This window comes from Ambystoma mexicanum, chromosome 2q, assembly GCF_040938575.1.
Source record: "Ambystoma mexicanum isolate Mex_15411 chromosome 2q, UKY_AmexF1_1, whole genome shotgun sequence".
Classification (NCBI taxonomy): Eukaryota; Metazoa; Chordata; class Amphibia; order Caudata; family Ambystomatidae; genus Ambystoma; species Ambystoma mexicanum.
In genome coordinates, this window is record NC_090924.1 from 655,258,125 (window position 1) to 655,546,482 (window position 288,358).

At 46.8% G+C, this 288,358-nt stretch overlaps 1 protein-coding gene across 4 annotated transcripts; it reads left to right on the forward strand.

Moving 5' to 3' along the window:
* The first annotated feature begins 23,690 nt into the window (after positions 1-23,690).
* EMP2 (epithelial membrane protein 2) lies at positions 23,691-206,029 on the forward strand. 4 transcript variants are annotated; one of them, XM_069647840.1, is made up of 6 exons: positions 24,010-24,145; positions 79,644-79,920; positions 145,836-145,951; positions 151,744-151,846; positions 165,618-165,764; positions 205,302-205,516. In XM_069647840.1, exons 3-6 carry the CDS (start codon positions 145,874-145,876, stop codon positions 205,484-205,486), a joined length of 513 nt encoding a protein of 170 aa, XP_069503941.1. In that variant the 5' UTR covers positions 24,010-24,145; positions 79,644-79,920; positions 145,836-145,873; the 3' UTR covers positions 205,487-205,516. The 4 variants fall into 4 exon arrangements, with proteins under 4 accessions (XP_069503939.1, XP_069503941.1, XP_069503940.1 ...); XM_069647839.1 differs by lacking the exon at positions 79,644-79,920 and adding an exon at positions 131,995-132,107 and having other exon boundaries at positions 24,012-24,145; positions 205,302-206,029; XM_069647838.1 differs by lacking the exon at positions 79,644-79,920 and having other exon boundaries at positions 23,691-24,145; positions 205,302-206,029.
* Positions 206,030-288,358: the final 82,329 nt, after the last annotated feature.

Below are 288,358 nucleotides of genomic sequence, written 5' to 3' on the forward strand. Positions count from 1 at the left end.
ATCTCAAAACAGCCAAAGCCCAGTCTTCACGCCAGTTACGGTGGGCCCTCTTCTTCGCCGAATATGACTACGTGATCACCTTTCGACCAGGGGTCAAGAATGAGAAAGCTGACGCCTTATCTCGAATGAGCATCGATGAAACGGTGTATACAACTCCAGACCCAGTACCCATCATACCTGAAGACAAACTCTTGGGTATCACATCAGCGTTATCACAAGCCAAATTACGAAACAAAATTTGACAGTCAACGAACCCGGATGCTTTCCTCGCATGGCAAACTCAAGGAGAACAATATTGCATCAAGGATTAGTTACCTTATTGTAGGGACCGGCTATATGTACCCGAGAAGGAGTTACAACAGCATATCATTTCAGGTTATCATGACTCTCTGATCGAAGGACACCCTGGAATCGCTAAAACTTTAGCCAAGGTAAAAAATACCTTTTGGTGGCCAACCTGGCGTAAGGACATTGTCCAGTATGTTCAGTCCTGTGGCGTCTGTGCACAAAATAAATCACAGAAACAGAAACCATCGGGTCTCCTACAAACTCTGGACATCCCTCCCGCTCCATGGCACACTCTTTCCATCGACTTTATCACTGATCTACCACTGAGTCAAGGCTTTAACACCATTCTTGTAATCGTGGATTTGTTCTCAAAGATGGCACATTTTATTCATCTCAAGGGCCTCCCGGACGCATCCACCCTAGCAGAAGTATTTTGGGAAAACATTGTCAAGCTGCATGGCTTTCCATCAGTTCTGGTCTCCGATAGAGGCAGTCAATTTGTATCCAATTTTTGGAGAAAATGTTGCGCAATGGCACAGATTGACGTCCGGCTATCCACCAGTCACCACCCTCAGACAGACGGCCAAACCGAGAGGACCAACCAGACCCTCGAGCAGTATTTACAGTGCATGCTGCACCATGAATTGAGAGATTGGAAGGACTTACTGTGGATTGCCGAGTACGCATATAACAACTCCGTACATTCTAGCACGGGCCAAACACCTTTTTACACCTTGTATGGCAGACATCCACGTACATCAGAACTTGACCTTCCTGCCAGCTTGGAAATGCCTGCAGTAAAGACTCTTCATACAACCATCACTCAGGTGTTCAGAAAGGCGAAGGAACATCTTATTCATGCTAAAGAAAAACAAAAGCACTTCGCCGTCCAGCATCGGAAAAAGGCCCCAGACTATCAAGTAGGAGACCAGGTTTGGTTAGCCGACAAATACATACCCATCAAAGGGACCCAGACCTTCCATCCTCGATATTTGGGACCCTATACCATTAAGGCAATTATCAACCCAGCAGCCGTCAAATTGGACTTACCACCTAATCTACAAATCCATCCGGTATTCCATGCGTCCCTCTTAAAACCAATGCAACCCGGTACACGAATCAAGACACCACCTCAACCTATACTAATAGATGGAGAACCAGAATTCGAAGTCAAGGGCATCCTGGACTCTAAGTACTCTAGAGCCAAGTTGTACTATCTCGTCGACTGGAAGGGGTTTGGGCCTCATATAGATCCTGGGAACCCAGTGAGAACATCCATGCACCACGTCTGATCAAGAAGTTTCATCAGAACTTCTCAAATAAACCTGGACCAGGCAGGAGACACACCTTGGGAGGGGCTTTGGGGGGGGGGAGTGCGGTCACGACCCTCAGCCCTGATCCCCACTGGCAAGCCCATTGGCCAGGTGGAATTAGGGCTCGGATCACTAATAAGGCCTGGCATTCACTTCTCAGGCCCTCTTGGGGCCAGTCCTGGCGTCTTTGAAGCCAGGCTCATCAGTAAGGAAAGACATCTGGTTGAGGAACTACTTTATTTAGGCTTTCAGCCAACATGGAGGCATCCACATAGCTTGATTCCTAGAACCAGGCTATGTGGTCTAGTGTTTTGGGTGTGGTGGCCTAGGGACTACTTTACCTGGACTGCTTTACAGTGGCTATTTAAACCACACCCGAACAAGACAACACGCTTCGCGTTACTTTGCTTCTAGCAACGTGACGCTCACCGTGTCCAGCTTTCTCACGAGCCTGGTGAATTCCAGACCTGCAGAAAAACCAAGAACATCGTTAGCAGCAGAATATTACCTGCATTCATCATCCTTCACTGCTCGCAGCTCTTGGGCAGCTCTGTTGCTGGAGTTCACTGCCCGGATCGAAGGACATCAGAAAAGGAGAAAGATATCATTAAAGGAGGTAGTGGAGACACTACAACCACAAAGCGCTTAAAGACTTACCTGGTTGGTTGCTTTTCGGCCGGCATAGCTCCGGAACTCCATCTGCGCTGGGAACTCACCGCGACCTACGAAAAGAGAAAAGCACAGGTCAGTGAGGACAAGACATCGCTGCGCTACGCAAAGCGCCTCCTTACCACATCATAGCGATATAGCACGCCATCATCTCCCGGTGAGAACCAGCATATCCAGTTCTCCAAGCGGTCACTCTGCGCTCCTAGGAAGATAAAAAAAGAGACATTTAGAACAGAGAAAAGGCATGCAAGAATTACGACGCCATCAATCGCAATAAGACCTACCTGAAAGACACTACAAGGGCAGCAGTCAGTGAAGTAACTGGACCGCCCATGCCCACAGAAGACAATGCACCCCTGCCCAGAGAGCAGGGCGGAGAGCCCACCGATTCCGACAACCAGGTGAGAAGAGAACCTGGAGGGGCTGGAAACACAAGGGAGGTGGGGGAAAACTTACCTTGGTCTCCCAGTCCTAATATAGTCTTCATTTCCAGGCAGAATCCCATTGACACCAAGATCACACCAGGGAATCCTTGGGAAGGGCACCAACGACCAACTGGCTGGGTGGCGTCCCTGTGGATACCAGGTGAGCGTAACAAATGGCTGGTGTAACATCCTTATTAAATATAATCCTGACCTGTGGGGCCACTTGCTGCATTCCTTTTTTAACAAAATCACTCCTTATAATTGTATCCCTATTTCATGGCACAGCTCCCTTTTAATTATTTTTTTTGAAAAAGGAGATAGGGCCGTCCTAAACAATTATTGCTTATTGGCCATCCTGAGTGCAGATACTAAGATCTTTTTGTATAATATTCTAGAGGAATTGAATAAATTGACAGCTGCTATGGGGATTCTGTCGCCATTCCGGACCAGATTTCGAAAGGGTTCTTCTACCACTTATAATGTGATGGAGCTGCAATTGGTGAGAAAACTGATGAGAAGGACCATTAATATGATCTATGTTGTGTTTGTCGATTTTTGCTCAGCCTTCAATGCAGTAGATTGAGATAGACTTTGAGCAAGCTACATAGCTGGGGTAACCCTGAAGCCTACTATATATACTGATTAGATTGCATGTGGGTACATTTGTTAGAATTCGTTTGGGTCAGAAAGGCACATTATCTCAACTGATGCAGCCTCATGCAAGGGTGTGTCTTGGCTCCCGCATTATTCAATGTATATTTAGCAGACCTTCCAGATGTCCTAGATAGTGCCCCCCTTTAGCCACCAAAGATAAATGAGATTTGTATAGCTTGGCTGGTATACACTGATGATATTGCCATTATTGATCAAACCCTAATGGGCTTAAATGTTCACTACACACCTTACATGAGTATGCCAAGTCCAATTCGCTGAGTATTACTAGTATAATGAAAATTGGTCAACAAAAGAAAGACAATATACATTGGGATATTGATGGGAATAAAATAATGGAGCTATACCAATTTATAGATCTAGGAATGCTACTTGGCAGCTTTAATATGGAAGCCAGTACAAGTGATTGTATGTAGAATAACGTGATGGCCCTGTGGGCAATACTTTCATACCCACCTGTTCTCATGAACAGCAAAATGAGAACACCAGCACAAATGATGTTATAAGGCTCACAGCCACAGTTTATTTTCTAGCACGCTTAAGTGGGGCCCCTGATGGTACACAACTGCTCCATCCGAGCCTCTTCTGAAGTTATGATGAGACCAAACACCTTTATGCATTATTCATGACAGGTCATTAAATAAATCACCACGCTTAATGTGAATGCAGGCTAGGGACTCGGCTTACTTCATGCAGCTGTCGCCTGGCTATTTCAACTCTCTGGAGCCTGCTCCAAGAATAAACGTGTATGTGCAAAGCACAAAAGGGCTTTCTTTTTTTGTGAGGCAAGCACTCTTTTAAACGTGTGCACAGACCAACTGATCAGAGAATCTATGTTCATTCATTTTACAAAGCACCTACAATATTTGTTTATCATTTTTCACAATTGGTCCTTTTGAACATAGTTCTATAATCATAATGCATATCAGTAAGTAAATTAATCTGTTACATCTATGTCCAGCATATCTCCAATTACATTCTCTTGCATAATAAAAGAATGTGTGGTGGACAAAGACTTTTCCTGCTGTCTGAGACAAAAAGCAAACATGTGGCAAGGCAGGCACACAATTAATGCATAGATATGAAAAGAAAAATGCCCAATAAAACAAAAATAACAGAAAATAGTTTCCACTCAAATGTTGTCATTAGGTACCATAATGACCCACCAATATCTAATGTACCCAAAAGGAAGTGTGTTTGTTCCGCAATACTGTTCTACATATTCCAGTGATAACCACCAGCTAACACACAAACATTGAATTCTAACAGTACTGCAAATACAACCCACTTTGAACAATGCCTTTTTTTTCTTTCTCTGACAGAAGCATAAAGATGCATAGACCCTCTCTGGGGTGAAATAGCCATACACTCGTTATTTGGTATAGCTTGTGTATGGAGCAAAATAAAATAGCAAAATGAAGTTCCATCAAGACAGGTTTCATGGAGCAGCAGCTGTCATATATCATATACACATGAGGGAAAACTCTATCACTGTTGGGAACCGGAGAATACTACTGCTGCTGTCTTTAGGGTTAGAGTTGTGTATTGCAGTGACTTTGTTTGATTTCTTTAGTGGGACCTAGGATGCGTATATTAGTTATCAATTTGAGCATCAAAAGACTGCGTGTTTGGTATTTGTTTACATGTATTATAATGTCGTCCTTCAGGACTGTTTCAAGCTTTTTCATATTTAATAGCTGTATATTTTTCTAATCTAATATTGATTCTAATACATTTGTTTATGATTCACTCAATATATAACGTATTAATATGTATTAATTACATTTTCAAATTGATATCAGAGCTGCTTACTGGTCTGGGTAAAGCAACAGCTTACATAGAATCCAAATACTGACTTTTTTTTATCCAGCCTGGTGAGAACAAATCTTGTGTATATGTTCTAGTATTCTCCAGTTCCCAAAAGTGATGGAATTTTCACTCATGTGTATATGATATATGACAGCTGCTGCTGTCTTTAGGGTTCAAGTTGTTTATTGAGTGACTTTGTTTGATTTCTTTAGTGGGACCTGGGATGTGTATATTAGTTAACAATTTGTTTGAGTATCAAATGGCTGTGTGTTTGGTATTTGTTTACATGCAGGGTTAATAGCTGTATATTCTTCTAATGTAATCATGATTCTAATAAATGTGTTTTTGATGTAATCAATATATGACTTATTAAGATGTATTAATTACATTTTCAAATTAATAGCAGAGCTATTTACTGGTCTGGGTAAAGCAACAGCTTACACGGAATCTAAATACCTAAGGGTTTTTTTAAGCAAGCCTGGTGGGGAAAAAACACTGTGTATATGTTTGCGATATCCTACAAGCCTCAACAATGGTTTTCAATGTTGTAATAGCATATGCTGATGTGGTAGTACCATTTGGTAATTTAAAACACAAACCATCTGCATACAATGTACCATGAGGTTTATCGACTGGAGTATCCACCAAATCTACCGTCCCTTCATTTCATTATCTGTTATTAATACACAATCATGCATTACTTTTGATTCATCTGATGGGAGGGGTAGCAAGGTGGCAGTGTTTTAAGTGTCACACCGTTGTATAGTAATGTTTGGAGCCAATAGCATCACATCATATCTAGTTAACATGGCATTTGTCAGGTGCTGTGTTTTAGATGTGTTCAATAAAATATCAATCACATGTGGCACAGACAATGTAACTTGGTGTCCCAATATTATGTCATCGGCTTGCTTCATAGAAATGGCTGCAGATTTTAGAACATCAAAACTCTCTTGCTGAGCAGCAGTCCATGGCAAGAGGACTGGAGTGCTGCTCTGTGTTAGTTCTAACAGTGGTTTTGCTAAAAGCAAAGAATTGGGAATCCACTGGCTGTAAATTTAAATCATCCTTATAAGCCCTGCGACATCTTTTTGTGTGATAGGGACATGTATTTTCATTATAGCCTCTATGTGCTGCCCTTTTGACAACATATGTCCCAAATAGGTGACCTAAGTTTTGCAAAACTGTTGTTCTTGGGTGTCAACAGCGATCAACAAATCATCAACGTATTGGAGCAGTATGGTATTTGCAGTCGATGTAAACATGTCTATCTGTGTTTTCAATGCTTGGCTGTAAATACTTGGGCTTTCAGTGTAACCTTGGTGGGCCCTACGGAAGGTGTAGGACCACCCTTCCACGTTAAAGGCAAATAGATACTGACTTTTTTCATTAATAAGGATGCTAAAGAAAGCATTTTTGAAGTCCATAACAGTGAAATATTGGGCTGAAGATGGTTTCATGGTGAACAGGGAAGTCATGTCCGGCACCACTGGATACTGTGGTTCTACAATTTTATTTATTGCTCGGAGATCGATAATCAGTCTCCATTGTGCTGGAACACAAGTCTTCCCATCAATTTATTTTTGTACAGGAAGAATTGGTTTTTTGCAGGGGCTCCCCACAATTTCTTTCAGAATGCCTCCATTGGAAAATCCTTTATTACGGGCTTAATTCATTCTAACCCTTCCTTGGGTATTTTATACTGAGGAATTTGCTTTAATACCGCACCAAGGTTTAACACTTATTTTCACTGGGTCAACTACCACAAATCCTACATCATTCGATCCCATGGCCCATATCACAGGGAAAACTTCCTTAAATTCAAGTGGCAATTCATTAGTTTTAGCGACAAAACATTTTGAAAAGGACTCAGCATTACATGTTAGGTACACTCCATCAGCTGAACAATATATGTTGGCATGCAAATGTTTCAGCAAATCCATTCCCAACAGATTTAAAGCACATTTATTAATGGCAGCAAGCTGAGCCATGCAAGATACAGGAGCTATACTAAACTGTACAGGGTCAGATATTGGACTTTGGACCGGATTATTAGAGAATCCAACTGAAGTGTTTTCTTTCATGAGAGGGGAATATGGGGCATTAGTTTGTGGGAAATTGATGCATTGAAGGCATCTATATCAAGGAGGGATGTCACATGTTTGTCTTGCACTGTAACTTTCACAAATGGTGCCTTTGAATCTACAGGAATACTTATGACCCCTTTTCATCTCCAAGGCAGCGCTATGCTTATATAGTTCATTGTACTATAATCATCCTCATGATAATTCCTAGCTGAATACCCCTGGCCTAGCCTAGGGTCAAATAATTATGCTATTGCTCATTATTCTCTTCTGATGACCCACTATTTGTTACTATACTGTTCCCGGTCTCTGTCCTTATAAAAGTTCCTCTTTTCATTCCTCGCCCATAAGAGCATCTGCGCCCGCTGCGGTGCAATGGACATTCCCTTACCCAGTATCTATCATTCCTGGCAGGGCACTACCACCTCTTCCTAATCTATACATTACTCTTCCCCTTTGTGTACACATATTGCCTCTGTCTCTTTCTGGAGCAGCCTGTTGCATTAGTGCTCTGGTTTTTAATTCCTTCAATTTCTTTTAATTTTACCCTTTATCTTTAGCGTGGCAGTTTGCATAGCACCTAGCCATAGTCAAAATCTGGTCAGCAGTTTGAGTCCACCATGTAAACTCATAGGTTTGTATGTCATTCTTTGGGTGAGGCAACGATCCCTTTACAAAGTGTGAACAAAAGGCTTTCTGTCCCTCTGGCATAGCCATGTCCATTCCACTGAACGAGGTAAAAACATCTCTCTTCCGTGCAAAATATCTTTCAACTGACTCCCCTTCTTCCTGCCTGCAAGCAGTCAATGTATCCCCATTCATTTGCTTTCGGGGAACCACTTGCTTGATACGTGTTATAAACGGTGCAGGAAGAGCTATTATTTCCTCTGGCAATTTCCCTTTTTTTCGTTCCCTCTGTCAACTCATCCCACTTTATGACAGGATGTAAACTGTCTTGCATTCTGCATTGGCACAATGTATCTGCTGGCAGAATCTAGTAATGTGAGCGGACCTGTTTTAAGAACCCAGTATGTCTGGGTGTACCACTGTTCTGGATTTTGTCTAATAGCTGGATAATCTTTAGTAAAAGAAAGTAACTCCATCCTATTCCAGGGGACATGGAGTTGGTGTGTTGGATTATCAGTATGAAACCCAGGCGATTCTCTCATGGGAAACGCTTGAGTTACTATAGACTTTGGTGGGGCATTTATGATACAAAATAAAAATGTTGACACTTTTGCAGGACAGAGGTTTTAATTAAGGTTATAATACTTCATTGCTTGGTCTATTTCCTCATAATCATTTGGGAGATGGGACACTTCGTCCTCCTCATTCATTTTTTTATGTAACAGCCACATTTGTTTACATAACTCTTGTATTATTGCAAATATGAGTGGGTCTTGCTGCTGGGGCTCATACATTTTAGCCATTTCTATCCCTTCCTGCCCTTTCTGGATGCATGCTGCCACAATTCTGTTCACAGTGCCTGCATTTGCAGCTGTGATTCTACAGGAACAAGGCGATGGAGAGGTTGCTTCACCAACACATTTCTGATTCTTATAAAGGGGACAGAGGATGTCTTTGAATAAGTAAACATTCTAATAACAGGTTTGTCTCATCCTCTAAGGTCGCTTTTTTGATTTGGGTGTCAGCGCTGAAGGGCAAGCTTTGGCTACATGCACACACTTAATTCTCATTATATCTTCATGGTCTCCCTCTTCCCAATCCTTTCCCATCTCTTTATGATCATGTGCACGTCCCTTCTCCTTTTTGGACTGTGGTTTATGTTTTTTTTAATCTGTGCTTCGTGCATAGATTTTTGTCTAGCATAATCTCCCCATTGTTTATGTTTCCCATTGCAGGGGTCTAATGGCCTTGTCAACGTTAGCGGCTAACATTTCCCTTAAATGTCCTATTTTTTCTAGGTCAAAAGACCTCTGCATGGGGAACTTGTTAAATGAGGGTTGCTGGCAGTGTACAACAACACTAACCCCAAGCCTTTCTTGATCATCAACTCCCATCCTGGCATACCTTCCAGGAGGGTAGACACATGTTTTTCTAATTGTGAACGACTCTTACAACATCCCTTAGTGCATGAATTTCCCATTTATCTACTATGTCTTGTTATCACAAGGTTGCATTGATAATGTCCCACTCAATGCAGTGGCCCACAATCAATACAAACTACATGCTCATTTCATGATTCTTCCATCCCATGGTTTCAATCTTTTGCGCTCTGAAACACTTGTGAACGAGTGTGATACAAATAAAATATCATATCATAACCTGTGTACACGAGGTGCATTTCCCTATGGTTCATTAACAGTATGCTCCCATAGAAAATACAACATTACATAGTCATAACATCAGACCGCACAACATCATTTTGCATTAACTCATCACACTCTGTGCATGAAACAGTCTCACCCTTTTTTTCTGCAGTCTTCTGTGCTGGCGCTTCAACAAGAGTTCAAGTCTCCCTTCCACACACAAATGAGGGACCCTCAGCTGCAGAGATCAACATGTCGAAGAGACCGGCTCGTGATTGAAGGTTGTGGCTGCAGGAAAACTCTTAACGCAGTCTGCCCCACAACCTCCTCCCATCCGTTGCCTGCTCTCCAACCGTGGCAGCTTAGTCCAACTGGATCTTAACTGCAATGAGGTTCCATCTGGGGTAGCAAATTTGTGGACAATACTTTCACAATAACCACCTGTGCCCATAAACTGCAAAATAAGAACACCATCACAGATGATTTCATAAGGCTCACAGCCACAGTTTATTTTCTTGCACACTTAAGCCAGGCCAGGATGGTACGCAACTGCTCCATTCAAGCCTCTTCTGAAGTTATGATGAGACCAAACAGCTTTATACATTCTTCATGACAGGACATTAAATCACCAGGCTAAATGTGAACACAGGCCAGGGTCTCTACTTACTTCATGCAGCCATCACCTGGATATTACAACTCTCTGGAGCCTGATCCAAGAATAAACCTGTACGTGCAAACCACAAAAAGGCTTTCTTTTTCTTGCAAGGCAAGCACTCGTTTAAACGTGTGCACAGACCAACTGATTAGAGCATCTATGCTCATTTATTTTAAAAAGTGCCTACAATATTTGTTTATAAGTTTTCACAGTTTGGTATGTTGGTATTAGGCAGTTTATGAGACAGAATTTGGGCTATTGCATGGATGGGCTGCTTAAAATATATACACAGTACCTAAAGGGAAAACTCAAAATCATTCGGGGACAAATGAGTACTATAAATCAAAACAACAAACTTAGTCCCCAAATGGACCATTCAGAAACCTGATTTATTTATTTTTATTTTTTTATTTGTATTAGTTTTATACAAATCTTTTTAACAAATCATTTGCGTTCCAAATTTGAACGTCGTCACAGGGTAAACAAAACAGTTGGGAATACATAAAAACTTCCATCCATCAATCGCTAACTGTTATTTAGACAGGACAGATTGAATCACACTCAGACATATCAGCCATCAGTTGGTCTGATATCATAAATCTACATTCAAAGAGTTTATGGGCAGTCTGTGCAACCATAAAGTTGTTAATAGCCTGTCTAGGTAATCAACAGTGGCACCGATCAACATGTTGTCATGTCTGTCTAATAGAGTAGACCACCAATCGTCCATTTTACCATTGAGAGGGGCAAACTTTCCCAGTGCCACAGTTCATTCTGATTTTAACGCTATGCATTCAGCCACTAGATGGTTAAGCGATTCCACCTGCATGCTACAGAACCGACAACAGTTGTTCATCATGCCCTTGTCTTGTTATAACCAAAGCATCTCTTTGGTCGGTAGCAAATTTTATCGCAACCACATAAACTGGTCACAGTGGTATCTCCACAGAAACTGGCGGATATATCTCGGAACTTGATTTACCGGACGAACATCACTGATTGATTTGATGGATGATTTCAGTTTCAGACGATTGTTAAGTGTTGTGATCCAATCGGTCTGACTCACCTTCTTTTTCACTGCACATGGATTTGTATGCAGCAATTCCAGAAAAGCACCCACATGTCTTAAGTTATTTAATATCTTTACTGCCCAATCTTTCAGTAGCCCATTATAAGGTGCTATGGGGGTTTCCTTCAAGATGGAGTATGGGGCTGCTTGATCTGGTAGCGACATCTTTCGATATAGGGCAAATGATTTCCATAATACTGAGGCACCGAGTGATTCTAGCCCAAGCTCGTATCTTATCGCTGAAATTGAGACATTTGAAGGAAGGTGTAATACCTTTCTCCAAAACTTCGCTTCCAGCAAGTTCCATATGTTGCCGTCAATATTTAGCCCTGCTTCACTGCCAAAAGTCACTGCTGCTACAACCTTCTAACGGTAAAATTGAAACACTGGCATGAATGTGAATTTGCCATATTCGCAGTGTAGCTTGGCCCCTTGTGAGGCGAGAGTACTTATTTTTGCTTTCAGATCGTTAATCCAATCCCATTCTCATATGGATTTGTTGAATAAAATCCCTAAGTATTGAATGGATTCAGTTCTTTGGATTTGCTTTGCTGCTACAACCCATTTGAGGTGTTTCCCTCGCTTCCCTTGTTTGGTCCCAAAGGCAATGATCTCCATGCAGTTTTTCTTAAGGTATATGTCCAGCTTTGTTAGCAGGCGCTGGAGACCGATTTGCATGGAGTCAATCAGTACTATATCATCCACGTAGGTCACCCAACCTACCGGATGTCTGTTGATTTTCAGGGTAAAGCTGTTACATTCACCAAGTGCTTCAGGCAAATCTGTGATATAGAGCTTGAAGATTAGCGCAGCCAATGGACACCCCTGCTTAACTCCTCGTTCCGTCGTGATCTTCTCTGATAGGTCACCATTGGCGTTCAAGCGGACTTGCATCGAGGTGTTAGAGTTAAGTTGAATTATCATCTGCAACAGATCGGCAGGAGATTTCCATTTTATTAGTTTGTCCCATAGGAATGCCCGATGCACCCTATCCAGTGCTTAAATTTTGCCGGTGTTTGGCGGTGGCCAACACCGGAACGCTTTTTTGGGCACTGGCACTCTTGGAGGCAGGTTTGTGGCCCACGCCTGGGCCCCTCTCGCACTGGCTCAGGGCTGCCTGCAGGCCCTGTCTACTCTGATCTGCTCTGCATCATCATCAGGGCCTGCATGCAGCGAGTTGACGTGAGACATCATGGCGCCAGCCGCCAGGTGTACTTTGCTACTGATTAAGGAAGTGTTACTTTTTTACAAAACACTGGGAGCGGGCCGGGGTGGCAGCCCCGCCCACTCCCAGTGTTTTGTAAAAAAGTAACATTCTGAAACTGCAAGTGGTGCTCACCTGCCCAGAGGGAAGTCTTGCACCCGGGAATCTCCGCCCTCCTTTGATCGAGGCTAGTGAGACCCGGTGGAGCCCCGGGCCCAGTGATGGCCCTGGGAGAGCAGATGGCGAACACCCGACTCCTGAGAGACAAAAGCAGCACTATTTCTAGAGGAGCCGTATTAAGAAGAGATGGTTTGGAAGCCGTGTTCAAAGTTCATGCGCTGAGAAAGTCCTCAGATGGAGGAGCAGCAGGGAGGGATTTGCTGGCTCGTGAAGAATGCGTGCCGGGCAAAGTGTAGATAATGTGATTGGTGGCACTGGATTGAGAATACTGTATTAGACATAACACAAGGCAGGATGGCGGTGCAGTGACTGAGCTGCATGTGGCTCAATCGCTGTAGGAAGGAGGGCATGGGCTGGCAGAGTTCTCTTGCACTCGGCATTGCTGTGATGGTGGCAGAGCGGTGTGTGGGTGAGGACTACTGTATACGGCAATAAACTCTTGCTGGCAAGCAGATAACTAACTTCCTGCGACTGTTCTCCTTGCTAGGAATCCGAACACCGAGCTGGCTTCTCGCTGAACAGTAGAAGACTCTCCGAAGATAAGGTGGGGGCAGGCCGATTAAGTGAACTGTCAACAGACTCTTGTGTTATCATTTTTTATTAACTTGAATTCTGGCATGGTGGATTTCAGCAGCTATTTTTATGCAGCTTATTTTCCTGAAGATATGCTGCATAAAACCTACTTTGCAATGGGGCACAAACCCCCACAGTACTAAATGGTGCAGACCGTGATGCGCCCGCTGCCTACTTTATACGTCGTATTAGATGTGTTAGGACTGGGGATGGTATTTAACGGTGACACGCAGAGAGACACATCCGATGACGATATGTAAAATATTAATGCCCAGTTTATTTAGTGCTTATTTTCACTAAGTTGATAAACCAAATGTGGTAGTGATCAATAAAGTGATTTGCCCAAGATCACACGAATTGGTCAAGTGAAACTAGACCACCACAGTGTTTGTGGTTCCACAGTCAGGACCTGCTAGTCCAGGGTACCTTCCTGGCACCATTGATTGTGTGCTCCTTCCATTACCTCAAACTCGAGTGACACCAGCAACCTGTTGCCACTTATTCTAAGCCAGTGTGCAAGACGATGGCCCGGCTATATTTTTCTGTGGTAGCCTGCTGCACCATCCTGTGTCCGGGCCAGCCGTACCTTCACAGGGCATCGCCACCATGGTTATAGGATACTTCAGTCAACAAGGAAGGGTAACACCTTCCCAAACCTGGGATGTGGGGGGGAAAAAGTCTAACACACAGTGGAAAATATACCCATTAGCTGCGGTGAGTTGAATGTTCAGTGCAATGCACAGAGACCTGACCACTACCCCATACACCTTTAAGGTGGGAGATATTCAAAGGCAATCAGCGGCATGTTGGGGCTGAAGAGTGTCTATGGAACAGTCATCCCTCCCGCATTCAAACCTATGACTCCATAGGCCACACACACTGCCCTCCTGCAGGCTTACTCATTATGTGTCCTCTCTCCCCACTGCCCAAAATGTGTTTGACTACAGATCCCATGAGACATTATACTGACTACACCTGCTAGGGCTTATGCGAGTAGTCCAAAAGATCTGGAGCAGCACATAATGAGCAACAATGGCATAGCAGATGGTAGCCAGTTTTATTAGTGCTATTCTGTTAATCCATTAACTTGGTTAATTTCTTATTGCTTAAATAAATCCATTTATTCATTACATGTCTATGCTAACAAGAGTTGTAGTCAAGTAAGTGTTATTGCTCTGATTTAGTGTTTCGGAGTCTTCTACTTCAGGTGTAATCAAAAATATGACACAGCGGAACAGCTCCCTCCCCCAGTGGTGTATGTGTAGCAGTGCATATGTTAAACTACACGATTTGCTCTCATTTCTCCGACTTTCCTTGCCATAGGCTTAGGTGCCTGGCTCCATTAGTTGGCCTCCACTCTTTGAGTGCCCCTATCTTGGTGAACTGCAGAAAATCGCCCATCCGGATTTCCACCTGAACTACACACAGATATCTGTAGCAGGAACATAACCCACTGAACTATCTTGAGCTTTTTGCGTGTAGGAATGCCGCACAAGCAGCGGAGGAATTGGGCCCAGAACAAGACAGAGCTGCAATCTGTCTGAGCGCCCTTTCATGTAGACACTAGGCCCAAACATCATTCAACTCTTGGCTCTGCCACTTAGTCATGCCTACACCACTGACAATCAGGCCCAGTGGCGACGTCTAGGCGCTAGCAGTGAGACATCAGTCTCATCCTTTAGCGAGGCAGATGTCTGGTGTTTTTTGGCAGTACAAGTCTGTGGTCCTGTTTACTGAGAATGCCTTCTGTGGTCTGGAAGGACCAAGTGGGCAGGGGGAGCCTAATTTGTACCCAACAGCACAACATGTTCTAATTAAGCCAATAGATCCAGCATGGCGTTTACTGGAGAGCTTCCAGACACCTTTCTGTGGCGTTTACTGGAGAGCGTCACTCCAGAGACCTCTCCATGGCGTTTACATGAGAGCTTACAGACACCCCTCCTTGGCCTTTACTAGAAAGCATCACTCCAGACACCTCGTTACAGTAGAGACGGTGAGAGGTGGAGCTAGATTGAGCATGCAATGGGTGTCCGTTTTAACAGGACTTCAGTGAAGGACACACATGAGGGCTAAAGGCAGACCTGTCGAAGACATTTTGTATTACCCCATTAGCAGGTTTACAGCTCCAAGTAAGTCTTTAACTCTTGAAGGCTGCTCTGAGAAAACACTGCAAAGTTTGATGGCAAGCTCAAAGAATTCCCATGAAGAGGTTTTTGGACAGGGAGGGGCAGTAACTGGGTGGCACCCTCTCTCTTTCAGCATTTGAACAGTTACTATGACCCATCCTATGACCATGCAGTGGTCAAAACCTTACCCTAACATCCCCAACTTATCCATAACCTTTCCCTAAACCTCATTCTGGTTTCCCTACGTCCCCCTTACTATCCAACCATTGTCAACCTAACCCTCCTTCCCTGCTGGGTTGCAGAGCCCTGTATAAGTATCGACTTGCCGCAGGTCCCAAAACGGCAGTGGGGGTGCTTGGTTCATGCCACTCCTGTGCCTCGGAGCTGTGGAGTTGCTGCAGCATCAAACATGTGACATGGAGCAGCAGCAGTGTGATGGGCTGGTGGTGGGCCGATCTAGCATTGAGCCGCGCCGGCGGCGCCATCGGGTCGGCATTAGTGAGACCAGATTTTTTGGGCACTGGCACTTATTTTTTTACAAATTAAGCACTGACCCTATCAAAGGCCTGGTAGATATATATATACAAAAGCCAAGAATAGGGGCTTCTTGTTTTTTAGAGCATTGAGTTTCAAGTGGTTAAGTAGGGTAAGATTGAGTTCAACACCAACACCGCTTGTGAAACCTGTTTGTCGGTTGTCAATAATGTGTGCTTCACTGACTCATTTCGATAATTGCTTCTGTAGGAAGGAAGCAAATATTTTCCTGATGACATCCATCAGGGCAATCAGACGGTAGTTGAATGGATCTGCTCGATCTCCTTTCTTATAAATTGGCACAACTACCACCAATTGCCATGAGGAAGGGATTTTTCTAGTTTCAGCTATGTTTGCAAACAAGGTTTCAATAAACGAAGCCCACACGGTTTTATGCTTCTTTAGGATCAAGTTGTAAGGCCGTCAGGGCCCGGGCCTCCAGAATTTCTGAGCTTGGTAATTGACACCTTAATCTCTGATCTATTATATTGAGTGTCCCAAGGCATGTAAGGGTCAAAGTATTGCAATGGGTCATATTTGGAAGTTGCTTTAAAAACACTTGAGAAATGATTTACCCAGACATTTCTGCTCACCCCACTGTCATATTGGCAGTCTGTGATCTGGAGCCAGTGTTTATGATAGTCCAGATGTCACGACTTTTACGGGGTGCAAATCAGTCTGAGCATAGTTTCAGCTTACTCCTGTTCACGGAAGCTTTTAAACGCAAGTAGCCAGTTTCGGTACCGTTGTTGTAACTTCCTTTTTTCTTCCAAGAAGTCGGCGGGTAAACAAGATTGTTTAAGCAATTTAAAATTATACTGAAGCTTTTTCTTTTTGTTGTTTATTATTTTACTAAACTGATGTTTGTGTATTTGTTGACCAGCGCTGAACCAACTTGTCGAATGTTTATATTGGGCCAGTAAAGGAGTATACTCGACAATCCCGTCACTGTTTACGATGTTGATGCCCAAAGTTGTTGTAAATTTTGCAATCTCTGAAGGTCTGATTTTAATTCTATTTAATCCTTGATTTATCTCAAGTGAAGCATCATAGGTCTTGGTTCTTTGAGGAATATTCATTGTCCATCATAGATTAACAGCATTGTGGTCACTATGTTGCATTTTGAGAATTTCTAAGCTGTTAACTTTTGCAACTAGATTGCGAGAGACCCATATATAGTCCAGTGTTTTATGAGAACCGTTTCTGTGCCAGGTTGGGCGAGCTGGTATGTCGCCATGTGTTTGGCCATTCAGCATATAACAGTTCCTACCTGCCAGTTAATTTGACCACTTCTTTCCACGACTTGGTTTGAGTTTATGATAAGGATCTTCAATCATTCCACTTGAGTCAACCCATGAATAGTTAAGGGTCTCTGCATATTATAATTGAGAAGTTCAGGTCATTTGCCATGACTTCATCAATCAGGGAAGTGACTGAAGAAATAAAAACCTTTGAGGAAATGTTGACCGGGTTCCAATATACATTCACTAAAAGTAAGAATTCCTCTTGACTTGGTGTGTTGTTTGTTATTTGGACGATTCAGCCTTGTACAAAGACATTCGGATGGGTAAGACTTTATTACTGACCAGCTTAGGACGTCTTTTATCAATGTTATAATCCCAGAAAATGGGCACCCAGACAAGTTTTTCAAAGCGGGTGTGAATGTCAACGAGAAACCTTCACATACCAGCACTGTCCTCATCCAAGTTTCTTGAAGACAAATGATGGTATGATTTTCTTTCTTCAGTTTATTCCCTTGAAATAGGTGCATGAATCCCCTCATATTCCATGAGATCAAAGAGCCTTCCTGCCATCGACCCTTATGGGAGAGCTAATAGTACTTTAACTGTTTTTTTATTTTTTTCCATAGAATGTCGGGATTATTTTCCAGGGGGGTCTCCTTGACTCCTTTTCTTCATTGACCTTCCCAAAATGTTCTTGTAGGGCTCGTCTTTGTGATGCATTCACTCTATGAGGGCTAAACCGCTGTGATTTTTCCTTCGGAAAAGTCTTTTGGGTCTTAGAATCAGATCCTTTGAAATCAGACAATTCGTAGCCAAATGTTAGTAGCTCGCTATTGGCACTTCTAAGGGTGTTTGCTACTCAATGCGAGTGAACATGTAGCACAACCCAGTCTGAGTGTTTCTCAGATAAGTATTCAACTATCTTAATCTCGTCTGATTCGATTGTTGTGAGGATTGGCAAACAGTTTAGCAATTTCATGACATTTCGCGGGTTCAGATTAACTTTGCGATTGTCTTGGAGTATGTACTCTAGTTGAAGTTTTTTGATGCTTCTAGAGTACTCAGCTCTGCAGCGATTCACTGACTTGTTTGATTGTCCAGATTCTTTTGCTTGTAAGGTGGTACATTTCAGGTTCAGATGTACCTCGTTGGATTTGACCTGCTTAAAAGTTGGCTTAATGTTGTCAATAGGTGCAACCAGAGGTCTTTCCCTTACAGGACTTCCAATGTTCAGATTTTGCTTTGCTGCTTTAATCAATCTATTAGCATTTCCATCACCTTCTTGGTCTTGAGAGGTATCGTGGTTTGACTCCAGAGCCGGGCTGCGGTCACCGCTGACGTTGTCACTCCCAGCAGAATAGATTGATTCATCTTCGTCGTAAATTGAGTATGTTGAAACATTCGCTATATCTGCAGAAGTAAGGGAAATATTTACATCATGTTCGTTTTCTTCAAGTCTTGGATGTTTGGGGGGAAGGCCAGTCATTTCTACGAAGTTCATTCTAGTTTGGTTGGGTATAATTGTTTTGGTAGGTTCAATCTTCTTTCCTGGGTATTTGAAAATGGCAATTGGTGGAGAAGTTGTTAAATTCCGAATGAATTTCATTGCAATATTAGACTTGTATTTTCGGCCCTTACCCACTCTTTGAGATACATTTTTAGTGAGGTCAATAGGTTTGGCTCTCTTATTTATCGGGACCAATGGTACAGGTTTAGAAGCCAAGAAGATTCCAAATGATATGATATGATATGATGGGTTATTTATAACGCGTTTATACCCAGAGGTTTCAAAGCGCGGACCCGGGGATCGAACCTATGGTGCTCTGTATTGCCTTGCTTCCAAGGCGAGCACGTTGCCCCTGAGCTATCCTCCCGAGACAGCAGCTTTAGATGTATTTGGTGCAATTGGTGGAGGCTTCACTGTCGCAAGGGCATCCTTTGGAACTTAATTTGTAAAGATGAAACTAGGCAGGATTGTTAAGGCTAATGTCGTCACCACTGGTTGTTTCCGTAGATCTTCAATTTTGCTCAAGGAATTTATGGTAGGCAAAGCCATATCTGGAGCGTCAGATAGTGCTATGCTTTGAACAGTTTCAGATGGGGCTGAAAGAACTCATGGATTTCGCCTCTTATTTGCCAACATCTTACTCTGAAGCTTAGGACCATCGGTTCGGGACTTCATTATTGGCAGTTGGCTAGTGGAATTTGTCTTTGTTACGTCTCCCTTTGAATTTTGGAGGGTGAGGCCCTTGCATTTCCCAGACGTGTCATTGAAGTGGGATTTTGGACTTGATGACACATCCAGTTCATGCATTCTAGCACTGCCTCCATCAGTTCCTTATTTTGAGCTAGCTCATTTCTTGAGATGTCGCAGAGCCGATGTTGCCATTTGGCAGAGGTGTCTGCTTCATAATCGAAAACGTTTGTGGATGTGTTATGACAATGTTTCCAATGCGCTGACTTTGGTGTTTACTACAGCTAGTAACGCGGTTTGATCCTTAATCGTGTCGTGTAGCGATTCATATAAATTTCATAAAAGGAATTAAAGCTGTCGATGAAGCAGCCAGCACATTGTTGTAGATTTGAAGGCCAGCTGCTACTGATAAGTGCTATTTGTTTGCTTGCACATTTTCAGTGTCAGTTTGGCATGGCGTGTTAGGGGCCGATGTAGAAGTATCCAATTTCGAGTCAGACTCTCCATTTGAACGAGCAGGGTCTTTCAGTAGCTCGATCTCTCTAGATCGTGGAGTTGAGCTTGATTTAGAGTTCGACAAGGTGGATGGTTTGTAGAACCTTGGAGTACTGGTTAGCTCGGTTGATTTTTGGGGCAGGATTGTGCTGGCTACCTAGAGACTCCTTCTGCAACATCGACTGGTAGTCCCTATGTCTCTTTAAAAACACCTGACATTTCTTGCAACCCCCATGAAATGACTGTACCTGGGCTAAAAGTCTTGGTCAAGGCATTGCCTCTAGGTCAAAAACAACTTACATTGCTATAATTGCTTCCGACTTGAGCTCAACCGGACCGCAGTTGTGCTTCTCGTCATGCAGCAAAGATCTTGAGTGCCTAAGCCCCTGTAACACTCCAACTCATGTTAACATCCAAATAAACTTAAATCAGATGCCATGTGCTAGCTTTGGAATAAGAAATACAGGAGTTGGAACCCCGAGATTCCACTTTTGCAGATGCTGCTGCTCGCTAGGCTAGCGTCCCGCTTGAAAGCTGATTTTTTAAAACATAAAATCGACGATAACTGGAGGCGGCTACCTTAATCTCAATCAACCAGATGAGCTCGAAACCACCATTTCAGAACAACGTTCTTTGTGACCATGCCGTCTTCTTCACAAGCTGAACTGAAGCAGGTAGCTAGCACAATCCTGCCCCAAAAATCAACCGAGCTAACCAGTACTCCCAGTTTCTGCAAACCATCCACCTCGTCGAACTCCAAGCTCAACTCCACGATCTAGAGAGATCGAGCTACTGAAAGACTACCAGTCGATGTTGCAGAAGGAGTCTCTTGGTCGTCGATTAATGCAGAACAAACATCGGCGCGGGTTTTGCTTTCATTTGTTAAAATCGTGTTAGCTTCAATGAAGAGGTTTGTACTTGTGTTCATAGAAGAGTTCATTGAAGGTGCAACTAATTGGTCTTGCACTTCTTTGTCATCTAGAAAACACGGCGAGTGTGGTGGCACATTCACACATTTGCTGGATTCTATTAATTCAGAATCAGTTAACTCAGTTTGTGTTACACCATTCTTCTCGTTGCATGCAGTTGGAAATTCAGGTGCAGACAGAAGGTTAAGTGAGTGAGTAACATGAATATCGTGGTTTGAACAGATTAGGGCAACTTGAAGTTGAGTCCCAGGGTCACACATGCTAGAGTCCATACCGGCATCATTGGGTGCCTCGCTGTGAGCGTCCAACAAGGCCACGTTAATGGCTAACGGCGCCATTCAAATTACTTGTGAAGGGATCGTTTGACGCCGAGTGAAGCGGCCATGATATAGCAGAGTTGTTAAGTTTAGCAACGCTTTCAAGCTCACCTTGGTTTCATGTCAGGTCAATCACTGGCGTCTTCCGCTGCTGTTGGAGAAGTTTCTGGCGTGTCAAAGGACCCACATCCGGCATTTCGGCGCTCCTTTGCTGGTGTCCGTTGCCATCTGTTAGAGTGGTTAAAAGAGTTCTCATGGTTGAATGGAGCCCACGTCTGAGCAAAAATGCCCCCTGCTCCTCTGCGACTCAAAGACTCCAAGACTCTGCGGACTCCTGAATGTTTTAAGGAGATAGTTGAGGTCGAAGACAGACTGTTCAAGCGCACCACAGCACAGCAGACTCCAAGTCTCTGCGTGGACTGCGCGTCTGCTCCACAGACTCCCGGATGTTTTAAGGGGATAGTTGAGGTCGAAGACAGACTGTCCCAGGGCACCACAGCACAGCAGACTCCAAGACTCTGCATGGACTCCATGGGGGTATCCAGAGTCACCTATCGTCTACTCCGAAGTGTGTGGAGAATAGTGGCACCATCTTGCGCATGCGTATGGGCACTTGATTTTGGTAGAAGTTATTTAACCACACAATGAATGAGAGCACAGGCTGTAGTGGACTAGGTCAAGACAAATTGATATGACATAGAAAGGATATTAATATACAAAATATACCATTTTATTATATTTTGTACCAATGAGTCTTCCATAGAATAGGGGTATTCAGTTCTCAACACAAAACTTACATAGAACTGATTCAAAATAAATTATGAAAAAATATACAAGAAGCTTATTCTATTTTGAACAGTATAATACAAAATGAAATAGACATATGGACAAAACGGAGCACAGTTTCGCACAAAAATTACATATATCACAGAGTTACACTTTCAGAATTGCTATCTGGCTACCCCCCTGTTTTGGAAAAAGCAAAACAAGAACAAAGAAATAATCAAGAATGAATCCCCCATATCGGTATGAATCTGGCTAATAAAGGAGTTGTTGGGAGGTCCAGATGTAGCTGGCCAATGATGAATTAGATTGTTCACTCCCTATAGACACATCCCAGGTTTTAAGATATTTTAACAACAAGAGGGGGGCTACTGCCATGAATGGGGTGGAAACTCGTTTTTGGAGAAGATCCCCATATTTGGCTTGATAAACTGGAAGGGAAATTCTGGAGGCCTCTCTTGGGTCTACCCCCAGTACACCTCTCTTCAATGTATTAAATAAGAATTTGGGCTTATCTCTTTGGGAGCTTAAATGGAGATGCGTAGATGTTTGGTATATTTGCGTATTTATACTTTGCTCAACAACTACCCAATAGGTACTATAGCAAACATGATACAAAATAACAAGCATATACCTCTAAGAGAATTATCTGAGATTTGCAATAAGCAATTTAATAAGATTGGTTGGACGCCGGACTGGTCTAAGGGATTTGAGTGTCTAAAAAAGGATTTTGTGGATCAAGTCAAGGAGTGGGATTGGAGTGTGGATGTGACACAACTAACGGGGAAGAACTTATTTGCTTAATTTCCCACCTATATGTTCCCTTTTTTTATCCATGCAGAATCATTTAATGTTCCCTCCATCTCCTAGGTTGTGCAGATTGTTGATGATGCGTTGCTGTAATCTGCTACCTTCACTACTTACACTTGGTGCTGGGAAAGGAACACTTAGGAAGTCGGGTTTTGTAGATTACCCCAGGTGCTGGAAAGCACAAGACATCTATTAACTCAGTGCAGAAACCTGCAGGAGGGACGATGCATGCATTTCGAGAACGAGATGTATAATCTTGAATAAGCTACTCTAGGCCTATTGGGGTCTACTGTTTTTCTGGTAGGTCCATTTTCTTAACCATTGCACTGATGCAATTAGGGGTTCGAAGTGCTAATACGGTTAATAAGTTAATCACTAATATGTCTAACATTAGATGGACTGTAAAAAAAAAATGTGTTATAGGTGGGCTCTTTTATTATAATTCTGTTGAGATTAAATGTTTGAATCTTCACTTTTTTATCACGTGTGAAAGCATTTTTAATGGGGATAGTTGTGAGTAAAGTTATAATTAACTATCTTCACGCGTAATAAATTAAAAAAATAAAAGGCTATGGATAGACTGCCCGTATTAATAGATCTGTATTCAAGTTTTGGCTAAAGCAGAGTGCGTGTGCCCTGATGGGCTCCTACTGGTGGTCAAAGAACCAACGTCAGACACCTTGAACCTGGATACATGTACCTCCTTACTCGAGCCTGCTGAAGTTTGCCCCGGGGATGCGCCACAATGGCCTGTCAAGTCCGCCCGTTTGGCTATTGGCCTCTTTAGCTTATAGGCGAGAAGGACGGAGCCTGAAGCACCCCTAGTACAGTCAGGTCAACACGTCGTCCCCGCCTCTGGAGCAGCACTGGGGAAAGAACGTCGCAGGTGTAGGCGCGGTCTTTATTGTGCTTTCAAGCACTCTTTACCGTATGCAGAAAAGGGGTGTTTTCTAGGAAGCCCTACAGCCGTTGGCTGTCAAACGATGTCTGAACCGAAAAAAAGAGAGAAGCGGGAGAAAATAAACTCCGGCGCCGCGTGTTTGTGTAACTCTAAAGAGCAGCGCGCTCTTTCAGGCAAGCGACCTCCTGAATGGAGCGTGTTTGTTTTCTCTTCAGATGGGTGGAGCTCGCCCTCCCTCTCTTTCAGTCTCTAAAATTGCTCAGGGTGATGTGACACGTCCAACTTACTCGCAGCCAGGGATGAAGAGTTCTTGAGTGCATTTTTTAAATTTAAACCGAGGAAGAGGGGAGGGGAAGGGCGAAACTCGTGTGTTTTTTGCGTTCCAGGGAGAGCGCTTTTATTTTCTTTCCACACCCTTCGCCTGTGACCTCACCCTGCAGCAGGAGAGGGTGGGGGAGGGACCGGGAGTGGTGCGAGGAGGACTCGGCTTCAAAACAACACTCAGCCCTAGCAGCGCACCGAGGACGCCCGCTCCCCATCTCAGAAGCCAGGGACCCCCACAGCGCAGGCCGGCCGGACCGGAGGGACAGCACTTCGCTCGGTAGGTCTGGTGTCAGCAGCCCGCAGGGATGCGCCGTACACAGAGGGAGGGTGGCCCACGGCGGAGCCAAAGGATGTCAACTGTTGCCTGCTTGGATACACCTAATTGCCTCGCCGAATGCTGACCCCCCTCCGCCCCCACTATGAGGGGGAAAATTGGGCCGCACTCTGCTGTAGCTTAACTGTCAAAGGATATTCGCCAATCTGGCATGTTGTGCAATGTTTACATGCTCGGTCTAGACAGTGTGTGCGGGCTTGGCAGGTAAACGGCATTGGCGAGGATAGGATTATCCACACACGACTGCGACCCTGGACTCTTGGGGGCGGGGCGGAAAACCCCTTAAGCAAAAGTACTTATATATGTCAACTTCTACTGTTTTACGTTCGCCCTATGGTAATGCCCGCGCCCCCTGTAACTAGGCCAGTACAGGTAACCGTGGTTCTGACGCACAATCTCGCTCGTTCTCCCGCACTCCCTGTTTATCTGAACTTTCGGTTCCCTGGTCAAGAGCCAGCCCTCGGGGGTTTGTTATTTTTTTGTAGATAACCCCGGATGCCTGCTTTTGATTTTTGGGACCGAGGGGCGGTGCTCTGTGGATGTTTGAAACGCTCCTGTGCGCCACAGAAGAGGATCTCTCGGTAAGCGTGCAGTATTTCGCGACCCCTCTTGCCCACTCTCTCGTTTATTTTCTGTGGGAGATTTTCGTAATTTCATATTTCCATGATTTAAAAAAAAAATCCACTTTCTCAAATGCGCGGGAGACTGACTAGTCTCCCAAATCCTTGTCGCGCCGGGAGGAATGGGCACAAGGCACCGCTGCGGGGGAAAAAGCTAGACATTTTTAAATGTTCTTTCGCGGAGTCCTGCGCTCATCGAGGGGAAACTGTAACTCCTTAGCGTTGTGCAGGCTGCCTACCTTTTGATATGCACTTCTTAATGTTTGCCTTAGTGTTACTGTCCTTGTGTAATCTCATCCCAGGGGACGACATACAAAACTGAGGTTTCACCTGGCCGCGGAGGAACGCGTTTTCCGATAGTGGTTTAGGAATGAAAATTGTTGCTTTCTAGAATAAGAAGACATCCCCCAAAATACCCCCCTGCACTTTCAAATACTAACCATCTGTCTACGACTTTTAAAAAAAAAACTGTGTATATGGAGTTTGGAAAGCAAAGCATATCCAGATGTTACAGGCCCCTCACCCCTGGAATCATTGGTTTAAAACACCCAGATCCTGTTGTTTCAGCAAACGTTGCAGCTGTAGCTCCGGTAGGAAGCCAGGAAAAGCGATCCGAGCTGCTTTGTTGGACATGTGGAATATTTTCGGGGCGTGTCTTGTGTGGGTCGAGTTTTTTTGTTTGATGGGGGCTGGGTTTTCGTTAACTCAAGGGAGCCCGATGGAGAGATCCAGCTGTGTTTTTCCTTGTGTAGTGCCCCGCCTAGTGGCGACTAATGTGGTGTTTTTGCCTTTTACGTCTCCTAATTTGGGTCACACATGCGTCACCCAGACGGGCCTTATTTAAGATTAATGTACACTAAGTGTGTCTTTTCAGGCGTTATTGGCGGAATTTCACATCAAGCCAACTATACTCGAGGCTTTCCGAGTAATTACCTAAAATATGGCGGAATTCGTGAGAAGTAGTTTAAAAAAAAAAAAAAGGATGTTCATGTCTTCACGTAAAAGTTGCGCGTGTGTGCAGAGTTTACAGAGTGTAAACTGCTGAACATCTGTCCGAGATGTGGTATAGACGAAGAGCGTATGCAAAGTTATTCCAACACAGTGCCTAAGACTTGTAAATTCCAGGTCCCCACAACCACGCAGCGAGGAATGTAAAAAGCCCATTTAATGTATTGCTTATTGCGTGCAGTCTGAAGGTCCGTTTACCCCGGAGCAACTCGCGGTATCTCAAGCCATCGCACGGGACCATAGACCTGATATGATATATTTTTATGCTATGGTTGGTTTGGAGAGGGCTGCGCGTTCCCCCCGAACTAGTATCGCGGGAAGGCAAGCGAAATATTTAATTTCGGGGGTTCAATTTGATTGAGCTTTCTAACCCCCCCCCTCCACTTCCCCCCTGACAAGAGAGCAAGAACTATACGATTAGAAAAGGAACGCATAACTCCACTTTCCAATTGGGGAGGTGGAATGTTGTGTGGTGTATGTTTTTTTTTTTTTTTTTTTAATGTATTATATATTTCAATTTTACATTGAAAGCGAATGGCAGATGTGAAGGGGAAATGTAGGTGGTGATTTAGCCTTCCTTCCAAGTCGGGACGTTTTTTTTGGGAGGTTTCCCCAAAAATCAACCGCAAGTTTAATATGAGTGAATTTCGGGGCAGTGTAATCTTGGATTGGCCCATCAGCGCCCGGGGGCATTGTTTTCCAAGAATCGGATTTAACAAGTGTTTCTTGTCAGCGGCCACTCGTGGACAGCTCCTGTCTGCCTTCTGGCGATCCACAGTTTAGGTAGGAGGCTGTCCCCCACCGCCTTATCAAGAGACACATTGTTCCATCGCTCTACCGCCGATTTAGTGAAACCCCTTTTAAAACAAATGCGTTTGATTAGATCGTGACAGTGTCTAGACTGTATTGGGCGCAATTGCCCAAATGAGGAGCAATTGCCAAAGATGGCTCCTAGCCAAGCGTAAATCGCCGACCTCTTGGGACTTGTATAGCTAGAACGGCAATGTCTCGGGAGGATAGCTGAGGGGCAACGTGCTCGCCTTGGAAGCAAGGCGACACGGAGCAACACAGGTTTGATGATCGGGTCCGCGCGTTGTAAATAACCAAACCTATCATAATGCAGAAGGGCTAGTGTTCCAGCACGAATGTGGGGGAGGTATCCTGTCATGACCTCACTACACAATTCACCCTATACTAACACAACCTGCCTCCTTTCTCTCCCCTCCCACCCCCCCAGCAAGGATATTAATCTCTGGATAGCTGAGTGGGTTCAGCGCTCGCTTCAGACCGGGGCCTCCCTGCCTGCACGTAGTAAATTCAAATCCAGCTGCAGGGCTTTGCTACAGGGCTATCTCTCACCCCTGCATCCCTTGCTTCCGTTGATATGTTGAGCACTGTTAAATTGGATAATGACACTCCCCAATTAAGGATTTAGAAACAGGAAAACATCTGTCATGACGTGCTTGCTATACAAGGACACAAATGTTAATGTTAAAGGCTTTTATAGCACCCGCTGTTGCAACCTGCATGGTCTCTTGGTGCTCAGGTGGACCTGTAATGCAAGGAAGGAGCAGGGATGTAATTTGGGTGTCATCGTTGCGACCCCTGACTTCTCCCTGTGGTCTCCTTTGCAACCTCCTTTTTAAAATTTTTTTTTTTAATGTATTTAAATTTTTTTTAAATCGAGGGGGGGGGTTCCACAAGTAACACCTTGAGCAGTGACCCTAAATAGGGGTGAGCCACTGATTTTGTCTTTTCTTAAATGCCCCAACTCATCCTTCGGAGGTCGATAAATGAGTACCAACACAGGTTGGGTGATATTGTATGTATATTTGTTCTATATAAAGCGCTTAAGCGTAAGTGCTATATAATAACACATCATTATCATTTGGCCTTGAAAGTCTGCTTGCATTTACAGTAATTTGGTAATATGGGCCTATACACCTTGATATTAACGATATATAGGGTGATGCATTCTTGTATGAAATGTATATCAATGATATCGTAACCATATTTTTTGTAGTGTAGTTTGGGACAATGCTATCTGATTCCACTTCCTTTTTTGTCAAAGGGTGAAAGGTCATGTTCCATTGATTCCCGTGATGTCACTTTGGGGTGGGGATCAAAAGACATCACTTCCTGTGATGTCATCAGAGGCCAAAGGTTGTGTGATGCCACTTCCGCTACCCGAGGCATTTGGGTCAAATGACATCCCTGGGAGGTATGGAGGGAGGGCGAGTGGTTAATAGGATTGAGCAGGAAGAGAGCTATGACTTGCTGTTTGCAGCTTCAGTTCGGAAACGCTGTTCATTTAGTATACATGCAATTTTTGGAAGTTGGCCACCATGTGCTGTTGTGCAAGATTGTGTGGTTTTGTTGTTGTAGTGCTGTGAAGTATGTACAGATTGTGGTGCTGTAGAGGTAAGGTTGTGTTGAGTTCAGAGTATGAGAGGTATATGCACAAGAGTGATTTTTTTCTTAGTGCTTGGTACAAGCTTAATATTTACAATTCTTTTGGGATGTGACACAAGCTAATATTCACAATTCTACCCCATCTATAACTGCCCAAAATGTAAACTGTGGCTAACTAACCAATTGTCTTGATGTAACATATGGTAACCTTACATATTGAGGCTAGAATCAGAAAGGCTACTTTTATACAAGTGTGTAAATGCTGACTATGACTGATAAAGAACAAGTAGGCCGAGTGCCTGGGGAGTAGGATATTGGGTAATGAGACGGTTGGGGTAGTTAATGGGAGTACAGCAATGGCTAGTATGGCTAACACATTCAGGCTAAATGCAAGATAAGATTACTATACAAACTGTGGGCTGGATGCATCAGACAACCAGATGATAGAAAATAGGATAGGATTCATTAGGGTAAGTCAGTTTAGTGGGGAGCAGTAATGGCTACATCCCTTCCCAAACTGCCCTTACCTTGTCATTAGCTGCTGGTTGCAGGCCAACACGGTCTGGAGATGCTCTTTGCCTTGGGGCTGCAACGTGCAGTGGGCTTCCCTGGTGAGAGGTGTGTGTGTGTGAGTGAGAGGGATAAGGGCATGGTCAGCCAATCAGGGGAGGGGGCGGCCAAGGAGGCAGGAACACAGTGGTACTAAGTGCCGGAGGCTGCAAAATGCCAAATTTAAGCCCAAAAACAGAAGGAAAAAAACTACCCAACTGAGGTTGTGGCAAGTTGGAGTCTAGGAGATGCAGGCCTCACCTTCAGCCAGGGACCAATTGCAAATGAATGAGAGCAAGAGAGAGAGGAGGAGATCCGGGTGGCCAAAGTGCATTGGGTGGGGGTTAGGGGGACAAACAACCAAATGATTAGTTAATATTTCCATACCATAGTCAGGCCTCAAAATGTGCTATCAAACCTGGTTATTGCTGAGTGAAAATGAACTCTTGGCCAGTTAAACGGTTTACTGTTTGCATGTAGACGATTGTTGGGCAGAGTGGTGTTTGATTTGATGTCTGTTTTTACCCCAGCCATAATACTGACATGACATTAATTGGCCAAACCCACCATCGTGCTCTTGCTTCCAGATACGCTCGGACTGGATTACAGAGGAAGAGTGGGGAAAATGTGTGGAGTGTAGGAGCAAGTTGGATCTCAAGTTGCGGCTTATTCACCAAAAAATATTAGGGCGTTTGTATTGGTGCGTATGTGTAAATTGGGTCTACTTGACAATGATTTGTGTTGGGGGTGTGATAGGGAGAAAGGGACACTTGTTCACATGTTGTGGTATTGTTCTCGTGTGTTGGACTTCTGGACAGAAATGTTGGACAGACTGGATATGATATTGTCCATAAGCCTTCCTAGGATGCCTCTACAGGTATTACTTTTGTCCAGAAGGGGACGATGTGAGATTGCTCGAAGATATGGGCAGTGGATCGATAAGGTACTGATAGTTGCGGCAAAGCAGGCGTTGATGGTATGGAAGACAAGGAAGAAGCCTCAGGTGACGAATTGGATAAATGATGTATTGATGTTATCGGGGGTTGAGAAGGTGATATTCCAAAGGCAGGACAGAGGAGATAAATATCTAGCTCTCTGGACGCCATTCAATTAATTATATGGTGAATGAGTACTTGAGAATTGTCTGAATATGGTATGTTTTGTTGGATTGAGGTGTTGTTTTAGGATCTTTGCGTTAGTTTGGTTCTGTTTGTTTGTTTATCTGGTCTGTGAGTGTCTTGTATTTGTTTGGGGGTGTTGTTTTGTGTACGGAAGATTTATGATTGGGTTAGTATGCATAGGGAAGAGGATTTTATATTGCCTGAATGTGGTGTTGGTGTACTAAATTGGTATTGACATGTTTATCTGTGTAACATTGTGCAGTGGAAAGTATATATTGTTAAACTGATCACAATTGTATTGCCATTACTTTTTTGTACTTGAAATTATTAAATAGAAGTGGGGGGAAAAAACAATTTAAATGAACTCAGTCTTGGAATAGGTGGCAAGTGCTTGATGGAAGGTTTGGACACTTATTCCCTTTGGAATAGTGGTAGAACAGTTTAAACCTAGTCGGTGAGCACTGGAATGTTGTGTAATTAATAGGGTAAGAACGCAATCCATTAGCTAGGGAAGATTGTTGGCTCTTCAAAATCTTGTACATAGACTAGGTTGGGGAGAGGAATACAGGTTTTTTGGTTTTGTTTCTGGTTGTTCGGGTGCTGGGTAAACCTCTCCTCAAGTCTAGATGATATGCCTCGCGAAGAGAAAAGATTCCAGCACCCTTTTCTGTATTGTGCTAGAGGTTTGGTGGGCCCAATGCATGAGGGATGTCTGTGTGCATCGTTCAAGCAAACTGGTCTTTTAGCCCTTTCCTTTATGCACTTTCTGATGTGCTGAGGTTTTGTGCCTGTTTGTTTGTTTGTTTTTTGAATTTGTAATGCGCACCAGACCCAGAGGTAACGGGGCACAGCAAAGGTTATGGAAGGCTTACAAGGTTACATAGTGGCAAACAGTATAAGTTGACACATGAAATGCAAAGTAGGTAGAGCTTAGTAATACATCTCAAAAAGGTTATTTACATCATAGTGTACAATAGAATACAATAGTTTACATATATGCAAGTAGTAGATTTCAAAGAAAGTTATTTACATCATAATATACAGTAGTTTACAATCATGGGAGGTAAAGTTTGCTGTTGTGCAGTAATTTGGGTTGGACTAGTCTACGGTCAGATTGAGGTGGGTGATGAGGTTCTTTCTGAAATGTGGGTAGGGTTGATCAACTCTCAGCTCGTATGGCAGTGAGTTCCAAAGTTTAGCGGCCTTCACAGGGAAGCTATTGCCGCCAATCTTGGAGGATTTGAATCTTGGTACCACCAGGCAGTTTGTATTGACAGCTCTGGTGGGCCTACTGGACGTTTTTCTAGACAATTTGTTGATTAGATAGCTGGGGGCAGCATTGTGTAATGCTTTGTGTGTCAGAGAGGCAAATTTTAGTTGTATTTTGTTATGGGTAGATAGCCATTTATATTGGCGTCTGATTGCGGTCATGTGCGCTCTTTTGTTAGTACCTAGTGCGGCTCTGAGTGTTGTTTTGTAATATTTGTAGTTTTTGGATAATGGCTTTGTTAGCGCTACTGTTAAGCGCATTGCAGTAGACTAATCTGGAGCGAATTAATGCTCTTGCCAGTATAATGCAGCCATCGTTGGAGAGGAAGGGCTTGCCAGCTCTGATAAGCTTGCACGTGTAGGCTGTAGTGGAGGCCAGGGATTTCAGTTGTTTATTAAAAGACATGGTAGCGTCCAGGTAGAAACCTAGGGTTTTTACCTCCTTTGAGACTATGATATTGTTGCCATTAATGATGAAAGAAGCGTATTCGTGACCTAGTTTGGAGATGTTAGAAGGGGTGCCAAGAATTATCAGCTCTGTCTTGTCATCATGCAGGCATAGGCTGTGTGTGGCCATCCATGCCTGAATGATGAGGTAGATCCTATTCACCAACGCAAAGTCCTTGCCATGATCCCCGGAAAGTGGGAGGAGAATCTGTGTATCAACTGCATAGTTAGTGTAGGTGGTACCCAGAAGGTCCAAATCATCGAACAATGGTTTGGTGAATATGTTGTACAGAGTTGGGGACACGCATGAGCCCTGAGGGACCCCGCTCAAATACTCTGATGGTTCTGTTGCTCAAGAATGATTCTATCCACTTGACAGCATCTGTGGAGAAGTGGGATGCTGAGTCAAGGTGTCTGTAGAGGACCTTATGATCCACCAGATCGAATGCAGCTAAGAGATCAAGTAACAGCAGTAGTGCTGTCTTCCCTTTGTCTCTCAGCTCATCTATTTGTGTTTTCAAATCTATCAATGCAGTTTCCGTCCCATATAGCGGACGGAATCCTGATTTTCTGACCCCTAGGAATTTATGTAGCTCAAGGTATTTTTGCATCGGCGAGTAAGCAACTTTGTCCAAGATTTGTAAGTAAAAATGGTACCGTTGTGATTGGGCGGTAGTTTGTGGCGATAAGTGGGTTCAGAGTTTGGTTCTTCAGAAGTGGGAGAACCCAGGACTGTTTGAGGTTGACTGGGATGGTGCCAGAGGCAAATGAGGCATTGATCAGCCTGGAAATTAATGGAGAGGAGTTTCTCGTGGCATCTTTTTTGATGTGTGCTGGGCAGACATCTCCTTTACAGTTGGAAGGTTTAAGTGATAGGATCGTTTTCTCAACTTCTATGATGGAGGTCTTGGTGAAACGGAATCTATTATTTTGATCAATGTTTTTTTTTTTTATTCGGTGGGAGAGAATTAGTTGGCTGTGGTAGGTTCAGAGCGTCTTTTCTTATTTTTTATTTTGATTTGTAAAGTGTTTGTTTATTTTGTTGGTTAAGGCTTGTTGGATCTCTGAACACCAGGTCTTGTTTTTGATACAGATATCGGGTTTGGAGATTGTAAATAATTCTTTCATACTAGAGTTGGAGTTGGCAATATGTTCATTGTACGAGTTGCGTTTTGCCAGGCAGATTTCCTTTTTTGTAGTGTAATGCCGTGGAGGTTAGCTTCTTTTTATTCTCACTGGAGGGGCAAAGCCGCCAGGCAGTTTCACATTTTCTTTTTAGTAGTTGCAAGTCCTTTAGTTGTGGAGTGAACCACTTGTTAAGGTGTGGTTTGGATTTGCTTGGTCTCAGTTTGAGAGGGGCAACTTTGTCCAGAGTGGAGAGCATAATCTTATTATATTCCTGCACCAAGGTGCTTGAGTCGAGGTATCTGGCAAAGAATCTAGGGTAGGTAGAATATTAGGAATCACACTGTCGACTGTGATGTTCTTTTTCATTCTGGTTAGACACAGTGGCGCTACTTGAGGAGCTAGGATTGCTGGTCTGGTAGTGGATAGGATCATGGACACAAGGGAGTGGTCAGTCCATGATGGGGGGAAAATGGAGGTAATGGTAGCTGTGCAATTGTGTTAAGCTACCCAGTGTAGAGTTCTTCCCTTGATATGGGTGGGTTCGTTTACTTTTTACGTTATTCCTAATGCATTAAGGGAGTTGGCAATTTGTAGGGCCTCTTTATCCGAGGGGTCGTTAAAGTCGCCAAGGAGCAATACTTGGGAATTAGGTTTGAGATTACTGGCAAGTATATTATGCAGGTCCTCCTCAAATGTTCCAATTGGCCCGGGAGGTCTGCATATTACATGCATGGTAAGTGATTGGGAGTTGTTTAGCGGGAGTTTGATAGAGATGAATTCGCAGGATTGCAGGGTTTGTCTTATGTTGGTTGCCTGAGAATGTTGCTTTCTCAGCCTGGTGGGTGCAGCAGTAGTTGTTATCTTGGTAGTGATGCAATGGGTGTTGATGGTGATGCTGTTCTGAAGCAGCAACCCGTGCAGACCTGTTTGAAAGGCAGCAATCTGGTCATTGATTCTGGAAGAAACATTCTGAGACATGCTACACTATGGCGTTGGTGGGATCAGAGGTTTATAGGAGTACTGGTGCCACCATCCAGGTTGGATCTGACCAGGGCTTGGGTGGTAGTTCAGAGTTTTGCACCCGGTAGGTGCATACGCTTTTCCTTTTCAAATAAGACGGACATCCTAGCGTGCACTCTGGGTTTCTTTCAATAGGAGACTGAAGGAGAGCACACCGTCTTTGTTAAATTTTAGTGACTTTGAGTTTGGGTGTAAATCGGTAGTCTTCTGATTAGTGGTCTATCAGAAGGCTCTTGCAGAAGAGGACTATGTCTGCTGATCATCTAGGCTGGGATGAGGGCAAGCCGGTTTTGAATCCATTGAATGTCCTTGGCTGAGGTTGCTTGAGTAGAGTGGCCTATTGTCCTGTGTATTCATGGATCCTGATTCCAAAGTTAACTAGCAGACCCCTCGACCCCCGGCCCCACCATGACTCAGTGTGCAAGTTAAAGATCACAGGGGAGATGATCATTTCTGGAGGTAGCCCACAGGTCACTTGCTCGTATCTGTCAAGGATCATCTGGATGATGTGGTTGGTGAGGTAAAGGGAAAACCATTGGAAAACAGTGGCATTGAATAACTTGTGTGTTGAAAAGACATTCACCGCAGATGGTGGTTACAATGGATGCCGGTTACAATGGCTGCCACCAGGTATCTTCTTGACCTTGTGGCAGCCATTGTAACTGCCTCCCTGATCTAGGGGTCACCATTTGATGCGTAGGTCAAACTGAATGACGGCTGTTTTTGTTGATACATGCTTGCAGCTGTCATTGATTTGCTCTTGTAAAGAAGTGGTGACTTCTTTCTCTGGTTTCTTGCAGAAGTATGGTAGGAGGGTGATGTATCTATTTGTTGGCAAGGTCATCGAAGGCCAGTCTGGATTTCTTCAGTAACCTCAAGGTCTGTCTGGTTTTGAGTTTCAGGGAATTTGTCTTGAAAGGGGAGCCCATGACTATACGGATAAAGGCTATTTCATAGATGGTGGCTTTGAGAGCGGCAAAGATGTTGAAGTCACTTCTCTGTGTCACTTAAAAAATGATCATAAGACCAGACGATTTCCACTTTGGAAAAGAAAGCGCCGACTTGTCCTGTTTTAAGACCTGCTTGTCCAGCCAAGAGGGGAAGAAAACTGTTGCTGGTATCAATATTGGAGAAGAACAATGTGCCCAGAATTCAACTATCTATTTCTATGGATGTTTAAGAAGGGCAGGGTTTAAATGGAAGCACGAGGAGTCTAGGCCTGTTTCAAGTGTAGGAGCCAAAACCAAAATTCAGCTTTCAGTGGCAGAATCTAACTTCATTTCCCACATACCCTTTTTAGTAGCTGTCTGAGGATAAGTTTACCTAAGTGAGATCCTACATACTGAAAGAGATTGTTTCTATTTTCATCTTGTTAATTCACATTATTATTTTTTTCTATTAGCTTAGGTGGGACCTGGCACTTAACTTCAGTCCTGTCTATCCACAGCACTTGCATCTGCACACCCTTCGCTCTGGAGGCTCGCACTTACACCCAGACCATGTAGCACTCGACACTCCTAGCACTTTGTCTATGGCTCACCTACAAGCACGGGCTCCCCAGCACTTACCCCCTCTTGCCTCTCCTTTCTGCACTTTCACGTTCTGAATACTCACAAGGCATAGTAGGTTTGTCTCTCTCCCCCTTCTGCTGTTAATTGTTGTGTTGTAATGTGTTTCCCACCCTTGGTCCCTCTATGCCCTGTGGACGCATTGAAACAGTATTTTCCTATTGTATTAGCGCATAAGAAGCAACAAATAAATAAATAAAATTCATTGCAAAACGGAATGCTAGAGAGTCAATATGGTGGGAGTGCTTGTAGGGCTATGGAGCAGATTTGATTCGTTTCTTTATGAAGAACATGGTATGGTGGGGTGGAGTTGCATAGAATGTGGCAGAAGCTGCCAGTGTGGCAGCTGCTCTTGATCAAGGATATTGCCATAATCCTTGATCCAGACTAATCTAGAATGCTCTGCTGGTAAATGTAATCCTATAAAAGTTGGCATTGGAGATTGCAGCATGTTTCCGTCTCTTCTGCTTTGGATCTAAACCTGGATAACTCGGGTGGTCCCAGTACATTTTTGTAAACTAGTGATCATCTTTTCTGAATGGTTGGAATGTTCTCGCTGTGTGGCACTTAGCATGGCTCTTTTATAGGTTGGTCCACTTGTATTGGAATGAGCTCAAGGTGTGGGTTTTCTTTTGATCTTTTGGTAGGCCGAGGGGCACAGGCAGGAGTGTATGGTTACATTCTGAGGACAAATATGACTTGTTTTTGTGATGAGATGTAGTTGAGTCTGAGGATTTCGTACAGTCTTCTGTTCGGTTTGTGGTCTCTTTAAGTTTAACGTTTATATTCCCTTGCGTTTGCTGGTGAGCACACCACCGTCCCTTGAGGCCTCACCACAGTACACTTTCAACCATGAAACTCTAGTCCATGGAATGTTCAGGTCCATCAGTAGCCAAGACTATGTCCAATAACTGCACAAAGGTTTTGAGCATAGACCATGGGAGCTCTAGTAAACGCTGCATTTAAAGGGACTTAGTGGCACAGCGGGGTTCTAGAGCCCAGTTTGATGTCTTTCTTTTAGAAGCCATACAATGCACCCTTGACATGGACTGTTAAACAGAGCGAACCAGGATTTCAGGGCCTTTAGTAATAAAGGGACATTGCAGAGGGAGCCGGTGTTGTCTTCCTTGGGGAGCAAGGTATAGCCGCGGTCTTGAGAACATGCTGTGTGATGTCTATACCTGGAGCAGCCTCTTGCAATGGGTGACATCTGAAGACTAAAGGTAGGCTGGGCAGTTGTGAGTTGGTGAGCAGGTGGGATCTCCATTGTGCCTAATTTGCAGCTTTGGCCCCATGTAGCTTGTCAGTGGCGGCTGTTAGCATGGACATCAAGTGGGCTTGACAGACCTCGTTTGTGTGATGTTTTGCTTTGCAGCTTGGTTTAGTGGAGTTTTCAGCAACCTTGCTGGAGGAGCTTTGCAGGTGTGGAATTTGCAGATATGTAAAACATGAACCCTACTTTATTAACCAGTCAAGTCATATTACACAATTTATCTGTATCATGATCTGTAAGTATTGTAAAGTCGTTTTTGTTTTTTTTGGTCTTAAAAAAAAAAAAAGAAATCACTTTAAGATAACACTTAGAAGTATACATTAGGTCCCCATTCACCAATTTAATGTCCAACTTGAGCATGAGAAAAGTTTGTGCAAGTTGGAAGGAGGCACAGTTTGTACCTTGCAAATTTGACATTCAAGAATTGTCTATCATGTACACAAGTTATGCTGACCATTCACTGCACGCCATGTGTAAATGTACCGAGTGATATTTGCAAAGACATCACTGTATACTTTCACCTGATGGCTAGATCGCTCACTGTGCACGCCCTGCATCATTCTGACGCGCGTTGTTGATTATGATTATCTCACAAAACCTCCTTTAGGTCCTCCAACAGCCTCCACATTATAAATGTGGCTTTGCATAGCTTTGCTTTAATCGAAATATCGTTTTGTACCTCTTTGACTCTTGGGTGCCACTTTCTTGACTACTCAAGCTTTCAAAAATCCAGTTTCCCACATAGCCCAAACTGCAGATTTTGGGGTGTTGTGTATTCATGCAAAACTCACCTTCTGGCCTTTCCTGTTTGCTTCTTGTGAAGGAATGAACGAGACTTGTGGCCTGAGTTCTAAAGCGTTTTTCAATGGGATTGTAACATGTAAAACACTTTTGTAAATCGGGTCCTTAGGGGACTCTGTATTTTAAACGTGTGGTATTTACATTATCTCTTATTACTATTTTTTTTTTACAATACCACCTAACTGCCTCTCTTTGCCCTCTTCCTGCTCCCACCTGTGAGGCTAAAAACCTTGGTCATCTTCGACTCCACACTCTTTCTCTCCTTGCGTCGCTGACATCTCTAAGAAGTCTCACTACCAGCTGCACCTCCTCAGATGTATTCCTTTCCTCTCCTTCCCCCCAGAAGCGCACTGTCTCCAGAGCCCTGGTTCTCTCTAGGCTGGACTACTGCAACATCCTCTTTCTAAATCTGCGTGCCTCTACGCTCCACCCTCTGCAACTCATCCAAAACAGGACTGCAAAACTTGTCCTTGGCTTCACGCCCAGGTATCGGATCTCTCCAGGACTGAAATCTCTGCACTGGCTCCCAGTGGCAGGGAGGATTAAGTTCAAAACCCTCTGCATTGTCCACAAGGCCTTCTGGGGCCTCGGACCTCAATACCTTCAACTCTCTCTTTCTAAATATCTTCCTTCTCAAGCTCCTCCAACTCCCTTAGGGTTAGTCGATTCTCCAACAGCAAGTTGGTGGTAGATCTTTATTATGCTGGGACCTCCCTCTGGAACAGCGTCCCTGCCTCTCTGAAACTTGAGGAGAACCACATCCAGTTCCGGAAGCACTTCAAGACCTTCCTGTTTGCTCCTGCTTTCTGTCCTCCTCTCCCCTGCTGATCTCCTGGCTGAATCTGAACTGCACTGGTTACCTGGCTACCCTCTGATATCGGGCCAAGGTCCCCTGCCTGCCAGTTGCACACCTGCACTGCCCCCCTGGCTGAATCTGAAACTGCTCTGGTTACCCTCTGATCTCGGGCCCAGGGCACCTCCCCACCAGTTGCACACCTGCACTGCCCCCCTGATAACCTAACCTTTGCACTCTGGACTGTTTCTGTATCCCTACAGTCTCTACTAGCACTTGACACCCGCTGGCCGCACTTTTATCATTTATTGTCTTATTTATTTTACTGTTATCCTATGTGCTGTACTGGGCCCTCCCCTTTTCCCTGTCCCCCTCCCCCTACACTTGCGCAATCTCATGTCACCTGGCCTAGTAGGATCTCTGTTTCCCCTTCCTTGCCTTGAAACACTTGTGTATAGGCACGTTATAAATTCCTTATCATATCAATTAGGAACTTGGATTGCATAGTGTACTGTCATAGAAAGTACTGCTTGTGTCAAACAGCACATATTAGCCCCTACTATACTTTCTGTAACCCATGTTGTAGATATCATTCGTAATGCAAACTCATAATTGGGGTTCTAATTTAAAAGCAAATGGAATTAAAAATTAGATGGAACAGCCATACTCCTAACGAGGCCTCTAGTCTCAAAACGTTACCCTTGTGGCACTTGGTTAGTCCCGCCTTACATTGAAGGAGACTCCTAGTCCCATGTTATTGGCCTCTGATTTGCAACTCTTGCTTTCTTCTGTGCAGAGTTGTGGGCGAAATGGTTTACTGAGATGTGTGTTTGGCAGTGTGCAGTTGTTTGCTGCAGATTAAGCCGACAGTAGGCTTGGTAGATTGTGGTCAAGCGTTGCATGCAGGCAATTCTCAACATTTTTCATTTGTTCTGAAGGATCATTGACTCTTTGAATGGCCGACGTGGCCGTCCATGGGCCAGACTGTAGAAGCGCGATAGATTACAGTATTTTCTAATTGGTGGTTATGGACGGGCGCTCGTCAATCCCAGTTAATGATGGGAATTGCAATTGACCAGAGCGTGAATAATGGAAGAGACCAGCTATCCTCATCCATGGGGCCAAATGGCCAGCTGTAAAATGGGCAGTTGGGTTCTGAAATAAAGAAACTGGCAACCCAGGTGCTTCCTGGGAAGTCCTGCCTTTGTGTACCCTTGTAAGCAAGTAACCAATGTATTATACACCTTTTTATAGAGACAGGTCTACGCCTGACCCCATGTGGGATGGGAGCACTGAATGTAAAGAAAGGCATTACCTTGCCCGACGTTAAGAAATAGTTTGCTTGCCGACAGCTAATGACTGGGTCTACTGGAGTCTGCATGCATCTTTCATAGGTGGGCAGTGTATTTGGTCCATCAAATAGCAAAATCCAGTCATGTTTTTCAAAGAGAGAGATAAATCTGTGCATCAAATGCATTATGTGTACATTTGTTTCTCGTGTATATTTATGGTGGGCATCACAACATTCTGACTGGATTTTACTGTTCAGCGGGTCAACAAGCAATGTGAGACAGCTTATCTATCCAGCTGTGATGGGATTTTTTAACATCGCCTCAAAAGGCCAATGACTTGATGTCCTCATGGTCATCTGGTCCATGTGATGTTGGGTCGCGTGCCACTACTTCCACGTTGTCACGTAATGTTCCTAAGCCAGAGCAGTTTGTGGTCAAGAGCTGTTAAGGCATGAAAGTAAGATTGTCCCCTCGTGGGTGAAGTGAGGGTGACTGGCCCTGTGGTGGCAGAGTACTTCCGGACCCCCTTTGACTTATCTCTACAAGTCCTGGCCGATCTTGATGGTTTGGACTCCAAGGCGCCTGTGAACGGATGGCTTTAGGAACGGCATGAATGATTTGTAAGTGTGTATTGGCCCGGCGACACCGGTCATTCGTCCCAAGCTGTGACAATAATAGCTCCTTTTTGCAGCAGTTTTAGTTCCAATTATTTTCCTAGATTTGGTTTATTTATTATTTCTTTTGTGGTCTTTTCTCGTTGGTGGGTTGGGTAAAATCTGATGCGGGACTGCAAGAGCTTTGTTCTGTTTGCTGCTTGCGCAGAGGTGGCAGCTGCATAGATTAGGCTTATTTCTTAATCCCACTGGGTACTGAGGGCATGTTAACGGACTCCCTGCCAGGAGTTATGGTACTACCTTTAACATGCAGGGATTGAGTTCCCCTTGTAAGCGCACATCTGTGAACCTTTGATTTTCATCGACTGTGCTATAGACACTTTATACCTGGTCTCTGACGGCACTAAGAACGGTGGGACAGGGACCTTGCTCTCTCGAGATATTCCCTTTGTTGAGCGGGGAGTGTACATTACCCCAGGGTCGCTTTATACGGTTTATAGTGATAATTAAAAGTCGAATTTTGTTTTTCAATACGGTTTTTTTTTCGAAATGGGGGGGGGGGGTTCCCCCCACCCCCCTTTTTAAAATTTTTTTGTTTTACCCATTTGTTTTTTTTTTTTTTTTACTCCCGGACCCCAAAATAAATATATAATTTAAAAAAAAACGGAATTCGACATTATTTTTTCGAAATTATGACTGACCACCGCCTTATACAGATCAAGGACTTGTTAACAGTACATCTGTTTACTGTCATATCTCCTTACGCCCTCAATGAGCAGCAGGATGGATCCCTGGCAGACTTTGTTGGAAATTATCCCTTTCACGGAGGTACAGTAGATCTGGGGGTGGGAGGGTGGGTTACTTCTGGGGGGTGGGAGTTTGGAGTATTTTATTATTGTACCTGACCCTGGGATTTATAAATCTCACCCACCATCTTCTACAGATTTCAAACCGGCCCTATCTAAGAAAGGTTTGAGGGGAAATAAATCGGGTTGATTTGTGGAGGCTTTACATGAGGGAGTATGTGCTTATGCGCATTTCTCAAATGATCATAGGACTTTCTCTGGGATTGATCTGTTGCTTGTATCTCCCTTTCTGGTTCTGGTTCCTTTTTGTTTCCGAGGTGCTCATTGCCACTTGTGTACTCTCGGATCATGGGGCGGTTAAGTGTATGCCTTCAGTTGTTGAGTTTATTCCCCATGGAAACTGTATGATCCGGCCCTCTCAGAAATGGTCTTGAGGGACACCATAGGTAGGACCATAGCTGATTACTTTTGGGAAAATGGCACAGGTGAGGTTCCATTGCCCATGGTATGAGACGCTATGAAGGCAGTGATCAGAGGGGAATTGATTGCTCACACAGCCACATACGCCAGTAGGAACAGAACCTAAAGGGAGGCACATGAGGGGAAGGTGCGTGCTGCCTAATTGCTCCAGAAGCACTCCGTCTCTGTTATGGCCAGAAAGTGCCTGCGGGTAGCATGAAATAAACTAGAGGCGCGTTTAACAGGCAGTACAACGCAAGCAATTATTCATACTAAGCAATCCTATTATGCCAAAGGCAATAAAGCGACTACATTTCTAGTTCGTAAACTGAAGGTCATACACACAAGAAATTCTGTAGCGGGCTGGTAGATTCAGACAGAATAAACCAATATGTGGAATCGGGGAAGGTGGAGGTTGTTGCATGATATTTCTCTAAAATATTGGCAGCAGGCCTCCCCCGCTGCCCTACCCGTCCTTTAAACATGTGCCTGACTCCACATCTCCCCAGGCTCTCACCTACTGATCGGGAGAACTTAGATGCCCCTATAGCCAGGGATGAGGTTGCAGTGGTGATGGCTTACCTTAAACATAGGATGCCTGATCCTGATAGTTTCTTAGCATCTTCTTAATAAGATTTTTCAAGCACAACTGCTCAGACCTCTAATAAACATATTTAACTTGTTCCTAATCCTTAAGTCTGGGAAACCCCCCAAAAAACCGTCACTCGTATAGACTAATTTCTTTGTTGAACCTTAATGCCTAGTTGTACTGTAAGGTGTAGGCCTTGAGATTGGCGACGGTTCTACCCCAACCCATCAGTCCGGATCAGGCTGTGTTTGTTCCAGAATGGAGTACACGCAATAACATCCGGTGAGTCTTGGACGTCATTGATATAGCCAGGAGGGGTAGCCTTGGCCTTGGAGTTCTAGCACTCAATGCAACTAAAACATTCGATAGAGGGTACTGGCCCTACGTATTTGGCCCGTCGTTCCAGCATATGATACTGGCTAACTACCACTCCCCTTTAACTTGAATAAGGGTGATCTGGACCTCTCTGCCCCCATTCCTATCGCTCTAGGCACTAAGCAGGGTTATCCACTGTGTCCCTTGATTTTTGCTCTTGCAGTAGAACCGTTTGCACAAAGGATCAGGGATAACCCAGCGATCACAGGGGCATAGGTGGCTGGGGTGCAACCTAAAATGTCTCGTTATGCCGATTTTGTCCTACTCACATTAACCAATATACTGACCTCCCTTGATGCTGTCATGTCTGAACTGGGGAGAACTGAGGTGGACTCTAGGTTTTCCAATAATTACTGAAAATCCTCAGCCGTGAGTGTGCAATTTCGCAAGGAAGATCTTGCTGCCACAAGATCCACGTGCCCAGATTCGCCTCAGAGTACCTGAGGGTGGGGATTCACGCTCCCCCCCCCCCCTCATAGGACATCTATTGGGTGAACTTCCCGGGTTGTTTAAGGTACTGACCAAAGATCTTACACGTTGCAGTAAGCAGGAAATATCACTGATGGGATGAATTTCTGTAGTTAAAATGAATCTTTTACCCAGATTGTTGTATCTTTGTGAAGCCCTTCTGGTCAAGATATCCAACTTCATCTAAGAATGCCTCAGCGTAGGGTCCTACACTTTATTTGGGCAGGCAAAAAGCATAAAATTCCAATAGCTGTTATTGTAAGCGATGCCCGCAAGGAGGTGGATGCTCTGGACCTTCTCTGGTATTATTTGGGTGCTCAGATTTGTTTGGGAGTTTGTTAGCCCTCACAGATGGGTAGCTCTTGAAGAGGCCAACTCTTTCTCTGAGCTGTCTTTCTTACCCATCAACCATACTAGGCTCACCTGATCTGATACACTCTTGAGCTCGACAAAGGTTTTGCTGTTCTACTGGCGCAAGGCTCTCCGGAAACGGGGGGTGAATCTGGGCCGGTGTTCTCCAGTCTTTGGGAACCCAGAGATCTCGCCAGGATTCTCAGGGAATAACTTTTCACATTGGCGTAATGGGGGCCTGCATAGCCTGCATCGGCTATAGCAGGAGGGTTCTCTTCTCTAGTTTCTTGAATGCAAGGCTCTATGCTTGCTGGCCGAGAGTGAACCATTTTGATGCGCTCAGATCCAGCACTGGATTTGCCAGCCCTCTGTGATAAGCTGAGCAACTCGTGTAATGAGGGGGTTGGAACGTACCCTACTGGAGGGCATGGATGGGGGCAGAATATCATGTTTTTATGAATTGTTAGGAGCTGACTTACTAATGGCCATACCCTCCTCCATTGCCAAACTGGGAAGCTGATGTGGGACACCCTGTAGAGGATGACCAATGGGAAGACATCTGAGCTAGAAACCATGCTTCCTCTAGATGTGTAACCAATAGAGAATGCATGTATAGATTATGCTACAGATGGTACCAGTCGCTGGTAACCCTACATGAGATGAATCCGGATCTGAGCTCTGCTTGCTGGAGGGGATATGGCTTCAAGGGAAGCTACGTTCATATGTTGTGGTCCTGCCCGGTGATCCACACTTTCAGGGTTGCTGTGCTGCCTTGTATTAAGGGGATCACCAGCGGTGTGCTTACCCTGGATCTGCTAGTTTTCCTACTGGGTCACTCAGAGGAAGATGTGTACTCCAAATCGGGTTGCAGAGTATAATTGGGAACTCTGCGGTGGCCAGCGATGATCCCGATTACTACCCCACACTGAGGTACACAGAATACATCCGTGTCAGACCTGCCCGGATGCATGTGCAGTTAGCAACACCTTGTATGAGGTGACCAACGTTAATGCCTGAGTCGGCACTAGAATAGCCAGAAGGCATCAGGGTCAGCCCTGCCCCACCCCACCCCACCCCGTATCCAGTTTGCAGCTCCTTTAAAATCACGGTCCCCGAAGAATCTTCATGGGGCTGGTAGTCCCTACTCGCGTTCACTGAGGACAGGACGCCTGGCCTCCCTGCACTCTCCTATTAGGAACGCCTTGGCACACAAGCCCACAGTGATTAGGAAACCTCACCGGCGAGAGACTGGCAGCACCAATGAGAGACTGGCTGGGACGGAATACGACGGCCTGAAAAGTGGGCTGCCCCTGTGGGTGGGAGAAGCACCAATACCAGCGCAGCTTCCTGGAAGCCGGGGAATTGGTTAGAAGGCAGAAGAGGCTCGACTGAAAAGGGGAACGCTGATCAATTTGTTTGTTCTTGTCATTGCTGTATGAACAGGCCGGAGAGTCGAACGAGTGGGAGGAGAATGAGGAATCATTCCATTGGGCTTATTGAGGAGCCAGCAACCGGGAGAACGAGAGCACACGTTTACGCCCGTTCCTCATCAATTCTGATTACTTGATCTCATGCTTCCCGCGAGGAAGTTTCATAACTTAAAGTTCCTTTATTCAGGTTAACAGCAAGACGTGTCCTACTTGATATCTTTACAGTAACACAACTGTTATTAGCAGCTAGAATAACAGCACAGTGTTGGAAGGCTCCTTCGGGGCAGTGTTGGCACAGTGGTGGATTAAGGTGTGGGACATCTTGGTTGCTGAAAAAGTTACCGCATTGAACAATGCTCTGCCTAGATACCTGGATGTTTGCTTCCCATTTGTTGACTATTACCAGAACATTCCCTCTTTAACTTTTTTACACCATCTCTACTTTCAAACTGTTCCCTGTTGTGATGCCATTTTGCTGTTTTTACAGGGTTATGCATTAGCAGTTTCGGACCTGGGTGGCAGGATTGCTTGTGGGTCTCGAATGTTGTGAATCATGTCTGTCACATTTCAATGTCTATGTCTGGCATCCTTGTTTTGAAAAAAACAATGCTTTGGTTTAACTCCAAGATGGCACCATCATGACCTCTGCAGACTTCCTTTTTAGCCACAAGGCTGCCTTGCTGCCTATTGAACCAGTGATTGGCCTGCCCCCCTGGTAGAAGCACTATTTGATTGTTAGAAGTGCCTCCTATTTAAATTACATTTACTTCTCAATAAAATCACTCACTACCTCCATTAAATGTGAGCACTTCCTTTTATTAATATGTTTGGATTCAATCCATCACATGCAGGAATTCCTGGATGTAATTTACCTACACGGTTTGATTCACTGTCTTGCTGGAGGCTATCTGAAGTTCATTGTAAAGAATGCCAAGGGAGGTTCTGTGAACTCTAGAGTTCATGACTTTGTTCACGGGTGTGGATGTTTTTGTAAAAAAAATATATATTTTTTTCCAACGTAATTGTGCACAATTCCTGACTATGCAACTACACAAAGTTTCAATTTTTTTCAGACTATGCCGACCACTATTTTCTGCTTGCACCATTCATTTATAGGATCACATTTTGCTCCAGTTCTCACTGTAGATAAAAATCATTGCACACAAATACACGTGCGCGAAGTTCACAAAAATTCAATTGTTTAGGGAAACACCCCCATTTGCAAGTTTTTCACTGGTTGAAATTCATATAACCGGGAACTCTGCATAAGCATATTTCCTGGGGTTGATTGTTGCAGAAACCCATACACCATTTTTGCATCAGATTTGCACAATTCCATCTCCTTTAAAAAAAAAAAAAAAAAAGAAATTATTATAATTCATCCAAAAAAAACTATTTCTAATAAATGCAGTCTGTAATTTGCTGTTTTTCAGTATGGAAACATATGATGATCACACACCAAAGCAAAGGATGCATTTGGATTCTTGCAGTCACAAGGATCTAGTGAAACATCTTTCTCAGACAAGTCGCGAGAGAACAGGAAGTGGCAGTCCAACTGCCTGCAGGGGATGGGTTGCTCTTCTTTATCGCGTGTGGTGGGTCAGAAGAAGGACATGGACACTTTCCAGACATGATTCAGACACCTTATATTAAAATGAAGGATAAGGCCTCATTTTCCCTGTCTCTATGGGTGGTCCTTGCTTAACTATGGTGCACGTCTCTGTCGTGAATGTCAAAAGAAATGGTCCACTGTCCCAGAACTAGCCTAATCTGGCCCTACCACTATGAAAACTAACCTATATTCGGAGAATGACTCCCTTCTCCTTGAATGCACTATAAGGTGATTTATCAGTTTGAAATATTCAAAGGAGTCTCCTGTGATTTCTTGGATCAGTCTCTGTAACTCTTTAATTGCGCTCTGGATTTATCCCTTCTCCTTGGGATCCCCTTTTCAGGTTATTTTACAAGCTGTAAGCTCCTGTTATTTTCAGCGTTTCCTGGGAAGATACTATTCAAATAGCTTTTTCTTCTGGGCAAAGTGTAGCTCGACTTACTTTGTTCTGCTTGATTCTTTATTTGGTTCAATTGCCTAATTCCTCTCGTCTGGTTCAGAATATTCAGCCTTTTGAAATTCTCTTCCTCTTGTGCAAAATATCAAATGACTCTTTCCCCCTTCTCCCAGGGTATTGTTCTCTCGTTCTATTCTCTTAATGTTATTTCTTTTCCTTATATCCCATTCATTTAAGTTCATCTTCAAGGATATGTTTGTCTCATGACTTCTGCTAAGATGAATTGTTCACCCCATATAATGATTCCTGTTCGTCCTCCCGTGATCACTCTTCTCCCCGGTACCTTTATATAACGAGGGTGAACTTCCTCAGGAGCCTTGTTCTTCCGCAACCTTCTCTCGAGTGACTGAGCGTGTCTGCCTTTCCTTTGTCAGTGTGTTTTTCTGTCTGGTATCTCTTCTCTTTACAGTATCCTGGTCTTCCGATAAGGAGCCAAACACCCTGTGGTTCTCTGTGAGCGATGGCATCAGCAATTGTTCTTGGACCAACGGTTTAACACAGGCCTTCCGCGGTCTTGCTACCACCTTCCTTAGGACTCCTGCCCTGTTGATCTCTCGTGCTGTGACTCTGGCGTATCAGCTTGCAGTCTTTGGCAAGTTCGAAAAATACTCAGGCTTCCTTGCTTGAGCCACTTCCGCCTCCATTATGAGTTAAAAGGACATGTTCTTTTTCCTATAAGATACTGGCATCTCTGAGGAGTTACCTCATCCCAGTGTTGAATTTTAGAAACCTCAGACATTGGAGAGGCTGCCGTGCATGCCATAGTGTTTACGGCTCCTGGGAAATCCTCATGGGAACGGGAGCCTTTGCCCCCTAAAAGGGAGTCTCTTCTGGTGAGGTCCCACTTGCCTCAACGTCTTTGGGGAGAAGGGCCAAATTCCCACAATTCTGTCGCACATGCTATTTTTGACTTGGAGGTAGTTTTGTTTGTGAGTAATTGTTAGGCGGAAACCTGTGCAGTTCCCTCTGGGACCATTGCAAAGGATTTAGGACTACAGGTGTTTGGCAGTAAACCCACTTGGTAGCAGTCTGTACCACACAGATTCACTTGGTAGCTGTGGCTGAGCAGTCAGACTTCCCTCAAGAAGAGTTAAGCAGTATGTGGAGTATACAAGATAGGGCAATTCTTCACAGTAAGACAAGCAACCACGCAACAAGGCTTCAGTGTAAAGATATAAAGGTATTTATTTATAACGGCACATCTATAGAAAATACTTTGGCACTATCATGGCAAACACTTCAATTACAATTACTCTACGAAGAGAACAGATCAATCCACCTAACAATAGTTCGACAAGTCTAGGTTCTACCAGCATCACTTATTTGCAGACAGAGGTGTATGCCTCAACCTAGATGGCACTCTAATATTAGTTAGGACGGGAGAGAAAAATAAGTAGGTTACGAAATCAACACAGTTCAATACTTCACGGGAAAAAATGCAAGGCAAGAAAGCAAGAACCACAATAGATCATAAAGTTCAGAGGCCAGGCCCACTCGGAGAGAGGCAAGGCGATATGTCCCAAAAAGTCTCTAGTAGAAATGCGTTCGAGTCTTTGTAGCAAATTGTTATCAGCAGATTGAACCAGTTCAGAACAATACGTGCGAAAGCGTGGAGGCGACCCAACGGAAAGGAGAGGATTAAGACACCTCACTCTATCCGGCAACAAGGGAAGCCAGGCGGACACAGTACCTTGATTGAGGAGAGACGGCTCCGGCGGTGGCAGTTGTTCCTGGTGGTGGATGCACGTCCGGTCTTTGCCAAGAGAAGAGGGGATCTCGTCGTCGAAGGAAAGTTGAAGATCGTTGCACCACCAGGGAAGAGACCAGCCGCGGAGTGCTCCGTCACAAGGCACCACCTTTTGGTCACGGTACAAGGGTAGTGGCTATCCGGTTGCCGAGGTGCTCTGCACGGGCAATTCGACCACTGCGTCCTGAGGCGAAGAAAAAGCAAAGGGGACTGGTTGTTCCCACCAGTCAGGGGAAGAGACTCTCCGGCAGAGAGATCTCCTCTGTCGTCGGGAAGTGGTGAGTCGGTTCTGCAGGGCTCCACCGGAGGTGTCGTCGTTGCAGGTCGGCTCAGCTTTACCCTCGTCGGATTCTTGGGTCCTGTGGCGACTTCTGAAGATCCAGTCCCAAAAGCCCTGCTTTTATGCAGAAAACCCCCATTCATTCAGCCTAGCTGTCAATCAACACACGCTAAGTGGTGAGCGGGGAGGCTCACCACTTGGGCCAATCACACCAGAGTGCGACCGGAGTTGGCAAGGCAACTCGGTCCAGGCTGCCTAAATCCCCTCCCACACCCCTGTGGTAACCCAGACAGAATGGCACCACTTTGGAGGGTCTCTGTACAGAGCCCGCCAAAAGTGGAACAAAGGGCTCGACCTTTGGTTTAGGAGTCACAGAGACGAACACAGACGCCATTTTAAAAACCGAGTTCTGGCAGAAAATACCATCCGATAGACTTATTTAAGATAAGTAGACCTGTGGTATGTTAGAGATTAACGAGAAACGGTATCAATCTCTAACAATGGGAAGAATCCCATAGGGTTATATTCGGGGTCAAATATAACAAGTAGTTTCCACTGCCACCAGCCAAAACTCGACGAGGGGGAACGGGACAGTGCCCCCTCGAATAACAGACCTAGGAGTAATCGAATTACCCCTACTAGTACGTCCACAATAGGATGGTTGGTACTAGTTCTGTTAGTAAATTTAGGTCTAGTAAAGCCAATGGTGACTTTACATGCCCGGGGAGAGAGTAGTCAGTCCCCGGGTATGGAGCCTATGATGGAGGTCCGCTAGGACGCCCCAGTGTTACGGCACGTAGGGTGCGGTGTAACACACATAGAAAAACATATGAGACCCTATGGAGTAAAAGACCCCATAGCCCATCGAACACATTGACATTCAAAGGAATTACACACATTCATGTCCAAGAGTGGGAGAAAGAGTCTCACTCTTGGCAGGATGGAAAAAAACAAACTCCAGAAATCCAGCAAAGCTGCTGGGGGACTCACTAGGTTAGGAAATTCAGCCTAAACAGAGAATTCTCCCTAACTGTAATAATTTGTGCAGATATTGTTTTGCAGGAGTATTTCTCCCCACCCACGTTCTTCGTTCAATGGGCATAAAATAGCAAAACCTCATTTTCTGTGAGGTAAAAAAAGCACCATTTATTGGGCAAATAATCACATATGCATACTTTAAAGCCAACACATCTTTGTATGCATGTAACAGTACATGCACATATATTTATGAAGTTTTGTGCACGTTTTGTGAAGTTTGTTCTGCAACTTCTCACAGCCGTACCTTTTAGCCAATTAAAGTGAAGATGCCTGGGCATGCTCAACTGTATGCCACAATAAACACACTCAGTAGCCAAGTTTACAGGCAGTTTGCAGGCAGACATAAAACGACTTCAATCACATCCCTCTGAGCTCCGCCCTGTATCTGAGGTCAGTACGAGAAGCAACCCACTTGCATCCTTGCAATGTGAGTGAGTGTCAGGTTGGAGCCAAGCACAGGCTGCTGGGGTCATGATTATTCGTGATGCCATTATACATCAAATAAACGTCAAATTCAATGAGCAACTATTTATCAGTTGTTCCCGAGTGAACCTCGGGGCACTGGAAGTGGCTGCCATGAATTCCCCGTCTTCTTGCAATAATAAATCGCTATGGGTTTAAATGCAAAACTCGCCAGTGATCAATGCATTAAACTACATTTTTATTTCAGCCTGGCGTGTTCTGGGATGCGAAATCTGTATTGTGATGACTAAAACCTGCTTCAAAACGCGAAATCTTAATGTGTTTGCACGTGTCTGCTCAAATGATAAATTTAACATGAGGCTCTGAAATGCCATCTGTGCGATGGAAAGTTTACAAATGCTCTCTAAACTCGATTTTTAAGGCCCACCATTTGCTTGACTTATTTTCTTCAGGTGGCCATTTTTCATAGCGTGCAGGCAGCCGGGTGTTGTGTGCATCATGCGCAATTACCTGGGTGATGTTGTGGTGAACCGGAGAATGGCAAGGACTTGAGCCAGTTCTAGCTCACAATGGAGATCACTGTCTGGATCAAACAACCGCGTGTCAAAGAATGACTGCCCTGCAAATGAGGCGGCACCACTTGTTTTTTTTCATATATCTTGCACCACTTGACTGGCTGATCAAGGTGTGTATAGTCCGATATCTCGAAGGAAAAGTAGGTCCATTAAAAAAGGCTGATGAAATCGGTTTTACCTGAAATATACACGCCCACGCGCACGTGTGGCTCACTTTTGCCAGATGTGCTGATTTTGGTGACCTCTTTTATGTCAATTGTTTCAAGGGGTTGGTAGTAGGGTGGAAAGGCTGGTGTTGTACCACCCACTCCATATCCCACTTCTGTGCTGGACTGTGCGAGGTTGTCATCGTGGAAGGGGAGACGGACAACATATTCAAAGTTGAACAATCTTTTATTAAAAAAAATGTCAAGATGGAGTTTTGCCTAACTAGCCCTATTCTAAGGTGGTATTTCCCTACCTAAAATAAACTAAGGAACGTTGGTGTCTTTAAGGTCAACGTAAAAGTTTGTCTGTGTTTAAATCCTATACTTGCCCTCACATCTAATACAATAATACAAAAAATGTGTAAGGACATGAACCATAACTTGAATGGTGTTACGAACATAAAGGCCTGAGCTACTTCCATCTGTAGCTTATTCATCAGTGTTCTCTCCCAAATGTTAATACGTTCACCACAAAGTTCCGTTTCACCTTGCTTTGAATATGACATGAAATGCAGTTATATAAAGGTCAGGATACCCTTCCCCAAGTTCAACACAGTTCCAAGATAAAACAGTTTCAGGAACCCAAAGCTTAGGGTCTCTTCCTCAATCTTAATGTTAAGCTTGGGGAAGCTGTTGGTTGTCTTCATGACCATCAGTCTGGCTTCTGAGCAGCCAGAGGCACGGAAACTGCTCTCCTTAACACCCGTGAAGATCTGCTCTCTGACCTTGACTTTAGCTCTCCCTCTGTTCTCATTCTCCTCGACCGATCCTCTGCTTTTGACACGGTAAACCACAACATTCTGACCACTCGTCTCCACGATACCCTGGCCATCACAGATCAGGCTCTGGCTTGGCTGTACTCTTTCCTCTTTGACTGACCTTCCCAGGTTCAACTTGGGTCTTTCCTCTCCACCACCTCACTCTCCACATGTGGTGTTACCCAGGGCTCTATTCTCTTCCCCCGGCCTTTCAATGTCTACCTGGCCCCGTTGGGCCCTCTTGATCTCAACCTTTTCCTGTAACTGCTATGCAGATGACAAGAGTCTCCCCTCGGCCTCCTCATCCTCCTTGCTCATCCCTGACTGTCTATCTGCTATTCAGGCATGGTGCGCCTCTAATAATCTCTGCCTTAATGGGTTCCATGTAATAATGTCGCCACAAAAATCTCGCCATGCAGAAATATCGCCGAAAAATGCCCGTTTTTTTGTGGCAACATTATTGCATGGAACATGCGTGGGACACCCCCGCAACTCCCAAACTTTTTTTTTTTTTTGCCCCAGTCCCCATATATATGGTCACCCATATAATATCGCCGCAACCTTTTCCCAGCGACATTATTTACGGCGACCATATATATGGGGATAATATTACCTGATACCCCTTAATGCCAGTAAGACTGAGATCCTTCTCATTGGGACTCCCGCTTCCCCCTACCCCTCTCTCTGTGGCCGGCCTCCCTGGGTCCCCTGCCCTTTCCCTCTTGTGAGGCAAAAAAATTGGGGCCATCCTCGACTATACTTATCATGGACCTTGCAAGATAGGCCAATTTCCAGCTGTACCTACTTAGCAATATTCTCCCTTTTTTCACCTACCCCCAGAAGCTCTCTGTCTCCAGAGTCCTGGTTCTCTCTAGGCTGGACTACTGCAACAGCTTTTTTCCTAACTCCTCCCTTCTCCCTCTACAACTCATCCAGAACAGGACTGCTAGATTTATCCTTGGCCTCAAGCCCAGGGACCATATCTCTCTGGTCCTGAAATCCCTCTACTGGCTCCCGGTGGCTGCAAGGATCAAGTTCAAGACCCTCTACATCACCCACAAGGCTTTATGGGGCCAGGGCCTTCTCTATCTCCAACTCTCTTCCTAAGTACCCTACTACAGCCCTCTGATCTCTGTGGGTGAGTCACTTCTCCAAGTAGAGATTGGGGATAGATCTCTCACCTTTGCAAGTGCCTCTGTCTGCTACAGCCTCCCTGCCTCTCTCTGCCTTGAGCTGGATCTCCTTCAGTTCCAGAAGCTCCTCAGGACCTTCCTTTTCTTTCCCTCTTTCCCTCTTTCTCTCTATCCCTCTTTCCTTCTCCTTCCTCCTGCACTGTTCTGCTGACTGGCTGCTTGGTGTTTCCCTCCGATTCTTACAGGACACCAGCCCCAGTCCCCCTGCACTGCTGCCTGGCCTACCGTGCACTACACGGGTGTGATTTCCCCTTGGAGTCCCAGCCTTCCTTGCAATTAACTTGGGGCCTTGCTGCTCTGGGTGTCATTCTCCCTGTACCCTCTCCCCTGCGCACTTGCATAACCTAAATTATACTGAGCCTAGTAAGATTGTTTGTTTGTCTTGTCCTCGCTCGTTACCCCTCCCCTGCCTGGTTGCGCCTCAAATCACTTGTGTATTGGCGCATTATACATAAAATATCAATCAATATTAAAAGAAAGTATCTTGAAGCTTTAGTCTTTAACCTGAACTTCTTGCATAACTCGGGGTTCCCTTTCCCAAGTCTGAGGTTCATCAATAGTTGTTTTCCTGCTTTCACTTCAGCAAGCTTCCTTGATGACATACAGAAGAACTTCTGTATCAGTTTAAGACCACACAGCCCACCCATTACAGGTCACGCAACCAGGAACTAGTTCAAGATTGGATTCAACAGTTTCGTAAAGTGCATTTGCACAACTTTACCACCTTTTTGTTTCTTTACTTCACTTTTTTATAGATGCTGCTTTCATACAGTTAAATATCTCTTTACTTCTGTATTCCAATAAAGGCCAGCTTACTTTTTTCACTCAAAGCACTATTCAATAATGGTGGCTTTTATTCAGTCTGGTATTAAGTTCCTTCCACTTATTTCATTCAGTTAGATAGTCATTAAAAGCAATGTAGTTGGTTTCATTCCATACATAATTTTCACTTTCACTCGTTTCATTCAGTTTGGTATTCAATAAAAGTAACGTAGTTTGCTTCATTCAATTGACTGTTACTGCTTGTTCAGTCTCCTTTGAGCACTTACCCGGTATCGGGGGCTCCTTTTCTCTTCTTTTGTCTTCTGACAAAATACGCAGGCGCGTACTTCGCACTTTGTCTGTTTTGCGGAGCTTCACTTTCGCTTTCCTGCAGCATCTGCTGCTCGCCTGCTGTTTCGCCAGACTGCGAGCTACCCATGGCATACTGGCATCTCATCTTCTCTTTCCGCACAGCTTCCACTCTGGTCCTTCTACTCATTGATGAGCCACCTTTTATGCACCTTTGATTGTCTAACAGGTTGCAGGTGCGAGTTAAAGGTTTGACTTGCCTGATTTGCCTGACTATAATTAAGCAAATCAACGGGACATGCCAGACGTTCAGGTGTCTTCTTTGTCCCAGTACTTGAATATGCAATGGAGGTAATCTTCACAGCTCCTAGTTGTTTCTTCCTCGTTTCAGTATTGTTATATACGTTAAGAGGGGAATGAAATTGAACTTCATAATGACTTAAGATCAAGTTGACTATCCTGCGGATAGAGGGGATACTGAGATGTATTCCCATGTATGTTATCCCTATCCTTTCTCTTTCTTTAACATATCTAGTGTGATACAGATTCCTACCTTTCTCAAACTATGGAACCTGATGCACAGTATCTCAGAGCCATTTCTGATATTGGGGTATCTTCCTGAAAGGAAGATGGGATACTGTGTCTCAGCTATGGGCATCCTACTTCCAATCCCTGAGGACCCTCTATCCAGGTGATCCTCCCTCGCATGGCCACCCTACCCCCTCCAGGCCAAGATCCAAAAGCAATGGCCTTTCCCTCACCACCTGCATAGAAGATCCCAGGGGAGTAGATGTGACAATGCCCCTAGGTTTGTCACAACTGAGCGAGGGAGGCACTTGCCTCTCAAACGCCATATGATTTTTTTTATTTTATTTTATTATTTTTTTTTTCCCTTGTCCACACTTACCCCGCAAGAATATGCTCACTCATCTCCTCTTGATGATTTTCCCCGTCCCAGCCTCACCCTGTGTTCTCCATCAGTGTGATGAAATTATTACTCCTGCCTGTAGTCCCGCAGGGCAGTAATCGTTTCTAAACTCCTGATCAGCCACACACTACTACTAGAACAGCAGTCCTCTCACTCATGAAGGTGAATCCTGCACACCAGGAAGGTACACCTCCTTCACCAAGGTAGCATGGGCCTGGGGCAATCTATACTCTTTGAGAGGATGTAAGCCAGCATGGAAGCATTCCAAACCGCAATAGCGGTTTGTAACAAAAAAAGGTCCAATGAAAGTTCTACAAAAGTAAGATTTTATTTTATAGTAAAAGGACAAGCTATTGAAAACACTCATCCTACCCCTGTAATGAGATGCACAGAGAATGCAGACCTTGGGAGAAAAAGAGGTATTGAAAAACCGTGGATCTGCAGGAAAGTCTTGTGGAAATCCAAGTTCAAGAATATCTCTTTAAGGCATACATTGAGGTCTTCAATTTCACTAGGGTCCAGCGATCAAAGCTGGGGTGGAGAACCACAGGTATATATATATATACCTTCATGAATTATTTCAGACTCTGAAGCACAATAAGCTAAGCTTCGGTGTGCTTTCTGGTGTGTCAAGTCTGCTTTGAGTTGGTGAGCTGGTTGAGCGGTATTCATCACAAGCGATGCAGTTTTAAAAGCGACTTGAAAGTTTAACACAATCTGGTTGTGCGGAAAGCGTAGATTCAGCTTTAGCTGGCTCAACTTGGTCAGCAAAGAGGTTTGAAGAAGTGTGGAACCGTCAGTGGGGTTCTAGTTGGTGTAGTTTAAGTTGCTCAAAGTTGACAGTGTCAAAAGGAGCAGCTTGTTAAATGCCACTTGCCATGGCTCAAAGTAGCTCAAAATCGTAGAGGTACCCTAAGCAATAAGGGAGAGGATATACACCCTCTTCTGAGGTCCCGGAGATGATACTTGGACTGTTCCCCCAGATGATGCTCCAATGGAGTTTTAAAACTATTCAATTAAGGGGGAGTAGGAACCTCTCCCCTTTATAGCCACTTATGTCATAGCAGATTTGTCCATTCGAAGCCTTCTGTAAGGGGCCAAACCTCACTGTTGCAACAACTGTTATTCCTTATGAAATCCATGCCTTATCTGCAGGAAGTTGGGAACGGGTAATCGGAAGGAAGTGGCAAATCCAAGATGCCTGGCCTAATTCCGCTGTCTACCGGTCCTTTCTCCACTACACTGCCTCTCCAACCTCGCTCTGCCCGAGATCTGTAACTATTTCCCTGGTGAGACTTCCCCATTGTATTGCAGGGTCCACTTTGAAGCTTCCAGCTCCGACCCCACCCCTGGAAGAAGCATGGCCTGCTCACCTGGAAGAGGTGTGCAAGCTTTCAGCAAAGAACACCCTTGGCAATTCCCCACCATATGTTGTGTGTGGGTCCAGTCCAGGCACAATGCACACATGGCTCTCAGCTAAAAGCTCAGTGGAAACCAAGTGAAAATCATCGCTTTGTTTTTGGCCATTTCTTTGGCAATTATGTCGTTCCTCATCTGCCAATTATATCAGACCCAATATAGCTGTATATTTAGCCAAGACTCTACCAACAGACAAATGAAGTTGCGCAGTTAATGGTATTTTGAATATGGCTGCCAGTAAGTTTAAAGGCAGCGCCTGACCAGGGTCAGACTGGGCCATAGAATTGTCTCGGGCAAGTGTCCCACAGTTGCAAAGAGCTATTCATTCCTTTTGTGACACTGTTTCCGTAGTACCCAAGGGGGAGTTTTTTGATAAAATGTGATTCAATTTGCGCATTTAAAAAAAGGTTTATTCAGCAACACTGGTCAAAACTATTGGGCGAATGGGGGAAATAGCTCATCAAACTGGCGCACATTGGCTAAAAAAGTGGCCCACACCAGCATTTTGTGTTTTTGTTCGGCCATGGGCCGATTGCCCTATAGCTGCAACTGGCTGTTGAAATGGATTGCTGTTTTAGGAAGGCACGTGTTTCTCTGCTGTTGCCATGTGCCAAATCACATTGCAGCTGCTGTCTGTAATGGGGCCCAGCAAAGTACATAGATGGGGAACTATACTTTTCAACATGGATCGAGTGAGGCCTGTTTAGCAGAGCCGGCTTTCTGAGAGGGAAAAACCGCCATCAATTTGCATATCAAAAATCAAGGAAACCTCAGGATTGCACACCTTCACAATGGTATTCTGTCACAAGTATAAGTAAAGAAAGAAAGACCCAGCCTCCTATCCGCCATTCTGTGGGAATGTTTAAAAAAAATGTTTTAACAAATATATTGGTTGTGGCACTCCAACGTACTGAGTTGTGTGACATTCTTGGTGGGAATGGGTAAATATTTTCTTTTTGCCTCTTTTGAATGTATTTTTGTTCCTAGTCCATTTTCTTTTCCTCTTAGTTTTATGTAACTCCATCTTCTCTATATGTCATTTTGTGTGTGACCTTGTAAATCCCCCCCCATCTTTTTTATAATTAGTAATTAGTCAGTTTCCAACAATTCAGAGAGAGAGAGAGAGAGATTTACATTTACAGTACAATTTATAGCCAGTTTTGCAAAGTACTGTAACTTGTTCTTCAAGGAATGCTATTTCTGCCATTACTCCCTATCCATCATTCCCCCACTAAACTTACATGTATGGAGGTTCTGTAATATCGGCCTGTGAACGGCAAGCACTTAGGGAGAGCCATAACCTCCTTGCCACATATTAGTATTGTCAAGGCTCGTATTTGTATTTGGTTGCGAGTCTGTCATTTCTAGCCATACATAATGTGTGGATGACCTCCATGTTGAGCACTGCAAATTATTTATCGCTTATTCAGTTCATTTCAAATTACCAGTAGCATCTCTTGAGTCTAGAGTAGCCTATACCTACCTTGCTTCAAGGCTTGTAGATGGGCATAGTTTTACCGAACCCCTTTAATAGATTTTGACATTGGCCATGGAGCATTCAGGAGCGAACCCATATTTTCGAAATGCTAGCATCGTTATGGAATTTTGATTTTTGGTTGGGTTGTATACACTTCTAACCTCAGTGTTGGACTCTGACACTATCCCATGTCTTTCAGTCCAGGTACACTTCATTTTATCTGCAAAAATTGGGATAATGCATAGCAATCCCTACAATGTTGTTACCGGCATATAGCGACCTCCAACACATGACTACACATGCTAACATTGGGGATTAACCAACATTTCGTTTTTAATAAAGGTAGAATTACCTGAGATGAGTTATTAAAAAAAAAAAACTCACCCCAACTGGAGAGTGATGTCATGCATGCGCAGCAATAATAGTGGTGCATCAAGGCACAACTACTAAAATCTGTGAGCATGGTTTTATTTTCTCACTCCATTAATATAAACAAAAACGTCTCTCCTTAAATTGGCCTGCTGTATCGTAGTAATTACTTGCCACTAGAGCTGGGCGAGCCCGGCAGGGCACCGGCCGGCCCGAGCCCCACCTAGGGTTCTAGCCTGACCCCCACATCCTCCTCTAGGGCCAGTGTCTGCCTAAAACAGGGGCCGGCCACGAGCCCCACCAGTTGCTCGTCCACCGCTTCCATTTAAAAACATTAACTGACTGCCAGCATATAGAGCAGAGCAGTGCCAGCGTGGGGGTGCGGCTGCAGAAGGTCGCCTCGCCTCCAGTAGCTCAGTGTCTTGTAATTAAGTTTACATGACAGTGAGCTGGAGGCAAGGTCTGGCCCAGCGCCTTTCATGAATCACGCAGGGCGCAGTGCTGAAGCACAGTTTAAAGAACAGCAGGAGGTTCAGTTCTGTTGTCAGGCTGATACTTATCAGCCAAACAGAACGGAGCCCTCAGCTGTTCTCAGGGTCGGACTGGGCCATAAAATTGTCTCGGGCACCAATGGCCTTTTGTGGCACTGTTTGAATAGTACCAGTGGGGATTTATTTTGATAAAACGTGATGCAAATTGTGCATTTTAAAGAATATTTATTCTGCAACACTGATCGAAACTAGTAGCTGCAGAGTGAATTAACTCATCAAACTGACCCCAATTGGGAAAACAAATTTAGCCCACTTTCACCAAAAAATGGGCCCACACCACCATGTTGTGTTTTTGGTTCGGTCATGTGTCTATGGCCCTATAGGCAAGTCTGAGCATGGCTGCTCTGCATTTGTTCTGGGGGCGCACACCTTTGAAGCTGGCAGACCTGGGCCCGGCACTGGAGCAGAGTCACAGATCAACAGAGAGGGGGTCCATAATGGGGGAAACCTTCTGTTAATTACATGTAAATCAAGATGTTTGTTTCACTGTGTTTCAAAAAAAGAAAATATTTAAATTACAAAAGAGAAATTATTAAACTTGTCCTTCCCTGCAGCTAAAAATAATAGTCAGGTTTTTAACACAAAAATAGTGCCTTGTAATTCTGTGGTTTAATAAGACTCTCTGGCATTATGATCTAATGAAAAATCAGCCTGCAGCAGTTTACTTCCTGTGTTCATGTGAGGATCTCTCATCTGAAGGGAGATGGTTTGGAGAAAGAGTTTTGTGCAGCCATTCCCCAGGCTCGGCCCGTGGTGGGCTCCTAGAGCCAGGCCTGACCCCCAAGCTCGACCCTACCCATGACATCTCTGGCTCCCCCCACCTCTACTTGTTGCTGCCACATTAAAGTTTGCGGCAAACTGAAACTGGCCCTGCGCTGGAATGCTCTGCCTTTCAATTCGGTGTACGTTTATTGTCCTTTTTTCCTTCAGGAAACTGGGAACCATGAACAAGAAACGAGAGGCTCAGTTACGAGAAACTCTGCAGTAATGACCAACATTGACAGCTCTGTAATGGTCGCCCTCCTCGGGTGTCATCAAAGGCTAGCACCTGCAGCCAGAGGCATTGCCCATCCTAGGCCTCCAAGGCTGGAACAGAGAATATTCTATGCTATCATGGGAATTACGTGCTTTACAACGGAAATACACACGGGGTGGGGCAATCTCGAATGGGCCTCGGATCTGAAAGGTATTCCTGCAGGTGACCCTAGAGCTCCACGCATTCCAGGTCTGGAAGCAAAGACCAATCGTGGATGAGCACCAAATCATTCCCTCTAGTGTTGCGAGAGAGAGTGAAGGGATTGAATCATAGTACATACTTTCCAGCGCATCCTGGGTGATTGGTCAACCTCTGAGCTTTGTCTCTTTGCCTGGCAGCGCCGTGTCAGTGTCCCTCCTGTTTTCACAAAGTAGCCCCTTCATTTATCTGCCTACCTCCCTGAGACTCTACCCTGACTCCTTTGGTCCGCCATCACCACCCCACCGCCCCCACTCCTCCATCCTCTGGCTAACCTCTCCCATCCTGTCACTTTACTCGTTCTTTGGATCACCTGCAAACTGCATCTAATGGTGATGCAGGCCACTCGTCTCTTCTATGCTGCTGGCTCCTTCCCATGCTCTCGATCGCTCCAGCCCGCTCTTCCCCTGCCCCTCCTCCCCCAATGAGTTATTGGCGGCTTTCAGCTATACATCGATTGTTTAAATTCTATTAAAGTGTTTTTTTTTCTCCCCATGGATACTAATTAATGTAAACCTAAGGTGCAAAATGTGTACTCTCCACTAGCCAGTGATCGTTGACTCTTGGCGTCGTTGAGCAAATAATTGTGTGCTATGTGCATGTAGAGAATGGAGGTGGTAAGTGAATACCTATATGGAGCGAGATAACTTGGACACAACCGATCCAATGATACAGATACTTCTTACTTCACCAACTCTTCACTATCTGTCTGCAGTGATTTAACCAATGATGGATATCATGTTATTTAGGAACCATCTGAAATTGTTCACATATTTGTTATAATCCCATGATTGTCCATTTTGCGCATAAGGGCAAAATATGTCAGATGTCTGTGGTTGGCAGGATTGACGACAACCATACAATACTTTCTTTTAGAATAAATGACTCATGGGTCACACATTCTTTCCCAATAATTTCCCACTTGGTTATTTAGCATGTGAGTTTTTTTTGTTGTTTTTAACATGAAAGTTATTGACATGGTTACAATGGTATCCTTTCTAATCTCTTCTCATAAGCGCATGTGATTTTTTTTTTTTTTCTTTTTTTTTTTTCTTTCATGTTTGATGCACACCATGTTTTTTTGACTGGCTTGCCCTGCTCATCTCTCCAATGCAGGGCTGTGTAAAGTTGCCATGGGTCATTTACTGGTGGCAAAGTATTGACATTGATGTGGTGCATTATTGCCGTGGTGGCTTTTCGTAGAATGGTCTACAATCCTGTTTGTTTTTGTTCTATAATATTCTTAATTATTTTGTTTAATTTGATCATCCTTGAACCTTTCCTTTTTGTCTCTCAAAATTCATGATTGTACTTATGTTCTGCTTTTATGTGTCGCTAGATTTGTTCATTAGTGATTATAAAAATGCTATTGAAAATCTATAATCAAACGGTTACCAAGCCACCACAGACTGAATTTACTGCTAGTGATGGATTGGCTGCTGTGTGACGAGCCTAGCCTACATATTGTCTCTCGCTTTTGTTGGTTCTTTGCTCGCAGATAACATTTGCAGGTGCATAATATTTCAAGGATAGCCAATTTATTTTCTAGATTTCTATTGGTGAAATAATTGACGCAGGCTCCAGTTCCTTAGTCCCATATGCGTTTGGTATTTTTATGGTGTTACTGCTTGGATATTTACCATACACAGCAGGTTACACAAGAATAACCTCCCTGACATGAGTAGTTACATCCTGTGTGGGTATAGGTTGGTAATCCGTGACCAGGTTTTGCATTGGTGATAACCAGGGGTACGCCATTGGTCTATTTGGATGGCAGAATGGGCTCTTTGGATCAAGCCACTGCGAGAGTGTTCATTGTGTCTGTATCGGTGACGACTGCATCCTTGGATGGTCACTCCCTGCAGATTACTGCAGAGTGGATGGGTCCTACTAGTATGGGTCTACTGCAAAGAGTATTTTCTATGTATCTGTATTACAGGGTCCTTTGCTCATCCGCATTTAAGCGTTCCAGCAGGTTTTCATTTCCTTTCCTAAGTGAGCATCTGGACAATGTCCTTTTTATGTGGAGATCATGGAGGATGGAGCTTCTTATAAACCTTGTTTTCTGCAAGGCCATAGCTTTGGTAATCCCTTTAATCTATATTGAAAGAGCTGTCTTGGAGTACATTTTCATCCGGTTAGACTAAAATCAGCGACACTAGTGTCTGATGTTCGGAGTTGGTGTGTGAATGTACACACAACTTGAAGACACTATCAATGAAAGTACTTGCTCATTCCTGCACCAGGATGTGGTAGGATTACACTCTACACTACACATGCCATTTTAAAAAATTGACTTTTGACCTCTCGCCCTGCAGCTTTTGTGACTTTTTAAAATGTATTTATTTGTACTTCTCTTGATGATCTTGTGGGACAATCGGCAGGGTTTGCGATGGATTAATGCAGTAAGAGTTAGAAGCCACCAGGGGTGTTGCTTTTATTGCGCTCAATGCGCATGGAGACTAATGGTTGGCCGGGCTAGTACATCAGAATGCCGAACAAGTGTGGGAGCATCAGGTGGGTTCACGAAGGACTAAGACGGCATTGAAAGGCACCGAAGGTGACCCGGTTTCTGATGCTGCTCGGTATGCAAAGTTTGTGGTGCTGGTTCAGCTGAGCCGAAAACTGCAATGGTAGCAATTGGCGAGCACTGAAAAAAATTAGCTGTGGTGCACTCGCTCGTGAATTTTCTCCAAAGCGTTGAGCTAGGAAATCTTTGTGAAATAAAGAGATCTATAATTTAAAAAAAAAGTGATTTGAGGTGGGGGAGGGCTTTTCTCAGAGACCCACAAATATTGATTTTGGCTTGTTGCACCCACCTGACATTAAATGCCAAGCAGGCAATGTTTGAAATGCACCTCATTGCTTCTTAAAGTGGGGGGGAAAAAAATGTACTCGCAACTGTGGGTTTGCAACACCTGAAAATTCAGTGGTCAAAACGTTATGATATGATATGGCATTTATAACGCGCCTTGGTAATGTTCCAGTTGGTGTTGGACTTGGGAGTATGCTATGCGGTCAAGGGTTTTTGAAGAAGAAAGGAACGGAGGTGATGGGTCGGTGGTTGGTTGGTGGGTGGGTAGGGAGGGACGTTTATTTTATTTTTTTGAGTGGGGTGACCATGCAGTTTTAAGGCAGGACGGAACATTGCTGGAGTGGAATGCATTGACAAAGGTGGCTAGGGCTGGAGCAAGGGTGGCAGCACAGTGTTTAACTGTGTGGGCTGGGCAAACATTGCCTCCGCAGTTGGAAGGTATGAGGTGTTGAATTGTGGTGACAATATCTTCTGAGGAGAGGGCTGTGAGGTAGAATTTGGGAGGGGGTGAGTGTGGGAGAAGGAGGGGGGTGGCTGTTGTGGAATGGGGACAGGGGAGGGTTTGGAAAGGAGAGATTGTTACTTTGAAAGGATTCTGTCTTGCAGTATGGTAATTTTGTTTGAGAATGCAGCTTGCCTGGTGGCACTCCAGGCATTGTCGACAAGTATAGGGATGGGGCTGGTTGTTCCAGTTCTTTGAGTATGGCGAATAGCTCCTGGGAGCTAGAGCTGGCTTCCACAATTCTAGTGTTTAGGAATTTGGCTTTGGTTGAGATAAGTGTGTTAAGTTTGGGCTGCATCAGAATTACTCTAAATTGAGTGGTGTGGGGTCTTTTCTCCAGATGTGCTCTTGAGCACGCATTAGACACCATAAAACACACAGCTGGTCTGTGAGCCAGGTGTTGGATTTCTTGCCTGGTTTTGGTGTTGTGGGTTTGAGAGGAGCGTGCTGGTTGATGATCTGTGTGAGAGGTGTGGTGCTCATAGAGGCTAGGGCTAGAGGGTCGTGAAGGGGGGCTATGTTCTTGTATAAGTGTGACTCCAGTGTGGGGGTGAGGCATGTTCCTGAGAGTCTGTGTGTTGCAAGAGAGGGTGGGGGGGTTTAGCGACTGGTTTATTAGGACTTTGGACGTGGGCGAGACAGGTTGATGACCGAGTGGTCTGACCATGGCACCAGCATTATGGTGATGGAGAGGGTGGTGTTTAGGGAGAGGACCCATTCTAATGTGCATCCTTTTTATTTGTTGAGACCGGAGGTATTGTGGCGCTAGTTGTTACAAAGTAATTGGTACATTACAAGCCACATTGTACAGGCATTGTATCATCTGGTGGTTTACCTGTCATAAGTTGGGTGAAGTTACATTCAGTGAGTGCGTTTGGAAGGTCTTTGCAATCAGCGATGTCATTGTAGCCAAGGTTGAAATCCGCTAGTACTAGGAATTTGGTGGAAGGTTTGATGAATGGAGAAAGGAGGAGGAAGTGTCAAGATCTGGGTAGTTGGAGTGATTAGGCTGGCTGTAAGTGGTGAGGAAGTTTATGGTGGTTTGTGGGTTGAATAAGAGCTTGGCGAGGAGGAGTTCATAGCCTGGTTGGGGAGGTAGGGTTATTTCCCAGAAGCCAAGTGAGGTTTTGCTGATAAGGGCAACACAGCCTCCTGCTTTGTCTATTCTATCTATTCTGAGGATGGAGTAGTTGGTGGGAAGGGCTAGTGCAAGGGAGAGACCTGCTGCACTGTGTAGCCAGGTTTCTGATAGTGTAAGAAGTCCAGGTGGTGTTCTTCGATGAGATTGTGGATGTCAGGACCGTGGGCACAAAGGAAATGAGAATTGAGCAGGGCTTCTTGAAGGGGGGTGGGGATCCCGACGCATTGCAACCAAACCTATGACCCGATGCCTCAAATTCTCATCCAGCCTTTCTCTACTCGCCCCAAGATTCAACCGCAAGTGTGCAGGAGGCTCAAGCGTCTGCGTTACAGCACCTTCCCTTTAGAACTCTCTCCCCAACCACATCATCTCGAGATTCAAAAAACTGTTAGAGACTTTACTTTTCAACAAATATGCATAACATATGTCTTTCACCTAAACGCATATGTTGCTTCCGCTGTTCACCTTCTGCTCATACAATTCCTGTACAAGCGCTGTGATGCCTCTGGTCCGGGGCGCTATACAAATGAATAGCCCTTCGCTGCCTGCCCACTGCTGTGTGCGCTGGCTCCTTGTGACACTTCAAGTCCAGATGCCTTAAACTTGAAAGAGTATCTTGCACAAAATGTTGGTTCAGAGAAAGTGAGTGAAGGGGTACATAATGGGTCTCATTTTGAGTGTGGTGCTCTTAAGACCGGGAAAGGAGGGGGTGCAATCAAATGTGCAAAGGTCCGTTCTTTTAAGGCAACATTTCGTAAGGATGCACTTGCTGCTGCTAAATCCACATGCTCGCCTCTAAAACGCAGTACAAGAGAAAAATGCATTAAAATAAAACTGCTGTTAAGTAAAAATTAAAGTTTAAGTCTGGTTTAGCAGGACCTTCTTGCCCCCACTGAAATGGATAAAGATTTTAGAGTCTGGCTTTTTTAAATTATAATTTTCTTACTAAAAACAAAATAAGTAACAGCACTGTATTCGGTACCCCGAGCGAAGGTTACTTGACTTGAGAGCTATGCATTGTCTCACAGCACTCTTTGTTATTTGCAATAATTAACATCACAAAGTGCATGAGCACTCAAGTTCCCCTCAATGCTCCATGTATAACACAGTGCTTCCTCTAATGCCTAAAGTACTTCAGTAGGAAGAAGCTGTCCTCTCGTTGTTCATACCTCATATATAACATTGCATAAAGCACCATTCGGAACCTGTTCCAAATGTTCAATTCCATATATGCCCTTGCTCATTATCCACAATGTGACGCCCAGGGCCAATCTATTGTTTAATTGCACTTATTTTTATTTTGCATTTATTTCTCCGATGCACAACTCTTTACACACTTCCTACACCCGGAGGTTACTTCCTTCACAAGGGCAGTAATGGCATTTATACATTACTAGTAATACTTTGCAGATTCAGAGTTTGCAGAAAGGAAAGGTTAAAGGAAAGAAAAAGGTTAAACGAGTTCTCCGGGCATGTGAGTATACTTAAATCTTCCAATGAAGTCTAGACGAGCCTTTCCCAGCGATAACAGTCAAAAAACAAGTTACCACCTATGAGGGACAGAAATATCAGTCCATGGATTTGAAGGGTCTGCAGGGAGCCAGGACAGCCAAAGTCAATTGGAGCACAGTCTATGGAGCTGAGGCACTTCTTATATAATAAATGTCTTGCACAAAGTTCGAGAGTTTTGTAGAAATCGCTTAAGCTGTTTCACTTGTAAAAAGCAGAGTTGGAATCAACTCCAACAAAAGTAGCCAATGCAAGTTTCAACTGAGAAGAGCACAGCTAAAGACACCGAGGTAAGTACTGAAGGTCTAAACAGTACCTCTGGTTTGAATAAGAGTGGTCCAGCTAGATTTTGTCCTGTTGCAGCGATGTAGATCCTGGGTTGCTGAGCCTCAGTCGTGGGGACAAGAGGGAGGACGTCTGGAGTACTCCTGCAGAAGCAATTTGCAGGCCGTTAGCACCTTCAGGCTCTTTTCGGATCTGCAGCACTTCGCGGTTTCAGAGTAAACGGCACCACTGCAAATCTGATACCGGTTGGGCTTCCTTCACTCCCTGATTCCTGTACTCTGATGAGGGGACTCTAGCTCTGGTCGTCCTGCTTCTCGAGGGTCTTTAGGAGACTCCTGGAGCGTCTGGCCGGATTTCAGACGTTTCACTCGAATACGGATTTCTTGACCTCTGGCACTCGGTTCATGCAGCAGCTAAGTAGTACAGCCAGTCTGGGAAGGTGCTTCAGTGTAGTTGGTCTCGGGGTTAGTTGATCCAACTAACACAAAGGAAGACGTCTTCCTTTCTGGAGCTTCTCTTGTCAATCAGAACAGCAGCAGGGCTTCACCAGGTAATTCAAAGGTCCGGGAGGATGCAGCAAGCTTCGTTCAGTTTCTTAATCGGCTGTTTCTCCCAGTGGTTGACTGTAACTCTAGTCACAAAACCCTTGCCTTTTAAGCAGGTTAGTCCCATTCATGCACAGCGTAGGCTGTCACTCAAACAGCAGGTTGGCTTTCCTAAAAAGACAGCCAGTCAGCCAATCGGGACTGGTTGCAGGACAGGGGAGTTTCGAGAACCTCCCTCCCATCCTGCCTTTCCAGACAAACTGAAGCCTGCCAAAGGCAAAACGAACAAAGGGCTCAAATCTGCCTCGACGCACAGAGTGAAAGGCCTCGAAGACCGGGGCAATTATTACAGAAATGGTCACTCCTGGGTGTTGGACAAGGGGCTACTAGGTAACCCCCAGCACTCCACATAAGATGGGGATGTGCTGGCCCTACAAAGAGAAAAGGTAAGTAAAGCCAATTTCACTTTACTATTCTTCGAAACTGTAGTTCACACAGGAAAAGGTATTTAAACCTTTTGAGAAATCTAAAGGATTTCTGTGACACTGCACTGAAGGTGCTGTGTCACCATACAAAAGGTAGGTACATATGGAGTTTGTCAGACTGCAAAAACAGAGGAAACACCTAATCCAAATCAGGTCAAAACACATGAGAGAGTGAGAAAAAGGTCTGTCGCTCCAGGGTTAAAATTAAGTCCTAAAGTCCAGCAAAAGTACTAGGGGGGGGGGGGGTGTCTGAGATTGAAGGAAATTGGCACAGAAATGAGATTTCTCCCCAACACTTCAGGAATTTTAAAACCGGTGGTGGGAGCCTGCTCTTTGGCTCTATCTCTGCCTTCAATACAAGTGCCGGTGATCTGGTGGAGGCAAGGACACAGAGTTCGAAGTGAGCTGGAGCTATTGGTAGTGGAGTACCACTTCTTTAACAGTTCCTCTACTTTGAATAAGCATTATCACAATTCTGGAACTGGTCTTTTTGAAGTTAATGCATACCTCCCTGCAGCGGTTGCAGCCAAGCTAAAAATCTATTTCACTGTACATGCGCAGCCTAGAGGACTCTTATCTGACTTCATCTCAGGTGTCAAATGCTGGAGGGAGTTCTGCAACACTAAAGAATTATCTCTTACAATGCCCAATCTCCTGTTTTTTGGAAAACTTATCAAGTTGTCATCTCCAGTTAAATTCTGAGATGGTAGTTAGATGGTAAGTTCATAAAGGTCCAGACGATCTCCAGAGGATTTAATTTTAACACTAGGCGGCCGTGTGTAATTTGCCCCTTCAGGTCATTGAAGTGTGCAGTTCTAGTAGGAGCTCAGTGGCTGAGAACACTGCAATGCACTCCATGTGGGGTACTTCAGGACCACTGACTATTCATCCCTCTGGATCTGTCATTCAAGAGGAGATAGTTTTTCAGTCTCAGGATTTAGGCTTTAACAAATTCTATTCATGACGGCACACACTCTTTAGTGGCAGGCCGCTGTTCAAGCAGCTGCTGTTCAGCAAGGTGTCGCGTATGGGTTCCAGCAGAGCTAAAATCAGTGGGTTGAGGCGTTTATTTCACAAAGACATTTTCTAAATGTAACAAATGAGCGAAATGAATGAGAAATAATGGTGGACCACTTTCATCTGCCTGTTCCACCCACGTGGCTGGCCCATGGACAACCCCTTGCAACATGTTTTGCACCTTGATCCCACTGCCTACCCCACCCCTGGCTGAGGCCAGTTCCACTACCTTTCTTTATTTGCCACATTTCTACCACTGAAAGGACGATGTGCGACCCAGAAGTGTCACCTGTGCCTGCCTGGCTGCGAGTCTTCTTTCCCGCAATTTCCAGTCACTAGATGGGGTCCAGCAGTCTGCATCGGGCAACCACATAGTCTGGAGGGAGACCACACCACCTAAGAATGGTCACTATCCTTTCACAGCGCACCTTGTGTGCTAACTACCTTACATCGTTTGGGTGTAAGTGCCCCATCTGGCTTATATGCACAGGACAGGTGTGTGCACTCAGGCATACAGATGGGCCTTTCTAAATGCCTGTGTTACCGCCACAAAAAGGTTAATGTCTCGGGTGGCTGCTATATATGGGGGGTATTCCCACTCTGGAATCGCAGTAGTCCTACCCAACTACTTTCAGAATACATTTGTTGAAAATGCCCATGTTTTCGAATCCTGTGCCAACATAAAATTTGTATGCACACCGGTCCAAAGGGAAATTGTATCTGAATTGCATGTTTTTCTCTCGATAATTAACATGTTTAGCCATTCATTTATTCTATTTGTACATGAATCCCTTTTAAATATTGGCAAGCTTTTCTAAGTGCAAAAGAACTATTTTATTTGCAAGCTCTGTGCAAACATTGTTCTTTATTAAAACACAAATACAGGAACACAAACTGCTTCGAGAGTCTCAGGTTTGGAGATTTTCACGGTCGTTTCAGCGATGGCGCACAAAGCCATAGACCATTGTTTTGTGATAAATTGATGGAAGCCTGACATGGAGCACCGGTTTATTTATTTCATTCGAGTGTACATGTTCATATTAACAATGTATTTATCACACAGATAATGTATATTTGGAAATAAAATATATCTATTTAAATATCTCTTTATATAAAAGGGGGCGTGGCTTTGGTGTCCCAACCAATGAGGAGGGTCAGAAAACTGCTTTACCATATGGTAAAGCCCCAACTCTGAGCCTCCTCGAAGTAGGAGGCCACCATCTTCCTCCGCCGGATAATTCTGTTAAGTGCTCCCCTGCGCACTTGTATCCCCCACACACCTTTTTTCACATATTTAGCTCTCACCCCCACCCCACTTACTTGCACGGCTGTGCCTCACCTGAGCTGGAAAGTTTCCCCGACGTGCAAATAGCCACCATGGAAAGGAAGAAGGGACTACGGGTAGTTGTTCCCTTCTCTCCGATCCATGTTGGCCATCTCATTTTGTAGTTTTTAAGTTGTGAAACGTTGTTTCTCAACGTAAACACAATTTTTAGAGATTAACGTGCTAGGGTTATAATGGCAATGTTGGCCTCGCACAGGTACTATTAAAGCCCTCGCTTAGCTCGGGCATCTAGATGGCCTGGGGCATTACCTGGCTTAGTAATGCCCTCCTCAAACACCCTGCTCGGGTAATATTGCTTTAAGGCATCGCTAAAAACTATGAAAACTAAAAGCAAGTGGGAAGTATTTTGACACAATTTCTGTGATGCATGGGAATGTTGGTCTTGACCAAATGGATTTTTGTGAAAACTGCAACATTATGACGAATTGCCTTATTTTGTGTGTTGTCCAGTTGCCAATGTGTGTGACCTATATACAAAAAGGACTGGGAGCCCCTCTACCAAAAAACCTGCTCTATGGGTAGGTTCCCACTTGGTGGATCTACAACCAGGCTTTGTTTCACTGCACCTTTCACAGAGAAGAAATACCCATTGCATTTCTGTCTGGTCCCACCCTCCTGGACAATCGAACACTGAAATGCCTGGCAATTCTCCTGTGAACAAGTGTACCAACAGCCTCCTCAGTGAGGTGAAACTGTGCCTCGCTAAGCACAGTGAGCAAGAGACTCGCATCTGGATTACCCTGGGTAACTTGAGGTTAAACCTCAGGTCTCTAAACATTTATACAAAAAGGTCAGGGAGACCCTTCAGCAAGAACGAACTGTCAGAATCTGTTCTATGGGTCGATTCCCACTAGGGAGGGTCTACAACCAGGTTTTAGCTCGCTGCACCTTTCACAGAGGAGAAATATCCCAGACCCTTTTTGTATAGAAAAATCAGAGTTTCAGAATCGGTGTTTAAAAAAAACAGACCTTTTTGTTTTGCTCTGTAGCAGTTCTTATTGCCATGAGCCCCACCGTTGGGATTTTCTGCCTGCTACTGAACGGCCGCTCACTCCAGCATGCTACTGGGGACCTTTTAGTAAGGAGGCGCCTGATGCCTGCTTTGGAGAAACCCTTTAGTGCACAGAAATGGATTCACTCGTGTAACTCAAAGCTCCCCCAATCGTTGTGTAGGTGCGCCATTTCGGTTTTATTTTAGTGTTGAAGAAAAGTGAGGCATATTTTGGTGCTCCCCTAAACTTTAACATCAGTAGTTCTTAGGATAATGGGTTCGAAGGTTTAAAAAAATAAAAAACATTTTTTTTTTTTTTAAGTATAATGGGTTCAAAGCATTTGGTGTTCCTGAATCTACCCTCCCCCTTACGAGGCAATCCTTAGTCATAATAGATTAATTTCTGAATAACCTTGCGCGGATATTGCTCCTGGCGAAATGCTGCTACATGTTAATCTTAATTTTGTTGAACTACTCAAATTGGGGAAATGATGCCCAAGACCATTTATTTACTATTTTAATGGGCAGAAGAGGGAGGGAGCTGTAAGGTTCTGGAGCCATTGAACGCCTCCCAAAAATTCTTTATTTGTAGTTTGTAAAACACATTCTGACAGTAACTGATACTATTGGTGCAAGGTGTACAAATGTCTGGGGTAACTCGACACAGTTCAAGCTATGTATGGAAAAAGGTCAACTTGAACAATGATGATGGAAGCAACTGGAGTTTTAAGAATGGTGTAATTCAGGTTCAGGTTTGTTAACTGTAAAGTAAGACAGTGCAAGGTGACAGATGCCACGTGATATACAGCCTTCATTTTCTAAAATATTTGAGGCACCAAAGATGCGTTTCGCTGTGAAGATAGCATCTGCATGTACATAATAAAATCCACACGAACCTGCCCTGTAACTATTAATAGTGCGGGTCCAAAGGTTTTCATTGAAAGGATTACAACAATCGTAAATAAAATTATAATAATGGCAAACGCCATTATTTCACGCGTTCATTTATTACACTGTATAACCCAATAAAAAAAAGTTGTAAACGCACATTTAAAATGTAACGGAGCAAATACATTTCACTCTTGATTACAAAGACAAACCAGAAAACCTTTGATGGGCGTTTGATTTTAAGTAAATGATAAAGAAACCTAATAAAAATCAAACCAGTTACTTGGAGGGGGTGGGGGGTGGGTGGGACACAGCCAGATATTTGTGAGAATTCAGTTACGAAGACATGAAATGGAGCGAACGCATATGTTCTTTCATGCAATATGTAGTTATCAGACACTGAAATATTTCCATTGCTGTGAAAAATGTGGTTTGATTTTAAAATTGGAAGGTACACATTACTGAAACCTAACTGCTGAGAACTGGCCGAATTAATTGAATAACCGTAAACCATTGTCAAACGTTCATGGCAGCATGTACCTGCTCACAAGGAACACGTCCGCGCTTGTGAGGTCAGCAAAACAGTAAAAATATAGTTGGACAATATGGAATTCTTTTTGTCAAATGAAAATCTAATGATACTTAGAAATAATTATTTCACTTGTCCAACCGGCAAGTTGGGTATGGTCTTCTGAGTCCTGGCTAGCTGCTTATGATATGATCTGTTATTTATAATGTGCTTAATACGCAGAGGCTTCTAAGTGCAGACCCGGGGTTAGAACCTGTGTTGCTCCGTGTCGTCTTACTTCCAAGGTGAGCACGTTGCCGATGAGCTATCCTCCTGAGACCATATGGATCTCTGCGACTAGTACATGGTGCTGTGCTGGTGTGACTGTGTGAAAGTGGATCAAACTCTGATCGGCCTTATCTCTTTTCAAGAGAAGAATGACCGTGGTGCAATTAGGTCTCAGGCCCTTAGTTAAGACCACATATAGGAACAATAATAACCTTGTTGGAGGCAACAGAGGCAGTGCATCTCAAGGTTGCTCGGGGCTGATGTCCCGTCGCAAGCACAGGATGCTGCAAGGATATACAACCTTGCAGTACCATGACCATTTGGTGGATGGTTGTGACATTCCCACCCACCCCACCTTCTTGGCCCCAAATTCCTAGATACTAATAGGCCCTACCACTTTAGAGTACCTAATTAAAAGGAAAAGGAGGCTTGCACACTAGCCTTGGAATGGGCTTCTTGGAGACTTACCAGGCTCAGAGTTCCGTTAAAATGTCCAGTCTTAGTATGTAGTGGGTTGGTTAAAATGATAAATGTAGTTTTCTCTTCCCCTCTCCCTGGGGAAAAGACACATTCTTCTTCCTATACGTTTTTCATTTTCCCAGTAGTTCAATCTCTCCAGGATCACTTTGCATATCAATTAATGTATCACACCTTTGTGGCACTGAAACTCCCCCAAGTCCTGTGGCTCTTTGGTAGGGTTCATCGTTCTCATTCCAATTAATCTCATATGTTTGTTGGCTTCCCCATCCTTTGTACAAAGCACATGTATCCCTCCCACTCCCTGTTTCACAGGACATGTACATACAGTTGTTAGATTCTTACACTGTGAACAGCTTCCCCAGCCTTCACATCTTGTGTTCATATTTCTTTCACTCTGGTTTAGGTGGGTCGCATGCCCGTTGTACTCTTTCAGACTTTCACGCTCTTGGCGGCCTCTGCGGCTTTAATATGCAGTATTCACATCTCTCTCCCTCCGTTTTACCTTTGTCTTGTGCCCGTTTCGGTTTCTCAGCTTCTCGTACCGTTAATGGCTTTGCCAGTCTTTGACCCCACTGTTTACAGCCCTCGCTGGCGTCCTCAAGTTGGGAGCTGTCCTGTTCATGCTCATCTTGTTGGTACTGGCACTTGCCGTTTGGAGCTCAGGGACTCTAGCTCCTTTCTTTCTCCTGGTCTCGGCATATGTTGTTCGCTGTCTAGCCCACCACTGTTCTCTAGTGGTTGTGACACCATGGAAGATGGTTTAACCTCAGTCTGTGCTCCATTCATGACCTGAGCCTCTTGCTCGGGCAGCATATCCGCTTTGTATCCACCAGCTAGTGGGTCCTGCTCCCGCTACGCCACCGCTGGCTCTGCATAGCTCCAACCCTTCAGGACATGTCACGAGAGGCTCACCTCTGTATATCGTGGATTCTCCTCCCTCTGTAGGAGTCACACACGGCATAGGATGTCTTTCCTCATTCACAGTTCTTACTGTTTTTAAATCCGTCATCAAGTGTCCATCCTTGACGATGGCGTTCAGATTGCATTACCTGAAGCCAACAGGTTGGAGGGAGGATCGCTGGTATTTTTAGGTAAAATCTGAGAACAAACTGTTATTTCAAGTCTCATGTAGGCACACCATGTACTCCTTTCAGGGAGGTTCTCATTGGACTGAGAGTACTTGTCCCTGGAACTACCAGTGAGGTCCCACTTGCTCAGACCCCTTAGGACGGGGCTCACCTCCCAAGCCTCACAGGGGTTTGCTCCCCTCTGCGGAGAGTGGACAAATTCTCCAGATTCGTCACACTAATTAAAAATCCCTCCCCTTACAAACCTGAGAAGCTCCTGGCCTCTTCAAAGGTCAGCCATGGCTGTCCCGACTTTCTATGCCCTTTATATAAACACAAGGTCAAACCCTACAAACCCTCCTATCTTGAACCTTCGAAGGGGGTGGGCGGAACTCTCAAACTTCAAGCTGGGACAAACCTGTGGAAAGTCTTACAGGTTTGAGCAGTGCTCCAGATGAGATTTTGAGGTGGGGAGTATTTTACTACATATTTTTAATCTTTGAGAGTAAATGTGATTTCAAGAGTAGAAAGGAGTTTTCTCCTTTGCAAGAGTAAAAAGTATGTGCTAACCAGCCGACGTGTGCAATAAGTTAAAACTATATGGAAAGCATTACCACGTGGCAGCTTTCTGCATCATGACAGATTGTTTTCCCTCTCAATTAACAGATCAAGCACATAGTGCAGTCGCGCGCACACACACACACTCTCACAAATGGAACAGATGAGCACTAACACTCTAAATTCCCCTTGCATGTAGAGAAATGGTTCAAAAGCAGTATACACATTTTAATGCTTCACTTGCACAGAGCAGGTCAGCTTGTGTAGGAACCATGCTGGCTTCCCCCACACAAATGGAGAAGGTGAATTCGGGCAATCCAAATGCAAGCTTTAATCCTGTAGAACAGGTGGAGATCAGTGCAAGGGTACAGGATTCCCACACCGAGAACAGATCAGGAATGTGTGTATGTAGTAGAAGCTCCTCTCATATAAAACATTATGACATAGCCTTCAGTAGTTCACACTTCACTCGTAATATAGAAAACATATACCATGGATCGCAGTAGATCGTGCTTTCCTCACATAGAACAAGAATGTTGCGAGTCTGAATACACTACTACCACAGATACATGGGGTGGGGGAGATCACAAAATGATGTTCCCTTGCATAGAGAAAGAACTGCATGGGATGGAGCAGTGCAAGCACCCCTGCAATGAAGAGGTAAATTAAGCCCCCCACCCCCAAAACAGTGCAAGCTACACACACGTAACATCAAAGGCCTCAGCAGTCCAAATTACTGTCGCATAAAACAAGCCGAGCATGTGCATCACCAATACAGAAATGGGAGAACCACCCAGGAACAGGTAATTGCTTCAGTAGTGCAGGATCCTCAACGATAGAACGAATATAACATTGATAGCGTGTTGACTAGTCACTATCTTGAATCGGAAAAGCATTCCATGGTAAGAATTCAGTAAACCAGAATAAGAAGGAATTTAGCCTTTAGGAAAATGAATTATTTCTATACCAATTCCCAGCCACACTACAGGTGGTGCACGTCCTAAAACATGTTGCACAAGGGATGTGAGAGGTATGTCACTCAATATACCATTTGTTATTTATCTTAAGGTCTGGCCATTTGATGTCTTCTGTATATATTGACATTTTTAAGACCCAAAAATCTAAAATCTAGCCAATTCCACAGTAATACAATCATGATTGTATCGTGTGTTTGACGTTTGATCGAAGTCCTAATTTCCTGGAACTAGTACTACTTAACGGTATGCCATTGTTATGATACAACCGTGCAGAGAGGTAAGAACTCTATGCTAAATTCTATATCTAATCTTGTACTCAAGTTTGGCTGGACAGAGTTAATGATTTGATATATGGCACTTTTGCCAAAGTGCTGTACATGGAACATATTCACATACAGTTATCACCCAACCAAAGTTGGTACTCCCTTATCGACCTCGGAAGGATAAAAGGCTGAGTTTGCCTTGCTGGGATTCGACCCTGCAAACCATAGCAGCGAGCGCTCAGCCACCAAAACAGTTCAGCTGGTTAACATCCTTCCGATGTCTGTAAACTGACTATCAACTGAGCTATATTAATCACAGTGGCTAGAAGTCGGAAGAACCATGCATGAACAGCTACACAAAAAACATTAAATAACTATCTGGATTATCACTACAGGGACCGGTTTTTAGTTTCTACTTCAATTACAAATGTAACTGTTTCATTTTTGTTTGTTTGTAACAGCGCTTGCACTTCCTTGAGTCAGGTTTTGGATGTTATAATTGTAGTCTTAGAGATTTGAAAGAGAATGTGACCCCTGCGATAGGTGTAATGACCATCAACTCACCCTTGATCAAAGAATCTGCTGTCCCTGACCATTTGTAGTAATTTACCCCATTGATTGCAAGTTAAGGTTGAATTAATTTAAACGGGTAATCAAACCATGATGAAACTTAGAAATGAATAGGACCCATTCGAAACAAAACGGGTGTCTGATTTCAAACAATTATGATATGTTTGTGGAAATCTTCTCCTACACAAAGTGTATGAACACATCATATAGATGCATCTTGATGATAAATGCACACAGCCCAGGAACTCTGAAAAAAACCTTTGTGCAGTACTGGTTTGCTTTCACTGAAAAAAGCATCCTTTGTTACAAAAGATCATTCTCAAGTGTAACTTGATTTTGCATCTTAATTATATGCAAGGTATAAAATAAGCAGTGTCGCATAACAATTTGCTTTGCTCTTCTGTAGGTTCGCTAATTAAATTGACACTTGTGCAGCAGAGCTAGCTATTTAAAATAACTTGCTTAATGAAAGCACAGCTCACCTGACCTTCCCCTCTTGCTCTCAGGGCTCCGCCCACCCTCTTATCTGTTCACTGCAAGTGCAAAGAGAATAATGGGAGATATGACTGCATTATCTCCACTTTTTTAATTTGCCAAAGTCCTGTGTGGGAGTGCTAGACAACAAATATTCTCTTTTTCCAAATAATTGCAAAGCAGAAGTCATCTGGATTATACTTGTATTAAGCTAACTATATACTCTCTGGCAAAGACTAGTATGTGTGATGTTTTCTTTTTTAAAGACAGTCCTGCGATTCCCTTCCTAAAAATATGTAAGTTGTTAAATGATGCATAATTACAGTACTGCAACACCGCATTGTCTACATTTATAAATCTGTGTCAACTATATTTCATTTTGTTTGGGAAAGTGCATCATATTGAACACTTTTTGAAAATGTACATGATCGCATTTCCAAATGCTTTTGATGGCACACCTAATGTGACCTACTTGTTGCATGATCAGTGCAACTGTTGCTCAAACAATGAGCTGATTTCAAATTCCTAATTCCTTGTCATCCTATCGTTTCACCCTGTTGCTTTATACCGGCTCCCCTGAAAGTGAGTTGGCCACAAAATTACAATATCCCACCTAGTTTGCCCAGTTCTGTCTGCTACACCATCTACTCTGCTTAGTCTCTTACTTTATTTTCTCTTACATTATGAATACACAGAGCTAACTACAAGTTTACACAAAGTAGTGATCAATAGTTCCATCCAGTGTGTACAGCTACAGATCTACTGCTTTGAGTGCTAATGGCGATAAATATCACTTTCATGGATGTGCAAGGCTGGAATGCTGTGCTTGTGCTTACCTGACCCGGGCTTGAGGACAGTTGGCGGCCCTGCCCTACCCTTGAAAGTGTTAATTAACATATATTAAAAAACAGTTGATCTCACTGACCGGCAAAGGCCATCTTGTCCACCTGAAGTTTCCAATTACCCTCCCTGCCGCAAAGCCAAACTACATCTCCGGCTATGACTATTGTGAACTTTCTGGTTTTATGAAACTTCTCCTTACACAGCAAATGAAGGGCTAAGCGTACAATTTGAAGGACACTGCCCTGTGCAACACTGACTGCACCAAGCTGCGCAGAGTCTTTGACTGAAATGTTTTCAGAGCCTTTTTAGTCTTCTCTACCCGTTAATGCAGCTAACCTTTACAATTTACAGACGCCCATTGCACTAATGTATTACTTCAGTGGTACATAGAAATGATGTGTTCTTGCTAATTTTATGTCTTAGGTACAAATACGTTCTGGTGACATTTAAAATATTAGTACAAAATTGTGACTCCAAAAAGTTTGTTTGCTAATCAAGAACATTTTAATTGTGCAGTGTGCATTAACCAAATAAACAATCTTAGACTATTGGCCCCATTCTGAGGATTGCGGTAATGGTAAAAACAGCCAGTATGTGGAAATGCAGCTTGTTTTTATCACCCACCTCTTTATGTGCCTGGTTTAATTACTAATGTATTATGAGGTCAAATGACACTTTTTTTTAAATCCAGTTAATCTCTCTATTCAAGATGTGTAGGTGAAAATGTTAATGCCTCACCTGAAGTTTCTTAAACGTTTATTTCCTGAACTTTTAATTCCTGTACTTGAGTAAAGTGCAAACATGTCTCCAGAAATGCAGCAAAAACATGTTTCTGGGGACAATCAATCCCCTTTGCCATATAGTGCAGAAAGTATACCAACATTCCAGACATCTGCATTTATTAGTGCCAATCCAGTGAATGTTCTTTAAAATAAAAAAACACATCACTCATAAGGAGATGTCAATAAGCCTGATACTCTTGAGTTGTTAGTTAAAATGCCAATAATTCCATCCTGGCAACCAGCATTTTATTTCTTCTCTGTATTAACCATTATGTGTATATATCAATGTCTTTCATCCCCTTTTCACACAGTAGGTCGCTCAGGGATCTATGCTCCATTGTCCCATACAACATGCTTTGATGTAACCATTATTGTGGATTTTAACGATGCACTCCCTGGGATACAGAAGCAGCCTTTCTGACGGCTCTAGAGAGCCATTGATCCAGCTCACCATACTAGATGCTGTGTGAAGCCTTATTATCAGACCCGCTTTGTCTGTTTTTTTTCACCATATTAGTCAATTCACCTTGATATTGGTAAGAATAAAATGTTCATACTTGTAAGAATATTATGCATCCAGCGATATCATTTGTTTCTGCATGCATGGTGGAGTTATTAAATTATGCATGTCATAAATTTTAAAATAACATTTATATATTGATGGGATCCTTGTTTTTCCTGCTGAATTCAGATCTGTGTTCGGGTTTTCAGTGAAACAAATGGTCAAAAAATGACCACAGACATTGTATTTCCAAATGTTCCATCATGTTGCACAATTTAACGTCCAATCTGGGAAATGCATCAAAACATACTTCTGGGAATTTCTTGTGTGACCGGTTTACTATTGGTGGCAGCCATCTGTCCTTTTGTGATAGACCTTCTGTTGAACAAAGGATCTTTTTAATAGGCTACTTTCCATTACCCAAAGCTTAATTAAACAGGTGTGTATTCTTTGTGGAGCCTGAAAGTCATGTGCCTATTTATGGGAATGCACTCGATGGTTGACCAGTCACCCATTAATCATTGGAAAGGTTGTCTTTCCTTTCAGTTTATCTTTACAAGTAACACCAATGTTTTGGCCTTGATTTTCAATGTAATAACTTGCATTTAATGTTATTTTCTAAGTTTAAGCAACAGGATCCATTCACTTGGGTAAACACAGCTGTTCTGATGGTCTTGCATCCATTGAGTGTAGCGATATGTTAATGGACCCCTGGAGATTCCTGTTTTATGAAAGCTACTAATGGTTGTTTCTGCTTGCATGCACATTGTTGTTCATTTAAAGTTCACATGCTGGGTCTATTCTGTCACATATCAAAGGGAACATGGTAAACCCTTTTCTACTTATAATTGAACAATATGTTGGTCTGTTCACAGATACAATCATTATTGATGGCTGCCCTCATACTCGGCACCTGAGTGCTGCCAAGGGCGAACTTGGTTACCATGGCTGCTTCAGAGTAGATGACGCCCACGATTGGCGGCCACTATACTCAGCCTATCGCAAGCCGGCAGGCGAGGAAACCTGGCCCCAGCAAAGGGCTGCACAAGAGGCCCTGTCCAAGCCTGTTGGGAGTGCGAAGGAGCGCATTCCGGCAAAATGTCACCTTAAACTCATAACTTTCCTGCTTTCATCAGACCTATATCTCGCCTGGTAAGCAGCCTGAGTCACAAGGGTGATTCCCCTCGCGTTGACAAGAATTTGTCACTTTCACCGTTATATACTCCTGGTCCATCTTTCGTTAGCGCTTCAGTATTTACTATGTCAACACCACCTTGTCACGCTTGCGTTGAGTAGCTTGTCTGCAATTAGCCATTTTTCATTTCAATGTGTACAATGATCTGTGTTAAAAATTGAATCTAGGTGATTTCAGCCGTGTACTTACATTTTCGTTTCAACACGCAGAGTGCCTGATAATTAAAAATCAAAACTAGCTTGTCTTAGCTTTCGGCATTAATTTCCATTGTAACGACTATGTTAAAGGTGCCCTATAGTGCACTTCATGTGAACAAGACTTCTATTCACATGATCAATGCCTACTTTCTACCAATTTACGGTGTCCTCATTGCAATGCAGTCTCTTTGCTACTGCCCCCTATAGTGGGAGTGAGACTCCGCTAGGCTACATAACCGCTCCTACTTGACCTATGCACTGTCTGATGCAGCACCATATCTAAACCTACCATGTCCCATGTATGCACACCTGATGTAGCTCCTGTAACATGAGGAGTAGCTTTTCCAGTCGGTATAGCTGTACTTATCATGTCCGATGTATGCATGTTTGCTGTAGCTCCCCGTAACATGAGTAGCTTCTCCAGTTTGTATATCTACACCTACCATGTCCTAGTATGCACGCTTGATGTAGCTCCCCGTAACACGGGGAGTAGCTTTGCAAGTCGGTATACCTGCACCTACCGTTTCCTGTATCAAGCACACTGTAACTAGTGCCTAGATGCCTCGGGGCTTTGTGCGCTGTAATAAACTCTAAAATAAATAACCCATATTCTAACTTTGTAAATCAAATTTACATGCTGTCCTTTTCCTTGTAGAACACTAGAATTCAAGTTGCACAGTTTAGCAGAATTTCTTTCAAATGGCAGCAAACATCCAAAGCCACATTCAAATGACCTTATATTTCTTTTTTTAAATCGGGCTGACACTGTCCAAATTATATTCCATGTACAATGAAATCCCACACTTTATGCTTGCAGAGCACTTGAGCAATAATGGTAATGTTAAAAAGATTTATATAGCTGTAATGTACTCCCTGCAGAAGTTGATGGCTTTCTGGTGCTCATCTATTGCAGGAAAATACGTATTTGTATTCCTGCCTGTGTTCAGAAAATAACTTTAAGGCAAAATAAAACACCAGAACAGAATTTTGTTTAATGCTCAGACAAAGGTACCTATAACGCAAAGAGTCCTTGAAACAAGGTATCCATTGAGAACACCCTATATGTATCTGTGAAGAAATTAGTCTTCTGAAGGAAGTTCCGGAAGAAGTTTGAAGATGAATGAAAGAGAAGGCTGGTGACGTAACATGAAGCAGAAAGACGCACCTAGAAGAGATGCCAATGAAGAAAGAATATAAACCTTATAGAATCTGATGACGAAGTAAAGAATTGAGCAACGTTTATGTGCGGAATGAAGATTGCACGTGCGTAGAAGCACTGGAGAAAACGCAAAGCCATTTCATAAATGTACAGATGCAGTAACGCAAGTAGACAAAGTAATCATAAGGCTGGCTATACGTAGTGAATAGACTGCAGGCGGGGCTATATATATATCTGGATGTTCCACAATGCATTTTAGCAAACCGTGAATGAAAGGGCTAGAAGTGTAGCGCAGCAGAATAAACAGCCAACGGCGAAGGAAGATTCGAGAAGGCTTGCCTGGCCCAGTGTCAAGAGTCCGGTCCACCAAGAGCCTGGTTATCTAATCGAGAAGATGCAATGAACGTGAGAACCGAGCCAAGCTCCTGTTTGAGGCGTAATGGAAAAACACTAGAAGTGCCAGGTTTTCTTCATTTAATATTAAATACAACAAAGGAGCTCAAAAGTGGTTATTAATCACATGGTCATATGAAAATAGACTTTGGGGCAAGCTACACCGAGACCGGAAGATAAGGCCATGCCTTCACTCCCTTTTAGGCACAGTGAGCCTTCGCAAGGCTGAGTTCAAACGCATGAATTGAATGGCAGATCGCAGTAGTGATGATGGATGTTGGGCTAATTGGGTGAGGAGGTATGACCAGACCAACCCCCCAGTACCTGGGGTGCCAACTTGAGTGCTGCTAGTGAGTGGAATATTCCAGAAGGGTATAACAAGCATGCCAAACAATTGTAGAGGGCCACGTAGCAAGGAGCCCTATAGTTTGAGAAGCCAATAGAACATTGTGTATTTTCATGACACGGAAGATGACTTGCACTTGGGGTGGGCTTAGTTGTCCACGTGACCTTAGAGTGGCCCAATCACGATCCTTTCCCTTATAGAAAGTATACTTTAAGCCTATGACATACCCTAATAGGTTTTCTTATTTTGCAATGTAGTATGCAGTCACTTATAACAAATGTTTTGTCTAACATTGTCTTTTTTTTTCATGTAACGCTTTGAGGAACTCTTGAGTGAGAATGCTGTACGACGTCCATTGATGCCCGTTGCACTCCCTGTTTTATCAAGTGTTTTGTTTTTGCCAAACTTACTGAGTTGCTCTGATTATTGATGTTTGAGTAAGATCTGCATCCCATCCATCTCAGATACCGTTACCTCGTTTTAAAGGATCTCTGGGTTCACTGTCACAGAATTTAACAAAGCCTTCAATTTGAATACAAGATTTACACTTTGCTGTCGTTTTGTCCTGTAAAACCAGATCTGTGCTTGGGGTAGGTCCTCGGGGGGGCGTTGTTGTCGAGGGTTAGGCTTTAGAGTTTTAGATACATTTTATTGTACATTACTGACTACTTTGGGCAATTAATCTCTGAATACTGTAGGTTTGGCAGTCAAATACTCCTAATGTTACTTTAACTGATGCAAATGCATTTTCGTTCAAAACATTTTGATGTCCGTGCATAACACAATCTGCTTACTACTATGCGGTTTCCCTGGGACCATATTACAGAAACCTTCCACTGGCGCAAGTGCAATTTTAACAAGTATTTACATTTCCATAGCGCAAACACATGCTTTCCAATCATTTATGCACGAAGTCAAACATTTCCATGTTAGCATTACGGCAAACATTCCCTGGTGCAAAAAATGATTGAATGAAAAAACATGTTTTTGAAATGCGGCAAAGATTTCCCTAGAGCTAATAATATGCAAATTACACTTACACCAGTGCAGTTTCTATAGTCTGGCCCCAGATATCCTCCTAGCACCTGTCCCCTGAAGAATTGGAGCCCTAACCGAGACGCTAGCTTATTTGTTTTATTTATTGTTAATTTATAACGCGCTTAATACCAGCGAGTGGTTTCTAAGCGCGGGCTCAGGATTTCTAACCTGTATTGCTGCGCGTTGTCTTACGGGGCGGGGCGTTAACTCGGTCTGTGCCCAGCTTTAGCCTACTTCGTTTAAGACATGATGATGACCAGATGAATGGCTTAAAGCAGATAGTTTGAATTAACAGGATCCCATGCTATGTGGTATAGATCAAAATGTTAATTAGATGTGGGGCAAATTTGAAAAATGGCCCAAGATTAGGAGTCCTTTCTCACTGGGTGTTAATACAACCGGCCCATTTCTGTTAGAAAATAAGGAATACCTATATTTGATGAAATCAGCAACTAGAAAGCATTTACAATAGCAAAGCTTTATGGGTAAGTTTGTACTCGGTATGCAAGTTCAAAAAAGGAAATGGGAGTTTTTAACACTGAAATTAGGCTGTAAATAATAAAGCAAAAATCTTTTACTCTAAAGGAGCTTGGACACTGCCAAACCTAGTATGGTCTAGTGAGGAGTATACCCCATTCATGCCTCCCTTCTTATTTTAATTCATTTTGCAAAAGTCTGTGATTCCTTCTGAGGTTACTACTTCCTAGCAAACACATTCTATTCACGTTCCTGGTTACTTATACATTTTAAAGGAATGCTTAGTTATCATCCTAATCCAAATGGTATCACGCATGCCTTTTCCCAAATGTATCCCCTGGCACTTTTCCCCCTTCCACCTCACCTGCACTTGCGCGATCGCACTGTTACTTGGCCTAGTAAGATCGTTGTCTCTGTCCTCCCTTCTTTGCCTCATCGCGCCTTGAAACACGTATGTATAGATGCGTTACAAATGCTGTATCATATTGATAATTGCTGACCCACAATTATCGCACCTGCAGCATAGTAATGATTTTGTAGCTGCCATGGTGACGACCACTTAAACAAGCATTGGAAAAGTTAATCTGCAGTTATTCCATTGCATTATATATTTAGCATGGAGGAAGGAATGCCGAATGACAGCGCAAGGGGGAATGAATGACTGGCCAGTCTAGCATCAAGGGGTAAAGCAAACATAAGTGTTGTTCATAGACTGGCCTACATCCAATGTAGTCCAATCTATCCACGTAATAACTTAACATATTTGCTTTACGCTTGGTGCACAGTCAATCTACTTTTTCTGATCAAGGGTAAAACTAAAAAGAATGCCATGCCCTCGGCTCCCCTCTACTGGGTAAGGGCTGCCCCAGTTCCCCTTCACACACACTCCCACATACAACACTTTCACTCGCTCAGCCCTGCCCTCCAGCACCCCCCCACCTGTGTGTCTCCAGTTGCTGGCTTAGCACATAAACGCAGATCACTCTGTGTTAGGCAGAATTATATGCAGTACCCTTTGGGAACACCACGTACATTTAAGACTACAAGTGACAGTAAAAATTCACCTTTGGTACAAGCCTGTACTACACAGTAAAGTGGTAGCGATGGCTGAGCAGCCAGACTTATCTCAAGAGTAAGTGAGCAGTATCAAATAGTTACACAAAGGACAGCAATTACTATGGTTCAGGCAAACACTGACTCAAGGTTTTCAAGTAAAAGAATATACATTTATTTCACTCTTCAGTTGTATAACAGTACACCATTATAAGCAGTTTAGAAATCACACTCTCAATACACCACACCACTTTCCTTAGAAGTTAAGCTAAAAAAAGAATTGGGAGCAAAATGGCACTCCAGCAATTTAAAAGGGAGGGAAAGACAAAGTTAATAGAAATTGAACCACACCAACAGGTAACACTCAGGGCAATAGAACAAGAGGAACTACCGTGATAGAATCAGGTAGAAAAAGCTTAGGGCCAAAGTCAATAGGACAAAAGTCTTTTGCTTAAGATCACACGGTTCAGGGTAGTTTGCGGTAAGGTTTGTGCCACGGATTTTGGACGAGGTTGGGTGGTAGGAAAGTTAGTTCAAAAAGAAGAGAAGGACAAGCCCTCGGACTGGAGAAAGATTTCATGCACTTTCCCCGCGGCTGAAAGAAACGTGCAACCGGGTTTGCACATAACTGTTGATTTCATAATGATGCAGAAACCCTGCCAAGGGTTCTTCAGAGAGAGGGGTCAATGAGATGAGGAGCTGGAAAGATAAAAGGTGAAGTTTGACTTCCTCAAAATACCCTAGGTAGCTGTGCACCATCCCTTGAGTTAGAGGGGCTGGTGCGGCTGCTGTAGAGTGAATAGAAGCATGCCAACCGTAGACAGAAGGGCTGTGGGAGTAAACGAGAAAATAAATGCTGCATGGGAATATAACTGTTGGGAAACCTGGACTCCTTCGGAAAGACACTGTAGAGGAATAATCAAATGATCATGAAAGGAGATTTTAGGGGAAGGAGAGACTCTGGCATAAATGGGGTATATGCTACAGGGAAAAACAAGTTTGAGGGGACTTCACCTATCACAAAGGAGTTACGGACCCGACTGCAGGGGTGTTAACTGCAAAAGCTTATGCTGGTTTATCTTGCAGACAAAGTGGTCATAATTTGCATTTTGAAGCATAGAACTTTACCACCTCCCCTGGTTTCAGCTCGAAGTGGGTATTGGGAAAGGGGAATGTTGCAGGAACTTTAAATCCAGCTAAGCAAATCGCCACTGGAGACACTGCCTCTTCTGCACCCATTGCAGCTGAAGGGCAGAGATCTTAGGTGAAGGCACGCCCCTTCTGTTTGCCTAAAACATGTCTTCTATGACTTTTGAATTGTGTGAATTATTCTGTTCCGTTTCTCCTTCCTTTTGTAAGAGTAATTTTTGCCTCACTTTCGGCATCTTGACTTTCCTACTCTAGAAAGGTGTTCTGTCTTTCTCTCTCTCTCTGTTACGAAATGAATGTGCTGGCCTGTATGCATGCAGGGCCTTTAATCTCCTCACTCAAACCTCCCTTCCCCCAAGCGTGGACATCATTTAGGGGATCGCAACTGTGACTCCTGAGGTCTTCCTTGCTACCCCATTGAGGCTCATGGGCTGTGGCCAGCAGCATGTGGCTCTTTTTCTGGAGTGGCTGGTTTTCTGATGGCTATAGCCAGTAAGATATCTCAGTGGGTTGAGCGCTGGCTGCTGCAATGTGTGTGTGATTTGCAGGTTGCAGGTTCGACTCCCAGCAAGGTCAACTCAGCCTTTCATCCTGCTTAGGCTAATAAATGAGTACCAAAAAAGGTTTGGTGATATTGTATGTATATTTGTTCTATATGAAGCGTTTAAGCATATAACACATCATTATCGTTTGGCCTTGCAAGTCTGGTTGCATTCACAGTGATTAGGTAATATGGCCTATATGCACGGATATTAACGATGCATATGGTGATCCATTATATCACTTTACAGTGATATCCTAACCATATTTCTCATAGTGTACTGAAACAATGCTATGTGATGCCATTTCTGTTTCGTCATGGAGTGAAAGGTCGTGTTCCATCGCTTCCCGTGATGTCACTTCGGGCTGGGGTCAAATGGCATCACTTCCTGTGATGTCATCAGAGGTCAAGGGTCATGTGATGTCACTTCCGCTACCTCTGGCATTTTGGAGAAATGACGTCCTTAAAAGGTGCATACTTGCCAACCATACAGATTTAGGCAGTAGGCTACTGCTTTTTAAGCAGTCCTACAGATTTCAGTGACAGATCCTACTGCTTTTTACAGTAGAATGTATTTTATGTGACTCTAAGGCAAGCTCCAGCATAAAGCATGCAACACATTAATTAGTCTGTCTGTACAGTGGGGTGGTAGGTGATTACTTTGTCAGGCTCCGACCAATCCACTGACATGACGGCTACATGACTCTGTCCTGCACTCTTGCCGGTACAACATTAGGTGAACCACCAGTGTAGGCAAGTGGCCGACCGTAGCACCATAACACAGCATCTGCCTATCAGACTGAGGGGGTATCAGTCTCCATGTTGTTCAGTGTTGCCCAACAGCTCTATGTGATTAACTTCTGTGAAGTTAGGTAACTGAATTTGGTGTTAACTTACCATTCAGAATTATACATTTTTAACATTTGAACATCTTTCCATGTTGTGCTCTTTGATAGGTTGTGTATTTTAGAATGCTTCAATGGTGCCAATAATGTGGTGTGATGTCAATGTTATTCAAATTATTATTTTTGACACTTGAAAAATCCTACTTCTTTTTGGTCACAGAATGTTGGCAAGTACGGGTCTGTGTCCCTGGACTCCACATAGATGCTGGACTCGAGGATTCCAGCAGTCTCTGCACTATTGACTGCTTCCATGTAGGCAATAAAGGTGTATAGAAAATGTGAAGGCAGATTAGGAAAGCTAGGCCGCATTGTGACCATGAAAGCGATGTGATGCAGTGTTCTAACAAACCATGCCGTGTTCGTGTATCGCGCAGAGCCAGCCCTAATATTAGCTGGACACGGACCCTAATTAAGTATAAGCGATTGTTAGAAAAAATAAATGAGAACAGAGAAACCTCTGAACAAATGGGTGTGTCTTGGATAATTGAAACCTGAACTCCTGAAATTAAGTAACTCCTGTGGGAAGGAGTGTAAGCCAAGGTGTTGTTAAGTGTGAGTAATTGACCAGTTTGGCACTGGAGCGTGCAATTAGACTGGGTGGTGAAACCTGGCCTTCTCACTCGGGCACAGCTGTATTTTTAAGACTGTGTCTTCTACTGATTGACGCGTTGTGCCCACACCTGCCATGATTATTGTGGGTGATGTGACCTTGCTGAATAGGAGTCTGGGCGCTAGCATAGCAACCATCTGTTTGATGCGATGTGTGTTTATCAGCCCATCCAGCTCTAATGTAAATGGGAACGGGTGTGCCTGGCGGACGTGGCAGCAGAGGTAGTTGTGTAAATATAGTACTGTAATGTGTCATCTATAATAAGCCTTTCTGTGAGCTATCATTGTATGGGTATCAGGCAAGCTCTTCTAGAATAGTATCTGAGAGCACAACACTTGCTGGGGGCCATTGCTTTCTAGAAGACCCGAAGCTTGTCTGCACCAAAGCTCCGTCCCCGGTGATCTGTCGACCATTTTGTCTCAATCCGTGTGCGCGAGTTGAAGTGGAATGCTCTCAGTAAAGGCTTCTGTTCATGTGCAATATTCTGAGACGTTCCTGTAACGAAGGCACCACGTGTCGCCTTATACCGTGCCATATTTGTCAGAAAAAGGCTATCATTTTTTGTACCACAGCAAGGAATTGGTTGGCAGTAACAGAGCCATGGCATTCTATGGGTTAAAGCAGCTGGGTAAGCCTTACTAGAACGCTGTTTCGTGACCAGCTGTTGATCCAGCAAAATGCCTGGGGATCTTGGTCTCCCCTCAGTGTCCTGGAGGATGTAATGTTCAACAGTGTGGCATGCACATGTATGTTTCCAAAGCCAGAATACACAAATGCTGCCCTTCTTGAGCAGGTTGAAAACTTCAAGGATGAATAGAGGGTTAATCAAATAGACATTAATGGATCTTTACTAATACTAATTATTATCTCCCGTGAGAGTGATGTGGCTTTCCATGCTCTCAGTACTGTGGTCACAGAGATTGTGGGGCGGGGGAGGGGTATGGCTCTGGAGCATGTGTGTTGCTGTTGACTAGGGCACCAGAGGAAGTGGCAACTCCAATTCTCCCCTTTACCTTCCCATAGTTTGGGTTGAGCCAGTAGCTGGTTTACACAAATAGGATTCCAGCAGGTTTGAGTGTCCAGGGGAACTACAGTGACTCCGGGGTACGCAGAGCTTTCACTCTGGCTCTTCACATTGCCAATGGCTCCTTGGCATCAAACTCTTTTAGTTTTGCGATGTTGTCAAATCTTTGTATTACTGAAGCTTGAGTCCGGGGCACCAAGTTTGAGAAACCCCTCATTCCTTCTTGCCAGGTTTCACCATAGTCCTTTTCATTGTCAATGACCACTGCCTAGGTTAAAGTTGTTCTGGTTTCATCATTTATGGGAATGATGAAATGCGGAGTCAACGAGTCCAGGATTTCAACCTGCAGCCCTCCGATTCACCGACATCCGACCACCATAGACCAATCCAGATGAGCTTACTTCCATGCAAGATATTATATCCTAACCCTTTCTAGGAATAGGACACGTTTTGCATGAACATTTTCTATGCAAAACGGTTTGGGAATGTGGTCATCATTGGTCTTAAAAAGCAATGCCCCTGCATGTCGGTATATTAGCTCAACTTGCAAAGATCTTAGTTGTGAAGATTTAAAATAACCAGTGGTCCATGTTTTAAATTGGAAGAAAGAGCAGGTAAAGAAGGCATGAGTAATTGAGGTAGAAAAAAGTACACAGTGCACAGGTAGGCTGCAACAAAACACGAATTGGAAAACGGATGGCGTTGAAGAGGAGCCTTGGTTATTACAGCAATCCCTTCCTTGTGCATTACCTACCTGCAACCTTAGGCCCTGCCGCAACTTGTAGTCTCTAGCCCCCTATTCTGTGTTTGACCTGCTACGCTGATGACCTCCACCTTTCAGGGTGCAACATTTGAAGTTGCAAACTGCTAGCCACACGTACCTGTCGCTTGCCCACTTATGTGAAGGAAAGGCCGTACAGAGTGAACTACACCGAACATCATCTATAACGAACAGTTGGAGGTCTAGAACCAACCAGGACCAAATTCACAATGCATGCACTTCAGGTGGGGGAAGGGAGTTGGCCATAAGTGTAGCGAGACAAAGTTGAAGGAGAAGGCAAAGGGTAAAGGCGAAATGGCTTGCCCAATTTTATCATATTCTTAGCAAACGCGATCTTGGGGCACACACGTGTGTGTGTGTGTGTGTCTGTACTTTGAAAGTCATTCATGGTATCACTCTACCCGGTTGTGTAAGAGGATTCAATTCAACACTACAGCTAAGTCAATGCCTAGTTTGGGATACTGAATGGAAACCCTTATTGATATATCTTTATGTCCAGTTCATGCTTTCTGGATGACTACCCCTATATAACACCCCTCTCTTGGAATCCCCCTGACCCCACTGAGCCAAGAAGTAGTTCTGTTTTGCAAGTTAAAAGGTTTATTTGAGAATTTAAACAATATATATATATATATATATATATATATATATATATATCACACTTTATAATAAATTAATAATTGAATATCACACTTAATCTGATATGATAAAGATTAACAACGGAGAATCTGGCACTAGCCCACTTCTTTATAATCACTAAGGAGTTGACATGAAATGGATAAGGTAGCACACTGGTAAATAGGGACAGAAGAATAATGTGGTAGAGAATGCTTTATAGGGTTCAAGGAAATGCAAGGTTGAATGAATGAAATGCAGTATAGAAGATAAACTGATAAGGTTTCACAAAAGACAAGATAATCACTTTCCCTTTGTGGCAATTCACCCCCCCTATAAAATGTAAGGAGATGGAAGGAAGAGCACACAGTTCAGGTATACAATCACAATGTAATACAGAGTTCCAGTTTCCCAGCAAGCTTAGAGGAGAATAGATATGAGTTTTACACAGGCTCAAAATGCTTTAAAATGTGATAGCAATATATTGGAAAATGTGCTAAAACGATTTTAATTCCCTCTGGAGGTTCAGGTTGAGGATTAGTTGGTTTAAATTAGTTCAGGCTTACTTTAGCAATGTTCTAGGAATGATTGGCAGGTTAAACAAATTTTTGGCAAATGAAAGCAAGGAAGCTGCGGTTTTCACATGTGGAGAAATTTGCAAATCGCGGTAAAATTCGCGAGTGCGTTTTCCGTGATTGCGGCAAAAGTATAGGGAATAGGAATGCGGTTCTAGGTTCGTTGAAAAGCCAAGATTCCCAGCTTTCAGAGGAAAGTTACTGCAAGTCTCTTAGACAAACGGTCACGGAGATATGAGCGATAGGGTAAAGGTCGTTTTTCAGATTTGAAATTTTAAAAGTTCAAAGTGACAAGTTACAGCTAGAAATAATAGGTGACCGCTTTGCAAATGACAGGTGACAGTTAGGAGACAGTTCTGGTTAGATTAAAATAGATTGAATTATATTATTTTAACTAAGAGATTGGTTCTGCACAGTTCTGCTAGGTACTCGCAATATATTTAGAAATAGAATGGGCCTCGCCACGGATCTGGTCAGGTTTTCTTCACTCGCCACGGACGGTCTCTGCGCACAGCGTCTGGGTCAGCTCTCTGGTTCTGCGAACAGCGGTCTGGGTCAGCTCTGCTCTGCCGCTGGTTCTGGATACTGCTCTGCTTTCTCTGGGTACAGCACTGCTTCTGGATCTTTCTGCGCAGCTTTCTCTGGACCCAGCGCTGATCTGCACAGCTCCTGGATGCTGCTATCGCTGTTAGGTTTGCTGGATGCTGAGGCCCACTGAGAAGAGTTCTCAGTTTGTGGGTTTAGGCCCTTGCTTTGAGTTCTGAATCAAGTTCTTTGGAGTTTTAAAGTCTAAGTGTTGAATCTAGTATCTTCTGGATGTTGTGTGGTCCGGCAGAGCGCGTTGCAGCAAATGGAATTGAATGTCCCTATCTGTCCTGACTGTCTGCTTTTATGTGTTTTGAAAGTGGTTGGAGAGGCTAGCTTTCTAGGCCCAACCCCTTCAGAGTTCTGATAGGTTGGAGAATTCTTTGCGTTCTAACTGGAGAGCAGGATTGTGTGTCAGAATGATGTCATTTAATGGCTTTCAGAAAGGACACCCCCCTGTCAAATTGCACACAATCTATATTTGATCAAAAAGACATATTTGCACAGGTACACATTTGTTTAAAATTACATGCACCCATCACATATCACAGGAGGTATACCCTGTCCAAATCTGCTCTTCCTGGGGGCTTGCATTCAGAAATGGCAACATTTGCACTTTTTAACTGGTTTTGCAATATCGGACATTAACCCAAATTTACACACATGTGCGCAAGGAGTATGGACATTAATTGATGAAGTGTCAGATTTTTAACATGCATACATTTTAAGTAATACCCTCTTAACTGCTAGCTTGCCCCCAGATCATACCACCGGTTCTAAAAACCTCTTAAAATGTGGGCAGAAAAATCACAAGAATTATGGTATCATTTATAAAATTTTCACAAGTCCGCTCTATGAATGATCCATCTTTTTAGAGTTATGTTCTGGCCCCAAAGGGGTGTGGTTTCCCCCCAGCACAAGGTTGAATTTCTGGTTTTTCCAATTCTGCCAAGCCAGCTTGCTCTCACATGCAGTGCTCCTCCCCTTTCCTTCCAGGAGGAAGCCACATTTACGACTCCCACCAATAAAACATTTGCCTGAGTCAGGACAGGGCTTTGTTCAATTTCCTGCAGAGCCCAGGTAATTCAATCAGAGAAGTGTCATATCCCTTTTGGTGGGAACAGCAAAAGGCAGCTAGGGCTGGGAACACAGCTGTTGTGCAAGTCTCATCTCCTGTCGGGGGTAGCTGGTGGGCAGAATTCAGTTCCTTAAGCCAGGCCCCAGCTAATGTCACTTTTAGTTGCCCAGTTTTCTGCATTCAAATAAAACTAACCATTTTTACATATGCAGCTAGAATGCTGATTCTAAGTTTAAAACTATGACATTTAAACAATTGCAACCTATGTGACACTCAAAAGTAGGTCACTCATTTCTTTTAAACATTTAGATTTTTAGTGTCTTTCAGTCCAAATTTACTTAAACTGCTGAAATCCACAGCTCAGCCAGTCTTGTTATAAACCTTCAAGTCACTTCAGAATATAACTTTACATTGTATCCACCTCTCAGTAAGTCTTTCTTTGGCCTGCTTTGGGTTCATTTATTCAGTTTTACACAAAAAAAGTCTGGTGTTGTTTTAAAACGCCGGCTTTCTGATAGTGGTGAGTAGTGGTAATGCACCCATTTTTGAGATTTAAGAAAATGAATTCCCCACAATTCTAGGTTGCTTTTGGCAATCAGCATTGCCATTCCCAATGGTTTCAGACTACTGTGTGGGTAGTCCAATGGGGTTTTAGGCAGTGCCCTTCTGTGCCCATAACATCGGCAAAAATGGGTGGCAGCCTATTCTTCATGCATTTCCCTGGGCATTTTCTGGGAAGCTCTGGCCATCATGATGTTTTCAATGCCAGTACTGCACAGTTTTTGAGGTAGGGCTCGGATGCATGGGTAAAAACATCCCACAGTTGTAATCCCCCCCCCCTCCCAAACCTTGGGGATTTAAAAATATGTGCAATTTCCTGCTACATTGTGTCTTAGTGACTGAGCTGAAAGCGTGGACATCCTCCATGGCATGCAGCGAAGACTTAACATTACCCTATCACCGTAGGATGGTGGTCTTCAAACTGTGGGGCTGACCCCCTTAAGGCGGCTTGAAGGATGTCAGGAGGGGTGGTGCACGATCTTCTTCAAAAAGGGAGTACAGTGAATGCTTTTAATAGAAAATACAAGCAGATATGACATCGGGGTGGGGGGTTGGTATGGCAACAATATTTTTACTGAAAGGGGGGTTAGGCATAAAAAAAAGTTTGAATACCACTGCATTCAGATGTAATGGGCTAAATCTGAAAACCACAGGTGTTAAGCATTCTGGCAGGTAGAGAAAGGCAATGACTCTTAATACTGAAACAATTGGCACAAGGGAGGGGCCACACCAAAAACAAGGAGCGATTGACAAATAGGAAATGTGCAGTTCATTTGTTTGTCCTACAGATATTATTGGGATCTGTTTTGCCCTCTTGAATGCTGCTCTGTGGGACCATGAAAGTGGCCGTGGTTCCCCTTCAGGGGAATACTTTTTTAAGATCAAATTTTGATTCCGGACTCCTACTGTCCTACTTCTTCCTCTCTTTTTTGTTTGGTTGTATTTTTTTTATTTTTTACTCCCCATTTCTTACAGAAGTGCAAATCTGCTATTAACCATGCAGGGGCATCGCATGACGTTCAACCTCAGAAATGGTTTGAGGAATAAATCTGAATCGGTGACATTTGACTTATTGCCACAATACAGTTGGGTTACAGTAGTGCTGCATGCAGTGGTTTGAAAGTAGCCAAAAGATTGCACTGGCAGTTCCCGGCACCCATGAACTTATAATGTCCAGCTGGTTTTATTACTGCCCACATGGGCCTTAGCCCAGGGTTTGAAATTGAAGGGTGGTGGGAGTTATTTAGCTCTTGCTTGTGGCCTAGAAGAGCCTTGTGAGCTTGACACCAACAGCTACCAGGAGCTACGTTTAGCTCCCCGGGCCAACTGATGCCGAACAAACATACCTGTGTGACATTTACTCCGTGCATTTGGGATCATCTATAAATAAACATTTGGACTATTTAAAGCAGAAGATGCCATAAATAATGGAAATAATTATGGGTTTGCATCTTATGTGGAAGTTAGATTTGTGGAATGCCATGTGCTAGCTCCCCATTCCCTAGTCTTAGATCCTGGTCACTGGTTAAAGCTGGATACCCAGGAGCTGCTTTTAGCTCTTGCTTATCCAATCTTAATTTCGACCCCTGGTCATCTGTAGGCATTCGTGTTTGAGGGCAGTCCCTCCTGGAAGCATGGAAAGGCTATAAAAGTCTGCAAGAAGGCAGGATCACTTAGGGTGGGCTCATCTGTGGCTTCGAAGAAGCTTCCAGCCAACTAAAAAGCATACAATGGCTTTTGGTGCAAGTCGCAACCTTTCAAGACATTACACCTTGCCTATGAGCGCCTTTTTAAAGGCTCTGCCTCTGTGCTACCCAAATTAAGGGCTCTACCTATCCCGATCCAACAGTATCTACACTCCACAGAAGCCGACTGTTAGGGAGAATTCTCATTTATGGCTAATTTCCCTCACCTAGTGAGTCCCTCAGCAGCTTTGCTGGATTTCTGGGGTTTATTTTTTCTACCTGGTAAGAGTGTGAGCCTTTTTTCCCACTCTTACATGTGTTTTGCCATGTGTATGTCTACTGTTTGTGTGACCTTCTGCTCTGGAGCACACCACTCCATGAGTCCCACTTTTTGTGTGTTACACAGCAGTGCAGTGACACAGGGTTGTCTTTTCAGACTTCCCACTGACTCCATTTTTATGGTGCTGACTACTGTCCCTAGAAACATGTTGCCATTAACCTTATAATAGTCCCTTTAAAACTACAGACCCAGTACACCCCATCTTACATGGAGTATTGGAAAGGGTTAATTCCTACCCCTTTTTGTCTGTGCCTCTCTGAGCTTTGTTTTGCTCTTTTAACATTTAGCCTTGGCTCGTGGCAGTGATATCTACCCCTACTTTTCTACCGCGATTATACTATATAAACGTGGTACTGTTACAGGCTATTGTGGTAGCCTCGAACTTAAACCTGCTTGCCCAAATACTTTTTATTTCGGCTCCGTTCGGGTTTAGTCACATTTATTTATTTTTTTTTAAAAAAAAAATTTGTTTTTTTGTTAAAGTCCTTCTTGTGTTTTACTTTGCGCGGCAAACCAGGTTTGCCTTCTTTGTTCACCGTCTTTTGGTGGGCTTCTACAGAGAAGCCCTCCTCTTGGCGCCTGGGTGTCTAGGTGGGCTGAAAGTGAGAGTTGGGTGTAGTCACCCCCTGCAGAGGGTCTCCATGGAAACCCAAGTCGCACTTTGTGTTGATTGCATGAGGTGGTTGTCCGGGCTGGACAACCCTCCTGCTGTGTGATTGACAGCCAAGATGGGTGAATGGGGGACTTTCGCATAAAAGGCAGGACCCGTGAGGTGGAAGTCAGTCGCCACTGGAACTGCAAGGAACCGAAGAGAAGCGGCGAAGAAGACGGCTGCTGCAACCCCGAGTCCCAGTGAAGCCCTGCTGCAGTCCTGAGCTATCTACCCTTCAACGACCAGAGAAGATCCAGTCCGGAGTTGTCTTCCCTTGAGCCTGGTGGGGTCAACCAGCTCATCTTCCACAGCCAGAGGACCGACCCTCTTCGTGGTCGAAATCGCTGCACACTGCTGTAGTGGTCCGGATAGCCATCTATCTGAAGAGCCTCTCCTGTTTTAACGGAGCGCACCTTTTATTCACTGTCACTGCTGCTGGCCTCATCCCTGGGTAGTGCAGATCACTCCAGATGTCCTCCTTCTTGTCCCCACGGCTGAAACTCCAGGAACCGTAAGTCTGCAGGAAACTACCAGGAACAACTGCCATGGCACCAGATTCTTTAAAGAATAAGGTTCTGTGTCCAACTTCGAGGAACTAGGGTGAACCCCTTTTCTCCTCACTAAAGGCTTGCCCTTTTCTTCCTTCCCTCTTATAACTTTTGCCTCCTCTTCTGACAATATCCAAGTACTCCTGGCAACCTTGAATCGTGAACTGTCTGACTGTGTGATCCTCGACAACAGGAACCCTGTTCCACTTGACACTGGCGCAGGCCTATTGACTTTTATCTTCTTGTTAGAAAGTGTTCTCTGATTCTGTCTGCCTTGACAAAAGTATTGCCTATGATTTTTATCCCCAACTCTCTTGTGTTAACTCTGGTGCTAAGTGTGTTTTAACTCCAGTAACATTTCTTCCCGCTGGTACGCGTATCTTTAGTAATGCCGATCTGTCATTACATGTAAAAAGTGATTGCATATGTATTCCCGGTAACGTCTTTGTTTCATAACACCGGTCTGTCAAATCCTAAGGGACTTACCTTGAGTTGTTCTGCACAAGGGGAATTGGTTGTGTGTAGTGTATTTGAAGTGTGGTTTTAATTTAATAGAAGTGTAGTGTTTTGTGAACAGATGGTTTAAAATAAATGTACTTTTACTTTTCAACCAAAAACCTTGAGTCAGTGTTTGCTTCAGTCTTAGCAATTGTAGTCTTTTGTGTAACCTCTACTACTGCTCATTTGCTGTTGAGATAAGTCTGGCTGCTCCGCTACTGCTACCACTTTAACGGTGTAGTACAGGCTTTTGCCAAAGGTGAACTTGTATTACCACTTGTAGTCTTAATTGTGTGTAGTGGTCCCTAAGGGCACTGCACAGGATTCTGCCTAACACCGACACCTCCTGAATCCAAAAACACCATACCGGAACTTAGGGGCCAGTTCATTCACTGAAAGGTCTACCCACCTTTTGGAATAAAAACAACTTCCCAGACTTCAGACTTACTCCCAACCAGATGCCTTTCAATCCAAAACTCCAATGGGAGGAACCCTGTTTCAATCTCCCAAAGCGAACATTGAGCGCTGTACACATACATAAACCTCTAACCTCAAGCAGGCAGTTTGAGGTTGGTAGTGGGGAAAACCTGCGTACATGCTTTTCTACATGCTATAGCTGTTCTGTTTGCACTCCACCCTCTTATGCATAGACGTGTAAATACTGGCACTGAGGCTCGGCTGCATGAGTCCTTTTTACAAAGGAGTCTTTCAGAAATGCCACTTGTTCTGATGGATGTGGCGGAACAGGATCAGCTGTAGCCCGTAGCGCTGCTGAAAGCCATGTGTGTAGGTGTGTGAAATGAAGCCTGCATTGTTCAAGGGAACAATCAAATGCCACTGGGCGGTTCTGCTCTGAAAATCTGCCTCGTTCCCAGACGTTGGCTGCTCTTAAGAGAATGTGTAAGTCACTTGAAGCACTAAACTGGTTTATCTTGCATTTGACGCGCTCAAGCTCTGAAAATAGTGCGTGCACCCTTGTTTTCATTGTAATATTGCATATTGAAGATCAAATATGGACCAATCCAAAGCCACTGTAACATTAACCCAACTCTTGGCATGTCTCTTGTTGCAATTTACAGTCTTGGGGACAAGCCCAGGATCTCTCGCCTGTCCTGGGCGAGGACATTCCCTGTCACCAGGAGGTTCAGCCAATGGTGTATCTTTGCCCACCTTCTTTTCATTTAAATAATTTGGCCAGCGATTTGCTGTCTATCACACAGTACGTCCCTAAAATCAATGGTCGTTGATTGCACTTCTATTGTTTGCCGACAGCGCTGTTGTAATTGTTATAATGGAGTTGGCTCTGGCCGGACGTCTTACAGTTGGTCAAAAAGAAATGACCTAAATTTAAATGTATTAGAAATCCCATATTGAAGAGGGTGTACATCGATTGTTTAGGTGCACGTTTCTCTTCCACTATTTATTGGTCCCGTGAGATCCTTGGGCTACTGATGCTATCCAACCTTTTTTCTGAGCACAGGTGGTATCTCTACCCAATCGCCATTAAACGTATACCTGGCGTAGGACCTTTCCCAGGCCATCTGTGGAGCAGAACCTGGGGATGTCCATAATCTCTTGTGTCTGGGTATTGTTGAAAGCCATTTCCTAAAGCGGTTTGTGTCGGTTTAAGCTTTGTTATACATAGTGAAAGCATAATCGCCCCTTGATTGGGAATAATATTTTAAATGGAGTCCTGACATTTCAGGTGCAAGTTTGGGAAGTTAAGAATACTTCTCTGTAATGGTATGGTGATGGGGGCACACAGAACGTTTCTGGGCTCATGTCAGATTTTGGAATCCTTTAAGAAAGCAGAATGGTTTAATCTCTGTTCATTCCTAGAAAATGCAAAAACAATACTATTTTGATAACCTTATTAGAATCCTTGGTGACCCCTTTATTAGGAAGTTTCTTGAGAATTAATTATTTTTCAATCCTTTACAATATGGCTTCCACCCTGAGCAGGGTACAGAAACCGTGTAGGTTTCATTAATCAATGATCTTACCTTCCTATATGACCAGAGTGGAGTGACGGCTCTGATTTTATTGGACCTGTCTGCTGCCTTTTGATACGATGGAGCATTGCATCCTGCTCAACTGTTTGGCACAGACTGGTATTATCGGTTCAGTGTCATCATGGTTTTAATCCTTCCTGGCAGACCCGTCCCATTCGCTATCTCTTATGCCTTTTTGGTCTGCTGCAGTTCCACTTACCTTACCTGTGGGGACCCCAAGGCTCTGCTCTTTCCCCCATTCTGTTTAATGTTTATATCCAGCCTCTCGATAAATTGATCCAGATCCACGGCTTCTAATGCTATTTCTTGAATTAATACAAACTATTTTAGAGGTAAACGGGACACGTTTTATTAGACAAAATTCCTAATTCTGATGGGGACCCACCGGTCTTTGACAACATGCATCATTGGTTACCTTGTCCATAGCAGCCCTGCCGACCTGCCAGTTGCCTGATTGCCCTACTGGCTGTCTGAGCTGTCCCAGGGTTAGTTGGAGAAAATCCAATGTCCAGCCGACAGCCTAAACGCCCAAGCCTGGGCTAAAAATCCACCCAATGGGCAACCTGAGGGGCCTCGCCTTCTTGGCCTATTGGACGCAAGTGGACCCCTCGACCCACAACCCAGGTAGCAAATGTATAGTTCCTGTTAGTTCAACATTTTGGTCATGGTCCGAACCTTATACATAATCTGTTGTGTAGGTCCCTGTCAACCGGGCCAATAAAATGCAACATTAAAAAAAACACACAGTATAACTTAGCGCACTGATCTCCCCACTGCCAACAACAGATGACCGCATATAAACAGGGGATGGGTGGGCGGGTTAATTTTCTCTGGAAACGCACGGCCCGGAGGCGGGAAAGAAAGAGGAGGATGCTTGGGCCTGCCATGGTTATATACTTTGGCCCCAGACTGGATGCAAGTAAGCTGACCCAAACTGCCCTGGCTGTTGTCACTCACTAAAGCCCTCGGTGAACACTGAGGCAGACCCTAATGACGCCACTCCTGCAGGGCCATGGCGCCGCCTCCCTTCTCCGCAATGAAGAATGTAGCATCTTGCCTTGTATGAAGAAGGGAAGCACTGCCACCTGCTGTTCAACACATGACAAGCACATGCTATCTCCGCCGTGCTGTGGTCGACAAAAGTGCGCACAAGGAATGCAAACTACTGCAAGAACATTAACACTTTGGAGCGGCTAGCAGGTGACATCGAAAGCACCCACCTGCACAATGGCCTTTTATTCCAAGCTGCCGTGAAATACAAGCAGCAAAAGCGCACCTGTTACACGGTTCCAGAAACAGATGGACTCACCGTAGTGCAGAGGCGGGAAGCTTTCAGAATCGCTTGGAATGGAGTCCCTGGCTTCGAGTGCCATGGCACCATGAAACCGATACACCCCCTCAAAGCTGCTTAATCTGTGGAGGAACTGGACACAAACCACTAGTGATATACCCTGGATGCCTTTAAAAAAGGAGAACGTGTTTATCTGTTATCCTTGAGTCCTCATTTACTCTAAAAAACACATTTGCAAATGTAGCTTAAACCTATTGTGATTGCCATTAAACTGTGTCCAGAGGTAGAAATGGCATTTGCCTTTATGCATGTATAGGAAGTCCATGAAGATGTAACGGGTGAAGCTTGTATCCTTATTTTATAATATTGCTGTAACCTTCCCTTCATAACTTTTGTGAATTATAATTGAGCAAGACATTCAATACTTTTGGCAAGCCCCTACCTTAACAGCTACAGTTAGTAGTTGCCAGCAATCATCTGATTGCAGTCACTTCAATTTAATACCATGAACTGAAGTGAAACTAAGATAAAAGCAAAGCCAGGAATTTGGTTGAACGTCCCTCACGACAGTCACCTGGAAACCCTACTCCCCTGGTCCTGTACGACTTTGGCCTTTGGCTACTTGGTGTCGCTCTCCTCTGGTCCGTTGTCCATCTGGTCCTTGGATAGTAAGTCCCTCTCCTGCCACCCTGTGTCGCCGGAAGCAAAACTATTCCTTTGAAACGCTCAACTTGCCACACTTGCCTAGTTCATGCAGTCAAATTCGACAGAAATTGGAGAAAGATATGGTAACCATAAGCACTATAAAATCATTCTACCACCGACCATAACTGATCATACAACTCCACAAACCACATGTACCCTGAAAACCACACCGGCAGCTTAATGGAATATACAGAATGCAAAGGCATGAGTCTGTGCTAAATTTCCATAAAGGCCATACTAACCCACCACAAGTACACCCAAGTCAACTCCCCACACGCATTAAACACCACTCTGACTACTACACACACAAAGTATGTTAGCAACCTGGAGCGAACATTAACCACTACCCCTAAACAGCTCATATCTAAAATGTACACTCCACAGAGAGTGGTCTTTTCAGATCTGCACACATCAACATTGTGACAATCTCCTTCCCAGCTCCCATGCTGCTACCTTAATCTCCTACCCTACCTCTTTCAGTTCTGAAGCTCCAGGCAACTGAAAATGGGCAGGGCAGGACAAAGACTGATATGTTTGGGATATTTCTTCTTTGTGAAAGATAGTGAGCTAAAGACTGAGTAAATTTCTCGCAACCAGGACTAATGTCTGGCAGAGGGACTCCCAGGACCCCACTTGTTAATTTACATTTCCTTGAGGCCAATAATATTCTGTTAATCTAATAAAGCTTGGTTACATTTGGCAAATCAATGACTGGGAAATTAACATGATTGTATTGTAGGCACCGTTCGTTATTCAATATTTGCAATATTTTCTGGGAAGTTGAAGTTGTTTCTTTTCATGGTTATGTTCGATTTTATTTCACTACAATTTATAAAAATCCACATGTATGGCTGTGTTTATTTGTTTTTTTTAATTCTTTATTTTTTTTAAATTCCTTTTAAAAACATTAGCAGCTTACAAATCTTAGATTGTAAATCCAATTGTCTGATACAGAATGAAAATACCAATGGCAAAATGTTTATTCAGGATAGGATGTTAATTCATTTTGTATTTAAATATTTTACTGCATGACTCATTCGCTGTGAATCCTGCTCTTGATTGGTAAACTGTGATGCATTTTCAATTAAAGTAGCCTCCCAAAAAAGTAATCCTTTACTTCCTCTCTTCTGGGTGTGGATGCTACTGTGCTTTTCTTAAATCTCCCGACTGATGCACCCAGCAGCATTTGCACACGTTCCAGAGATAGGTTTGTACCCCTAAAATGGTGAACCTTCAAATATGAGGGTTTCGTTGCTGATGGCGAAAAGCAAATTTACTGCACGTATGTAAGAATTTTAGTTTGATGCCTCTAACCTTTCTCCTCGCAGTCTATGCATACCATGGATACATGTCCCATTAAGCACCAACCAGAAGTCCTAAAAACTAATGGGTACTGGAACAGCTGTGTGGGAATGATGCAGGCTAGTGCCACAAAGTCAGATGTCCTCAACAGGCTTGATGATGGAACTTTAATGGAAATCCTCTTATCAGCATTTCTCCTTGCATTAGCACTTCAAAGCACTCAGTCATGTGCATAAGGGGATATTGTACCGTAGTGTAAGTGTACAAATCAAATTCGCAGAGAGCAAATTGGGTCAATGATTGCATGCACAATAAAAATATTGACGGCTTGATCACTGGCACAATAAGCATGTATGTGATCTACTTTAGAGACGAATTTTGAAATATGTAATTTGTATAAAAATGAAGTGACATTTTGACCTCGACACATCCATGAGATCCAGTCATTCAAAGCAACCAGAGGTTTGAAACCTTTCAGTGGTTGGATACTACACATTTTATTGGGTGACGAGGGCTTAGAAGCCAAGTCGGTCTTCATTTTATATTATTTTTTTCATTGTGGGACTCCTTGTCTTGGATGTTCTCATCATTCCTATATTGCTTGTTGCACCAGAATGCAACTGGGCAAGTTGGCATGTTTGTAACTGGAAGGTGATGGGAGGCTGTGCCTTCATACAGTTGATGCCATGTGACTTCTTGTTCGATGCGGCAGTCACTGTTTAATGACCACATGAAGCACCGTTTTGTGCTTTATCGCGGACTGTTTGGCATATGGTTTCTTTATCACTCATTTAGCCAACCTTTTAGTGAGAAAGACATTTCATAGTTTGAATACATTACAGTACAATAGTTGCCCTACCCAGGCCAAAGGCAGAGTGGGTGTAAGACGCTGTACATTTATGTATGGTGATCCAGGCTGACCCGGCTATCTCTTATTTTATTCCTTTTAAATGAAGGATGTACGTGATTGCACCGTGACAGAATTCTTTGCTGCAGAATTGACTGTGGTCAATTTCACCACAAATACTTTTTCAGCTGCCAAATCGGCAAAACCTTGACCCCCCCATACATACCACCACACCCCCTCCCCACTTACCTTGTGCTTCTCCGCTTCGTTCTGACCTTGCACGTCACTTCCGTCCCTGCAGGTTCCAATTTTTCTCTTTTTTTTTTTTTTTTTTTTCTTTTCCCCGCCTCCACTCCCCAGGAAGCGGGGGACACCCCCGCTTCCCATGTTCAGTAGTGATTGCCTTGGGGCATAGCGGGGGTGTCCCCTGCTTCCTGACGACCGAAGGTGGGTGAAAATCGGACCCTGCCACGTTTGACCAAATTTGTTCTAATTTTTCCGCTCAAATGGTACTGGACGAATTCGGCTAGATTTACCATACCATAAAATAAATTCGAATGAATTGAGTAATCTCTTAATGACTACTGGAAGTACCTTTCTCACACAACAAATTGTCTTGCAGCAGCAATAGTCCTTGGAAAGTATCTCTGACTAAAACACTTAGATGCCATCCAAAAGCTCAGCCTTGTTAGTGGGTTTGTAAATTGGTTTGTAAAACCACTTGAGCTGCACCCACACCATTTCTATCAGATACACGACCAGACACAGAGGCCGTATCCTGACCGACCCATCAAAGCACCTGGCTCTCCATAAATGCCCAGGATAGAGTTGTTTCCCCACCCCCAATACATGGACTGCATGTTTAAGCTACGGTTTACTAGACCAGTGTCCTCTATTGTGAAATGCCCTCCTGTTGAAACCAAGTTAGTGACGTTTTGTCGATCAAGTGCATATCTGTGAAGTCCTTGTCTGTCTTGATCCAGTGTTCTGGGGTGAACACCTGTTTCTCCTTGTTGACATCATGGGTCATAGGCGAGAGCCTAGAAAATCGCATTTCTGTAAAGTTCTTCTCTCCCACACCCCCAGTGTAGCTCTCCTACATACAGTACATTTCATGTGTTTTCCCCCCACCCCATATATCAAAAATGTGCTTTAGGGCTGAAAAATTACGTACTTCACAGTACTGTATGATTACCATCCAACATTTGGCAGCACTTATGAGGGAGATGTTGCACAATGAAGAGGGGTGTTAGTTTGCACATCAAAGCACTGTGAAGTCTGACTTGTGCTGCAGTGCGTGCACCATTTCCAATAGTGCGTTTGCTGAGCATGGTAGATTACGGAGTTCATGATATCAACTGCATTAATTGAGGACAGAAGAGAGTCTGGCTATAATTCAGCTCATTCAGGATCCTTTCGTGAGAGTCGATAAGAACACGCGTACATCTAAAAATACGACGCAACGTTCAATGAAATATTAATATTTAATCCCACAAAAGATTATATATATATCTGATATGTACAGTACTGCCCCGCAACCCTTATTTGACACCCTTCAGAAAATAATAATTTTGGTGCTAAATTATCCTTTGCTGCGAGGGGATTACCTCTGGTGTGGAAATGGATGTCAGACCTCATGAGGGAACCTCCAAATATTCAAAGTCGTTGCTGGTCTTCCTTAATGGTATACCTATTGGCAAAAAGCTCCCGCAGCTTGGTGATCACCGTTCCTGATCGCTTTCGACCAGTGCATTACATGCAAACTGGAGAGTACAGGAGGGGTAAGTATCCCCTGGTCTGTAATACATAAAGACATTAATTGGTTCTTTAAAAAGGTCCTTGGGTTGGGAGGATGGGGGTCATGAGTGGTTATACAGTATATATGTGATTGTTTCATTGAACACTGGATTAAGCACAACAATCCTGCACGAGTCCATCAGTTAGCGGGGCTACTTGCTTGCATTCTGTGAAGAGATGGATTGACCATCTGAAATATTTGCAGTCCCACCAAAACTCAATGCAGTACTGGACAATTTGCAGGCAGTTAAGACATGATTACATACCAGCGAGGCGTCCCAGTCCGTATTGTAACTGCATGAGAGAGAAATAACACGCGGCCACGCACCACTGAGATTACACATGATGCCTACCGATCATGCACACGTTATATGGAGACAAAATGTCGAGCAATAATGTAGAGGTTTGAACCCAGCTCCCTTGACTGCTCTTTTCGTGCTGGCCTAGGAGGGAACCCTTTTTTAAATAGATTGTGGGCCATTTTACATCCTAAGCATTTTTTTCTTTTTAATAATTTAAAAAAGTAATACATAAAAATAGAGCAGTGGACAATGGACTTGAAACCAGGACCCATGCCTTCTCTATCTTAGTGCTACCATGTAATGGTGCCCTCTATTTAGGGGGCGGTGTGTGTGTGTGTGTGTTTTATTTGCCCAACCCGTTTTACATAAAATAGTGCACATTTCACTTAAAACAGTTAATTTCTGTTGTCCTTAATATGTCAATTATTTATATTTAAAATGAATAGAGAGCGCTGTTGGAGAGTTTTGAACACCGCACACATGGCTGTTCTTTTCTCAAAAGCTTGGGCACCATCTTGGGGATGGCATTCCGTTATGATGTGCGACCGTTCTGTAGATAATGTAGCATGTTCGTTATTCCTATACCTTGTGCCTGGACAGTTCACTTCTAGTCTTGTGCCACATTCTTGGGAGGGTGGATGAGTGTTTGTTTTCTTTTAAATTGATGATGAGGGTGAACACATGTGTGGCAGGTAGCTCATCGATATTGTAACACGGCTAAGGGTACATTGCATGTCAGTCTTTACTGTGAAATACAGACCTTTCACAGAGCAATAAAACATGTTTTAAAACTGCGGCCATCTTTGCAATTCTGTTTAGAGCAAGAACATTTTCAACTGCTTTCTAAATTCAAATGCGTGTTTTTTCTTGAAACTGAGGGAAGCCAGTCCACCATTTTCCTTCATAAAAAGAAATCCCCAAATGTAAATCTGGGTACTAGAAAAGTACTATTGATCGAATGGTACATCTGACAGAATTCAGACAGTACTTTTGATTGATAAAATTGGGTACTAAATGCCAAACAAGAGGAGTGGGGGTCGCATGGTTGTCCCCCGCTCCCTATGTTCGGCATTTTTGCCCTTTGGCGAGTTGCAGGGTTGCTGCTTCCTGAAGGTTGGAGGCGGGGGATGGAAAAAAGAGGACCATGCGCGTCCGATCTGTCCTGCGTTGGAGGGACGGAACTGATGCCACATGGTCAGGAGAGGCAGCGGCCGAGGAAGAGGTAAGTGGGGGAATGGGAGGGTGGTTTATTGTGCCATGGGGGGACAGATTGGCAGAGTTTGGCCACGGTAAAATTGCATTTGCAGCAAAACTGACTACAGTCAATTCCGCCGCGAACAATTCTGCCACAGCCAAACCATACAGATCCATTAAGAGAAGATGCCAAACTCCAGTTCTCCTATGTTTTAAGTGATGTATTGAAGTAATGTATTCTTTAAGAGTGCAACCTACAGGAGGACTTGTGGTTATTATTTGTCTATTCACATAATCCTAGTAATGTTTAGCTATAGATTTCGACATGGGGCCAAAAATGAATGCATTTGTGGTCCTGAAGGAGGCATTTAATAAGAGGACACGAAAACGTCCTATGCATATTTGGGCCACAGTGGACAAATCATTGAGGTCCAGTGGAAACCTCTCCATTCTCTTGATAAAATGAATAGTAGATGGCGATGTTCACCGGTTAAGTTCAAATATTTGTATTGCACATAGCTAAAGGGAGGAAATGGCGTCATTGTGTCTTATGAATTCAGTTGAGTGGCTTTTTATATGTACAGCTAAATTACTTTTGCTATGTAATGTTTTCTGTGGATCTATTGTAGATCTTTTCATCCCACATTTAATTCTTTCACTGTTTTTTATGAGTGAATATTTCAGTTACATAATTTGCTGGTTATTACCAAGAGGGGTTTATCGAACCTAGGCGTATTAACTGTACCTAGGTTAAATTAATAAATGAACCGTAGGCAGTTTATCTTTAGTTATTCAAACTATATTAACACTAAACATTTCCAGTAGGGAATACCCTGCTTGTTTCTGATGCATCTCATTAGTTCCGATCTGTACTAAGTGGGATCCCCGTTTGTATGGTAAAATAATTGTACAGCTTAAAGTGTAACTAATGTAACCACTTTGGCACTGTTTTGATGTAGTCGCTTGTTCATGAGTTTGTCAAAATTCTTGCACAGTTCTGGAATTCTTGTATTTGCTGAATGAGATTCTTGGCAGGACGCTAATATCAAAGATAACATAGTTGATTTTCTACCCACTTCTACTGGCCCTATGTTCAATGATTCATCAACCGTAGTTGTCGGCCCTTTGTGTGGACGGCCAAAAATGTGAGACAGACAAGTAGATAGTTTTCTCACAAGTAGACATAAGGCTGAGAAAACCCCCTGGCTTTTCCTAACCTAACAAGGATTTCCTTGCCTGTTAAACTAAGACTAAAGACAAACACTCATCAATAGGCATCGGTCACTCACACTTACACATGCAACACAATCCATATAGATATCATATGGCTGGCTGTTGAAACTCAATAAAATAACTGATATATTCAAACATACACTTTGTAGCATGTATCGTTCTAACCAGGATCGTATCCCCTTCCCCAGGATTAATCCAGAATTTCCTAACTCAAAGTTCAATTCAAAACAGTTCTTTTGAGCAGCTAAATTCTGCTCCAAATGTAACACAAATTACTTTTTACTCTACAAGTCTTCCACTTGACACTTGGATTGTCTTATTGTTGAAACAAGATTGACCACTCTTCAAAATGATTGACAAAGTTCCACAGTTCTTATTTGATGAATCAAGACTATCTTCACACTTCCAGACAATATTCACTGTTTTCTCTTCTTTAAAGAAGAACCACTTCCACATTTGTTCTTCATAAACAAAGGTTTTGTCAGGATGATTTTTTTCACAGTTCTGGACAACCCATTAGTGGCCTTGCCACTTTCTTTCTATCTGTGAGAAACCTGATGTCTCACCCGCTAGTCCCTGGAGATCTGTCATGCAGGTGGCCAGGACACGGCCATCGCTATTGGGGGAGCGGTCTTCGGGGAGTGAAAGTGGGACACTGAGGGTTGAGACGTGGTATTCCTTTCCCTGTGACACCTTTTTCCCCATGCTATCCTGTAGGATATTTAGAAGCTCTACCCCCCCACACACATTTCCTGCATGAACACTTTTCTTACACGGTAACAGACAATGGACTAACACCAGAGCCGTTTACCTCACATGTCCCAACAACACGGGTCAGGCAAGTCAGGCAATTGGCAATAACCACGTACACCTGACGGCCCTTTACCTTTCCCCTCAGGGTAAAGCTACACCAAGCTGGCAGTTTCAACTGGAGAAGAAAGGCAGTGCGACCTAGAAAGACAACGAAGGGGGAATTGCGTTGGGACCTTTTTAACTCATGTCTGCGAAACCTCTGAAAGGGAAAGCCTAAGACTGGGAGTTACAGCTGGCGCGTGGAGCAGCAAATGTCAATGTTACATGGGGGCGGGGGCGGGCTCCCGAATTGATAACTCAGGCAGATAGGCAAAGCTGGCTACCGTGGCTCCATCATTGACTCCAGCAATCTGAGAAAGCCTATGGATTCAGCACAGCCAGTGAATTGAAGGAGATTTATAGCAAATCGAACTGTGTTGCGCCCAAGGTTGCAACATTGTTGAACGCCAGGAGAGAGAGAGAGAGAGAGAGAGAGAGAGAGAGAGAGAGAGAGAGAGAGAGAGAGAGAGAGAGAGAGAGGAGAGAGGAGAGAGAGAGAGAGAGAGAGAGAGAGAGAGAGAGAGAGAGAGAGAGAGAGAGAGAGAGAGAGAGAGAGAGAGAGAGAGAGAGAGAAGAGAGAGAGAGAGAGAGAGAGAGAGAGAGAGAGAGAGAGAGAGAGAGAGAGAGAGAGAGAGAGAGAGAGAGAGAGAGAGAGAGAGAAGAGAGAGAGAGAGAGAGAGAGAGAGAGAGAGAGAGAGAGAGAGAGAGAGAGAGAGAGAGAGAGAGAGAGAGAGAGAGAGAGAGAGAGAGAGAGAGAGAGAGAGAGAGAGAGAGAGAGAGAGAGAGAGAGAGAGAGAGAGAGAGAGAGAGAGAGAGAGAGAGAGAGAGAGAGAGAGAGAGAGAGAGAGAGAGAGAGAGAGAGAGAGAGAGAGAGAGAGAGAGAGAGAGAGAGAGAGAGAGAGAGAGAGAGAGAGAGAGAGAGAGAGAGAGAGAGAGAGAGGAGAGAGAGAGAGAGAGAGAGAGAGAGAGAGAGAGAGAGAGAGAGAGAGAGAGAGAGAGAGAGAGAGAGAGAGAGAGAGAAAAAAAGTGCAGAGTGGTCTGGCACCACGTGAGCGCTCATTCTAAAGGCTCTGACCGGGACCAGTTTTGAAACTACAAGAACCAGAAGGACCCAGGAAAGGGTGGCATAATGCATCCGAGTGGTCCTACAAGGGTTGTGTCAAATCCCTTGTACAATTGAAAATCTCTGATCCATTACCAAAGGAAAGCTAGGGGAAGGAAACCCCACTTTCCAATAAGGTTGGCAAGTGTGAACCCGACCGATGGATGCCGAAAGAAAGCTAGGAGAAGGAAAACCTTGCTTTCTGATGAAAATGAGCAGTGCATGAACTGTGTTAAAGGCCGTAGTGAACCCCGCGGAGAGAGGCCCAAACTGCTAGGAGGATCCAAGCCCGACGGAGGGATCTCTTGGGGGTGAAGAGCAATCGCCCAAGGTGCAAGATCAGAGAGAACTTTGTTTGTCATTATGAAACACCACAGGCCAACTTTTTATTTGTTTTTTAGTATAGGCCCTTTTTCATTTGTCAAGACACCACTAGGACTGCCTTATTATTTGATGGACGTAGCTTGCTCCATCTTAGATTTAGGTTGGGCGTTTATCTCACCCATTATAAAGTTCAATAAACACCCTTGAACTGTGATCACATGTCTGTCTTTACTGTTGCCACCATAAGTTCCTTACACACCACAACCTTCAACCACATTACAGTACTTCCTGGTCCACTAACCTGCCAGGACCAACCACTAATATACCTTTCCTGGTATACTCTCGCCTGCCCGAATAAAACTACTACAAAGTACTTGTGGTGAGAATACTTCAAACTTTCAATGCTTCAATGGGAAGAAGTTATATCAATACCGTTTCGTCAATAAGTCACAAGACATTGACAATACCTCTCATGCCAATTCATTTGCCCCATGCAATGCAGATTATATTCCACTCCTATATTCCATTATATTCCTCCTCCTCCTTTGACCATGGTGGTTATATTGTTTCTACTTCGGATATAATGGGCCTCATTACGAGTCCGGCGGTAGCCATGCCGGTAAAACCGGCGGCTGCCATCGGACCCGTAGGGATTTACCTGCTCCCGACTTGCCGGAATTACTGGGGCATTTCAGCCCTGGTGGTCTGGTAATTCCAAAGCTGGCATTCCATTACTCCCTGTTCCCGAGTCCCAAAGGACTCCACCGGGTGGGGCCAGTGGTTTCACGTCAGTCTGCGGCCGGTGGCATTACGACCGCCAGGTCAGACCTGGCGGGTGTAACACCACACGGCCACAGAAGTTGTAGTAGCCGGTCTGGAAAATGGTGTCGGTAAGGTTTTACCACCACTGTTAAATCCAGACCGGCTAACTTGTAATAAGGCACAATCATTCTGTTTCTCTTGAAATTAAATGAAATTATATTTTATTTATATCACGCTCGTACACGAGTGCGACCAGGCAAAAAGGGAGGGGAACAAGGGAGAAAAACGAAAAACAGCAATCTTACTGGGCCCCAGTGACATTTAAGAAAGCGCAAGTGCAGGGAAGGGGGGTGGAAAGTGCGAGGCAGAGGAGAGAAAAACCTAAATGTTAAATAAAATTAATAAATAAGGGCGATAAACCATGGCAGTGCAGCCAACAAGTGGCAGGTGAAAGTTAGTCAGAAAGGTATATCTGATAAGTGCAGAAGAAAAGTGGGAGGGGATCTTCCTTCGTAGGGTTCGCACAGGCATCAAACAGCTCGCGTTACATTTCTCTCGCTCGCACCTCCTGAAGCTGCTCCTCTCACACTCCACCACACACCAGAGTCACACGCAGGATCAGGAGAGATCCTCTCTCCCTCGGGACAGTTAGTCTTTGTACTGCTTCCCAATGTGTGTCTTCTACATTCTACAGAGCTTCCAACTTCTGCTACTTCCACGCCACAGCGTCCTGCTTCCACGACAGTCGCTAAAAGCACTAGACTGCATACCATAGCTCTGCTTCTCTGAGTCCCTCTTCCCCGTCCCAGTACCTAGAGCATTATGGGGCTTGGAAGTCCCTAATATTCTTGTTTCTATTAACAGTATTTATTTCACTCTGATAATGATTTATAAAAATGTACCTTCAGAAGAGGTTTTCAACAAAACTAATGGTTGCCTCTAAGTTTTATAATTCAAACCTAAGGTGTAATTAGAACTGTCAGAAGAGGTAATATTTGTTCTTTGATTCTTGCATGCATCATTCCCATGGTGACCATAAGGGTTTTAAGAACTGACAATTTGGGGAAGGAAAGCCTTACTCTGACAAGTCATTAGGTATTCGGTATTCTGGAAACCTCACCCTCAGAAGAGTATGAATACTGCGTCTCCCTTAATGGAGTCATCTTATTCCTTTGGTGGCCTTCTCCTCCCAGGTGATCCACCTGGCTAATGTGACCCCCAGGGTTAGCATCAGGTTGCGACTGCCTTCGCCTGGCCACCTGGGAGGAGAATTTAGGCAGTGATTCTGAGAGGACTCCTCAGGATTCATCACACAAGCCACTAGCCGGTCATAAGTCACTCACCACCACAATTCTAGTCATATACACATCACACCATTATTTTTAGGATTACTGTGAATTGAACGAATTAGAAAATGTTAGAGGGAGAAAAAAACGAAAGTCATTTTAACAAACACTTTTGGTTTTCACTCACCACGAACATTTCTGACCACCCACTACCCCCACCCTCTTACTTACCGCTTGGCGGCACACCTCCTGGTGTGCCTCCATCTCCTGCTTTCCTCTGTGATGCCGGTTCCCTTCACTTACGTTAATGGGAGCCAGTGCTGCAGGGTTTTGTTTTTTTGGTTTTTTGTTTTGTTTTTGTTTCCTCCAAATTTTATTGAATAGGGAGGCCACCCCCGATGGCATTATAGTGAACAAGGGCCCGGGGGACGCCCCCACGGCCTCGTTCACTATGACACTGAATGGGGGATTTATTCAAAATGTTTGGCTGTAGTCATTTTTGTACAGCAGATTTTTTAATACATCTCCGATTTTGTGTTTTTTGTATTTGATTAAATCTGCTGATACCTTCTGTTTACTCACCAAGAGTTGGATCTCATTAGCCAAGGGCACGTGCAAATCTTTGTCCACACATCAATGAAATTCCTTCTGATTGTGTGTGCGAGTACACTATCATGGTGCTACTCAACTTTCATGTCAACTTCCATGTGTAGCAGCTATCGGACTCGTGCAGTTCAGATAAATTTGGCAAGATAGAAATTAGCCCATTGAACACCAGCAGTATTTGGCTCCGATGGGTACGACAGGCAGCTCCATTGCCCAGACTATAGCTACAATCCAAGAACAAGCCAACCAAATCCCCAAACGGTTTGATCCAATGTTACATGCCGAAATCATCTTTGTTTGCATACTTATGCAAATTATCGATGTCAGGTCAAAATGTCAAACATTTGGTTGAATGACAACAATGTCGAAAAAATGACAAATTTTGTTTTCAAATGCTTTCTTTTTTATTTACATTTTTTTTTGGGGTTCCGCAAGTTAAAAAAAGGGTTAAAACAGAAAAAAAGTCTCCCAAGACTTCCCAAATGCCTGACCCAACACATAGTGTGCCATGTCCAAGATCTTGAAAGGAAACCCAACACTCAGTATTTAGAGAGCGAGGCCTGGACTAAATGTACCTGGGAATGGCATGATTTATGATTGTAAATATCAGTGTCAGATGTGAAAATAGGCATTGATCAAATCTGTTAAGGGGGCCTGGTTGATTATGCACTTTATGGGATAGGACAGCCTACCAGTCCTCTCTCCTCCCCTTGGGCCATTGGTTCAGGGGAAATGACATCATTAATGTGTTTATGACCTTTCATTGTCTCTCCAATCTACTTTTTATCAAAAATGAGTTATAGATCAAAACTTCAAACTTCTACTAGACATCGCCATAAGAAGCAGACCTGTGGATTCCATAGGTCACAGGGAATTGGCCAATCCGATCGCTGACTCTGTGTGAGGTCACATCGCCCTTTGGCACATTTTCGCCATTTTTATGAAATACATAATATTTAAAATTCTGCCAATGACTACACAATCCCAATAACAATTTGCATCTTCCTACCTAGTTTTATATTCGCCCTATGTATAATTCACCTGAAATGCATCTTTCATGGCCATTTCAGTTCACCAAGTGCTAGAAATATGTACTTGGTCTCTTTACATTTGTCTAAAAATCACATGACAAACTGGCATAATACACAATTACTACATTTTCAGGGTTCTGGTAAAATTGTCTTAAAATACAGAAGTTCTTTTATGTCAATGGGGTGGATTTGTCACATGTGTGGGCGGTGCTGCAGACCCCCACAGCAAACTGTCTCTGCCAAGCTTGGCTTGCAACAAAGGACTTTTATGATGCCCTTTGAAGTTTGACAGTTCCTCCTTCAGAGTGGGTGCTGGTGGAAATCGCACCTCTTGGTCATGCACCCGCCTTGCTGGCTTCCATTGTTCGTCTTCCAGGGCTGCCTGTTAGTCTAGCAGGTCAGTGAATCCTCACCCTCTCTGCCTTTTCATATTTTGTGGGCCAGTTCACTTATGGGTGTGACTTTTCGGTGGGAGGCAGAGCTGGCCATTGAATTCAGTACCTGGGCCAAAATCCCAGGTTACTGGTTTCTGAGTCTTTTCCAAGTAACCAAATCTTGTGGGGACAAATGTAATGTACATTATGTAGCCAAACCCCCACCCACATATTCAACACATTTCTGTGCGAGCATTAGCTGTCATTTGACATTAACTTGTAAATGACAGTTTCCTTCTTTTCAAAAGAGTAGATTCACACGTATGCAGGCCTTTCATTTCAAGTTGCAATTGCGGTTCTGCAGACCACGATATTGTTTTTCAGATAATCTTCTGGGGGGGGGGTTGCATGTACTGTGGATTCCTGGACACAGAGGGAAACTGCACAGAATTTCTTTGATATTGACATGGAAAAAGCCAGGCTATTCCTTTAATTTGCTGTAATTTGAGCGCAATGGTTCACATCAAAGGAAAACGAACGCTGTGTTGAGTGAAAGGCAGAACTCTTTGACCCTCATGTGATTTATTAGTAGACAATGCCGTTCTTTGGAGGTAAAGCATACAGGGGTGTGTTTCATGGAGGACACAACTTTGTGGTGTTTCAAATGAAAGAAATGACAATTGCAAGGTCGTCTTGAATGCTGTGCGCAGCTTTAGTATTTAGAGGACAGAACAGAAAATGCAGAACCGTTCTGAATGCAGGTAATTTTCTTATGAATCCACTTAAAGTAAAGCAGATGCAGAGCCATTCTTTGGGTGGCAGTGTTCAGTGCTCACCACACATATGCCAGGCAGACAAAAACGCAGCCTTCTTTGTGGCACTGTTTCAATGCGGTTTTTGGTTGAAGGGGATTTGTGCTTATGGCCTTAAATGTACCCCACACATGAGAACAATGGAGGAATTGTTGCAATCTTTCCCCCTACACCACTGCATGAATTGTGTTTGCAAGTATCGGAATATCCATTCATCATGTCATGCCCCTTCATGCCATGGTGATCCGACTGCATGTTGGCTGAAAATATGTAGGAAAATTCAGTTTATCCATTTTACTACTGCCAGGGACAGACTGAGCCTGCAAATGTTACGTAATCATGCTAAACAATGTTTTCATTATTTTAGAGATTGAATGCCGTGCTTTTAAAATATAATTGTTATACAGCATCATTATACAACGCCATCGTACTACCTATCCTACTTATTCTTGGCATAAATACGACCATACGGTACATTCATGTAATTCTTTATTATATGATCAGGAATAGTTTCTCCTTGATTCCTTTATTATGGATCAGATGAATGTCAACATTTTACATTTGAAAAGTCAGTGTTTTTTGGAAAAGAGCCACAAAATTAGCTTGAGCTTTTGAGGCTGTCGGTTTATGAAATTCAGCAACTTGGCAAGAAGGGCTTTGTGGATGACGGAAAATAACCTTGTAATGTACAGTTTGACCCTAATTCAAAGAGCTTGCCAGATTATTTGACCTCTGTCACAGGAAGTGAATTTATTGTATAACGGGAAATGCTGTGTTTATGTGCATGCAAGCTGCCTGAGAAATGTGTGCCATGAATGTGTTCCAGGAAACGGACCATTCAACTTAAAAATAATTATACAATGTTCATGAACTGCACATACAGCTGAGCCAAAACGTTCTGGACTTGTCTGCCCCAACCACACGCACAAAAGAAACGGGTGCAGGGGCAGCAGTAATGGGTGTCTTTTGCAACCTGTTTTTTGCTGCTCCTTCGTCTCTCCTCCCTCCCCAACCCCTCCACTGGTGAACTGCACTACTTAAAGCTGGGTTCCAAAGCAGAACTGTCCCTTTGGCTAGATTTTCTGCTTTTGTTGTACATTTATCTGAATCGGTTTTAATGGGCTGCACCCATAAAATAATTTCTTATTGATTTTCTTATTCAGACCTTAGAATCTTCTAAGATCTTACATAAATACTACTTCTAACTTGGAAGAATTTATAAGAATTCAATACGTTTTTGTGTCATTAAAATTCTTGTTGTTCCCACAATCCCAATACGTTCTCATAAATTCTCTAGTAAGCTACTTAAAAGAATCTTTGTAATATTTCTGTGGGCATAGTCACTTTTTACAAAATTGTAATTTCCCGCATTTAAGTCAGCGGTCATTTGATGTCACTACCTGCGATGTCGTGTGTCAAAGGACTTGTAATGTCTGTTCAGCTGTCAAGTGATGCCACTTTAATACCATAATCCAGTTAAATGTATGAAGCAGCATTTTCCTCCCTGTACCACATGTAGCTGAATACACGCTTTAAGGGAGTGGGCAGGCCATGCCACTGACCCTGGTCCTCCACAAGCAAGCAGTGGCAAAGTCAACCGTTTTGGCTGGTGCAGACCTATTAGATAGGAATTTCAAAAGGAATGCCATCCTATACCCATATCCGTAAACTATTTTCATGCGGTTACCATCTTATCGCCAGCTAGTACCATGATGGCAGATCCTGGAAAATGCCCATCTAGTATTTCTATGTAAGCCAGACTGTTGGCATTGCCGGTGCATGTTTTATGTGGAAGTATAAAGGCACACACGTTGTTACAGGTGAACATTCTGTGTGGGATTCATTTTTAAGCCTGTATCTGTCTGGCATAAGACAATTCTCAAAACAGCAAGTGGTGAGTGTGCCGTATTTAATATATTTAGGGCACAAGTAGATTTTTAAAAAATATTCTGCACCCTTGCAGTCCTAGAATGTGTTGGTAAGGCTTCATAGGTGTGGGGTAAGGGAGGGCTGCCTTATTGGCTACATTTTGCAGGCGACATTTTCACACAAACCCCCCACCCCTGATTACTTTGTGTGACTCCTGTTGGAATTCTACTTCTACGCGGTGCAATGAAGCAAATGCCGGGGTTTGTCGTTTTCTAGCTTCATAAAATCAGCATTTTTACTAAGGCGGGCCACATCACCTAATGCGCTTGGTAATTGATGACAAATGCCAAGGCCTCGGCTTCTTATACAGCGGATGCCCATTGGTAAAATTACTTGTATGCATTTCGTTCTTATATTGTTTTTGACAGTTTACCAATGTGTATAAATACATTTTAACTAGGGGCTGCCTCGGTCCGATTTGGGAATCGGAAACTTTCAGTATTTAAAGTAGGCACGAGTTGTGACAATAGAAGCCTGTGATGTGACTGGCTCCTTTTCCACGGTGCTAGACCATGCCTGATCTATATAAGTTTGCTGTGCCTGTTGCAAGGTATAAAGTCGCAGCTGATTTATTCTTCTTATTGAAAGTAGACCTAAGTTAGCACTGGTCTGACTGGAGAATAGCTGCACCTGAGATCTTTGTATGGAAGCGTGCCACCTATCCTGCAATAAAGGCAGAGCCGAGTGTGATGGTTCAGAAGAAAGACACAGACGCTGATTTCATTTTAGTGAATTGTTTATTAAAAGAAATGGAAAAAGGTGAAACTTTCCCTATACCATGAGGCGTCCCTACCTAACAAAACTAGCTAAGGTGCTCACCAGTGAAGAGTCCGTCCAATTTCCCTCTTTGACCCTACCACTATCCTAATGACTAAGGATGGGAGAATGACTCACTTCTCCTGTTGTGTTTGCTGCTTGCGAACTTCAGTTCAATATGTTGTCTTCAAATTGTCTCTGGTGACTACTTATATCAATTCACACAGTACTTTGAGGTTTTCCCCTCTTTTTTTGGCTTGTGGTTTTCTGTTCTTTTCTTGACTTTTTTATATCAATGATTATACTTTCTCTATTTCATAATTTCTCTTCTTTTCTTAGTCTTTCCTGATTGAGTATGAGTGTTCCATTAACCATTTTCATTAACTTCGTTACACATCAAAGTAATATACTCTTCTTTATTACTGGTATGAGTAGGATCTTTCCAATAAAGATTCTCATCAGCTTCACTGACTTGTAATGTTATAGTCTCTTCATCCGCACTGGGACAAATATCAGCGTTTCAATAACGGTCTCTGTTCCGCTCTTGTGTTCCCAGTCTTCTCTGTTACCTGTGACTGGTAGGAATAACGTAACTGGGGTTCGTCATTTCCTCCTAGTCGTCTGTCAACTTAGTAAGGTTTGCCTTTGATCTTTCTGTCACATCTCTTTGTTTGTGCTGCCATAACTGAAGGCTTTCTGGTTTCCCAGGTACCAGCTTATTCCATTTGGCTGGAGTGGTATTAGCGTCATTAACAGGACTGCAGGGCACGCTACCACTCTTCCCCTTGTTACTTTTGTCACTTCAAGGACACCGTGCATCCACGGTACTTCTCTCTTGCTCGTTTTTTGCGAGACGCCACCCATCTGCCTCAGGATCCTGCTCTATCACAACTTGTGAACACGGAGCATCCAGCCTCTGCTTAATGCTGGTGTGCGAGCCAGTTCATAACCCGCTGGCTTCTCACCCAGCTCCTTCCCTTTCATATGCTACAAAGCCATGGGACTTCCCCGGCACAGTCCTTTCTCTCTGTACTCCAACACTTCTCTTCACGTCCACAGGTAGTCATCCTCATCCCAGTTAATGATGATTTCTCAGTTAAAGGAACATTTGCAGTTTTTTCTTGACAATAGCGCATATTGATATTTTCTTCACTTAAATATTTACAGGATATCCTAGAGTTGTTATTGGTCTGTTCTCTAGGGAGTTCTCACAGGAATGGGAGTCCTTGTTCCCAAAGGGGGAGTGTCTGCCAGTGAGGTCCCACTTGTCTTTACTCCTAGGTAGGGGATTGTGGAGCAAGCTCACCCCCCTAACCTCACGGGGGTAGGGGAGGCTACCCCTTGGGGAGAAGGGACAAAATCACTCGATTCATCACATGAGTATGTAGACTTGTGCACACTTGGGTGTGGCATTACCTGAAATGGCCCCTAGCTACCGAGACAAGACCAACAAAAGCTTGCTCTGCCCTACCACACTAGCCAAATAACCTCAGATAATAGTGTCACTGACATTAACATGAGTTTAAGTGTTTAGGACAAATTCAAAAGGGGGCTTTTTGGAAAAATTAAACCTCATTATGTAACGCTACATATTGACACAGCCTTCCTTCCCACCTTCAATGTGTGAAAGAACCATGCTTCCGGTCTCCCCACGACCCCTTTTTAGGTCTTGGCAGAGAACACTATAGCTCTCTGCTAGAGGTCTTGTAGGTATGTGCACAGGCCTTGCACTCATCTGCTTTGTGATGTAGAAATTGTTAATTTTGGTAAAACCTCTTTAAGTGTTGGGCATATTATAAAAGCTGGTGCAATTGTTTGTTGAGGAGACCATTGGCAGATCTTGCTTTTAATGGTCTCTTGTTTGAATGCTGCTTGGTCAGTACATTGACATTTGTGTTCCACTTTGTGTAAACTTTTTATATTCTTGTTATTGCTTGGCTCAATTATGTTTTGTAACTTTTTGTGCAATACATTGTCGTCTTTGAATTGTTTCCACGAGGTCTTGCAAAGCTGCTGTGGGTGCGTTCCTTTCGTGAAAGCTGCTTGTGCTGGTTTCTTTTTGCCTGTGTATTTTATTGAACAAGCTTTTTTCAAAATGCAAGAAATCATATAAAGCAATGTTTCTGAAAAATGTCCAACTTAGCGTGAACATGTTTATACGCACACCACTGCCCACGGAAATGGTCCAAAATGTGGCCTTCACAATTGCGACGGCCGAGAAGCCTGAATATTCTTTTCAAAACACCCCCTTTACACCACATGTGTATGTATATATGTGGGAGGGAATGGGATATTATAGAAATATGGAGGGGCAGCGGGGGGTCTCCCCCCGCATATCTATGGTGTGAAGTACCAGATTCGGTTGGGTGATATTGTATGTAAATATGTGCTCTATAAAGCGCTTTGGATTAAGGCGCTATATAAATAACCATAATGATGTGTTATTTTTATTTTTTTTAAAGTCAGCATTTTCGGTCGTCGTACATGTGGTCGCAGTGATCACATAGATCCCTGCCCACTGATCATCCAGCTTTCTCCACCCCACTGTCTGTAATCCATCCTGCTTGAAAATATGATATTTACAGGAGGAAGCATCTGATGCATGCACAGCTTCATGGGTGTGAACATGGCCCCTGTCTCATTTCTTGGACGTGCATGATGGGTGTTGGGCAGAGAAATTAAAACTCGCATAATTCTGAAATAGAGAGAAGAGGCTTTAAGCAATCCTCCTTTTTGTTTTGTACCTTCTTTCAAGATTACTTACTTTCCATGTGCTTAAAAAATAAACCCTTCAAATGCCATTTTTGCCAGTGTAGAGAACGTATAGTTCTCCAGCATGGGGTCTGGCATGGATTCACATGCTCATGAATATTCCCCGTCGTCAGGCCGGGAATCCTCGGTATAGAAAAAATCAGTATCAGTTTCGTTTCTGATCTTGATCTGTCTTTCTCAGTAGTAACCAATCACTGGTCTCTGGGTCATACTGCCCCAGCCAATGACTGCCCTCTCCCTAAGCCCCGCCCCTGGCAGCCATCCTCAGTTTTTACCGCACGTTCAAGTGTTGGGAGTCCTCGTGCTGTAGCTCTCGAGCTTTTGCTGCGTTTTGGCGTTTTTTTCAGGAGATTTTCTCATTTTTTCGGTTAAATAGAGCCTCAAGCTCCACCGTTTCTATATCCGACCAACGGGGATCGTTTTGGAGTTTCTACCCCCCTCAAGGGTGAAGATTTCGTCGAGTTACGCTTTTGGAGGATTCCAGAAGTTCCAAGGCCTACCCGCACATGGGCCAGGAGAAAGGGAGCTCGACGCCCGGGAAGCTGTTCAGGACCTGCCCTGGATGCCAGCTTCATTACGTTTTCAAGGAGGACGAGCATTCTTTATGCCTCTACTGTCTCCATGAGGACAAGACACACAAGGAAAAGGACTGCGCGTTTTGTGGGAACATGTCGGAGCGGACCATGAAGGATCGCCACCTCCGTCTCGCCAAATGCTGGAAGGTAAGAGCCCGCCAGGCGAGAAGAAGAAAAAGAAGTCCGAGTGGTCTTCTAAGTCCTGTGAGGGTGCCCCGGCGACGGGGGCCCAACAAAAGGCTAAGCACCGTGAGTCCGCAGGCACCGGGAGCGCCGAACAGTCGGGCTCCTTGGCTGCCAGGCAGGGGGCATCCTCCCCGGCGCCATCAACCACGAGCCAACGCTCTGGCTCGGGTAAGAGGAAGTCCGAGAACCCGGCGAAGCTTCTGGAGAGGCCCCGGTCAATCTCGAAGATTCCAGCAGAGGAGGAGCGAGGCTCGGACCCTCCCCCCAAGGTGAAGGCCCCAGGCGTACAGACGGTGACGTTGGCCTTAATTCACCCTGCTAGGACCTCGATTAAGGATGTCACCACAGCCCTGGCTCAGCCTGTGGAGGCTACACCAGTGAAGGCGCCCTCAGGTACCAGAGTCTCCCTGCCACCGCGGAGGGAGTCGTCTTTCAGGCCCATCGAGAAGACCCCCACGAAGTCCTCGTTGGAAAGGATGGGGGAGGGGCTGGTGGCCCTCGTGGATACGGACACGACCTCTGAAGAGGAGCTCATCCAAGTCGTGGAGGAGGCCCAGCCCATCAGGAGGGATCCCGACGAGGGCGACTGTGTCGCAGACGAGGCTCCTCAAGAGCCCTTGCTCCCGTCGTTTCCGGCGCCGCAGGACACCTCGGCGGTCATTTTGTCAGCCATCCAGTCCTTCTGCTCGGAGATGAGGACTAGGTTGCCCCTTCCCCCGACGGAGGTACCTGAGCCAGTCCCGACGGGGGGACCGCAGCCAGGACCTTCGGAGAGCCCACTACTTAAGAGGAGGAGGACGCATCCTAGGCCTCCTCTGTCGCCTCTGCGGCCTTCTCTGCCTTTCCCCGGTCCACTACCCACAAGGATGATGCAGGCATGGACACGACTACGACGGGTACGGATGACGACGGAGGCAACGACGGGACGTGTCCCCCGTCGCACATTGCCCGGGCGTCCCCGCCCGACGAGATCGGATCCTTCCATGCTATGATTTCCAGGGAATCCGAGCTCTTCCAGCTCTGCCCCGAAGAAAAGAAGGAAGGGTTCCTTTACCAACGGCGCGAGGCTAAAAGGAAGACGGACGGTCCTCGCCGTACCGCTTCTTGATGACATCTGGGATCAGGGGCTCGCCCTCCTCAAGAACCCTGCCCACGGCTCCTGCGAAGAGGGACCGGTCCGAGAAGAAGTACTGGGTCTCCGACGCTGCCCCCTTGTGCCTTAGGGCGCAACCTACCCCGGATTCGGTCATTTCGGCGGCGGCCAAGAAGAAAGCATGGGGGGCATCGGCCTCGACTTCAACCTCCCCGCCGGACGGCGAGGGTAGGAAGCTGGATGCAATGGGACGACGGGTCATCTCATCTGCAGCGACGACCATCAAGGCGGCCAACACCCTGGCCATCGTAGCCCGCTACGACAGGGAGTTGTGGTTCAAGATCGCCCCTCTGTTGGACTTCCTTCCGGACGCCAAGAGGGCTGAGGCCCTGGAAATCTTACAGGAAGGTGAGATTGCCTCGGACCACGCCATTACGGTGGCTACGGACATCGCCGACACCGGTTTCCGTCAGTTGGGCAACAGCATTTGCCTGAGATGACGAGGATGGCTCAAGGCGACAGATTTCCGCCAGGACGTACAGTCCAAGGTTTTGGACATGCCTTTCGATGGGAACAACCTTTTTGGCAAGGTGGTTGATGAGTCCCTTCAGGCGATCAAGACGGAGACGGCCCGTGCACTGGGTGTGCTCCAACAGCAACGGCCGTCCTTTCGGAGCTCCGGAGGCAGACAGGGTGCCTCCAAGGGAGCCGGCAGCAGCTCCTCTACGTACCGTCAAGCGGCAAGATCTTTGTCGCAGGAGGCCTACAGGGGACGCGGCAAGTCAGGTGGATCCCGCCGTCGTCGCCAAGATGGTCAAGGAGGCAAAGCGGCCTCCAAGCAAGATTGAACCGACTGTCGGTTCGGGCCCCCGCCGAAGCACCCTGGTGGGAGGCCGGCTGACGGAAGTTTGTCGGCGTGTGGGAGTCCATCTCCACCGACCGTTGGGTGCTGGACGCCCTGGCCCTGGGGCATGCCCTCGAGTTCCAGAAGTGCCCCCGCATTCCTCCCGTGGCCAGGAAGGAAAATCACATCTCTCAACTGCTGTTGGAAGTAAGGGTGATGCTCAGGAAAGGTGCCATCGAGCTCGTCCCGAAGAGGCTTCGGGGCTCCGGAGTTTACTCAAGATACTTCCTCGTAAAGAAGAAGACAGGAGGATGGCGTCCCATCCTGGACCTGCGACGACTAAACAAATACATCAAGGCACAGAAATTCCGGATGGTCACCCTCCAGCACGTGCTGGGACAGCTGGAGGAGGGCGATTTCCTGTCGTCGTTGGACTTGGAGGATGCTTACTTCCACATCCCTATTCTAAAGAGACACCGAAAGTTCCTCCGGTTCGTGGTCAAAGGTTGGCACTACCAGTTCAAGGCCCTCCCGTTCGGATTAAAATCAGCGCAGGGTGTTCACCAAGTGCCTAGCAGCGGTGGCGGTGCGGCTGTGCCTACAGGGGATCCACGTCTACCCCTACCTGGACGACTGGCTCATACGGGCAAGGACAATAGAGGTTGCCGTGGAACACACCTCGAAGACCGTCCAGCTGCTCACGGACCTGGGGTTCTCCAACTTTCCAAAATCCCACCTGGTCCCATCGCAAGTCACCCTGTTTCTGGGAGCACAGCTCAACACAGTGGCACGGCGGGCCTCACCGTCGGAGGAAAGGATAAGGACCATCCTAGGAAAGGTGCAACGTCTGCTGGCCACAGACGTGGCCAGAGTGAGGTCCGTCAAGTCCCTCCTCGGAATGATGTCCTCCTGCATTTATCTGGTGCGCCACTGCAGACTTCGGATGCGGCCCTTGCAAGAATTCCTCAACGCCCACTGGATCCAGACGACGGGCAGCTTCGAGGACAGGATCCCGCTCGACGAAGCGTTCCGTCAGGCGATACGATGGTGGGGTGTCCGCTCTCATCTGATGGTGGGAACAGGTTTCCTAGCCCTGGCCCACCAGGTGACGGTGACAACGGATGCCTCCCTGGAAGGTTGGGGAGCGCACACCGGGGGTCTCCACGCGAGAGGCCTTTGGCTCCCAGAGGAGAAGTCTCTCCACATCAACATCTTGGAGCTCCGTGCAGTGTTCTGGGCCCTCAGGGCCTTCCTTCCATCCCTCAAGGGCAAGGTGGTGAGGATCTTCACCGACAACACCACCACGATGTTTTACATTCGGAAGCAGGGTGGAACCAGATCCCCTGCCCTATCCAAGGAAGCCCAGGATCTGTGGCATTGGGCCGTCGCCCAAGGGATGTTTCTGGTACCCTTTCATCTGGCGGGGATAAAAAACACCATTGCCGACTCACTCAGCAGAGAGCTGCGCTCGTGCCACGAGTGGGAACTGCGCCAGGATCAAGTGGACCGACTCGTCCGACGATGGGGCAAACCCCAGATCGTTCTCTTCACGACGGCAGCGAACTCCAAGTGCCGGAGGTTCGCCAGCAGGTTTCCCCAACCGAGGAGCATGGGCGATGCTTTCTCGTTCCCCTGGGACGGCCTCGTCCTTTATGCATTCCTGCCGTTGCCATTGCTACTCCGGCTCGTCAACCAGCTCAAGAGGTCCCGGTGCAGGATGATCCTCGTCACACCGGCGTGGCTGAGGCAGATCTGGTTCCCGGACCTTCTGGACTTGTCAGCGTCCACACCAGTCAAGCTGCCGACGGACGCGGATCTTCTCTACAGAGAAGGAGGCGCCATTCTTCATCACGAACCAGAGTCGCTGAACTTGCAGGCCTGGCTCCTGCAGCACTAGAGTTTGGAGGATACGACATCCCGGCCGACTGCAGAGAGGTTCTCGTGAAGGCCAGGGTATCCTCAACTCTCAAGTGCTACGGACACAAATGGAAGAGGTTCTCTGTCTGGTGCCGTGCACAGAAGATTAACCCTCTGCGGATTACGGCCCCTCAAGTATTGCCGTACCTATTGTCCTTGGCTGGCCTATCTCACACTTCCATCAACGTACATCTGGCTGCCGTCTCACGTTACACCAGGACTACAGGACGGGCGTCCTTGTGGTCTCATGGACTGGTGAAGGAATTTATGAAAGGACTGTTCCGATCATTCCCGCCGGTGAAGGCCCCTGCCCCGGCGTGGGAGCTCAACGTGGTGCTGACAAGGCTCATGGGGGGCCCCATTCGAGCCTATGCATTCAGTGCCGTTGAGGTTTCTGTTGTGGAAGACAGCTTTCCTCGTGGCCATCACCTCTACACGACGAGTGGGAGAGATCCAGGCCCTGTATTGCAAGCCTCCATACTTGACTTTTCACGACACGGGGTGGTGCTGAGGACGCACCCCTCCTTCATGCCCAAGGTGCCGTCGGACTTCGACCTCAACGAGCCCTTGGTGTTGCTAGTTTTCTTCTCGTCGCCTTTGTTGCCGGCTGAGAGGACTCTGCACTCGCTGGATGTTGCTAGAGCGCTGAAGTTGTACGTGGACCGCACAAAGAGTTTTCGGAAGACATTACAGCTGTTTGTGAACTTTGGACCTGTGAATCAAGGGAAGGCTCTCGCGAAGACTTCCATTTCCAGATGGCTCTCCGGCTGCATCATGCACTGTCACCGGTTGGCAAACCGACCGTTGCCAGGCCGTCCGAGGGCCCATTCGACCAGAGCGATCGCTGCTACTATGGCGTTCCTGTCGGTGTCCGGACATTTTGTCGAAAGACATTTGGTCGACGGAATTTGGTCGAAAACCAAATGGTCGAATTTTATATATATATTTCTGAGGCTTGTGGAATCTGCTTAGATCACATGCTGTGCATAGGCCGACATCTAGTGGAAGCTGCGGAGTATTACAGTTTGTTTTTCGAAACTCGAAAATGGGCGTCGACACAGGCGTGCCAGTAATACTATCCCTAGTGTGACGTCCACTGTACCCAAGATCCCTCACGCGTCTGGGATCCTCGGATAGTTTTTTTCCGCCATACTGGTCGGAAGCATCTTGCGGAGTCCCCTGGCCTTAGCCATACTTTTGCTATTATATTGCAATTTAAAATTATTTATTGACATCCTTCCCCACCCCAACGTCGACCATCGATCTCGACGACGGCTGGAGAAGACATCGACCGTCGGCTGCTGCACGACGGATCTGGGCCTAGGAAGGCCGCTGGCCTCGGCCCGGGCCTAGTAGGCCGCTGGCCTCGGCCCTGCAAGTAGGGAGAGTGGGGGGTGGTACATACTCTTCACTCTTGGTATATAGGTACACCTTATATATTTCCTACACTTATCAGCCCGCTGCCTCAAGGTGCGTATGGAGGGTACCCCTTTCCAATTCTGCCCCAAGTGCAATCGCAAATACCCTTGGGTCGACAGGCACGCCACGTGCAATCTCTGCTTGCCGAGGGACCACCCCGAAGCGAACTGCAGAGCGTGTAGTAGGTTTAAACCTAAAACACTTAAGGACCGTTCAACAAAGCGTTGGGCCCACCACGCCAGGCAGGCAGCCATGGCAGCGGAGGGCGCCTTCAGCGATGGCAGCGACGCCGTACTTTCGGACGGCGAGGGCATTACAGCGTCGAAAGACTGCCGAGCGCAGGTCCCTGACCTCGGAAGGTTGTCCGGCAGGGCGGCTATGGGGAAGACCCCCGGCGACGCAAGCGCTACACCTACACACACTAAGCACACTAAGTCCAACCGAACCTCGACGACGTCGACTTCTCGGAAAGAGGCACGGATAGAACGGTCCGACTCGGTGTCCTCTGGGCGCTCTCGATCGAGATCGCCTCATGACGCAAGGCAATCATCCACTCTTGCCAAGAGTGCCTCGCTCCCTAGATTAACGGAAGTTCCATCGTCGGAAGACGAAGACGACTTCCACCCCCAGGCCGCGCTCCAAGAGACCGAGAGCGCAGTTAACACCAGCGAGGCCCCACGCTCGAAACAAAATACCTCTCCCGACCCTCGGCGCCAGGCGTCGAAAGTCTCTGGGGCCTCTAAGGGGCAGGGAAAACATTTTTCCACGCACGGGGAGGGAGGGAAACAGCGGAAAGCTCAGCCTTCCACTCCTGTAAGACCATCCTTCCACCCCAAGCAGACAGATAAACATAAATCTACTGGGACAGCAACATCCAGCAAGGGTACCCTTGATAGGTCCTCTAAGTTGCCTACTAAAGTCATACCCTGTTCCAAAGAATGGTCCAGTGAGGACATAGACAGGGTCATGTCAAGAATGTCTTCCTTAGCGGATTTTTATGACAAAAACCCAGAACATTTCCTTTCGTATGACCCTCAAGGGGCCACACCCTCAGGCTCCTCTGATCCTATCCCCCTAAGTAAAAAGGCCTGGGTCGAAAGACCTGACCCCTTCGAGGTGCAGCCTTACTCTACTCCATACTCTACTCCACACCCCAATTACCAAGAACAACCTTTCCCTGAAGGGGACCAGGAGTTTTCAATTATGGAGGAACGAACCGGGTCTGAATACTATGTGGAGGATGAGGACCTGGAGGAGGTAGAAGATGAGGAAATTTACAGAGTAGATTCCCCGGTAGAGAGCGAAGCCCCAGTTACCGACTCGCCAGTTGATAACCAACCCCTCCTTAATGAAGTTCTTGCTCGCGCAGCAGAACATTTTCACATCGACACCCACGGTGTACAGGAGGAAAGGGACTTCGCAGAAGAGTTGGTGGGAGAGAGGAGGCCGGTCGCTCAGACCATCCCTATCCTTAAATCCATCCAACGTAGAATAGATCCATCCCTGGTGAATCCTAACCTCACCAGAGCCGTCAACCCCAGAGTCGAAAAACTTTTTCGGGCATCCCAGTCTGACCCTCTTTATATAAGAGGCCATCTTAAACCAGACTCCCTAGTGGTTACCAACACTCGGAAGAGGGCTGGGACACCCTTATCGTCGTCAGAAGCTCCTCCCGACAAGGAGAGCAAAAGACTGTACGGGTTTGGCAGGAAGGTAGCCTCAACGTCCGCCTACCAAGCAAGGATTGCTAACTCCACCACCCTGTTGGCAAGTTACAACTGCCATCAATGGGAAGAGGTCGCGGCGCTCATAGCCTCTGCTCCTGAACCATTAAAGGGCCAGTTGGCTCGGATCTCGGCAGAAGGGAGAGCCGTGTCTGGTTGCATTTTGAAAGCAACTTTCGACGCTGCAGACAACGCAGGAAGATTGATAGCAGAAGGTACTGTTATCAAAAGACATGCGTGGTTACGGCAGTCGGGGTTCAAGTCAGAAACGCAGGCGTCATTAATAGACAAGCCGGTGGAACCAGATCTATTGTTTGGGAAAGCGGTCGAAGACGCACTTAAAAATGCCAAGGACGAGTACGAGACTCTCAAATCCCTTGGCCAGCTTACCAACAAACCCCCGAACCAGAGGGGGAACAGTAATTTTCGTCGCCCACGCGGCCAAAATTCACAAAGAGGCAACTATGCCCAAGGACAGGGTACACAATGGAACAACAACCAGCAGTCTACCCAAAGTTACAGTAGAGGTAACAAGAGAGGTCGTGGAAGAGGCAGAGGCAGCCCCAACAAGGGAGGTGGCACGCCTCCGCCAAAGCAGTGACGCTCAGTTCAGGGTCCCTTCTCACGCAACCCCAGTAGGGGGACGCATTTCCAACTTCACCCAGGCTTGGGAAGGGATCACCTCAGACAGATGGGTGCTGTCAACAGTGTCCGCAGGATATTGTATAGAATTACTGCAGCGTCCCCGGAACCACCCTCCACGACAAAGAATACACTCCTTAGAACATCAGAAGATCCTTCTCGAGGAGATCGCCATTCTGCTAGAAAAGGACGCGATAGAACTCGTCCCAGGACACCAGGTAAACAAGGGTATCTATTCAACTTACTTCCTTGTGCCAAATAAAGATTTAACAATGCGCCCAGTATTGGACTTACGGCCTGCCAACAAGTATGTCAAGCCCCAAAAATTCCGTATGACCACACTACAAGAGGTAATCCCCCTCCTAAAAAAGGGGGATTACATGGCAACCTTGGATATGAAAGATGCTTATTTTCATATTTCCATGCTCCCAGCGCACAGAAAATACTTGCGCTTCAAGGTGGACAGTCGCCACTACCAATTCAAGGTACTGCCCTTCGGGATAGCTTCAGCACCAAGGGTATTCACCAAGGTACTGGCGGTGGCAGCTTCACACCTACGCAGGGAGGCAATCCCAGTGTACCCTTATCTGGACGACTGGCTCATAACGGGGGAAACCCCAGGAATTTGCAGGTCAAACATTCAGAGGACTATCGACCTCCTCCACGAATTAGGCTTCTCTATCAACGAGAAGAAGTCAAGTCTGGTGCCAAGCACCTCAAAACAGTTCCTAGGAGCATTCCTAGATACTCAGAAAGGGTTGACCTTCCCTTCAGACGAGAGAATTCGGAATATACTACTGCAAATTCCACATTATCAGTCAGGTCAACAAATAACGGTACGCAAAGCAATGCGGTTACTGGGCATGATGGCGTCCTGCATTTACCTGGTCCCCCACGCGCGTCTGCGCATGCGTCCCATGCAGGAATGGTTGGCGAAACAGTGGTCTCAGGCAAGTGGTCAGTGGGACGATCTAGTGGTCGTTTCGCCAACACTCGTACAGAGCTTACACTGGTGGACAAGAGAGAATCTCGCAAGGGGAAAACCCTTTTACGATCCCGAAGTACAGGCAGTGGTGACTACAGATGCATGCCTGACTGGGTGGGGAGCTCACCATCTCCACCACACAGCTCAGGGTCTCTGGTCTCACTCAGTAGCCAAGAACCACATCAACCTGCTAGAGCTTCTGGCAGTATTCCGAGCGCTTCGGGCGTTCGAGCCCCATCTGCTAAACTTGTCGGTACAGATCCAGACGGACAGCACGACAGCCATGTTCTATCTGAACAAACAAGGAGGGACTCGTTCGCCAAATCTGTCCAAGCTTGCCCAGAAAATCTGGATATGGGCACTCAGACGGAACATCTTCCTGTCATCACAACATGTTCCAGGGGAGCTCAATTCCCTAGCGGATGCCCTAAGCAGAGACTCCCTCCCAGAAGAACACGAATGGGTCCTTCACAGAGATATCGTAGAAGATCTCTTCTCTCAGTGGGGTTTCCCCACTATAGACCTATTCGCCACAAGCGAAAACAAACAATGCCCAGGATTTGCATCCAGGTTCCCCCAGCCAGACTCCCAAGGGAACGCCCTGTGGATGAACTGGTCAGGGATGTTTGCATACGCTTTTCCACCAACCCCTCTCATCAGAAAGGTGGTGTACAAGATGAACAAGGAATCGATGACGCTCATCCTAGTTGCTCCCATGTGGGCAAGACAACCATGGTTTCCACACCTACGCAGGATGGCGCTGTGCGAGCCCATCAAACTCCCAGCCTGGTACAACCTACTGTCCCAGCATCAAGGTCTAACAGTGCACCAGGAACCCAACTCAATGAACCTAGCAGCATGGCTCCTGAGGTCATAGAGTTTGGCCATCTCAATTTACCACAGAGGTGTATGGACATCCTAAAAGAATCCAGGAAACCAAACACAAGGCACGGTTACTTTGACAAGTGGAAGAGATTCGTTATTTGGTGCCAGAATAAACAAATCAACCCAGTTGATTGCACTCCTTCCAACGTGGTAACATACATGCTCCACCTGCTGGATGCAGGGTTGGTTTTTAACTCTCTGAAAGTACACCTGGCAGCCCTCTCGGCTTACACCACATCCCATAACAAAGTATCGTGGTGGAAAGTACCAGTAGTTAAAGCCTTCATGGAAGGAGTAAAGAGACTTCACCCTCCTATTTCGAACCCACCGCCAGGATGGGACCTCAATGTGGTGCTAGCTAAGCTCATGGGGCCCCCTTTCGAACCCATGCATAAAAGTAGTCTCAAACACCTGACTTATAAAACGGCCTTCTTAGTAGCCATTACCTCCATAAGAAGGGTCAGTGAAATTCAGGCTCTGTCAGTGCAAGATCCTTTCTTTATTATCCACAAAGACAAACTGGTTTTACGCACACACCCTAGGTTCTCACCTAAAGTTATATCTAAATTCCATGTAAACCAGTCCATCGAGCTTCCGGCTTTCTTCCAGAACCCGCAAAGCTCGGCTGAGGTGAAACTACACACCCTTGATGTGCGTAGGGCGGTCCTCTACTATGTAAATAAGACCAGACCGCTAAGAAAAACAGATCAACTGTTTGTCTCCGTAGCTACAGGCAGAGAGGGGGATCGCGTCTCTAAAGGCGCGATCTCGAAGTGGATTATCAACTGTATACAGCTGTGTTACTCTCTTTCTGAAAAAACTCTGCCTTTTACGCCAAGGGCCCATTCTACTAGAGGCATTGGTGCCACTCTGGCTTTCATTGCAAATGTTCCCCTCGACACCATTTGCAAAGCAGCTACTTGGAGCTCCATTCACACTTTTACTCAGCATTACTGCATTGACACTCATTCCAAGACAGATACACAAGTGGGACAAGCGGTTCTAAGACACCTGTTTGCTCATGACCCTTCTCACATCCCACCTCCTTCTTCGGGTACTGCTCGCTAATCTATGCACAGCATGTGATCTAAGCAGATTCCACAAGCCTCAGAAGCGATACATTACTCACCGTAATCGTATTTCTGATGCTTGTATCTGCTTAGATTCACATGCGACCCACCCTTCCTCCCCTCCGAGAGAAGGCGCATGATTGCTTGTAGTCTTACCTTTCTGTCTATCTGCTTGGATTATCTGTACTCACGCTACTCCTCATGCTTCCTCATGTCAGAAAAAATACAATCTGAGGATCCCAGACGCGTGAGGGATCTTGGGTACAGTGGACGTCACACTAGGGATAGTATTACTGGCACGCCTGTGTCGACGCCCATTTTCGAGTTTCGAAAAACAAACTGTAATACTCCGCAGCTTCCACTAGATGTCGGCCTATGCACAGCATGTGAATCCAAGCAGATACAAGCATCAGAAATACGATTACGGTGAGTAATGTATCCCATATGTGTTTTAGTTTAGGGGAAAAAAAGGGGGTTGGGTGAAAATAAAAATAAAAAAGAAATTCGACCAAATGTCCTGTCGACCATTTTTTTTTTGACAAAATGTCTGGTAACCGTTCCTGTCTGGTGTGCCCCTTCTCGACATCTGCAGGGCTGCTACGTGGAAGTCGACGCACACCTTCACGAGATTCTACTGCGACGACCGGGATTCCAGGGAGGAGTCCAGAGTCGGCCAGGCAGTGCTGCGCAACCTGTTTGCCTAAGGTGAGCCTGATGAGGGGGTAAGAGTTGCTTAATGTTGAGTTACTGTATTGCTTGATATTGAGCCTTTTGCCATCTCCCGTGGTTGTGCATGTGTATACTGCTATGTATTCTTATATTCATCCATGCCAGACCCCATGCTGGAGAAGGAACAATTTACTTACCTGTAACTGTTGTTCTCCAGCATGGGTCTGGCATGGATTCACATGCGAACCCTCCCGCCTACCCCTCTGCGGCTCTTCACTTGGTCATACTGCCACTTCACGTGCTACCAAATCTGAGGATGGCTGCCAGGGGCGGGGCTTAGGGAGAGGGCAGTCATTGGCTGGGGGCTGTATGACCCAGAGACCAGTGATTGGTTACTACTGAGAAAGACAGATCAGAAACGAAACTGATACTGATTTTTTTTATACCGAGGATTCCCGGCCTGACGACGGGGAATATTCATGAGCATGTGAATCCATGCCAGACCCATGCTGGAGAACAACAGTTACAGGTAAGTAACTTGTTCCAACCTTCTAGAAAAACACGGGTCTGTGGAAGCATATTCCTTCAAATAAAATGATTCTCAATATTGCACTTAAATAACCTACCAAGCATACGATAGGTCCTTCTAAACTGTTTGCTTATGCCAACAGAACCCCTCAGTGGGTCATAGCGAGCAGTAAAATATGATGGGTAGAGAGGGATCACTTTTGGATTCAACAACTAGTGATGAATCTATTTTCAGGGATCAGCTGATTATCTGGGAGTTCGGCCGCAGAGCCCCTAAATTTATACACGCCATCCAGTGAATCACATGGTTGTCTGGACCAACGGAATGTTGCAGTTCAAACGGGGTGCAATTCGGGGAGAATTAGTAAATGCCAATCTGCACGACTGCAAGCTCTTAATGGATACTATCAATTCTAAAGTGTCTTTTATTGAGGGCTTTTTGGTTGCGGCAAAAAAAGCCCTAGTATACAATGTGATCTAAATGGATCAGGCTTGATTCTGCAAGATGACTATTCTGCATCGGAAAATAACTGCAGTCAGTTATTATCCAAGACCAAGCGCCAGGTCCTTTGGACAGCCGAGAAGAACTGGAAGTGGTGGAGAGCTGCGAGTGGGTGGAAGTACTTTCAATTAGCCTGATTGAGCTTGGGATAACAGAGTCAGAAACACAAATGCAGATCTTAACTATTCAATCTTTTATAAATGCAGTCGGAAAGGAAAGGTGACTAGAAGGGTACAAAAGCAGCACAAGTCTAAGTATATTAAATCGACTAATGTTCCAAGTAACTGTGGCTCAAGAACCTTTATAAGATCTATTACATTATCCAATAAAACGAGAGGTAAGGCTGAGGAGGCCCAATTAACCCAGTCAAAATGGAGCTTGCAGACTAAGGACAAGGCCTTGCCTGAACAAGTTGAAGTTTTGGAAGAAGAACTGGGGCAACTAAGGGAGTCTTTGCTGAATGGGTCTACTGTAATAAATCCGATGGTCATCCCTTTTTTTTCCTGGCGGTGACATCCTCCCATGTGGCCAGGGGATGACAGCCACTACCCGATCCTGACCCTTGGGGTAGCTTTATGCGGGAGGATCACATGGGGGGAGGGAACATCTGGGGAGATATCCTGACTTCATTGGATGAGACATGGTATCCCCCATTTACCCTTGAGGATAATCCAGCTCCTATGCTGGATACCCACCTGGCATATTGTCATGCATCACATATGAAGGGTATTGAAAACCTTTTCCAAAGACCCATAGGTCAACCTTCAAACTCTGATCTGCCTTGTGAAACTTATGAAAAACACATTCTCGGATTCCACATATAAATCATTCGGGACTGATTTGCCCTTAAAAACCGTTCAGAATACATATCCAGGGTATAGTGCAAATTGTCAGAAGGGACTTCCATTCCCATAACTACCAAAATACTGGGGGGAGGAAGAGAAACCAAGTAATGCAGAGTGAAGGTCAGAAGCACAAGGCGCGCTTTAGTTATTGGGTGCAGACACCTGTTGCTGGGAAATTTAAAGAGCTGAAGCAGAGACTGAAGAACTGGAACGAGTGCGGTGGAGCCGACCAGCTCGAGAGCCAAGGAGAAGGAAGCTGCCATGGGTAGAAAACACGCTGCGGCAACACCAGGGGCCGTCGATATACTCCTTGGCATTCACATGTGTTGAAAGACAGCTTCTAGCTTACTGGAGCCTGTAACGAAGCAGATGAGCCCAGCAGAAGCCATGAGAGACGGGAAAGCTAGGCGAAGGTGGACGCGAAAGAAAAGCACTGAAAGACAGTCACCGGCTGGCCGCAAACAAAGCCAGGAACGCCAACAAGAACCGGTGAGTCCACCCAGGCACAGCGGGGACACCGGGGCAAATAAGTGGCCAGGCCGAATCCAAGTGAAGAAGTTGAAAGAGCAAGAGGGCATTTTGTGGAAAAGGGAAACGAACCGCAAGGGAAAATCTTTCAAGTTTGTCAGTGTACATGTATGTGATAAAACCTGAACAGGATGATCTATCAAGCAGATACATTATCAAAGAAGGAAGAAAACGTGCAAATCTTAAAGTGTATGGTTACAAGAAGCTCTGACAGGGGAATATACCAGACAGTTCCAAGTATGTGGTTATGAGAAACAAAAGCATGAGAAAATACCAGACAGGTGCAAGTGTGTGTAAGGAAAGTACTGGGGGAAAAGTGTACCAAGCAAGGACAAGCTGAAGTGCACAGAGTACAGAAGTTAAAATGGTCCTGAGAAGGATAGATCAGGACTAGAACAAGGATTGTATTAATTGGGAGAGAAGGCGCAAAACCTGGCAGTAGAGTATACCAGATATCCTGATAAGACAAAAGTAGAAAACCAGACCGTTTTGTGCATGATGTGGTTGCTGGAGAAGAAAGGCATAAGGAACTCTACTTGCGAAGACATCAGAAAGTAAAGTGGAATCCATGGGAAGGGGACCACCTTCTGGAGCAAGGATTCTTATCCTTGTACACTGCAGGCCAAAGGCATTACCCTTTTCACCTTAGAATTTAGTTCATTAGAGTTTGAGGGTCAGAATAGAATGACCTGGGACGGTTTTGTTTTGGACATGTTGACACTGACTGATCCTTCGTTTATATTTCAAGCAGGGAAACGCCTTGTAGAATAGGGTCAGAGGTGTTTTCCCAAACCCCCTTTTTATTTTAAGTTATTTGCCCAATACCATAAAGTGTCTGTGTTTCATTCCTGGCTCTTCACAGTCTGTACTCTGTGGATCAATCATACGGCGAGGAGGAGACTTTGGAACTTAGGGTGGGTAACTCAAGAGAGGCAGTTGCCTGGTTCTATAACTATGTCCAGAAGGGCACCACCCTCTGTTTCCCATATAGGTGGTGAGAGGACTTTACACCTAGGGAATGTGAGTTACCTTTCTGTGAGTTTATAATTATATACCCGACTATGCATATTGGTCAAACTGTTTATTATTGGAGAGTCTACTGATATCGAAAAAACATTATATTGAATAGATCAACTTATTTGCAATATTGAGGTCGGTGGACACTTTGCCCCATATAGAATCAGCTGATATTTAATAAGTTGTGTTTATCAGCAACTATGCTCCTTGATTGGGTAGTTCTGCATTTTACTTCTAAGATGGTATTTCAGATGTTATCAAAAGCACAAACCTTTACCACACAGTATGGTTTGTCCGAGGTGAGGTCGCCCTTAATAACAAGAGTGAAAACGTCTGACGGGTTGGATAGGACTGTTGATAAGTCAAGAGTCAAGATGGGGAAAGTACAGTTTGTAACTATTCGTTGTCAGACAGGTGTGTGTGTGTGTGTGTGTGTGTGTGTGTGTGTGTGTTGTTGGGTGTTCTGACCCACGTTTGGACTATTATGCTACAACATTTGGTGCTGTGGGCTTAGGAAATCCAAGATGGCCGAAAAAGCCCACATGTGCGCCAGAATCTATGAAAACCGTGCAGTTTGTGCGCACAGCAAAATGGTCGCCTGACTTGCCACCCCCCGGTGCGGGTGTGCTGGGTCAGAAGAGCCATGAGTGAAATGGGGTGCCAAAGAGAAAAACAGCAGTGCCTGTTCGCTAAAAAGCACTTTAAAAATCACCCTTTGTTTCTCTGAAGGCAAGCTCAGAATGCCCATTTCAAACATTGCAGAATATCCAACAATATCACTGAACACCAGCAGACATTTGACAGAATAAAGTCTTGTGGGCATACAAAATCTGGAAAGAAGATGAGCCTAAAATAATGTTCATAGCAAAACTGGCTGAGCTGTGGATTTCAGCAGTTTAAGTAAATTTGGACTGAAAGACACTAAATATCTAAATGTTTAAAAGAAATGAGTGACCTACTTTTGAGTGTCACATAGGTTGCAATTGTTTAAATGTCATAGTTTTAAACTTAGAATCGGCATTCTAGCTGCATGCATAAAAATTGGAAGCTTGATTTGGACAGGAAAACTGGCAGCCAAAGAGACATTTAGCTGAGGCCTGGCTTAAAAAGAGAGGGAATTTCACCCACCAGCTACCCCCGACAGGAGTTGAGACTTGCACAACAGCTGTGTTCCCAGGCCTAGCTGCCTTTTGCTGTTCCCACCAAAAGGGATATGACACTTCTCTGATTGAATTACCTGGGCTCTGCAGGCAAATGTTTCATTGGGGGGGGGTCGTAAAAGTGGCTTCCACCTGGAAGGAAAGGGGAGGAGCACTGCCTGTGAGAGCAAGCTGGCTTGGCAGAACTGGAAAAACCAGAAATTCAACCTTGTGCTGGGGGGAAACCACACCCCTTTGGGGCCAGAACATAAATCTAAAAAGATGGATCATTCATAGAGCGGACTTGTGAAAATTTTATAAGTGATATCATTATTCTTGTGATTTTTCTGTGCACATTTGAAGACGTGTTAGGACCCGGTGGTATGTTCAGGGGGGTTTTTAGCGGAAAAGAGGATATTACTCTAAATGTATGTATGTTAAAAATCTGACACTCCACCACCTAATGCCCACATGCTTTGCGAACATTTGTGTAAATGCGGGGACAAATCCAATATTGGTAACCCGACCAAAAAGTGAAATATGTTGCCATTTTTGAACCCAACCTCCTAGAAACGACAGAATTGGAACAGGGGCTACCATCAGTAAATGCATGATGTGTATGCAATGCCAAACAACTGTCTATCGGGGAAGTATGTATTTGGATCAGATATAGATTGTGTGTAAAGTTGACAGGGGTGGGTTCTCTGTATCATAAACAGACCTCATCATGATGACACTTCATTTCATTCCCCCAATCAAGGGGAAGAGGAGGAAGTGGCCAATGACAAATGGAGAGGGGTAGGGCCTAGAAAGCTAGCCTCTCCACCCACTTTCAAAACACATAAAAGCAGACAGTCAGGACAGATAGAGGGATTCTATTCCATCTGCTGTGGGACGCTCTGCCGGGAAAATCCATACTTTACCTCCATCAACCTCCAGAGAGCCAACACAGAGACTTCAATCTATCCACCTTCAGAGATCAAGACTTTACTACAGTACTTTGAACCAAGAAGGCCCACTACAAGCAAAAGTATTTTCAGCAGGCCTCAAATCATTGCAACTATTCACAGCCAGGCGAGCTGTTTGAATTCTTTGCAAGAACTCTTGCCCTTTGCCAGAAAGCAGTGTTGTATCCAGAGAGAGAGACCAGCTGAACCGGAGACCGCTGTATCCGGACCCACAGACCTGATCAGAACCAGAGACCCAGACCAGCAGAGTAGAGCTGACCCAGACGCTGTGTGCAGAGACCGTCCGTGGCGAGTGAAGAAAACCCGCTGACCAGATCGTGATGAGGCCCAGTCCTTCTAAAAATTAGGAGTGAGTATCCGCCAAAACTGTGCAGAACCCAATCTCTTAGTTAAAATAATCTAATGCAAGCTATTTTAACTTGAGTAGAACTGTCTCCTAGAGATCCTGTCACCTGTCATTCTTAAGCTGCGAGCTGTCATATGTAATTCCAAAGTTGCACGCTGTCACTTGTCATTTTTGAGTTGTTTTAAATCCGAAAATCTACCTTTACTAAATTGTTCATAACTCCGGAACCGTTTGGGTTAGGAACGAAATTTAACTTACATCTGGAAGCTGAGATCCTAGGCTGTCCTAGGACCCCAAAACGATAGTGCTACTCCTTGTAGTTCCTCTGTAATCACGCCCGGCGCACTCGGAAAAATCTGCCGCGATTTGACATTTTGCCGCGAATTGAAAGGTTAGCTGACGTGTAAAAATCTGCAGCTGCTTGCCTTCCGTTACAAAAATGCGTTTGCAACCTGACAACCATTCATAGAGAATTGCTAAAGCGATCCTGAACTCATTCAAAGTATCTATCACTCACCCTGAACCTCTAAAGGGGATTAAAAGCATTTTAGCATATTTTTCACTTCCTTGCAAACCACATTCAAAGCATTTTGGGCCTGTGTTTAAAACTCCGACCTGTTTTCCTCTAAGCTTGCTGGGGGGGGAACTGAATTTCGTATTGTATTGATTGCATTCCTGAGAACTGTGTGCTCTCCTTTCCATCTCCTTATATTGCATAAAGGGGGGAGTGAATTTTCAAAGAAAAGTATTTACATTGTCTTTTAGTGAAGTCCTATCAAGTCGATTTCTGTGCTGCATTCTTTTTCATCTGTGCAATTCATTGAAACCATAAAGCATTCTCTGATACTTTATTCCCCTGTTCCTAGTCATAAGTCACCAGAACTGTGCTATTGTAGGATTGCTTATTGCTGATTACAGCTCATATGCCTAAGTGTGCTATCAATTATTAATGTATTATCAAAGTGTGATATATCTATAAATTGTTAATTTCTCAATAAATCTTCTAAATTTGCAAAACAAACCTACTTCTTGACTCAGGGGTCAGGGGGATTCTAAGAGAGGGGTGGTATACAGGGGTAGTCATCCAGAACTCATGAACTGGGCATAAAGATATATCAATAAGGGGGGGGGTGTGTGTGTGTGTGTGTGTGTGTAGAGGATTGGTCATGGGTGGCGGGAGCTCTGAATGTAAATCATAAATCGCACAAAATATCTGAGTAGCATCTTTTCCATAATGGTCCGTTTCATTTTAGAGATTATGATGTGTTGCTTATTTCAAGAACCGTGACTTTGTACATTGCCACTATTAGATGGTTATGCTCTATTTTTTTAAATCTGGTGATACGAGGCAAAAGAGGCCACCCCTCGGTGGGCCTCTTGACCGGGTTACGCTATGGAATGGGTTTGTTTGGGGAGCATTGGTCTAGTCTGAATCCCTATATTCAAGCTGTAGAAATATCCTGGTATCAAACACCCAAACAGAATATGACCTATAATCTTATTGGAATCCTTTTGGAATGTCTCAAAATAAATTCTTGGATGATATGGCTGAGCTGCTGGATAATTGGATCTTATTTCGGAGTTGGGAGAGGATTTTGATTGGGGGGAACTCAATGGTGATTTGAATTGGATCCTCCAAAACTTCTCAAAGCGTGTATCGAGGATGATATTCCTGCAAATTTCATCTGGAGGAGAGGTGCTAGTAGAGCCTCTTTGGATTATATTTATGTATCTGAGGAGGATATCTATCAGAATTGTGTTAAATTGCAGATTACCCCCTCAGATGCCAGTGATCATTCAATCCTGGTGCTGACCTGGAAGGAGTCCCTTAAGAAGGTGTTCTACAGTAAATCTGCCACAGAATTGGAGATAAACAAGGGAGGTGACCGGGTTCTCTGGAATCATGGCTTGATGAGAAAATGTAATGGGTTGGTGGATGTTGCAGTAAACCATAATGATTTGTTGTCAATCGTTGTACCTGAAATCTAATTCACTATTTTGACCCAGTTTTATGACCAGCTAAATAAGTCTAGCATGACACAATCAAGGAGGCGGCATGTTTCTGACAGGCCTGTCCAAACTCAGAAAAGTGTAAGTGTCTCGGGTGGATAGCTCAGCGGCAACGTGCTCGCCTTGGAAGCAAGACGACACAGAGCAACACAGGTTCGATCCCCGGGTTCATGCTTAGAAACCTCTGGGTATTAAGCGTGTTATAAATAACCTATCATATCAAGAGCGAAATTAAGAATTCTGGGCAAAACTGATTCAATTAATAAATGGATAGAAGCAAGGGAAGCTACAAAATTGGCTCCAGAAAAATAAAAATGAAATGCTATCAACTACAAGTGGAAACCATGTTGGAGGCCTTGATGGTGAAGTTCAAAGTATTTCTGGGGACTAATCAAGCGCGAGTTTGGCTCTGAAGCACTACACTGCAGTTAAATCCTATAGCAGAACTGAAGTGGACTAAACACTTTAATTTATGCTAAGGGTAATTTACACGATTTATAATCCGCAATCCTCTCCTTCAGTTATTTGGGTCCTCGATTATAATTCTGAGAGCGAGACAATCTTTAATATATAATTTGTAACCTTAGTAACTCTGCGGCTCCAGGGCAGGATGCTCTAGGGAATAGCAGACTAAAAAGCACCCCTTGTGGCCGTGTATATTGAGAATTACTTTTGATAGAACTATCAGACAGAAAATGCCCAGAGTCCTGGACTTCCTCTATTATTGTTCCAATTTGAAGGGGGACAGGACTAATCTGAGTAGTTGCAGGCCCATTGCCCTTCTTGACGTCCGCAGTAAATCTTTGCCTCTATTGTACTGGAACAACTGTTTGAGTGGGCAGTGAGGACTGGGGCATTGGATTTGGTTCAGACCGGTTTTACCAAGGGTATTGGCACAGCTATAAATGTTTTTTTTTGTTCAATTATTTTAAAGCGAGAGTGGAATAATGGGGTCCCACTATATTTTGGCATTTGTGCATTTTGCACTCACTTTCGATAGTGTACAGAAACTAGTCATGGTGCAAAATGAGTTGGGGATGCCCAATACACTTAGTGGAAATGGCTCCATACCAACACCTTTGTGCAGGTAAGACTGGATAGTGGTAGGCGGTTGACAGAGCCTATTTTAATGGAACGAGGTCTGAAGCAAGGCTGTATTTTAGCACCACTTCTTTATTTCTGATATAAAGGATTTATTAAAATGCGCCAGAGCATTTCCTCCACAAGTGGTAAGGCTAAAATGCACGAGACTGCTCTATGCAGATGATTTAGTGCTGATCGATCAGACGCCCATGGGTCTGCAATGAGCACTAGCAGAACTTCAAGCCTATGCTAATCTAAATGACCGGTAGTTCACGTTGATAAAACCAAGGTTATGGTGGCAGGCTTAATTAAGAAGAATGCTTGTAAAGGTTTTAGATGGCATTTGGGGGAAGGGTATTTAGAAGTGTCAGTGTTTACCTATTTAGGTTTTGAGATCCTGCCGGGTATGTGTAATGCTGATTTTAATGTTAGTTTAAAATTAAAGGTCATAGGCTTAGTGACCCAAGCAAAGATGATTTCATTTAGAAAGTGCTCTCTCCTCCCCATGGTGATGTTTTACAAGAGTAAGGTTGTACCCTGTTTGACTTATGGAGCATAGACGCTATTCTCTCCAACTATTTTTTGGGGACTGCTTAGAAGGTCCTTTTGGAAAAAGGGTGCCTGTGGCTGCGATTCGATAGGAGTTGGGACTTTGAGCACCTGGGGGGACTGCCCTTGAGTGGTAGCAGTGCGCAGTATAAAGCAACATAACATAACCTAGTGTCTCTTAAGGCTGCAGTGTATTGGAAAATGTTGTTTCTTTTAGGAAGAGCAAGCTCACTGAGGCAGATACCTTGTTTGAACAAATGAACCTGGAAATATTCAGCAATGCAGACAAAGCTTAATATATTGGGCTGAATTGTGCACAAATCTTTGAATGAATTTAAACGCATGTGGAAATCTTTTCGAAAATCCAAGTGGGGTTAAGGTTAGGCTTTGATATAGCGATTGGATACAGACCATTGTTGAATGTGGCAAATACAAGTTATTCCCTCGGGTGGTATTGGATGTGAAACCTAGGAATACTATGCCACACTACCTTTGCAAATTCCCCAGTTTGCGTATTATTTTGCTTAATCAATTTTTTCCCCTCGCTTGAACTTATACCTTACTAATGAGGTTGTAGGTGCTCAGAAGTGTAGCCTTGGAACCTGCCGATTTTGTGAGGGTGCATCAGAAATCGAGACCCTGAGAGACACTTAAGTAGATTGCAGAGGTTTGATCCACCTTGGAGAGAATTCTTAAAATAATATAGGACTTTATCTATGGATGAATGGTGGCACAGGAACCATATGGTTGGCAACACCTCAGTCGCATTAGCAGTAGTAAAATGTCTAAGACTTTCTGCCTGGTAATAGAGTTGGACAGTACCTAATGGTGCAGAGATGACAGGTATTTATCTTGTTAAGGCTATAGGCGATGTAATAAAGAGCACAGGTGGGTGTATTTAGAAGGGCATTTATATAGTAGGAAAGATTTATATGCAAGTGGACTTTTATAGTAATTTGAATCTGTGTTGAAATTAAAAAATGTATTACTTGGCATGAAGTCCACTAGCCTTTCCTATTTTACAAATATTTGTTTTATGATGCTTTATGGATTTTTTCAATTTCTTAATGCGAGTTAAGAGTAATATTGAGTCATAAACTCTTAAGTTATTACGATGTAGAATTATGTTTGTTTAAGATAATGTGAAATGAATTTGTCGTATTTTTGTGTGATGCAAGTTTGATTATGTGAAAGGTTCTTTGAAACAAAACCCAATTTTTAAAAAACCTACCTTGTCATTTCAGAGGTCTGTTGAGCTGAATCTGTAATAAAACCAGCATTTGATAGCTACAACAATTTGTATGTGATTAGGGCTTTCCTCAATTTTTGGATATTGTTTCTGAGATCTCCTATTGTAAATGGAAGCAAAGTTCTATAGAATATCATAGAAGGGCAAGTTTATGTTAAATGGAATTGCCTTTATCTGAACTATTGCTTAGAAGCAACCATATGGCTTTATGGAAAATCCCCTTTTGATGGAGAAAATCCTAGCATACCTACCTGGACACGTTACTGTGTGTAATGGGTAAAGCATTCTCTAGTGTCGCTGTTCAACAGAGGAACAACTTTCGAGGAAAGCTTGGATGTTAGTAGCCTTGAAAAGGAATATTGGCATAGTATTACGCTTTGTCATATACACTACTACTCGTCCCCCTTCATGCCCCCTCTCCCTGCTTAAGCTCACAAGTTTCTTTTTTTTATAATTCTTCGTCTTCTCCTCTGCATTTGTTTCATCTTCTTTCGTTTTGCTACCATCCCAACTCCCTTCTTCCTGTTTTCTTTCACTCGTGTAATGCAAAAGTACATCCTCGTTTTCCTCATAAGAGGCACTTTCAAAGCCAAAATCTCCTAAGTGCTACCTACTATGATTTATTGTAATTAAACACAATCAATAACCATCACCCATTTCTATGGTCGATTTATGCAAACTGAAATGGCCTAGGGCCATTTGTCATGCTTGTTTCATGGACCTAGAACGGAAAGCATTAAGGTTTGATACTACCATGTAGCTTAGTCTTTCATTGTACATTCTTTGAACAATTTGTATGTTGTAAACATTAGTATGCGTTTGGCTAATAACATTTACTTAATAAAATGTTAGGCAAAATGTTACAGAAGGTAAAACAAGCAATTTTAAGTATTGGGGTGCTCATTTGCAAATGTCGCAATTTGTCATACTTTAATCAGCGCAACAATGCCCCGTTGAACAAATGTAGTATGTCCACTCGAATTAAAGTCAGCCAACACTGATTTACCATAGTTGACCGGCAACACAACCATAACCGTGACCTCATAGTACTCTGCTGGAGAAGGGCATTTCTCGCATTTGGATTCCATCAGAAACTTGAATTCCAGGGACATTTGGTTAACGTAGAAAAGTCTTCTAGTACTAAGACCTAAGACCAAAGACCAGGGAAAATCGAGATGACATTTCATGTGCTCTCACTTGTTTTTTTTGTTGTTGCTTAAACATCTTCTATGTTCCTCCTAACCTTAGTTTCACCTATTTCAAGTGTAATCGCTAATGAATGGATGTTCAATAGTGTACAAGCCAATATACTTTTGCATGTATTTATACTTTTCTCCAATGAACTGTAGCGCATCCTCTATAGTATCTACATGACCTCGCACAGTATGCTCCCCACTGGTGCCAGAGCTGGGGGCTTGGGTGATGGTTGCCCCCTCGCGACCCATAATTTCCCGGTGCACCACCCGCTGCCTCCCATATTGCTAGTGCTCACTCGGCACCTAATTCAAAACAATGCCTGGCAGAGTATAGCATGCTGTCCCCCAGGTTTCTAAGCAACCAAGTTGAGATCGGCTAGAGTCTGGCGAGTGCTCCACATGGTCCTTCAGGGCATTGCCTGCTTGTGAATGTATACTCTCTACCACCTCGCCCGGTAAATTTACTACAAAAAAAGCAAATGTACTGCCTGCATGGATGTGTCCACGTGTGTTTTGAATGTTGGATATTAGTGTTAGAGAGTGTGTGTCTCACTCTACGGGGGAATGCAATGCATGCATGCCTTTTGTATGGTGGGGGCACAGGCTGTTTACAGTGATGGCCCAGTGACTGACCTCATTAAAGTGAAGGAATGAGGCAATGGGTACAGCATCATAAACATGCTCCAAAGTAACAATGCTGATATGTACTGTAGGCTTAGATTCATGAATTGTTTACTGTGACAGTATTGTGCTGAATGCAAGTGATTTACTGATAATTACTGTCATATGTAGAGTTTGGCTTCACCCTCATGCAAGTGATATAGTGACTATTCCTACAATAGCTAGATGCAGGAATCGACATTTTAAATTGGATGAGCAAAAACACCTCCTGTGTCTAGAATTGAGCAGCGAGCAGGAGCCACCACTGGCAAACAAGGAGCTAGAACATGGTGTTCTACAAATCTAATTTCCACATAAGATGCAAACCTATGCTTTTGTCCATTATTTATTACACCTCTATGCTCTAAATGTCGTATAGATGTGTCCTAATGTTTGTTAGATTGTTCCAAATTTTAACATGGGTGTGTTTTATTAGGCATCAGTTGGCCTGTGGAGCCAAAGGTAGCTCATTGTAGCTGTTGATGTCAAGCTCAGCAGGCTCTTCTAGACTACATGCAGGAACTAAATGGCTCTGGGCTCCCCTCAATTTTGAACCCTGTTGTGGCTGCAGTACTGTTAATGGCCTGGCATTTACTTTCATGATCATCTAGAGAAGAAATTGTAAATTGTATGGCTTCTTACCCCATTTTTCTCAAATTCTGCTATAAAATGCTCCATTTTCAACCCATGATCTAATTATGCTGTTGATGGAGCAGCCATCTGGACTCCTCCAGCTTACTTGAAGTTCCCTCACTACACTAGGGAGCCCACATCGATAGCTCCCCTCCACTAAACAATATTCATCTGCCACCACTGTCCTTGATTTGTTAATGCCGGTGCCACCTCCTCCCTATCCCAAGAGCTGCCCCAGCCACTGCCCCACCCCACACATTGAAAAGCATGCTGAAAGAATGGACAAATGACCACAAGTTGTTGTAATGTGGCTAAGGGACAACATTTCCAGCAAGAGTTTTCCTAAGTCTTTGTAAATCTTGTGCACTGCACAAAGTACTCTTTTTAAGGAGTGAATGCATTTATAAAACCTCAATTAAAAGTTCTATTGTGAATTCAAGTATGAGATGTAACTGTATTTTTCCTGAAAAACAACCGTTTCGTCATAGCTTTGTTTCTATTGATTTTACAGTTCCAACTGCGTCATAGACCGACTCTCATACCACCAAGATGTTGATTATTTTGGCTTTCATCATCCTCTTTCACCTGACATCGGTCGTGTTCCTGTTTATCTCCACCATCCAGAATGTGAGTCCCGATTTACATCTCTACTTGACCGTTCGTTCTAGCGTAAATAACCTGCTTCACCGCGTTCTTGGGTGCAATATTGTGCAGCTGTGCATGTGTTAAACTAATTTGTTGAGCTTTTCAGGTCAAGCGCTTCAGACTAAGGCATCAAAACTAGACTTGACATTGGTCATTTGCTTCCTTCTTGCTATTGCTGGTTTATTGTGACCTGTGCAGGGAAACCGGAGCACATTGTGAATACACTGAAGTGGAGCAGGATACCCAGCAGTCTCAGACCAGGCAGCCTTTGCAAGGTATCGAATATCTGGGATGCAATTATGTGGAATAATGACACATGAAAGGTACGGAAGAATAATCTCCAGCACTTTCCATGCTACACCCTCTCTCTAGACTGCGCTCTGAAGATCCTTTTTCTAAGCAGCCCCCGACACTGATCTTGGAGCGCCAAGAAATGAAAATCTTGAGTGGAAAATGACAACCGTGAAAATATCTGGTCAAAATAATGTTTGTATTTTGTCTAATGTTAAAATATGTCACTTAAAGCATTGTTGGGTAGACGCTGCCAGCATCAGAAGGACCACCCAAACGAAAACGAGCAGGATAAAGCTGGAGTTGAGTGGGAGTTTAAGGCAGGGGAGACTGTCAAGAAAAAGGGGTGTGTGGTTCTTAGAAGTGCATGTTCCTTAGGAAAAGGGCAAATTAAAGTGAAAGGTTTTGATCGTAAAGCATCACATCCCATTTTTTAGACTGTACATTTTCACATCCAGCCCATTAGCGAGGAAGTGACTTGCATAGTAATGCGGCAGCAGCAACAACCTGCCCGCCTCTTCTTACTCTCCGGCTTGGTTTGAGCCAAGAGGTCCCCCTTTTGCATGTGAACAGTGTAGGTCTGGTTTACACCTATACCCACTTGCCCAGAAAGCATATTTGGGTTTGTATAGTGCATACCAGTTGGGTTCTACACCGAGGGGTATTGCATGCAATGTCTCCGTTTTAAGAATATGGTGCTGTACTAATTCCGCTATAGCATCAATTTGGGAAAAAATGCAAGTTTAATATCTGAAAGATATTGGGCCCCATCAAAAGTATGGCAGTGGACGAAAAAAGTGTTGTAGCGGAATTAATGCCACTTTTCTTGCTCCAACATACTAAGATTTTGCCTGGGGGTAAATCCTCCGACTTTCTGCCGAAAAATCATCAGAATCAGCAGATCTGATGTAATCCCGAATGGAGTCCTATGTACTCCAAATTATTGGGCACTAACCCCACCCACACCACTTGTAATCTGGCAGTAAATTTGCAGGACCAAGTGGCAGTAACACTAATTCCGTTGGGTGGTAGTCTGATGGATTTACTGCCAGAATACTGCCCAACTCGTAATGAGGCCCATTGAATTCCTAAAAAGCACACTTGGCAATAGATGGTACTTATGTATTTCATTTCCAAACTCTCTTCCAGTTGATGTTTATGCTAACAATATTCCCTCCTTATAAGGTAAACTAACATTTCCACAACCTGTTTTTAAAAGAAGTTTTGTATCGGTGATTTGCACTGCACATCTTGAGGTGTCCGCTATTCGATAGTAAACAAGTACACAGTCGGGAACTATTACAATTTTAAAAATATAAAAAAGCTCCTCTCTGGGTATTTGCTCCACCCACCTATACCCAACAACTGTTAGCACACAACAATGAGTATGGAGCGCATATTCATGTACCAATGATTTATATGAGACTCAATCTATGAAGTCACTAACAATTTCCCTATACAGGAGCACACCCTGTCCCTGTCAGGGAGGGTTCGCCCTAGGTCACCGTTGGTGTGCTGCCTATATAATAGAAAATGAAGCGATCTCTACACCATGTACTATACACATTTCTAAAATAACTATAACAAAACGAACAGCACAATTGCAGTTGCCACACATTCAGAGGGGACTATTTATATTGCACAAATGCCTAATTTATTCACCCTCGCTGAGGTGTGTACAGTTGATGCAAGGTGGGGGCAAACTGCTAATAATAAAATGCTGCAATCAACCCACAATTTATGCTTCCTAATTCCTAGATACCCATTGCTGCAACCATTGGGCAGGTCTATCATCGGAATTCTGAATAGCCCTATTAGGATTCCTTTGTCAATATCGGCACTTGAAAAACGGTTGACGGTTTCAATGACTTAGCTCATTGCTGTCATCTTCAGGACCAGCAATTTAGTCTACTGGAGTCAATCGCTGTCATCCATTTTAGGAGAACTGGCAGCCATTCCATGACCTGGGAGGAAATTAATATGTTGTTCACCTAATGGTTATGTGTGGACTTCTATTTCTTTCATCCAGGCTGTAATAGTGACATTACAATGTAATTGCAAAGAACCAATTGTCAACACAAGCACACGCTGTCCCTGTCAGGGAAAGTGTTAGTGACTAGATAGATTGAGTCTCGCATAAATCATTGCTACATGAATATGTGCTCCATACCCATTGTTGTGAGCTATTCGATGGTAACATCTATTCCAAATCTGGTTTATCCTCTAATTCTATTCCCTCACTACACAAACAGTTGTGCCTGCCCTCAAAACAATCTCATTTTAAGCTGACTTGGTTTGTTTTCAATACTCTTTAGAAATAAAATGTTCCCGAGACAAACACCTTGTGGATTTTCTAACCGGACGGGCACATAGAAAACTCAGTGGGTGGGAATTCTGGTTAGTGAAATGGTTGGGTCAGATATCTTTCCTAACCTAAACCCCACATTTTAGGGTTGTTGCGCCCTTTAAGTAAGTGTAAGAAAAGCACTAAGAAAGGAAGTGCACTTATCTGCAAACATTGTTTACATCCGTGTCAATGTAAAGGTGAAGCAGGTAGTGATGGTGTTTAATCATTGGAGCTTCCACTAGGAACTTGCTTGCCTTCTAAATAGTTTATGTAAATGCTTGAGAGCCGTTGTGAAACTGTCTTCGGCCATTTAGGATGGATGCATGTTTACATCAGTCTAAAGGGGGTGGGCAGCAAGTGCTTTCTCAACGTTAACTGGGTGGCTTGAAATGGGCTGGATTTCTTGACCATGATAAATGTCAGTGAGGGAAATCAACGTGCAGAAATGCTGAGGAGGTGGTGTTGCCAGGCAGCAGTGCTAAAGCTCACCGATCCCACAGAGCTGATGGTGCTGGAGGCCCGATGAAGGAACATGCTAATTAAGACTGGTTTGAGGTGGAAATCCCCTCCCCATCTGACCTTATGTGGAGTGCAAAGATTAGGGGCCACGTCGGGAACATTTCCTCCTTCCGGTGCCACATCCCACTATTCACTAACATGCATTGCAAAAGCAATGGGTGATTTCAGCCCTCGAGCCACATTCCACGAGAAGGAGTTGGCGCCCACAGCTTAGTATTGGGCCCCTTGCAGTGAAATCAATCCACAAGAGCTGTAGGGGACGGAGGTTGTAAACTACTCGCAACTCAAGCCTGGAATGGGCTAAAGGTGACCTTAAAATGAAGGGGTCACAGGCCACAAGAAGACTGGGGCGCAAACAAGGACCGCATTAGCAGGAAGTAGCAGTAAGAAACGTGTGTACTTGCATGGGGTGTAGGAAGGAGCAAATCAGAAGTGTTTGCTGATCTGTTTGTGAGAAAGTAATCCACTAGGATTTATGTGATTAAAAATGAGAAAGGAAAAATAATTGCAAACCGTTGCTATCAATACCCACTGGATATTCAGAAATGACAAAAGGACTTTGATGGGCTGAGAAAAAAGTAAAGAAACCCAATGTATCCGTTACCTCCCAGCAGCGAGTGGACAGCCTTTGAGTATTGTTTATTTGATGGGACAGTGTTCCATCTGTGCAGGATCCCCAAGGGAAAACCTAGACCTGGATGGAGCATTAAACCAGCGGCTAAAATCCAATTGACTAATTCCTGTGTTGTGGGTGGGAAAGGTGAATGTGGCAGTGCGTGTAAGTTTAAGGACTTGGGCCGCCCAACTGTGGAGGGGCCCATCTCTTGGTTACACGTGCAGATGAGGAAGTACTTATTCAAGGGGATGGGCACCATAAGTTAGAACATTCTCTGCCACCATCTCCTCTCGTGGCATTCCCATCCTTAGTCCTTTAAGCCTTAAGGGTACTCTGACTAGCAAGCTGGCTGACCGGAGTCTGCTGCGGGGCTTAGGAAATCCTGATGGAAGGCCGATTGGTTTATGAGGCTGTCCTGCCAGGTGCCGAAATGAGGTGGTAAGGAAATATGAGGGCAGGGTGGCATCCTTCCCACGTCTTACTAATCAAGGATTCTTTTCAAATGTCAAGAAGGATTTTGAAATGGAAGTGATAGTTGGTTATTGGAGTAGATCAACTATTTTCTTTCTATTAAGTGTATGTCTCCTAAATTAATGATCAATGTTGCTTTATTATCTGTGGAAGGGTTCGAAATTGTGCAATCAGTACAAATAGATTTGTTAATTTTCCAATGTGACTGATTATTTTCAAGGACATAGGTGTGTGTGAAGATATGTAGTGCTGTTGGTCTTGTGTTCCTTACCTGTGACTTTAATGATGCATTTTGGGTAAGGCAATCCTCGTTAAACTCACTCGCCACCAAGTATATTGCTTCATTGAAGATGAAGACTTTGCTCATGCTGAGGTTGGAAGGGCAATAGCTCAGTTACAATGTGGCTCTCACCTATATACTAATGTGAGTAAACCCATAGTTTCAGGTGTGCAGCTACACAGCGGTGTGCCAGCAACCCGTGGTAATGGCGCCCAACATCAGCAAAGCTCTCTGTGGTCCAGGCCTAGAAGTTACCGGGCCCAGAAAGGAGGGCAACAGGGAGAGTATGGTTCCTTGAAGGTGGAACACAGGGTTGGGCACAGTGAGAGCGGCCCTGAGGCTTGTAGTAGCAGCCACAACACCTTGAAGGAGAGCGATTGGAGCGGTTGATGGAATAGGGCTGGATCCGTGCTTGGCAGGGGGGACGTGGGAGCAACACCAGAGAAATGTCAACGTGGATTTCAGACGAGGCAATGCGCATGGCCAATGGGTCTCCGACTTAAGCAGGGGACCCAGACGCACATATTCTTAGCTCAAACACTAGAGTAGCCCAATGCAGGAGACTGGATAGAAAGGGTGTGGTGTAAATGTGCCACCCAGCAAAGCGGTGTCACTTTCGAACTGTGTTGGCCAAATCTGGCCACCTTGCAAACTGAGGCACCAAGACCAAAAAAAAGGTACACACAAAAACTACTGTTTCTGATGTCTACTATTTTTGATTGGTAAAATAATTGGATGTAAAGAAAAAAAAACACGTTTATTTTAGGAGTTAACACCAAGTCGATCTAGTTAGTTTAATAAAAAAAAAGTTATTGCAGTTATTTGGAGAGTAACGTGTGGGTGAAATCGATTAAAACCACGTACGTGTTGGTTAGGAATATAACAATGTATGCATAACTGAAAAACCTATACAATTTATCTTAGATTAGCAGGTTTTTGTTTTTTATTAACTAGACCTTTTTTTATTTGAGTGTTCAATTGACACGTGCTAGATGCAAGGAACTTCTCTTTTTCAATGGTATTTTCTTTAAAAGAAACAATTGTTTTCTGCCAAAATGTTGGTCTTTAGGTTATTCCAAGTAGATGTTTGTTTTAATTTCCATCTTGGGTTTGTACTGGTGTGCATGAGGCGGTCCCATTTCTATGAAAAAGTGTTCTGTCTGGGACTCTAGCAGCAGTGATCTTTTCAAATCGAAGTGGTAATGCGATGTACGTGTCCTAAACATTCAACAAATTCACCTGTTTTTCAGGTTTGGTGGGTCGGAAAAGATTTTAACATGGATATTTGGCAAATCTGCCTAAATACCACAACGGCATCGGGCAACTGTACAGAGATTACAAACAACATTCAGGGTAAGTATTGTCACTGTTACTTTAATAGAACCTGTGTACATATATCTATGGTCTTGATTTTACAGAGTAGCAACTACAGCAGGGGGTCTACAACAGCTGGCTCTCCAGAGGTTTTGGACTACAGCTCCCATTAGTCCTAGCCAGCATAGTGAATGGTGGAGGAATCCTGGGAGACATAGTTCAGAACAGATGATGAGCTGCAGGTTGGAGGCCTCTAAACTACAGGATATATCCGAGTGCTTTAAGGACGAGGTCGGGGGCGTGTGTGCGTCTGTGTCAGCGTCTGTGTCAGACATCGGAAAATGCAATTCAGAATATTTGGAAGTAACTGATCTGGCCAGATCCAAAAACTCTTCACAGTGAAAGGTAAATTTGAGTTTCCCAGAGACACACATGGTCAAATCGCATATCTTGAACTCGCCGTTTAGATTTCAGATGTTCTCGCTCATGGCTTGCACTTGTGCCAAGTCACAAAGATTTAAAATAATCGTATTAGCCAAACTACACATTGTGAGAGAAAAAGAAATGTATTGATATATCTTTTTTTTTTTTTTTTTTTTTTTTTTTTAAACTCTCTAACTTGTAATGTTGTAGTAAAGGCACATTTTAATGAGTATAAAGCAGGAGGGGTAGCATGACAACTTTAGACATCCAGGCCAGACCCTAACTATGAGACCCGTTGCTAACCCCCACCTGCAAAACTCTCATACTCGGTGTACGCTGCCCAGATTGACTTGAATCTCCCATGTTCTCCTCTGTAACCACACACAGCCCTCTTCCATAACTAAAGTCCTCCTGACGGCTTCAGCTCAATCGTCGAATGCAAGGTATGTGTAGATTTCCACAACCCTGATGTAACTTTGCTGGCCAGCATAGTCTTCTGTCTTGACCAGCCGTTACTATCATGTGAGATTACTCGCACCTCCATCTGTCCCCAGAACCAGCACCTCACACAAACTGAAAGTCACAGGAATGATAAGTTGGTGGTGTGTCGCATTAGCCCAGCGGCCCCTTTCAGAATGTCCCTTAGAATTTTAAATGTGTCCTTTTCATGAGCATCTGCGTCATTCTGATTTAGCAGACTTTAAAATCCTATTGTAGAACTCATGGCTCCCAAAATGCACACCCTGTATGATGTGAGTGGTGCAGCGAATGTGGAGCAGACCAACTGCCTGACCACTTTGTTCCCGTCTTCTGACATCTGTACATCCGAGGGATTCCCGAAATTAAGGTGGCAGCTCAGCCTGATGGAGGCTCGCCTGTGGCTCCCATCAAAGCTGGGGAAATGAAAGCTACATGTATGAATTAATTACCCATTCACTCATCCGCCACTCTACAAGTGATTCAGTTGTGCTTCCCAGGTGTCACAATTTAGAGTAAACGTCGGCCACGTGGGAGGGGACTAGAGATGCAAGTAAACCCAGTGAGAGGAATGTTAGAGATGAGCGGTTGAAGTAGCAGAGCATTGAGTGGTGAAGAGTTGGCAGTGAATAAGGAGTGGAAGGTGCAGGAGCAGTGAAAGGAGGAGGGAAGGGAAGGAGAAAGTTAATGATGGAGGTAAACGATCAGCAAGAGGTGCAAGAACAGAAGAGGCTGGAGGAGATGAACAGCAAGATGGAGGGGAGGAAGCAGAAGGGTTTGGAGGAGATGTACATGAGAGGAAGGGAGAAGTGGTAGGAGGAAAGGAGATCAAGGTAAAAAGAACTGAGGGTAAGAATGTGCTAAAGTGGTTGGAGAAAAGGAATATGAATTGGAGGGGAGGAGAAGTAGAACGTAAGGAGAAACAGTGTGAAGTCCCTTGGACAAGTAAGGAGAGTGAAGAGCACACAATCCTATCCGTGGTCTGGAGATGGAACCAGCTTGTGGCAGGATGGTGAGGTGGTTAGATGACCGCTTGTGGCAGGATGGTGAAGTAGTTGGGTGACAGCCGGACCTAGGGCCAGCATATTGGTCTAGTGACCGCCCATACACATAGGTTTGTGTTAATTCTCATGGAGGAAAGTAAGCCAGGGTCGGGTGGCAGCAGGTGCAGGGCCCAGAGCCTGGCAGGTCAGATTAGGAAGGATTACCATTTGGCAAGTGTTTTTTTTATTTTTGTCAATGATTCAATGGTGTGGGTAACCATCTCGGAAAGGGTTACCTGCCTTTCAGTTAAACTCCATGCCAAAAGCATAGTGTACACCTCTGCCTTGCTGCAAGATCCTGTTCTCCAGAGGCACAGAAGAGGAAGTATCCTGTTTGGCAGGTAACGTGACAGCCTTCACAGGACCAAAGCAGCCACATTGCCTGTTTTCATCACTGAAACCACTTCCAACTGCATTAGAATCATGTGCGCTGCTTTCGAACCACCAAGACCTGTGGAGCAGTATTTGGCACTCGCCTTCACACTACTATTGCTGCCTCTTGCAATAGGCTCAACGCAGCATCACCCCTAGAAGAGCTTCATCACCCTTCCGGCTTCAGCCCCATGCATTCAAATTTGTTCTAGCGCATCATGGAACTACCATGACTTCACATCGGAGCTTGGCTTGACCCGCTGGAGCCATGCGTCACTCATCCGCTGAACCAGTGATACTCATTGCAAATTCAATTCTCGAATTGCTGCTGGTGGATCCATTGACCTGTATCACTCGGCGCAACTGTCAAACTACACGGAGCACTGCTCAAAAAGGCTACATCGCTGACTCTCCGCCTGAGAGCAATATGACTCTCATCACACCTAAAACTGGTTAGTCTACCCCTTTTTCAGCATTTTGAAGCCTGGTTCAACCCTGCTAAAGTGCCCAAGAACTAGAATCTGGTGCTATTGCAAGCTCCTGACCCCTTAGTCCAGTTATGGGGCCTTAGTGACTAGTTGAGGCCCTTGTGCACTGGTTTCTCTTTGATACCTATCCTTTTGAGAGACATTACTGCAATTCTTGCCTTTTTCCACCTTCCTAAAGTATCCAGAGTGCCAACCTGTTTGTTCTGCATTTTCTGTCTTCTTTTAGAGGGGTGGCTTTTCATAGTGTTTTTAATAGTTGGTTGGATAAGGGACTTGTTTAAAGTATATACTTTTTTAAAAAAATAAAACCTTTTTATTTTACAGTTGCTATTTGGATTGCTACGGGCTCACCTTCACACTCCTTCTGAAATGATAGCGTTCCCTCTGCCCATGTAATCTCACAAGGCAAAGGAGATCTATCGCTTGGCTGTACCTGTGTTATTATTGGGATCACTCTTGGTTTGTTGAAGTTTAAGGGCTGAGTGCGTGGTTTAGCCACTATACATCTATGTACTCCTGCAAAGCATAAGTCCTTTCGGTATCGGGTAATAAAATCGTGGCAAAAATGCCATGATTTGACCCGGTAAAGGTGTACCGCATTATACCATTTAAGGGCAGCAGGGTTGTGGGGGTGTCCCCCGCTCCCCTTAAATGGTATAATGGGTCCGGGGTTGCGGGGGTATCCCCTGCATCCTTTACATGATTGTGGCGCAAAAAACCACGGCATTTTTGCTGCGATATTTTGTATTCACGGCCATTTTTGCCACGATATTTTGTATTCACCGCCATTTTTGCTGCGATTTTAAGACCAGACTAGACACTTAAAGACCCTCCTGTCCTACCTCTGAGACACTCTAGAATTAGTTGCAACAGAGCCTGATGCTCCAGTGCAAATTCCTACAACACCTGTGTGGCAGGAATCTACTTGCAATGAGAGGCCAATCGGGGACCAGGACATCACTCATCTGAGCAACATTTTATTTAAATACTTTGAGGACACCAGGGAGAGACCCTGAACATTTGTGAAGAAAGCGTTCAAAGCAAGAAGACCTTTGCTTGCCTTTGTGACTGTTTGTTTTTTACATTGCCCAGCATTGTAAATGGTCCCAAATAAACGCTTAACTAAATTCATTGGGTCCAACGTCTGTGCACTCCACTTGGCTTCATGACGTACTACCAGCAATGATCGCCCACAGGTTGATTCCCTGCCATCCATTAGTTCCCCGAGTGGGAGCTTGGGAGGACCTCATGGAAAAGATCCATTTTAAATGTTATCCAATGTGTGATTTAAGGTTCCCCTGGATCGATACAGACCATGCAATTTACGCTTGGCCACAAGACTACGTGGCAGGGACTTAGCAGGCCTGTAAAATCTTTACGCTCCAGATGCTGAAACAACTCTGGGCAGTAGATGTCATGAAAGCCGATATGTAGGAGGCACGCTGTTGCACCACATGAGGACGATCATAGGTTTTGGAGGTCGATTTATTGGAGGGATAGAAGGCCTTGAAGAGTCTGAAGGAACGTGGAAAAAACAAGGGCGGCCCAAAGGCTCCACACACATTGAAACACTTACAGTACTGCTTAGTCTGTACACACCACTCTCACACCAAGTCATATTCCATCTCTGCAAGTATTACCACCCCTCCCAGAAGGCCCCGGATAAGAGATGGCACGGCATGCAAAAGACTGCCTCGATGACGTGCAGTGGAGCAAGCAGCCAATCAGCATGGTGCTGATAACATGGTGTCCAAGGACCCTGAAAAACAATGATACTGAGAAGTTGGAGTCTAAACTGTCTGGAAGCATGGTGCTGAGAGATGGGTGCCTAACAACTTGGCTAGGGCTAAAGAAAAAGAAGGGAAGAGCATTCCAAACCCTGCCATTGAGTTGGGTTTTTTCAGGAGACTCACGAGCAAACTCAGGAGTTTACCTTCACAGAAAGGAGCTTACGTGTGACACTATACCTTCACAGAAAGGAGCTTACGTGTGACACTATCCCACGCGCATTATGATTACACAATTCGTGCATGACATTGAAGACCTATTCTTTCAATATGTGATCGAGGGCAGTGAAGAGCATGGTAGTTATGAGGAAGTTGTACCTTTACAAATCGGAGACTTGTCAAGTGGGTAGCAGCACTCCAGCCAGGTCCTTTGCACAATCAGTAGCAAGCCTAGAGCTTCTCAAGAAGAGCGAGGCATGATGAAAGAGAATGGTCATAGTGGCCAGCACATGGATTCAGTGGCCCCCCCCTGCCAAGGTGCCAAGACTCTAGGACAAGCTGCCTCAAGGATTTTATGTTAATTTGTCGAATGTCATTTTTTTTCAATGGGCTTTTGCCTAAATATCTTTTCAGAAAAAACTAATTGAATTCGCCCCAAGCCCCCTTCCCTATTAATGTAACACTATTCCGTACCCCCACCCCTTATATACCCTTCCCCAAACCCCCAATGTTTTTGCTACGTTTTTTTCAAGAAAACATTTTTGAGGGGTAAAAACCATCGAATAAATGACTGTCGGTAAATGAACTTCATACTGGCCGCAAGTCATTGAATGTACAGATCTTGCAGAAAGAGAAGATCAAGATCCCGCCCAATAGGACTTGAGATTGAATAGGCCTCACCTGAGGATAAGGAGCCACCCCGCATGTCTCGCCTTTGGAAATGCATTGCAATTCTGAAAAGGGGTACTTAAGTTGAACATCAAGTACAAGAAGAGGAAGGGGATTTCGTAGAACTAACGGTAGTTGAGTCACAGCCCATAACAAAACCATGAACTGATTGTATTATGTTTCAAAGTGTCTCGTTCTTGAACATGAATACGCCAACCTAGATGACGATACAGAACATAGCAGACACCCACCTGCCGTCAAGCCTTTCAGGCCTCCAAACTCCACAGAGCACCTGTCAACTTGGTGAGCAGGGGTACAGTGAATTTCCATAGCAGCAAGGCAAATCTTGCTCCAGGAGGCAAAGACCAGGAAGTGGCCATGGCAAACCTGGTACGAGAGGCCCTGTCGGCAAACAAAGTCTGAAGACCAGGTGCCGAGCCCTTAATGTATTGCACGCTTAAAAATGGGAGATCAGCACAGACCAGTGCTTGACAGGCACTTTGAGATACCTATTCCATAAGGTTTAGCACAAGACCATACAACCAAAGGATTCATGCAGGCGCAATGATCTCCTTCCTCTTCTATAAGCAAGTTGGAAGCACTTCTTCAGAAGGGGAACCATAGACGAGGACCCAAAAAGAGCACAACAAAGTTACTTTTTCCATGAACTTCATTGCGCCAAAGAGAGACGAGACAGCCAGTTCTAGACGGTCATCCTCTCAACTTGTTTGTTAAAGTGCAAACATTCTGCATGAAAAGAGTACTGTACCAATCCAGAAACAGGGAGACTATATGTCAATGCTGGACATGAAAGATGCATACTTTCACATTTCTGGGCACCAAAAGTATCTGCTTCACTTTCAGAGGTTGACCTGAAGTAAGGATGTTTTTCCTCCAGAGAACGAAGAAGCCAGCCTGGAAACTCTAAGCTTAGGAGCCTGGCCCTTGATGGCAGGGAAGATAAAGTTGGGAGATACTTGGATTGGTCCTTGGCCCTCTTCTTCTCTGTCTTTTTTGGGGGAAAATATAGTTGCCCTTATCAGGTTTGTCAAGGTCGGCCAATGTAAGGAATGAGTGGACCTTTGTTAGGTCAATCCCCCTTCTCACAATATGTCACGGCCGCAGGATCAGCTGGAAACTCAAGGTTAGGCATAAATGGGTTTATTTTACAACCCAAGCAGGCTAAGCACTCTGGATGGACTCTATATATGAGTGAGATGAACAAAGAAATTAAAGAAAAGCAACTCCATCCCCAACATTTCTTGGGTTCTATTGTTGGTCAAATGAAAGTCGGTCAGTCTTTGAGTTTTCAAGTTTCACCTGCATTTCTTCCATGGCTACATTGGAGCTTTCCTCGGTCGGTCTGCTCAGAATGCTGAGCGTATCATGGGGGTATATCTTCCTGACTCTGGGACAACCAGTGATTGAGAGCTTGAGGTACAGTGGTAGTCGTGGCAGAGCAACCCAGGCCTAACTCGAACGAGGTGAGTGAGGGGGTTCACAGGACATGCTTTTTTCCTTATTACCAAATAAGGTTCCACACGGGACATGGACTGAGAAGGCAAGTTCAGCCGTGCAGTCACAGTAATTTAGGCAGCACAGGCTTCATGTGCTTCCCATGTGAGGGGAGAGAACCAGAATGGGACCCTGGAGTTCCATGGTGAAGATTCTCGTGGCGGTTCAGCCAGGAGTCTTTAGAGTCCTTTGCAGTGAAAGTGCACCTGCTTCTGGGTCCAGTGATGCAGGCATGGTCAGGAGCTTCAGGAAGACGAGGCAATTGAGGAGAAACTGTGATCCAGTTGTCCGCACTGGGACCGGGGAAAGGAGCTGCAGAGTTTTTGTTGGGTCTTCTTTAGAGAGGCAGAGCTGCACTATTGGGTTCTTTGGGAGGCCAGAGTGTCCTGCTGCAGATCTTCAGTCCTTCCTTCGAACAGCAGGCCTTCCAGAGTGCAGGTTCTGAGATCCAGCTGCGGGCAAAGGGGCAGGGGGAGGTCTGCTTTTAGCCCCCTGTGGAACCCTTGAGTGAACACCGCACACAAAGCATAATTGAAACTGGGGGGTGGTCGGCCATCCCTCCAGCATACCCAGGCATTCTGGAAATGTTTCTCACATAAAATAATTAATGCACACTGTCCCAGACAGGCGTCAGCATATGCCAGTAAGAACTGATTTCTGGATGGCTACAGACCCCAGTCCTTGAACACACACTCAGTGGTCAAAAATTGCCATCTCCTCTTCTCATGTATGGAAGGAGTACAAAAGGACCCAGCTAGGTAAAATGGATTCCATATAGTGGAACCCTTCACACCACCAAAAAAGCCACCAGCAGCCTTGCCACATGCATGACTATTGGAGATCAGGTAATCTTACTGGGAGACTACAGGGTAATTTGGGGGTAACCCAATATGCAGAGCCACATTGTATAACAGATAAAGTCTGACTGGGAGAAAACCCCAGCCAATGCCAGCAAAATGTACAAGGGGCTACTACATGGAGTAAAATGTTTGCTTTCAGCCTAATACGCTCTGCCCTAAGCATCACTGGGGAATAGCCAGTAGATTGAAGCATATTCAGGTATTCATAAAGTCTCCATAATGGAGCAAATCTGGTCATAAGGAAGTTTCAACCTCACCTTGGGGGCTATTATCCAGAAACACTGGTGTTGGCCCAGGCTCAAACAACCACCCACCTCCAGTTTGTCCTTTATTGAGAGTCGGCATATTGTACTGGATCAGCCCATGTCTCTTCATAGTGGTCGCACCCATTGCCTCAACTAACAGACAGATTGCATATCAACTTGCCCCTGGATCTGCTGCTTCATTTCTCCTGTGCCGGTCTTGAAGTTTGTTGCTTAATACCGCTGATATTTGTTCTCTCTTCCCTTGACTTTTGACTTCCTTGGTTATGATTTTTGCCTGAGTTTGTTGCCCCATCCTGGACTTTTTATTTTGCTGAAATGGCAGCTTGACCAAAATGGGCAAGGGGGCGTCGACCCACTGGTGCACTCTGCCATTTTGTAGGAGCTACAGTTTAAACTGTTAAAGGGATGGTTTCCCCTCTGTTTGTTCCCGAATATGTGGAATGGGCCATGCAAGGCTGGGGCATTTTCCTTCCCCAGGCTTGCATGGCCCATTGGGGATGCAGGCTGGGGAACTACACATCTGAATGTGCCATGGGGTGCTCCTGCACCTCCCCACACATGCATACTGAATGGGGTGCTGACAATGGGCTCCTATATGCATTTGCAGGAACCAGGAAGTGCTCTGTTGTGTGTGGGACCCTCATCAGGATGGGGTCGGGGGCGTCGGTTGAGCAGCAGCATCTGGACCCAGGTTTGGAGATTGGTGTAGAATTTTGTATGTATAATGTGTGCCAGTGAGTGTATGGTGTGCATGAGCGGGGGAATGTGTTGGGTTTGTGCCGGCCGGGGACACTGATTTGGGAGGTGGGGGCGGATATTTTATACTGGGCACCTATGATAAAGCAAGCATAATAATTACCTGATTAGACAAGCATGTTGGTGCAGTCAGTCTAGCTATAATCTTTCTGTGGCATGCCGTTTTTACTGGGTATCTGTGATCAAGCAAGCCAGAGTGTTGTATCTAGAATGGCCTACATTGGTGCAGCATGTTTTCTTACTGTGGTGTGGCATGGGATTCTTTAGGGCAAAGCCAGCAGGTACTAAACATATTGAGATTCTTACATCCGAATTGATGTACTGTGTTTTTTAATGGACAGCGACTTTCGCCCCATTTCTTTCTTGTTCGGCAACTTTAATGTTCCATGGGGAAATACTTCTTGATTCCATTCAAAAGTACTGGCATCGTTCTTAGAAAAAAGTGACTTTCAGCAAAATGGCTGGCTTCCCGCGTATAACAAGCGAAATATTTTAGATTGGAACATCAGCACCTGGGCAATCAAATATTGAGTATTACAGTTGATTGTTCAGATCGCTCTGTTTAGGATTTTCCTTGCCGAAAACAACAATTGTTTCTCAAGGACAAGCAAAGAAAATGGTGCTTTTTTTTCTAACGTGATCCAAAGCTGATCAAACATCACTGACTCTGGTCTTGGAAAAAGGTGATTATCGAATCGCAGGAAAGATTGATGATGTGTTCAGACGGTTTAATGATGATTGATATTGGCCCAATCCATCGAACATTTTGCGGACAAGACCTTTGGCACCTTGGTTCTCTGAGACTTTAAATGCATAAAAACAATCAACCTGTCACCTTGAACTGATGTGGTGGGTTGCCCCTTCTGCTGAGAACTTAAATCAGTTAACTATTTTGATGAGAATATGCAGGTATGATAGTTGACACTAAACGTTCTTATTACAATCTGGCTATCGAATCAGCAGCAAATCAAACAAAGCCAGTATTTGCCCTGATGAAAGTAATAAAAATTCCCCTTCCAATGATAGAAACTTGTACCTCCAATGAAGATTGTCAAAAATATGCTTTACTCTTCTCAGAGAAAATTCTAAAACTATCCCAGAAACGATGTGGTTTTGGCTGCAAAGAAAATTGATGTTGGGTTTTATACTTCCCGATGTCAAACTGAAGACTCTGTCAAAGACAAGAGCCACATTTTTCTGTGAGAACATCTGCCCTGCATCGAAGATCAAAGGATATTTCTCAATCTTTCTCCCGTATTATAAACACCTAGTTCATCTATATCCCTTTAGGCAGGCTGCTTCTTGGAATCTCTAAAGTCGGCCATGAGACTCCTTTGCTATAAAAAGTAAATCTGGATGTTCTGTGTTTAGGCAAAATGATGGAGAAAATAGTATCAGATCAGCTAGCCAAGTGGGTCTCCAATCAGAACCTCTTAGACCAGCACCATTTTGTTCAGGATGCAGTACAGAAACTGCAACCCTACACATTCTGGATGATGGTTCTTGTCTGCTTGTCCTATTGGACTGGTCTGCTGCATTTGATACTACTGATCCTACTTGACACTTTAGAGCAGCAGGAATCAGAGGTCTGGTGCTGTAATGCTTCCGATCCTTTCTGAATGCCAGACATCAATTGGTGGTACTGGGTCCGAATCACTCTGAACCTTTCAGCACCACCTTTTGAGTTTACTAGGGCTCAGTTTATGCACCTGTGCTATTTAACCTCTATGTGGAGCCTCCGTGCAACTTAATTGCGAAATTTGGTATAGACCTGCATCAGTACGTCGACAATACCCAAGTATATCGCGTTGGCTAATGATCGGTCTCTTATTGGAGAATGACTTGCTGACGGAGAAACCTGGATGTCAGAATATTTCCTAAAACTTAATCTAAGACTGAATTTCTTTTGTGTTTCGTTCGGGTAATCGACCAATTTTCTCTAACTGGTTTTACAGGTTAATTTCATAGTCTCACAATCTTGTTTTGCCCAGTCAGACAAATCACTGGGATGTGTGTTGGATTGTCAACTTACTCTGACACCACGTATAAATGTCTTGGCCAAATCAGCGAACTTCCATCTTTTTGCATTATGAGCTGTAATACCTTTTTGTCTCAGGTAGCCATTTCTGTACTCTGGTGCAGTCCCTTGTTTTGTCCCGTATTGATTATGGTAGCGCCATTCTATCGTGTGCCCTCTTTGGCTCCATTGAAAATGGTTTTTAATGCTGCACCCCGACTTGTGGCAGGAGCACACCATTTTTGATCATGCGACACAGATGCTAGTCCATACATACTGGCTTCCTTTGGAGACTAGAATTACCTATACATTAATATATATAATCTCTCCATGATCTGGCTCCCCCTTATCTCTCCTCTCTCCTCTTTCTATAATCCCTCCCTCTCCCTCTGTTCAGCCGACTACTACCTTCTCACGGTCCCCCCTTCCCCACGTGCCTCCTCCCGTTTTCGCTCCTTTCAGCTCCTAGCCCCCCTGCACTGGAACTCCTTACCTCTCTCAATCCACTCTAAACCTACCTTTTCCTCCTTCCGCACTTCCCTGAAATCTCTCCTCCATTCCCCGCCTTGAAACCTTCCCCACCTCTCATTCTCGCCCCTTCCCTCGATTTTTTTTCCCTATGATCCTCTCTTCCCTCCCCCTTATCCTCCCTCACTTTCACCCTTATACCCCTTCTGTTTTTTCCCTCCTCCTTCCCTTCCTCACCCCTTCCCTCACAGATTAATTGCTCTACTTACTGTTTTTTATTGGTTCGATTCATGATTGTAAATTGCTTCTACTATTATAATGTTCTATGTATTCTGTTGTTATAATGTACACAATAAATACAAATATGCATTTTATACAGGTCACTTCAACTCCTGGTTACCTGGCCAGGAAAAGAAACATTTTAGGGGTCACAGGAGTCGAGACTCGTCATCTGGAAGTTGCAAAATTCAAGTCAACCTTTTCCATGAAGAGATCCTTCTTGGGAGTTGGTGTCAGCTTGGAATACTTGGCCGAAGTATCTTTGTGTTGTGTGACAACAACTAGCTGAACAACTTTTTTTGTAGTTAATTGTATTGCTGATCTTCTTCTTTTTTTTGTAAACATAACCGTTTTGTCTGTAGAGCAGTCACATTGTCCTCATTGAAAGCTATGAGTTTGCCGTAATCATTGCGCTATAAAAGAATTGTAGATAAATAAACCGGTGTATGTTCTTGCGTGCAGGTACTGTCCTATATTGGTAGAACCAGCTTGGCCATTTTTTTTTATAGTATCATTACTGGCATTATGTGCCAAGGAAACAGGAGTATGTTCTTGCATGGGAATACAGGCATATATAGGTGCAGTCAGCATGACGATCGTTTTTATATTGTGGGGAAAGGCATGAGTCACCCTACAAAACCGATTGCAAACTGTATGGCTTTTTGCCCAATTTATCACAGAAAGTATGCTGTATAATGCAAAATTTTAACGCATTATTCAAAAGATTTTCTCAGGGGTAGGGGGAGAACCCCCTCCAAACCATCTTTGTTTGGTTCGGAATCTCTGGCCACACTCAGTCGCTTTTGCATATTTGTGGCAAATATTTGGGCCTCTACAATTCAAACATTTACCAGCTTCTGCTGCTTGGCTACCATCATACGTTTTTCTCCTGAAGGTGTGCATTTTGCAGTTTCTTTGTGGTTTTGCCAGTCTCCTGGCCGTGTGAATTTGCGCTGCGCCTCATGGTCCTGAAATGTGCTGTTAGTGACCCTATTGGATTTAGTCCTGGCCTTACTGGAGTTGCTGTCGAGAACTATTGCTTTGCCTTTTCCTGGAAACATTGGATCTACCGATTGTGCTGAACTGGATCGTTTGTCACCCGTTCATATCCCTATTGATTCTCAGGTGGTATTTGCCATTTACTGCACCTAAAACTACTGTCCTTTTCCCCCAGTCTAAGGGTTTTGGAGTTATATTTGATGTAGATGGTCTGAAGTCTTCCCTTTTGTATGTAGAAGGCATGAGTTAAGATGTCATCTTTGTAATTTATATTGACTTACGTTGGCACCTTGAGAATCTTAACCAGCTGATTGGTTAATATTTACAGATGGAAGCCTGCATTCAAGTTTGGTGATCAGTGTCTCCTCCCCTAGGCCCCATTTGTCTGCCTGCCCAGTGACTCCCGTGCTCCTTCCCTGCTTCCATCCCCAGCCTGCAACACTGCTCTTCCGTCCACCTTTTTACCTCTTCCAGATCACTTACTCCACAGGTTCCGTATGCCGGTATGTCCTTGACCACATTATGAAAATGAAAGTGGGGGCTACTTGCAGCCCCTACTCCCATTTCCATGGAGGCTTTCTTTTTTTCGTCCCAAATCCACAGGGCCCCCCCGTTTCTAGAAATGTTAAAGCTGAATTGTGAGCGCCGAACCTGATGGCAACGTCCCACAGTCTGTGCTAAAGGCCCTGCTGTGCTTAGGCCTATTAACCTGGGCCATGGGCCATTGACATCCGGTTCAGCAGTCGAAATGGATTGCTATTGCCTAAGTAAAGGGACCTACAATCTTTGAATGATATGCATGTTCCAGGCCATTTCTACCATGTAGCCATGCAGGTGGTTACCTAGGCCTCTTCCAGATGGGGCGACCAGTCTGGTCCTCTCCTGTATCATGTAAGCAGCAAAGCTGGCTGGATTGCCATGCAAGGGGGTGCCAAAATGACACGATCTGAGGCAGCATAAAGCCTTACACCAGTCATGTGTATGTTGAATTCTTAGATGTTAACAGTCCAGTGCCTGTAAAAGTTCTGTGAGAATGGAGCAGACATGGTCACATGTCAGGTGAGCATGCGACCATTCTGTCACAGGACGACGGTCCTCACGGGGGCACACGCCTGTTGGGAAATCTTCCTGCATACCCAAATGCCAGTGCACCTTTGAGCCTAACTCGACATCCTAACATAAGTGAAATGGAGGGAATGTCTAATTGTAACTACGCCTTTTTGTCTCTGCAGATTTCCAAGCCCTTCAGGCTGTCCAAGCCACCATGATCATGGCCACCACTCTGTGCTGCATTGGCCTGTTTTCATTTGTGCTCCAGCTCTTCCGCCTCAAGCAGGGGGAGAGATTTGTCTTCACCGCCATTATCCAGCTTCTGTCCTGTGAGTATGACTGCTGCCATTACATGATTCTACTTAAATCCCCAAATATCCTGTGCTACAAAAACGGAAAGGTGTGGTAAACCAGAAAGGGTAGCTTGAATTGCTCGCATTCACAGGGGGGTTGAGATGTGGGTCATGGATACCGTGCATATCCCTATGAGTTAATGGACTAACTTGACCAGAAAATAAAAGCTGGACTGGTTTTGCCTGCCCTATTGCTCTACCCCCATTAGCTAAGAGGAGCTCCCACGGGGCTATGTACCCAGGATTACGTTTCTTGAACACATGCATGACCAGAGTAGTGGTAACGGTGCCTGTGCTCTAGCTGGAATGTGGGTTGGGTGGACAAACAAATAGAACGAGCGTTGATGAAGTCACTCGAATTAACTTTGTATTTGTTGAAGGTAGTTTTTTTTATATTTTTTATATGTAAAGCCCACATAGGACAAAAAAAGGCTTCGCCTCTGCATTTGCAAAGCCAGGCGTATCTGCTTTGCCACTGCTTGTTATTGTGGATGTGCCTGTTGGGATAATTGCCAATGCTTCCATTTCATAATGCCTGCCAGAATGCCAACCCCCCTGTCCTGTATGCTCTAGAACCTTGTGTTTTAATTTCTCTGACATTCACCTATCATACGTGCTCTGTTCCAGAAATTGTCCAGAACTCATTTGCATACCAAGGAAGTTATTTAGACTGGGCTAGAAAGGGCTCTTTCTTCCAGTAAATTATTTTATATAGGACGGTAGAGTGGAGAGTGTTAAATGGACAGTGGTGTGGGGGGGCGGGGACAGGGTTAGATTAAGTTTTAGCTTTCCATAAATGTAGCAAAACCTACTTAATTCTTAATTTAGCAAAGTCTTGTTCAGTGTACAATACACACACAAGAAATACCACAAGGTGTGTTAGCAAACGTGATACAGGCCACAGCCCCACCCCCCCTTACCAGCAGCTCTACAAAACTACATTGAAACAGTAGCAGTATCTTGCAAATACACTCCGTTTCGGTGCTATTGCAGGAGGACATGTTCACTTGCCAATCATTCCCTAGAGTGTATTGTTTCAGTGCTGAGCAGCTTGATCTTTGAGTTGGTAGCGTTGTTATCATAGCCTTTACCACACTGACAGCCAAAGACAAAAGCCAAGTTCTAATAGCAACCATAAGAAAAATATATGATGCGGCACAAACGTGTCAAAAGCATAAATGTACTGAGTAGCAGAAGTAGTCAGAATGATGACAATCTATTGCAGTACTAAGGTCGAAAAACATGAATGTGCCTAGCAGAATGGCAACAAAAAAAGCCCCACTCCACAACTGTCTCCCCAACTTACACAGTTGCTCTAGCGTCTACAAAATGGCTAATGCAAGAACACAATCACAGAGCAGCCACTTGTCTTCAGGGCCCTTTTACATATGTTGCGAGAGCTCTGATAGGTGGGTTCTTCCTAGTTACACCTAGGGAAGGTGGCTTCCGTGACGACATAGTTTCAAGGCAGTGGAGTAATGCAAAATGGGTGGCCATGCATCCCAAACATGGTCCTGGGCCTCTGAGATTCGCGATATAGAACTGCTTTTGACCAAGCTGAGGCTCCAGAATATTGGGATCCCTGGACCCTGCAAGTGAGCATGTGATGCCCCCTCCCCGGTTGGAGGAAAGGATTATTTTCTTTAATTCTTCTGTTTATTTTTTGGGGGAGTATTGGGTTATTATGCATCTTTTTTTTTTTGTTTTAAAGAATCTTTGTGCAAACTTTAGCTCTAGAGTTAATTCCAAGGTTGACCATATACATCATCAAAGTTATATCCTTTACCCACAAAGAGGGTTGTCTCTCCAACACTGCCCCCTCGCCTCTCCCAGAAAATCTCCAGAGCCCATTCGTCCAGGCCAACTTAAACCACATATGCTCCCCGCCTACTCCAACCGAAAGAAATTCCAAAGCTGGAGGCTCGAGTTTGCCATATGCAGCAGCCAAACGGTGGAACTCCTTGCCTCCTACCAGAGAGCTGAGCCCTCATACTCAGTGGTCCGAAGATCCCTCAAACCCTGGTCGTTTGCCTTGACTGCTCCTTTTCACCTTGTGCCTTTACGTGATCCACCGACCTATTTATTTCTGTTTGCAATTAAATGCTCTCTGAAACAGTACCTCAATGCCCCTAGGCTGTTTGTCCGCTTTATACATGAAATAAATAAAAACAAGTAGACCAGGCCCACATCTGACGTTTCTCCTCCCCTTTTGTATGCATTTTAGATCTACAGATTACATTCCAGAACCCGCCCCCATGTTCCTTCATACAGTTCATTGAGGTTTCAGAATTACTTTTTCAATCGGAAATGTTATATAGCTCCTTAATCCTTTCTGACCCAGATGGAGGTTTACTAGATTTCCATTCCCTCAAGATCAATTCTTTTTGGCTATAGTAGCTCTAAAAACAGCATTTTTTTTGTACAGAGGCCAGGCCTTCAAGAAGAGCATCCTACCCCAAGATCATTGTTTCAGAATCATAAATCAAATCCATTTTCAGTACATCATTTATTACATTCGTCACTTCACACCAAAGTGCGTGTATTCTACTGCATTCCCAAATCGTATGTTCAAAGGTGCTTTACTTGTGATTGCAGCCCCAGCAGGCGCTCAAGTCCCTTATTTCATCATATACATTTTCTCTGGGGTCCGGAAAACTGTTTAATATCTTGATCTGCCTAGTCCGTTCACTCCAGTTTAAGGAAACTAGTGGTATCCCTTCATTCATTCCCGTTGCCAAGGACGGAGACCATGTTTCAACCAGAGCAGTATTTCTTGTTCTCACCCTTGGTGATTGATGCTATAATACAGAGGCCATATGTCCTTGTCTCATTCCTTTTATATAGTCCTTCTGAAGTCTTCTCTTTCAATTGGTTTGTCTTTGGTTACTGCAGCCCTCAAAGTACAGTATTGGTTGCATGCACGATGGTCTAGGACATCATCTCTCTTTAGTTTCTCAAAAGGGATCCATGTTCCTCCTTCCACCAGATCCCTCCACCTCCAGTCCCCCCCGGCCCCCAGTCTCCCACCACTTCAGCCCTGCTAGGTCCCAATAGGGCCAGAATAAAAAACCAAATGAATGCATTTATAGAATGAAGAGGGTCATGACCCAGTATTTCAGAAATTCCCATCCAGCATGTCCTCAAAGTCAGGTTTTGATTGATGGCTTAGGTTTAGCCGTCAGTACCGCCATGGGTTCCAACGGTGACATCATGTTTGCCGCTTTGTCCAATTGTCTGGGTTGCCTTCCAGAAAAGGCAATGTACGTCTAGCTGTAAATGCCAGATGGTAGGCCTCCAACATTATACACGTTCCGGCCTCCATTATTGCACGACCGTTGTAGTTTCCAAAGTTTCATTCTCTGAGGCTTGTGATCCCAAAGGAGGTTTTGGATTAAACTGTCCATGCCAGCCATTACATCACTACCTGGAGGAAGAGGTGGCATACTTAGCACATAGTGTATTCTAGGAGCTGCCGTCATCTTGAGTGCGTTCACTTTACCCCAAAGGGATAAAAGTTCAGTCTTGTCCATCTTACCAGATTAGATTTCAGTCCTGCTGATACTATATCCATGTTTGTCTTCATCATTTGCTCTGTCACAGATCCCCAAATCTTTCATTTTCATTTGGCACTTATGAAATCTATGTTCCAAGAGCTCAGTCTTCTTGCAGTTTAGTGATGCCGGCATGATTTCCTGAAGCGTTTGATCCTCCATCAATGCTGGCAAAGAATTTTACTCTATCTGTACTACTAATGATAAATCCATAGTTTATGTCCAACTCCGCCAACCTTGGCCCCTTCAATCCGTTCCTCCTCTCTAATAGAGATTGCCAACGGTTCCACAGCTAGTACATCGGTACTGGAGATAGAGGGCATCCTTGCCTTGTCTCCCTTTCTAGAATACATTCATCAGAGCATTTTCCATGTGTTAGAATTGCTGCAGATGGTTTAGAGTATAGCACCTATGTCCATTGTACAAAGCCTTCACCAAAGCACATTGCGAGTGCACAGAAGAGGAATTTCCAATTCATCTGATCGAATGCTTATTCAGCATCCAATGATAAAGCAGCTACACCCGTCTACTTCCGAATTTCATTTGATGTAAAAATGTATCCCCCCCTCATTTATTGCAGTGTGTCTTTCCTTTACAAATCCCACTTTGTCAAAGTTCATCATTCTCGTAAAAACTGTTCTGGGCATCATGCTAATGCCTTTGCCGGTATTTTGCAATCCGTATTAATAAGGGTAATTGAGCTGTAGCTACCGGGCAAAGTGGGAATCTTGTCTTTCTTCAATCTGGCCAAAATGGTGGCATGACAAACTGATGTAGGTGGAGTACCCTCTTGTGATTTCCTAAACATAGTTAATGTTAAAGGACATTTGTACTGTGCACCATCACCTGCGGAGTGGTCCCCTGGCGCTCTAGCGGTTCTGAAAAAGGGGAAAGTGAGGGTGGGTTAGTGGGAGGAAGCTGGAAAAGTGCAAGAGCGCAGTGATGTGCTGTTGGCAGCCTCAGCCCAGTGGCTCCTTTGGCTGGGCCTGGGGTGTTTGCTGCCGGTAGTCGTCGTGTACTGTTTTGAGTCTGTGTTTTTGTTTTGTTGTTGTCAGGGCTTTAAGTGGGCCGGGGCCTGCCGGGGCCGGGCCCCGGCAGTCTCCAAAAAGTGGGACTGAGCCGGGGCCCTGCCGGGGCCCCCGTCCCACCACACGCAACATTGGCGGGATGCATTATCCCGTCGCGGCAGCGCGACGGGATATGCGCCTGCCATGAAGTCAGGCGATCTGACAGAAGTGGCAGCCAGCCACAGCAATGCTGTGCCTGGCTGCCACTTCTGTAAATCATAGTAACTGCCTCTGGTGACCTCTCGCGCGAGGGGTCACCAGAGGCAGTTACTGTCCCTTTGTTTCCCCAGGTCGCCGAGGCGTCTTTAACCCTCGGCGAACCTGGGGATTCCTTGATATTTTTCGAGGTTTATGAAAGATGGCTTGAAAAGTACACAATTCAAGCCATCTTTTATAAAGCTTTGCCGACGGACAATTTTGTCCGTAGTGAAAGCTTTATAAAAGATGGCTTGAATTGTGTACTTTCAAAGCCATCTTTTATAAAACCGAAATGTTTTTTTAAAAAAATGGCCTGAAAAGTAGGCAAACCGTAAGGTATGCACACACACATATATATGCATGTTATATATCTGTGTGCGTACCTTACTATGGTTTGTGTACTTTGCAAGCCATCTTTTCTAAACATAGAAATACATATTTCTATGTTTAGAAAAGATGGCTTGCAAAGTACACAAACCATAGTAAGGTACGCACACAGATATATAACATGCATATATGTGTGTGTGTGTTTAGAAAAGATGGCTTGCAAAGTACACAAACCATAGTAAGGTACGCACACAGATATATAACATGCATATATGTGTGTGTGTGCATACCTTACGATTTGCGTACGTTTTAGGCCACGCCCCCCACAAGCCACGCCCCAAATGAGGGCCCCCCCTCGATTTCTTACCCCACTTAAAGCCCTGGTTGTTGCAATGTAGTGAAGTTTGTGCGATTTGTTTTGCTGTAGGTTTGTAGTTGTGTTTGGTTTGGAGTTTGAGAGGTGTATGCTTAGGGGGAAATAGTGGATTGGTTAGTTGGCATTTCTGTCTCGAAGTGAGGTGCTGGGTTAGCGTAATCTCCCCAGAAGGCGTGTGGGGACATTTCTGCGCCTCTGTCCTGATCTGGGCTTGCCCTGTATTCAGTCCCTTTCTCATCTGTCCTCTACTTCCATCAACTTCCTTCATAACCTTACCTTTATTCCTTTTCCACTCATACGGCCAGTGTACCTGTTAAGGTCCCCAGCTCAGTTCGAGTGTGACGGTTGCTAACATGTAGAAAACTCTAAAACAATGTCTAGTCGTGGTGGGAGTTTTAGTCGGTTCTGGGTGTTGTCAGTGTCCTTAAATTTAGTCATTTTTTTTTCCTTTTTGTTTCAGTTTTCAGTTTGAGTCTGTGGTGTTGAAGAGCCAGTTTTTTAGTAATTTCCTGAATTTTAGTTGGTCTTTGTTGTTTCTTATTTCTTTTGGGATGTTGTTCCAGGTTTTTGCGGCTAAGTGGTAGAAAGAGGTGCTTCCATGTTTTTTCTTAAGGTATGGTTTTAGTTCCAGGTGGATTTCGTTGCTTGACCTGAGGAGTCTCGTTGGCTTGTAGATTTTTATTTTTTGTAGGGATTCTGCTCCTTGTCCACTGATCGCCCTGTGTGTTATGCACTTTGTTTTGAAGTTGACGCAATGTTTTACTGGGAGCCAGTGTAATGTTTTTAGGGCAGGAGAGATGAGGTCTCGTCTGGATAGTTTGAGGAGTATTCTGGCTGCTGTGTTTTAGATCCTTTGTAGTTTCTTCAGGAGGTATTCTGGTATTCTGAGGTAGAGGCTATTTGCTTTCTTGACTGTTGCATTTATTTGTGGTTCTAAGGTTAGGGTGTTGTCGATCAGGACTCCCAGATTTTTTACTACGTTAGATGGTGATGGTGTGGTTCCCATTTCCGTTGGCCACGGGATGGCGGTTTCGTTCTCTTGGTCTTTGATTATGATCATGATTTCTGTCTTTCCTAAGTTGATTTTCAGGTTGTTGGCATTCGTCAAGTTGAAGACTTCTTTAAGACACTCTATTAGGGTTGCGTGATCGGCTTGGGTGTCTTCAATTTTGTAGTTGATTTGAGTATCATCTGTGTAGTTGTAGCAGGTAATGTATTTTTTGAAGATTCTGATAACTGGAGTCTGGTAGATGTTGAAGTACAGTGGCGATAGTGAGGATCCTTGTGGCACTCAACAGTCTGTAACTTGCGGGGCGGATTTGAAGGGTTTAATCCATACTGTGTCTGTTCTGTCTGCTAGGAATTAATTAATCCATGGTAGTGCTGTGTCTGTTATGCCTATGTCTTCTAGTCTTTTGGTTAGGTTCGAATATCTGCATCTCCTGTTCTTTAGTCTTTCTTCTTTTACTAGAAGGACCTATTACCAAGCCATGTGTGCTACATTTGAAGGCTTCTCATGCCATCTCACCATTCCTGTTTATTTCTATAAACCGTTCAGCTTCACTATATGATCAACTACGCAAGCTTCCTCTAAAATACCTGCGTTCATTCTCCACTTATTAGACTTCATAGGCGAGTGGTCCAGCGCTATTTCAGACATGGTCGGGGCATGATAAGATATATGTATGTCTATTTTACTTCTGACTACGTTTTGGGAAACGGAATGTAATGGGAGAGTAAATCTCATGTGCTCTTGAGTGGAAACTGTAGTCTGTCTGTCGGGTGTTCGAAGCTCCAGACATACATTCCTCCATTAATGCCTCGAGTACATTGTGGTTCTTATTTTTATAACCATGTGCCAACCATTTACTCCTACCGAACAAGAGATCTAGTACTTCATTGAAATCTCCCCCTAATAGGATGCCATTTCTCGAGTGATTCTGTAAGTACTGTGCCAAAACTTTCAGAAAGGAACCTTCTCCCAATGTAAGTGCATACATGTTGCATATTGTCATTTCTGATCCCTGTAGCTCCAGCAAAACTGAAACGGTCCTTGTGGATCCAAATGATCCCTCACTCCACCACCCACTTCCTTTGATCTGGAAGTGTAGAAGAAGCAAAAACGTGTCCTTCCCAATTCTTAAACATTTTCTGAGTTTCCTTTCATTTCAAATGAGTTTCCTGCAACAACGCTATATCCACTTTTTCTTCCTAGAAAGGTCCACACTTTTTTCCTTTTGATTGGGCAATTGAGGCCGTTAACGTTCCATGAAATAAAGTTAATGATTTTTCTTTTTACAGCCACCTAAGCCTATCACAGTAGATATCATGAAATGTATTTGCATCCAAAAAGGACAAGACTCCCAATGAAAAGGGGCCACAAATGTAAATTGTCTGAGATTAGTTTCTTTATCAAGGGCACCTAGTTCCCACGTTTCATTAGTGCACGGTGTTTACTTTAGAGCGCTAACCAAAGAGGGAAATCCGAGTTTGTTTTGAAGAAACAAGTACTTGGGATTATCAAGAGCGGGGAAAGTTTGGCCTACAAGCACTAGCGTAACAAGCACCACATGTCCTGGGAGGGGGCCCCACTTGGAGTAAAAAAAAAAATTATTTCGAATTTCTTTTTTTTTTTTCTTTTTGAATTCACTCTGTATTTATAAAGAAATTATTTCTGTAACAAAAATAATCTCTTTATGAAGGCAGAGTGAGTACAAAAAGAAACTTTCTTTTTGAAGTCCGGCAGCTACCCCCACCCCATTACATGAAGACCCTAGGCTGGAGGCCTCCACGTCATGGGGCGGGGGAACCCCTATGACTACAAAAAATAACTCGTTTATTTTTGAAGTCACTCTGCCTTCATAAAGAAATTATTTCTGGTATGGTTCAGTCCTTAACGGAAATAATGTCTATGGAGTGACTTCAAAAAGAAACAATTTATTTTTGAAGTATTATGACTCCTCTCAACCCCACAACGTGTACGTGTGTGTGAGTGTATGGTGAAAGAGTGCACAAAAATGTATGGGTGGCTGGGTATGCATGTGTGCGTGTACAGTGAAAGGGTGCACACTTAAATGTATAGGTGGGTGCCTGGGTATGTGTGCCTGTATGGTGAAGTGTGCTCCCTTAAATGTATGGATGGCTGGGTGTGTGCGTGTGTATGTATGGTGAATGGTGTGTGTGCTTGTGTTCAGGGGTGCAACAAAACCTACATTTCAGGGGGGTAACCCTTCAAATGTTGGAAGAGGTGCTAACTTCACGTGTGGTGGGGAGGAGAAAACCTATTTGTGTTGGGGCATCTTAACTTCTTTACGCATTTTAATGAGACTATTCTAGTGCAGCTCCAATGTTACAAGCAGTTAACTCTCTCATTTAAGTCTGAAAGCACCCGCTTATGGACTGCTGTGAGAATGACTAGTCTCCTGTTCCCTCTCTACCCTTCCCCTGGCATGCAAGTACTAAACCCACATCACAATTTCAATTGCTTAAAACATGTGGCATTTGAATGCAGGTACTTGCAGTGAAATGCTGTACAATAGTAATTGCTGGGCCGGGCCCTTGTTAACAGAGAAACCCAGGTGCTGTTTAACATCTGTGTCCTTTTTTGTCCGGCAACTGCTCTTTAGGTCAGCCAGGACAAGTCCACGTAGCCCACAATTTCAGGGTGGGGGGGGGTGTTTAAGCCCAGTCAGCTCAATGGTGCTGCACCACTACTTGTGTTTAATGCTTTGTTTACTTATTGGTAATCTTCATTACTCCTAGCCCTATTCTTCCTCATCCCAGTACGTGTGCATGAGGCACTATGCCTCATACACAAGTACTGACATGTGGTAGAGGTACATGAAGGTAATGCCTGACTTAGCTACCTGTAATCTTCATTACTCCTAGTCCCACTGGTCCTCATCCCAGTACTTACCTATGAGGCATGGAGCCTCATACATAAGCACTGGGACAAGGAAGAGGGGTGTGGCGGTAATTCTGGGCCAATGAGCTGATTATGGAGGTTTGGGTAGGGAATGGGAGGGAGAGGGGATGTGTGTAAATCATAATGGTCGTCTATGTCCATGCTAAGCAGGCATAATATGTGGTATTAGTGGCATCTTGGTGCAGTAAGTCTCGTCATTCCTCAGTTTGGTATGATTTTTTTTAACTGGGCATTTCTGATCAAGCAGTCCTTCTAAGTGTAATTACCTGGCCAAACTGGCATTTGGGTTCTGCCAGTCTAGCCATTTCTTACTGCGGCACTGTATATTTTTCTGGGCATCCGTGATAAAATTATATGATATAAGTCGTATATAACAAGCCTCTACACAAGTGTTTTAGGCACGATAAAACAAGGGAAGGAAAATAGAGGGAGGACAAGACGAATGATCTTACTAAGCCTTGTGTCATTCAGATTGCAAGTGCGAGAACAAGAAGTGCAAGGGGAAAGGGAGGGGGAGTGCAAGGGAGAGGGGAGGGGAAAACGGGGCAGCAATGCTCTGTGCAAGGAGAACAAGGGACTGTAGGGTTAGTTACAGCCCCTAACTGCGTGGTAGGCCCAAAGGCAGTGCAAGGGTGACTGATCAAGAAAGAGACTGGACTCAGTGAGATTGAGGGTAACCAAGCAACCAGTTGGTACAGCAGACAGGTAGGTCAGCAGGGGAGAGAGAGAGAGAAAGCCGAGGAGAAGAGGAACGTTTTGAGCTGCTTCCGGAACTTCAGGTTGTCCAGCTCATGTTTGGGAGGGGCAAGGAGACCCTTCCAGAGGGAGGAAGCTGCAGGGGAGAGGGATCTATTCCCCCCCCCCCCACTCTCTGCCTGGAGAAGCTTCTAACCTTTGGGGCTCGAGAAGGAAGGTTTTTTGGAAGAGAGTGTTGGATGTAGTGTGAATCCCAGCCCCAGAAAGCCTTGTGGACAATGGAAAGGGTCTTGAACTTGATCCTTGCAGCCACCGGGAGCCAGTGGAGAGATTTCATGACTGGAGAGATACGGTCCTTGGGCCTGAGTATAAGTCTTGCAGTCCTGTTCTGGATTAGTTGCAGAGGGCGGAGAGTAGAGGAAGGCAGATTGAGAAAGTGGATGTTGCAGTAGTCCAGCCTACAGAGAACCAGAGCTCTGGAGACGGTGAGCTTCTGGGGGAACTTGAGAAAGGGAAGAGTCCCTTTGAGGAGGTGCAGCTTGTAGTGGGACTTCTTGGTGATGTCCGAGATGTGAAGAGAGAAAGAGAGAGTGGAGTTGAAGATGACACCAGGAATGAGCGAGAGAGGAGAGTAGGCTGAGGGGACCCTGAATGAAAGCAGAGTGTCATCCGCATAACACTGAAAGTTAGAGGAGAAGGTAGAGATCAGGTGGGCCAAAGGGGCCAAGTAGAGGTTGAAAAACCAGGGTGCGAGGATGGAGCCCTGGGGAATGCCACAGATCGAGTTGGCAGAGTGAAAGGGACCAAGTTGGACCTGGGAGGGGCGGTCCAAGAGGAATGAGGTCAGCCACTCAGGGCCTGATCCATGATGCCCAGGTTCTCACAGAGTCGATTGATCAGGATTGTGTGGTTGACCGTGTCGAAAGCAGAGGAAAGTTCAAGGAGGATGAGGACAGAAGGAATGCTGGAATCAAGTTTAGAGAGCAGATCCTGACAGGTGTTCAGGAGAGCAGTTTCCGTGCCTCTGGCAGCTCTTAAGCCAGAGGCATGTGGTCATGGAGACAACCAACAGGTTCTGTGTGGAGAGTAAGCTGACAGTTGGCCAGCTTTTCCAAGAGTTTGGGACAGGGGAAAGTTCCAGTGGCAAAACAAGGATTACAGAAATCACCCAAGGCTGGCTCAAGGGTGTCAATGTGGTCCTTGATGGTTCTGGAGGAGCAGGCGAGCACCTGTTTCGACGACACTTCCATAGATGGGACTTTTCTAGAAGACTTGTCGAGTGTTAGAGAGAAAGAGGAGAAAAGAAGAGGAGAGGGAGAGATGGATAAAGGCGGCCAGGAGAGGAAGAAGAGATAGTGGACAGGATGTCCTGAGTTTTAGAGGAGAAGCAAGAGGCCAAAGCCATACAGAGGGCCTGTTCAGGAAACGGAGGTAGAGACCACAACACGATTGGCCAGTTCCTTGCAGATTTTAAAGAGTTTGGCCGTGTTAGAGGCCGCAGGGACGCATGCTTGAATGTGTGCTCTCTTCTTGATGAGTCTTATTGCTTCTACTGGCATTTTGGTGCAGCTAGTCTAGGTATGTCTTAATGTGGCCTGGCATGCTTTACTGTAATGTTATGTGTCTACACTGGTCTACATTGTGCAGCCAGTTGGACATGTTTTCATTGTGGCATGGCATTTTTAATAGCAAAGCATTAATGTTCATGTGCACTGTTGGTGACTTGCATGTATTGGATTGGTGTTACCCTACAAAACAATAGCAAACACTGTGGCTTTTTAACAAATTTTTCTCAAAGTGTGCTGTATATTGCATTAAAACACATTTATATATTTCTACTAGTGCAGTGTGTGGAATACCCCTTCAGCAGCACGTCAATGCGTATTGCGCAAGCGTGGTATTCTAGGCCGGCCACGAGTGTGGCGCAGCCCATGATTTGTTGCCAAGTTGGGCAGGGGGGCCTGAGCGTGGCTTGCAGGGGGACTCCCACATCTTGTGTTACGTCACTTCCTCCAAGCAGTCTGATGACGAGACAGTAAGAACGACTGTGGTCTGGCAGTGGTAGTCTTAGGCAGCATGTCCTGAAATCTGACGGGCTGCTGGCTCTCTGCTTTTACATTAGCTAATTATCTGAACCACAGGTGTTGCATACCCATCCTGCTCACAAGTCGCCTGCATCATGAGAATTTATGAAGGACCACAAACCCTGCTATAAAAAAAAATTCAAAAAAAATTTAAGTATGCGCAATCTAGGCCACTAATTGGAACAGGCGCATACGTATGAACTGAGAACTAGTTGGATTAATAAACCTATGCCGTGGAGGGTGGCCTTTGGGGATGGAGCGAAACCTTTACGTGCCAGGAGAATCGCTAAAATCACTGAAATAAAATAGTGACCGTATGCATTTGTTTTGTATGCCAGATATGTCTGTTGCAGTTCGTGCGAGTCCCCACAGTACACTAGCTCTACAAACCAGGTCGCCACTGCTAGTAGCAACAGCCTTCCTACCATGAGCCTTCCAACGCTGCATTATATATGATGTCAATTCCCAGCCCTAGAACTTATGAACCTGGGACCGAAGAGAAGCAACCTAGTTTATACTAATAATACGGATGTATTTGCACACGGCCACTTTCGGAAGAAGACCGAGATTCGGCAAAGCCCAATGTGATGTCAGAAAACGGTGCCCGATATGGCACCATTTATTTCCCGCCTGCGGAATCCTTCTTTGCATTCATATGGTTCATCGTTTTCTTCGCCTACCTGGTAAAATCCCATTGGAATAAAGGGGGTACGTTATATTTGCCGTTCAATGCTGCCATCTTGTGGCCTTTAGATGTTTATATTAATTACACTGTACTTCGATGTCTAAAACGACCTGGAAGTGGTGTAATGCAAATTAGGGATACATTCGGGAAAATGTTATCGGGGAGCGATTGCATTGCAGATGAATACAAGTTTGTTTCCTGCTGTAACTTTACATCTCAATTTAAACTTTTTATTTTTTTCGAAGTAGGTGCACAATGCCCAGGCAGCGACATCATTTCACCAAAATGCCAGGGGGTAGCGGACGTGACCACACATAACCTTTGACCTCGGATGACTTCACAGGCAATGTCATTTGACCCCCCCCTCCCTCGAAGTGACATCACGAGAAGCGATGGAACACAACCTTTCACCCCTTGACAATACAGGAAGGAACATCACATATTGTTACTAAGTACACTGCGAGAAATATGGTTGTGATATCACTATAATGTGATATACATTTCATAGATTAATGGATCACCATATCTATCGTTAAGATCAGTGTGTATAGGACCATATTACCAAATTACTGTGACTGCAAGCAGACGTCCAAGGCCAAATGATATGTTATTATACAGCACTTACGCTTAAGCGCTTTATAATAGAAAAAATATACACACAATATCACCCAACCTGTGTTGGTTCTCATTTATCGACCTCAGAAGGGTGAAAGGCTGAGTTGAAGTGTTTACGAACAGGCAAAATCAGTGACTCGCCACCTGAAGTGTGCTTGAAATAACCCTTTAGGAATCGGGCAATTCTTGAATAGAATTCCAGAAAGACAAATTGTGTTAAAGTGATACACTTGTGGAACCCCATTTTTTTTAGAAGCCTGAACAAGAAAGTCAGCTACTCCAAAAATAAAGAGCCACATGCCACTGGCCACAACCCATGAGCTTACATTAAAAAAGTTAAACAAAAAAAAGTTTTTCAAAAATATCTTTTTTTTTTTCCCCCAGGGGTAGCAAGGGAGACCTCAGGGGTTACAACTGCGACCCCTGACCGCCCCCAAATGACGTCCTTGTGCCCAGGACTGCTTGTGGATAATTCAAGCTAGTTTCCTTCGAGCAACAATTTTTGTGGTGGGGGTTCACTTCTTCACGTGTAAATTATTTTGTCTGCGTGATGTCATTCCTACTAACTTCATTTAGTAGGAGGGGCGGGTCAAAGGGGCACGTTGCGCAACACGGTATCTCTATATAGAACCCAATCCTAGCGATTTGCATAAAAGCAAAGACCATTATGGGAACAACATAATGTACTCCATTTTAAATGTTCAACGTGTCTCATAGGGATTAATTAAGAGAATAATGCACTCTTCTGTTTTGATTAGTCACAATATTCACCATAATAAAAAGATGCAGGCCATATATACCAGTTTGAACAGCTGCAAAACTGTATGCAGGCTTTGGCAGTTTCTGTAGGCAGGCTGCATTACTGCGTGTTCTGAATGGGTTGAAAGCGGTCTGCTCGATGAGGCACAGGATGTGCGAGAGGTGTGTCTGGGACCCCCGCCCCCCTGGATCTAGCAGACAGGTGCTCCTGCAAGACATGCTTGGATGGAGCACAGCTCCATCTTGTTCAGGCCCATTGCCTGTGCTGTCCATCTTTACACAGTTAGTGGGGGGCAGTTCCCATCTTCGCCCTTCCCAAAGCCTCCATAGCTACTCATCCTAGTGTTGCATCAAATTTCTTGTGTTTGTTGGATGAGCTTCTGCCTCCCCTTCCAAAGGCTAAGGGGGCGTTTTCCAAGATAATTTTTTTAAAGATTCACGACCGGGATTCGCATTTTCCGGAGAATCTGTTAAGCTGAGAACTGCAGCAGCAGAAGCTTTGCTCTATTTTGTTCCTGGCCTCTGCGTCTTTTCAAGAGACCGACTACCTTGAAATCTACATTAAGGGACAGGGTCACAAAGCAATCTCGTCTGGTTCTGAGCAGGTTGTCGCATGGCTTTCAGGCTGCTGGCAATGAGGTGCTGCCACTTTCCGTGCCCCATCAGCCTTAGCGTTGTTCATCAAGAGGTTTAGAATGATTTGGCCAAGTCTATGTTCCATGTTCAACAGCCCGTTTGTCGGCTCCCTCCAAGATCCCAGTTGCTCCTTAGTACCATTTCGATCCATTCAAACGTGATTGTGGCTGTATCTTGCAAAAAGGCAGCCGATGGGAATCTTTGGATATGTGACCCCAGACGTCATAATGCAGTACTATCAGCGGGTCATCTCTGGTCCACTTCTGGCTGTAGCAAGAACATGAAACCGGGGAGTACCGAGGCTGGAGAAGGACATGGTTACATAACCTGTGACAGAAGCTCCATTCAGTTGTACAGACTAGGGGTGGGTGAGTCTGATCTATGTGTTGCAGCGCAGGGCAATTTCTAGCCAACATGAGGCCTAGGACGAAACACTAGGATGCCCCCCTTCGATCCCCTGACTGGCACACCTCACTCCCAAACTACACATTTCTGAGTCGTGTGACAAAACCCCTCCTCAAATCAGTAAAGAGTTTCTATATTAATGAACCTGGTTTCATTACATTGTTGCTGACCAAGTAAATTGGTTTTCTGTCACCTGCTCTTAGGGAAGGCCTTGCCTGAGTGTAGTTTCAAACTGTCCATGCTGGCACACTGTGGTGTCCACTGGCCCTGTGTTGCAGGTGTTCTGTTTGTACCACCTCACCTGTACTTCGCAAGGGGGAATACTAAACTAACCATATGAATTATTTTCTCATGGAAGGTTATCATTCCAAGGTGGACAGTCTGGTACACTCTTATTCTACTCTTTCAAAATACCTCTGAGTGGAAAAGAGGACAAATAGCACCAACGAGTATTCCTGTCTGGTTTATATTAAATCACAGAGCATTTCAGGAACATAACAGTGAACAGAGATGTCTATATTTGATAAACCAGTCTGTGATAAAAGGATTGTATGTGTGTGAAATCTCTAAATTCATAATGGACGCATGGCTTGGTGCTCACATCATGGTTCACAACACTCACCCTAACATTGAAATATTTGTAAACATGAACCGTACATACTCATTCGAACAGCTTCTGTTTTTGGATGGGAGTATAAAATGGCTGCAAAGGCTCTTTTGCTTCTTGTTTCTGGAGAATTTTACATGAGTAAGGGTTGGGGATCGGCGGGAGCATGTGCAACCCCCAATACAGAATCCTCTTCATGGAATTATACCTAAATACTGTACAGGAGATAACCCCCCAGCCCCAATAATCAATGCACTGAAAGGCTACACAGAAAGTAGTGTACCTCTTACAAACTTTAGCATGACCAATAATGAGCTGATGAAGCGTTTTAAACAAAACTGTTCTAATGCACGGTAGGCCCACAGTTCCTCAGCCTTCCCATTACACAGTCCTCCATGCTGTATCTAGCAGAGCTGGCATTTGCATCTCATATTAGTGCTGGCCTGCAGCTAGTGAACGTAATGGTGTGGCAGTGTAGAAGGAGTATTTGGGACTAGTGGATGTACAATTTGAGGCAACTTCTTTGATTGAAGGTTGATTACAAAAAGACCAATTTATTTTGGTGTCGCCTCCAAAATGCCAAAATATCATGCATTTTGCCCCGACCCTCACTGTGCCCTCGTTATTTTTGTTAATCCGGGGGGTGTTGATCCCCAGAACCCCCCTCTTTCATGCCCCTTCCCCTCCTGCCCTGCTTCACACTTTCCAGTCTTACAATTACAGTATTCATTACATTTTAGCTAGCACCCCTGCCCATTTCCACTGCAAACATTCGCACACTTCTCCCTCACATACATGCACACCCCAAAACAAACACCTTAGTTCCACAATGTCCTTCGCCTGACCATGCCTGTCAGCCCCTGTGCGCACTCGGGTGTGTCACAGGGAGCGGCTGTCATGCTTAAGATGGCCGCGCCCGAGAGTAGGAAAGTGTCGTATGGAGCAAGTTAAGTGTGGGTGGGGGGAGTGGAGAGGGCGTTTAAAGTGGGTGAATGTGTTTATGATCGATTTTAGAAAGACCAATTGATTTTTATTAATCTATCTAGATCAATCTTCATTTTTTTTTTTTTGTTTCGATCAATTGAAAACTACATTTTCACTTGGTACTGTTTAAGTGTAGGCACAGTATGGCATACTCGTCAGAGCCACATACACAAAACATTCCAATGTGCTATTGTATGGACATTGGACACATCAGACGAAAACAGGAATATGTGCTGTAACATACGGGAGCACCACATAGATGCCAGTAACCAACAGTGTGGTGACTTGTGCAGCACACAAATCATTGCTGCACATCTATTGCTGCATTGGTTTGCCGTGGACTACTGTCTGCATGGTGACACACAATGAACTCTGCTTTCCTAATCAAGGTGCCAAGTGACATTGAGGTGCCATCTGGTGTGAGCGCTATGTAGTGGTTGGCTTGTTTTAAAAAATTAAGTCCTTTGATGCTGAACTGATGCATTTAGTCCATGGCCCAAAGCAGCCACTAGAAGACTTAAGCAAGAAAATGACAGTTAAACTTTCCTGGGATGCGCCATATGTAACAAAAAAGTCCTCTACCAAAGAAAACGTTTTGGTGTGTCAAAGAGAGACATGAAAATAGTTTTATACTTTTTCTGTGTGGCACGTTAATTCTATTTGAAGAATGCATAGGTTTGGTCAGCTAACTGATACGTGTGCTGGCCTTCTGATTTTAAAAGGTCCCATGTTCAGTTCTTACCACTGAAATGTTAAGCACATACTGTGTAAAAACCATGGCCTGTTAAATGAACCATCACTTATAAATTGCCCCACTTGAAAGGCTGTCAATACAAAGAATTAGGGGCATAGGGTGTGTGACTACAGAGCATCCCACACGCTGCATTAGGAATATGCATTCCTTTGTTTGCATATTCTGAACGCATCACACTCATCCACAAGTCAGCAGAGAGCAGCTAGCCAAACAAACATCGCAGAGAAGCACCAACCGACAAAGCAAGGCTGCTTAATCTATTCTCTGGTAAGCTCAGAGGCAGCTTTCTGGGTCTGCCCCTTCCTGCGCCCTCCTCCTGAGCTATTTAGCTCTGTGCCCAGGTCCGTTGCCCACTGCACCCTGTTGAATTCTGGGCAAAATGGGCCAATTCGCCATTTTCATCCTGTGACAATTTTCTCAGCGACTCCAAAAGAAGAAAGGAATAGGCTTTTCACTTTTATTTTAAACATCTCTATATAAAACAGCAAATCAGGCTTCAAGACTAGGCATGGTCTCTGTAACCTTTACCTCGTCCTTTAAGGGCAGCTCCAACCTCCTTGGCCCAGGCGCTCTCCTCCACCAGGTGTCATGATGGTACTAATTCTCTAAAGCCAGGTGAGTCCTACTAGCTATCCCCACTACAGGGAGGACTAAAGGCCAAAGCCTTACCCAACTCCCTCTGGGATGCCCTATTGGGCCTAGTTTGGTAAGATGAGGAAAAGCATTCCAGGGCAGTCTCTAAACCTTTTCCTCATTCTGCTGGCCCTATGCCTTTCTCCTCTCTTCTCCACCCTCATCTTGGTTTCCCTCTCCACACTGATCTCCTGCACTTATCCATCTCTCCCATTTCTCCTGTCTCCACCCTCCATCTTCCCTCTGATCTTATCTGCATCCCTCTCAATCTGTCCTCCCAACACTACCGCTATTGCTACTCTCCTCTACCCTCCATTCTCTCACTCACTCAAGCTCTCTCTTCACCCCTTCCCCTTTGCCTTCAAAATTATCTTCACCCACACTCTCACTCAAAACACTAAAAACAAATCTGTCCCAACACCTTTCATTATCTTCACGCTCTACAAACATGCCAAAAGTCTCATCCAAGTACTCCTCCACTGGCTCCACTCTCCTCAGTGGTCCCTTGGTCTTCAACCTCACCCAAACACCTATGAATGTCAACTGATATATTTATATTTTGGTGGTATTGGTTTAAAAATGAAAGTTCACAATAAAGCATTTACAATTCTCTTCTTGCAATTAAGACAATCCCAAAATATCTTCATCATACATCATTACAATTGATAACCAGTATCTAAAATTAAACGACACTACTAATGGTGTTAGTCAAAAATCATCAATGCATGTAATCCACTTCTTACCACTCCAAAAAAAAATCAAATATCTTAAACCTTAACACTCTAATAGTTAATGTGACAGATTTCGTTGAGAATCAGCAATGCCATAAGAGATCCAAGTTTAAAGGAGAAGTACTAGTATAATACGCCCCAAGAAAGTGGAAACGAGAATAATCTAATGCCGGGCAATACATTATCCAATGTCTCGGGGTTTCCATAGTCGCTAGAAACACAGGAAAGGTTCACATTGCCAGGTCTCTGCCGAGTTGACCAATTTCTCCAGTGGGAATTAAATTAATTCTAACTCGCATCAAATGTGTTCCTTAAAATTGCATTTGGAAATGTTATTAGGCAGACTGGCAATACACCTTTTCATGTTCGCTGGCCAAATCATAGTATAGTTTATACATCGGAACCAGTTCTGATCCAGTCCAGAGCCCATACCAGTTGCTTTACAACATTTGGTAAATCAATAAGGTGTAGGGGTACAACTCTGTTTATCCAATAGCTCATTACACAACCAAGCCCCGCCTGACAAATAGTCACCCTTTTCATCCAATAGATGTAACTTTGTTGTAAAAAAGAGTCAGTAGGCAATAACATTTTACTCAGTAGTAGTAGTAATACATTCCACTCCAGTCTATACTTCATGGACAAGCGGCCTAGCTGAAACCGCATAACTGCAAGAGGAACACAGGTTGGTAAGCGTAACACTTTCACCATATTCTTGCCTCAAAATATGTCCCATTTTAATAACATTTTTCTCTAAACCATAAGCAAGTTTCAGAATCACTTTACTTTTATGTAATTTGATTACTATTATCATAGAAAACCTCCCACCTTTATTGCTTTTTCATTTTTTGGATAAAACACTCAGCCGTCAGCTGCAGAGCAGCTTTTACTGCTGCCTTATTCTCCCTACTACAGATAAGTAATCCTAAATACATGAAGCAATCCGTAGTTGCAATCTCAATATTCTGCAGGGTTAATATTAAGCAGAGTTGCCTCCTATTTCTTTTTCATCATTTATATTTTAAAAGTTTTCGAATGCATAAGCACTCCATGCTGTTAACATCCACTGAAGGCCAATCTGAGTATATAGTGCATTGGGAGGATACCACCGACATAAGCTAGCCACTTGAATTGAACATCACCTAAACAGGGCAGGGGACCCTGAGGAGTACTCTTTCGGTAGCTCCGCCAACACATCAAAACTATGTTTCTGTGGCTTGTGGATCTGCTTAGACTCACATGCTTTGTATAGGCCAACGTCTAGCGGAAGTTGCAATCACATGCTATGCATAGAGCATAGATTAGCAAGCAGTGTTAGGAGAAGGTGATGGGTTGTGAGAAGGATCTGCGGCAAATGGATGTTTTAGAACCACTTGTCCCACCTGGGTATCTGCTTTGGAATGAGTGTCAATGCAGTAGTGCTCAGTGAAAGTGTGTACTCCGATCCATGTAGCTGCTTTGCAAAATGCTGTCTAAGGGGACATTTGCAATAAATGCCAGAGTAGCTCCTGTGCTCCTTGTAGAGTGAGCTCTTGATGTGAAAGGCAGTGTTTTGTTTGATAATGAATAGCACAGTTGTATGCATCGGACTATCCATCTGGAGATGGCATTTTTGGAAATGTGGTCTCCTTTTCTGCCTGGTGCTACGGAGACAAACAGTTGGTCCGTTTTTCCAAGCAGTCTGGTCTTGTTTATACTCACAATAATCGTATTTCTGATGCGTGTATCCGTTTAGATTCACATGCTTTGCATAGGCCATCATCAATTTGCAGAGTATTGGCCTAAAGTTTTTCGAAGAGTTTTAAAAGGGACGTCGACAGGGTGTATCTGTAATACTATCCCTAGTGTAACGTACCCTGTACCCATAATCCCTCACGCGTCGAGGTCCCTCCGATAATTTTTTTCCCGCCATTGTGGATAGTTGTTATCGTGGAGTGCCATAGCAAAAGCTACTTTGGAGGTAATACCTCTTAAATTAAACTATCGGTTACTAATCAATGCATCTTCTTGTCGGCTGACCTTCGGAACCATCTCAACGCCTGATTTTCAGGAACCGAGACAGACGTTTGTTCCAACAACAGGTTTCGGCCTACACCTGGCTTCATCCTACCAGTAGGGAGAGCAGGAGGGTATGCCTGCCCCCATTCCCAATCTCTACTGCCTTTGTCTTTCTCCCTTTTTTCCACATTTCACTATGGCAGTACTCAGTTTAAATTTTGCCCTAAGTGCAATCGAAAGTTCCTGTGGAAAGGCACACATATTGTGTAGCCACTCTCTGTGATTACCTAGAGTCCCGCTGCGCATCTTGCGAGCTCTTTAGGGGCTGAAAACACTGAAGGAGTGGCAAACAAAGTGGTGGGCAGCACACACACCATGATGGCAGAGTTGGGGACTGCTTCTGTAATCTTCGAATCAGATCACAATGGCTGAGGCAGCCGAAACTCCAATTCGGAGCTCAAAGACATAACTGAGGAACCCTCCAGTTCCTGCGTGCCTGCCCCAGCCTCGAAAGGCAATCACAGAGCATTGCTATGAGTAAGGCCGCTGGGGACAAGGGCGCACACGCCTACACCCAAGCACATACCCCAGGGCCGTTCCTCGGCAAACCCGTCGAAGGAAGGCCGCACACCAGTGGTTGGCGCATCTAGACCACCCAATCCACTGCTGACAAATCCCGCTGTCTTTCTGCAACCATTCTTACCACAAGGTGTTCATGAAGTTACACCAGTAAGGGGTGTGTATCAACCCCTTTCGATGGATCAGGTGGGGACACCGAAACAAGCATCGTAGACACAAATCAAATTCTCCATCAGAAAAACATCACAAGGAGCCTCATGCTCATAGGAAGCAAACTCCTGGTACCTCTGAAGGCTATCAGTAAACCCCTTCACCTCTCATCAAATCAAAGAAAACGTCCTAGGGAAAGTCCAAAAGATACCCCTAGGACAGACTGTCCAAGAAAAGGCCTGAACGAAACCCCCAGGGCAGACCCTGATGTGGTAGTGTTCCCTTTGGCAGAAACACCAATTACTGAGACATGGACTCAAGCAAGATTTGAGGAAACCATGAATAGACTATCCTTTGTCAACTTCACGAGCAGGTTGCCTACTCCACGAACCTGTGTAACAATTTTCAGGACCAGTGGGACCTACTCAGCCCTAACACCCTGTGTTGCCCATGCCTAACCCTACCACCACGCACATAGAGGCCTTTCTGAGTGCTCAGCAGGGAAACTTAGTTTGATCAAGCAGACAGGACATTTGGGTAATCGATCAAAGATGATCCTGATGATACTTACCTACAGGACCAAGATGACCCGGATCTGACTATTATAGATCCAACTAATGCCGCGGCAGTCGAGTGCGGTCATGCTATGCCCATAGTGGACCAATTGCTATATAATGACCTGCTGAAAAAAGCAGCTCACCATTTCGGCATACAGACAGAAGCGGCATCTGATTTTTGAGGACATTCTCAATGAGAAAAAGCCCATTAGTCGGGCTATTACCCCTACTTGAATCTATCAAAAAAAGGGTCTCTCCATCTCTGTCGACCCTCACTCACTACGGCAGTCAACCTGAGGGTGGAAAAGATCTTTGAACCATTGCCATCCGATCCCCTATACATCAGAGGACATGTAGCCAGATTTTCTGGTAGTCCCTACCACCAGGAAGAGAGCTGGTGTTACACTCTTCACCTCCGAGACGCCTCCACTCTTCACCTCCGAGACGCCTCCAAATAAGGAACGTAAACGGCTCTACACACTGGACAAGTGTATTACTACCTCTGGCAAATTTACGACCAGAATAGCTAACCCTACGCTGCTTGCCAGCTATAATGGCACCTAGTCGGACGAGGTTGTTCAACACCTGGGGGGATCATTACGAGTAAGCTGGTCCTGGAAAAATACCTGTAAAATGGCCAGTGCTACCAGCTCCGGCATTGTTCCCATACCGGCTTACTCAGTCTGCCAGTAGCTCAGGCCCCTACCGGAAGACTTTTCACTGAAGCACAAACACTGACACCGTTGCTAACAAAGCCGTTGCTTCAGCTACAGGACTCCATGAAAATGGAAACTTACAATTCCGCTGCAACCCGTAATATCCCGGGATATGGGGTGGCGGAAATGGAAAGGCGAGTTTGCTGGTAAGCCGCTGGTCATACTGGCAGCTTACCGGCAAACTCATAATGAGGGCCCTAGATCCGTGCCAGAGCCTAAAAAATAACACCTGCTTAAGGTGGCCACAGAGGGGAAGCAAATGTCACAAAATATTCTTAAGAATGTCCTGGACTCTGCTGACACCTTGCGGAGGGAACACTCCTAAAGAGGCACTCATGGCTCAGAGACTCTGGCTTCAAGCCAGAAACACACGCAGCCCTCGTTAATATGCCTATTGAAGAGGCAGTCCTTTTTCATAAAGCTGTGGATGAACAGCTGGATACTACCAAGAAGGAACATGAAACCATTAAAACACTGGGTCAGATTTCAAACAAACTTTTGTACAAAGGGGAGTATTTAATGTGTGCCAGACTTCATGTGCAGGGCTTCAGCAGATCAAACTAATCGTGTTCACGAACATCTCGTACCTTCTATAGCCTCCAGGGTCAATCGTCCAACAAATAATAGCAGTGAGGGTTTCGCCATTGTAAAGGGCAAGGCAAGGTTGCAGCCTCTAGCGGCGCAGCAACTCCTGCTGTCAAATGACAGGCCGATTCACATTCCTTCCCATGCATCCCCAGTGGGTGGTCGCATAATATGCTTTGCCCAGCAATGGGAGGGAATAACTTCAGACCAGTGGGTCCTCGAAACAGTGGCCAGGGTATACTCCATAGAGTTCCTGGAGATGCCCCGCCACCAACCACCTCGTAAGAAAAATGTTGTCAGAACATTTCAAGATTCTACTAGAAGAAATTGAAATACTGCTCCAAAAGGAAGCAATCAAACTGGTGCCATATCTGGAAGTGAATCAAGGTATTTATTTAATGTACTTGCTTGTTCCAAAGAAAGATCTAACAATGCGCCCAGTGCTGGACCTGCGCCCGGCAAACACTTATGTCAAGCCCCAAAAATTCAGGATGACAACATTGCAGGAGGTCATCCCACTAGTTAAACTAGGGGATTACATGGCAACATTTACCATGAAAGATGCATACCTTCATATTTCAATGTTTCCAGCGCACAAAAAATTCCCTTGATACAAATTGGGAGATAAGCAGTACCAATTCAAAGTGCTACCATTCAACATTGCATCAGCACCCAGGGTCTTCACGAAGGTCCTAGCAGTAGTAGCAGCAGCCCACTTGCGAAAGCAGTCCATTCCAGTGTACCCTTACATAGACTGACTGATTACCAGGGACACACCCCAGAGGTGCCTACAAAACACGCAACTGACAATCGATCTGTTGTTCCAATTGAAAAGAAGTCCAGTCTAGTGCCCAGCTAAGTAAAACAGTTTCTAGGGGCACTAATCAAAACAAATGATGGACTAGAGACGGCCCAAAACATGTTTCAAACACCTCAGTATGCAGCCAGTCGTCAGGTGACGGTACGAAAAGCAATGTGCTTGCTAGGAACTATGGCTTCCTGCATCTACCTAATGCCACACACCAGACTGTGCATGCCCCTGATGCAAGAGTGACTAGCAAAACAATGGTCGCAAGCAAGCAGGTTGTGGAACGATCTAGTGGTGGTTTCGCAAACTTGTGATTCAATCGCTACAGTGGTGAACCAGCAACAATCTCTTAAAGGGAAAGCCTTTCAACACACCAGCAATTAAAGCCACTCTTACAACAGAAGTGTCGATAACAGGGTGGGGAGCTCACTTCCTCCATCACACTGCTCACAGGGTGTGAACACAGGCCCTAACCAGCAAACATATCAACCTTCTGGAACAACTAGAAGTACTCAGAGCACTTCAAGCCTTCACGACTGGGCATGCAAAACTGTCATTGTCCTCAAAGACAGTACCATAGCGATGTTTTATATAAACATACAGGGGAGGACACTCTCCAGGGCTGTCCAAACTAGTCCAATCTGGCTGTGGGCACTACATCACAACATGTTCCTATTGGCACATGTTCCAGGGGAACTCAATTCTCTGGCAGGTGGGTTTAGCAGAAGTACAATGCTACCCTCGGAGCACGAGTGGCAACTAAGCACAGACGTCCTAGACAACGTCTTCTCAAATTGGGGGGTCCCAAAAAATACACCTCTTTGAAACCCTGGAGAATGCGTAATGCAAGATTACATGTCCAGGTTTCCCCAGAAAGGTTCCAAAGGGAAGTGCACTACTAATGAATTGGTCAGGGAGATTTGCATATGTTTCCTCCCTCCACCCCCCAACACTTCTTCTCAACAAAATAGTCCACAAGCTACACTGGAAACAAATAACACTGATCCTAATAGCTCCCATGTGGGCACGGAAAACCTGGCTCTCCCACCTTCAAATGATGTCCCCGTGTCCTCCCATGAATCTACCTTGTCCAGACAATCTGTAAACTCGGGATCATGAGACAACGCTACACCCATGCCCTCAGACATTTAACTTAGCAGCGTGACTCCTGAGGTCATAGAATTTGGTCACCTAAGCCTAGACCGAAGGTGCATGGAAATGCTCAAACAAGCATGTAAGCCAAACACAAGACACTGCTATTTTAACAAATGGAAGTGATTTGTGTTATGGTGCAAGACAATCTCTCAATCCAACTGACTTTTCACAGTGTAACATAGTCAACTACCTTCCATATCTATGTCTTTAATTCACTCAAAGTACACCTAGCAGCTCTCTGCTTACACCACATCTCAAAACAAAATGTTGTGATGGAATGTGTCAGTAGTTAAAGCATTCATGGAGGGTATTAAAAAAATGATGCCCTCTAGTTTCTAATCCAACTGCTGACTAGGACCTCAATATCATACTCGCAAGGCTCATGGGGGTTGGGAGGCCCTTCGAACGTGTGCACAAGGCCAACCTTAAACATCTGACATATAAAACAGCCTTTCCTATACCCATTACCTCCATTAGAAAGGGTCAGTGTACTACAGGCTGTATCATTACAAGACCCCTTTGTAATTTTACACAAGGACAAGGTGGTGCTATGCACTCGTCCTCGAATTTTACCGAAATGTATATCAACATTTCAAGTGAACCAAACTATAGAACTTCCTGCCTTCTTCCAAAACCCCTCAAACACAGCAGAAAAAAAGCCTTCATAGACTAGATGTACGTAGAGCTGTCCTGCTCCACCTTCAAAAGACCAAACCTATCAGGGAAAAACAGATTTTGTTTGTATACATAGTCACTGGAAGAGAAGGGTAACCCTATCTCTAAGGCAGCAATTTCTAAATGGATTGTCAACTGCATCCAACTTTGTTATTGTCTTGCTAAGAAAAATTTGCCGTTTAAGCCTAGAGCACATTTAACTAGAGACACAGGAGCAACGGGAGCCTTCATAGCAAATGTGCCCCCAGATGCCATTTGCAAGGCTGCCACTTGGAGTCGAGTACACACTTTCACCCTACATTACTGTCTAGACACACTGCCAAGGGTGATACAAAGGTGGCACAAGCAGTGTTGAAACACCTTTTTGCAGCGCTACCTTCAAACAACCCACCTCCTTCAAGTAGTGCTCGCTAATCTATGGAAAGCATGTGATTCTAAGCAGATCCACAATCCTCAGAAGGGATACATTACTCACCATAGACATATTTCTGATGCTGATTCACATGCACCCACCCTTTCTCCCCTATTGGAGTTGAAGGTTCTTGGGGGGGTGGGGATGGAGGACATAGATATTTCACACCTCATGGTCTCTACCGTCACTCCACACTTACAACTTACACTCCCTCTTGTCAGAAACAAATAATCTGTGGGAACTCAACGCGTGAAGGATCATAGGTACAGGGTACATCACACTAGGAATAGTATTACAGACCCGCCCTGTCGACGTCCCTTTTCAAACTCTTCTAAAAACTTTAAGCCAATACTCTGCAACTTCCACTGATGATGGCCTATGCAAAGCATGTGAATCTAAACGGATACACGCATCAGAAATACAATTATTGTGAGTATAAACAAGACCAGACTGCTTGGAAAAACAGACCAACTGTTTGTCTCCGTAGCACCAGGCAGAGAAGGAGACCGCATTTCCAAAAATGCCATCTCCAGATGGATAGTCAGATGCATACAACTGTGCTATTCATTATCAAACAAAACACTGCCTTTCACATCAAGAGCTCACTCTACAAGGAGCACAGGAGCTACTCCGGCATTTATCGCAAATGTCCCCTTAGACAGCATTTGCAAAGCAGCTTCATGGATCTGAGTACACACTTTCACTGAGCACTACTGCATTGACACTCATTCCAAAGCGGATACCCAGGTGGGGCAAGTGGTTCTAAAACATCTATTTGCCGCAGATCCTTCTCACAACCCATCGCCTTCTCCTAACACTGCTTGCTAATCTATGCTCTATGCATAGCATGTGATTTAAGCAGATTCCACAAGCCTCAGAAGGGATACATTACTCACCGTAATCATATTTTTGTTGCTTGTATCTGCTTCGATTCACTTGTGCCCACCCTTCCTCCCCTGAGAGAAGGTGCATAGATGTTATGAGTTTATCTGATATTTATCTGCTTAGATACACCTGTACTCACGCTACACTTCATTCACCTCATGTCAGAAATAAAACAATCTGAGGGACCTCGATGCATGAAGGACCATGGGTACAGTGGACGTCACACTAGGGATGGTATTACTGGCACACCCTGTCAACGTCCCTTTTTGAGTTTTGAAAACAACTGTAATACTCTGCAGCTTCCACTAGATTTTGGCCTATGCATAGCAGGTGAATCTAAGCAGATACGAGCATCAGAAATATGATTACGGTGAGTAATGTATCCCATATAATGTATTGGGTCCCTGTCTGAGACCCCTAGTCATGGGGAGCTTATTAGATGCATTCTCCTAGATTTAATAGTAGTCGGATGTACACATCGATAATTCGGTAGATCAATTGAGGACTTCCCCTGGGGCTGCTCAGCATTTTTGACAGTTTACACCACAGCTTATCATGATGTACCAGATCGAAGGCATTGGAGAAGTCCAGTTGGTGAATTGGGTCTAGTACACATAGCCGGTAGGATGTTCATGATTTTTACGTTTAATGTAATACCAACCTGTTTATGAAAACCAGATTGATACCTGCTTAAATGACCCATCTGGATAGCCCATGCTTCAAATTCTTTTGGGATCAGAGCCGAGAAGATCTTACTCTCCACATCAAACAGTGAAATCGGCTGAAAATTAATTGGATCAAGCAGATTCCCTTTTTTTACAAAAGGGTACTATGCATGAGGTCTTCCTGATGTATTATTTTATTGGAGAATATTAACAGAATCTAGGTCCACAGAGGCGGGTCATCCTTCATGGTCTGATTGGATAGCCCATTCGGTCCAGTCGCCCATGAGTTACTGGCTTTCTCAATTGGTGCCAATAGGTTTTCAGGATCATGTTTTGAAGTCCAGTTTCCTAAAAGTGCAGGGGTTGTGTCAGCAGGTTTTGATACCCCCATAAGTATAAATTGTAAAAATGTGTGTTCCAAGCATCCTGGGAAACAGGATTTATTAGCAATTAAATCCTTATCTGGCTATGCCACATATTGTTAAGCACCCAGAAAGTTCTCCCATTTTCTGGCCCTGATCACTGACCGCATTATCTCTGCATCCTGCTGTTGCATTAGGTGTCAATGCTGGAGAATCCAGTTCTTCCATTTCTGTCTACATTATTTAGACCACGTATGCTTAGCCAATTGGTCATGCACAGTTGACTTGATGCAATTCTCTTTCCCTCTTAGAACCCTTACATCAAAAGCATTGAGGGGATGAACATTTCCACGCGTAGAATTCGCTTTGATAACTGCCAATTTCTTAATTATCGGTGAGAAATCGAGGTTTTCTCAACCTTGTGAAGCTTCGAAAATTCATCACCTAAAAGACTATTGAACTTCTCAACATTATTCGTTGACCATGAGAAAATTTTCAGCAGCATTAACATTTACATTATTATCACTTAATTCTGACTTGCGGACTTTAAAACCGAGGCATTTATCAAATAAGTTGGTACAAACATACATGTGGTTAATACAGGAAACGGGGGATCCTTTTGCCCCTTCTCAACCCTACACAATCTTTCTATTGGGTATCTGCAGATCCCATTTCTTCAGGACGGCCAACCATGCCAAACCACAAAGTCTACCCTTGACCACATTTTCAACATTAACACATCCCTCCTAGAGGTTAATTTCGTGCTAGACTAAATTGAAATTCCTGGCTAATGGAACATAGCCAAATTAGTATTTGTGGTCCAGTCTTCCAGAATATTGGCCAATTCCTTAAGGAAAACTTTGATGGTATGTTTTCTAGGATTCCAATGTACATTTATCACTAAGACCACTGGTAAATTACAGTCAGCCTCCAGGCTATACTCCATTGCCAGGATATCTTGGAACAAATCCCATATTCTTCCCCAGACTAAGGCCCAGAGAGTGACTTATCAGAGTTGGGTCACCTGGTGGGCCTACCCAATGTACCTTGTATAGCAGGTTGGGAGAGGATGTGTAAACATTCTAGGTGGATTCTGTCAGTGAGCCAAGTTTTCTGGAAAATAATTCTACAATATTCGTGGAGGGTATCACAAAGTCTCTCATTTGAGCAGATCTGCCTGTGATCTCTCGTATTCCAGGAAACCACTTTAAGAGTCTGATCTTGTTTAAAGGCTAATCCTGTTGATCCAGGTCTCTGGCTTCTTATTGGGATTGGGAGTCCTTTCGTCTTTGGCCCTACAGTCTTCTTCTCTATTTCGATACTCCAACTCGATCAATTACTTGGGCGTAACATCTGAGTCTTTTAGAAATTCATTATCACTTACACCATCTACATTATCCATCTGCTCTGGGGAGTCATTTCTTTTATTTTTCACTTTCCTCTGACTTGGATGGTTTCATTTGCGGCTGCGTGACACCAGCACTGGGCCTACACCAGGCTTCATGGAATGTAAAGGTTCTCAAGAACTTCCTCGAGGATTCACTGTTTTGTGATTTAGTATTTATCTTTTTTGCCTTTTTAAAACCCTGAACAGATTGATCTTTTGAATAGCAACCAGGGCATACCGAGAATTCTTCAATGAGGTCACTTAGGTCTTTCACTGTCTCGCCACATTGAACCGCTTCCTCCAGTGTCGACTCTTTTTTTTTTTTTTTTTTTTTTTTTAATTTGTCTGTAGAGTCCGCACCTACATCGAAAAGACTTGCTTAGTGAAGGGAATTCTTATGATGTAATAATCGTCCCTCTTGCTCAGAACCCTTTTGTGGGTTTGCTTTTTCACATGAGCAGGTCTAAGCTAGTCTATATACTGGTCAGGCTGTAAGAGTGTTTTCACCTCAGTTTTGATGCTATCATATAGGTTTTCTGATTGAGGTTAAAACTAGGTTGCGGGTGGAGATGGAGGCCGGAACCTAGGTTTGTGATGTCTCCTGGTACTTGTCAACCATTGTACTTCGCTTTGAGGAAATTGTATGCTGGATGAGTACAGGACTCCACCTACAATCACCCAAACCTTTTTTTAAATTTATGGCGTTTCAAGGTGAAAAGTTAGATTCCTTGGTGGCCATAAGGTAACCCTCCAAATTGTGGATTTATGCTTTGCAGGATATGTTGTGGATTTATGTTGTGCAGGATATGTTCAGGTTCTAACTCCCCATTATTAATGTAAAATTCTACGATATCATGTGGCATTTCCTTTGGATCATCTATAATCTTGTGTAGCGAAGTACATCATTTTGGCAGGGCATCAATTAAGATGTTCTTTTTATCAAAGAATTCTGTAATAGTTTTTCTACAGCGGGTGGAAATTCTTGTGGAGAAGCATTCCGGGATGGTCTTCCAGCCTACTCTGATTTTGGGGGGATGAGGAGGGGGAAAAGACTGGCTGTTTGCACGTATTGCAGGTAGCATTCATTTCCTTAGCTATTCAGATGATACATTACAGCCTCTGAAAGGGAAAGGTAGAAATACGCCTCACCTCTGTCGCGTTATAGCTCCACCCCCCTTCAATTCAACTGCACTTGATGCTCATGCATTCTGTGTGCGGCGCTTTGCGCCTGTACTGCGAGTTAATGCGGAGGTGGTGTTCCTCCAAAACCAATCCCTTCTGAAACACACGCTGGTACTTGGCAGTTAGCCAGCAACTGCACTCTACTCACATGCACTCCGCTCACCAACTCACTGCCAACTGATTCTGCTGCCTTTGATGTACTTCTTCTCCCTGCTCCCATCTGCTACTTGTGTTGGCCGCGTCCCTGAGTCACACTCTTCCCTTTGTTAGCTGGGATTTCCCCAGGAAGTCTTCATGAAGCCCTTGTGAAGTCCCCTTGTTTCCTCCCAGCCAGCCATGTGGTCACTGGGTAATTTGTCCTCTTATTCACTTGTGTATCAAGTAAGTTAATATTCACAAATGTTTTGGGGAGGGATCCCTGGTATCCCCTAGATCTGTGTCATGCTCTGCTAGTCCCAGCTCTGCTGCTGCTCCATGTAGCATGCCAGAGCAGTCTATGCTGTTCAGTTCCTGAATGATAGCACCTACTCCAATTTCATTCTGGTAACCTTTCCTGTTACTCGCTGCATCTTGTCCACTGGTCTCGGATACATTGTGGTAAGAGAAGGGAAAGAGACCGATAAACATCAAGACAGAGAAAGTGCATACATATATCCGCATATGGGAGCTAGGGACAGGGGGTCTCATTTCAACTTCCTCCCACTACCTCTGGGCTATGTCTGGCTCTGGCATTGCCAGGATAGGCCACTTAGCCCAGGTTGAGCCGGATTCTTGGGCCCACTGAGAGGGCCATATCCATGACCCTGTCGGAGCCACAAAAGAGAAATTGGTAATTTCTGCTGTTTACCTGCCCACATTTCATTGGAAGTCAGGGGTGGGAGGGACAGAATTTCAGGAAACAATCATATGCTTAAAAATACCAAAATCTCCACTGGTGAAGCAAGACTAGAGGCAAATTTGTTTTGCCAGCAGTAATTTCACCCACACATAGCACAGACTACTACTTGGCCTGTGTTCCATCTCTTGTATAAAGGAGCGTATCTCTTCCCTTTGAGAATTTACTTGTGAATGCGGGTAGCTGATTTAGAGAGTCGGTCGCATGCCAACTTTCCTAGCTTTATGACGAGTAGGAAAATCTTCAGACAAAACTTTTTTTTTTTTTTTCTTTATCACAGATACAAATCATAGGTTATAATGGTCTCAGTCCTAGTCTTGCAATGACACATGTTTGTGGGCTTTCATAGAGGCAGGAGCAGTGCTTTAAGTGGGCCGGGCCCCAGCAGTCTCCAAAAAGTGAGGCTGAGCCGGGGCACTAACGGGGCCCTCCGATCCCACCACGTGACCGCGGGTCATTGTCCCGCCACGGCCGCAGCCGCGATGGGAGATGAGCCAACCGTCATCGAGTCAGGCAGCTGTGACTGACAGAAGTGCAGGGCCGTCACAGCTTCGCTCAAAATAGTTCGCACGAAGCTGTGGCTGCACTGCACATCTTACAGTCACAGCTCAGGAAATGTCCCACCCACCATTAACACCCTTCTGTCTCCACTCCCTGTTTCGCTATTTACAGCCAGGGTCGGACTGGGACAAGAAATGGGCCCGGACACCCAAAAAAAAGTGGCCCACCCCTCTCCCCCAAAAAAGTGGCACACCTCGCCTCAAAAAAGTGGCCCTATCCTTGCCTCAAAAAAAGTGGCCCTCAAACCACCATCTGTGAATCCTTTAAAGAAAATGCTACTTATGGAGTGTCTGTTACATTACAACACAACTCATAAAATAACATAACTTTGCATACAGTTCTGTGACAGGGTCCACAGCTCCGATGGAGCAGGAGTGGCATGAACCTACCACCCATACTGCAGTTTTGGGACCTGCTGCATGTCAATGCTTATACAGGGCTCCACAATCCCAACAGGGAAGGAGGGTTAGGGTGATGATGGTTTGCTAGGAAAGTGGGGTAGGGAAACCGGAATGAGGTTTAGCGAGAGGTTATGGATAGGTTGGGGATGTTAGGGTAAGGTTTTGATCACTGCGCACACTTCCAGCGAGCTGTTACACTCATAGAACACACGTCCCTGCTTCTGACTCTACACAAATATACACAATTTATTAGATGTATAATCACCTAACAACTGCTCAATAAATAAATAAATAAATACAGGGAATGAGAGAGAGTAGAGAGGGGGCAACCCATTGTATCTTCTCCATCCCTTCATTTTTGGGTTGGACAACTTAACTGATTACTTGCAAAGAGAAGAGGGCCTGGGTGTATAAATACTGCCTCCTCTTTTTGTAGACAAAGAGGAGGCAGTAACGTTTAATAACAGACATCACTGCGCCAGGGAGGCCACGGGCAAGAATTGTGAGCTTTGTGCATCCAAACATGTTGATGTTGTAATTGGATAATGAGGGGTCTCAGGTTTGTGATTCACACAGCACACAGGTGTGACTGACAACTTGTCAGTGTATAATTACAGTTGGCTTCTGAAAAATGGGAACACATGGTCTCAGAGAGCAACCGACTTAACACCTTGAAACCGAAACATTGATGATATTCTTAGCTTCAATGAGCAGAAATATTTCATCTCCGACTCTGAGAGTCACAGCATCACGATGATCACATTACGGTTTGGAGCAGGATGCAGAACAGAGTGTTGGTGTATGGCAGTTTGATAACATAACTATGCCCCAAGTCAGCTGAGAAAGGGGCAACCGGAGTTTCTCTGCATTCTGGTGCTTGTAGTTTTATGCTCCCATTACAAATGCATTGTATCATTGCGGTACCATATATACAATCCAGTAGTATGGTAAACACTACAGAACACCAGCCGCCCCAAAAACTTTGAAGTGTTGAGCATGCTGTACTCCCCAAATCACCATAAATGAACCCAATGCACTCCAGTATTGAGTACCTGTCCCAGACTTTTGAGTAGCTGCGCTCATGCAAGCAGCAACTTGCATTCCCAGGTCATTATTTATTGAAGGGCTTTGGGAATTGTTTTGCACTTTGTAAAACCTCATTAACATAAAACACCCACCAGGGGTGGACTTCACTGGGAACCAAAAGAGGCCCTGGAAATAATTTTCAAAGGGGCCCCATATTACACTTTTTCAGCAAGCCCAATCATTTCCTTATGAGAAAATGTGGAAATAAAAGTTGGTACCGCCCAATGTGCAGAGGCCTACCGGGAAAGTCCACACCTGCATTCATGACTGACAGAGCTAGGCTTTTAATTGTTTGCAGACATTTTAAGGGACTTGCAAGACTTGGTGCTCTACCCCTGCTGTCACCTTTAGACAAACTGAGTGATCAACATTAAGATAAGCTACGTGTACACTCTAGGTTTGTGCGATTGCATCACTGTGTTCCCTGCATACCTAGAGTGCCTCATTGTGCTACCTACATGTCTACTTTGCATAGTTGTGTTACCTACATATCTAGATTGCATACTTGCGTTACCTACATATGTAGATTGATTCATTGTTTCAGCTGCAAGTCTAGTTCGTAGCAAATCCTGTGCAATTTCAGTAACCATCAGTCCCACCACTTAAATGACACGTTGTATACCAGCACAGCATACGCATCGTTCTTCTTACCTACTGCTCACCACTATGCCCAATGCACAGCTAAAGGGACTCTGTGCATTACCTGCATATCTTATGCACAGATAATGTTGTATGTGTTAGCTTCGTACCAATTACATTACTACAATGACTCACTACTATATAACATATAAACCTACTGCATAGGTATATTACCCTTCTGTCTACCTGCACACCCAGGGCGTACATGCCCAACAAAAGCACAGTTATAAATCACATATTAACTACATAGCTTGATTACCTCATTGTGTTTCCTGCACAACAATTAGTTTCATGGGCTCACTATATTAGTATCTACTTACCAATTGCATAACTAGAACAAGTCACTCTTTTACTTGCATATAAACTGCATAACTATCAACTCACTGTATTATCCCTTTTCAATTGCATAACAGAATGACATTGTATTACCCGCATACCTAGATTAACTCTTTGTATCAATCTTGATTTCTTGTATTATCTGAACTCATATCTAGATTGACTCGTTGGAGCTCATGTTCATGGAAGCGTAACATAAGAAACACGTGCAAAAGCCGTGGATAAGGCTTTTGCGCATGTTTTCTTAAGTCACTCACGGGCCATTTTCATTGATTTGTATGGGGGAGAGGAGGGGCAAAATGCAACTTGTATTTCAACTGCCACCCTTCCTCTCTGCCATACAAATATTCCAGCAGTTGTGCTAACATGGCTTTTCATGCCAGTGCAAATGCTGGCATGAAATGGTATCTGCCGGCTGAATGAAACAGTGCAAAAGTGAACTCGTCCGTGCAAATGACAAAGATTTGCCTCCGGGGAGCAGCCTACGCGTATGTCAACGTGACGACTCACCGCCGTAAAATTACAAATTGAATGAAAACCAGCTCCTGTATTACCCATGCTCCAAATGCATAGCCAGGTTAATTCAAGTGTACTACTCTGATATCTATTGCACAGCAAAACTGTCTCACTGCTTTCCTGCACATCCTGTTCGCAGCAAAGCCATCATGTGATTTGTTCATACAAGCTGCATTCCAGTCGCATGCCTAGACTGTCTGTGTCTTTCCAGCATCTACACTCCTCCCGCATCAATTAACCTGCATGTCTACTTTCACTGAAATACCAGTCTAACTCACAAGAGCCATATTTGGCCACTGCCAAGCGAAAACAACGCCGCTTGACATCTAGCCATTGCACAGCCAAACCTAGTCACTCACTGCAATAATAGCATGCATTGCTAACTCTTACGGCCGGCTAAATTCACCTCACCTTTAATGACATTATGCACAGGCTGAGTAGTCAATCGTAGTCTGAGGCCAACAACAAAAGTAATTCTTAAGAATGACATTCTTATAGTCCCGTAGATCAACAGGCCACACATTTGAGTATCCCATTACATAGCCGTTAGCCAGGCTATTTCAACAACCGACTCATTTAACTGCAGGTAACCTCCCCTTGCGCTGTTCAAGTATCTCCTACACTGCCAGATAAATGATTTAGTATTAGGCGAGCTACAGGGAGTGCTTTTATCCACCAAGAAGGGGGCACTTAACTTTACCTAAATAATGCCTAGGAATTCCATTCCATCCACGATCCATAATCTAAACCTCAAAGAGAGGTCTGCAAATCAAACAAGAGGGCCTCTGGATCTATGTCTATATGCTGGCAACAAAAGACTGACTGTGCAGAATCTAGGCCATTAAGGCCGACGGCCGCCGACCCTGCAATGCCGGTCTTTTGTTCCCCAGCACCCTGTACTACTGTAGCAGGCTGTTTCAGGGGTCCGGCCTACGCCCCCAGGGGTGTCCCCCCAGCCCCCAACCTCATCCGCTGTGCAGCCCATTCTCTTACACTTACCTGCTGCAGGATCCGGTTGCCTTCCAGTTCCTTATTGCTTTTTATGCAACAAACAGTGCCTGCTGCACACAGTGCCTGGCTGCCTGCAGTGCACCTGTCCACCTGTCCTCAGTGCAACACAGACTGCCTGCCAGTGCAGTGCGCTGCCCTGCTGCTGCACTGTGTGCACGGCTGTGTCTGTCTCTGAGTGAGACTCGGACTCTGCAAAATCATGCGCAGGCGGGCGGCAGGCAGCAAGAGAGGCCCATATTCACGTGACACTGACAACACTCCAACGTCATGGAATTGACCTCTCTGGCGCCTCCAACTCTCTGTGTGCGGGCGCTGCTGCCTGCATTAATTGGTTTTTAACTTCCTTTCCCCCTGCGGCCCCAGCCGCAGGACCCGGCCCAGGCACAAGTTGCTTACAACTTAAAGTACTTGTTATGGCCTCAGCCCATGAGCCCAGCCCCCGCTCGGCTCACCGTGCTAGAATTAGTCACGGATAATTCATAGCACATTCGTAGCACTTTTTGTCAATTGTCTCAACACGTCACTCGAGACAATTGACAAAAGTGCTACCATGGTGTCTCTCCATGGCCTGGCTGACTGGGCCCTTGACGGATGCATGCAAATAACAATTTGCAAAAAAAATCATCAAAGCAAACACACACACGTTGTTACCTTGCTTTGATGCTGCAGTGCACAGGGCCAGCCCAGTTCCTGACGCACATGCAGTTATGCACTCAAAAAACACCTGCCAAAAACCGGCCCAGGGGGTGGCTGATGAAAACCGGCCCCCCAGGTGCTCAAGGGCCATAGGGCTGAGAGTAACAGGCACAACAGGAGTGGAGACAAAGGGGTGTTAATGGTTGACCCATTAACCCCGTGACGGGACTCAAAAGGTTTTGGAAGAGAAAAAAGAGTGACAGACACCTGGGGAAGCGGGACAACTAGGGGGGCAGCCAGACGCTCTGGATTATAGCATTAGCATAAAGGCAAAACACACACACACACACACACACACACACACACACACACACACACACACACACACACACACACACACACACACACACACACACACACACACACACACACACACACACACACACACACACACACACACACACACACACACACACACACACACACACACACACACACACACACACACACACACACACACACACACACACACACACACACACACACACACACACACACACACACACACACACACACACACACACACACACACACACACACTCACTCACTCACTCACTCACTCACTCACTCACTCACTCACTCACTCACTCACTCACTCACTCACTCACTCACTCACTCACTCACTCACTCACTCACTCACTCACTCACTCACTCACTCACTCACTCACTTGACTGAGATCAGAAGAGCCTACATGAATTGCCAGCTTGAGTGACTGAGTGTATTTTTTAGCAATAGATACAAGAGTACACACATACATGCTAACTGCATGGATCGCTTCACATGACCACCTTCCCCATCCCTAAGTATGGAATCAGCTCTGATTCCAGTCTGCTGCCCCCCTCCACGCCTCGCCCAAGTAGGGGTTTCACCATCATTACACAGCTCTTGCACCTAGCATTAGCTTAATCCCATTGACGATAATCCTGAAAGAAAGGTCTACTTGCCATGTTCACGTTTCTCCTAAACAGGAGGAGAGAAACATCTGGACTTAGGTTACCTGAAATAACGTAAAGAGTAAGGGTGGCTTTTTAAATCTCACTGTTTTGACTCGGCGACCTATACAATCACAATGCCTCTTATAGTCTTGTTGTCGCGTCTTCTATGGGTATACCGGTGAAAAGAGACCAAACGCTGCCAATTCTAATAGTTCTCAGGTTACACCATTAAAGACATGCGCCAAGGTGATTATCATCATCTCTATCACTCAAACTGTGGTGCCCTAACAGATATCATCAGATAATCACCTTGGCGCATGTCTCTAATGGTGTATCTTGAGAACTATTGCCTAAAATAGCACCTGGACGTGTGTGTGATGAGCTCAGAGGTGTAGGTTCCAGGCCCACACTCGTGTAGCAATCTAGGGCAACTACAGCAGTCAAAGCTTGCTACTAGATGTGAGCCTTGACAATCCCTCATCTTGAGTCTCACTCCCTCCATGATCCCCACTCCCTCATGTCCGTAAACCAGTCCCCTACCGTCCATGTCTTGTCTTTCTTCTAGTTTCCCCACTGCCAAACCCTTTTTCACCCCCAGTCTATGCAATCCACCTGTCACTGCCAATCTTCCAACTTCGTATCGCGGCGGACTTCAGCATCCACCATCAAAGTCTTTCACTGCGCTGCCTCACGAAGCCAGGCTGGACTTCAGCACGGTGGCAAAAACAGTGTGCACTGTCCACCTCGTGATTTCCAACAGACAGTCGTTCCGCTCTGCTTGGCTTTAAGCATGTGCTGTGCTGTCTCAAGCATCCTTTAACTCATGTGTTTTAAACCACTCTGAGGAAGCAAAGGGCACCAGTTTATCTGTGTGTGAATGAGTAATCTGGGCTTTTCTCTGACAGACACAATCACCCCCACTCACTCATCCCAATGACGGGCCAGCCATGCTCCCTTGTGTCCTACTTTAGGTCCCCCTTAAATGTGGGAGATCTGCTGAGAGAAAGGTGTAGGCTTATTTTCTAAATTAAAAAGTTCAATGGGCTGATTCACTGGTGCCCACCAAAAATAACGTTTACAGCCAGGGATTTGAACCCCTATCAAGAGATCAAAACTGTGATAGCAAGTGCGTTCCACTGTGGCACAAAGAAGGGCTCAGGCGTGCAGTCGCTCTGAAGCACACCACTGGGGAAAGGAAAGCGCTGATTAAGACTTTGCCAGTTCATATTTATTGAATCTTGTGTTTCGGCTACTCATAGTTGTTCCTTTTTTATGTTTTTGTTTCAGGTGTGTGCGTGTTGATTGGCGCCTCCATTTATGCAGCGAAGCACGAAGATTTCCATGCAAAATTGAGCAACACCGACCTGTTTCAAGATGGGACCTACGGTTACTGCTTCATTTTGGCCTGGGTTGCGTTCGCCTTCACCCTGATCAGTAGTGCCATGTACTTAATACTAAGGAAGCGTAAATAAACTCCCATCTGCTAGAACTACTGGACAGAACCAACATTTTCCAGTAACCATTTTGTATATAATCATTTTTATGTGGTTTTGTAGTTCAAGGCATTTTCTTTTAAAGGAGAAATGTACTGTGTTCTTGCCATCGGATGTAGGTGACAGATGATATTTCAGAGTATACTGGGGAAAAAGTAAGAGGCCAACATTCCTATATGATGTTTTACAACTTGAAATAGTTTTATTGATAGTATTTTTTTAGAATTAGGTTCTAACAAACACAAAGGTAGGAGGATACTCGTGAAAGTTGAACGGTAGCTAGCCAGGTGTTCTAGTAGGGAATTCTTTGTGTATGTTTACAATACCAACTCCCCACCCCCCCAAATGTGTGAAAGCCATAACTAGAAAATGCGTGTTTTGTTCAGAATGATGGGGTAGCTTGTGGTCAGCATCACCAGGCTGCTATTGCTATGGAACATGTTTTTGAAAAAAAGTTTTTAAAAAATACCATTTTGTACTTGTGTCCTTGTTTTTTAATAAAGTGCTCCAGGTTGTGGTGTATGCTGGGAAATTCTCTGTGTGGGGGCAATCATGTCTGGGGCTGCCCCTTGCGCGTCGGATGCCTTTTTCAGATCTTCCCCTTTGATGGGCCTTAAAGGCTCCTGGAGAGCATCTTGCCCCCGCCCTATTGCCTCCAGGAGACTGGAATACTGCCCCCGCAGATTGCCTATGCCTCAAGAAGTTCCTAAATATCAGCTCGCCCCCATGGAGAATACATCTTTTAAATGTTGCCCTAGTTGTAATTCAAAGTTCCTTTGGAATGATGCGTGCCGCATGTGCAAAATTTGCCTTCCAAGGGACCATTGCTATGTTCGCTGTTGAGTGCGCTAGCTCTTACAACTGAAACCCCCCCCCCCAAAAGCACAAAACGAAGTGCTGGGCTGCATACCCTGTGCACGCTGAACAAGCTAAGGGCAAGACTGCCACTAGTAAGGAAGGCCTTCGGGGTGAGGAGTCCAGTGTCCGTTTCAAAAGCAATACTGAGGAGCGTCACATTGAGAAAATGTGTTCCCTTGCAGCCAGCCCCAGCGCTGTAGGGCACACTTCAAGTCGTGCTGTGGAGAACACGCCTGGCACCAACAAGACTTCACAGCTTCAAGCCCAAAACAAAGGCGGACAAAGCTCGTCCGAAGTAAAGCCCCTGAAAAGCTTGTCGCCGGTGCCGAAAACTGCTACAACTCGAGTGCTGTCCACTCTGCATCTACAGCAAACATCCAAAATGGAGCAAAGCTGTTCCAAGTCCAGCACTGGACACTTTGCGTCTACGCATAAAACATCGGAGGGTGGCATCAATAAATCGTCAACCTCATCAGGCACAGATGGTACAGACAAACCCTAAAACAGAGCTAATGAAGTCCCAACGTCGTAACAATGTTGACACCTTCCACAGGCATGGCTGAGGGGGAGGGTTCTTTTCACAAAAATGCAAAAAAAAGGATTCCCAGCTTTCTCAGATTGAGCTGCTGAGGCGCTGCCAACTTCACTGTCCAGTGCAAGCAGCAAAAGAGGAGATGCTCCATAGATCAAAAAATACTACTATGGCAATATGGTATAATTCATGGAATACCATAAAGAACAACACATAAAAAGGAAACCAGAGTAGAGGGTGTACAGTCCAAAAATAAAAACCTCAACTAGAACAATCCGTTCATGAGGAGGAATATGTAGCTTTACTTTATGTAGTTGTTTTACAAAAACCTTCCAACTATAGTTGATGAAATGCTATCAAAAATATACATTTCAAGTTTCACCTAAAAGGACATAGCCCATATATAATGTACACAAGCAAAAATCAGCTGTAAAAGATCCCCATTCAATATACAACACCATAGTCCATCGGAAAAAACATAAGCGTGATCGCCAAAAAATGTCCCCAAGAGATTTGCACATGGGTCTTCTCTTTCGTTACAGTCCCTAAACAGATGCCTCCAAGTACCCAACACACCATCTTGCATACGCAGTCTACATCTCTGTAGTTTACTGGGAATTACCCCTATGGGGACCTGTAACTTCTAAGGTATAGAGTTTATTCAGCCTAAATCTAAGGAAGAAGGCTCTACTTTTTGTCAGCAAATGTCTTCTGGAAATCGGGGATGGTGTTAAACCTTCTAGTTGTATTCTTGTATCTATCGCACATATAGTTTATTTGCTTACCAAAACATTTTGTGTTGCCCGTTCATGATACCCAAGTTGGCATTTCACCTTTATCGGGTTGTTGGTAAATAAATCCTCGGTCAAGCCTATTTCCTCAAAAGCTAGCATATGGTCACCAAGAAATGTTGCAAGATGTTTGGAGGTGCGCATTCTCATGATGTTATTTAAAACTTCACACAATGAACCCTTAATGTGGTTTAAAAATGTGTGTAGAAGCATAGATTTTTTGTAAGAGTTGCCATCGAATGGATGGTTTTATGACGCAGTTTACATGGCTCTAGGCATGGACATGGGTAGGTTTAATTATTTTTTTTTCTCCAGTATCCGTCCTTATAATACATTTAAATGCTTCCCCTCAACACCTTCTGTCACTTCCAGGCATTAGATAATGGACGATTATTTTGGCTTATAAAAGTTAAGAGGGGGGGGCAAAGAAAATGATCTGTATGTATTAATTTTCCTCATTTGTGCTACCAACAATACCTGAATATTTCAAAGGGTCGTAAGAGGAGACTTAGTGCCTGAATTTCTGGAGATGGTAAATGCCAGATAAGTGACATTGCTGGCTACCCTCAGTTTTTGCCCAGATAAAGGCCACCTACATGGCTATTTCTTTTTAAAACTCTTACTTGACATAGCAGCCGTTTTAGAGACATTGGGCCTCAATACGACCCTGCCGGTCCGGAAAGAACGGTGGTGGTAAAAACACTGCCACCGTTCTTTCCGGACCGGCTGACTAAGAGTCCTGCAGGCAGGAGGTGTCACTCCCGCCAGGTCTGACCTGGCGGCATTTACACCACCCGCCTGCAGGCGGACATGGAAACACCGGCTCCGCCATAGACGGAACTGGTGTTTCCATTGTCCCCATCCCCATGGAGTCCTATGGGACACAATTCCGCCTCCGGAATTCCCGGGTCACTGGGGTCATAATGCCCCGGTGATTCCGGGAATCGGAGGCGGAATGGTAATACGGGTCCGGCAGTAACCTACCGGTTTTTCCAGCTTGGTTACCGCCGGACTCGGTATGAGGCCCATTGATTTTTAGATTGGTTTAATTTCCATACATAACACGCTGGTTTAATCTTTGTAAGCCAACTTGTGTGCCGTCTAAATGCACAATATCGCCAGAAAAAATAAGTGCACTTACATGTAGATGGTCCATTTTTGGTGGCAAGTTACAAACTGGCTCCAGCTCTTACAAAAATGTGTATACATTGAAGAAGGTGTGACAGGACACATCCCTGGAGTAATCCCACACTAGTTTCAATTCCTCTTGTGTAGGACACAGCAGTGTTCCTTAATCATTTTAGTTCAATCTTGGAGTGTAGCTGCACAGTTATTTTTTAAAAGGCCCCTCTGAATACTCCAATTAAACCACTCATTCCACAACTTCTGGCGGTCTACACAGTCTTAGGCTGCGATTGGATCCGCTGTCCTTTACCTCAGATTGCTCAACCTGTAGATCGGGAATCTACCTACACGATGAAGAGATTCTATTAAACGAGGGTGAGGACATTGATTCAGAAGATTACTTGTTACCCTCTACGGATGTGGTGGAGGCGTGGAGCCACTGATAACTTATTCACTTAACAAGGAGGAATGTCTACACACTGACCTAATTATAAGGGCAGGATTCGGATTTGGGGCAGAAACACAAATCGAAGGAGGATACTGATTTTAAACCTGTCTCCCAGTGCGTCCCACTCCTTAAGTCTGTCCCTATTCAACTAGGTCCTTACCCAACCAGTAAACCCTTGTATAGCGAATAACATATGAACCGGTGCTCCGTGACCCACCAACTAACCCCAATCACCTGATTTATGACAACAGCTAAAAACAGGAGTGGAACACCATTTGTCCAAAAAAGGAGTGCCCACCAGAAAGGTAAGCAAAACTATTTATGCCTCAGGAAGAAAAGTAGCAAACCTCCTTGGCAAACGAAGTATGTAGTGGCAATGCTACAGCATGAATGGCAAGGTACCATGGAAGACAGTGGGGTAAAATTGGTTATCTTATTACCGGGATCCCGAGTCAATAACCACTGCATTGACTAAGGTACTTACTGTGGCAATAAGCCACGAGATGGCGGGCCAATGCTGCCCCCGGGGCCGTAGTTAAGGAAGCCCCGGGGGCACTACCGTGGGCGGTATTGGCCCGCCGTTGAGGGGCTTATAGCCATTCGTACCCGGCCCGTTAGACCAGGGCACTAATAGCATATTTTTCTGTTTCCGAAACTCTGCTGCGTTTCGGAAAACAGAAAAACAAAGTCAAATAAAATCTCCCAGCGCGTTTGCTCCCGAGAAAAGGACAAAAAAGAAAAGTGGGGTTGGGAAGGTGGGGAGGGTATAGTTTGGAGGGGGGTGGAGGGAAAAAACCGTAGCAGAGTCCCTGGCGGGGAATGAAGGCAGCCTCCAGCCTTGGGGAGGCTCGGACCGGGGATTGCCCCGTTTCGAGCCTCTTCATTGGCTAAGGGGCTGCTACGCCACACCACTGGGAACAAACGCAGGCACGTAGGTGCGACAACAGGATTGCACCATGGTATGGCTCGGAAACGAGCCAATCACGTTACGTGTATCCCGTGGACACACCCACGCCGGGTACCAATGAAGGAAAATGATCTCCAAGATCTGCAAATGCCATTATCAAGAATTAACTAAATTTGTCAAACAGTGGGATGACAAGTCACTGAAGCCAAAATGATTGAAAGGCGTGCATTGCTTAGAAGCTCAGGGTTTACACCTGAGACATAGGCAAGCCTGCTGGACGTTCTAGTAGGTGCGAATCACTTCTGCTTGGTTGGACAGAGAATGAGGCCCGCTGGGCCAAAAAAGAGCTCACGTCTGATGAGAGGCAAATCGTACCAGCAGAGCGGATCCTGAGCGAATCGGCAGCCTTTTCATGCCCATCCATTACCACAGTCCACAAGCCAGTACACATACCCATTGAGAAATGCATGGCTCCCAGTTCAGGGACGCAACAAACCAGCCTCTGTGGAGCACAGCAATAACACAAAGGTTGCAGAGCCCCTCGAGGGAGATCCTTGGCCGTAAAATAACGACTGTGCAGTAGTGCGCCCCACCCGTGTTTTCCAAGTAGGGGACAACAAACATCTTACACCAAAGCAGGGTTGTTGCTAAGTCTGGAAAAGATCAGGGGCTAAGCTAATGGCAGGATTCGGGGCTAGCTATAGCCTTTTGGTTGTCCCTGAGCTATCCGGGGCTACAACCAAAAGACCCGGGACTATATCCCTCCTCAGCCCCCCCCCTAGCAACGCCTCTCCACCAAAGCATAGGCTGGGATAACATCAGACTTTGGGGTGATCTAGTGGTGGTCTGACAAAAGGTATTAACGGCTTTTCAATGATGCTCAGAAAAGGACATGGTAAAAAGGGAAACCTTCTGTCAATCTGTCAATACAGCTAACCATTGCAACAGATGTGTCCTTGACCGGTTGGGGAATGGGAGGTGTGCGGCAGAGCCTGCCAACACCCCGCTGCCCAGGGAAAGTGTTTGGCTCAACAAGCCAATTATCACAAACTTGTTGGAGCTTCTGGAGATCAAAATGGCACTTTGCTCTTTTCAAAACACGCTATGGGGAAAGAGCATCCTTGTCGCCAAATACTACAGCCATGTTTTATATAAACCTGCACAACACACATCAAAATAATGCACAGAACATGTCACTTGTGTCTCCAGAGAAATTCACATTCAGGAACAATATCTTCCAGGGGAACACAACTTAAGCAGAGTTTTTGTAAAAAGACCATGAGTTGGTACACTGAAACGTATATATTTTTAACAATGGGGGGGGGGGGGGGGGGGGGCATACAACAGTAGAATTATATTCACAACAGTAGAAAATGCACATTCTCCAGCATGTGGTCTGGTATGGATTCACATGCTCATGAATATTCCTTGTTGTGAGGCTGGGAATCCTTGGTAAACGAAAAACCTTTTGCTTTAAAACTGTATTTCTCTCCTAAACCAATCACTGTCCTCTGGGTCATACTGGCCCCATCTAATGATGGTCCTTTCCCTAAGCGCCACCTCTGGTGGCCATCTTCCGATTTTTACCGCACACTTCAATGTTGGGAGTCCTCTTGGTGCTGTCTGAGCGATTTTCCTAATTTTTGGTTTCATCAGTTGCCCAGAGATCGACTACTGGCAGCAGGGATCCGTTGTGGGTGAAGATCTTGCTACATCGAGGATCTTTCATCGGATTAGAGAAAGGCCCAGGCTTGGGCCTATTTCAAACCTTTTCCCCATGACCGAGGAGAAGTGTTGCTGCTTCAAACTCTGTGCAAAATGTGGACTAAGGAATGTTTTGTGGAGGATCGACATCACAAATGTCTTTACTGCTTGCATCCGGACCATGATGAGGAGGGAAGCGAGGTCTGCCGTAGTTTTTCAAAAAGATCAAGAAGAATCGCTACAGCAGACTGGTGGCATGGTTAAAATCGGGTAAGGCCTATGATTCAGCCTCCGGGCGGGGTCATGTTTCCACCAGGACCCACCGATCCCAGAATCAAACTCCTTCAGAAAAGAGGTTGAGGTCCTTTGAGGACACCCTGCCCGGAGGGATCCAAAAGAAGACAAGACTGCATGCCACTGATCCCACTGGGTTCGTCGCCTCTGTGGTTTCTGGCACGGGAAGTGCAAGGTCGCCAACGCTGATGACATCCACAGTTAGCCTACCGTCGGGGGGCACCCCCTTTAAGAGAATATCCTGGACTCCTTCGAAACTCTGCTTGCCATCCACGGACAAGGTGACAAAGGAGATGTTCAAAGTGGGCCCTTCGCTGCCTCTATTAGTGTCTCAACCAGCGAAGACACCATCAACGGCCATGACCACATCAATGACTGCTGCTACCACCTCGTTGACGACCCCATCGACAGCCTCATCGATGACCACTACTTCTTCAAAAGGAGGGGAGACCATGAAGGTGGTGCCCACAGTCGCAGTGACAACTGCTCTGCGGTTGTCTCTACTGGCATGGCATGGTGTGAGGTAGCTACCGTGGCTTCCACAAAGACCCCTCGAAAGGGGACAGCAGCCACCCCCCCCACACCCCAGAAGTCTCAGGAGAGGGGAAGGAGTAAGGCTTTGATGACCCATAGGAGGGTTATGGAACAAGGGGCAGAGCTAAGTGTGCCAGGGAACATTTATACTAGCTCCAATGAAGGCGACGACCTGCCTGAGGGCTACTATTTGACCACAAAGGGGGCCAGGGGATACTTGTTGGAAGGTGGGTCTCTGCAGGGTGAACCCTATAGTCTACCTCTCCAGAAGAGGCACACCAGCTCAGAGCCTCCCCATCTCATTCCTTATGCACCTCAGCCCAGGGATATTTCGTTGGACATTCTGACCACGCTGCACATGCTGTTATCAGATATTTAGCAGAAAATGCCACCCACACCAGGCCCTGCTCTTTCTAGAAGTCCTCCAAGACCTCTGTCCGGAGGCCTTTCTCGGTGCAAGCGCAAGTCAAAGGACCCTGCTGGCCCAAGGCACCAACGAACACCACCGCCACCTTGGGATTTTACCCCAACAGGGAATCCTGCCACACAGACACAGGCACGGATATAGTGGTGACTGACACCGACAAGGCTGATTACTTCATGCCAGCGGACAGAGAGCCAACAGGTGCAGATGACCCACACAGGGCCACTTGGCCAGAGGTTGGCTCCTTCCACTCACTGATATCCAGGGCCTCTGAACTTGTTCAGCTGGTGCCTGAGGAGGCAAAAAAGGAAGGGTTCCTTTATCAATGTCGCGAGTCCAGGCGGAAGACCGTTATGTCTGTCCCCTTGTTGGACGATATCTTGGATGAAGGCCTAGCGCTGATGAAGTATCCGAGCACCGCCCTGCCCAAGTGGGACAGGCTTGAGGAAATAGAGTCCCGAATTCAGCCCCAAAGTGGCTTCACCTGACTCTGTGGTCTCAGCCGTGGCCACGAAACGCTCTGCAAACCAGTTGTCCTCAGTACCCCTGAACCAGAAGGGGAAGAAGCTGGATGCTCTGGGGAAGAGTATCTTCTATACAGATGCCAGCACCATTAAGGCCGCTAATGCCCTGGCTATTTTGTTACGCTTTGAATGGGAGCTCTGGTATAAACTGGGGCAGATACTGGACTTCCTACTGGATGGCAAGAAGGCAGAAGCTCTTGAGCTGTTCCAGGAGAAAGAAGTGGCCTCATACCACACCATCAGAGTGGTAGTGGACATCGCAGACACCGGATTCCATCAGATGGGGAACGTGGTGTCTCTTCATCGATGGGGATGGCTGAAAGCCAACAACTTCAGGTTGGACGTTCAGTCTAAGGTGTTGGACATGCCATTCAATGGGGGGGGCATCTGTTTGGCAAGACTGCCGACAATTCTCTTGAAATCATCAAGACTGACATGGAGACGGCATGTACGCTGGGGACCCTGCAGCAATGTTGATTGTTGTCCTTTCATTCCTCAAGGGCTAAACGCGGGAGGTCCTCCAAGGGCTACACCATTCCATATCCGCAGTCTTCCCGCTCCACAAAGCAAAAGGCCTAGGTCGCTCGCAGGCATACGGCCACGGAGGACCGCACTGGTGCCAGCCGCAGAGCCCCAGCACCGAAACCGGCTTGGACCGGCCTGGGACTAGGACCCCCACTTGTGCACCCCAATGGGAGGCCGGCTGGTGAGGTTAGTCAGCATGTGGAAGACCATCACTGCTGACAGATGGGTGCTGGACGCTCTCGGACAGGGGCACACCTTGGAGTTCCAACGCAGGTGTCCTCATATTCCCCCTGTAGCTTGACAAGAACAGCACATGGCGCAGCTGCTGCAGGAGGTCCATGCAATGCTAAAAAAGAAGCCGATAGAACCTGTTCCCCTGCACATCCGGGGTGTACTCCAGGTACTTTCTGGTACGAAAGAAGACAAGAGGGTGGGAGCCGATCAAGTATTTGTTGAAGCATTACAGGTCCAGGACATTTAGGATGGTCATGTTGCAACACATGCTCAGCCAACTGGAGGAAGGCAACTTCCTGGCATCTCTGCACCTGGAGGACGCCTACTTCCACATTCCTATTCATTGGAAACACCAAGGTCCTGCGTGTGGTCCAGGAGCGACACCATCAGTTCAAGGCACTTCCCTTCAGCCTAAAATTGTCCCTGAGGGTCTTCACAAAGTGTTTCGCTCCAGTGGCGGTGCATCGCCTCGAGGGCATCTGGTCTACCCTTACCTGGATGATTAGCTAGTTTGGGCCTGCTCCCATGCTGTTGTGAACCAGCACACAGCAAAAACCGTGCATTTGCTAATGGATCTGGGATCCTCCATAAATTATCCAGCTTGGAGCCATCGCAGAACCCTCTGCTTCTGGGAGCCTGACTTGAGACAGTGACTTGCCTGGTGTCTCCCTCGGAAGAGAGGGTGGTAGCTGTAAAGACTGGAGGGGGGTGTGTGTACTCTTGCTCTCTATATGGCAGAGGAGAGGCACAGAGGACCCCAGCCAAGATTCTCTATTTCGTAAACGTGGGCGAGCAATTAAGGCCTAGCTCTCAAGAGGTGATGCAGGCTGTTTCTTAAGTACAGTGTAGTCCCCAAGCACTCGCAAAGGAATATCCACACACTGTATTAGTTAAAACATAGTCTTTATATAATTAAGATTCATGGTTATATACACAATTGCAATAACTAACTTTGTGCTCCGTTAAACCTACAATAGCAAATACATACACAGTTCTATGTGGTACCACAATTACTATCAAATTTTATTAAAGTGCATCAACTGGACTTAGTTTAACTGTCACACAAATCAAGTTATAAAGAGAACCAACAATAGACATAGGAGGAAACCAGTTGGTTAGAACAATAGGCAGACTACTGGCCCTGTTACCTAGACACAGTTCTGTGTGAGGATCCCCCCCACCTGGGCAACCTGTAAATAAAGATGTACTACAAGCCCAGTACATATATTGTTCACCAGAGTCTATTTCCTTCTAAAGAGTTCTACAACTCCAATGTACCTGGCATAGCAGAGTTCGACGTCGGGTCGGCGACGGATCCTTCTTGAGCGGCTCCTTTTAAGGCAGGAGCCACGGATCGTTGAGATCCCACGAGGGAAAAAGGGTGAACACTGTAGTTGCGACAGCAGCTTCGGTTCTTGTGGTGCTCGTTGATGATCAGTCAAACGTCCTGCAAGCTGAGGCGTGTGGCGCACCCTGATGACGAGTGTTCGTTGCCGCAAAGAGTCAATGAAGAACTTTGGCCCAGCAAGGGTGTCGGGTCATCAGCGTCTGGTGTTGGCGAATGGGATGTGACCATGGTTGGCTTCAGTATCTTAGTTGGCGTCTTTGAGGTCTTCGGGTGACTGGAAACCCACTGGTGGATTCTCCTCGGTCGTCGGTGCCCTTGATTTTCTCCGGCCGGATGGAAGCGGTTGATGAGGATGAGCAAGGGAGTCCTTGGATCAAATGTTCTTAGGAAAAGGGAGCACTGTGGCGGCGGTCGGTGATGGTGGACGGCTGTACGTTGCTTCTCTTCATTCTCCTGGGTGGTCCCCTTCTCGGCTCGGCAGCCTTTCGTAGGTTGGTCTACCAGGGAGCTTTGGCTAAGATCAGCTGGTGCACGATGGTCGCTCGTAGCTCGGGAAGAGGTCTCCTAGCCAGGTCCTCTCTTGGATCAGTTCCTTGAAGGCACAGCAGCTTTCAGATTAGTGAAGGACAGCAGCAGCAGTTCCTCTTCCAGTGGGCTTCAAAGTTATCAGTTTCAACTTCAGCTTCTGAACGATTTCTAGCAGTGAGAGGCCCCCAGATATACTGTTGATCACTCTGCTGGGTCACACCCAGGCAACCAATCATTCAGAAGGGCATTCAGGCAGTCCGGCTGCCAATCGGATGCACAGTGCGTTCAGGGCGTTCTTCTCCATCCAGACACTCACAACACAGAACGTGGATTCGGACAAGCACTCTGTGATTCAGCCCTACACACTGCATTCATACCAGTTTTGGGCAGGGCTGTCTCAGTCATTGTGTCAAACACCAGATACTAGACACCCAAAACACAGAATGCGTATTTGTCACACACTCCATTCATCCAGGTGCCACCCCACGGGCGTACCCACAACATAGTCATTGGGAAGGCTCCAGCCAGTTTGGCCTGGACTTCCCCACAACACCATATATGGAACTTCCACCCAACAGCCAGTAAGGGGGAAGGGACAGAGTCCGGGCTTCCTGGGACTTCGGGAAAAGTAAGGTAACAGGCAAGAAGAGCCACAGGGGCCATCTTGTTTCTTATCAGGAATCCACTGATTCCAATGATGGGGCCTGGACATCCCAAAATGGAGGATGCGCAGGGCACCTGACAATTCAGCACGGAGCTGCCACCAGCCCATACCCTGCTCTGTGGGCCACACACAGGTGCCCAAAAACATACACTAGGGATACAGGATCATACTCCCACCCATGGGTGCGATAAGGGTATCCCAAGGTTTGGTTCACCAAACCAAAAAGAGGAAGAGCCGCACCACCAGAAGTCCCACATGAACTCCTGCGAGGAAAACAAGTCAGAACATACATAAGGCAATAAAGGACAAGGATATGGAGGCCCTGTCCCTCCAATGCATTTCCAGCATCACAGTAGCCATCATAGGGAAGGTAGAGGCGCCTGTTGTTGGCGCAGTCGGCTTTTGTGCGAGCCGTCAAGTCGCTGTTGGCCATAATGTCCTCCTGCATTAACCTCGTCGTTCTGTGCAGATTACAGATGAATCACTGGTGCGAGCTTCGCCAGGACCAGGTGGATCGTCTATTCCATGAATGGGTCCACTCCAGGTTGACCTTTTTGAAACGGTGATGAATTCCAAGTGTCAGAAGTTCACCAGCAGGTTCCCACAGCTGAAGAGCATGGGGATGCATTCTCGTTCATGTGGGAGGGACTTTTCCTATACGCCTGCTACGAGTGATTAACTCAGTGTCACTGCAGGAAGATACTCTTCGCTCCGGCAAATCTGGTACCCAGACCTGCTACGTCTGGTCGGCGGTTCTGTCCACCAGGCTGACACTACTTGTGGACCTTCTCTCCAGAGATGGAGCAATTCTGCCCTACCACCCAGCGTCACCGAATTGCAGGGTCTGGCTCCTACAACCCTAGAATTTGAACATTATTCTTTACCTGCTGAGTGTAAGGACATCCTGGCCAAGGCTAGGGCCTTTTCAATGTTTACGTGCTATGGTAGAAGTGTTCTCTGTGTGGTGCCAGGCTTAGAAGATTACTCCTCTGCGTGTCACAGCCCTGCAGCTTCTACCATACCTACTTTTATTGTCAAAGGCTGGACGTTCATCAACTGGCTAGCAGGTCGCTGCTGGGCTGGCCGAGAGCCCACTTCACCAGAGCAATCGCAGCAACAACAGTGTTTCTCTCTGGTGTGCCCCTGCTTGACATCTGCAGGGCTACTACATAGAGGTCCACAGACTCCTTCACAAGGTTCTACTGCATTGGCAGGGATTCCAGGGAGTAGTCCCGAGACGGCCAAGCAGTGCTACGCAACCTGTTCATTTGAGGTGTCTGTCCAGGTGTGTGTTTATTGCTTCTGTTAAGCTTTGCCACCTCCCGTGGTTGTGTATATGTACTGCTGTTTAATAGTTATTCATGAGCATTTGAATCCATGCCAGACCCCATGCTTGAGAAGGTTTAAGTGACTTAGCGGTAACTAAAGTTCTCCAGCATGGTTCTGGCATGGATTCACATGCAAACCCTCCCCCCTCCCACCTCTGTGGCTCGTCTTGGTTCATACTGCCACTTTACATGCTTACCAAATCTGAACATGGCCACCAGGTGTGGAGTTTAGGGAGAGGACTGTCCTTGGATGGGGGCAGTAGACCCAGAGGACAGTGATTGGTTTAGAGGAGGAATATAGTATTAAAGCTAAAGTGAAACAGTTTTTCTTTTATCAAGGATTCCCAGCCTGAACACAGAGCATATTCATGAGCATGTGAATACATGCCAGACCCATGTTGGAGAACAATAGTTACAGGTAAGTAACCAAAACCATACCCATGCTTTGCATCGGGGTAACCAGAACAGTGGTCCCTAGGCAATGACCTACAGATGACCTTTGAACCCAATGACATATGGTGATCGCTCTGTGCATGCTCTCCGACCCCAACTATTCTTGAGAAAAGTGGTACATAAACTACACCAGTAGCACCTAACAATGAGACTCATTGCAGCAATGTAGATGAGACATCTGTGGTACTCCCACCTGCTGAACATGCCTCTGTGCTCTCCAAACACTGCGATTTCCCCCCACCACCCCTGTCACGCAACCTGCTAACGCAACATCAAATAACCCATCCAAACCCGCAGACAACCAACTTGGCAGCTTGGCTCCTGTGGTCACTCGGGGTTCAGTCATTTGTAACTGCCCCATGAAGTATGGATATATTGAGGGAGTCAAGGAAACCAAACACCAGGCGTATAGCACAAATGGCTTCCATTTAGTAAAGTAACATCTATCGCATTTACTGCTCGCCAACACATTGTTACTTGCCTGCTTAATTTACTTTACCCTGTTCTGGTGTGCAATTTACTTAAGGTGCATTTGGCAGCAATACAAGCATACTGTGAGGGGTCAGTCAGTAATGCGAGCCGGACAACTTCTTGTAGTTTTCTCAAAGTAAGACATTTTATTAAAGTAAATGTTTACAGAAAAGCCTTTTTTTACCCTACCCTGTCGAGGAATTCCCTACCTAGTCTAAAGGCTAAGGGAACAATCTCTAGCATGGGTACACTGGCCCTCACTCTAAACAACAAACATTCAAAGAAAATGACGAACCAACATAAGATAACCAACAATATATGGATGACCTTCACCTGTCCTGGGTAAGATCCTTTTCCCAGGGTTTAAGTCGGCTTCAAAATGTTCAAAGGAAAAGAAAAGTTTCATATCAGTACCAAGTCAAAACAAGTTCATCAAACAAAGTCTACTGGTAACAATTCTCTGGTTGAAAAGATCCCCTTCCAAATCCAGCCAAGAAAACCGCACCAATGGTTATCCTGCTTATCTTCTCTTCAAGGTTTTTTGTCGCAGTTCAAAAGAATAGTTCCTTTTAGGACGTGTCCAGCTATAACACAATGGGTTAGAACTTCTGTAGAACACTTGGTATATTTGTGAGGATGCTTCCCTTTTGGTTGCTGCTTCATCTTTACAACCACTCCTGTACGGTTGTTACTATGAGAACAGTCTCCTTTGTCTCACAGTATACCACTACTTCAATCCAATGTGACATCCGCTAGCAACTTTGTAGATCACCACAGTTCATGTACTGCCACTCTTTCAGCTCTAGGTAGCAATGCCACTATCTCTGAGGCCACTGAACTGTTGACAACTTCAGATTAGGTGCCAGAGTTTAAACAGACTTGTTTCACTATGAAAATAATTGCATCTTAGCTTGAATAATGCTTGTTCTTTTCTTCAGTATAATAACTTCTTAGAGTAATAAAGAATTGTCTATTCAGGATAATACAATGTTCAGTCTTCAAAGTGAAAACATAATTAGACACACACAACCACTTTTTAAGGTAGATTTGTAAACTTAAAGTGTTGGGTATAATTGTATTCCTGTGTAGTATCAAGGAGGCAACTTCTGACTTCCTCCAGGAAACACAATTTGTCACATGTGACCTTCCTTTCATGCAGCTGTCACTTGTTATTACTTGTAACTCTTGTAAGATGTTAATGTTAGGTTTTCGGAGTGGTTTCAACAAGTGTTCCTTCTGCACAATTAAGGACACGCAACCACTCTAGTGCTTTGAAAAGAGTTCAAAAAGGGATAGAATAGCTTTTACATCTCACAAGAATGTCACAGCTTTTGGATTAAGCACGAGTGCTACATTTCCATTGTTAACCCACAGTTTAAAGATGCCACAAAACTTTTTACTCACTTTACGCTAGTTACTTCGGAGCTGGTTACAGTTACCGGCAGGGCTTGTGAAGTGAATCTGAAAGCTGTGCTTCACTCAACAGCTTCAGGGACACTGCGGTTGTGGGTTTCTTTGCTTCCCCGACATCCTCGATTAAAGCTACTACTTCAGGCTCAATTGGGACACGCACCCTTCTCCAGCGCGGGTGTCCTAGTTCCAACCAGCTTAATTGGGAAGTCTTTCACTCCCAAAACCCTTGGCTTGCCTTATGCTTCTGGTCGAGGGCTCCTGCACTGCCACGGATCTGCAATCACAGCAACTATGCTCACATGGGGAAAACTTCACTTCCAGCAGGTCTTCCTCTCCTCAGCTTCTGCAATACAGGTTTTGTGACCAAAGGACCCTCTCAAAACTTGCAGGTGAAATCTGTTGTCTCCACGTTCCAGTGTCCCTTCTGTGCTACCACCTAATTGTGAATTGCCAGCCTTGTGCTTCTCCTCTGCTACTAATATTGCCAGACTTCCAACTCTTGCTCCTTCTTCTTTCCTGCTGGGCCTTTGTATGCCTCACAGGTTTGACAATTGGCTTCAGGTGTGAGTCATTAGTTCCAATTGCATGACTCTTGCAGTGGCCATTAGGATTAATTGCCTGTACACTACATCTACATGTCTCTTCCTCGTCTCAGTTCCTCTAAGATTCTGCGACATGTAGTTGGTTGCAACAAAGTTGTTTTTTTCTGCCTCTTGATTAGTTATAAGGGTAGATTTAATTTCCTTAATATTTTTTAACAGAGGGGCTGTGCGTTTTAACTTTTATAGAGGAAGATGGTTTCAAGACGACATTTTCAATCCTTTGCAGAGTACCCTTGGAACTGAGGCGGGCATTTAGTTTTAGATGCCAAAAGGAGTCTTTCTTTTGCTATAGTGTGCTTTGATGTTACAACCTTAGGTTTCACAACCTTAGATTTAATAGGGAGATGATTGTCATTAAAATGACATTGGGAGTCATTACGACCCGGGCGCAAAGGGATACCGGGCACCGGTAATGACACCGGTGCTGGTAATCCCTTTGCGCCCTATTCCGAGGTCCCTTTGCGGGTCCTTCCTTAATGCCTGCTTTTAGCAGGCGTTCAGGACGGGACCCGCAAAGGGATACCGGGGTCAATAACGGTACCGCAACCGTAAATAGCGGTCACCGTTATTTACGGTCACCGTTAAATTGCGGAACCGGAAATAGCGTCATCGCACAGGAACTGGAAGAAGCACGGTGGCCATCTTTAAAAACACAATCCACTGCCATCCTCACCAGACAGGACACCTGGCACATTGTTGACATACCGGAGAGTTAACACCACTACTGAGGAATACCCAAAGCGGCGAAAAAGGGAGCTGCCCGCCTCCGAAAGGAGCGGTTCAGCCCTGACAAACTGCAAATGTTAGTGGGCACCCTCCACGAGCATGCTAACACCGTTTTCAGCACCGACATGCGGAGGGTGGCGGTGCTAAAAAAAAAGACATCTGGGCACTAGTGGGCAACACCCCCTGCACCACAAAGGACTGCCGCAAAAGGTGGGACGGCTGGGGGTACGGAGCATCCTCTCTGCCAATAGAAGCCAGGCCTTGGAGACTGGAGGAGGGCCAGGTTCGCCCATGAAACTAATGCCGTGGGAGGAGACCTGTGTGGCCATGATAGGCCCTGAATCCATCGAAGGGGTTGGAGAAATGGAGTGTGGGGCAACGTCATCCGCTGATGGAGGTGAGTGTCCAAAGTCCATACTGCCAATGCCAATGTTATGAAACTCACTGCTAAGGTCTGGCCAAGGAGTCACAGCCTGGTCGGCCACCCCCACCCCCTGTAAATCATGCCAAAGCAAGTGAGACCCAGGCCAGTGCCAGGTGCGAGGCCGTAACCTATCTGACACATAACACACAAAGTGGCCCATTCCATGAAGCACATAGGGCAGTTGATGTAAACACTGTGCATGTTAGACAGCACAGTACCCGGCCAACATGAGTGACACAGACCTATGCATGCATCTACCACCCAAGTATTGAATTATGTGCCGTTTCCCACCGAAATGCCGATAACCCACAAGTATCTGAATGTGCAATTGTAGCCATGTATAAATGCTGCCCCTCAAATCATCACTCATGCTGTCCCTCTCTTCCACCCCCACAGGCAGTGAGCATGACAGTGAGGAGCAGGAGAGCAACCACCCCAGCACCTCCAGGGGCCAAGGCAGGGGCTGCCGTCTCCCAGCCAGGAAGACAACACCTGGGCGCACACCACTGGCTCCAGCAAGGCCCGTGGAGGGTGCACCACCCCCACCCACCCTGCACTGGCGGCAGACACATGCCCTACGCCGCGGTCTGAGGAGTCGAGTGTGGCTGGGGAGGTGGCAGCCACGGCCCCCCTCGATGGTGCCGACAGCCCAAATTCGATCTGTGGAGCGACTGAGGAGGACACATTTGAGGTCGTCCACACCCCTGATGCCCACTCCAACCCCCAGGTCTCCTATAGTGACTCGGGTGAGACCGACACACCTGAGCTATCTGGACAAGGAGCAACACAGGGACATGCCAGTCATGTGGCCAGTTCCCTTGAGGAAGCACCGGAAACACCTGTGAGCCTGTTCCCCAGCAAGGCCACAACATCAGCCGTAGATGCACAGCGGGCTGAGCAGCTCACAGCCCTGATCACTGACTTCATGCAGGACAATCTGCAGGCCAGGGAGGAGTGGCGGGATGAACTGAGAGCACTGGGCCAGGTCATAACGGACAGCACCAACCGGCTCTGGAAGGTCCTTGGCCGGATAGCAGATGCTCTGGAGGCTGCACATCCTGCACAACAGCCCCAGCATGAGGACACCCCCTCAACTAGCAACTCGACCCAGACCAGCCCGCTCCGTCCGTCGCTCTGTACGATGCGCCGCCAGAACATGCCTCCCCCTGGCTCTTAGAGCGCACAGTGACAATACTGCCATCCACATGTGGGCTATATGGACCCTATGGGACTAGTGTGGGGTTGTTGTGGTGGGAGGGGGAGTGGGATGAGGGTGTGTTTGGGAGTTGTAGGGGGAGGGGGGTGAGGGTGTGTTTGGGATTTGTGGTGGGAGGGGGGTGAGGGTGGTGGAGGGTTTATCATGTTGAAATTTCCAATTTAATTACACCGGTTGTTCATCTAAAAAAAACAGAGTGGACATTCATCATTGCGCATGTGTCATTTAATATTGCACAGTGCATAGTGTACATGTATCCCCACACCCAGGGCCCGATGTCCAGACATCCTCACACCCTCTGCTGACTTGTGTGTCAGAAATATTGTCCAATCAATGATAGCCGCACGGCACGTCCCTCCTGTGCATCGGCACTGTGATGCTGTCCTGCCACTTCTTCCTCCTCCTCCCCTTCTTCATCATCAGGTGGTAGCAGTTCCATGTCAGGGCGCAGGGGCACGTTCTGACGGATGCACATATTGTGCAGCATTACACATGCCATAGTGATCTTGGACACCTTCTCATGGCTGTAGATGAGTGCCCCACCGGACCGGCTGAGGCAACAAAATTGTGCCTTCAACAGGCCAAAGGTCTGCTCAATCACCACACGTGTACTGGAATGGGAACAATTGTAGTCCTCCTTGTGCCTGTTCTGTGGGTTTCGGACAGGGGTCGTGAACCACGGCTTCAAGGGATAGCCACCATCACCTGCATGAGAGGTGAATGAGGGTAAGTGTTCGTACATTCATGGCGGACAACTGTACTGGTCTTACATGGCAGCAGGTGATTTCTGCCCATACGCACATGACCCTGGGTGCATTGACCCCATTTCTGGCCACGCTATGTGTCCTATGCAATGGAATGATGGAGGGGGTAGCATCTTCAAGATGGGTCATGGTGTGCACTCAAAGCTTGTTGCACGTACATCGTATATGCATGCAGCAGAGTTGTAGTAAAATCATTGATCTGTTCTGTGAGATTTGGTAGTAGGGAGTGTTGGCTGTAGTCACTAGCATATTTGTCATTCTGCACTGATCAGTACCATGGTGACTTGCAGCACTCCTATGGGTGTACGGAACCAGTGACACGCTGTGGTATCCCTGTTAGGCTCACTTCAATGCACTCCCAGGGATGACTGTCTTGTGTGGTGAAATGCTGGAGGCAGCGACATAGTGCACATGTAGTGCATAGTGCAGGATGCCCTTACGGTGTCTGAGGGCCGCCGAAGAGTGGTGCATGTGTAGTGGGATGTGGCCTGGTTACCTGTTAGTCATGTAGTGTTGGGTGTCGGCCTTACTTCATTACTGTGGGATTTGGTAGTCATGTGCCGTTTCACTTGCTTTGGGGCACAGTGTTCGGTGAGGTGCACATTGTGCACTGGCGACAAGTATGCATCTCCCCCCCCCTTCCCAGCCAGGTGGAGTATGCATCTCCCCCCCCCTTCCCACCCAGGTGCAAGGTTGGGTATGCAGCCACCCACCTCACAACCCAGATGCACTGCCATGGCCCAGTCGGGCAACTCACCAAGCAGCCAGGCACGTCGTCCAGCATGTCACATATAGCGTGGTAGCGTGGCGTTCCACAGGACCAAAGAGTCATGAGTTGATCCTGGATATCGGGCACAGCAATGTGTGATGATCTTGCTGGCGTTGCATACCATCCGCACGTTGATGGAGTGGTATTGCTTGCGGTTGCGATATGCCACCTCCATGGCATGCGGGAACACCAACTCCACGTGGGTGCAGTCGAGGGCACCTATACAATTTGGCATGCCTGCCAGTGAATGGAAGGCAACTTCTGTATCGAATATCTCCTGGGGAGCCCATGTTAGGGATACGTAGTCCCTTGTGTGCTTGAGGAGGGCATCCAGCACTTGGTTCAGTATCCGGGAAAATAAGGGTTGTAATATACCATGCATGTGCCCCACTATGTGCTGATAGGTGCCTGTGGCAAGGAAGTGGAGCACAGGCACTACCTTCAGTAGACTGTGGATGGCGGTGCGTATTTCAATGAGGCTCACTATGTCGTCGTGTATCAGGTCCAGTATGGTGGTGATGGTGTCACGGTCAAGCCGGTACAGGGTGTGGATCTGCTCTGGTGTTAGGTTGAAGGGGGTGGCTCTGATGCAAGGGATTGGTGGCTGCCGGCATGGTAACGGTGGTTGCACTGGTGGGGCATGCTGGGCCTGTCTCACCCTCCTTCTCCTCCTGTCTCTCCTCTGTGGTGGGGGCTGTGGTTGTTGTTGCTGCCTTGCAAGCAGGGCCTCCAGCTCCAGTAATGCTACTACTATTGGTATCATCTTGCTGTGGGAGGGGGTGTGGTGTGTGGGTGTGCTCCCTTTGTGCTGTGCCAGACTCCATTGCCTCCACCTGTGCTGATTGTGTGCACCTGTGGCTCTTGGTAACACTGCTCAGGGTTCTTAACACCTTCTCGGAGATGCCGGTATTTACTCCATGCCGATAAATTACTTTTCGGGCTTCAGTAGGCCATTATTTGCATGTCCGCATGCCTTGTGATCAGCTCCGGTTTACGGCATGTTGTGTCGCGCCTGGACCGCTATTTACAGCATCGTAAAGTACAATGCCGTAAATAGCGGTCTGGTTGGTCAGAATAGCCCGTAGCGGCAATCGATGCCGGTAATCCATTACCGGCATCGTTTTTACCTTACCTCCAACCTCAAAGTGACCCCCAATAAGTCCTAACCTCTTTTGGCACAGTGGTAAGAATCTCCCTATCAGTGGAGAAATACTGTGTCTCATCCCACTGAGTCTCCTCACTACCCTGGGCCCTGTTTCCACCCAGGTGATACTCCTGCAGTGCACCATCCCCAGGGTTGGGATCAGGAAGAGTCTGCCATCCCCATGCTACCTGGGAGGAGACTTTAGGCAGGGTTTCAGTGAGGGATCTGCAGGAGTCTTCACGACACTCACCTGGTAATTCATAGAATTCAGCGCACAAGTGGCGCACGCGGCTGGCGCACAGTGTGCGCGTGCAAATCCCTGCGCCAGCCGCGTGCGCTAAAATCCATTTCCGCGCACAGCGTATTCATGGATTCCAGCCACCAAAACCAGCCGTGGCGCACATGGCGCAGCGACCCTGCAGCAGCGCCAGTTACGCCCCCAAGAACGCCTCTCGCGCAGTGAAAAGCCATCAATATACCCAATCCAGCGCAAAGGGCTGCGCTAACCCTGTACCAGCACAGCAAGCGGGCTACGTGTATCACTGGGGTGCGCGGGAAGTACCTCACGCGATTGGCCCCGTGCGAGCAGGGTACGCGTATTTCAGGGGTGCGCTGGAAGTTCCACACGCGATTTCATCATGGTACGTGTATTTCAGGGGTGCGCGGGAATTTCCACACGCGATTGGGCCCGTGCGAGCAGGGTACGTGTATCTCAGGGGTGCGCGGGAAGTTCCACATGCGATTCCATCAGGGTACGTGTATTTCGGGGTGCGCGTGAAGTTACACACGCGATTTCCGCAGGGTACGTGTATTTCAGGGGTGCGCGTGAAGTTCCACACGCGATATCAGCAGGGTATGTGTTTTCAGGGTGCAGGGGAAGTTACACACGCGATTCCAGCAGGGTACGTGTATTTCAGGGGTGCGCGGGAATTTCCACACGCGATTGGGCCCGTGCGAGCAGGGTACACGTATCTCAGGGGTGCGCGGGAAGTTCCACACGCGATTCCATCAGGGTATGTGTATTTCAGGGTGCAGGGGAAGTTTCACACGCAAAATCAGCAGGGTACATGTATTCCAGGGGTGCGCGGGAAGTTCCACACGCGATTCCATCAGGGTACGTGTATTTCAGGGTGCAGGGGAAGTTACACACGCAATTCCAGCAGGGTACGTGTATTTCAGGGGTGCGCGTGAAGTTCCACACGCGATATCAGCAGGGTACATGTATTTCAGGGTGCAGGGGAAGTTACACACGTGACTTCGCAGGGTACGTGTTTTTCAGGGCGGCGCGTGAAGTTCCACACGCGATATCAGCAGGGTACGTGTATTTCAGGGTGCAGGGGAAGTTACACACGTGACTTCCGCAGGGTACGTGTTTTTCAGGGGTGCGCGTGAAGTGCCACACGCGATATCAGCAGGGTACGTGTATTTCAGGGTGCAGGGGAAGTTACACACGCGAAATCAGCAGGGTATGTGTATTCCAGGGGTGCGCGGGAAGTTCCACACGCGATTCCATCAGGGTACGTGTATTTCGGGGTGCGGGGGAAGTTCAACACGTGATTCCATCAGGGTACGTGTATTACAGGGGTGCGCGGGGAGCACCACATGTGAATTGCACGTGTGGGCCCTCCCAGGTGTTCCCTCTACACCCTCCACGGCCCCTGCAGGTGGCTCACACCACAGGGGCCTACCCTGCACATGTCCTGCAGGCACCCCATCCACCATGGCCATGCCCCCCAGCCAACCCACATGTCAACTTGCACTACTGCCCACCAACGCATGTCCCCCTGCACCCCCAGCCACCAGGGGCCCCCACCCATGTCTCCCACCACCCCCCAGCAGTGCAGGGGCACCCTCCACCAGGCCCCCACCCATGTCTCCCACCACCCCCAGCCACCAGGGGCAGCCTCCACCAGGCCCCCACCCATGTCTCCCACCACCCCCACCCCCCAGCAGTGCAGGGGCACCCACCACCAGGCCCCCACCCATGTCTCCCACCACCCCCAGCCACCAGGGCAGCCTCCACCAGGCCCCCACCCATGTCTCCCACCACCCCCAGCCACCAGGGGCACCCACCACCAGGCCCCCACCCATGTCTCCCACCACCCCCACCCCCCAGGGGCAGCCTCCACCAGGCCCCCACCCATGTCTCCCACTACCCCCACCCCCCAGCGGCACCCACCACCAGGCCCCCACCCATGTCTCCCACCACCCCCACCCCCCAGCCACCAAGGGCAGCCTCCACCAGGCCCCCACCCATGTCTCCCACCACCCCCAGCCACCAGGGGCAGGCTCCACCAGGCCCCCACCCATGTCTCCCAGCACCCCCACCCCCCAGCACTGTGGGGCACCTGCCAGCAGGCCCCCACCCATGTGCAACTCATGTACCCCTGCACCCCCACCCCCCAGCACTGTGGGGCACCTGCCAGCAGGCCCCCACCCATGTGCAACTCGTGTACCCCTGCACCCCCATCCCCCAGCACTGTGGGGCACCTGCCAGCAGGCCCCCACACATGTCCAACTCATGTTCCCCACCACCCCCACCCCCCAGCACTGTGGGGCACCTGCCAGCAGGCCCCCACTCATGTCCAACTCATGTACCCCTGCACCCCCACCCCCCAGCACTGTGGGGCACCTGCCAGCAGGCCCCCACCCATGTCCAACTCATGTTCCCCACCACCCCCATCCCCCAGCCACCAGGCCCCCACCCATGTCTCATACCACCCCCACCCCCAGCAGTGCAGGGGCACCCACCACCAGGCCCCCACCCATGTCTCCCACCACCCCACCCCCCAGCCACCAGGGGCAGCCTCCACCAGGCCCCCACCCATGTCTCCCAGCACCCCCACCCCCCAGCAGTGCAGGGGCACCCACCACCAGGCCCCCACCCATGTCTCCCACCACCCCCACCCCCCAGCCACCAGGGGCGGCCTCCACCAGGCCCCCACCCATGTCTCCCACCACCCCCACCCCCCAGCAGTGCATGGGCACCCACCACCAGGCCCCCACCCATGTCTCCCACCACCCCCACCCCCCAGCCACCAGGGGCAGCCTCCACCAGGCCCCCACCCATGTCTCCCAGCACCCCCACCCCCCAGCACTGTGGGGCACCCACCACCAGGCCCCCACCCATGTCTCCCACCACCCCCAGCCACCAGGGGCAGGCCCCCACCAATGTCTCCCAGCACCCCCACCCCCAGCACTGTGGGGCACCTGCCAGCAGGCCCCCACCCATGTCCAACTCATGTTCTCCACCACCCCCACCCCCCAGCACTGTGGGGCACCTGCCAGCAGGCCCCCACTCATGTCCAACTCATGTACCCCTGCACCCCCACCCCCCAGCACTGGGGGGCACCTGCCACCAGGCCCCCACCCATGTCTCCCACCACCCCCACCCCCCAGCAGTGCAGGGGCACCCTCCACCAGGCCCTCGCCCATGTCCCATCCATGCCCCCCTGCACCTGGGTCCCACCAATCCCCAATCATGTCCGTAATGGCCATCCTCCCCTGCCAAAAGGCCCAACCAACTATCACATCCACCCACATATCAAAGGCAATTACATGTTACACACCCAAAGTAAATAATGCAAATGAACACATGTCTGTCACACACAATGGCTGCAAGTGAATGTTAAAACACCCAACATGACATGCATGAAAGCAATGAGATGATACGACACATTGAAGGATGAAAATATAAATGTATTCAAAATCAACTAGAATGGAAATGATATGAGAAAAACCACAAAGCAAAACAACCAAAAGAAGATGAATGTCCATGAAAAAAATCAAAAACACACAGCACAATCAAAATAAATGGTGTCCAAAGTCACAGTCAGAAAAGAAATCCAAGGGTAAATGATAAACAAAAACCATTGCTCCATGGCGATGAAAAAACTCCATAAAAAAGAAAAATCCATTGAAGAACTGTTTACAAGATAATCCCGGGTCCATGAGCCCAACCAAATGAAACCTAACTATGACAACTAACTAAAAACTGAACTACATACAAAAACGTGGCGCATTTTCCAATCGCAAACAAATAAAAAAAAAAATAAAGGAAACCTAACACTAACTATATAACTATATACAAAGGCGGCGGGCCAGTCCAGCGGCTCACTCCGTGGTGTTCTGGGCCAGGGCATCATCGAACTCCTGTTCGATGTCCCGGAGGCGGTCCTGTTCCATGGCCCCGAGGGTCCGCAGGGACGACGCCGTCTCCTCCTCCAACCCCCTGCGGATTGCCTCGAGGCACTCGGCCCGCCTCAGGGCCCTCCGCATGGAGTTCTCCGCCCTGACCATTGTGAGCCGTGCCTCTTCCGCCCGCCGCCGCTCCGCACCCATCTGCTGGCCCAACCGCTGCCACACAGAAGACACACCCCGTCCTGGGTCCACCTGCCCTCCAGCCGATGCCTGCCCCTCCGATGTTGAAGGCCCCGAGCCTTCATGGCTCCCACCACCTTGCTGCTGCTGCTGTGCTTCTGCCCGTGCACTGCCTCCTGCTGCCTGCACATCCTCCGCCGGCCGGGGTGCAGTTGTTGATGTGGCCACCCCTGCTGGACGTCCGACTCCCGACTGTGGCAGGGATGCCTCCTCCACCAGCCTGGCCGCACCGTCAGGCAGCTCCACAGGTCACCCAGGTGACTGATGGGTGGGAAGATGGCACAGAGGACGACTGGCGCGTAGGGGGTCCAGTTGAGGAGGGGGTCGGAGCAAACCCCATCAGACGGAGGAATCCGGCCTGGGTGACCTGTCCCAGCAGGCTGACGTGGTCAACGAGCCATTCGAGATGACGTGCAGTCTCTTCATGAAAAGACTGCAGGTCACCTCGCATGGCCCGTTGACGCAACGCCACACCTGCCAGGACAGGCTCAACCCGGACCTGGATAGCCACGTCCACAGGCAGAGGAAGGCCAGTTGACGTGAGCTCATCCCCTCCCTGAAAACGGGTCTGGACGTAGGCATCCCTGCTGGTGCAAGATGATGCAGGGACAGGATTGCACACAGGCACCGCCGCGGCGGCCTGTGCTGCCTCCTGTCCCTGGTCCTGCACTGCACCACTAGCACCAGTGGGATCCCCACCTCCAGACCCCGTCTCTGGTGCTTGCACGGCCTCCTCCTCCAGCAAACCCCCCACCAACCTGGATGACTCCGTGCCATCTTCCCCTGTTGGGCCCTGTGGGGTCCCAGCTGCCCCTTCTGCTGCCGAGGAGTCCAACTCCAACCTCCGCCTCTTGGACCTCCCCCCAGCAGCTGCGGCCTGGAACGTGGCACAGGACTCCTCACTCCCCGACGAGATGACAACCTGGGAGGGGAGCCGGGCCTTGCGTCTCCGGCTGGCGGTGGGATCCCCGCCGCTGTGCTCCACAGCACCTTCTCCGCCCTCTTCATCAGTTGACGCTGCAGACAGGGAGAAACAAAACACAGGCATCAGGGCACTGTACAATGGACACATACACACATGACAGTTGTACATGAGTGGCATTGGCAAACCTCAGACATGTCATCACAATCCCCAACACACATGTCATTACAACTCGCACACATTAGCCATACCACAGCCATATCGCAACTGCCACCACCATCCATACACATACAACAGCATGAGCAGCCAAAGGTGAGCCAGACATCACATGCAACACAGGAAGTGCACCACACATGTACACACACCGCCACACTTGCATGCATGTGTACACCTCTGCCAAGTGTCGCACTGTTCAGACGGGCATCCATGTCACATCTGCCAATCAGGCTTCCACATACCGCTGTCACATGCATCCATGTTGCATCACTGTTGCACCCTTGTCAAATACACACACATGCACATGTACACAGTGCTGATACATGCAGCCGAAAACAACATACATGCGTGACATCACTGACATGTCTACTTACATACACATTCATCCAAACATGTGTGCCCACACAACTGCATTTGGCATGCAAGCCTACACACACAAGCACCATCCATGTCTCACACATTACAGCCCTCGCATGTGTCAGCCCCACGGCCCTGTACACCCCCACCCATACTCGACCCCATACAAACAGATGTGCAACCTGCACACTACTGAATAATCACCACAAGCACTGCTCACAATCAAGATGCATGTACACTCACCGCTCGACTCCAGACGGGTCTGCTTCTCAAGGACCTGGACGTGGAGCGCTGGGGATATGCGTTCCAGGACCCTCATCTGTTCTTCCGACAAGTGGCCCCGGCGCCCCTTGGCATCCGCTGCCTTCAAGAGGCGCGGGCCTTGTTCAGGGTCCTGGACCTGAAGTCCTCCCAGCGCTTCCTGACATGTTGTAAGTCACGGACTGCCACCCCCTCCGCGTTGATGGCAGTCACGATGTCAGTCCAGATCCGAGTCTGTCCTTCCTTGTCGGCGCGGGAACTTCCGAAGAGGGCATCATACTGCCCCAGGACTTGCTCCTCCAGGACACCAACTTCGGTGGCACTGAAGCTGGTGCCCCTCTGCCTCTCTGGCCGGGGGTTGTCAGTGGTCACAGATGGTGTTTGCCCCGACATGACAACCCCAGAGGCAGGAGTGGGTGGGCAACTGGGTCCTGGGGCTGGGCTGTGGAGCGATGGAATCCCAGTCGGGAGTCTTCGGTTCCAGCAGGGGTGGTCACAGCAACAGCACCCCTGGCTGATGTGCAGGCAGCAAATGGCAGTGCACGTGGGCAGCAGGCAGCAGCAGATGGCAGGTGGGAGCGTGCTCGGGGCTCTGGGGGGCAGTAGTTCGGCCTTCTGGGCAGGAGCGTGGTCTTTCGTGTGCTTATGCGTGGCCAGCTTGATACGGAGTGATTTGGCACGTGAAAAATCTGCACATCAGTGTGTAATTCGAGGAAAGGCCCTTAGCGCGTAAGCGCGTCTGCACGCATATGCATTTTCATTGGACAGAAGGCCCCTCAAGCGCAAGCACCCCTGTGACGTGATGCGTACAGATGTGCATGGGCATTTCAGCGCGCGTGAAAAACTGCACGTCCGCGTGTAATACGAGGAAATTGGCCATGCGCGTAAGCGCGCGTGGAAACTGCACGTCCGCGTGTAATACGAGGAAAGGGCCTATGCGCGTAAGTGACGTGACGCGCGCTTGCGTTTCCCTCAGCACGGGTTAAAGGTGAGCGGGCCCAGCAGTTCGCTGTACGTGCCTTTCGTGGAGACCGACGTGTGTTGCTGCTTCCTGTTTTGCGCGCCATCACAACTTCACAGCTATCAAGGACATATCTCTTCTTTTGGCGGGGGTATTGGCTACGCATGTTTTTCTGCATCGCGCTAGTCAGACGGTGAGTCGCACACGCTCTTTTTCCCACTGCGGGTGCCCCTGTGTATCGCACCCATTTTCGATGTCATAGTAGCCTGCGTGTCCCACGCGTACGCGTTATTCGTGTTACTGGGTGCCACCGCGTACTGCGGGAGGTTGAATCCACGCACGTAGGCTGCAGGGTTGCTTGCACGGTTTTACTGCAGTTTTGGGGTGCCTGAGCGTTGCGTGACCCGTCACCACATCACCGGGGTCACATACAGCCTTGCAGGTGCAGGGGGGCTGTTAACATCTTGCTTCCCACCCCCTTCACCCCAATTGCCCAGGTCAATTGTGGTGTACACCTCCCATTGGCACCACTCCATCTGTGCCAGCACTACTACATCTTTGCCATGGTTGGGAGGCCACCAAAGGTGAGGGGCGCCTCAGCTGGGCGTACTCCTCGTGGCGGGCGTGGTCGGGGACGTGGCCGTGGTGACCAGGGAGTAGGGGGACTCCAGGGTGTCCAGGGCAGCCACAGAGGGGGAAGAGGCAGGGGTGCGCCACTTGAGCACAATGTTGTGCCATGTGTCGGTGCAGCCATGCCACCACCCCCTGTGGTTCCGGGGGATGCAGCTCCTGCATCTGGCACTGGCACCCATATGACCCGGCAGTCCGTTCCATCGACTGCCACGGGCCCAAGGGTAGTGGTAGCTGCAGGTGCAGCTGTGGACACCGCCACCCAGGCTCAGGGTCTGGCAGCGCAGGCTGCGTTGGCACTTGAAGAGCCCTTGGTAGATCTCCAACAGGCCAGGGGGGAAACCATAGGGTCCGGCCGGGCTGCTCAGACCAAGACACGTGTCCCTGGGGCAGTCATGTCATCTGCTGCCCCGAACAGCCGGGTGTTGGCAAGTGCAGGGGCAGATGCACCCAACAGCACCCCGGTTGTGAGTCTGCCAACCAGGACCGTTGCGGCCAACGACCCTGCCACAGCTGATGTTGCTGCGCAGGGTCCATTAGTGGGCACCCAGCTGCCACTGACACAAGTCAGGCCTCTGGTCATCCCTCCACCTGCCACTCCCTTGGCTCAATCCACCAAACCCACTGGCCATACTGGTCAGGGCGGCATTAGCCAGCCAGGGTCTGCGCCACAGTCCAAGAGGAGGAAGGTTGCACCTGCAGCACAGGCTGGGACCCCACACACAGCCACGACCTCCTGCACGTCGAGGAAGAAGCCTTTCGGTAAGCAGGAACTGGACTTCCTCGTGGACTACGTACGGGGCCACAGCCGTGACATGCTAGTGGGTGCCAATAGTCAGACCACGGCTGCCCAACGTGACACCCACTGGAAGCATGTTGCGGAACATGTCAGTTCATTCGGCCATGAGGTGCGCACGGCGCAGGAGTGCAAAAAGCGTTGGAATGACATCAAGCGCAGCACTAAGGCCAAGCGTGCCTCAAATTACAACTTGACTCTGGTGACTGGCGGTGGGCCTGCACCAGAGGAGGAAGAACTCACTCCGCATGAGGCTCTCGTTGCGGAGTTCATACCACCTGAATTGGTCGAAGGAGTGGGAGGGAAGCTGGACTTTGATGCCCAGTCCAGTGAGTGTTGATGCGTGTTTGTTGAGGACGTGTGTGTTTCACTTGTGGGATGTGTTGTGCATGATTGCTGCTACATGTGACGTGTACATGGTTCTGATGTGTAAGTAATGCAATGCTACCGTCATGCATGTCTCCTCTGCCTGCATGCGGGACTCCATGTAGGCATGCTCCCTTGCCCCTCCTCCGCCACTCTGCACCCCAGTTCCACCTTTGCACTGGTCTGCTTCAATCTTGCCAATGTGTACTTTCTTGTTCATGTGTCCTGTGTAGATGATAACTTCCAGCGTAGAATCTGCCAGACATATGCCGTGTGGTACAGCCTTAGTACTCGATGGAGGGTATCTCACTTGTACTGTGCATGGGTCAGATGTCCCGCAGGGACATGAGTGCCCATTCATGCTCCATGTGCATTGCACACATGCCCCTATGTGTCCTTGACTGGATGATCACTGTAATATAAGTCCTTGGTTACATACATTGCCTGCCATCTCATCAGCCTTCCCATGTCAACTGTGGCTCAGTCCTGCGTTGCACACATGTTTAGGCTCTGACAATCTGTGTGGCTCACAGGCCTCAGCCTGTTCAATGGCCAATGACTCTGTCCAACTCTTGTTGTGTCTTCTTCACACGTGGGCGGCCTCCAGAGTTTCCATCATGTGTCCTGCCCACTGTCCCAGCATCATTTGCAGTGTTGTAATTTGAATCACATTAAGCTGTTGATGCCAGTCAACACTGCCTGTCAATACACAGGTGTATGGTCAGCCTTTTGATACCATGCTAGGCATCCCTTCTTTGGTACTGGGGTGGAGGGGTGTTTGGCTTCTAGACATGGTACACATTGAATGCACAATGCACGTGATGTCTGAATTTGACATTGCACTGCCTTCACATTTCCTGGCACACACCATGTAGTGCTTGTACATGTAGGTAGTGAGTGGCGTACACATTTTCTGCACTGCATAGACCCACTTCCATGGAAACTGCCACCTTTCAACAGGTCTGATCACAGAAGCTATTCAAAGTATACCCAGCATGCATGCCAGGTCATATGTTGTGTGTCACATGTCTGCCGGATGCCTTTGCTGTCGGGGTGTGTGTGTGTCGTGTGCTTCTGACATGTGTATTGACCTTTTTCTCTCTATTTTTCAGGTGATGACGCAATGGAGGCAGAGGATGGTGTTGTCATGCCAGACACAGGGTTGGTAACGCCACATCAACCCGGCACTAGTGGGGGTCGTGGGGTGGTAGGCCACGAAAACCCCCAAGTGCTGCAGTCCATCTTGTCTCTGGCTGCCTATGAGTCCAGCCTTGATGACGACTCTGACGTCCATGTTGAGTTGGATGAGCATCAAGTCCGTGTGTCAGGGGTGAGTGATTCTGATGTGGACACTCCTCTGTCTGCGACACCTGCACTGAGGGATCAGACAGTCTTGGTTCCTCCGCCCGTGGTGGATCGGGACGCAGGGTCACCCTCCACACCAGTCACTGATGTGCCTGGGACATCACGTCGACGGGGGCATGTAGTCGTGCAGCCGCAGGCGGTGCCAACACAACGAGGACCCCCGGTCCTTGGGTCCCGCAGGGGTAAAGCCCGGCAACGCGGTCGCCGCGCACAACCGCTGTATACTGAGTGGGAGCAAGACATGACTGCCAATTCCGAACGGCAGGGGGCAGCAATGGAGAACATCGCTGAGAGCATGGAGCGTGTGGTCCAATCTGTGCTCCCCACTGCTAGGCAGGTGCTTCTCCAGCAGCAGGCGGCACGGTCCACGGCCCGCTCGCTCAGGCTGGGCATGGCGGCCTCAGACAGGGCACGCCAGGCTGAAATGTCGTCTCTGCGTCAAGCAATTGCTGCTCACGCAGAGGCGCACATGGATGCCCTGAGGGAGGAGTATGCTTCCCTCAGATCCACTCTGGGTGTCCTTATGATGTCCCAGAGGCAGCAGGCAGAGGAGAGGTTTTCACAGCTTGAGCGTACCATCTCGGCTGAGCTACAGGCTTGCCGGGAGGTGCAGCGGTTGTCCAGCCAGGCCTTGCAGGAGGAACTCCGTGTTACACGTGCTAAGTTGCAAGAGGAAGCACGTGTATCACGGGAGGTTCTGCATGCAGACCTACGTCACATCGCCACACAGAACCAGGCTCACCCGTCCGCCAGACTTGCTGCCGACGAGGGGCAAGCTGCGGCTAGGCGTGGCCAGGCTACTGTGCCACATCCTCCTTTCCAGGATGAGCCAGACTCGGACGACCATCTATCTCCCACATAGGTCGTGCTGTGCAGGCGTTGAGCCCATGGAGGATTTTCTTTTGGCTCAGCATCATCACATGTGGATGTTGAGCAGCACTCTGTACCTCCCCCCTCCTGGGTGCCTCCCCTCCCCCCCGGGTCGTATGTGGCCATTTTTGATTTTTCTTTTAGTTTAGTTAGTTAAGTTTCTGTTTGATAGTTAGTTTAAATAGGTAATGTAGGTTTTCCATAGTTAGTGTAATTAGTTAATAGTTGATTTAGTTTAAAATTGCTAGTCTATTGTGCTTTCATGTGACGGTGCGGTGCTTTGTGGCTTTTGAAGGCATCCACTGTCTGTTCCAGCTGGGCCCTTCATGGTTGTCTTGTGTATGTGTTTGCTGCTTGGGTTCCTTGACTCACATATGCCACTCCTGCCTCCCTTATCCATGGGCTTGCAAGGATGGTTCGGTGTTACAGCATTTTACACAAGGGCTTTGGACTGTCATATCTGTGGCATGTCTGGTGCTGTGTGACTTGTGTTGACACCCCTAGTGGGGATGATTTAGGTGTCATTGTCCACTGTTCAGCTTTTGCTAGATGGGGTGTGTCATGATTAATGTGGACATTGATTGCTATGCATTGTGTAGTATGTTTCATATCTTTCCTATACATGTGCTTGTTGCAATTCATGCTGTAGATCGTGTTCCACACTTTGGAGGTGAAAGACGGACTGATGGTGTGATTTGTGATGTGACTCTCTGACATGGTCAAGTAATGAGATGCCTGATGAGACACACACAGATGACGACTTTGAAGCATTAACCATGTGTTTCATGCCCTTTCTGCAGGGGGATGAGCCTCCAGAGCACCTTTGCCAGCAGACATGGCCCATTGGACGACGGAATTCTGGACCCGTTTGTTGGTGCCCACATGCACATGTGTGCAGAAGCAGAGGCACAGTGATTGCAGACCCACATCCTAGAACTGCTGACATGTTCCAAGGAACTCCAGGCAAGGTGAGCATCACAGGGGGGCCACGACACAGCAAAGCTTGCACCAGGCGAGTTGCACATGCAGGCTTAGTCACAACACTGAGGGTGAGCTTAGACGAATATTGGTGTTGAAGCACACAATGCAGCTCAGATGTGTTTGTGGACTGATGGCTGCTGATAGTAGGGTTGTATGGGACACATGCAGGGGCAGTGGCACATACCCTCCGGTACACCAAGGTCCATTGAGCCACTTGTATCAACCATGTAGCCTTCCGAGACATGGAAAGGGGCAGCTCACAGGGACATACAGCAAGGGACATACTCGGGTGCAGTGCATGTCTTTTCCACGTACTTCATGATAAATGCACTGCCAACTTTGTTTCGGTCATGGTGATACGCAACTTGCTCTGTAGTCATGGCTTGCTATATGGGTCTGTCTGCTTACCCAGGGAACATTGCATGTTGTGTGAATTGTGACACATTGGTGTTCCATTTGCCACGCACCCAGCAGCGGCTGCCTTACTGCATTGACTGTGTATGACCCGTCACAGGGGTGATGTTATATATGGGTACGAAGCATCAACCACAGATTGTCTGTTTGTAGAGTAGTCTGTTGCTATGGGGCATGTTTGGTGTTGTGTTTTTGTGCAATTGGCACGTACAGGTTGTTGACTGTGTCTCTCTTTGCAGCATTGCAGTGCTCCTGTAACCGGACCTGAGAGTGCGCAGGCAGGAGGCCAGCACTCAAAACCAGAGCTAAGTATCTTGTTGTTTTTCTTACGAACTGCTCTGCATAGGCTTGCTGGGGAGTGTACTGATGCATGGATGTATGTGTGGTTCAATTTGGTATGTTTTTTTCTCCCTAATCACCCGTGATCCTATGCAATTTTGAAACCTGTACCCTCTACCCGGTGTTCCTGCTTCCCGTGCCTATCCAAGCAACGTTCCCTGACCCTCTTTCCCCACTGGGGTTGCGGATGCCTGTGTAAGCCCCGAACTTGCAGGCGCCAAAACCCTAGAGGGGGTGGTTGGTTCGTACCACTCCTGAGCCTGGACTACAGAAGGCCATGACAATGATGTCCAAGTTTGTTTGGATTGTGTATGTGTTCATGCAGGTTGTACATTTTCGTGCATTCCCTAGTTTCATGTGTCATTTCTCCTCCCCTCTCCTGCCGCTCATTCCAGTCATCCAGTGTGTCAACACCTGTCCCGACTGCATATCCCTGAACCTCATTCCCCACCAGGGTCTCAGGGGCCTGTGTGAGTTTGACCTTGCAGGCACCCGGGACATGGTGGGGGTGGTTGTTTCATGACACTCCCGCGCCTGTACAGGGGACCTGTGACAGTACACATCCATTCATGGTGCATCATCCTATGCCATGTACCACACATGTCTCACATCCTGTCGTGACATTGTTTTGCTGTGCTACCTTGGTTGTTGCATCATTGTGGTAGTACTTGGCCTTTGTGAGGTACTGCTACGTCAAGTCATCTACTGGAGGGTGTTCGGGTTCGTTTTTATGCCTTGGATTTTGTGATTTTGGAAATGAGTGTGGATTCTGAGGGTTCAGGCATCTTTTTACACACAAGGTGGGAGATGGTGACGAAGGGTAAAGGTGATCCTGTGGCCAGGTGGAATTGAGGTTTGGAGGCTCCATGACCCAGGTGCAGTTGTTCAGTGGGTCATGGTCATTTGTGAGGGAGGGGGGGGTGGTTGTTGTTGATAGTTGCCTTGCCCTGCAGTGTGATGGGAACTCTGACATAGTAATGGTGGTATCCTATGTACATGTTGTGTTCTGCTGATCAATGCCTGTTCATGTGTTGTGTTTTCCTTTCAGGTGCGAGGGGATAGTTGTGGTTTGACATGCTGGGGTGTACACATGGTGGATGTTCACATGTGATGTGTAGGGAACACTGATGGTCGCTTGAGTGCACATGCATATGTGGAGTGCATGTCCTTGCAGAACCACACACTTGCACTCTGATGCACTACATGTACTCCCACCCTTGCACATCCACGTGTACACTGTTTGCCTTCTGGTGCCCACTGTGTCCCGGCAGCACATGTTCTGTGACCGATCATGGATCCAGTACATGCCTAATTTGATGTTTGACGTGGTCTGTCACTTAGATGTGATGCTCAGGGTGTGCATCACACACAATGGCTGTTCACTGTGCTGTGCGCTGAGCAGTGTGATGCAGGAGTAGGACACTGCACACATGAGCTGCAGTGTTGATTTTGCAATGCATAATGTGCATGTAGACAGGCATTCATTGTGATGTTACGTCTACGACTGTTGTAATGCATTTGGAAATGACTTATTTTGGGTGGGAGGTTGTTGGTCTGTCATTTCATCTGATTCCGGGTCAGGCAGCAGTGTCCGATGCCACTGTGCATTTAGGACATGGCAATGTGTACCTTATCGTTACTGCATTGGTGTATGGGTATTGCGTGCCATGTCATGTTGATGTTTGGGAGGGTTTGAGTGACATGACAGTGATGGCCATGGCCTGGTTTGCAGGTGTGTGAGATGCACACCTTGCATGTCCGTGTCATCCGCTTCTCAGAGCAACTAGCTGGGGGTAGATTTCTCTCCGCAGCAGGGCCCTCCCCCTGGAACAGACTTCCGGCCTGATTTGAACTTGAGGGGAATCATCTCCAGTTCTGGAAGCACCTCAAGACCTTCCTCTTTGCTTCTGCTTACAGTCTGCCTCTCCCTTGCAGAATTCTCCACTGGAACTGCACAGGAGCTGCAACTGGGCCACTCTCACCGACCTCGGTCCCTGGCCCAGCCACTCTCCACTTGCACTGCCTCCCTGGCAACCCCTGCACTGCAGTACTGTCTCTCTATCCCTACAGCCCTCCCTTCCCAGCACTTGTCTGCACTTACCTTTGTAGTTGCCACCAGGCGACCTATGTATTATTTTTTTGGGCTACTTCCCCTGTACTGGACTCCCCCCCCCACCCTTCCCCTTGCACTTTTCCCATTCCCCCTACCCCTGCACTTGCACAATCCCAATGACACCTGGCCTAGTAGTACCGTTCTGTGTTCCCTTGTTCCCCCCTCCCTGCCTCATTGCGCCTTGGAATACTTGTGTATGGGCCATATCATGTCATATGTCATATGTGTGCCTTTTGGTCACACAGGATAGCTTGTGTTCAAGTAGCTAGGGATGCAGACGATGTGGCACTTCCATGGCAACTTTCTCAGGGTGGTAGGGTTGTGACAGTTAACTGTCTCTTTGTCATCATCGATTGTCACCTGGTATGTGCCAGGCCTGTGTGCACTCCGCAGGGGTGGGAGTTTAGGTGAAAAATGTGGCCACAAGCTGGGTCCGGGCTTCCTCGCCACGTGCCCTGTCCCCTCCCATGGGCAGCGCCTGTGGTTGGGGATGTGGGGGCACCACCATGTCCACCGGGACGCCCTGCCGTGTTGCAACATTGTGCAGGACACATGCTGCCACAATGATCCTGCACACTACTGGTGGTGCATAGAGTAGTTGCCCACCAGAGCGGTCAAGGGAGCGGAAACGTGACTTGAGCACTCCGAATGTGCGCTCCACTATGCCCCTGGTTGCAATATGGGCGGCGGCGTATCTTACCTGGGGTGGTGTGGTGGGGTTCCGGATTGGCGTCATCATGTGGTTGCTCAGAGGGTAGGCACTGTCCCCTGGGGAGGTGATAATAGTTGAGATTATTAGGGTTTGGATATTTGTCTGTGTGTGACTTGCATGCATGTGCAAGGGCATTTGTACTGACCTAGGAGCCATGTGTCGCCATGCTGCCCAGCTTCCAGGGCCCGGCTCAGGGCGGACATTCTGTATATGAAACTCATGGGTGGAGCCAGGGTAGTTTGCATAGACAGAGGTGATGATTCCCTTTGCATCACATACCACCTGTATATTGATGGAATGCCAGTGCTTGCGGTTTCGGTAGATGTGCTCAATGGCCCTAGGTGGACGTAGGGCCACATGGGTGCAATCTATGGCACCGAGCACTTTGGGGAAGTGTGCCACCCTGAAAAAATCCAGGACAACGGCCTGCCTTTCTGCGGGTGTTCTGGGCATGTATATGTGCCTGCGGACTGAGGGGCGCGCTGTCATGATTGCCAGTACCTGGTGTAGGCAGCGTGACTGCGTGGCCTGTGAGACCCCCCCCACTATGGCAGTGGTCCGCTGAAATGACCCAGTGGCCAAAAAATGCAGGACATTGAGCAGCTTCTCCAAGGGGCTCAATGCTTGGGAGCAAAGGGTGGGGGATGTGAGGTCATCTTCCCACTCCCTGACCAGGTCTGGGATGATTTGGGGTGGAAACCTATACCTGCCATAGACCTGGTCGTCAGGCATCCCAAAAAAGCTTGTCCGTGGTGCGAAAATGCGTGCCCTGGCTATTCTCCTCCTCCTGCGGTGTCCCACGATCAGTGCAGCGACAAATGGGGCATTCATCGTAGCTGTATATACGCGTTTGTTGTTTGCGCGCACTTTTATGCTGTGCGCGGGGACGCTTCCACCTGCCTTCGTGTGGCAGACGCGTTGACGCCTGTGCACGTCTTTTGCCGTGCGCGGGTTTCCCGTATTCGGATACGGTCCGAGTGTCATCGCGTGTGATCGGAGGGGAGTGAGCGTACACGCAACTGGCCTGGGTACATGTGTTTCGGGGTGCGCAGGAAGTTCCACACGCGATTAGCCTGGGTACGTGTGTTCCGGGGTGCCGGGAACTTTCACACGCGATTGGTGGAAATCCACGTGTGTTCTGTCATCACGTGCAATGAGGGAAACACCTGCACGCGTCACGTCACAGACGCGCTCACGCGCTAAGGGCCTTATGGTCCAATGAAATCGCATATGCGTGCTGCCGTGCATACGCGCATGGGCCCTTTCCTCATATTACACGCGGACGTGCAGTTTTTCACGCGCGCTGAAATGCCCATGCACGTCTGTACGCGTCACGTCACAGGGGCGCTTGCGCTTGAGGGGCCTTCTGTCCAATGAAAATGCGTATGCGTGCAGACGCGCTTACGCGCTAAGGGCCTTTCCTCGAATTACACGCTGACATGCAGATTTTTCACGTGCCAAATCACTCCGTATCAAGCTGGCCACGCGTATGCACACGGAAGACCACGTTCCTGCCCAGAAGGCCGAACTACTGCCCCCCAGAGCCCCGAGCACGCTCCCACCTGCCATCTGCTGCTGCCTGACTGCCTGCTGCCCACGTGCACTGCCATTTGCTGCCTGCACATCAGCCAGGGGTGCTGTTGCTGTGACCACCCCTGCTGGAACCGAAGACTCCCGACTGGGATTCCATCGCTCCACAGCCCAGCCCCAGGACCCAGTTGCCCACCCACTCCTGCCTCTGGGGTTGTCATGTCGGGGCAAACACCATCTGTGACCACTGACAACCCCCGGCCAGAGAGGCAGAGGGGCACCAGCTTCAGTGCCACCGAAGTTGGTGTCCTGGTGGAGCAAGTCCTGGGGCAGTATGATGCCCTCTTCGGAAGTTCCCGCGCCGACAAGGAAGGACGGACTCGGATCTGGACTGACATCGTGACTGCCATCAACGCGGAGGGGGTGGCAGTCCGCGACTTACAACATGTCAGGAAGCGCTGGGAGGACTTCAGGTCCAGGACCCTGAACAAGGCCCGGTGCCTCTTGAAGGCAGCGGATGCCAAGGGGTGCCGGGGCCACTTGTCGGAAGAACAGATGAGAGTCCTGGAACGCATATCCCCAGCGCTCCACGTCCAGGTCCTTGAGAAGCAGACCCGTCTGGAGTCGAGCGGTGAGTGTACATGCATCCTGATTGTGAGCAGTGTGTGTGGTGATTATTCAGTAGTGTGCAGGTTGCACATCTGTTTGTATGGGGTCGAGTATGGGTGGGGGTGTACAGGGCCGTGGGGCTGACACATGCGAGGGCTGTAATGTGTGAGACATGGATGGTGCTTGTGTGTGTAGGCTTGCATGCCAAATGCAGTTGTGTGGGCACACATGTTTGGATGAATGTGTATGTAAGTAGACATGTCCGTGATGTCACGCATGTATGTTGTTTTCGGCTGCATGTATCAGCACTGTGTGCATGTGTGTGTATTTGACAAGGGTGCAACAGTGATGCAACATGGATGCATGTGACAGCGGTATGTGGAAGCCTGATTGGCAGATGTGACATGGATGCCCGTCTGAACAGTGCGATGGTGTGTGTACATGTGTGGTGCACTTCCTGTGTTGCATGTGATGTCTGGCTCACCTTTGGCTGCTCATGCTGTTGTATGTGTATGGATGGTGGTGGCAGTTGCGATATGGCTGTGGTATGGCTCATGTGTGCGAGTTGTAATGACATGTGTGTTGGGGATTGTGATGACATGTCTGAGGTTTGCCAATGCCACTCATGTACAACTGTCATGTGTGTATGTGTCCATTGTACAGTGCCCTGATGCCTGTGTTTTGTTTCCCCCTGTCTGCAGCGTCAACTGATGAAGAGGGCGGAGAAGGTGCTGTGGAGCACAGCGGCGGGGATCCGACCGCCAGCCGGAGACGCAAGGCCTGGCTCCCCTCCCATGTTGTGATCTCGTCGGGGAGTGAGGAGTCCGGTGCCGCGTCCCAGGCCGCAGCTGCTGGGGGGAGGTCCAAGAGGCGGAGGTTGGAGTTGGACTCCTCGGCAGCAGAAGGGGCAGCTGGGACCCCACAGGGACCAACAGGGGAAGATGGCACGGAGTCATCCAGGTTGGTGGGGGGTTTGGTGGAGGAGGAGGCTGTGCAAGCACCAGAGACGGGGTCTGGAGGTGGGGATCCCACTGGTGCTAGTGGTGAAGTGCAGGACCAGGGACAGGAGGCAGCACAGGCCGCCGCAGAGGTGCCTGTGTGCAATCCTGTCCCCGATCCTGTCCCTGCATCATCTTGCACCAGCAGGGATGCCTACGTCCAGACCCGTTTTCAGGCAGGGGATGAGCTCACGTCAACTGGCCTTCCTCTGCCTGCGGACGTGGCTATCCAGGTCCGGGTTGAGCCTGTCCTGGCTGGTGTGGCGTTGCGTCAACGGGCCATGCGAGGTGACCTGCAGTCTTTTCATGGAGAGACTGCACGTCATCTCGAATGGCTCGTTGACCACGTCAGCCTGCTGGGACAGGTCACCCAGGCCGGATTCCTCCATCTGATGGGGCTTGCTCCGACCCCCTCCTCAACTGGACCCCCTACACGCCAGTCGTCCTCTGTGCCATCTTCCCACCCATCAGTCACCTGGGTGCCCTGTGGAGCTGCCTCTGACGGTGCGGCCAGGCTGGTGGAGGAGGCATCCCTGCCACAGTCGGGAGTCGGACGTCCAGCAGGGGTGGCCACATCTACGACTGCACCCCAGCTGGCGGAGGATGTGCAGGAGGCAGTGCACGGGCAGAGGCACAGCAGCAGCAGCAACGTGGTGGGAGCCATGAAGGCTCGGGGCCTTCGACATCGGAGGGGCAGGCATCGGCCGGAGGGCAGGAGGACCCAGGACAGAGAGTGTCTTCCATGTGGCAGCGTTAGGGCCACGCCATAGATGCAGAGCGGCAGCGGGCGGAAGAGGCACGGCTCACAATGGTCAGGGCGGAGAACTCCATGCGGAGGGCCCTGAGGCGGGCCGAGTGCCTCGAGGCAATCCGCAGGGGTTTGGAGGTGGAGATGTCGACGGCCCTGCGGACCCTCAGGGCCATGGAGGAGGACCGTCTCCGGGACATTGAGGAGGAGTTCGATGATGCCCTGGCCCGGAACATCCACAAGTGAGCCGTGAAACTAGCCCACTGCCCTTGTACATAGTTTCTAGGTAGTGTTAGGTTTCATTTTTGTTTTTATTTTATTTGGACCTTTCGGACATTGGCCACATTTTTGTATATAGTTTATTTTATTAGTTAGTGTAGTTAGATAGGTTTCCTTTATTTTGTTGGGATAATGGACCCTGGATTGTTCCCATGTACATAGTTGACAGTTGGATTGTATTTTTTTTTCTATTTTTAACCATGGAGCAATGGCTTTCTTTTTTATTTCCCATTGGATTTTGTTTTGTGGACATTGACTTTGGACATTACTTTGGATTTTTATTTTTGGTTTTGCTTTTTTTGACGGACATGCTTCTTTTCATTTTTGTACATTCACGTTTCTGTTTCTTCATTTTTTATTCTATTGATGTTTCATTTAATACATATTATTTTTGGTGAACTTCAATGTGTGGTATCTCATTGGTTTCATGCATTTCATGATATGTGTTTTGAGATTCACTGACACCCATTGGGTGTATGTGAGGGAAATGTGTTTGTTTCGGAACTTGCAATTGGTGTTCTGTGATGTAATTGCAAATTATGAGTGGGTGGATGCAATACTCCGGTGGGTGTTTTGCATTTGGAGGCTGACCATAGGGACCAGGGATCTAGATGGTGATGACATGTTGGCTGGGGAACATGAGTTGCACATGGGTGAGGGCCTGCTGGCAGGTGCCCCACAGTGCTGGGGGGTGGGGGTGCAGGGGTACATGAGATGCACTTGGGTGGGGGCCTGCTGGCAGGTGCCCCACAGTGCTGGGGGGTGGGGGTGGTGGGAGACAAGGGTGGGGGCCTGGTGGAGGCTGCCCCTGGTGGCTGGGGGGTGGGGGTGGTGTGAGACATGGGTGGGGGCCTGGTGGAGGCTGCCCCTGCACTGCTGGGGGGTGGTGGGAGACATGGGTGGGGGCCTGGTGGAGGCTGCCCCTGGTGACTGGGGGGGTGGGGGTGGTGGGAGCCATGGGTGGGGGCCTGGTGGAGGCTGCCCCTGCACTGCTGGGGGGTGGGGGTGGTGTGAGACATGGGTGGGGGCCTGGTGGAGGCTGCCCCTGCACTGCTGGGGGATGGGGGTGGTGTCAGACATGGGTGGGGGCCTGGTGGAGGCTGACCCTGGGGACTGGGGGGGTGGGGGTGGTGGGAGACATGGGTGGGGGCCTGGTGGAGGCTGCCCCTGGTGGCTGGGGGGTGGGGGTGGTGGGGAACATGAGTTGGACATGGGTGGGGGCCTGCTGGCAGGTGCCCCACAGTGCTGGGGGGTGGGGGTGGTGGGGAACATGAGTTGGACATGGGTGGGGGCCTGCTGGCAGGTGCCCCTGGTGACTGGGGGTGGTGGGAGACATGGGTGGGGGCCTGGTGGAGGCTGCCCCTGGTGACTGGGGGGGTGGGGGTGGTGGGAGACATGGGTGGGGGCCTGGTGGAGGCTGCCCCTGGTGACTGGGGGGTGGGGGTGGTGGGAGACATTGGTGGGGGCCTGGTGGAGGCTGCCCCTGCACTGCTGGGGGGTGGGGGTGGTGGGAGACATGGGTGGGGGCCTGGTGGAGGCTGCCCCTGGTGACTGGGGGGTGGGGGTGGTGGGAGACATGGGTGGGGGCCTTGTGGAGGCTGCCCCTGGTGACTGGGGGGGTGGGGGTGGTGGGAGACATGGGTGGGGGCCTGGTGGAGGCTGCCCCTGGTGGCTGGGGGCTGGGGGTGGTGTGAGACATGGGTGGGGGCCTGGTGGAGGCTGCCCCTGCACTGCTGGGGGGTGGGGTGGTGTGAGACATGGGTGGGGGCCTGGTGGAGGCTGCCCCTGCATTGCTGGGGGGTGGGGGTGGTGGGAGACATGGGTGGGGGCCTGGTGGTGGCTGCCCCTGCACTGCTGGGGGGGTGGGGGGGGTGGGAGACATGGGTGGGGGCCTGGTGGAGGCTGCCCCTGGTGACTGGGGGGGTGGGGGTGGTGGGAGACATGGGTGGGGGCCTGGTGGAGGCTGCCCCTGGTGGCTGGAGGGTGGGGGTGGTGGGGAACATGAGTTGGACATGGGTGGGGGCCTGCTGGCAGGTGCCCCACAGTGCTGGGGGGTGGGGGTGGTGGGGAACATGAGTTGGACATGGGTGGGGGCCTGCTGGCAGGTGCCCCACAGTGCTGGGGCTGGGGGTGGTGGGGAACATGAGTTGGACATGGGTGGGGGCCTGCTGGCAGGTGCCCCTGGTGACTGGGGGATGGGGGTGGTGGGAGACATGGGTGGGGGCCTGGTGGAGGCTGCCCCTGGTGACTGGGGGGGTGGGGGTGGTGGGAGACATGGGTGGGGGCCTGGTGGAGGCTGCCCCTGCACTGCTGGGGGGTGGAGGTGGTGGGAGACATGGGTGGGGGCCTGGTGGAGGCTGCCCCTGGTGACTGCGGGGGTGGGGGTGGTGGGAGACATGGGTGGGGGCCTGGTGGAGGCTGCCCCTGCACTGCTGGGGGGTGGGGGTGGTGGGAGACATGGGTGGGGGCCTGGTGGTGGCTGCCCCTGCACTGCTGGGGGGGGTGGTGGGAGACATGGGTCGGGGCCTGCTGGCAGGTGCCCCACAGTGCTGGGGGGTGGGGGTGGTGGGGAACATGAGTTGGACATGGGTGGGGGCCTGCTGGCAGGTGCCCCACAGTGCTGGGGGGTGGGGGTGGTGGGAGACATGGGTGGGGGCCTGGTGGAGGCTGCCCCTGGTGGCTGGGGGGTGGGGGTGGTGTGAGATATGGGTGGGGGCCTGGTGGAGGCTGCCCCTGCACTGCTGGGGGTGGTGTGAGACATGGGTGGGGGCCTGGTGGAGGCTGCCCCTGCACTGCTGGGGGGTGGGGGTGGTGTGAGACATGGGTGGGGGCCTGGTGGAGGCTGCCCCTGGTGACTGTGGGGGTGGTGGGAGACATGGGTGGGGGCCTGGTGGAGGCTGCCCCTGGTGGCTGGGGGGTGGGGGTGGTGGGGAACATGTGTGGGGGCCTGGTGGAGGCTGCCCCTGGTGACTGGTTTGTGTGGGTGGTGGGAGACATGGGTGGGGGCCTGGTGGAGGCTGCCCCTGGTGACTGGGGGGGTGGGGGTGGTGGGAGACATGGGTGGGGGCCTGGTGGAGGCTGTCCCTGCACTGCTGGGGGGTGGGGGTGGTGGGAGACATGGGTGGGGGCCTGGTGGAGGCTGCCCCTGGTGACTGGGGGGGTGGGGGTGGTGGGAGACATGGGTGGGGGCCTGGTGGAGGCTGCCCCTGGTGACTGGGGGGGTGGGGGTGGTGGGAGACATGGGTGGGGGCCTGGTGGAGGCTGCCCCTGGTGGCAGGGGGTGGGGGTGGTGTGAGAAATGGGTGGGGGCCTGGTGGAGGCTGCCCCTGCACTGCTGGGGGGTGGGGGTGGTGTGAGACATGGGTGGGGGCCTGGTGGAGGCTGCCCCTGCACTGTTGGGGGGTGGGGGTGGTGGGAGACATGGGTGGGGGCCTGGTGGTGGCTGCCCCTGCACTGCTGGGGGGGTGGGGGTGGTGGGAGACATGGGTGGGGGCCTGTTGGAGGCTGCCCCTGGTGACTGGGGGGTGGGGGTGGTGTGAGACATGGGTTGGGGCCTGGTGGAGGCTGCCCCTGGTGACTGGGGGGGTGGGGGTGGTGTGAGACATGGGTGGGGGCCTGGTGGAGGCTGCCCCTGGTGACTGGGGGGGTGGGGGTGGTGGGGAACATGAGTTGGACATGGGTGGGGGCCTGCTGGCAGGTGCCCCACAGTGCTGGGGGGTGGGGGGGGGAACATGAGTTGGACATGGGTGGGGGCCTGCTGGCAGGTGCCCCTGGTGACTGGGGGGTGGGGGTGGTGGGAGACATGGGTGGGGGCCTGGTGGAGGCTGCCCCTGGTGACTGGGGGGGTGGGGGTGGTGGGAGACATGGGTGGGGGCCTGGTGGAGGCTGCCCCTGCACTGCTGGGGGGTGGGGGTGGGGGAGACATGGGTGGGGGCCTGGTGGAGGCTGCCCCTGGTGACTGGGGGGTGGGGGTGGTGGGAGACATGGGTGGGGGCCTGGTGGAGGCTGCCCCTGCACTGCTGAGGGGTGGGGGTGGTGGGAGACATGGGTGGGGGCATGGTGGAGGCTGCCCCTGCACTGCTGGGGGGTGGGGGTGGTGGGAGACATGGGTGGGGGCCTGGTGGAGGCTGCCCCTCGTGACTGGGGGGGTGGGGGTGGTGGGAGACATGGGTGGGGGCCTGGTGGAGGGTCCCCCTGGTGGCTGGGGGTGCAGGGGGACATGCGTTGGTGGGTAGTAGTGCCAGTTGACATGTGGGTTGGCTGGTGGGCATGGCCATGGTGGATGGGGTGCCTGCATGACATGTGCTGGGTAGGCCCCTGTGGTGTGAGCCACCTGCAGGGGCTGTTGAGGGTGTAGAGGGAAGACCTGGGAGGACCCACATGTGCAATTCACGTGTGCTGCTCCCCGCGCACCCCTGTAATACACGTACCCTGATGATATCGCGTGTGGAACTTCCCGCGCACCCCTGTAATACACGTACCCTGATGGAATTGCGTGTGGAACTTCCCGCCGCACCCCTGGAATACACGTACCCTGCTGATGTTGCGTGTGTGACTTCCCGCGCACCCCAGAAATACACGTACCCCGCACAATCGCGTGTGTAACTTCCCGCGCACCCCCGTAATACACGTACCCCGCTCAATCGCGTGTGTAACTACCCGTGCACCCCCGAAATACACGTACCCCGCTCAATCGCGTGTAACTTCCCGCGCAGCCCCGAAATACACGTACCCCGCTCAATCGCGTGTGTAACTTCCCGCGCACCCCCGAAATACACGTACCTCGCTCAATCGCGTGTGTAACTTCCCGCGCACCTCCGAAATACACGTACCCCGCTCAATCGCGTGTGTAACTTCCCGCGCACCCGCAAAATACACGTACCCCGCTCAATCGCGTGTGTCACTTCTCGCGCGCCCCCGAAATACACGTGCCCCGCTCGCACAGGCCCAATTGCTGCATGTTGCCACTTTTCTGATGCGCTGGGACTCTACCGCCTGCCTTCTTGTGGCGGACGTGTTTCAGCTTGTGCGTGTCTTTGGCTGTGCGTGGCTTTGCCCTATTCGATTCCATGAATACGTGTGGTTCGAGTGCGTGTGGGCGTTCCGTCTGCTTCCCTGCAGTACATCCCCAGTTACGCCCTTATTTTTGCACGTTGTTCCCCATTCCGCGCGTTACGCCCCGTGTCCCGCCCACTTTCTGGTGTATGCGCCGAGGTTGTGCGCTTTCACTGTTCGCGTCGCGCACGCCTTTCGGGATGTTGTAGTGACTTGTGCGCCATGCACGGGTTTGGCGCACATCCCGAGGTGAACACGCGCAGGGACTTCCATGAATCGCACGCGTGCGCCTGTTTCTTTGCGCTTGCGCCTGCTTGCGCAACGATTTTCGGCGCACGTTTGTTCCATGAATCGGCCCCTCAATGTCACAACATAAGATATATTTATTGATCAAAGGTAACACTTGTCAAGGCATTTATAGAGGGCATAAAATGCACATACCCACGAGTTGCACATCCACCACTGGGTTGGCATTTTAAAACCAGTCTTATGTAAACTAATGTGCCCTACATTTGAACCGGTGCAGCTCCCTTAAGAGCTTTCATGCAAGGTTGCTTTTCTTCTTGCAGTTACCTCAATCAGAAGAATAAGTGAGCTGCAAACTGTCGAACATTTGTCTCAATACACAAACCCAATACTTTTCCACATTTATGGCAATCAAACAAATAGCCAGTTTTCATACAGAACTGGGGAGAGAACACTACACACACTTGACATCCACAGGGCAGTCATGTATTACTTCTGTAGAACTAAGGAAAACGGATCAGTTATTTGTTTCAATTGCAACAGGAAGAGAAGGCAATACCATCACAAAGTCAAACTTTGCTAGATGGATTGTTGGTGTATAACATGCTTGTATACACCTATGAAACCAACACCTTCCTTCTGCTCCTTTTTGACAACTTTCAAGACTCTCAGTATGGAAGCCTTCAATGGGTCCCTAGCATCCTTCCAAGTGACATACTTGGATGACATCCTCCCCGCCTCTGTACTCAAAACCCTTCTGACTGAGGCACTCCTCCCTTGACAATCAACAGCTCCCTAGCTCAAGGTACTTTCCCTCCAACCCTCAAGACCCCTTCTCAAATAACCATCACTGAACCCTTATGACCTCAGCAATTACCGCCTGTCACCCATCTTCCCTTCCTAGGTAACCTCCTTGAGAAAGCAGCCACACAAGTCTTCCAACACCTGGAAGCCAACCACCTCCTTCGGTTCTACCAATCTGGCTTCAGACCCAGATAAAGCACAGAAATGGCTACCATCAAGGTGATAGATAATGCCCTTTATGTCCTCTGACGGCCGTCTTTGCCTCCTGGTCCTCCTTGACCTCTCAGCTGCATTTTACAGAATAGACCACAACTGACAATCTACATCGCTGCATGGGGATCAGCAATCATTGTCATCAATTGGTTAAAATCCTATCTTGCTAATCAGCACCGGTTTGTACAAATTAATTTCTTCAGATCAACTCTACCCAGCACCTGAGAAGTCCTGCAAGGATCCATCCTCGTCCCTGTGATATTCAATTCTTGCATGGGACCACTTTAAACCCTCCTCATTCCACGCAACATCCACATCCACCAATACATATATGATAGGCGGCTCTACCTCTGCCCACTGCTTACCTGAAGATCAACCCCTGCAAGCCTGAATTCCTACTGACCATCACACTGAACACCCTGGCATCTAGAGCTGTCTCTCTGCTATGCACCTTTTGGGTATTGGAACCCAGCTTGCCACCTATGCCAAGTCCCTTCGGTTCGACATCGACAGACCCCTCTCCTCCAAACAACACATAGCAAAAAAGACACAGACGGCCTGGTACCAAAGTTTTCTCTTGCAGAAAATCAAGCTCTTCATCCCAGAAAACAACTTCAGATCTGGTGTACAAGCCTTGCTCATCTTCAACTTGGATGGTGGCAGTGCCCTTTTGGAAGGATGTTCAGTGAATACCCTCACACCTATGAGATGTGTCCTTCATGCTGTAGCACATTTTATCAAAGGACTCTGCAAATTCAACCACATCGCTGCGACCCTCATTGAACTGCACTGGCTCTCGCTGCAAGCCTGCATCCTCTTCAAATCCTGCTGCATCATCTACAAGGCTGTAACCCTGAAGACCCCAAGCTACCTCGCTGAGAAACTCTGCATCCCCAGAAGCCTATGATCCACCAGAAGTAAGAATGTTTGCAGACTGCAAACTCAGCTGGTGCAGGAAGGAAAGAACTAGAAGACAGACCTTCTCTGTCTGGGCCTCAAGACTCTGTAACCTGATCCCCCCTCTTCCCTTCGCTTCTGCAGTTCAGGAATGAGCTTAAGACCCTCCTTCAACTAATGGCTCCTCACTCACACCAAAGTCCACACTCCCTCCTCTCACCACCCTACCTGAGACTGGGTGATCTGCTCCCTATTGTTTCCTCCCCTGGTTGCATGTAGCTCCCTTGCTGCCAAATGGCCTGCCCTCTCCTGTTAGCTCTCTGCTCCCTTGTTTCTCTGCTTCTCTGTGTTCATCCCCTATGATTAGAATGTGCTCCATTTCTCACCAAAGCTATTTCTGTGCTCAAATACCCTAATAATAATTCCCCAAAAACTCACTCCACACAAAGTACAGGAGCAACGTTTGCTTTCATGACTAATGCAGCACCAGAGGCCATTTGTGAAGCCGCAACATTGTGCAGACACAGGCAAGGACAGATTCACAAGTTTAAGACATGCATTCTCCACTGTTCCTTCTATTCACCCACCTCCTTCATTAGGTACTGCTTGCTAATTAATGCAAAGCATGTGAATCTAAGCAGATTCACAAGTATTAGAAGACCAACATTACCCAGTAATCTTGTTTCTATGGCTTGCATCTGTTTAGAATCTGCTTAGAATCGCATGCACCCACGCACCCTCTGCTGCTGAGAGCAGAGGAACAGTGCAACAATGCTATCATGTATGTACACGCGTCGGGTGAGAAAACAATCTGAGGACATTGATGCTGAGGGCTAATGTGTACACGTAGGATCGAGATGGTGTGACGTGAACACCCTTGTCAATGCCCCCTTTTCATATTAAAAAAAAAAGATGCAAAGCGTGTGATTCTAAACACATGCAAGGCACACAAAGACTCTTACTGGGTATTGTAGGAGTTTGGATATTTATTCTAAAAGATAGTGAGAAAATTCCATGGTGGTGGGCTGAAATACAGCAACGCAAGCATTCCAGTGCACCGAAGCAGGTGAACAAACATGTTTTCCTGGTCTACAAACTGGCTCTATAGATTAGTGGGGAGTACCACGATCCCTCACCAATGACTAGGATGAGCAGGGCTGGTGGTAGTTCTAGTATACAACATCTGGAGAGGCAAAAGTCGAAGAATCTTGCTCTAGAGATTTCAAGTCTCAATCCTTCATGATAGTGCATTGATTGCAAACCTCCTAAATCAGTTGGTGTTCCCAGTTTCGCGGATTTATAAGTGAGGCCGAAAGCAGTAGGTACCTCTCAGAGCAGCAAATGTGAAGACACCAGGATAGGGGAGCGGTCATCCTATTTCGACGTAATTAACCAATTGTTAATCTTAATTGGCAATCGCAATGCCGGTACCACTGACTTAAGAAGTAGTAGTTGGAAAATATGCTACTTGTGCGTCCTGTGCCAAATGAGGCCTGATGGGAGGGACACAGCAACACTCTCGCAATCCTCCAGGGCAGGAGAAGTGCAGGCAGCTGTGCTTGCCACCGGCCACACTGTATGTTGGCTCAAATGGACATCGGGCAGGCTTTTTTTAAGCCAGCGTGGCAGTATGCATCTCCCAACCCATGTGACTCAACGTCAATTATTTTGCCTCATAAGTAACAAAAGCCCCATGAAAGCGCGAAAATGAAATGTTTGCATGCAATATATGTCAATTAGAAGATTAAATAACCAGTTAAGAAACATCCATATACATTTTGACATAACGAGCGGCTAGATGGTTTTGTAATTATTCTAAAATTCTTATGGCACTCTTTAATTAACATAATACTGTGCTGCCTTTAGACCGTTTGATGTTTAGGAATTGCAAAACCAGGAACACAGTGATTTTCAGTACTATATCACTGATGCTTGTGAGGCCGGTACACCCCTTTTTGGCGCTGCTGATTCGGCGCGGGCCGGTATGGCGCGACTGCTTTGGCGCGGCGGCCAGTTCGGTCCTCCCATTTCGGCACAGAAGCCTCTCTGGCGCCGCCGATTTGGCGCGAGGGACGTTTGGACCTGGCTGACATTGCAGCAACGTCTTAGCTGCCTCTCGCCAAATTTAAAAGCATAATTCTTTTCAAATGCAGCACGTTCACAGGTACTGTGCCTGTCAACGTGTTGCATTTGAAAAGAATTTGGGGTCAAGTGACAGGCGTGAAGTGTGTGGAACATCACCGTTAATCAAGGAGTCATTGCAGATGTAGTGTTTTATATGCACACACCAGTGCATAATCCATGCGCACACCAACTTTAAGCTTGGCGTGAATAAACGCAGTGAAATACGTTTTTGTAGAGGGATTCTGCTCACGTTTAGAGCTTTTGTGTTTTGCTTGCAGTTCTGAAGTGGAGGTGGTGCGTTAATGTCGCGCAAGATCTGCCCTGCCCCTCTAGTGCAATCTCTCCATCGTGAGGCTATGCTAGATAGGGTCTCCCAGACGCCCATGCCCGCCTGGAAATCCCTGTAATGGGCTCGAGTAACTGGCAGCCATTGTTAAGGCACGCCAACCCGCAGTACCCGTTTCTACAGGCTCCCAGGTTCGGAGCAGGAAGATTTGGCAAATAATGATTTGGAAAATAATGCTGTCCACGCAGGATCACATAACGCTTCCTAACTGAGAAGCCGGGATTGAACCTTTGACCCTGGATTTAGCACCTGACGAGTATACTGTTCAGTTACCACTTTCCTCCCCCATGCGGTCAGGCCTTTATGCAATTGTTATTACACAATCTTTTGCGACTTTATACAAAAAAGAGCAAAGACATCTATAATGGGAAACATACAATATTGTAGCCTGTCCTGGTAAATTTGCATTGCAGTGTTTGGGCGGGTAACAAGGATGGGGAAAGCACACCTCATAGATGGGCCAGTTTCACATAGGAAGATAACATAATTTGCCAAAGATCACACAGAATTTACTGCAGTGGGGATGCTGGTATTTGATCTCAGATCGCCTGATTCCAGTTTTTGAAACGTACAGATGCAAACACATCCTGAGCTGGGAGTTGACTCGGTGGCAAGGCTTAAGGCGGACTGCTTTGCGGCAATGCCCAGTGTGTGTTTCCATGACTTTAGCTCGCGTTTCATTTTATATGTCAGAGGCGAGTAAATCACGCGATTCACTTTTGATGTCAAGAGTGCCTGTGTCCATGACTTTTGCATGCTTTCATTTTTCATGTCAGAGGAGAGTAAATCACGAGTTTAATATTTCATTTTTCAGTAAATCTCACAATGGCCCCTCGCGCCAAAAGAACCCCGCGGAGAAACGTTCCAGCGCCGAACTGGGCGCGCCCAAATGTCTCCTGCGCCGAAGCGGTCGCGGCGAATAGGCCCGTGCTGAACTGGCAGGGCCAAATCGTCCTGCTCCATTGGAGGCCGCTTAGATTCACATGCTTTGGATAGGCCGCCATCTGGTGGTTAGTTTGGGTATCACACTTTGGTATTTTCAGCCTCAAAAAGGGGCATTGCTGTCGCACTATCATTGCCCTACATGTCCCGATGGCATGTTCCCTGGAGCGTTAACCATTGAACCAACCTTTTGAGGCCGGAATTTGCCAAGTGATTGATTTTGAATAAGCATATCAGTCAACACATTCATGCCGTATGGCAGACCTAGCTGCTGATGAGGCATAACGTAGAGCGAGTGGGGAGGGGCATTACTTATTTGTCCCCATGTGACATTAGAATCCCCTTCTAATTACCCATCAGGCTGCACTTTTTTGTATTTATTTATTTTTGATCCCACACTTGGCGAACACTCTAAATTTTGTGCAATGCGAAGTTCCCTTAGAAGGAAACACATATAGTGTGTAAATATTCAATTTTCAAGGGCCCATGCCAAAGGCAAGTGCCTGGCGTATAAGCGCTTCAAACCAAAAAACATTAAAGAGTATAGGGTCAAGAGCTGGGCATCATACAGGCGGAGTTGGCACAGGATGGAACCTCCACCTTGACTGAGGTAAAAGTTCAACAATCAAGTACCCAAATCAACCTCTAGCAACTGTGAAGAAGTGTCAAAAGGAGAAAGCTTGCAGTCAGCGCCCAGCTCCAAAGGACCCGGTTGAGCAGTGCTTAATTTGTAAAAAAAATAATTGGCAGGGCCCCAAAAAATCTTGCCCGCATAACGCCGGCCCCAGGGCAGCCCAGGCCAGTTCACTGCTAGACCTAGATCAGACCACCACCAGCCCATCACACTGCTACTGCTCCATGTCACATGTTTGGCGCCCACTTTCCTTGAGTCAGCAAAACAATGACACCCGACTTATGCTCTGTAAGGTACGCCTTACCATGTTGTCGCTCACTGCAAACCTAAAGGGGGGGGGGCAAAGGCACTAAGACAATAAAATTGCAAACCACTGGCGTGATACCTCTTATGCTCAATAGGAAATTCAACAGCTGGAGGCAGAATTGGGATATTTGGGTTCGCATAAAAGGCCCCCTGAACTGTATGCAGTAAACATTAGGGAAGGAAAAAGAAAGCTTCATAGGACAGAGTGGGCCAAATGTAGGTATTGCAAATGAGACATTTTACTAACAGGGCCCAGTTTCTATGGCAGAGTGAATTTAAGATGACAGGAAGTTAATATTTTACCGACCTCCATCACAGCACCCGCAGACATATCAATATCATAGCATAACAGGACATTTCAGAGTCTGGGGCAGTACATTGGACGGGCCAAGCAACTTCAGTGGCTGCGAGCAACAGGGGAGAAAATGTAATGTTGGTTCTACCACAGTTAGTCTGCTATTCTAGGATCTCTGGTGCAATGACTGGCTGGTGAGACTGTCTGCCTGTCAAATCAAGTGTTACGACTCCAAGACTGGGGGAGGGCCAGTGCAGCAATAATACAATTCTATGTGACAGCATTGGAGCCAGTAGCAGAGGAGGACCAGTGTACACCAATGTGTCCCTACACTTATTAAAACTGTCCTATTGTAACTTAAGGGTATAAACGTAATCACTTATAATATAAGCACTCCAATTTTTGCAGTTGAAGTCAGGGTGAGATTACATCATTTGCCCGGAATCACACACTTATGCTGAACAGCAAAGTAGGGATTTTAACCCACTCTGCAATTTGGGAACACAACAGCCACCTTCTTCCACGCTGTACATGGAACAAATATTTAAATTTTGGGTGTCAACAAGACCTACAAGAATACTGTCCTATAGAGTTTACTTGCAAAATACACAAATTGCTTAAAAGCTTCATGACAACATGTAAATCCTTATAGCAGCAGCATGTTGGGCCAAAATAATATCAGTGTACCTTTATTTTCCACATCCTGAATGGTAAACTATAAAATGCAAAAGGCAAATTATCTATTTGCCCACTTTATTTTCAGCGCTTTTAAAACACAATAAAATAAGTTGTCATAAACTCACTTAAACTCGCGCACATACACCTGTGCCAATACTATGCAATAGTAAAATACCAAACAATCGGTAACAATGCAAGAGGACCACGCGGTAATGGTGGCACCCTGGTAATAGATTTTTGCTGCACATGTAATTTGAAGAACAATGTGGGTGACCTTGATTGCCCCCAGCACTCCAGTTGCACTGAAGCACGAAATGTCACGGTGAGGCATGGGGAGGGATCAAACCACAGTCATAGGGGGCATGGGGAGGCAGAGGAGAACAAATGAAAATCACAGGGGCATGGGGAGGGAGGGGTGAACAAACAAAAGTCACGGGAGTGTGGGGAGTGAGGGGGGAACGAATGAAACTCACGGGGGGAAAGAGGAGGGAGGAGGGAACAAACGAAAGTCATAGGGGCAAGGGGAGGGTGGGGGTAACAAACGAAAATCAGGCGGGGCATGTGGATGGAGGGGGGAACAAACACAAGTCACTGGGGGCATGGGGAGGGAGGGGGGAACACACACAAATCACGGGGGAGGCACAGGGAGGGAGGGGGGACAAACAAAAGTCACTGGGGCATGGGGAGAGAGGGGGAACGAACGAAAATCAAGAGGGACATGGGGAGTGAGGCGGGAACAAACGAAAGTCGCTGGGGGCAAGGGGAGGGAGGGGGGGAACAAACGAAAATCACGAGGGACATGGGGAGTGAGGGGGAACAAACAAAAGTCACTGGGGGCATGGGAGGGAGGGGGGAACAAATGAAAGTCACTGGGCCATGGGGAAGGGGAAAGAAATGTGAAGTCACTTGGGGCATCGGGAGGGTGGGGGAACAAACGAAATCACGAGGGGCATTGGGAGGGAGGGGGGAACACACGAAAATCACGGGGGGCATGGGGAGCGAGGGGGAACAAATGAAAATCACAAGGGACATGGGGAGTGAGGGGGGAACAAACGAAAGTCACTGGGGGCATGGGGAGTGAGGGGGGAACAAACGAAAGTCACTGGGGGCATGGGGAGAGAGGGGGAGCAAATGAAAGTCACGGGGGAGCTAGGGGAGGGAGGGGGCAACAAATGAAAATCACGAGGGACATTGGGAGAGAAAGAGGAATAATTTGGCAGCGAGTTCCAGCAACGTCTGGACCCCTGCCTCCATCAGCTCAGTCGCACTTGCAGCACACATTTCATTGCTATCGATGTATGCTTGGGTTGCAGGATTCACAGAAGGCACACTGCTTACCTAATCCGCACATATTCTGCTTCATACTCCGCTGCACACTGTACTTGCTGGGGCAGGTTGGGGGCACGTGTGGTGGAGGATCAGCACTCGGCAGGGTTGCTTGCGTCGTATGTATCACAAACATGTTTCGTTCAGGGGCTCGTGTTTGCTCTTGAACGTTGTTAACAATAATCTGAGCTGTTCGTGGCAGACACAGGCACCCTCCAAAGTGGTTCATGTACTTCATTACACACATTTGCACACATCGTGCATCATCTCGCACTAGTCAATATATCTCATGAGCAATGCAAACGGGAACGTGTTTCAAAAGGAGCTTTTACATGTAGAAACAAATATCACATGTTACTGAAAACAACACGTTTATCCAGGGTTACCTTTGCACTGCTGCCGTGCGTGGTCCCACTCATAGCCGTCTGTGCATAGCTGTGTGCAGAAGACAGGGAAAAAAAACTGCCAGAGACAGTGGTCATAAATGGAATCATCTGCGCGCCAAGTCCACACACTCATGCCACGCCACGCGCCATTGCACACACCTCAGTAGTGTTAACAAATTTCATTGGCTGATAAACAGCCAATTAAATTAAAGTAAACTTTAGTTACCATGCAGATCCAGGCCTGGCCTGTCTGCTTTAAGACTGTGTTTGTTGCGCCTCTTGCATCGGGTACAAGGATGGTACAGTAATTAAGACGCCGGCCTGTTAACCTGGGGATTGAGGTTCGAGTCCTGGGGACAGATGCTTTCAAAAAAAGAAAAGAATGGATGTTTCTCATTATTATACACATCCATCACCTCTAAAATAGCCAGGGGAGACGGCACAGCAAGGTGTTCCGGTGCCCAAAAAAGAGTGCCGGTGTTGCCCAACGGCAAACACCGGCACAAATTAAGCACTGCGGTTGAGCCAATGTATGGAGAAAACCCTTGGTGGTAACGACACTACTGCTTCTTTGAAGAAGACCAGAAAGACACCAAAATTTGAAAGCACATGCTGAAGTGGGAACCCCGAGTGTTTTGAATTGACCTCAAAAACAGAGGCCAAACAAACTAGAGTGCTGAGCGCTCTCCGTGCTGACATTGCAAATCAAAAACACAAAGACCATTGACGTGGACAGCATGAAAAAGGAAGATCATTCCATGCGTAAGGGAGCTTTCCAAAGTAAACTTAGTGTCCCATACAAAACACAACCACCTGTGGGCACATACATAGTCAGGCTCAACATTACTGTCATCGATGCAACAGTGGGACCATTTAGAATTCTTAACCCCAGAAGATGAGGATCAACAGGTGAGGGAGTAAGGTTTAAGTTACTTTCCTGTAACTATTGTTCTCCAGCATGGATTCACATGCTCATGAATATTCCCCGTCGTCAGGCTGGGAATCCTCGGTTAAAGAAAAGTTTCACTTTCACTTTAAAACTGTATTTCTCCTCTAAACCAATCACGGTCCTCTGGGTCCTAATGCCCCCATCCAATGACAGTCCTCTCCCTAAGCCCCACCTCTGGCAGCTATGTTCAGATTTGGTAAGCACTTAAAGTGGCAGTATGACCAAGAAGAGACGCATAGTGACCGGAGGGAGGGTTCACATGTGAATCCATACCAGACCCATGCTGGAGAAATTATAAGTTACTCACTGTAGTGACTAACGTACTCCTACTAGTCCATAGTCCCCTTTCCTCCATACTGTATAGTTGTCCCTCACTAGGGACGGGAGATGGAACCTTTTTCACCAGAAAAATCATCTTCCCTTTTAAATTTAGATGCGTGTGGCCCTGGGAGCATGCGCTCCCTGATTCCACCCACCGGCGCCACTCCTCAGTCCCCTTTGACGCGTCGACAGTATTAACATTGCCTAACAACACCAGTTTGATTAGGGGGGAGGATGGTGGGACGTATGGAGGATGGTGGGACGTATGGAGGAACGGGGACTATGGACTAGGAGTATGTTAGTCACTACGGTGAGTAACTTATAATTACTCCTACGTCCCGTCCCCTTTCCTCCATACCGTATGGGCGAGTACAACAGAATGTAGCCCCAGGGTAGAGAGGTGCTCTCTTAAGAAAACAAGTTCCATAACACTGCCTGACCAAATGCTGCGTCCGACCTGGAGCCAGCATCCAAGCAGTAGTGCTTGCAGAAGGCTGAGGGCGTAGCCCATGTAGCCGCCTTGCTGATAACTTGGCACAGGACGTGCCTCTGTAAAGCAACTGCTGTGGCTTTAGCTCTAATTGCGTGGGCATGCATCTTTGCTGGAAGAGGTTTGTGCTGCCCCTCGTATGCCTCGTTGAAGGCCGTAACCATCCGACCCATCAAAGGTGACAGATGCCGTCTGATTTGCAGAAGCTCTTGGTCCTGTCCAGGTAGTATCTCAGCGCGTGCCTCACGTCCAGACAGTGCAATACCCTCTGAGCATCATCCATGGGATCCACGAAGAAGGTTGGTAGCACAATCTCCTCATTTAGGTGAAAAGAGGAGACAACCTTAGATAAGAATGCAGGGTGAGTGCTAAGCACCACCTTGTCCTTATGAAAAGTAATATAAGGTTCTGAAGCCACCAGTGCCTGGATTTCACTGATCCGGCGTGCCAAGGTAAGGCCCACCAGGAGGGCCATCTTAATGGTGACTAGCCTGTTGTCCGCGGACACCATAGGTTCGAATAGTTTAGGCGCCAGGGTGCCCAAGACCACACTGGGGTCCCGCACCGTGGGTGGTTTCTTGATAGGTGGATAAAGCCTGGTCAGGCCTGCCAAGTGTCTTTTAACCACCGGATTAGAGGATGAAAATACCTCTTCCTGTAGGCTTGAATGGCTGCCAGATAGGTGCAGCATGTGTCTACCTGCACCCCCGAGTGTGTATTGATGGAAAATCCCAGCTCATGTAGTGTATCCATGAGGGCGGAGGCAGTGTGCTGCACTGCCTCTGGACACCTTGCCCTGACTAGCCAGTCATCTAGATATGGGTAGATGTGATGCCCCTGCACCAGGAGTAGTGCTGCAACGGTGTTCATTAGTCTTGTAAAGACCCTTGGGGCCGAATTGAGGCCAAAGGGTAGAACCTTGTATTGGAAGTTAAAGCCCATGATCCTGAAGGACTGATGTGGTTGCCAGATCGGGATGTGGAGGTAGGCATCCTTCAGATCCAGGGAGCGCATCCAGTCTCCCACACACAATGTCTCCGCTATTAGCGCTGGGGTAACCATCTTGAACTTTTGGAGGGGAAGGGAAAGGTTCAAGGTGGAAAGGTCCAACACAACTCTTGGGCCAGCCTGGTTCTTTTTGTGTTTGTATGGTGAAAATTTGCGAATAGAAGCCCAGACCCCGCTGAGAGAGTGGGACATCCTCCACTGCCTGACTCTCTACGAACAAGTGTATTTCCACCAACAGAGTTGCTGTACCAATCTGTAGGAGCAGAGGAGGAGAAGGAGGGATAGGGAGCTGGAAGCCTATGGATACTACAGATAGGATGCATGGGTTCGTGAACATTGTCCACTAGCAAGCCTGCCACCCACTGGAGACTCGTGGATCCGGATGGGTGTGTCACGATTTCTTGCCCTCTGAGGTTGGGGCTGAGGAGGGGGACTGGAAAAAGCCCTCGTGAGCCGCCTTGTGCTGCTTGCACCTGTGCTGGCTCAAGCATCTGTCCGGTTGTTTGGACTGTCTCTCTTGGAAGCCCCTGAAGCCTCGAAGGACCGACCTTTGTCTGAGTGCTGGTGCACTTGGCTATATGTCTTGGGGGTGGACTTGGTGAGGATCGATAAAGACTTAGCAGTTTGCAATCTATTCTTTTTCTTATTGAGGTTCTCGTCCATTGTTGAATCTAACAGATTGCCCCTTCGAAAGGAAGGTCCAGTATACGTTTCTGGACATCAGGGTTGAACTTAGTTGCCCTTATCCATGACGTCCTTCTCATGTTGGTAGCAATACAGATGGCACAACCTGAGGTATCAATGTGAGCCACTGTGGACTCTATTATGTCCTGTGCCATTATTTTGGCTTCAGCCAGCCCAGCCTTGACGCAAGCCTGGCTCTGCACAGGGAGTTCAGGAAGGAAGTCAGCGATCTCCCGCCAGAGCCTCTGGTTGACCGCCGCCAGCAAGGCATCCTCATTGGACTGGTGCAGATGGAGATTGGCATTGGAATAGATTTTCTTTCCAAATGCCTCCAGGATCGTCTCCTCCTTACCCAGGAGTGTTGAGGCTAATGTAGCCGAGGACGATTGAGGCTTAGAGTACAGTGATGCTGCTGCTATCACCGATGAGTATGGTTGGGGGTGCGCCGACAGTAAAAGGGGGTCCCCTTCCGTTTGTCTAAAGTTAGCGTTGAGGCAGAGATTGGTAGGCTGGGTAGGATGTGGCTTGAGCCATCCTTTTTTAGCAAGCGCCACCACATCCTTCTGCAGTGGTATTCCTGTTCTAGCCATAGGGCGTAGAGTGAGAACTTCTGACAGTACCCCCGCCTCCGGTTCTTCCACCTGTGGCTATGGGATCCCCCAAGTACTGCTTGCTGGTCCAGTGCAGCCCGAGTGCTGGGCGCTGAAGCTGTGGTGTACTGATTACCAGCGCGGTATGCTGCTGCGGCAGCGTAGATGGGGCTGCCGTGACTGGGGCAGGCATGGGCGCCGGTGTCATAGGGACTGGCATGGGCACCTTGGGCTGCACTGGACCCAGAGGAGCTGGACCCAAAGGCGGCGTGGCTATGGGTGCTAGCGGCTGTACCGGAGGGAGCATGTCCCTGATCACATCCCTAAGTATGGTACGCATCTGTGGGGACCACAAGAGAGTAAGGAACTTCTCAAAGAACCTGTCTTCACAGGCCGGAGTAGTGCTTGATGGACAAGGCATAGGTGCGGGGCCCTGCGGTTGCTGAGACCTAGGTGTGCCCTGTCTCGCTGTATGGGGCGAGGTGTATCTGTCCTGCAAAGTCGATGGGTATGCTGTGGGCCAAGTGACCAGCGTTGACCAGTCCCACCTGGAAACTCGCTCCCCTACCTGGTCCCCAAAGGGAGATGGTGTTGAGCGAGCTGCCATTTTGTCTGTACCGGCAGCCATTTGGTCTTGCTGCATGCCACGTGCATGTGTCGTGGTACTTGTGAGCCTGGCTTCCTCCAGTACGTGGAACGGTGGAGGTTGAGGCCTACCCTGCACCTCAGGGCGGGGCCTGGTAGGTGGAGTGTCCTCGGCTGTGGAGCCACTAGTGCTGTGTACAGGCACCCCCTCAAACATCAGTCCGGTGTTGGGGCGTAGCCCCTCAGGTTGAGCCCCGGTAATAGAACCTATCACTGGTAGGATATTGCAACCCCTCGGCCTGGTGGCCAGTAGCTGGAGCAGCCTCGGTGCTTGTGCTGGTCGTAGGAACTGTTGGGTCCCTCCCGCTAGTGCACATCCTGAGAAAGGAGTCGCCTTTGCAGGGTGCAGAAGAGAACAAGGCACCTACCTTGGGCCTGGTCTTCTGCTTCACGAACGCTTTTAGGTCCTCTTGAGGCGACCTTACAAAGAGCACCCTCCACCTGGCTAGTCTGTTCTTGAGGGCGTGCAGTGTCAGAGCGTCGAACGCGGGACAGCCGTCCCAGCCGTGGTCAGGGCCAAGGCGGCAGAGGGTCAGATGTTGGGAAGGGACCCTCGCAGGCTGGATGTCTGCTGAAGCCTTCCATCATCGACATGCGCCGGGGAGGAGCGTGGCCCCAGAGGACAAAGCGGTACCTGACAATTGAAATGGAAAAAGAAGACAAAAGTACTTCTCTGGGGAAGAGCGCGTGGAATTACCAGGTCAGAGGCCTAACCTAGGAGTGCTGGTGAAAGCGGTCCGTTCCTGTCGACAAGGAAAAGAGGACTGGGGGTGGCGCAATTGGGTCTGAGTCAGGGGGGCGCATGGTCCTCAGGGCCGCGCCCCTGCGCGCATTGAAATTTAAAGGGGAAGATGATTTTTCTGGGGAAAAAAGGTTCCATCTCCTGTCCCAACCGAGGGACGCCCATACAGTATGGAGGAAAGGGGACGGGACCTAGGAGTACAATAGTTACAGGTAAGTAACTTAAACCTTCTCCAGCATGTATTCACATGCTCATGAATAACGAATACACAGCAGTACAACATAACGCAGCCATGTTTGGTGACAAGGCTCAACAGAAGCACTTGACTCTTACCTCTGGAACAGACTCTCCTCAAGCAAACAGGTTGCGTAGCACTGCTTGGCCAACTGTGGACTCCTCCCTGTAATCCATGTCAATGCAGTAGAGCTTCGTGAAGGTGTGCTTAGACCTCCATGTAGCAGCCCTGCAGATGTCCAGCTGGGGCACACCAGAAAGGAAAGCCGTTGTCGCAGCGATTTGTCTGGTGGAGTGGGCTCTCGGACGGCCCGGCAGTAGTCGGTTCACAACTGATGACAGTGCATGATGCAGTCGGAGAGCCACCTTGAGATGGAAGACTTGGAAAAGGTCTTTCCATGGTTCTCAGGACCAAACTTCACAAATAGCTGAGAAGTCTTCTGAAAACTCTTTGTGCGTGTCACAAAGAACTTCAGGGCAGGAACAACGTCCAGTGAGTGCAAGGCCCTTTCCGCCGGTGACTAAGGTTTCGGGAAGAAAACAGGCAACACCAAAAGGCTCCTTGAGGTGGAATTCCAACTGAACCTTTGGCATGAAAGACTGGTGCATACGCAGTACCACCCTTGATTCGAGGAATGTTGTGTATGGTGGCTTGCAGGATAGGACCTGGATCTCACCCACATGTCTGGCAGAAGTGATGGCCACAAGGAAAGCCGTTTTCCATGAGAGAAACTTGAGTAGGGCTTGATGCATAGGTGCAAAAGGGGCCCCCATGAGTTTTGTCAGATCCACGTTGAGCTACCACGCCGATGCAGGAGTCTTCACCAGTGCGAAGGATCGGAAAAGCCCTTTGAGAAACTCCTTGATGAGTCTTTGGGACCACACAGAGGATTTCCCTGGGGATCTGCAGTAGCGTGAGATGGCCTCCAGGTGTACCTTGATGGAAGCGTGAGCCAGTCGAGCTTTTCCAAGGACAGCAAGTACGGAAGGATCTCTGCAGCTGTGACCCTCAGAGGGGTAATCTTCTGTGACCGGCAGCACATAGCAAAATGCTTCCATTTATGGCAGTAGCATTTCAAAGTCAACGTCCTGGCCTTGGAGTGAAACGATCCCAACGCGTCCAGTGGGGAAACTCTGAGGAGCATCTAAATGTGGCGATTCATTGTCCGCTGGGACGAAGTCTTCGTCCTCTTCCGTACTCGTGGCTGTATCCGTCCGAGTACCCATATCAAGGTCCACTGGGGGAGTTGAGGCTCAACGTGGTGGAGGAGGGCGATACAGGGGCGTCAGATGACGCTTCCTCTTTTTAGGCAAAGGCTGATCAGGAGCCTGGGGTTCTCCGGGTGCCAGGAGCATCCTCATTTGGATCTCCGACACCAAGGTGTGGAGAGTCAATAGAATGTCCAAGGAAATGTCCCTCGGCTGAGAAGGTAAGGAGGGGATAACTTGTCCATGGAGGAGACATCCATAGGTTGAACAGTGACCTAGGGGGCCTGTTTCAGAGCCTCCTGCCCTCCCCCTTTTTCGCTTCCTGAGGTTTCTGCACCAGAACCTGGGCCAGTACCTTTAACCCTTCTGGAGTGCCTGCGGCCTTTGTCAAAGCCTCTGCGGTGATGTTGCGTCATGGGGGCAGAGACACCTTTTGTGCTGCGGGAGCCACCTTTGTAGGATCAGCGCTTTTAGCTGCCGTAGTAGTCGTAGGGGCTGATAAAATCGCAGACGAGGACTTTGTGCTGGTTGAGCCTGCTTGGGCTGTGCGACCTTCTTCTCCCTTTGTCCTTGGCTTATCTGATTTCTCCCGTAACTTCGAATAGGAGCTCAATGGTAGGCTGGCTATGGAGGCGATAGGTGATGCTGAACGTGCCCTGTCCAACTTGGGACCCCCATCAGCAGAGAACCCAGTAGACTCGGACTTGCAGATCTTGGTCTTATCTTGGACCCCTGCGGATGGGGCGACCTCAAAGGACTTGGAAGAATGCTCTTCGGACCAGCCGTTCCTAGATGAGGCATGACCCTGCTCAGAGCATGGGGCAGAGGCCTTGATCGAGGTAAGCCATGCCACCAGCCTACTATGCCTGTCTTTCGTCGTCGTCTTGGAGAAACCTAGGCATATTTTACATTCTACCTCCTTATGGTCTGGGTGTAGGCAGTAGTGGCATTGCAGGTGCTTGTCTTCCACAAACACATTCCGAAGCCCGTATTTGGTGCCTGGTCTGAAGAGGGACCTTCCCTCCTTCTTCTCCTCCGTCATGGTTGGAGGGCGCGAAGGAGGGTGCGAAGTAGACCCAAGATGGCCTTCTAGAAGCTTTGATGAATCTTCGCCCTTGAGGGGCACAGAGATTCACCGACAACTGATCCCCGTTGCCGGCAGATGAGGAAAATAGCACACAGGCTCTTTGGAACAAAAATTCTACTTTTCTTGTCTAAAAAAATGCACATTTATCTTGGAGAGCAAACTCGAGGACTCCAAACACTGAAGCATGCAATACAATCTGAAGATGGCTGCAAGAGGCGGGGCTTAGGGAGAGGACTTTCATTGGATGGGGGCAGTTTGACCCAGAGGACAGTGATTGGTTTAGAGGCGAAATACAGTTTTAAAGTTAAAGTGAAACTTTTTTCTTTTACTGAGGATTCCCAGCCTGATGACTGGGAATATTCATGAGCATGTGAATCCATGCCAGACCCCATGCTGGAGAAGCAGTATTTACTTTTCCTATCTTGACGGCAAAAGCTTTCATGTAAACATGTGTAGGACATTGAAGGGTTCACTGACACTATGTCCAAAATCACTACCTTTTTGCAGGACCAGGAGCATAGGACACGAAAACAAAGCAGGAAAACACCACATTCTGAATGTCTGCCAACCAAAAAGCAGAACATAGAGCCTTTAACAGAACCCTGAGGATGAAGATCAAGATTATGATGATGATTTAGAGCAAGGTTGTCCAACATACGGCCCGCTGGCCACAATGCGGCCCTCCGAGCCATTTCATGTGGCCCGCGAGGCCGAACAGACAAACAAAGGAAATCCAAAAGAACAAGCTGCATGGGTTGTTGCCATGCAAGGTACGGCCAGCGCACCACCTTCACACTCCTATTCCAGTCAGCTGCGTGTGAATCACCAGCCCAGCCCTCCAGCATCACGCCTGTGACCGAGGCCTGGTAAGTTTTTCTTTTTTTAAATTTATTTGCAGGCCACGGCCCGGTTTATTTATTTATTTGTTCGATGTTCGTCGGGTCCGTGGACCCGACAAACATCAAACAAATAAATAAATAAAGCGGACCGTGCATGGCGGAGCACTGTTACTGCCTCTGGTGCCCCCTGAAAGGGGACACCAGAGGCAGTTACAGGCCCGGTGCATTTTCTTTTTTATGCATGTTTGTCGAGTCCGTAGACCCGAATTCTGGGCCGTGGCAGGGGACTGTTACTGCCTCTGGTGCCCCCTTGCAGGGGGCATCTGAGGCAGTAACAGGCCACGGCCTGGTTTATTGATTTATTTGTTCGATGTTTGTCGGGTCCGTGGACCCGATTAATGTATTTATTTCTGCAATGTTGGGCCCGACCAAGAATGCGGATATAAATAAATTAATCGGGTCCACGGACCCGAAAAACGTTGAACATATAAATAAATAAACCAGGCCGTGTCAGAGTTACAGCCTCTGGTGCCCCCTGGAAGTGGGTACCAGAGGCAGTTACAGGCCCAGTGCATTTTTAGACTTTGCCAGCTTTGCACCAGACCTGCAGATGAACTTAACTGGTCTGCTGTTAAATCTCAGTTACCAGTTTAATGATATCCACTACACTACAGAATAATTGCTAATTTTACTATAGCCAATATGATAGCTCAGTGGGTTGAGCGCTCACTGCTGCGATGTGTGTGTGATCTGCATGTTCGAATCCCCGCAGGGCCATCTCAGCCTTTCATCCTTCTTACCTTCTTAGGTTGATAAATGAGTACCAACACAGTTTGGGTGATATTGTATGCATATTTGTTCTATAAAAAAGAGCTTTAGTGAAAGTGCTGTAACATATTATCATTTGGCCTTGGACGTCTGCTGCCACTCATAGTAATTTGACAATAGGGATCTATACACACAGATATTAATGAAACGTATGGTGATCCATTCTTGTATGAAATATGTTCAATGTTTGTCGGGTCCGTGGACCCGAGTAATTCTATTTCTGGGCCGTGGCGGAGAACTGTTGCTGCCTCTGGTGCCCCCTGGACCAACCACCTATGGTAGCAGACATACAGGCTGCAATGGATCTAGTTGCAGCTCACTAATTGTGCCCCCTGCTCCTCACAAACCCCCATAGATGGTCAATCTAGTGGTGTCATCGGGAATCAAATTTAGGAGGGGCACAGAGGGGGCCAAAGGCAAAAGTAGGGGACATGGTCAACATAGATACAGAATATTTACTTGGCAACACTGTTCAAAACTATTATCTGCATAGTGAAGTACCTAATCACCAGTGCCATGGTATGCTCAGGCAGCATCAATCATGCTTTGTACAGGACAATGCTGGCCTAAATTGGGAACAACCAGCATAGACATGTTGCTACAGAGGCATATTTTGGGCACAACCAGCATGCCAATGTGTTACATCAGTGACAGGTCTGTTTTACAACACTGTGGACACATTGATCATTAAAATGTGTTGTGTTCTACAATGTTCTTGTCTGCTGTTGGTGACCTGGAATGTACATGTTCCCCTTTAGAATTAATTGTAAACTTATGGCTTTTTAGCCAGTTTTCCTGCTGTAAAATGCACCATTTCAGCCCCATATTTGGAAATAAAATCTTGGGGGGGGGGGGGCCCCCAAACCCTCCCTAGATCATTATAGCTCCCTCGCTACGCTCGGTTGCCCCCACTGTTTCAGAAAAATATCAACACATACACACTGGTGGAAGAAATCACAAGAAACTAACCTTTGATCACTGCCCCTGACACCCAAAGCTATCTTTGGGACTGCATGGCTATCACTGCCTGTGATGCTATTATGTCAAAGGTCACACACCATCGATTTTGAATATACTGCTTTGGGTAAGGGTGTTGACTTTTGGCTCGCCGGCCCACCGGGCAACAAACAGTTAATGCTTCAGCCCCACATTCAAAAAGGTTGGACAAGCCTGATTTAGAGGATAAACAACCACAGGAAGAGAGAGACCTGGGAAATTCTGAGGATTTATTTCTATCACATAAAAAGCCTGCAGGCATCTAGGCGCACATTTACACAATACAAACAAAAAGAAGCACAGGACATATACATATAGCCATATAGGTCAATTTAAATTATAAAAGAATACCAGATGTGGATATCAAGTTCCATTATTCAGACCGAGGCCCATATCATAGAACAATCTTGATCTTGGAGTCAGGAAATCCACACATCCTATGACGACTCAGGAAAACAGGAAGATCACTGGATCCACAACCTACAATAATACAATCACTGTTCTCAGTGGACCAGCCCTTAAGCTGAGCCCTGCGAAGGAGGCTAAGATCTTGCATTCAAATGCATCCGGGACCCCACTCTAGATTGCAGCCAGCGGAAAATCTTATTTTTCAGGATTGTCTAGACTCCCACTGCTCAACTTTATTCACATTAGATAAAAACAGCGTTTCTCTGGTCCATAATACGATTCCTCATGTTCAGGTCCAGAATCTGGCACACTCTGCTTCTTGAGAATTGCAGGCATACTCTGCTCCATTACTCTGTGGATTCCCCTGAAGATCTAGAACCTTCCCTATGGAGGATCACTTGGAATATATTACACTGCTATAGCTCTCAACCATTTGTGTTGCAAAGGCGGGTGAAATCACGCTATTTTGTTTTTGGCGGGTGAGACGCCCATTGGAATGAATGGCCGTGCAGGAGGCTTGGCGGGTGAGTCAGCTCTTTACAAGGCGGGTGACACCCGCCAAAAGCGTGTGATTTGAGAGCTGTGCACTGCTAAAGGGGGGAGATTGGGTGCACAGGAAGATGCCAAACATATTGATTTTATGGAAGATGTCCTTGAGAAGCAGCACACTATGTCACATTCGGTAATGGCCAAAAATGTCGCCCTCACATTTACGACGGCCGAAAATGCTGACTTTTCCCTTTTTTTTAGACCCCCTTACACCACCTATATATGTGTGGGGGGGTCTATATGATATAATGTTATTATGGGGGAGCTATGGGGGGTCTCCCGTACATATATGTGGTGTAAAGGGGTTTAAAAAAAATGTATTTAAAAAAAGTCGGCATTTTCGGGCGTCGCAATTGTGAGGGTCGCAGTGACCACATAGATCTGTCACATTCCATACCTCTAATGAGAGCAGTAACTAAGCAGTTGGCACCCTCCCTGCTGCGGTCAGCAGGGACTTAAGGCCCAGGCGTTAAGGGGTTTACGGCACCGACCCTTAACGCCTGATTCCAAGGTCCTTTTGCGGGATGGTGATTTTAACGCCTGCTTTTTGCAGGCGTTCAAACCCATGCCGCAAAGGGACCTTGGTGCTAATTACGGCACCGTAATTTACGGTGCCGTAATTAGCGCCTTTCCCCATTCCCATTATGCCCTATGGGGCAAAAAAGGGAATGGGGAAGGGGCCATTGGTGAATGGGGAATTACCGCCCCACTCACCTTGGAATGGGATGGTAATTCCGCCATCCACCATGGCGGAATCCTGACCTTAGCGGCATGGACCATGGTGCTATTAGCACCATGGTCCTCCGCCAAGGTCGTAATGAGGGCCTAAATCTGAGAATGCTTGTATTGCAAAGAAGTAAAAGCAGTCACCTTCAGACCCAATTGACATTCAGGGCCACCCAACACCCAACTCTCTGGAGGTAACAACTGACTGGAAGAGAAATGGTGCCCATCTTGGCTGCAGAACACCCATCCAAGACAAAAGATGAGATGTATTTTTTTGGGCCAAAAAATTGCCACTTTGTCAGCATACTGATACAAAAGGGTCTCCTGACATAAACTCGCGCATATCTGTCATTTTCACGAGTAAGTGAAGACATGAACACTTTTACTTTGTAGTGCAACACTGTAACATTCTGAAAAAACTAATTCATTAACTGCTGTTAATTAATAATTTCATTTCTTAAGAGGAGTACATTCATGTGGCCCAACTAATCCGGCCACTTAAAGAATTAGCATGTTACAAATACAAATACAAAAATACAAAATGCAACCTCCGATCTAAAAAGAACGTGGGCACATACTGATTATTAATAACCAGACAGATGTTTTGGTACTTGATAAATCAGAACTCTACATACAAGCCGGTCAAGTGGCACAGCGAGTGGAGCACTCGCTTTGACATCGGTGCAGAGTCTGCTAACGCAGGTGCGAATTCCGGCGGGGCCAAACTCAGCCTTTCATCCTTCCGAGGTCGATAAATGAGCACCACACACCGTGGGTAATAAAGCAGCGCTCAGATACTTGAGGGTTCGTAGCGCTATATAAATGCCAAATTATTTATTTATATGCTGACTAAAAAATATTTTGTTGGCATGCGCATTGGTATTGATGTACAAGTTAAAAGTTGGGCTTTGCGCAGTACTTACTGTACACCTGATCAAGCTGCAGTCAACACATTGATACTCAACTGTGTTAATACCTAACTTTACGAACATTACCTACTCTCCATCAGAGCTGGGCCGAGCTTACCCATTAAGATAATCCTGTTGTACTGACCGCTTCATGTGCAAGATTCACAAGGGCAAGCCCACCATTGGGGGTCCAGGTGCAACTGGAAGTGGCAATGCACACTCACTGCGAATAACAAGCGTGGTTAAAATAGTTCCTAAGTGCAACTGGATCAGTTTCATTATGACTCGTCAGGTGCCCAGCAAGCACAAAGCCGTAAGACAGGCCAGCTGTTGAAACAACCAGGCCGAAAGGTAAAGCAGCCTCAAGAAAAGCCTGATTGTCTGCCACCAAGGGGGGCCACGGCGAAACTTCTAAAAATGCTGCCGCCCCCCCCCCACTACTGGCCTGAAATTCAGTTGTGTTTGTTTTGGTGTGCCACCTGAGTGACCTCATCAGGCCACGCCTAATAAAAAATGTCTGGGGGTTCCAGTGCCTGTGTCGGGGCAAAATGGATCAAAGCATGGGAGGTCATCTTGAATTTTTCTGGAGATGGGTGAGATGTCCATTACTGTTCTCAGGCCATGTTTTCCCTTGTGAACAGTAAACAGGCTGGAATAGAAGTCATGGGCATTGGGCCCTCATTCCGCGTTTGGAAGAAAGTACTGTCGATTACCGGCATGGCGCAAATACTGTGCCCGAGCTGGCAATAGACCGCTAAAAGCGCACTATTACGAGTTTGCGGGCACGAGCTTTGCGGCATGCCGGTAATGGACGTAGCGGCATGCCGCAAAAGGGCCCGGAAAACCCCTTACCGGCATGAACCGCATATTAGACAACACTACCGCCATAGAGCAACGCGGCATTAGCGGTCACCGTAAATTGCAGTCACCGTTATTTACAGTCACCGTTAAATTGCGGAACCGGAAATAGCGTCATCGCACAAGAACTGGAAGGAGCACGGCGGCCATCTTTAAAAACACAATCCATTGCATCCTCACCATACAGGACCCCTGGCACACTGTTGACCTACCGGAAAGCAACTACAACTACCGAGGAATGTCCAAAGCGCCAAAGAAGGGAGCTGCCCGCCTCCGAAAGGAGAGGTTCAGCCCAGATGAGCTGCAAATGCTTGTGGATACCCTCCACGAGCATGCTGGGACTGTTTTCAGCAGCAACATGCGGAGGGAGGCGGTGCTGAAAAAAAAGAAATCTGGGCACTAGTATGCCAGAAAGTTAGCGCTGTGGGCAACACCCCCCACACCATAAAGGATTGCCGCAAAAGGTGGGATGACCTGCGGCTGAGGGTGCGGAGCATCCTCTTTGCGAACAGAAACCAGGCCTTGGAGACGGGAGGAGGCCCAAGTTCGCCAATAAAACTCATGCCGTGGAAGGAGACATGTGCAGCCATGATAGGGGCCCAATCCATTGAAGGGGTCGGAGAAATGGAGAGTGGTGCGACGTCATCCGCTGATGGAGGTGAGTGTCCAAAGTAAATACTGCTAATGCAAATGTTATGAAAGTCACTGCTAACGTCTGGCCAAGGAGTCACGACATGGTTGGCCACACCCTCCCCTGTAAATCATGCTGAAGCAAGTGCCAGATGCAAGGCCGTAACGTATATGACACATACCACACAAAGTTGCCCATTCCATGAGGCACACAGGGTAGTTGATGTAAACAGTGTGCATGTTGGACAGCACAGTACCCGGCCAACATGAGTGACACCGACATATGCATGCATTTACCACCCAAGTATGGAATGACGTGCCGTTCCCTACACAAATGCTGATTACCCACAATTGTCTGAATGTGCCATCATAGCCATGTATGAATGCTGGCTCTCCAAACATCACTCATGCCGTCCCTCTCTTCATCCCCCAAGGGAAAGTGATCATGACAGTAAGGAGCAGGAGAGCAACCGTCCCAGCACTTCCAGGGGCCAAGGCAGGGGCCGGCGTCTCCCAGCGACAAAGACAAAAACCTGGACGTACACCACCAGCTCCAGCAAGGCCCGTGGAGTGTGCACCACCCCCACCCCCACCTGCACCCCTCCCTGCACTGGCTGCAGACACATGCCCAACGCCACGGTCTGAGGAGTCCAGTGTGGCTGGGGAGGTGGCAGCCACGGCCCCCCTCGAAGTTGAGGAAAGCCCCAATGCCATCTGCGGAGCGACTGAGGACGACACAGTGGAAGTCGTGCACACCCCTGAAGCCTACTCAAACCCGCAGGTGTCCTGTAGTGACTCGGGTGAGACCTACACACTGGAGCAGTCTGGTCAAGGACCAACACAGGGACATGGCAGTCCTGTGCCCAGTTCCCTTGATGAAGCGCCGGCAGAACATGTCAGTCCGATCCCCAGCAGGACCACTGCTTCATCCGCCGATGCACAGCGGGCTGACCAGCTCACAGACCTGATTACAGAATTTGTGCAGGACAATTGGCAGGCCAGGGAGGAGTGGTGTGCTGAATTGAGGGCACTGGGCCAGTCCATAACGGAAAGCACCAACCGGCTCTGCGAGGTGCTCGGCCGCATAGCCGATGCTCTGGAGGCTGCTCATCCTGGCCAACAGCCTCAGCATGAGGACACCCCTTCAACGAGCAACTCCACCCAGACCAGCCCACTCCGTCGGTCGCTCCGTGCGCTGCACCGCCAGGACATGCCTCCCCCTGGCTCCGGGAGCGCAGAGTGACTTTACTGCCAGCCACATGTGGGCTACGTGGACCCTATGGGACTAGTGTGGGGTTGTTGTAGTGGGAGGGGGAGGGGGGCAATGGTGTGTTGGGGAGTTGTGGGGGAGGAGAGGGAGGGTGTGTTGGGGAGGGGTGGTGGAGGGTTTGTTTTTCACGTTGATATTTCCGAATTCAATACACCGGTTGTTCATCAAAACAATTACCAGAGTGGACATTCATCATTGCGCATGTGTCATTTATTCTTGCACAGTGCATAGTTCACATGTATCCCCACACCCAGTGCCCTATGTCCTAACAATATGTGACCCTCTGCTGACTTGTGGGTCAGAAATATTGTGCAATCAAAGACTGCCGCACGGCACGTCCCTCCTGTGCATCGGCACCGTGATGATGTCCTGCCACATCTTCCTCCTCCCCTTCATCATCATCAGGTGGTAGCAGTTCCATGTCAGGGGGCAGGGGCATGTTCTGACAAATACACATATTGTGCAGCATTACACATGCCATGGGGATCTGGGCCACCTTCTCATGGCTGTAGAGGAGAGCCCCACCCGACCGGCTGAGGCAGCGAAATCGTGCCTTCAACAGGCCAAAGGTCTGCTCTATCACCACACGTGTATAGGTATGGGAATGATTGTAGTCCTCCTCGTGCCTGGTCTGTGGGTTTCGGACAGGGGGTCATGAGCCACGGCTTCAAGGGATAGCTACAATCACCTGCATGAGCGTGGAATAAAGGTAAGTGATTGCACAATCATGTAGGACAACTGTACTAGTCTCACATGGAAGAAGGTAATTTGTGCGCACACGCACATGTCCCTGGATGCATTGACCCCATTTCTGGCCCCGCTATGTGCCCTGTGCAATGGACTAATGGTGTGGGTTGCATCTTCAAGATGGGTCATGGTGTGCACTGACATCAACATTCCCACCCAGGTGGAGTATGCATCCCCGCCCTTTACACCCAGGTGGAGTATGCATCCCCCCCCTTCCCACCCAGGTGGAGTATGCATCCCCCCCTTCCCACCCAGGTGGAGTATGCAGCCACCCACCTCACAACCCCAATGCACTGCCATTGCCCAGTCAGGAAACTCACCAAGCAGCCAGGAACATCGTCCAGCATGTCGCTCCATGTAGCGTGGTAGCGCGGAGTTCCGCAGTACCAAAGAGTCATGAATTGATCCGGGATATTGGGCACAGCAATGTGTGATGATCTTGCTGGCGTCGCATACCATCTGCACATTGATGGAGTGGTATTGCTTGCGGTTGCGATACGCCACCTCCATGGCATGCGGGACCACCAACTCCACGTGGGTGCAGTCGAGGGCACCTACACAATTTGGCATGCCTGCCAGTGCATGGAAGGCAACTTTTGTATCGAATATCTCATGGGGAGTTCGTGGTAGGGAAATGTAGTCCCTTGTGTGCTTGAGGAGGGAATCCAGCACTTGGTTCAGTATCTGGGAAAAAAAGGGTTGTTATATGCCATGCATGTGCCCCACTGTGTGCTGGTAGGTGTCTGTGGCAAGGAAATGGAGCACAGACACTACCTTCAGTAGAGAGGGGATGGCGGTGCGTATTTCTATGAGGCTCACTATGTTGTTGTGTATCAGGTCCACTATGGTGGTGATGGTGTTACGGTCAAGCCGGTACAGGGTGTGGATCTGCTCAGATGTTAGGTTGAAGGGGGTGGCTCTGATGCGAGGGATTGGGGGCTGCCAGCGTGGTAACGGTGGCTGCACTGGTGGGGCATGCTGGGCCTGTCTCACCCTCCTTCTCCTCCTGCGTCTCCTCTGTGGTGGTGGCGGCTGTTGTTGTTGTTGTTGTTGTTGTTGTTGAGGCATTGCAAGCAGGGCCTCCAGCTCCAGTAATGCTACTACTGTTGGTATCATCTTGGTGTGGGAGGGGGTGTGGTGTGTGGGTGTGCTCCTTTTGTACCGGCCCTCACTCCATTGACTCCACCTGTGCTGATTGTGTGCACCTGTGGCACTTGAAAACACTGCTCAGGGTTCTTAACACCTTCTCGGATATGCTGATATTTACACCATGGCGGTAAGCTCTTTTTCGGCCTTCAGGAGGCCGTTATTTGCATGTCCGCATTACTTGTGATCAGCTCTGGTTTACGGGATGCCGCTAATGCCAGCATGGTGTGTCTCGCGCACGCGCCTCGAACGCTATTTACGGCATCGTAAAGTACGATGCCATTAATAGCGGTCTGGTTGGTCAGAATAGCCCGTAGCGGTAAGCAATGCCGGTAATCCTTTACCGGCATCGTTTTTCCCTTACCTCCAACCTCGGAATGACCCCCATGGACTGTTATCTTCAAACTGGTGACCTGTGCCAGGGCCTTAATGTCCAGGAAACTCTGCCCTCTGGCAATAGGTGACAGTGAACCAACCTGTTGAAGAGGGTGCGAAAACAGCAGCCAGGGGTTGAGTGGCCGACCTGTAATCCCTGGATACTGTTATCATTATGATGGTATTTATCGAGCGTGAACCTAGCTTCGAGAAGCAACAGAGCGCTTTACAGAGGTATAAATAATACAGGTACACAACAGTACAGATGTATAACTGAGCACTTCAATGATGTAACAGAACACATATGCAGTGGGGGTTGGGTACAGAGGAGGGGTACAGGGTGGTGGGGAGGAGAGGGGCGGGTGGCATCTAGTGAGTCAGGTGGCGGGGGCAATGTGATAGCCTAGGTATTGAGGAGGAGAGACTCACTGAAGAGGTGGGTTTTGAGTTCTTTTCTGAATTGTAGGAGCCTGGGGGCGAGTCTGATGCTTGGGGCATGGGCATAGAAGGCCGATTGCCTGGTCCTTTTTTTGCAGCAGCAGATTTCAAGTCTGCACGTGTCCTGGTGGTACGCTGTCCGCCAGAGATGCTGAGTTTCTCCACATGGTAGCTGGGTGACTTGAGGGTGACTGCCTTATAGATGGGGCAGCAAGACTTGAAGGTGATTGGTGCGTGTAGTGGAAGCCAGTGAAGGTCGATGAGGGCCGAGGTGATGTGGTTGTATCTGTGTAGACACTTGATGAGGCATGCGGCCGCGTGTAGGACACTTCTCAGGGGCACAAGGCAGAAAGACGGGAGGCCTTCAAGGAAGGCATTGCCCCCATCCAGGTGGGATAGGAACAGTGCTTGAATAGTGGATCTAAAGCTGTCCCGAGGGTTGAAGGGCTTGACTTTCTGTAGTTGTCAGAGTTTTCTTAACTATATGTGTCTTGAAGGAGAGGTGTTTAGGATGTGGATTCAAGTGTGAAGCCCTCAGGGTTCATGGTTGATAGCGAGTTCTGTTTGTCTGGGTGTTTGGTGTTGTTGATGAGGAGTAGGAATTTGGTCTTGCAGGGGTTGAGCTTCAAGTATGCACTGCACATCCAAGACTGGACTAGTGAAAGGCAGGTTTTTAGGCAGAGGATGTCGTTGATGGAGTTGATCTTGAGGTATAGCTATGCGTCAGTGGCGTATTTGTGGATGTGGATATAGTGTCGCTAAGTGGGCTCCCACGTGCTACAGTTTTAGATTGAAGATCACTGGATGGAACCCTGCAGGACTCAACAGGTGATGGGTAGCATTAGTAAGTCCATCTGAACAAACTGCTGACATTTGGTGAAATAGGACTTGAACCAGCATAGGACAAGGTCGCTGATACTCATGTGCTGATGATGTAGGCCCTACATCATCAGCACATGAGTATCAGCGTCCTTGTAGGGTGTCCGTGAGTGCCTGGTGGTCTACTGTGTTGAAAGCGGCCAGGAGGTCAAGTAGAACAAGGACACCGTGGTGGCCGTCATCAAGGATGTTGAGGGCGTTGTTGACAACCTGTGTGGTTGCCATCACCATGCTGCATCTGGGTCTGAAACTGGATTGGTAGGTTTGGTGGGGATTGTTGGTGTCGATGTGTTGCTGTAGTTGTGTGGATACCACTTTCTCGATGATCTTACCGAGGAAGGGAATATGGATGATGGGGCAATAGTTACTTAGGTTGTCAGGATCCAGAGTGGGATTCTTTAGTAGTGTAAGGATTTGTCCTGCCTTTAGGTTCGATGGGAAGGTGCCTTGAGTTAGGGATCTGTTGATGATCTCCAGGTAGGGAAGTAGAGCTTCTGTGGGGAGGGTCTTGAGGATGGATGCTGGGAGGATGTTGTCTGTATACAATGTCGCTTTGAGGGCAGCCAGGGTTTCTACCAGGTCCTCTGTAGAGGGTGTCTTGAATATTGTCCAGGGTGTGTAGATTTTGCGAAGAGGGACGTGAGGTTGGTCTGTGGATGCAGAGCTGGTGTCTATGTGCTGGTGCATCTTGCTGATGTTGTCAATGATGGTGATGGCCGTGGATGCTATCGATGGAGTGCGGTATGCCCGGGTTGATGCAGTGCTTGACTGCTTTGAAGAGGGCTCTTCATTTTTTGTTGGCTTCTGCTATTGTGTTTTGATAGTAGGGGGCCTTGTCTGTGTTGATTAGTTAGCGGTGGGTTGCTCAGAGTTCCTTGACGAGTGCCAGGTCGGATATGCTCCTGGAGCAGCACTTGCGGATGGTTTTGGTTTGCAGGTGCGCTGTTTTGAGGCATGTGTCGGTTGATGGAGGCTGAAAGGTTGGCATGGAGTGCTTCCATAGAGAGTTGCAGTTCAATTGAGGGTGTTCGCCCCATGTTAGGTGTGGTTGGCAAGGTCTTCCGTGAGGGCCTTCCAGTGAGAAGTTCTTGAAGGACCTGAAGGTTTGTCAGATGGGCTTCTGCTGGGAGTGCTTGGCTGGGGTGGTGTGCAGGATGTTGAAAGGCACGGCCAGGTGGTCAGACCAGTCAAGCAGGAGAGGAGAGCACAGGGGCAATGCATTTGTCATGGAAGCAAGACAACGTGGTGTAACCGAGTATTGGTATTAAGAACAATATTATTATTTTTTTAATAATTAGTGCAGGGAAGGCAGTGTGGTGATGAGAAGGTCGATACTGTTACCTTTCTCCAGCATGGAGTCTGGAATGGATTCACATTCCCATGACTATTCCCAGTCATCAAGCTGGGAATCCTCGGTAAAAGAAAGAAAGCAGTCCTGCTTGAAAACTGCCTTTCTCCCACTAACCAATCAGTGAAGTCTGGGTCGTATTGCACCCATCTACTGCACGCTTCAGTGCTCGGAGTGCACTCGAGTTGTTCTTCAAGCTGTTTTCCTATTTGTGAGTTTTTTAATCGGATAAATTGTCCCAATTTCTCTCATTTCCTGACAGTTGGTCAGTGCCGACAGCGGGGATCCATTGCTGGTGAAGACTGACTGCGACATCATCAGATCTTTGTTGCTCCAGTTCAGAAGGCCTAGTTGAGACCTACTTCGCGCCTTGCCATATCTGAAGAAGGCAAGAGGAGTCTGTTTAAGCTCTGCACCAGATGTGGCTTGGCGAACATCAATGTCAAAGACTGGCACACAAGGTGCCTATATTGCTTGCATCCCGACCATGACAAGGACAGCTGTGAGCTCTGCTAAGGTTTCCCTGCCAGGACGAAGCAGGACCGCTACCACAAGGGCTCTAGGCATGGCCATGTACGGTCTGTGCGCACACAGGCCCCCTCCAGGTCTGGACGACCTTTGGAGCGTTCTCCCTCAGGGAAAAGGTTGAGTCACAGAGGATCTTCCTTTCTCAGGATGTCCACAAAAGGCTAAGTGCCATGCGGCTGATCCAACACAGGCAGCTGATGCTGTGGGTCCCAGTTCGGCATATGCACACTCCCCTTCACCATCCACGGTGAGCATACTGGTGGGTGGTGTGTGGTTGAAGAATGGCCCTTTGTCGAAAGACAGACCGGGGAAACATTCTTGCAAGGAGGGCTCTCCAAGGCCCTCATTGACTCCTATAACCAAGGCTTTGCCAGTGGCAACACCGTTGGTACCTCACAAGCTGAACCACCGTCGGTGAGACCGCTGTCTTCCACGACTGGGACCCCATCAATGACTATTGCTGCAGTTCCATCTATGACCAGAGCAAATCTTTACAGAGAATTACATTGCCTCCCTGGCTCACGACTACTGCCGCTCCTGCAACTACTATGCCCGCCTCAACCATGTCTACCCAGTCGATGAAGGCTCCAGTAATTTCTTCTTTCCCAAAGGAGATGGGACGGTCAAGGAAGCCATTGCCACAGACGGATTTCCTCCCCAGACCTAGGGTCATCTAAAGGAGGCATCAAGAGATCCTGTCATGGAGATATACTCAAATTAGGATGAAAGGTCCTTGCAGGAAGGCTGCTGCTCGGACTAGAGAGGTGACAACCCAATGGGCGAGGAGACCCCCCCACCCCCTTGTGGAACAAGACTGGCCCTCGATCCTGGCAAGGTGCATTAGCCCTCTGTCAGTGCCAGCAAGGTTCTCTAGCCCTCCCATCAGTGCCCGGCCCGGTGGTCCATCAACAGGGCCCTAGAGACATGTCTCTGGATATTCTGACCACATTGCACACTCTCGTGTCAGAAATACAACAGCAGCTCCTCCTGCCCCTGATGTCTCCAGTGGGAGGCAGCCCCAGACACAGCCCACCATAGCGCACACCCTACCCTGCGGGTCCAAAGCACCCTCCAACAGCATGCCCCACTTCAGCTGTACCAGTGGTGAACCCACTGGAACAGAAACGGTCATTACTGAGACAGATGACTTTGTTGCACTGGATGAGAACCACTGGGTGCTGATGATAAAGCATCACCTCTTGATGAGGTGGGTTCCTTCCAGTCCATGCTTTCAAGGGCATCTACCCTCTTCAACTTAGTGCCAGAGGAAAAGAATAAGGAGGGGTTTCTTTACCAGAGACATGCATCATCCAGGAAGACAGTATTATCCATTCCTCTGCTGGATGATGTTTGGGATGAAGGCTAGGCTCTCATGAAAACCCCATGCTCTAAACCAGCAAAGCGGGACAGGCTAGAGAAAAAAATACAGGGTGCCTGACTCAGCCCCCAAATGCCTTAGATCGCAGCCGTCCCCATACTCTGTAGTTTCAGCCACCACAAGTAAGCGATCAGCAAACCCATCCTCGAAATCCATGGTTCCCCCTGACCAGGGGGGGGGGGTGAAGAAGCTGGACACAATGGCCAAGCGCTGCCTCAATGGTGAAGGCCACTTTGGCTCGGGAGGATAGCTCAGGGGCAACATGCTCGCCTTGGAAGAAAGACGACATGGAGCAACACAGGTTCGATCCCTGAGTCCGTGCTTAGAAACCTCTGGGTATTAAGCACGTTATAAATAACCTATCATATCATGCGATCCTGTCCCGCTATGAGTTGTGGTTCAAGCAGGGCCCAATACTGGATTTCTTGCCTAATGACTAAAACACAGAGCCTGTGGCACTATTTCAGGAGGGCGAGGTGGCCTCTGACCACGCCATCACAGTGGCATTGGATGTCACAGACTCAGGCTTTCGTTAAATGGGAAACAGGGTAGCACTCAGACGCCAGGGCTGGCTTAAGGCCACAAATTTCAGACCGGATGTCCAGGCAAAGGTGGTGGATATGTCCTTTGATGGGGATAACCTCTTCGGCAAGGTGGTGGACGAAACGCTGCAAGCTATAAAGACAGACACTGAGACAGCAAGATCACTAGGTACCTTACAACAGTGACTTTCTTTGTCCTTTCGATCCTCTAGAGGGAAGTTCAACAGGTCATCTAAAGGATACGCATCCACCTCCAACGTCAACCCTCCCGTTCCACCTCCCAAGAGACATAAAGGGCCGGTCGCAGGCCTTTGAGGGAGGGGACACAGCATTGTCATCGACAAAACAACACACAGGCACCCAAGCAAGCCTGACCCGGCTCAGGGCCCAAACCCGCACTTTCACACTCCAGTGAGGCGCTGTCTGATGCACTTCGTCAAGGAGTGGAAGAACATCACCACTGACGAGTGGGTGCTGGACATACTTCGTCAAGGGCACACCCTGAAATTTGAATACAGGTGCCCTTGCATTCTCCCTGTGTCAAGAAAAGAGCTGCACATGGCCCAGCTGCTGCAGGAGGTACAGGCCATGTTAAGAAAAGGGGCGATCGAGCCCGCCCCACTGAGCCTCCGCGGCTACAGAGTGTACTCCAGATACTTTCTGGTCTGGAAGAAGTCAAATGGGTGGTGTCCGATCCTAGACTTGAGAAACCTCAACAAATACCTGATGTCCCAAAAATTCAGGATGGTCACGTTGCAGCAAGTGCTCGGCCAGCTGGAGGAAGGGGATTTCCTAGCGACACTGGACCTGGAGGATGCTTACTTTCACATCCCCATACATCCAAAGCACCAAAAGGTTTTGCGCTTTGTGGTTCTGGGACATCACTATCAGTTTAAGGCTCTGCCATTTGGCCTAAAATCATCAGAGCATGGGGTCTTCACGAAGTGCCTGGGTCTGGTGGCAGTGCACCTACATCTCAAGGGTATACACGTCTATACGTACCTGGACGACTGGCTCATGAGGTCCTCCTCTCAGGCCCTGGCGGTGTAGTACACACAGGGAGAACATACACCTTCTGATGGAACTTGGATTCTCCATCAACTATCCGAAGACCTGCTTGGTGCCATCACAGAACGCTCTGTTTCTAGGCAACTGCCTCAACAATGTGGCATCTCTGGTGTTTCCCTCAGAGGAGAGGGTGGCAGCTATGTTGGGCAAGGTGCATCGCCTGGCTACGGCTCAATCCACGACAGTGCACGCCATCAAGTCACAGCTGGACATGATGTCATCCTGAACTCACCAGATTCTCTCCAGCGTTGGTATCTTTCATTGATTCACATGCTGTGAATATTTGCCGTCATCAGGCCGGGAAACCACATTCATTTTGACATAGTAATTTTCCAAAGGAAAAACCTTGACACCTTGAGTGTCTCATAAACGTCGTTGTGGGTGCTTTTGACAGCACCAATGGGACTTCAAGTGTATTGCTCCGCCCCAGCAGCTGCCCCTGAGATGTTAACCAGACCAGCTGGTGGATGTCCTTTATTTATTGTCTTTGCCTGTCTACCAGCAGCTGCATCGGAGGGCAGGAGCCCCCTGCTGCACCAGCGTTCGATTCATGAGGAGAAGCGGAATCGCTGCGTTCATCCTCGCACCTTCTATCTCTTTGTGGGTAAGCCTTTCTAATACCACACTGGGCCTCTGAAGCTACCTCCTATTTGCACATATGCAATACCCCTCTACTGTGCAGTGCCGCAGTTGAAATACGGCTGAGAACACCACAAGGAAGCCATCTAAAATGGCAGTGTTCAGGCATATTTACTCGTCGCCTAGCAACATGTGCATCAGCTGATTGGCTGCTCAGCTGCTTCGACGCTACTTCCGTGACCGACAAGCACCGGACGGCGAGAGCCGGTCCTTGTACTAAGGACCTCGAATAAGGACCGATCCTGTCTTTGCCTGTCTTGCCGCATTGCGGCAGCAAGGTGCCACCCCCTGCCTGACATGACCTCCTCTGTTCCATTACCACCCTCCCATCATGCGGTAAGCAACAGCAGCATCTCGCGCCTCATGGCCACTTCTTATTTAACCGACTCACTCTTGTAACCTACAACGCCCGCGCCGCTATAAACTCAGAACTGTCTCACCAACTCCACTGTGTGCCCACTGCAGTACTAGTCTCTCTGCTGCCCATAACATACTATTCATTTACTTCCCGGCTGCCACCCAAGACTCATGTTGCAGCTACACTGCCGACCCTGCTTAATTTCACATTTGCCTTATTGTTGTTTTTAGACCACCCTGCTCAAAATCGATTCTGCCTACTGTTGCTCTGAGGCCACCCTGCTCAAAATCGAATGTGCCTACTGTTGTTTTTAGGCCAACCTGCTTAAAATCGAATCTGCCTACTGTTGTTTTTAGGCCACCCTGCTTAAAATCAAATTTGCCTACTGTTATTTTTAGGCCACCCTGCTTAAAATCAAATTTGCCTACTGTTGTTTTTAGGCCATCCTGCATACAATGATGCCCATACTCACCAGTAAGCTCTCCAACTCTCCTACCACGCTGCTCACCCTCCTTACCACACTCTCTGCTCTCTCACCTTACACTGCACTCCCCCCTTTGCAACGAACACCGCTAAGCCCTGCTACAACTCCCACTCAACCCACTGCCATGGATACTTCACTACAAACACACCACTCATTAACAGACACATCCTCTGCACCACCATGCATCACCACAATGTGTAGACTGAAAAGACTCTGAGCTCGCACTCTGACTACAGAATACAGCTCTCAACCCACTCCCACAGCACTCAGAAACAACAGACTAGGCTCCCGCTTTACCCACAAACACACCCCTCGCATCGAACATACTAACACATGCAAACAGTCAACCATCAACCACATCAGGCCCCACACTGCCATTACACACAACACACCAGACTCCACCACCACCTACACCACCACAAAAAATGCACACACACCTCACATCAAATGTGCTCTCAGCAATGTACGCTCCCTCCCAGCTCATGCATCTGAGGTTCACGACCTTATAACCGACAATAACATTGACCTACTTGCCATCACAGAAACTTGGCTACATGAAGCCTCCGGCCCCGCTGTCGCACTTGCACTACCACCAGGCTTCACCATCCTCAGACAAGATAGACTAGCATGAGTGGGAGGCAGAGTAGCCCTCATCTACAAAGAGAGCCTCCCTCTTCGACTTGTCAGTAACCCCTTGACCAGCAACTCTGACCTTCTATCTGCTGAACTCACACTGTCCCCCAACAGCACCATCAACTGTCCCGCCCCCCAGGCCTCCCTTAAACTTTCAGGAACACCTCATCCACATACTCAGTAATAACATCAAAAGCTCCACCAAGACCCTCCTATTAGGAGACCTTAATTTAGGATTCAATGACTCGAAAGACAAACCTGCTGATGCCCTCACTAAGGAACTTAAGGACTTAGGATTCACCCAAAAACTATTAAGTCACACACACCCCAAAGGCCACATCCCAGATTGGATCGCTGACCATAACTGCATCTCTACTATCACCTCCAATACCACTATGTCATGGACCGATAACAACTGTATTGAATTAACTATACCCATCTCCAAAAGCCACACAACTCTCACCCCTGCTACCGCAGCTCAAGTGAGAAGCTCAACGAGGATAACCTGCGCCCTTACCTTAATATCCCTGAACTAGCAACCCCTTTCGCCAACGACCCTAACGCCCTAGCAGACATTTACAAGGATATTCTCACTAAAGCTATTAATGAAATAGCACCACTCGAATGCAAAAAAGAAAAGAAATCACTACACACCAATTCCTGGTTCACTGAAGCACTTCAGTCATTGCGCTCTTGCAAAAGAGTAGCATTAAAAAACTGGCAAACCAATCCAAGTGACAGTGCCAAAAATGAGTTCAACTTAATCTCCCACCAATACAAAGCAGCCATCACCACAGCCAAAGCAAACGCTTTTAACACACGCATTTCCAATGCTAATTCGCACTCAAAAGAAATGTTCTCGATTTTCAATGAGCTCATCTTCCCATCTAATACACCTGATGAAATAGTCAAAGATGAAGCATGGTGTGCAAGTATTCAATCTGCCATGTTACACAAAATTGACCTCCTCCAAAAGAAAATTCAGGACCATTGCAAAGCCCTACCACCGCAGATGTGGACTAAGCCAACCAACTCGCCTCCCGCCTCAACCAACTCTACCAAACCTGGCTTCTCCTTCAGGGACATCACTGTACTAGAAGCTATAAACCTACACATAAACCTCAAACCCTCTCCATGTAAAGGGGACATATGCCCACCTAAGCTCATCAAGGACTGCGCAGACCGATTTGCACATTCTTCACGGCCTTCATCAATGCTTCCTTCAGATCAGGCATTATCCCGGCCAGCCTTAAAGAGGCTTGGGTCCGCCCACTCCTAAAAAAACCGACTCTCAACCCTCTACAACCAAATAACTACATATCTATAACCACTGTGCCTTTCCTCCTTAAGTTGCTGGACAAAGCCGCACATAGCCAAATCCAACACTTTCTGGAAACCCCCTCCATCCTAGGGACTAGGCAATCTGGTTTCTGGAAAGGACACGGCACTGAATCAGCCCTGGTGGATC

Coding starts and splice junctions, on each gene's coding strand:
- EMP2 (XM_069647838.1), top strand. CDS start 145,874: ATGTTGATTATTTTGGCTTTCATCATCCTCTTTCACCTGACATCGGTC. Junction 151,847..165,617: donor GATTACAAACAACATTCAGG/GTAAGTATTGTC, acceptor TTGTCTCTGCAG/ATTTCCAAGCCCTTCAGGCT. Junction 165,765..205,301: donor CATTATCCAGCTTCTGTCCT/GTGAGTATGACT, acceptor TTTTTGTTTCAG/GTGTGTGCGTGTTGATTGGC.